Source organism: Heptranchias perlo, chromosome 21 (assembly GCF_035084215.1).
Source record: "Heptranchias perlo isolate sHepPer1 chromosome 21, sHepPer1.hap1, whole genome shotgun sequence".
Taxonomy (NCBI): domain Eukaryota; kingdom Metazoa; phylum Chordata; class Chondrichthyes; order Hexanchiformes; family Hexanchidae; genus Heptranchias; species Heptranchias perlo.
In genome coordinates this window covers 36,738,226-37,007,315 of record NC_090345.1, presented here as the reverse complement: position 1 = coordinate 37,007,315, position 269,090 = coordinate 36,738,226, and the positions used below count along the sequence as shown (strand labels likewise).

General features: G+C 43.0%; 1 protein-coding gene and 1 long non-coding RNA gene across 2 annotated transcripts; one reads left to right on the top strand and one right to left on the bottom strand.

Annotated features, from left to right (window-relative positions):
• Positions 1-71,926: 71,926 nt before the first annotated feature.
• Positions 71,927-125,841, bottom strand: LOC137340141 (uncharacterized). Its single transcript, XR_010966718.1, has 4 exons — positions 125,467-125,841; positions 87,203-87,674; positions 81,615-81,722; positions 71,927-73,342 (listed from the first exon to the last, which is right to left on the bottom strand). It is a non-coding gene; the product is annotated as an uncharacterized lncRNA (long non-coding RNA).
• hectd2 (HECT domain containing 2) lies at positions 125,263-234,264 on the top strand. The gene is made up of 22 exons (XM_068002479.1): positions 125,263-125,349; positions 125,459-125,845; positions 140,420-140,549; positions 149,090-149,228; positions 161,568-161,670; positions 163,362-163,451; positions 164,161-164,225; positions 174,256-174,301; positions 177,086-177,195; positions 178,775-178,923; positions 182,569-182,692; positions 187,210-187,306; positions 187,959-188,066; positions 193,908-194,040; positions 200,300-200,388; positions 203,604-203,762; positions 207,312-207,386; positions 208,772-208,859; positions 209,327-209,433; positions 221,090-221,205; positions 222,209-222,352; positions 228,311-234,264. Exons 2-22 carry the CDS (start codon positions 125,726-125,728, stop codon positions 228,429-228,431), a joined length of 2,313 nt encoding a protein of 770 aa, XP_067858580.1. The 5' UTR covers positions 125,263-125,349; positions 125,459-125,725; the 3' UTR covers positions 228,432-234,264.
• Positions 234,265-269,090: the final 34,826 nt, after the last annotated feature.

Below are 269,090 nucleotides of genomic sequence, written 5' to 3'. Positions count from 1 at the left end.
TGCTGTCCAGGATGCGCCACTCCACTGATAGCGTCCCGAAAACAGCATTGCGCTGTCTGACTCACCATTCAAATGTATTGAACGGCGTGAAGTTCCTGTGCTTGCATGGTACATATGAACTAAACTCGCCACAGAAAGTTAGGGTTTGTCCATTTCAGTCTAATTACTCTTTTTAACGGCGTGATAAGTGTTAATTACTGCCAAACAACCTCTCTGGCACTGAAAATTAACTGTTACAAGTGTGAAGTTTCACTCCTTCAGGTTTTAATTGTTGTTGGAGATTTTTTTAAAAAATAATTTAAATTAAAATATTTTTTTTTACTTTTTCTTTCTGTCTCTTTTTTCTCTCTCTTAATCCAATCTTTCTTTCCCCCTCTTTATTTCTCTTTCTGTACCTGATTTGACATTGAATTCATTATTCTAACTTACACTTCCTTGTTCGGACTCTGCGCTGTTCATTTAACAATCCTTCAATCTGATTGGTTAAGGAGATACACAGTTGCCTGCCCTGTTCACACAGATCGCAGATGCCCATCTCCCACTTCCAGCAACTTGCAGGGCAAAATCTCATGGAGCTTAAACGGGCAAGGGCAAGTCTAACTAATGGTGGGCACTGTTTGTTGACTGGCTACATTAAATTCTGGGCTAATAAAGGCAACCACTCAGAGGGCACAGTGACAGGGCAGCAGTATATTGATTGGAACAAGGAGGAAGAGGGAAGCACAATGAGGAGTAGTGGTGACTAAGGGAATGGGATAGTGTGGAGTTTGGTGTGAGTAAAATTATTTGCTAAGAATAATTCATTAATTAGTGTACCAATGAAATAAATTTATTAGAAGAAGTAATTTATTGATAGCCTCGAGTCAAATTATTTGTTTAATAATTTACTGGATCAAATTCTAGATGTGGAGAGGATGAATGTCTAAACATATAATGACTTTAAGCCTGGGAGCGACACTAATTATTTGTCCACCAACCTACTAGGCACATTGGAGTGTGAGGGACTGTCAGTTCTAAGTATAAATTTTAAGTTCAGGTAAAAGACTGCAGATATTTAATAAGTTAATATTTCAAGTTGGGCAAGAGTTGATTAATTGCTCAATGATTGTTGGTAGTGAATGTGAAGGGACGGCCAAATCTGAATTAATTGGATCAGGAGGATCAGATTGAAAGACATTAATAAGATGACCATTGGAAGTGATGAGCAGCTGCTAAACTGAAGTAGAGGGGAGGAGGATAATTCAGTAATGGAAAATTTGATTAATCTCAGAGGAGTTTAACGGATTTAGATTAGGTATTAATTTATTGAATGAGTTATTTACTAATTTAAGTGAACTATTTCTGTCTCATTAATGTCTGTAGGAAAATATCAGGGAAGCGTTTATCTATTTGAAATGCAATAGCAAGCAGGTAACATATAGGAATGAATGAATCGCCAGGTAATGAAGGATGCCAGATAGATGAAGATAAGGGGCTTACAAACAGCATGCTACATAACTAAACTACTCGTAAGGAGTGATGAGTCTGAAGGTATGGTAGGGGGATGGTTAACTTTAAATAAGACAAGTGCAAAATTACAACAGCAGGTCTGATAATTCAACCACAAAGAGGGTTTAATGAGTTGTGATATACAGTAGCAGGCTTTTAAAGTTAAGTAAAGACTAATAAATCCTAAGGTATAGTAGTGTACTGGATAGTTCAACTACAAAAGGTACCAAATGAATCCTGAGATACAATTGTGGGTTGTTCAGGTTAAATGGGGACCAATATATATTAGCAGGCTACAAGACAACAGAAACTGAGGATGATTCTGAGAGAATTTAGTTTATGCCATGTTGGGAAGATTGAGATTAGATCATCCTTAGCAAAAGGCATGGAGCTAAGAGAGGCCTAAAGCAGGGAAGATTGGAGTACCTGCCACAAGATAGGTAGGTTCCAGACAGTGGATCAATGAAGTTGCAAGGGACATAATACGTGTGCAAAATGAGTCTGCGTGCAGCAGGCAGGTGAAGTGGCAGCACTGTACAGGCTACTAACACGTAGTTTGGTGATAAGTGACTGCACAGCTAGACAATAAGAATCCACCCAACGCCCTGCTCCAAAGGATGACCTTGAGTTAAGAAAGTGAAACGTATGTATGAAAATGATATATAAATTTGCACAGCATGCTTATCTTGTTAATAATACATTGATAGAAAAATAAATAGACATGCATTTACTGCTTCATATTTGTGTCAGCTTGGCTCAGTGGTGGTATTGTAGCCTCTGAGTCAAGTGGGTGCTGAGTGTCTGGAGTCGCATTTAGGCTCTCCAGCCATATAATTGGGCGGATCAATAACTATCTCAAAAAGTGGGACCCTCTGCATAGTTTGCGCCGATGTCCAGTACACTATTCATTGCCCTGGCATGTACACAAAAGTAGTGAGCCAGCTGAGGTTTAAGAAGCAGACTGCTGTCAGGATCATCAGAGTACATATTATGGTACCCAGACCTTCAACTTTCTAAGAGAAATTAAAGCATCGAGAACAAGTGGGGTCATGATAAGTGAAGGCTACTCTACTATCAAATGTAGAAAAGCAGAGGAAAGGCGCAGAGTTCAGTAACACGGGTCTCCATTCCCTTTTGCATTGCCCACGTATTCCTGAGTGTTCCCCAAGGGGAATGGAGCGTTCGCACTAGAAGAGGCACAAGCACTTATTATATGGCAGTAAGGCAGGAGTGATGTCATCATACCTCCTGCCCATTTTCCTGACGTGGGCCACCCACCGAAAGTGAACCTTTCTGCTTGCATCCAGCCCACCAGGTTTCTTTTTTATTCGTTTATGGGATGTGGATGTCGCTGGCAAGGTCAGCATTTATTGCCCATCCCTAATTGCCCTTGAGAAGGTGGTGGTGAGCCGCCTTCTTGAACCGCTGTAGTCCGTGCGGTGAAGGATCCCCCACAGTGCTGTTAGGTAGGGAGTTCCAGGATTTTGACCCAGCAACGATGAAGGAATGGTGATATATTTCCAAGTCGAGATGGGGTGTGACTTCAGGGGAACGTGAAGGTGGTGTTCCCGTGTACCTGCTGCCCTTGTCCTTCTAGGTGGTAGAAGTCGCGGGTTTGGGAGGTGCTGTGGAAGAAGCCTTGGCGAGTTGCTGCAGTGCATCCTGTAGATGGTATAAACTGCAGCCACAGTGCGCCGGTGGTGAAGGGAGTGAATGTTTAGGGTGGTGGATGGGGTGCCAATCAAGTGGGTTACTTTGTCCTGGTTGGTGTTGAACTTCTTGAGTGTTGCTGGAGCTGCACTCATCCAGGCAAGTGGAGAGTATTTCATCACATTCCTGACTTGTGCCTTGTAGATGGTGGAAAGACTTTGGGGAGTCAGGAGGTGAGTCACTCACCGCAGAATACCCAGCCTCTGACCTGCTCTTGTAGCCACAGTATTTATGTGGCTGGCCCAGTTAAGTTTCTGGTCAATGGTGACCCCCAGGATGTTGATGGTGGGGGATTCGGCGATGGTAATGCCGTTGATGTCAAGGGGAGGTGGTTAGACTCTCTCTTGTTGAAGATGGTCATTGCCTGGCACTTGTCTGGCGCGAATGTTACTTACCACTCATCAGCCCAAGCCTGGATGTTGTCCAGGTCTTCCTGCATGTGGGCACGCACCGCTTCATTATCTGAGAGGTTGTGAATGGAACTGAACACTGCGCAATCATCAGCGAACATCCCCATTTCTGACCTTATGATGGAGGGAAGGTCATTGATAAAGCAGCTGAAGATGGTTGGGCCTAGGACACTGCTCTGAGGAACTCCTGCAGCAATGTCCTGGGGCTGAGATGATTGGCCTCCAACAACTACTACCATCTTCTTTTGTGCTAGGTCTGATTCCAGTCACTGGAGAGTTTTCCCCCTGATTCCCATTGACTTCAATTTTACTAGGGCTTCTTGGTGCCACACTCGGTCAAATGCTGCCTTGATGTCAAGGGCAGTCACTCTCACCTCACCTCTGGGATTCAGGATTGGATGACCTGAGAAGAGTTTGGCTGCAAAGTCCTGCAGTCAGCGAAAAGATAAACTTCTTCTTTTAATAGGGCCAGCAGGACAACTAGTGGGGCTGGAGAGCTTCTGCCTGCTCTTTTTTTTCTACAATAACCAGAAGGCCTAAAAGTTGGCAGCAATTACTACTGCTGCGTTCCTCCACTGCTGCAGGATGCAGGCCCCTGCCAAGGGACAGACCTGGGCTGGAGGGACATCAGGCCTATGCGGATGACCTGAACCCAGGAATACAAGTGCGGTCAAGTTAAACAGAGCACACTTGTGGTGTAACTGCCTGACTTGGGCCCAGAATGGGGGAAGGGAGAGGAAAATAGGCCTCATAATTTTTAACCTGTGTTTAATTTTAAAAATATATATTTATTTATCCATAATATTCCAATTTTTACTATTAAACTAAACCTAGCACTATACCTGTCTTTTTCCAGCCAAATTGTTCCCAATTATTTTCTATGAGATTAATGTTCTCATATGTAATAGTAAGATGATTTTCTTGTAAGTAAGTAGTTTTGAGTACACCTACCCATTCTGCACATTTTTAAATACCCATCTGTTAAGTATCTATAAGATCTAACTAATTTAAAGAAACCCCAAAGTTAACCCAGAAATGAAATGCTTTAGTACACCTATCCACAGACTGGGAGTCCTAGATTTTAGCCTCTGCCTCAGTTAACATTCACTGTGAGTGTTGCCCAAGATGGCATGCTGCCAATCTTAACAGGGCTGTCAGATACAGCATTAATTGAAAGCAAAGTGTCCAGCCAATGGCAAAGGAAACTGGCAGTGATTTCATCTCAGGTCTCACTTAACACCCTTGTCTCAGGTCACACTTCTGCCCCGTCTTCTCAGATTTCATTTCAGCACCCTTTTCTAGCTTGCTGCAAAGCCATGTTTTATAGTTACTAATCTATTCTTTCAGCAAGAGTCCTTGACCTGTAACCCTGCTGGAAAAAGATGGTTCCATCAACCATCTATCCCAACAGAGAACTGATACAACTAGGCACATGGGTAAACCAAGACCTTCACTGAGCAGATATTTGGGGTGCAATAGCAATGCTTCTGATGCTTGGACCAGTTAGAGGGGCCTTACAATATACCTCGAGGAAGATCTGCAAAATCCTAGCAGTATGTTATGGTCAGAAGCTGCGCCATGGACTTGGTTGGGGAGCAGTTGTAAGCAGGAAGTCTAGACAGACAATGGAAAAAGTAGCCAACTGAAACAGACTAGCCACTGCACCCAGGGTGCATAAGGGTCTCATTGCTGGTCCTTCCAGGCAGTTTTACAATTGGTTATTATTACTTTTTATTGGACATATTTATAATCAGGGAATTGCTAGTGGCTTTACCTGTTTAGTTTCTGCTGAGATCTGTAGATGTTCTATTGACTTTACAATTGACACTTCCTTTTATTCAGAACATTAAAAAAGACTGCCAGTTGTATTGCAAATAAATTAGTTTCATTCACTGATTGCATGTGAAGCATGTTAAAAATGTTTGTCTGATGTGTGTTGCCCATTATGTATACACCCTACTCCTAAGTACTTCCCCAGCTGATGGGGTGGCAGTGATGTGTGGATGCTTATCCAACTGGGATAGGGGAGGTCTGCTACCTGTATCTGTGACTAACGCTGATGTACCTGCATTAGATTCCGGTGTGTTTCTTGCTCGAGTCACTGTTGGCTCCTTGTTCTTGAAGGCATCATCTGCTGTCACTAGTGCAGGGATATGTAACAGCACAAAATTGCCACCGACATAAGTGTCAACCATCTGTTCCTATCCTTCTCCATGCACGCTATTGCCAGAGGGCATCTTTTCATATTGTCCACTGGCTCCCTGTGAGTTCTCTTAATACTGCCCTCGTGGTTTTCTGTAACTTGTCCTCCAAGTGAGTTGAAGCTGGTCATGACCACTTCTTGGAGTTGGGACCTTCAACTTTCCATAGTATCACTAGGAGCATTCATACAGGCTGCTCCTAGTACTGTGACTGAGGCCTTTGTTAATGAAGCAACTTCAAAGATACTTTCATTTTAAGACCATCTTCTGTGCCAGGCTTATTCGAAGGCTAAGGGAGATCAAGACTTTCCATTTCAGTCCAGGCTAATTGTGGGACACGGATAGAACAGAGTGCTGATTACAATCAGTACCATGTAACTACTAGGATCATTGTTCAATATACCAATGGTGTCTTAAAGCACTTGTTCAAAAGACTCTACTAAATGTATTAAACAAAGAAAAAAAGACTTGCATTTATATAGCGCCTTTCATGACCTCAGGACGTCCCAAAGCATTTTGCGGCCAATTAAGTACCTTTTGAAGTGTTACACTGTTGTAATGTAGAAACAATACTTGTCTTTAACCATGCTGGTTATCCAGGATTAGCCTATGCATTTCTAAATGATGATTACATTTTTCAAATTGTTTTCTAAGAGATTGCTGATAACTGATGTTAGACTAACAGGCCTGTAGTTACTTCTTCTATATGAGTCTCCTATGGAAGGATCAAACGTGCTGCCTGGCTGCAGGACTTCAGAAGGACCTGATTGAACAGCAGTACCGTCAAAAACTGAGTCGTGTGATGGCGCTGGAACTGATTCAGTCACATCTGTTGTTGCTGTGGCTGGCTGACCCTGCCCAATTTCTGGCACATCTACTGTCACTTGCACAGGGTTGCTGGGTGAGATGGATGTGGCATCGTCCTGAGACATAGCAGCCTCATCTGTGCCTCCTCCAACCATGCCACTGCTGCTGGGAGTCCCTCGGAATGGCCACTGATCTACGTGGGAGCAGATTTCTGGCAAGCAATGTGTTCTATGAATCCCTGGCTTAAGGTTTGCTCAAACCATTCACCCAGTGTGGCTGAAGCCAGAAAAGGGTATTTTATAGATTTGAGCCAAAAGCCTCTATACCAACAGTATGAGCATTCATGAGAAATACTTCTGCTGTACTAAAGACTTGTGCAACTATGAGCTCCACTGCAAATGCCACAGGAGTTTTCACTCATTCCATGGTAGACCACAGTATAGACAACTGTTCATCGAGATCTGGCTGAAGGGCTCCTCCATACTCTTGTGCTCAAATCACTAAAGGCAGGTACACAAAGTAATCAAAACTGCTAATGGAATATTGGGCTTTATCTCAATGGAGCTGGAATACAAAATGAGGAAATAATGCTTCAGTTGTACAAAGCCTTGGCCAGACCCCATCTAGAGTACTGCATTCAGTTTTTGGCACCGCACCTCAGGAAGGATATATTGGCCTTGGAGGGGGTACAGCGCAGATTCACCAGAATGTTATCAGGACTTAAAGGGTTAAATTGTGAGAACAGATTGCATAAACTTGGCTTGTATTCCTTTTGAGTTTTGAAGGTTGAGGGGTGAACTAATTGAGCTGTTTAAAATGATAAAGGGATTCAACAGGGTAGATACAGAGAAACATTTTCCTCTGGTGGGGAATCCAGAATAAGGAAGCACAATCTTAAAATTAGAGCTAGGCCATTTAGGAGCAAAATCAGGAAGCATTTTTTCACAAAAAGAGTAGTGGAAATCTGGAACTCTCCACGAACAGGCTGTGGATTCTGGGTCAATTGAAATTTTCAAGACTGAGATTGATAGATTTTTGTTGGGTGAGGGTATCAAGGGACATGGAACCAAGGCGGGTAAATGGAGTTAAGATACAGATCAGCCATGATCTAATTGAATGGCGGAAGAGGCTCGAGAGGCTGAATGGCCTACTCCTGTTCCTATGTTGATTAGGCCACTCCATGCTTGATACAAAAGGGCAGAGCATGCTTGGTGCACACTCTGCCCAAAATTGCAAACAGGGTCCTGCAACAGATTTGCATATTTAAGCAGCCTCCCTCCGGGAACAGGCGGACATGTTGCTAGTCCATTTACAGACCCTCTTGAAAATTCCGTCAGGCAGGCCTTGGGCATCAATGGGGTGGCCGAGGTACCCCCACACACCCGATTTTCAACTGCCAATCGCCCGTTTTTCCGGCAAGAACCAGCAGTTGATAATCACCCCATTGACACAAAACTTTATGGACCAATTCCATACCAAGGATTTTTTTTTCTGCTTTTAAACACTACACAATAAATTATTTAAAATAATGGACTGGTCATTTCTGTGGTTGCTTGTGACTTCTTTGCTTAAAGCAATATAATTACTAACATTTGTAGTGTGTTCACAGTACACAAGTTTAACATTGGTGCAAAGTGTAAATTGCATGTGAGGGTCCTAGCTGACTCCAGACTGAGTCGGAGTGTGACTACGTCCTCCAGAGCATCACAGAACTGCACAGCACTCATCTTTCAGCACTAATCCACCCACTAAGCCCCCAATATGGAGCGTGTGCACATTTCTAGCCAAAAATGTGCTGTCCACCATATTGGGAAAGGAAAAAATCATCATGCAATGCCCATACCTGTTAGGACCCCAATAAGTAAAATACAATCAGGTTAAATTGACAAGAACGTTTGCTGTTAATGCCCTGAATGTGCAAATATCAGCAAATTCCAGTTGCTTTTTTGAATGTCGTCCTAGGGCTGAAAGTACTGCAGCTACTGGCTCATAACTTATTTGTAGAACATAATCTAATGAATACATATCTATTCAACTTTACACGATGGTGCTTTAATCTTTACTCCCTGCACTTTGCAGCCATTTATTTCCTATAAAACTTTCTTCACAGCTTAGGAAAGGAACTTAAGTTTCATGAGGCATCACGGGTCATCTTGGGACATGTCTCCTGGCAGCATGATTGAGGAACAGGTGAGAGCAACACCCTAATCTCATCTATTTACATACATGTAAAAGTTGGCACGTCTGCCAACCCCACACCAGATGCCACCATTTGTTACAGATCCAAACAGTCTTAAAAAGAGAATGAAAGCTGGTCATTGACCTGAATCCTGAAATTTACAAGCAGTTACCACTCCCTATAATTAACCTCAGCAGTTTATAAATAGCTACAATCACCTGGATTTGCCTATTTAGAGCAGTGGCCTTAAAGGGACAGGCCGAGTTAGCAGCCAAACATCATGGGGTAGAGTTTCCACTTTGGGCCCAATCGGCATTTAGGCACAAATTGCACCCAGAAATTGCACCAGCGGGGTTACAGTCCGAGCTTCCGCCAAAATGCATTAACATAATCACAAAGAGAAAATCTTCCATGAATCAGCACAATCCGGCAGCTTAATTGTTTATTTCTTTGCAATAAAAAACATTCATTGATGTATTTAAGAGTAGTAACCTAACTGTTCAGTTTTATTAATACAACTGGAATTGGTTTATCACAAAAAGTAAGCCTTTTTTATAAGTGTCTAATCCTCCACCTGTGAGAAACCTGATTTGAAAACTACACTGAACCATTTGTTACTTTCACTGGTGTACACTAGTCAGTTTCTTAGTAAATTAAGTATTTTTTAATATTTAAAAATGTTTAAAACGTGCCAACTACTGCCTGCACGTCCAAGAAAACTAGCTTAATTTGAAGACCCTCCTCAGACGGCTGCAGGTGGCCGCAATCGGCGGAAACTCGCAATCCTTGTTATTTGGTTCGAGGACACGGCCAGTTCTGTGGGCGAGGCCGGCTTCAGAGCAATGATTTTTGAGCCAGTGCAAAAGGTGGCAGAAACTCGAATTACCGTGATGCTTTGCGCTGATTCGGCCGGATTGCAGAAAAAGCCAGCGCAACCTAGAGGGAACCCTACCCCCATTCCAGGCCCGAGACTGTCCCTGAGCAACACTGTGGGAGATCTGGTACTAAATTAATACATCAATGATTTTTAAAGAAACGCTTCTCCAATGTCCCTTCTCTTCTAAAGGCACTCACATGCTGGTGTACAATTTCATGGGCCTCACCTAAGTGGTCATTCTTCATCTATGAGCCTAGACAGCGAGACCCCCAAACTATTCAATTGTGTGGGGCATCACAGCCAAGCCCAACCATTTTTCTCACTCAACATCCCCTTATATTTGATTCTAGCAAAAGGATTACATTATAGCAATTAGGAACAGGAACCCTTGCTGTTGTCCTCCCCCTTGCCGAAGGGCACTGAGGCCAAATGTAGGCTGCCTACTGCTGCCCCAGCTCAGGTCAGCTAACTGTTGTACACTGCCTTTATATTTTTTTGTTAAATGCTATATTGTAAGAAACTGAAACTTCTCCAAATGTTGGAGGGCTATCAGAAGAACGTAACCTAGTTGGGGCCTCAATTATTCACAATATTTATTAATGACTTTGATGAAGGCATAGAAAGTCTCGTATCTAAGTTTGCCGATGACACAAAGATTGGTGGCATTGTAAGCAGTGTAGATGAAAATATAAAATTACAAAGCGATATTGATAGATTAGGTGAATGGGCAAAACTGTGGCAAATGGAATTCAATGTAGGCAAATGCGAGGTCATCCACTTTGGATCAAAAAAGGATAGAACAGGGTACTTTCTAAATGGTAAAAAGTTAAAAACTGTGGATGTCCAAAGGGACTTAGGGGTTCAGGTACATAGATCATTGAAGTGTCATGAACAGGTGCAGAAAATAATCAATAAGACTAATGGAATGCTGGCCTTTATATCTGGAGGACTAGAGTACAAGGGGGCAGAAGTTATGCTGCAGCTATACAAAACCCTGGTTAGACCGCATCTGGAGTACTGTGAGCAGTTCTGGGCACTGCACCTTCGGAAGGACATATTGGCCTTGGAGGGAGTGAAGCGTAGGTTTACTAGAATGATACCCGGACTTCAAGGTTAAGTTACGAGGAGAGATTACACAAATTGGGGTTGTATTCTCTAGAGTTTCGAAGGTTAAGGGGTGATCTGATCGAAGTTTATAAGTAATTAAGGGGAACAGAAAAGGTGGATAGAGAGAAACTATTTCCGCTGGTTGGGGATTTTAGGAGTAGGGGGCACAGTCTAAAAATTAGAGCCAGACCTTTCAAGAGTGAGATTAGAAAACACTTCTACACACAAAGGGTGGTAGAAGTTTGGAACTCTCTTCCGCAAACGGCAATTGATACTAGCTCAATTGCTAATTTTAAATGTGAGATAGATAGCTTTTTGGCAACCAAAGGTATTAAGGGATATGGGCCAAAGGCAGGTATATGGAGTTAGATCACAGATCAGCCATGATCTTATCAAATGGCGGAATGGGCTCGAGGGGCTGAATGGCCTACTCCTGTTCCTATGTAGTGACTCTGGTGTATTTAGTGGATTTTTCTTGATCAAAATACGGGGCAAACCACATTGCCCTCCTTTCTTCCAGGATTACTGCTATTATGAACAAGTGGGGCAGGAAATCTGGGAGGTGGAAGGCAGCAGCAGATGCAATGGCCTCGCTAGATGTTCTGTTTGGTAGGCTTTGGTGAGAGCATGTGTTTCCTGTGTTCATACAAAGGCTACTGAGGGAGGACAAGGACCAAATAAAGTGAATAAATTTCCCGCTCCCTCAATACCTGGTGCATTTAAATCTCTGATTCCGACTGGCTCTCCTGTTTTTGCATAATCAGAGGATGGGCCATTTGGTGCTTTTTCACCATTTGAGTTCCTTGTTTCATTGCGCTCTCCTGCTTGCTTCCCACACCTTTTACTGTTTCTCTTTTACAAACAACTGTCTCATTCCTTTTGACAGTACTTATGGACTCTACACAGATTCCATATTCTGACCACCCTCTGTGTGTAAAGAAATTTTTTACACCTTCCCTTTTAATTCTTTTTGTAATTATTCCAAATTGTGCCCTCCATTAACGTCTTGTGAAACAATCACTCAGTCTTTTCTCTTTTATAACCTCCATCAGGTTTCTCCTTAAATTTCTCAGTTCTAGTGGAAAAAGTTCAATTTCCAAATGACAAAAGCCCTAACTTTTCACAAAATGCCACCATTTACTTTGAAAGGACAGGTATGTCTAACCCTGGAGTCTGAATCGGGCTGAATGTGGTTATTTGGAAAACTAACTGGAGTTGACCCAGATCGGGTTATTTTAAGTCCAGATGTTAATTTATTTGCTTATACTAATGGGTATATTTTCCAGGCAGAATTAGTCCAGCAGTGATACTTCCTTCCTGAATTCCAATGTTTCCCTTCTATACTATTCCATCAAGTGAAATTGCTGCTAATAGTCACACAATGGAGACAGCCCATTGTGAACAACCCAATTCTGGCCATAATCAGTCGGTTTAAATTTTGTTCAAATCAAAAATCAGTTGTAAATTTCAGCAATTTTCTGCTGTTCAATAATATATTTTAACTAACACACATCACACCAAACTACCAAGGCGAAACTTCCACTGTGTCATTCAAATCTTCCTCCTTCTATATACTGTCATTAAGTAAATAATTGACAAACTATTTAATCCATGACTAAGATATGAAATCTAACGGTATCATATTTTATTCAGTACTAGATCAGTACAATGCAACACTTCCTAATATGGGCATTACGATTTCTGTAAGAGAAGTTGATGCATAAAATCAGCTTATTAAGACCTCAACACTCATTATTTTATTTCAGCGGCACAATTTGTCAGTTTTCCCTGTGGGATGTTTGTCGATGATATGTTAATTTACTATTAATAGCCTTAAATGACAAGTCGGTGGTATTTCCTTGGGCTGATCTCACTAGCAACTGTTCCCTGTGTCATTAGTATGGGCAGCTATTCCTGGCATGTCTTATTGTGTGATGGTGATTTGATACAGCTGGCACTAGTAAGGAGGTCCCTGTTGTTTTGGCACTTTTATTTTAGTGTAGAAATGGTCGTCTCAGATAGAAGGATGATGAAGTGAATGTGATAAAGCCACATGGACAGGTCATTGCTTGGAATAAATCTATCAGTCTGTGCAAAATATAAGAATAGGGACTTGCTGGAAGTCAAGACCAAAAATTGAAACAAGTGAAAGAGCTGTTCGGGCCCAAAATCCACGTCTGAACTAGAAAAACAGCATGAATCTCCTTGTTCATATCATCAAAATATTTATCTGTAGGAAAATAGAAATGAAAGATGGCGGGTGCATTTTAGTTCTTTTACTAAAAGCGTGAACTCACATCCCCTACTACAGTTGCAACTTTTAATCAAGGCTGCTGGTTTTCTCTTTTTAATGGAAAATGGATGAAATGTCATCTCCCTCCAGGATGTCAGTTCACTTGTGAACAAGACCCCTGCCATCCATGAGCTTATTGTGGATGATTGCATCGACATCATGTCCTTGACGGAAACCTGGCTGATGGGTGATGACACCTTCCACCTTAATGAAGCCTCCCCGCCCAGCTATACCTTCCACCACTTGGTCCGCCCAGACCACCGCGGTGGTGGTGTGGCCCTTATCACCAAATCACACGATGGTCTATCCCCCTACTCCTCTGGCACCTTCTCTTCCATTGAGCATCTCACCTTATTCCACCCCTCTCACCTCTCCTTTAAAATCCTCGTTCTCTACCACCCACCCAGGTACCACGCCAAGTTTCTCACCAAGATATCTTCACTGCTTTCCTCCCTCAGTCTCTGCACCGAGCCACTTATAACTGCACTTTCAAATTCCCAATTTTCTACCCTTTGGCCCTCCATTCACCATGACATTTCTTCAGCTACCGATCTGCTCAATCACACCCTCACCTCTACCTTTGATACCCTTGACCCCAGTAAAACCATTACTCTCTCTCGCCCTGACCGTTCCCCCTGGTATGGCCCTTATCTCCATTCCCTTAAGTCTAAGGGACGCAGACTTGAACATTTATGGCAGACAACTGGTTTAACCATTCATCGCCAGATCTGGCTGGACCACATAAAGCACTATTGGGTCCTGCTCTCCGCTGCCAAAACTGCTCACTATTCCAGGATCATCCAGGAATGCAAAGATAACCCCGGCTTCTCTTCTCCATTACAAACTCTCTTCTTAAACCCCTCTCCCCTGCCTCCTCCACCCTCACCTCCAACAACATGTGCGAGGAGCTCATGGACTTCTTTGTCACTAAGATTAAGACCATCCGTTCAGCTGCGTCTGCCGCTTCCCTCCCTTCCCTAGCCCACCAAGTCAAATTTCCCCTCAGGATCCCCCCTGCTCTGAACTCACATCTTTCTCTAGTTTCTCTCCTATCTCCTCTCATGCCCTCTCCGCGCTCATCTTGACCATGAGACCCAGCTCCTGCTCCCTCGACCCTAGTCCCACCAAACTACTGTCCACCCAATTTCCCTTCTTGGCCCCCATGTTAGCTGATATTGTTAACGGTTCCCCCTCCTCAGGTACTGACCTTCTCCCCTTCTAATCTGCTGTCATCACCCCCTTCTCAAAAAATCCACCCTTGACCCCTCTGTCCTTGCAAACTACCACCCCATCTCCAACCTCCCTTTCCTCTCCAAAGTCCTTGAACATGTTGTCGCCTCCCAAATTCGTGCCCATCTTCCCCGCAACTCCATGTTTGAATCCCTCCAATCAGGTTTCCGCCCTGCCACAGTACTGAAACGGCCCTTATCGAAGTCGCAAATGACATCCTATGTGACTGTGACGATGGTAAACTATCCCTCCTCATCCTTCTCGACCTGTCTGCAGCCTTTGACATGATTGACCACACCATCCTCCTCCGATGCCTCTCTGGGTGGGACTGTGCTCGCCTGGTTCCATTCTTATCTATCCAGTTGTAGCCAGAGAATCACCTGCAATGGCTTGTCTTCCCACTTCTGCACCATTACCTCTGGAGTCCCCCAAGGATCTATTCTTGGCCCCCTCCTATTCCTCATCTACATGCTGCCTCTTGGCAACATCATCCGAAAACATGACATCAGGTTCCACGACAACACTCAGCTCTACCTCACCACCACCTTTCTTGACCTCTCCAATGTCCCTCATTTGTCACACTGCTTGTTTGGTGATCAAAAATTTCCTCCAACCAAATATTGGCAAGACTAAAGCTATTCTCTTCGGTCCCTGCCACCAACTTGGTTCCCTCCATCCCTCTCCTTAGTTTCCTATTTGGCCCTGAGATGAGCTTCCGACCACATATCCACTCCATCATCAAGACTGCGTATTTCCACCTCCGTAACATCTCCCATCTCCACCCCTGCCTCAGCTCACCTGCTACTGAAACCCTCATCCATGCCTTTGTTACCTCTAGATTTGATTATTCCAACCATTGACTCCTGACTGGACTCCCATCTTCCACCCTCAATTAACTTGAACTCATTCAAAACTCTGCTGTCTGTATCCGAACTCGAACCAAGTCCTGTTCACCCATCACCCCTGTGCTCGCTGACTGAAATTGGCTCCCGGTCCAGGAACACCGCAATTTTAAAATTCTCATCTTTGTTTTCAATCCCTCCATGGCCTCGCCCCTCCTATCTCTAGAACCTCCTCCAGCCCCCCAACCCTCCGAGATCTCTGCGTTCCTCCAATTCTTTCCGCTTGCCCACCCCCAATTTTAATTGCTCCACCATTGGCAGCCGTGTCTTCTGCTGCCTAGGCCCTGAGATCTGGAATTCCCTCCATAAACCTCTCCGCCTCTCTACCTCTCTCTCCTCCTTTAAGACGCTCCTTAAAATCTACCTCTTTGACCAAGCTTTTGGTCACCTGTTCTAATATCTCCTTATGTGGCTCGGTGTCAAATTTTGTTTGATAATCACTCCTGTGAAGCACCTTGAGACGTTTTACTACGTTAAAGGCATTATATGAATTATGGAATGTGACTGGTTGCCTTAATGTTCAATTTTGTGCCAGAATTTCCTGGCAATCTCACCAGAAACGTATTTTAACTCAGGGCAGGAATTGGTGGGGGTTTGGGGGTCGAAGTGCGCAGTGAATCATCCAGCCTCTCCCCTCCCCCCGGAGCGTGAGGCCTGGGAGATTTTAGCTCCAGGGGCTCATTTACATATTACAACGCTGACTCCAGCCCAAAGCTGGCGGAATGACGGGAACTGCGGCGGACGGGAGTGGAAATTCATGTTGTGTCGTGGGTGGGGGGAGGGGGGAGTGGGGGGGGGGTGGGGGAGTGGGGGGGGGGGGTGGGAGAGTGGTGTCAAGCTGTCGTCGGGCATCCACGGAAACGGTCCTCGATAAGATAAGTCAGAAAGTGGGGGAGATCGGCAAAGTTCGCAATTGGCCAGGGGTGGGGAGCCTGGGATAGCGGAGGCCCAAGGTATCCTTGTGGGGCGAGGATGAGCACTCCTGCTCTTCTTGTCCGATAAGGAACCTGTAAAAAGCAAACATAAAACTTACTTGGGCCTTCTGTGGCCAGAATGCTGCCAATTGCAAGCTTTCGCTGGTGGGTCCGAGATTGTGTTGCCCTTAATCAACCCGCAGTTAAAATGGCGTGCGCGTCCCGAAGTCGTCATTGGAATGTGACTTCGCCATTTCAATTAGGCCCCCTCTTTTCTAGGGCGGCAAGAATCCCGTGCCTGATCTAAGGAAGGTTAAAATGGTGGAAGGGGGCGGGGAGGGGGTAGAATCGTGTTGGGAATGCGACGCAAAGTACCCCCCCCCCGCCATCTTAACCCAGCCCCCACTCTTCCCGCTGGGCGGGCGTAGGTTAAAATGTCCCCTGTCATGTAGAATGTCCATACCAGGAAGGAAACAGCCACAGCCAGATATCAATCGCCATAGTTTACAAGCTCTGCCTGCTTGCCATGTATTCTGCCGCCACCTTCAGACAAAGCTGCCAGCTGCTGCTGCATGTGTTGCTTGCTGTGTTTCTTTGGCAGTATTATAAGGTCAGAACAATGCTAAACAACGGTACATTTGCAATAGGTGATCTTTGTTTGTTTGCAATGCATGATATGTGTGTTTGGAGCATTGGTAAAACCTATAGTCTAATCCCCAAAACACTAGTTAAAAATCCCAGAATCCAGTGTATTAAGTATGAGGTTTACCCTATTCAGTCACCCTGAACCAGCAACCCCGCTTGTGATTCTAGGGTGTACTTGCCAATGTTTTAAAAATCTCAGGGCTGATTGCAGGATTGAGCGCTGCCAGTGAGGAGAGGCCCTTACAGGTTGGGAGACTGTGGGCCACTGGTCAAGATTTTAATGGACACAAAATCCTGGGCTGCAGGGCCATGACCAAATACAGCAATGAGATAAATGACCAGATGATCTATTTTTGGTGGTGTTGGTTGAGGGGACAATATTGGCCAGGACACCAGGGAGAACCTTCAAATAGTGTCCCTGATCTTTTATGTCCATGTGAGAAGGAAGACCTCGGTTTAACATCTCATCTGAAAGACAGCACCTCTTGCAGTGCAGCACTCCCTCAGTACTGCACTGGAGTGTCAGCCAAGGTTATGTGGTCAAGTCTCTGAACTCTTGACCTTTTATGAACATAAGAAGTAGGAGCAGGAGTAGGCCATCCGGCCCCTCGAGCCTGCTCTGCCATTCAACAAGATCATGGCTGATCTTCTACCTCAATGCCATTTTCCAGTACTATCCCCAAATCCCTTGATGCCTTTACTATTTAGAAATCTATCGATCCCTGTTTTGAATGTACTCAATGACTGAGCCTCCACAGCCCTCTAGGGTAGAGAATTCCAAAGATTCACCACCCTCTGAGTGAAGAAATTTCTCCTCATCTCAGTCCTAAATGGCCGACCCCTTATTCTGAGACTGCGACCCCTGGTTCTAGACTCCCCAGCCAGGGGAAACATCCTCCTTGCATCTACCCCATCGAGCCCTGTAAGAATTTTGTATGTTTCAACGAGATCACCTCTCATTCTTCTAAACTCTAGAAAATACAGGCCAACTCTACTCAATCTCTCTTCATACGACAATCCCGCCATCCCAGGAATCAGTCTGGTGAACCTTTGTTGCACTCCCTCTATAGCAAGCGTATCCTTTCTTAGGTAAGGAAACCAAAATTGTACACAATACTCCAGGTGCGGTCTCACCAAGGCCCTATATAATTGCAGTAAGACATCTTTACTCCTGTACTCAAATCCTCTTGTAATAAAGGCCAACATACCATTTGCCTTTCTTATTGCTTGCTGCACCTGCATGTTTGCTTTCAGTGACTCATGTTACAAGGACGCCCAGGTCCCTTTGAACATCAACATTTCCCAATCTCTCACCATTTAAAAAGTACTCTGCATATCTGTTTTTCCTACCAAAGTGGATATCTTCACATTTTTCCACATTATATTCCGTCTGCCATGTTCTTGCCCATTCACTTAGTCCGTCTATATCCCCTTGAAACCTCTTTGCATCCTCCTCACAACTCACATTCCCACTTAGTTTTGTGTCATCAGCAAACTTGGAAATATTACATTTGGTCCCCTCATCCAAATCATTGATATAGATTGTGAATAGTTGGGGCCCAAGCACTGATCACTGCAGTACCCCACTAGTCACAGTCTGCCAACCTGAAAAAGACCCGTTTATTCATACTCTCTGTTTTCTGTCTGTTAACCAATTCTCAATCCATGCCAGTATATTACCCCAATTCCATGTGTTTTGTTCACCAACCTCCTGTGTGGGACCTTATCGAAAGCCTTCTGAAAATCCAAATACATCACATCCACTGGTTCCCCCTTATCTATTCGACTGGTTACATCCTCAAAGAACTCCAATTGGTTTGTCAAACATGATTTCCCTTTCATAAATCCATGTGGACTCAGCAAATCCTATTATTATTTTCTAAGTGTCCTGTTATCACATCCTTTATAATAGATTCTAGCATTTTCCCTACTTCTGATGTCAGGCTAACAGGTCTGTAGTTCCCTGTTTTCTCTCTCCCTCCTTTCTTAAATAGTGGGGTTACATTTGTTACCCTCCAATCTGCAGGAGCCGTTCCAGAATCTATAGAATTTTGGAAGATGACAACCAGTGCATCCACTATCTCAATAGCTACCTCTTTCAAAACCCTGGGATGTGGATCATCAGGTCCTTGAGATTTATCCACTTTCAGTCCCATTAATTTCTCGAGTACTATTTTTTTTACTAATACTAATTTCTTTCAGTTCCTCATTCTTGCCAGACCCTTGGTTCTCTAGTATTTCTGGGAGGTTTTTTGTGTCTTCTTCTGTGAAGACAGACACAAAGGGCTCGATTTTAGCACCCGCGATCGGGTGCGTTCCTGTGGGGGGCGCGACGAAAATCGTGAGTTCCCGGGGCGGGTCGGGAGCCCGGCTTCTACCCACCCCATTTCTGGGTTTCTCACTGACGCGCTGACATGCGCGCGCAGCCCCCGCATGTGGGACTCCCGCCGGCAATTAAAGCCGACGGGGTGCCACTTAAGGTATTTATTTAGGTATTTCAGGTCATTTACAGACCTGATTGACCTGATATTTTAGGAGGGGTGGGATTTTCCAAACAACTGGGACTGTTTCCCATACTGGGGGAAACACTCCCAGTTCAAATGGACGTGTTGTAGCCATCAGCCTGTGGCAGCTGCAAAGGTCCATTTGACAGGTGGGGGGAGGAGACCCTCACTCATTGCAGGAGGCCACTCTGTCACTTTGGACAAAGTTTGGCCTCCACCACCCTCCTTCTAACGACAAAATTCACCAACTTGCACACTTACCCCGGTGTCCAGACACATGTACCTACCTTGTGAACCCTCTCAGATGTACATCTTCCGGATGGGGGCCGCCGTAGCTGCAGTCATGACCTCCTCGGAGGGCGAACAGCATCACCAGCCTCGCCGGCCACGCCGTCTACCTCTGACACGTGGAGCTCCACAACACAGTGCTGTGACACATCCACCTGCACAGCAGGAGGGAGGGCAACCGCAGAGAGAGATGCATCGCAGAGGGCACTACCCTCGCCACAGGGTCCACAGACCGAGGCTCAGCTTCCTGGACCTCTCTGAGCAGCAGTGCACACGGAGGCTCAGAGTCACTCGACATGTAGTCGTGGACATCTGCAGCCTCCTTCATGCCGAGCTGCTCCCGGCTGGCCCGAGCACCATCTTCTTACCTGTCACTGTCGAAGTCACCACTGCCCTCAACAACTTCTCCTCCGCATCCTTCCAGGGTGCCACCGGGGACATTGCCGACGTCTCTCAGTCGTCTGCCCAAAAGAGCCCTGAAAATACGCCTATACCCACTCTGCAGCGACACAATGGGTGGCATCAGTTGTGGGTCTTCATTGTGATCCTCAGGAAAGGGCATTATTGCACAAACCAGACAAGATTCACAAAGACGTGACAGTGGTGGTGCCAATATATTATGTAATGTGAGCTGCTCAGAAATTAAATATAAGTAAAAACCATGACAAACCCTTAAACATCCTTGTGCATCCCCTTCATGCTCACGACACGTTTGCCTTACGCTTCCTACTGCACATATGTGATGCATGCCCTGTGGCTGCAGCACAGGTAGTGGCAGGTTGAGTGAGGCTGGCCGTGAGGGAGATGCATAAGAGGGCGAGTATGAGATAGAGCCATGAGATTGTATGAGGATTGGGTTGAGTGGTAGTGGCTGGATGAGTACTGGCGAGGTGAGTAAGTGCAGGTAAGATGAGGATGAGCTTTGAGTGGGTGTGAGGAGTGATGTGACAGAGCAGTGTTGGCTGTGCAGAAGGAGGTGTGGGGTGGGGGCGGTGATGTGGCAGATGGAGTGTAGGGGAATGAGTAAGTGTACTCACTTTGGCTGACCTACTGAGGTCATTGGAGCGCCTCCTGCACTGTATGCAGGTGCGCGATATGTTGGTGGTGCAGGTGACCTCCTCCGCCACCTCGAGCCAGGCCTTCTTGGTGGCAGAGGCAGGCCGCTTCCTCACGCCCGCCTGGGGGGAAGATCTCTGTCCACCCCCTCCTCCTCATCCCATCCAATGATACCTGGAGTGAGGCATCATTAACATGGGAGCAGCCTTCCCCCTGGGCTGCTCCATGCTGTAATTTTTCCTATTTCTTGCAGCATCAGTCAGTGGAGGACTGCCCCTTTAAATAGAGCTCCTCCAGCAGACAGACCTTACTGCGCATGCGCAGCCCGCCCGACGCGCAGCTCAGCAGTGGGGAACCCGGAACAAGAGATAAGTTGGTCCAATCAACCTGCGATTGCGCGCGGGGCAGACTGATTTCACCAGGCACGTTACCCACGCGCCCAATCTACCCCCCGCCGCGAACCCGCCGCCCTGGTAATATCGAGCCCAAAGTATTTGTTTAATTTCCCTGCCATTTCCTTATTCCCCATTATAAATTCTCTCATCTCTGTCTGTAAGGGACCCACATTTGCCTTCGCCAGTCTTTTCCTTTTTACATACCTTTAGAAGCTTTTACAGTCCATTTTTATGTTTCTCACTCGTTTACTCTCATATTCTATTTTCCCTTTCTTTATCAATTTCTTGGTCCTCCTTTGCTGAATTCCAAAATGCTCCCAATCCTCAGGCTTACTGCTTTTTCTAGCAACTTTATATGCCTCTTTCTTTGATTTAATAGTATCTTTAATTTCTCTTGTTAGCCATGGTTGGACCACTTTTCCTGTTGGGTTTTTGTGCCTTAAAGGAATATATATTTGTTGCAAATTATGTATTAATTCTTTAAATGCTATCATTGCCTGTTTACCATCATACCTTTTAATGTAGTTCCCCAATCAACCACAGCCAACTTGCGCCTTATACTTTCGTAGTTTCCTTTGTTTAGATTTAAGAACCTAGTTTCGGATTGAACTACATCACTTTCAAACTTAATGAAGAATTCTATAATATTATGGTCACTCTTCCCTAAGGGAGTCCTTTACAACAAGATTATTAATTAACCCTTTCTCAGTGCACAATACTAGATCTAAAATAGCCTGTTCCCTAGTTGGTTCCTCAACATACTGATCTCGAAAACCATCTTGTATACATTCCAGGAATTCGTCCTCCACAGTATTAGTGTTATTTTTGTTTGCCCAATCTATATGTAGATTAAAGTCCCCCATGATTACTGTATTACCCTTGTTACATGCACTTCTAATTTCCTGCTTTATACTGTGCCCTACATTACCATTACTGTTTGGTGGCCTATAAACAACTCCCACCAATGTTTTCTGCCCCTTGCTATTTCTTAGCTCCATTCAAACTGATTCTACATCTTGATCTTCTAAGCCAAGATCCTTTCTCACTCATGTACTGATCTCATCCTTTATTAACAGCGCTAGCCCACCTCCTTTTCCTTTTTGCCTGTCTTTCCTAAATGTCGAATAATCTTGAATATTCAGTTCCCAGCCTTGGTCACCCTGCAGCCACGTCTCCGTAATGGCAATTAGATCAGACCCATTTACTTCTATTTGTGTCGACAATTCATCGACCTTGTTGTGAATGCTGCATCCATTCAGATAAAGTGCCTTTAATTTTGCCTTTTTAACATTTTGACTCAGATGTGAGAGTGCTGCCAGTGAGCCAAGGCTGACACTCTTGCATCCTCCTTTGTGGTCCTCAAATGAGTGGCATTCACGGGCAACAGGGGGGCAGGTTGACCACTTGCCCTTTGGGCTACACAAACTGCATAGGTGGCAAGGCCAAAGCGAACAGGGAGGAAAATAGATGGATCTTTTTCTCTGCCCAAACAAAACAAAGCAGAATATGGCAGAACAGGTACCACTATAGATGAACGTGCAAATAAAAAGACTTGCATTTATATAGCACCTTTCACGACCTCTGGACATCCCAAAGCGCTTTACAACCAATTACTTTTGAAATGTAGTCACTGTTGTAATGTAGGAAACACACACTTCCATGTCATAAAATATTATTTAAACAAGCAAATGTTTTTGGGAGAAATGGTCTGAAGTTCAGAGTGTTCATGGTTATTAGGATTTTGCCTCTGAAAAGCATAGAATTCAAGTCTTTCTAAAATCTGAAGCCAAAATCAAGGCCATATCTGCAGCAGACAATGGGGTTCACTGATAATCAAAAAATAGAAAAACATTCCCGGCCTTCCCCAGACTACAAATGTGCATTAACCACAATGCTAGCAGTGGAGAGAAATCACCTTTCCCCCATCTCCAGTGAAGAGGTCCACATTCATCACTGGATGACTATGCATCATCTACCCATTAAATTGTCAGCAGTTGCATTGTCACCATTTAACTGCCTGGAAACATATTCTCATTAGACTACCAGGTACAATTTTTTTAATAAAATTAAATACTGTAATGGTACAGTAGAGCATTGTGTTGTGCTATAGAATGATGAAACGCATGTTTGGGATCTTGCTCTGCTGAGTTCCTGATCACAACAGTTTGCTGTGTTGAGGTACCAAGCAGAAAACTTTCCATAGGTGAGAGGAAATTCAAGAGAGAATCATATCCAGACCACTCAGATCCTCCTTGTGGTCATCATAGAATGGCATTGGCAGGCAACGGGGGCAGGTTGGTCACTGACCTTTTGGCCACAGTCACTGCATAGCTGGCAAGGCCAAAGGGAACTGGGGGGAAAATAGGTGGATTTTCTTATGTCCAAGCAAAAGAAAGCAGAATGTAGCTCACATTGTAGCTGCAGCCACCTTGTGATGTCAAATTAATGGTGAGGCAACAACAGTGGTGACAGAGTGATAGGACATAGTCTCATACTCACAGTTACACACAGGCGGGATTCCTGCTCACTCGGCTCAGTCTGACTCTGCACCACACACAGCTGAACTTATGTCATAATGCGAGCTCAGCTGATTAGTATAATTTACTGATGTCCCCGGTGGGTAGTGCACGACAAGCTGGGAGAGCACTGAGGGATTTCGGGTGCCAGCAACTATTGAAAGGTTGCTGGCTGCCCTTAAGAGCACCTCTTTTGCTCTTTTGACCCCAGTTGTTTGGGATACCATGACCCCATTTCATGACCGGTCTTTGTGGAGGCCAAGAATAAAAAGGAAGAGCATGCTGGGTGGCCTCATTGGAAGGACCGAACCATCTCAGGAAAATAAAAGTTTTCATCCGACCCTCCTTGTAGCACCTGTTTGTAATGGGTGCTGAGTGATTGGACAGCTGCTCAGGTGCTCCAGTTTCATTATGGGGTTTGGGTCACGTTTAAAGAAATTCCAGGCCCTTAATGGGCCCTGCAGACAATTTGTGCACAGTCTCTGAGTACCTGCGGTGCTTCAAACCCACACTGAGCACTGAGTGGCCCTCGGGTCACCTCACTTGATACTGTGAGGCATCTATGCCTCATGCTGTGGACCACATTATGGGCCCCAGGGAGTCAGGTCCAGTTCTCCACATTTCTTTAAGGGGATGAATGCATCTAAACCTGAAGCGAAGGGAGCTGGATTATGGATATTCACAAATACATCCTAAATTGCCCAATTGAGGTTTCTTGAGGCTCTCAGTTTGATTCAATACTCATCTATTGTGGAGAATTGACCATTCTGGACTTTAAAAAAGGCAGAGAATTCCCGGTTGTCCTGATGGGGGAAATGTTTCACATGCTTCAACACACCATTTTGAAATCTAGGTCTGTGTCACCACTGGCCATCAGTTTTACTTCTGTTTTCTGAAGCTGTGCCCATGCCGCAGCAGGCAGGGATTGGAAAGTCAGGTGCTGAAGAACGTAAGAAAAAGGAGCAGGAGTAGGCCATACGGCACCTGGGGCCTGCTCCGCCTCTCGATAAGGCCATGGCTGATCTTCGACCTCAACTCCTCATTCCTACCCGATCCCCATATCCCTTGATTCCCTTAGAGTCCAAAAATCTACCAATCTGAGTCTTGAATATACTCAACGACTCAGCATCCACAGCTCTCTGGGGTAGAGAGTTCCAAAGATTCACAACCCTGAATGAAGAAATTCCTCCTCATCTCAGTCTTAAATGGCCGACCCCTTATCCTGAGACTATGCTCCCTAGTTCTAGACTCTCCAGCCAGGGGAAACAGCCTCTCAGCATCTACCCTGCCAAGCCCTCTCAGAATCTTATATGTTTCAATGAGATCACCTCTTATTCTTCTAAACTCCAGAGAGTATAGGCCCATTCTACTCAACCTCTCCTCATAGAACAACCCTCTCATCCCAGGAATCAATCTAGTGAACCTTCGTCGCACTGCCTCTAAGGCAAGAATATCCTTCCTTAGTTATGGAGACCAAAACTGTACACAGTACTTCAGGTCCCACCAAAGCCCTGTACAATTGCAGAAAGACTTCCTTATTCTTGTACTCCAACCCCCTTGCAATAAAGGCCAACATACCATTTACCTTACTAATTGCTTGCTGTACCTGCATGTTAACTTTCTGTGCTTTGTGTACAAGGACATCCAAATCTCTCTGAACACCAACATTTAATAGTTTCTCACCATTTAAAAAAAAATCTGTTTTTCTATTCTTCCTATCAAAGTGAATAACCTCACATTTTTCCACATTATACTCCATCTGTCACCTTCTTGCCCACTCACTTAACCTGTCAATATCCCTTTGCAGACTCTTTGGGCCCGATTTTACCAGGGGTGCGGGTTGGCAGCGGGTGGTCGGGCGCGCTCGAGGAAAACGCGCCGGCCAAATTGAGTGCGTTGCGCACGCGATCGCGGGATGATTGATGTGATTAGCCGGCAGTTACGGGTTCCGCGCTTCTCAGCTGCGTGCCGGCGGCCTGCGCATGCGCATTGACGTCTGAGCGATGGTTTGCGCTCTATTTAAAGGGGCAGTCCACCAAAGCCCCTCCAGCCACAAACTACACTCCATCAAGGATGGAGGAGCACAGGGGTAAGGCTGCTCCCCGTTTCACGGACCACGCCCTCCAGGTGCTGCTGGACGGGGTCCGCATGAGGAGGGAGACGCTGTTCCCCACGGATGGAAGGAGGTGCCCTGCCAGCGCCACCAAGAGGGCATGGGAGGAGGTGGCCGCGGAGGTCACAAGCAGGGGAAACACCACCCGCACTTGGATTCAGTGCCGCAAGAGATTCAATGACCTCACCAGGTCCGGAAAAGTGAGTACACTAACGCACTCTGCATCACTCCGTCTTCCACATCACCTCAAACACCTCACAACCCCATCTCCACTGACAGCACTGCGCTCCCGCACCAATCCTCACAGCCACCCAACTATCAGCCTCACAGTGCCTGCACGTACCCACCGTCCCTGTCCCCACTCGACCACTACCACACACCCCAATGCCCATACAATGGGATGGCCATGTGGCACACGCATCCTCCCATCCATCTGGCACACGCTCAACCCAATCACACCAATGCTTGAAGCGTCTCACATTGTAATCATCACTCAATAACGTTTTTGTGTTTTGCCCTCACAGGAGAAGAGGGCCAGGAACGCACGCGATAGGGCACGCACCGGAGGGGGCCCGCCACACGAGATGGCCCTGACAGACGCCGAGGTCGAGGCACTGGAGATCAGCCGCACGCTGCATTGCCTGTCGATGGCGGATGGCGAGTCTGGTTCTGGCGAAACGGCCGGTAAGGGAAAGCTGGCACTCATCACTCATGATCGTGAATGATCGTAGCATCACATGGCATATGCCGCACCGCCACATTTGGTCACATGCCTGATATTTCCCTCTGTTCTCTTGCAGGACCGTCTGCGATCGACGTCTCGGTTGAGGGCGATTCCTCAGAGGACATGCCCGTCTCTGAGGGTCCATCGTCACACATGAGCCTTGCATCCACCAGCGCAGATACACACACCTCGGTGGGTCCCCCCCCTCAGCTAGTTGGGATTGCACATGGTGAGTCACCGCGCACACGTGAGCATGAGCAGACCCTGGTGGCAGGGTCAGCCGTGGAGGGTCCGCGTCGGTGGGAGCACTCTTCTCCAGGCTTTGCTCAGCCGGACCCAGATGCTGAACCCAGGGGGCCACCTGTCAAAAGGAGAGTCGTCGAGGGGCACCAGAACATTGCTGAGGTACTGGGAGAGGTGCCACGCGCACTCTCCACAATCGCACGGAGGATGGAGGAGTCCAACTCCTGCATGAGGGGAATGGTGGCACAGGTGCAGGAGGGTATCGCCGAGATAGTGTCGCAGGGACGTGAAGGCATCTCTGAGATAGTGTCGCGGGTAGGTGTGGGAACGTCTGCGGTGGAGGACAGGCTAGCCTCCCTCGCGCGTCACGCACAGCTCACCAATGAGTCCATCCAGGCCCTCACAACGGCTGTTCGGATTCAGGGTGAACAACATTCTGCCGCCATCAACAGGTTGACAGATACATTGGAGGTGGCCTTGCAAGGTCTCACCCACGTCATCCAAACTGCCGTCCAGCAGGGTGGAAGGGGTGATGTGGGCCTTGGCCATGAGAGGGAAGATGGTGAACGGGGAAATGGAAGTGTGGACGCTACTCAAGGCGCCCCCAAGTCTCACCCGTTGCCCCCCTCTCAACCAGTGCCCGCAATAGTCCATCCTCTCCAGGTGGCCGAGTCTGCCCCTGCACAGGTGCAGGAGGAGCAGTCTGTGGAGGTGCCCTCACGGGCACTGAAACCCAGGGGGCGTCGGCCCAAAGCATCTACCCGGTCAGGGCACAAACAGGAGCAACCTGCCACCACCTCTGCTGGAGCCACAGGGGTAGCACCACGTAGGGGGTCCCGAAAACAAACGCCTAAAGTTCCGTGAGCACACAGGGATTGCACCAGGGTGTTTGTCGTTTTTTTCTTTTTAATTTTCTACTCTTTGAATGTCACCACAAAATAAACTCACTTTTTCTCACCAATGCTGCCACCTCTTGTCCATAATTCTGCGGCTTGTGCAATATGTCCCTTCCGTGCGCCTCATCATGACGACGACCACCCCGTCCCACCCATTGGGCATAATCCAGTGGGTGCAGGTGTACAGGCACCACTCTTCTGTGGAGGGAGCCTGTATGGACCCTCGTCTGTGCACGTTATGACATGTGAACGCCTCACACAGTGTGATGTTAGGAGAACCGTTGGCATATGAGTGCCTCCCTGGCCTGACGAGCACGCAGGTGAGCCGGTGTTCGGCGCATGGGTCGTTCCTCCTCCTCTCCCTCTTCCTCCTCCTCCTCTTCCTCCTCCACCTCCTCCTCATTGTCGTCCTCAATGTGGGTGGCGGGTGTGCATGGGGCCTCCTCCAGCGGCACCCCTCTCTGTAGTGCCATGTTATGCAGGGCACAGCAGACAACTATAATCCGTCCCACTCTGAGTGGCGTGTATTGGAGCGCTCCCCCAGAACGATCAAGGCACCTGAAGCGCATCTTGAGCAGCCCTATAGCCTGCTCAATTGTAGACCTGGTAGCAATGTGGCTGTCATTATACCGACGCTGTGGCTCGGTAATGGGGTTCCTCAGAGGTGTCATAAGCCACGTGTGCAGGGGATATCCCTTGTCGCCGAGGAGCCAGCCGTTGCCGGCGTTGGGTGCGTGGAAGAGGGGCGGGACGGTGGACTCCCTGAGGACGAAGGCATCGTGGCAGCTGCCAGGGTATCTGGCGCACACGTGTAGGAATCTCTGGCGGTGGTCACAAATGAGCTGGGCGTTCATGGAGTGATACCCTTTCCTGTTGATAAACAGCCCTGGCTCATGTGGAGGTGCCCGTATTGCTATGTGGGTGCAATCGATTACACCCTGCACCCGTGGGAAGCCAGCCACAGCATGGAATCCAACCGCCCTCTCCATCTGGCCGCGCTCATCCATGGCGAAGTTGATGTAGGTCGAGGCCCTGCGGAACAACCCATCGGTGACCTGCCTTATGCACTTGTGTGCAGACGACTGACAGACCCCGGTGATGTCCCCCGTGGCACCCTGGAAGGATCCGGAGGCGAAGAAGTTGAGGGCAGTGGTGACTTTGACGGCGACGGGTAAGAAGATGCTGCTTGGTCCATCCGGGAGCAGCTTGTCATTGAGGAGGCTGCAGATGTCGGCGACTACCTGGCGAGTGACTCTGAGCCTCCGTATGCACTTCTGCTCAGAGAGGTCCATGATGCTGAGCCTCGGTCTGTAGACCCTGAGCGGAGGGTAGTGCCTCCTGCGACGCATCTCTCTCTGCGGTTGCCCTCCATCCTGCTGTGCAGGTGGATGTGCCGCAGCACCGTGTTGTGGGGATGCACGTCTCTGAGGCGGACGGCGTGGACTGCGAGGCTGCTGAGGCTGGTCATGCTGTTCGTCCTCCGAGGATGTCAACGCAGCACCCATCTGGCAGGTTTAGGTTTGCGGGGTTGTGCACGCTAGAAAAGTGTGTCCTCGCACAGGGGTTGGACTTCCACGCCGGTGAATCTTCTTGCTTGGAGGAGGGTGGTGGAGGGCAGGCGTTGCCCAATGTTACGGAGTGTCCTCCTGCGTTGGTGAAGGCTCTCCCCCTCCCCACCTGTGGAATGCACCTTGGCAGCTGCCACAGGCTGCTGGCTGCAACACGTCCGTTGAGAGTGTGAGTGTTTCCCCCAGTATGGGAAACAGTCTCATTTCACTGTAAAATCCCACACCTGTTAAATAAACAGCTCAATCAGGTCATTTAATGACCTGAAATACCAAGATAAATACACTCAAGTGGAACCCCGCTGGCTTTAATTGCCTGCGGGATTCCCACCAGCGGGGCCAATGCACGCACCCCCGCACGTCAGCGCGCAACCCGGAAGTGGGCGGGATCGAGGCGCGATCCGGTCCCGCTCCTCGAAACCGGTATTTTAGAGGCCCCCCCGCCAAGAACGCACCCGGAACCGGGTGCTAAAATCGGGCCCTTTGTGTCCTCCTCACACCTTACTTTCCCACCTAGCTTTGTACCGTCAGCAAATTTTGGATACATTACACTTGGTCCCTTCACGTAAGTCATTAGTATAGATTGTAAATAGCTGAGGCCCCAGCACTGATCCTTGCGGCTCCCGACTAGTTACAGCCTGCCAATCTGAAAATGACTCGTTTATTCCTACTTTCTGTTTTCTGTCCGTTAACCAATCCTCTGTCCATGCTAATATATTGCCCCCAATCCAATGAGCCCCCAGATGATCATTTGGAGGACCAGCAATGCCCCAACACATGGAAATACAGAGCCATCCCCAGGAATTCCTTGAGGGCAGCCAGTCACCTCATATCCTTCTCCCTCTAAGAAGGAGCGCTAGGTTAATTAGTAGGAATACTCCCCATACAAAGTCATAAAGCGGAAGCACAAGGGTGAGAGACATTGATACCACCACAGACACTTTAGCATTAATAAGCCTGTTGAAATTTGATTATGACTTTCTGTATACAGTTCATTAGCCTTTACCCACTTTCTACATGTGTGGTGGATTAGGTGGATTTTCACAGCTTTGATTATACCAGCAAGTAACTTCTCCTGCTGGTGTGCCTGCTATTGGGTTCTGTATGTTTCTTTATTGAGTCATAGACTGATGTCATTGTACAATAGGTGCTTAACCTTGAAAAATACAAGGCAGGGAGGCCCCTCCTTAATTGCCATGCATTTCAATGCTGTAATGAAGCGCACACATTGGCACATTGTGAGCCTCCTACTTATCCATGAGGTAAAGTATTTGGCGCTTTTTCTTTTTATCAATTTCATTTCATTTCCTATATACAATGGTGCAAAATTTTCTACTCACCACGTGCCTCCTGTTGTGGTAAAGTTATCGTTCTGTTTCCATGCGTTGGTGCATATATATCTTCTACCTGATAACCTGTCTGAACAGGACAGCAAAGAGCATTCCTGCAAGTAATTATTTTACTGCAGGCTACAGGTATTTTATATCTAAAAAAGCAGAATATTTGGAGTTACAGGCCTGAGCTAATGCAGGGCCTTCTGGGTTCATTACAAGGTCACAAGATAAACATAGATGTGAGAGGCTTAGCTCATCCATCCAGGGAAAAGAATTAAAGTCCCCCCATCGTGTATCATATAATTGGATGTTTAATAAATTATTTGGCCACCACAACCCTACTCAGAAGACCTTTTCCAGATGTTGATCATTCCTTGCATGAAGGTGTTCATCCTAATGTCTGCCTTAAATTCACCTCCCACTAGTTGCAGCCTGTGACTCCTAATTCTTGGCTTACACTGTATTTCTCACATTTTTACCACAGAACAAAGAGTGCTAGAGGCCTGCAAACCATTCAACAACAACTTGCATTTATATAGCGACTTTAACTTAGTAAAACATCCCAAGGCGCTTCACAGGAGCGTTATCAGATAAAATTTAATGCCAAGCTACATAAAGAGATATTAGGACAGGTGATCAAAAGTTTGGTCAAAGAGGTAGGTTTTCAGGAGCGACTTAATGGAGTAAAAAGGTTTAGGGAGGGAATTCCAGAGCATAGGGCCTAGGCAGCTGAAGGCACGGCTGCCAATGGTGGGACGAAGGAAATCGGAGATGCGCAAGAGGCCAGAATTGGAGGAACGCAGAGATCTCGGAGGGTTGTAGGGCTGTAGGAAGTTGCAGGGATAGGGAGGGGCGCGGCCATGGAGGGATTTGAACACAAGGAAGAGAATTTTAATTCATGAACGATTACAGCTTTGAGCTCATTAAGTGTAGGGTTAGCAGCTTAACAAGTGGCTCAGCAGTATTATTGCAGAGTCTCCATTTAATGTAATCTGCAAATGCTAAAAGTAATTCCAACCCCTTAAGTTTTATGTGTTTTTGAAGCCAACCTTCCCTGTTCCAAGCAGTTTCTGTACACCCACAGTTCTGGCTGCGACAGGGGTGAAAATCCCTTGAGCACAGTGACAAACACAGATATTCCATTCCCACCAGCGCTGGGGGCCAAAGTATGATTTTTGATACAGACAGGTCATTGCACCAAGGTGAAAAAGCAACCTTGCATCTTGCGATCCTATATCCAGTAAATAGCCTTTCAATTATGGTTTACTTAGTTCAGCTGCCCCTTTTGATCTGAAAAGAAAACACATCACTGAACTGAAAACTCACCATTTAGTTTATGGCCTGGCAATGCTATCGCCCAGCCAGTGTAACTGTGAATCAGACCTGTGGGGGTTCAGCAAACATTTCCACATTTAACTCCTGCTATTTCAGCAACGGTACTAAACTTTGTCAGATTAACCCAGATGGTGTGGGATTCAGTCCACTCTCAAAAGCGAGTATCCTCCAATTGCGCTTATTTGGGGTCAGGGTCTTTCAACATTGCAATCAGATAATTTTTCTGGTCTTTTATTTGCAATTTTTTGAGTGCTTAAAAAAAAAGATCCTCACTGAGACCTGTTCATCAGTTCCTTTTAATGCATTTTTACGGCTTAAGTATAAGTCAAATTAAAAATTGAAAAGCTTCCCTGATTGCAGGTCCTTAAACCTGTGTAATTGATGTGCTTGAATGATGGTGAAATAAGCTGAATCTTAAATTTTAAGACTCAAAGAAGAAATATACCGATGTGGGTTCGACATTTCCTTGCGTTCCTATTGTTTGTGCTGATTTATGCCCATTTTAAGTTCGGGCGTATTCTAATGGGATTTGGAAGGTAGTTTGGCATAATTTGAGATCGGGAAAATAGGCACAGCTTCGCTCACAATTTCGGGTGCAACTTTTGAGTTGCACCCATGGAGGAAACTCCAGGCCAAGATTTCCTGCATTGATTCATTATACGCAATTGACTGGAAAATCATCTTTCATTGTTTCCTGTCAATTGAATATTGCAACAGACATCACAAAGTACTGTTTATGGCCGGTACAAGATCAGTGACACAGGGGGCTTATGAGCCAGTTGCCAGTAAAGTTTGTAATAATCTAATGATACCCAGAAATGGCAATGCTTTGTACACCAAATTGGGTCATTCGTTGTGGACAAATAGTAGCAGTTTCCAGCAGAAGCTTAATTTGTTAACAATGGGTTTCCAAACTTGCCACCAAGACACCAAATAAGTCATCAAGTGGGAGTTGCATCACATCTGTGTGAATGGGTCTACAGGGACAGAATGTCATACCTGGGACAAATGGAGGAGCAGTGTGCAAGGAGGTTGGGCATGGCCATCTCTGAACCCATATTAAACAGTCAATTAATTGAGGCTTCCTCCTCTGACTTGAGCTGCTCTGGCGGTGGCAGCTGTCCTGAAATATTTCATTCCATTCAGCTGTGGGTAGGAATATCTTGGGCATTAGGCAGGGAAGTGATGCCCATCTGTAGTCAAGACTTGACTGCTACACTATTCCAGAGAGGTTAAAGGTTCGTCTATTTTCACAAGGACGCAGAGCTCCAGTTTTACCAATACCTTGGTAGGACAACCTCCCCAGAATTCTATGAGCCAAGTGATTTATATATAATTTATCCTCCACTCAGACTCAGTTTTGATATTAAATGTGAACAACGGTCTTTGGTTTAAGCGAACAATCTTCATATTTTGTGGCCAGTAAACATATATCAAAGTGAATGGAGTTGCTAATTACAAATCTTTGAGTGTCTTTGTAGTAGTGGGGGAGAAAAGTAGACTAATTGTTCCCAATGGCACAGTGGAGACATGTAGGCAGCACAGCTCACTTATAACAATGGAGGTGTTGCTGTAGGTGGTGTACGAAAGGAAGGTGGCCAAATTTGGTGTTAAAGGTCACCCTGCAATAAAAGCACAGATACCTGCTGCACGAAGGGAGGTCACTGACTGAGTCAGTGCAGTCAACCAGGCCTCTCGTACCTTGCTGCAAATGATGAATAAGTGTGCTGGTACCAGGAGTAAGGTGAAGGCGAGTGTGCACCTCATTTTCGAAAACATTTCTTGCAGACCCATCAAGCATATCTCAAGCCTAAGTAGGGAACTGCCAAACTTACATTGAGTTACAGCGAGTCTACAGCACAAAAACAGGCCATTCTGCCCAACTGGTCAATGCCGGTGTTTATACATGAGTCTCCTCCCTCCCTATTTTATCTAATCCTATCAGCATACCTTTCTATTCCTGTCTCCCTCATGTGCTTGCTTATCTAGCTTCCCCTTAAATGCATCTATGCTATTTGCCTCAACTACTCCTTGTGATAGTGCATTCCACATTCTTACCACTCTTTGGGTAAAGAAGTTTCTACTGAATTCCCTATTGGATTTATTAGTGACTGACTTATATTTATGACACTCCCACAAGTGGAAACGTTTTCTCTGTCTCTGCCCGATCAAATCCTTTCATTATCTTAAAGACCTCGATCAGGTCATCCCTCAGCCTTCTCTTTTCTAATGAAAAGAGCCCCAACCTGTTTAGCCTTTCCTGAGTATATCTTCTCAGTTTTGGTATCAACCTTGTGAATCCTTTTTGCACCTTGTCCAATGCCTCTATATTCTTTTTATAATATGGAGACCAGAACTGTGCACAGGGCTCCAAGTGTGGTCTAACCAAGGTTCTATACAAGTTCAACATAACTTCTCTGTTTTTCAATTCCATCCCTCTAGAAATGAGCCCCAGTGCTTGGTTTGACTTTTTTTATGGCCTTATTAACCTGCATCGATACTTTTAGTGATTTGTGTATCTGTGCCCCTGGATCCCTTTGCTTATCTACTCCATTTAGACTCTTATTATCCAAGCAATATGTGGCCTGCCAAAATGCACCATCTCACACTTATCTCTGTTGAAATTCATTTGTCAATTACACACCCATTCTGCAAGTCTATAAATGTCTTCTTGGATTTTGACACATTTTTCCTTTGTATTAACTACACCCCCCCAATTTCATGTTATCTGCAAATTTTGAAATTGTACTTCCAATTCCAGAGTCCAAATTGTTAATGTAACTTCTGAGTGGTAATGCTGATGAATTTGCCCATGACCTTTTCACACACTCTTACTTCATGTCTAAGCTCAATGGTGCATGTTTCTTGAAGGAATAGCAGAGGTGACGAGGCTGTGATGCTCTCCTTTAGGGTTTTTTTTTAGTGGGGCAGCATTGATTTATGGAGGAGATAGCCCTGCTTGTCTAAGAACCATCCACCCAATCTTTCTTCATCTTCAAATAATGTGGACACCATGGAATGTTGCACAAGGAATTCAGCATGGCTGCATCCTGGATAATGGCCACTGACATGCATAATAATGTTTCCGTGGGTCAGCTCCATCTGAATAGTAATTAAGTGCAAAGTTTTGTTGTTCATGAAGGTCATGGAGTTAATATGAAGAGGTCTGTTGCCCACATGGATACCATGTGCAACACTTTGTACCCGAGAGAACTCTGCCATCTGGTGAAAACTGTGCATCTGTCCAGCTGATGTCTCCTTTCCAAGGGAAAAGTGATGAAGGTGTTCACCTTGGAAACCAGTATCTGTTGTTTGCTTATTACAGGTGAGCACTGCAGACTGCCTGATGTGGCAGATATCTTTCCCCTGCAAAAAGGGGCCTGAGAATGGAGCAGCTAGGGGAAGAAAGGCAGCAAGAAGCTGAAGAACAAGATGAGGCTGATCACCAGAGATGAAGAATTGCCTGCTGAACAAGCTGCTCAGGCTGCTGCAGTCGTCAGGTAGGATCTAATTGCCCAAGCCTTTCATTAATAGACATTTGCTGCCAGTTCATAGCAGTTCTCCCCACATGTACCCAATCCCCGTGCCAAATAAATCTTCCTCTCCATTGGGCCCAGCTGGATATCAGCATCCATGAATGCAACCACATTTTAACAGGCAGCAACTCCAATGGGGCCTGCTGACGTCCCTGGGGGTAAATTTGACATTGGGCGATAGTGTAAAACGTATAATATCGGCTTGGCCGGCAGTTAAACACCTCTCACGATGTGAAGTCAATGGAAGCAAAAATCAGGAGAGGTGTTTAGAGGGTGGCTGAATCACTATCACACGTTTTACACCATTGCCCAACGGCAAAATTAACCCCCCACCCCCACCCCGACCCCCATCCCATCCCGATTGCCAACATACGCTCCTGGTGGGCAAAGCTCCACTCTGGGAGTGCAAATTCATAAAATCTGCCCTTGCAGGTAGTGTTAGCCCTTGTTTATTTTTGCTAAGACTTCGTTTAAGTGACTTTCAACAGAGCTGCTTAGCTGAAAATTCTTCTTATTGAGATTTTAATGAATGAATGTTATTTCAAGGCAATAAAACAATAGTTCTCATTTCATAAAAATTATTTAGCACAAAAGAAATGAGAGTGTGCATATATTAGTGTACTAACATTTTTCACTAATTGCTTTGCATATAAATAAAATAGTTGTAATTACTCCAACTCTAGGAGTAATGCATTTACTTAATTGCAGCTTAAATCATAGAAATAAGATGTGACACAAATGTGGTAAGGGAGAGTCAGATACATAGGGTACGGGAGTTTTTGTGGTTTATTACAAGTCTGCCAATTCAGGACGGCTGAAGTAATGAGAAATACTAATTAAGGTTTGAATATATGAGAACAAAGTAGGCCAAAGTTTTGAAAAGAAAAGGAATTTGTTTTTATACACATAAATATACCAATTATAGCTCTTAGGCAGACAGTACACTTTGAAAAATGAGACAGTGGGTGTATTATATAATGTATGCTGTCTGAGGAGTATCACACACATCAGTGGAATCGCATCTCAATTGGGGTTGCTTAAGTTCTATCTCAGTCCTAGTGTTGCATCATTCAGGGCTCGAAAAGCTTTAATACAAGGTCGGAACTTCCTGCAGCTGATAAAACAATGATTGTTACTGAGGATACTGCAGGGAAGTGAATATTAATCTTCAAAACATTTCCATGAGGGGACTGACGAGATGGCTCATGAGAGATGAAATCCCAAGTGAGTTACAGGCGGCACTGCAAGTGCAAACTTTTTCATATTACACACTCGTATAACGCTCCTGTGATGCACCTTGGGATGCTTTACGACATTAAAGGTGCTATATAAATGCAAGTTATAGTTGTTGTTGTTGACACACACTCCAATTAAGTAAGCTCTTATTGAAGGGATATCTTACATTGTGCTAAAGGACTGGGTGGAAAGAGCCATTTTACTGTCATCATTGCTGGCTGGAGATCTGGTCCTACATAGATCATCAGACATGTTGAAACAGTGTCTAGCAACAGGGGCCTGGTTGCAGGTGAGATTGCGCAGGGTGACGTCACATCCAAAGCAAACTAATCGTCCAAGTCAAATGGCAGAAAGTGGACAGGACCAGGTAGATACCTTGCCATCAGATCCAGAGCCATCTCTTGACCAAACATAAGGATGTACAAGTCCACCTCAATCCCAAGAGACTTGTACTGATACCCAGAAACCAGCCACCTCATTACTCCCATCATTGGGGAAAGCACCTCGGAGTACAAGGATAGGTACTGCTATGTTGTGGACAACATTGCCATTAGAACAGGGAAACCCATGCAGCTAGAAAGCAAGATGCAACATGCCCGCAGAGGAGGAAGAAGGAGGATGAGATTGAAGAGGTGGAAAGACTAGTGGCCCGGGCTGATAAATAGCCAGGTAGACTAATGCATCAAGAATTAATTGACCAGATTTTTAGTTAAAAGCAGTCCTGCAGTCCCTACAAAAGCAACTCTATGGACTTCTCTGACTCCATTCACCCCAAACCAACATGCATGTCAAATCACTCCTGCCTTCACTAACATGGCTATCTATTTTCCTCCAACACCAACAGTTATATGTTCATTCTCGCCAATAGATCATCACCAAACATTCAAGGAAGGTGCTGCTCTACTCCACACACGTATCCCTGCATTGATGTTTGCTTCCTTGGTGAAAGTGTAGATGTGTGCTTTCCACTTATTAATTTTCTTCTAAGTGCCTTCTCAATGGGGATCTTGTGACTCATCTGTGGCAATGCACTACAGTGCCTTACAGAAAAGGGGCAGATCTGGCTGCCTGTTAGTCACTGATTGGTTATTAGGTGCTACAAGAAGATAAGGTTGAAGTAAGCCCATACTTTGTTGGTTTGGCATGAAGCCACCAAGTTCTCCCTTGTTCTCTCCCTTGATGGCCTCCACTCCAATTATTTGGAGGTCCTGCTTCTCATAACATTTGATGTATTACAGGTTGGCTGTTCCATCACCAGTGTGGATTCTCTGCTGATAGTTTTATGCAACCTTCTCCCTTGAAAAGAGAACGGAGACCCATTAGGACTAGGAGGTAAGAGGAGAGGCACTGCAATAAGCATCCTACATTTCAACTGTTGTGAAAGAATGAGCAGAAAGCGTGCAAGTAATTGTAGTGAATAGGCATGAAAACATGCCAGACTTGTGTGTGGAAAAGGAATCCTATCTGTTTGGCAGCCATCAAGTTGGATGTGCAGCTTCAGATATTTTGGAGCTTCAGAATTGAGAGGTGGGACCAGTTATTTGCAGACTGCACTGCAGATTTGGCAAACTGTCAGTTGAGTGCTTTGTGCTTGCATAGTCCAGCCATCCCCTTACTTTGAGTGATCAACCCTTAATCTTCTATACCTTGACACTCTTGCTAGTGTGGTCCTGCCAAAGGATGTCGTGGGGACTGATTGTATCAGCACATTTAGGAGAAATGGATAAATTCCTGGAGAAAAATTTGATAGAGGAGTATGATTGGCATCACAGGATACCAATAGGATACGTAGCAAGCAGTTAGGAAGGCAAATGGTATGTTGGCCTTCATTGCAAGAGGATTTGAGTACAGGAGCAAGGATGTCTTACTGCAGTTATACAGGGCCTTGGTGAGACCACATCTGGAGTATTGTGTGCAGTTTTGGTCTCCTTACCGAAGAAAAGATATACTTGCCATAGAGGGAGTGCAGCGAAGGTTCACCAGACTGATTCCTGGGATGGCGGGACTGTCATATGAGGAGAGATTGGGTCGACTTGGCCTGTATTCACTCAAGTTTAGAAGAATGAAAGGGGATCTCATTGAAACATATAAAATTCTGACAGGGCTAGACAGACTGGATGCAGGGAGAATGTTTCCCCTGGCTGGGGTGTCCAGAACAAGGGGTCACAGTCTCAGGATACGGGGTAGGACATTTAGGACTGAGATGAGGAGAAATTTCTTCACTCAGAGTGTGGTGAACCTGTGGAATTCTCTACCACAGAAGACTGTGAAGGCCAAGTCACTGAATATATTTAAGAAGGAGCTAGATAGATTTCTAGACACAAAAGGCATCAAGGGGTATGGGGAGAGAGCGGGAATATGGTATTGAGATAGAGGATCAGCCATGATCATATTGAATGGCAGAGCAGACTCAAAGGGCCGAATGGCCTACTCCTGCTCCTATTTTCTATGTTTCTATGTTTCTAGAGTGGGAATGGCCTGATGTATTGCTATGATTTTCTCCAGTCCTGTATGTCCTATGACTTTTCCACTTTTAGTCTTTTAAATCTTTTAATGGAGTGTCATTTTGAATATTTATTTCCAGTAGTGTCTCTTCCACACTCTCCTCAGGTAGTCCTACTTTCAACTTCCTCTGTAAAAGCTGCTGCAAAATACTTATTAAGCATCTCCACTATACCTTTACTTTCAAATACAAGATAGATCCATTCATCTCGAATTGTTCTGACCCCTTTGTCTATCCTTTTACTACTTAAGTGCTTATAAATGCCCTTTCGATTTCCCTTTATGTTGACCACAAGTCATACTTCCTCTTACCCATCCTAATCTTTCTTTATGCTTCCCTTCTTAACCTTTTATAATTCTCATTGTTTTATACCTCCTATAGTTATCACATTTCTCTTTATTAAACCTAATTTTTGCTCTCAGCTCTCTGCTAATCATGGAACCCCAGCCTCCCTATATTCCCAGTGTACTTGGCATGAATTTAATCTGTACTTTACTCATCTTGTATTTAAATATCTCCTACTCTTGTTGTGCTGTTTGCTCTGCCATTTTTTCCCAATCAATTAATTTGGCTTAGGTACCCTTTAAAACTACTGAAATTAGCTAATTTTCCAGTCCAACACCTTTATCTTAGACTCCCCTTTTTCTTTACATAATCTTAATGTGATGCTAATTAGGTAATGGTTTCCAGTTCCCAAGTGTTCTCCTGTCATTTGTCTATCTTGCTTCAGTCGGATGCATAGGATCCAATGAAGCAACTTGGGACTGACTCTGCTGTACAGCAACAGCATGAGGTAATGCAGAATCTTACATCTACTAATCCAGTAATGGATTAGTTGCACTGCCGGCTATAAATTAGACACCCCAGCTAAACAGTTGCTGTATAGCAGCGATTTTCCTTCCATTAGGATGTATGGGGAAAGTCTGTGCCAGAACAAATGTTGTATTTAACCAAATACCCTCAGTATTGCAGGTGTTCTTAATTGACTTCTTCTGAACAAATGTTCAGCCACTCACTGTTTGTTTGTTCCTTACTTAATGCTGAAATGGTCACTTTTGGTTGTCCATTCTGAGTTATTGCACATCACCACATGGTACTGTGCTGCAATATTTGATTTTACATGTCAGCTTTTGAAAACGGAGTGAGCTTTTAACTTTTCTGGAGTATTTATGTGAGGACTGAATGGTAATTTAATTCATATTTAGTATCTCCTTATAACTGAGAAATTTTAGCACATTGTGAATTTAATTTGAATGACAAAATTGATGGCTTTTTAGTAAACAATAAATTGGATTACTCTTGTAATATGTACAGTTAATTATTTTGTCATCCCACAGATGAGGTATTATAATGAATTCATGTCCGATGCAAACATTGATTTCTATAGGCATTGTACAAGGCAGCAACTATACTAATTTAATTGATGAGAATCTTAATTGTTTAGATGACTTACACAGAGTACCTGTTACTGCCCTCCAGTGGTCCCTATAACTCCTAATTATTAGCAATTATTAACCACTTAATCACTTGCATTGTGCATCACTAAGCAGATTATTTTAAAAAATAGTTTTGGGAGGTAGAAGTACTGCCTGGTGTAGCACTAAGCAATACAGACCAAAGGTCTCAGGTTCAAATCCACAGTCTGTGTTGAGTTAACTGACCTCAGTCAAGGCAACAGATGTGAAGACACAATTGCCTGTGTCCCACGCTAATGAGGGGAAAAATCAGCAAGGGTTCCCACTCTGGATCATGCTCCAGAGAATCATGCTGGAAAGTGCTGCATCTGGACATTATTGGGTGAGGACAGAGTTGTGTTCAATTGTGATGCCCTCCACAGTCAAATAACCAGCTGACACTCACTGTCTAGATTTTCTCATGAAGAATGGTCACTTGGGCAAGGTACTGATGGGCTGCTGGTGCTCGTGGTTTGGTATAATTTTAAAAGCACAGGAAAGAAAGTTTATGGAATATACTGTAGCAGAAGGCTCCGACTCTATTCTGCAATTAGATATAGCTCTCCTGCCTATTCTTGTGTTACCAGATGAATCAACTCAGTACACAATGGTTACTATGGGAACACACATCCGAGCTGAGAAAGGTCAGAGCTTTGCATACTTCGCCAGTAGTGATTGAATAACATTTTTAGCCGACAAGAGTGCAGCTTTTCGATATCGTATATTAAAGCTGTCACCAAATACCTGAATGATCAGGTAATTGGGAACAGCAAAAGCAGTCAGTGCTAATTTCTCCCAGTGCGGTGCTGCTTATTTGTTGGCATACATATTTACGTGACATATGTGTATGAAATCTTGCTACATGTCTAATGATGCAGTGCAGACGTGGGCAAATGTGAAAAGTGAGTCAACCAGAAGCTAGCATGAACTCTGCTCGTGTTATGTTTATTTTATTAAGAGCTCAAGAAATTTGCAGTTTAACCCAAGAGATGCTTGAAAATAGCTTCAGCAAATCCTGCTCGTTAGTCTAATTTTGTTCTTGTAGATGAGTCATAGAATGGTTACAGCACAGAAGGAGGCCACTCGGCCCTTCGAGCTTGTGCCGGCTCTATGTAAGAGCAATCCCATTCCCCCGCTCATTCCCCATGGCCCTGCAAATTTTTTCTCTTCAAATATTTACCCAATTCTTTTTTGAAAGCCACAGTTGAGTCTGCATCCACCACTCTTTCAGGCAGTGCATCCCAGATCATAACTACAGATGAAAGGAGAATGCAAAACTGAAAAGCCAACCATTTTACAAATAGTCTTTATAATATTTTTTCCCAGAGAAATATTATGATTGTTTATTTTAAACCTAGAAAGGAAAAAATTGCATTAGTTTAGCATTTTATCATATCCTTGGGCTGTCCTAAAGTGCTTCACAGTCAGTTAATTAGTTTCTGAAGTGTAATCAGTTTTGATATACAGGCAAACTCATTAAAAACAGTAAAAGATAGAAGTAGCATTGCAAAGACCTAGGACACGGGCCTATAACTGTCTTATATTGTAGAGTTGAGTGCCTACTGTGTTCCAACATGTTTATGGACTGATCCTTCTAATTGTAACCATATGGGTCTATAGCCATACAGTATATTTGTGTAATTTTTGTCTGCAACTGCATTAAATTATTAATTAAATTAGTAAATAATAATTAATAATTTTGTTTAAAATTAGCAACTAGTAAACATGAGGAGCAATTTGTGAGGCACACACACGAGGTAGGTTGCACCCTAATAGACTGCAGCTGGGGTAGCCAATGTGGACATCTGAACAATGACGGATGTTGTGAATACAGATTTGTGGATACGAGTTAGCAGTCCCGGTGGAGAGCTTTACATGAGGGGCTCGCATAGTGGGATATTTTGGAGTAGAGGCTAGACCTTTCAATTTGTGGCATGGAGGATGTTCCATCCATTAATTTACTGGATGGAAAATCATGAAGTCAGAGAACCGGGCATATCAAACTCTGTGCCCGAATTCCTGATGCACGCCAAGCTCCGTGCCCAAATTCCTGATACACGCCAAGCTCCGTGCCCGAATTCCTGATACACGCCAAGCTCCGTGCCCGAATTCCTGATACACGCCAAGCTCCGTGCCCGAATTCCTGATACACGCCAAGCTCCGTGCCCGAATTCCTGATACACGCCAAGCTCCGTGCCCGAATTCCTGATACACGCCAAGCTCCGTGCCCGAATTCCTGATACACGCCAAGCTCCGTGCCCGAATTCCTGATACACGCCAAGCTCCGTGCCCGAATTCCTGATACACGCCAAACTCCGTGCCATAAACGCCAGCTATTAAAATGTACCTGTTGGAGGGATGCTAATGGGAAACCCCAAATCTTCCTGCACTACTGTGTGTTCCAAGAGTCCTGGCTCAACCTAGTGATAGTTAGCTCGTGTGTTTAAACTTACAGATGCAAGAAACAGGAAGAAAAAAAAGGGTGGCATGTGTTCACCATGATTGATTGCTAATTTGGCAATGTAGTTCATCATTCCACACGAGGAATCTGCTTCATGGCTCTTCTCTGCTTTGCCCTCAGGGTCTGACTGTTGCCCTTACATCTGAGGCCCTCGATACAATTTTCAAAGTGTGGTCTGAACAGAACACTATACAATTTTAGCATCACCTCCTTCAACTTGTTCTCCATTGATTTAACAACATAGCTCTTCATTCCACTCGGTTTCTTGATTGTTGCTCCATAGTGACTGGACATGTTAAGTGACAAGTCTACTAATATCAGCAGATGTCTTTCAATTCGCTCTTAACAATTGCAAGTTAAGGATGAATTGAAAGACATCTATGGGTATTAGTCAACATATCACTTAGTCGCACACTGAATTAAATCACTGTTCTTTCATTGATGAGGCCACAGTTTTAATCCAGCTCAGACTGACAGGTTTGAAATCTTTTCTCTCTCATTCTTTAACAGTTCTTCTCTACAGTTTTGAGCTCACGACCACTGCTGTTGGGACAAACCTGGTGGAGAACAGGGAAATTTGAGTTAGCAGAGACAACTGCCATTGGGGGTAATTTTCACCTTCAACACCTGGGCGGTACCTTGGAGGAGTCGATCACTCACCCGTTGTGGGAGTCACTCAGTTTTCTGCCATTGATTTCAATTGGACAAGTTCTACATCGGGCTGGTGATTCACTCCACCAGGTTACCGCCAGGGCCCAGACTGGTTACCGTCCGGGCCCAGCCAGGTTACCTCCAGGGCCCAGCTAGTTTAGTGCCCGAGCCCAGCCAGTTTACCGCCAGGGCCCAGCTAGTTTACCGCCAGAGCCCAGCTAGTTTACCGCCAGGGCCCAGTCGGGTTACTGCAAAATCTTTTTTGCAATTTCTTTTTTAAAGTGGAGCAATATTGGTTCAGGCTATTCAGGTCCACCAGTACTCCCTTCCACTAATCTCTTCTAAGCTGCAACAGCTATTCTCTGCCCTCACTTTGAACTGGAGTTAAATAACAGCAGTGCATCAAATCATGGTATCATAGTAGGTACAGCACAGGAGGGGGCCATTTGACCCATTGTGCCTGTGCTGGCTCTTTGAAAGAGCTATTCAATTAGTCTCATTCCCCTCCCCCCCTCTTTCCCATAGCCCTGTAAATTTTTTCCCTTCATGTATTTATCCAATTCCCTTTTGAAAGTTACTATTGAATCTGCTTCCACCACCCTTTCAGACAGGGCATTCCAGATCATAACAACTCTCGATGTAAAAAATGTTTCCTCATATCGCCTCTGGCTCTTTTGCCGGTCACCTTAAATCTGTGTCCTCTGATTACCGACCCTTCTGCCACTGGAAACAGTTTCTTCTTATTTACTCTGTCAGAACCGTTCATGATTTTGAACAGCTCTATCAAATCTCCCCTTAACCTTCTCTGTTCTAAGGAGAACAATCCCAGCTTCTCCAATCTCTCCACATATCTGAAGTCCCTCATCCCTGGAACCATTCCAGTAAATCACTTCTGCACCCTCTCTAAGGCCTTGATATCCTTCCCAAAGTGTGGTGCCCAGAATTGAACACAGTACTCCAGCTGAGGTCTAACCAGTGATTTATATAGATTTAGCATAACTTCCTTGCTTTTGTACTCTATGCCTCTATTAATAAATTGTAAACAATTTTACAACACCAAGTTATAGTCCAACGATTTTTATTTGAAATCTACAAGCTTTCGGAGGCTTCCTTCTTCCTCAGGTAAATGTTCAGGAGCTCCTTGAAGCCTACGCATTTATACATCACAGAACAATACATGGTGTTTACAGACTGCCCCTGCAACTGCCCGTTGCCAAGGCAATCACCATGTTCAGACAGAGAGGTGTCACCTACAGAACCCTCGAATACACATTCAACAAAAAAACAAACAGGGAAAAAAACAGAGAGAGAGAGAGAGAGAGGCAGAAACATCCGGAAGGCAGAGAAAGCCAGCAAATGACCCATTATATTAAAAACAGATAGCTTTTGTTCGCTGGTGGGGTAACGTGTAGCATGACATGAACCCAAGATCCCGGTTGAGGCCGTCCTCATGGGTGCGGAACTTGGCTATCAATTTCTGCTCGACGATTTTGCGTTGTCGTGTGTCTCGAAGGCCGCCTTGGAGAACGCTTACCCGAAGATCGGTGGCTGAATGTCCCTGACTGCTGAAGTGTTCCCCGACTGGGAGGGAACCCTCCTGTCTGGCGATTGTTGCGCGGTGTCCGTTCATCCGTTGTCGCAGTGTCTGCATGGTCTCGCCAATGTACCATGCTCCGGGGCATCCTTCCCTGCAGCGTATGAGGTAGACAACGTTGGCCGAGTCACAGGAGTATGAACCATGCACCTGGTGGGTGGTGTCCTCTGTGTCGATGATCTGGCATGTCTTGCAGAGATTACCGTGGCAGGGTTGTGTGGTGTCGTGGACGCTGTTCTCCTGAAAGCTGGGTAATTTGCTGCGAACGATAGTCTGTTTGAGGTTGGGTGGCTGTTTAAAGGCGAGCAGTGGAGGTGTGGGGATGGCCATAGCGAGGTGTTCGTCGTCATTGATGACATGTTGAAGGCTGCAGAGAACATGGCGTAGTTTCTCCACTCCGGGGAAGTACTGGACGACGAAGGGTACTCTGTTGGTTGCGTCCTGTGTTAGTCTTCTGAGGAGGTCTATGCGATTTTTCGCTGTGGCCCGTCGGAACTGTCGATCGATGAGTCAAGCGTCATATCCCGTTCTTACGAGGGTGTCTTTCAGAGTCTGTAGGTGTCCATCGCGTTCCTCCTCGTCTGAGCAGAACCTGTGTGTTCGCAGGGCCTGTCCATAGGGGATGGCCTCTTTGACGTGGTTAGGGTGGAAGCTGGAAAAGTGGAGCATCGTGAGGTTGTCCGTGGGCTTGCGGTAGAGTGAGGTGCTGAGGTGCCCGTCTTTGATGGAGATTCGTGTGTCCAAGAAAGAAACTGATTCTGAGGAGTAGTCCATGGTGAGTTTGATGGTGGGATGGAACTTGTTGATGTTATCGTGTAGTCTCTTTAGTGATTCTTCGCCGTGGGTCCATAGAAAGAAAATGTCGTCGATGTATCTGGTGTATAGCGTTGGTTGGAGGTCCTGTGCAGTGAAGAAGTCCTGCTCGAACTTGTGCATGAAAATGTTGGCGTATTGGGGTGCAAATTTGGTCCCCATGGCTGTTCCGTGTGTTTGGGTAAAGAACTGGTTATCGAAGGTGAAGACATTGTGATCCAGGATGAAGCGGATGAGTTGTAGGATGGCGTTTGGAGATTGTCTGTTGTTGGTGTTGAGTATTGATGCTGTCGCAGCGATGCCGTCATCGTGGGGGATACTGGTGTAGAGTGCCGAGACGTCCATCGTGGTGAGAAGTGTTCCTGGTTCAACTGGTCCGTGGGCACTGAGTTTTTGTAGGAAGTCTGTAGTGTCGCGACAGAAGCTGGGGGTTCCCTGTACGATGGGTTTCAGGATGCCCTCGATGTATCCAGAGAGGTTCTCACACAGGGTTCCGTTGCCTGATACGATAGGACGTCCGGGTGTGTTGGCTTTGTGTATCTTTGGGAGGCAGTAGAAGTCTCCCACGCGGGGAGTACGTGGGATGAGAGTGCGTAGGATGCTTTGAAGGTCTGGATCGAAGGTCTTGATCAGTTTGTTGAGCTGGTGGGTGTGTTCTTTGGTCGGATCTGCGGGTAACCGTCTGTAGTGTTCCTGGTTGTCCAGTTGTCGGTATGCTTCTTTGCAATAGTCCGTTCTGTTCTGTATGACGATGGCTCCTCCTTTGTCCGCTGGTTTGATGACGATGTTGCGGTTGGTCTTGAGAGCGTTGATGGCGTTGCGTTGTGCTCGGGTGACATTCTGGACTGTCTTCTGAGTGCGCCTGATGAATCTGGCATTGACGCATTTCCTGACAGCTTGGGCATACATGTCAAGCTGAGGGCAGTGACCCTCCGGAGGAGTCCAGTTTGACTCTTTCCTCTTCAGTTGCTGTACCGCGGATCCCTCTGTCTGCTGTTCCGGATCATTGATTGTCTCATTGGGTTCGCTGTTGAAATCTTGGGGTTTGTGGTAGAATTCCCGGAGCCTCATTCTCCTGATGAAATCCTCTGTGTCCACCGCGAGACTAACGGGGTCCATTTTGGTAGTGGGGCAGAAATTGAGCCCTCGGCTGAGGGCTCAATCTCCATCAAAGACGGGCACCTCAGCACCTCACTCTACCGCAAGCCCACGGACAACCTCACGATGCTCCACTTTTCCAGCTTCCACCCTAACCACGTCAAAGAGGCCATCCCCTATGGACAGGCCCTGCAAATACACAGGGTCTGCTCAGACGAGGAGGAACGGGATGGACACCTACAGACTCTGAAAGACGCCCTGGTAAGAACGGGATATGACGCTCGACTCATCGATCGACAGTTCCGACGGGCCACAGCGAAAAATCGCATAGACCTCCTCAGAAGACTAACACAGGACGCAACCAACAGAGTACCCTTCGTCGTCCAGTACTTCCCCGGAGCGGAGAAACTACGCCATGTTCTCTGCAGCCTTCAACATGTCATCGATGACGACGAACACCTCGCTATGGCCATCCCCACACCTCCGCTACTCGCCTTCAAACAGCCACCTAACCTCAAACAGACTATCGTTCGCAGCAAATTACCCAGCTTTCAGGAGAACAGCGTCCACGACACCACACAACCCTGCCACGGTAACCTCTGCAAGACATGCCAGATCATCGACACAGATACCACCATCACACGAGAGGACACCACCCACCAGGTGCATGGTTCATACTCCTGTGACTCGGCCAACGTTGTCTACCTCATACGTTGCAGGAAAGGATGCCCCGGAGCATGGTACATTGGCGAGACCATGCAGACACTGCGACAACGGATGAACGGACACCGCGCAACAATCGCCAGACAGGAGGGTTCCCTCCCAGTCGGGGAACACTTCAGCAGTCAGGGACATTCAGCCACCGATCTTCGGGTAAGCGTTCTCCAAGGCGGCCTTCGAGACACACGACAACGCAAAATCGTCGAGCAGAAATTGATAGCCAAGTTCCGCACCCATGAGGACGGCCTCAACCAGGATCTTGGGTTCATGTCACGCTGCACGTTACCCCACCAGCGAACAAAAGTTATCTGTTTTTAATATAATGGGTCATTTGCTGGCTTTCTCTGCCTTCCGGATGTTTCTGCCTCTCTCTCTCTCTCTCTCTGTTTTTTTTCCTGTTTGTTTTTTTGTTGAATGTGTATTCGGGGGTTCTGTAGGTGACACCTCTCTGTCTGAACACGGTGATTGCCTTGGCAACGGGCAGTTGCAGGGGCAGTCTGTAAACACCATGTATTGTTCTGTGATGTATAAATGCGTAGGCTTCAAGGAGCTCCTGAACATTTTCCTGAGGAAGGAGGAAGCCTCCGAAAGCTTGTAGATTTCAAATAAAAATCGTTGGACTATAACTTGGTGTTGTAAAATTGTTTACAATTGTCAACCCCAGTCCATCACTGGCATCTCCACATCATGTCTATTAATAAAGCCCAGGATCCCATGTGCTTTTTAATAGCCTTCTCAACTTGTTCTGCCACCTTCAAAGATTTGTGTATGTGCACTCCCAGGTCTCTCTGTTCCTGCACCCCCTTTAAAATTGTACCATTTAGTTTATATTGCCTCTCCTCATTCTTCCTGCCAAAATGTATCACTTCACAATTTCCTGCATTAAATTCCATCTGCCATGTGTCTGCCCATTTCACCAGTCTGTCCATGTCCTACTGAAGTCTGTTACTATCCTCCACATTGTTCACTACATTTCCGAGTGTCATGTCATCTACAAACTTTGAAATGATACCCTCTGTACCCAGGTCATTAACATATATCAAAAAGAGCAGTGGTCCTAATACTGACCCCTGGGGAATTTCCCTCCAGTCTGTAAAAAAACCGTTCAGCATTATTCTCTGCTTTCTGTCCCCTAGCCAATTTTTTATCCACACTGCCACCGTCCCTTTAATCCCATGGGCTTTAATTTTGCTAATAAGTCTATTATGTGGTACTTTATCAAATGCCTTTAGAAAGTCCATATACACATCAGCCACACTACTCTCATCAACCCTCTCCGTTACTTCATCAAAGAACTCAATCAAATTTGTCAAACACAATTTTTCTTTAACAAATCTGTGCTGACTTTCATTTATTAGCCCATACTTTTACAAGTGCCAGTTAATTTTGTCCCGGTTATTGTCTCTGAAAGTTTCTCCACCGACCTTAGGCTGACTGGCCTGTAATTGTCGGGTTTATCCCTCTCCCCTTTTTTGAACAGGGGTGTGACATTTGCAATCCTCCAGTCCTCCGGCACCATCCCCATATCTAAGGAGGATTGGAAGATTGTGGCCAGAACCTCTGCAATTTCCACCCTTAATTCCCTCAGTAACCTAGGATGCATTGCATCTGGACAGTTCTGGACAGTTTACAGAATGAACAACCTTGCTAATGTTTGTTTGTGTTTAGTGTGTAGGCACAGACAATGGAGGGCTGATAGGAAGTGCAGACTGCATAGGCCCAAGAAGACCTGGCATTGAACACCCAAAGGAGTGCGTCTAACACTTTAGAATCATTTTCTTGGATGTGACTGCAGAGCAGTGCATACAACATATATAGTTACCCAGGGAGATGGGAGATGATCACTATGTTGTGCTATCCTATGGGAACTTGAGCTGGAGGGAAAATGCACAGCATACACAGCTCTGCCTGTTGATCAGAGCTCTGAAAGTTTATGCTACAGGGGATTTGCCAGGAGTGGGCGTTCCTCAGTGCAGCAATGAATACAGAATGTCCTTGAGGTTCTGCTATGGCACATTCCCTCAGTATGTGCACTTTGGCACTGAACTGCAATAGCAGATATCCCGGTGGCAACGCTTCTTTGATATTTCCAGTTTCCCAAGATGCAGGGCATCATCGAATGCATACACATGCCCATTTGAGCAGAATCAGGCCAAGCCATCCTCTAAAGAAGTAGGAAAGGATATTGCTCAGTCAATATGCATGTGGTGTGCGACATCAACCTCAGCACCTTCCAGATTAAGGTATCCCGGGAAGCACTGATGGTCCCACATTCAAGCTGTATTCCATTGAGATGGCAAACTGGATGGATGACAACTGGGGGATTCCAGCTGTAACCTTGGCTGATGGCAACACTTGCTGTAACAATCAATAGGGATGAGAAGCACTATCATGAAGCCTATGTGAAAACGAGGGTGCTCAGTGAGTAGTGTTTTAGAGTCTTGAATCAAAGATTCCATTACCTGGATCACTTAATATGTACCAGAGAAGGTGTACAAAGTAATAAATGGTGTGTTGTACGTGCAATAATTGAAGGAGGCATCACCATCCTGTTCACCAATAAGCCGCAGCCTCCAGCGAATGAGCAGGATAAAGAGGAACCCAAGTATGTGCTGCTGAGGACAAAGTGCTGGTGTCAGGCAGCCAGCGGTGATAACAGTTAATTGCTGCATTCAGCTGAGCTCCAACACTGCTCCTGTTGAAATATCCTGGGGCCAATGACGACTTTCCCTTTTGTTTGTCCTTAGCAGTGCTGACACTGCCCTGCAGATTGTCCTTTGCTGGACCTGATGGCTGGCAAGGTGTTTCTCAAAAATCAAAAGCAACACTCTCTGTGGAGCTGATTGCTTCGAATGGGCTAACCAGCCTTCGTCTGTAAGAGTGAACACAATGGCAGTTTATCTCTCTGAGAAAACCAATGTGCAGCATCTATATTGATGGTAGAGGAAGTGCAGACCCTAGTCTGTGCTAAGACGCCCACCAAGTGCTTCAGAAACAACGTTTTGACATGAAGTGTCTTATGCAGCATGTACCCTTTCATACAAGTGTCCTAGCTCTAGATATTCAGTTTGAGGTTGTAACTGAAAATGGTGCCTTGTTAGCTGCAGTCTGAGGCCTGCTGGATGAAGAATCTCTGCTGTCTCGGCGAAAACACTGGTGACAAGATTCCTATGCTGCATATTATGACGCACAGTTTACATTTTGCATATATTTAGGTGCATGTCAACTACTTAGGCAAACTGTCCTGCAACTTTGCATTTTACCATTTATAATTCTCATTAAGCCATACAGCTGAGCAAAGAATCGCCAATTTTTTCCAATACCAACATTTAAACGCATGAGCTATAATATACATGTGTATACACACAAGTATACTGATAGAACTGGCAGTGTATAATTCCCCAAAGAGAGAGTATAATAGTGCAGGAAATGTTAAGGTGAAAAGACCTAATGAGATAAAGAGAGCTTTATTGAACCTTCTATTGTCTTCACCTAAACCTACAGATTAGTTATATTTGGGATTCTGCCATTGAATGTATTTCCTTGTGAACCACGATAAGAGTAGTCAAGTGGGACATGCTGTGAACATGGACCCTGAGTGATAAGTAGATTGTCACGATTGAAAAACTTCCAACAGTTGGCAAACTTTGGCTGCCATTTCAAATACCAAGAGCTTTTGATAGACATTGTAATCTTAAAGAGAGATAATAACGTAATCTAGGTCCCACAAGGCTGTAATCAAAGTACCTCAGTCCTATAAGTTACACTAGGATTTAGAAACAGCAAAACTTATTAACTCTGGGAGTTAGAAAATCTGTTCAAAATTATTGTCACCTGTAAAGCTGCGTACACATCTTAATTACTTTCACTTATAATCAATGTAATTCCTGCTGAGAGTCCAAGCTGCAAATCATAAGTAAGCTGTTTGTGGCTGAACAACCACTTGAAGTCAATGGAATGTAAATCATTTGCCAGTAAAAGCCAGTTAGTATATTTGAAACGTAGTTTGTGATCTCTAGTTTCCATGCACTGATTTTCTTGACTCTGTTGCATTCCATACCCGACTTGTGCACTTCAGACAAAGAGGGCTGTTAGTGACCTTCTCTTGGATCTGACAATCTATGATTTGCTACTGGAAGTCCGAGGTACCTAAATTCATCTTGTTCTGCATGACGGAATGTATTTAAAACATCTATTTGCACCTTCATTCTCTTTATCTTTTACTAACTGATCTCCCATGGCATTGCTCACTGGTAGCCTGGGGTCTAGAACACGATTGTGATGTTCAGCTGATAAACTGGAGCTGTGTTTAACTTGGCCTGTTACTTTGAGTCACTACTCTGTTGCACCCTGTGGTGAAGTGGCCTGAATAAAACCCTGAGGTTAATAAGAAGCTAATTATTGATGGAAGTTTTTGTACATTGGCAGCTGCTTGTAAATCCCCAGCTCTCACCTCTGGGAAAGGCCAAGTTATCAAGGTCGTAAAAATCAGCACCTTTGACCCTTTGAAGTGCGATGTCTGAAGTGAAGCAGACATGCACTAGATTCCAGACATATAGATTTTGGTAGGAGTTGTTCTTTCCCTCTAAGGAGCCTTCTGTGCAATGTATATGTATATATTAGCGCTAACCTAAGGAAATGGATTTTAGCGCTGTAGTGTTTAAACATTGATGGGTAAATTCAGTGATCCAGCGCTCCCTATGCGGGGGGGGCTGTGGTCGAGTACTCCCTTCTAGTGAGGTTCCCTGATGGGAGGGTGGAATCACTGAATTTTCCCTATAGAACCATGTTTTCCCAATTTTAAAAAAAATCAGAAGAAATGTCTACTTTTCATTGTAGTTTATGATTTGAAATCACGGGAACACGACATTAAAATATGCAACAAATAAAAGCAGCCAGTCACAATGCTTTATTGCTTCTCAAGCAGTAAACAAATCATTGAACTATTATGGTGGCAGAAAGTTATGGAGATTTCTATAAAAATCATGAACCATCACAGACATATGTGGTAATCAAACGACCTTTCTTTTGCTATGTGTTTATACAATGACAAACAGAAACATTCGCATGGTCCCTTGGGTCCTTGGGGTTGGTCTGCATTTGCTGGATTTGTGTGCATGGGCAGACATTGCAGGAAATGTTTGTGTTATGTCATTTGATGATCACTGCATCCAAAGCTTGTTGTCTTGTGCTGCGAAGGGGCAGGAGAGCCTGAGGGTTTCCCGGGTTGTGGTCTCTCATGCGGAGCACAGGAGCACTGTTTTGGGTGGGGGGGTTAGGGGCACTGGCATACTCAAGCTGTGAATCTCGACTGAAGCTCGACTCAAGTATTGTGGATTCCTTACGGGAAGCAGGAGGTCCATGGTAACCACGTGCACTACCACTGAGAGATCCAGCAGCACTATCTATTTCTGCCGGCAGGATGTCTTGTTATTTGTCCTTCCCGACTCTCTCCATGGCTATGTGCTGGGAGTGGCAGGAAGGTTTTTGCTGGGCAGTAGCATAGAGCTGGGCAAGAGGGCCAGAAGGTGGTAAGGTTACATTGAACCAACTGTACTGCAGTCTACCATTGAGTATGTGGCAACACCAGTGGTATTTGCACTGGAAACCCTCAGTTACACAGACTTGCACAGTTGGAGTATTCCTTGTGAATTCTACCACTGTTCCTTTGGAGTCCATAATCAATGGCTGGCTTCTGACTCATTTGCAGAATGGTTACAGAAAACCATGAGGACCTGATTGCAAAACCCATAGAGGCCCAATATTTTATGCTGGCACAGATCAGTGGGCATTGTGACCAGTTGCCCTGCAGTAGTGACGTGTGATATGGCACAGGAGCAGCTAGTTGGCTTTTATGTCAGGGATTGTTCTGCGGCTTTGTTTAACATGAGAGTTACACACATGAGAGTGGGTGCCACCTCTTAAATAAAAGCCCGCATGGCTCCAGCAAAGAAAACATATGGACACAGAACCAGGTAGATCACAGCTAGCTGAAGCTTCAGGCAGCTTGTGTCCCCTGCCGCAGGCCAGTTGGGTAACCAAACATTGGTTTCCTTGAGTATAGGAGATTGAGGGGTGAGCTAATCAAAGTGTTTCAAACGTTAAAAAGATTCGATAAGGTAGAGACGGAGAAATTATTTCCTCTGGTGGAGGAATCAAGAACAAGGGGACATATTCTTAAAATTAGAGCTAGGCCATTCAGGAATGAAATCAGGAGGCAATTTCTAACACAAAGGGTAGTAGAATTTGGAACTCTCTCTCTAAGACTGTTGAGGCTGGGATAATTGGAGCTTTCAAGACTGAGATCGATAGATTTTTGTTAGGTAAGGGTATCGGGATATGGAGCAAAGGCGGGAAAGTGGAATTGAGGTGCAGATCAGCCATGATCTAATTGAATGGCAGAGCAGGCCCGAGGGGCTGAATGGCCTACTCCTGTTCCTATGTTACTGTCCACCAGTGCAACTACCTCACATGAAGGAGCACTAACTATTTGTTAGTAGGGCACATCCACAAGCAACATGGAGAGGGTCACACACACAACGGGCAAAAGCATAGAAATGCACATTAAACATGTTCACAGCAAGCACCTAAATACACAAGATAAGTTTGAATGAGTGAGGCCCTTCAGCCCATTTGATCTCATCCTTCCATTATAGCAGCCCCACCGCCTCCCCATTACAGCTTCTAGCTGTTCCTTAAATGAGTCCAGTCTTCATGCCCTCTTATGTCAAAGTGATCAGAGCTGCATTCAGTACTCGAGGCGTGGCCCGATGATTACTGGGACTTGAACTCAATCAGTTTATGCCTGCCTCACACCATTTAGGAATAGTGAGCAAAGGGCCGCATAACACTGGAGCTGCACAAGTTCACCATTTGCTCACAACTTCTTTTTCACTATAATTAATGAAGGCAGGAAAATATGGCCCATATAGTCCTTAAAGTTTATTTAATCCATTATATTTTTAACGTGATCTTTGAATGTTTTTTTTAAAGATGCAACACTTTTGTGAAACATCTTGTAAAAAAAGGTGGTCCCATCATAAGAATTCATTAAAACATCTTTCTTGGGGAGGATATGTTCATGTACTAAGTTTGAAGTATCCTCCACTTTATACTCGTGTACCTTTTTGCTAAAGTTGCCAAACTGCGAGAAGCCCACACAGAAGATATCTCATTCAAGTCAATGGGTTACCCAGTTTTGCTTCACCAGTACAAAAGATCTATAATTGTGGTACTAATGAATTCTAAAGGTCTTTTGCACAAAGTGAATAGCAATCATTGTCCCTGGTATATTTTACCTTATGGTGTTTGATGTATTTTATCAGGAATACTACATCTTGGATGAGTTTTAAATTAACTCGGAGCGCTGCACGGGGCCGATAAGGTTACCATGAAATCCTGTGTCAAATTTCCACTTTTGGTTTTAAGGTAAGACTTGGAAGATCCTGATCTGCTCTCCCCCCTGAACCTTGTTAATGTCCTGATGCAATGTCCTGCGATGGGAAAGGAGTGAGAACAGGAGTAGGACAATGGCTGCAGTAATGGAGGAAGTGCTCTTGGAACAGTACGCTGAAGATTGAGGAAACTAGGGAGAGATGGAAAATCTTACATAAAAGGCACAAAATATATTGAAGTAGCAGCTGAGAAACAATTGGAATACAGTCATCTGAAATCTATCTACATATTTAAAATTAAACTGGTTAATTTTTGTCAGTGAAAATATCGCAAATAATTTGCGCAAAAGGTTGATTCAAGGCCATGTGCATAAAACTGTGTGATGTGGATCAGTGTAAATCTATGTTGGAGCTTAGTCTGCAGAAGCTTATTCATTGTGGATGTTCCTAATGGTGAGATACTGGGGGGGAATTTTAACCCCTCAGGACGGACAGGAGAGGGGCAAGGGGGGTTAAATTCTTAAAAATGGGAAAACTGACTCCAACCCGCCGTGAACAAGCTCACTTCCGGTTTAACCCGGGCGCTTTGGGGGCCGGGCGAGTAACCCACTCTCGAGAAGTGGGTCGGTAATTAGAATATGTTAATAAGGCTGCGTGCCTCAGAATTTAGCAGCCATTTGGATCTAATGGCTGTGGACCGGGTTTTTCCAGCACTGCCTGTGGGCCAGGAGGAGCAGGGAGGAGCAGGAGTGCTTCCCCACGTCACCCCAAGTTAAGCTGCCGCAATCTGCCTCCCAGCGATTGGCCAATTCCCACCCCCCCACCCCCGCGATCCCCCACCTCCCATGATCCCTTCTCCCCCCCCCCCCACCCCCCCCAACCTCCCTGTGATCCCTCCCTCCTCTCCAGTCCCTGGCTGCGGCCTTCTTCCGCAGGCCTTCCCGCCCAGCAGCGACCAACCTCTCAATCTGGCCGGCTGCTGGGTGGGAAGCGAGAAAAAAAATTCGAATGAAATCCTGCTGTTAAATTCGGCAAGACCTCCGCCTTTCCCATATTTCCGGGTTTCCCGGCCACTGACAGTCGCCCCCTCACCCTCCCCGTAAATATCAAGGCCACTGTTTACTGAAAGGTTCAGCAAAATGCAAGGACCTGAATGAAGAACAGAGGAAAGTGGGGCTGAGAGAGAGAGATAGACTGGTAAGTAAAACTGTGAGGAGAAGTAAAACCAGTGAAAAATATTTGGGTGGACGTAAGAAAAAATATAAAATTAAAACCATGATATTAAACATTTAATTTTTTACGCATTCACCCAAGGAAAAAAAATTGACTTGCACACATGGGTCACAAGCACGTACACCTGGAGTGTCTGCTCCACAGTACCTAAATAAAATTGTGACCTAAAAATGGTGTAATGGCCAGGGGATTTCCAATTCTGAAGACTGCATTTCCTTTGGGATATGAAGTACAAACAAGGACAGGACATTTCAAAGATCTTGGAGGGTGAAATTGGAACTCACTTCGCCCGTTTCTCGGATGCGAAACGGGTCCACAGACGATCAATTTTTGTCCCCGATCGCACAGGACTGAAACGCACAGGAAGTGCACTGGTCATCACCTTGGTTAGGGCGTTTCTTAATTGTCTCAGGCTCCTGCCTGAAATGAGCGTTGGGCTCAGGATATAGTAGCAAAACTGCCAAGAGCTGGTGGTCACCTTCACTGCCACAGGCAGTGGCATCGTAGCCTGCGGGTCAGATTTCACCAGATGACACAACCCAGTTACTGCCTCACTGGTGAAGTGGGACCTGCGACAACAGTTATACTCAGATATTCCCGGGTAATTGTGTGTGAGTCTGTAGACATGGCTCCATGGTTAAGAGTGGGTGCATGCAATATCATCTGTTACAAGTGAATCGGCCTCACATCCCTCCTTTCATCCTCTTCCTCCTCCCAAATACTCAAAGAGGAGCACTTGATGCAATATCCATTTACTGAATTTAGGTTGCAGTAATCGAAAACATAGCAGTTCAGTTTTTCCGTAATTACTTCCCAAAGGACCAGAATGCACTGGCTTTTAAAAGCCATTTTACATAGTCTGCTTTAGCGCATTCCCAGTGTGAAGACCAGGAAGTATCACAAGGGGGAATTATCACATCATTTGCATCAAGTTCCCACAGGCCTAAAATGCCAGCTGGAAAATAACTGCACTGATTGAGTGGGTATCCAGCGAAATGGATCCCCGCCTGATTTCCTAACCTTTGCACGTCCGTTCTGCAGGGGTTCATGTCGCTAACCGTAAAATCCACTCCAACATGTCTTTCAGATAATGTAAACATTGTGGGTGGCTAAAACAACTTTGTAAAACCCTGATGTACAGATGCAGAGTGTTGATTTTCAGAAGTTTAGGCTGTGGGTAATATGCAGTATCCGTGGAATGCAACATACAGTCGGTGGATTGGGTTAGTGCCAACAGTTCATTGCCGTAGGGATCGAACTCTGCATATTGGGAGAGGACAGGCAGAGGCATCAACTCTCTCCTCACTTTAAGAGGATCGCAAGCAAAATTTTAGACAAAGTTCGTAAATCCAACAGAACCTTCAAGTGGTGGCTTCACACTAGGCTGGGGTTACTCTGGTCAAGATCTCACTCCACACCATTCTCTATTTTTTGTCCTCCCTTCCTGTTCTGAAGGCAATGACTTGGCTGGGGTTTGGATCCATAGGTACCCTCAGCTGTCTGCTCACCTGAGTGGCCATGAATGAATCGAGGCAATGAGCAGCAGCTATTGAGGTTATCGTGGTTGAACACAATTCCGTCTTCATCCGTCTTCATCCGATATTGATGGATAGATGACTTCTTGTAAGGAGTCGCTGGATGGCGATCAGGAGTGAGAACCCTGGCTTACTTTTATTTCCTTCCTAGCCCAGGCGTGCTGATGCCAATTCAAGAGCCCTACTTTCTTCATCAGCTAGCTCAGTGTAGTGAACCATGGAGTCTTCCTGGGCTGTACGCCTGGCTCAGCGCCACACTAGACAGTGCCTCTATCCACTGAAACATCAAATGACCCAGCTTTATATTCTCTAGCACATTGAGGGCATAAATCCAACAACTGGGGCACCAGATTATTTCTAAAATATTGAAAACTATCACTAAAACGTGGTTGAGTGCATTTAGTATGTAGCATTTTAAAATCTGCAATGAGTAGAAAAGCGACCATAGGGACAGGAGTAGACCATTCAGTCCCTCGAGTCTGTTCCCCCATTCAATTAGATCATGGCTGATCTGTATCTTAACTCCCTCAACACGCCTTGGTTCCGTAACCCTTAATACCCTTGCCTAATGAAAATCTATCAATCTCAATTTTGAAATTTTCAATTGATTTATTTCAATTAAACAGCTTTTTGAGGGAGAATTCCAGATTTCCACTACCCTTTGTGTGAAGAAATGTTTTCTGACATCACCCCTGAACGGCCTAGCTCTAATTTTGAGAATATGTGCCCTTGTTCTGGTCTCCCCCACAAACCAACTAGTCACGTGATCATATTTTTCCCCACTGTAAATGCTTTTGCTGACGGTTCAAGGTTTTAACATCATTTGTGAATCCACTGTCCTGATAATGTGCCAAGTCCTCCGTGCATTTTCCAACCACAGCTTAACACTGCAGTGGAGTGACAGCCATGAAACCCTAAACCAAAAGCCTCCATCGCTGAAACTCTAACCTCTTCTCTCATGTATCCCCTGACTGAGCTCATTTATCTTCTATGCTGACAACTCTGTCACCTTCTCAGACTGGCCTTGACGTGCCCTTCAGAGGCCGTTTGCCAAATTGCATCCAAGGCAGGCTGTAATAGTTAAAACTGCAGTCCGTTCAAAATGAACCTGAAAATCTTAGGTGACGTTTAGCTAACCAGCCGAGAGAAGAAGACAGCAGCAAGTAACAGGGAAATCACAAACACAAATGTCTGGCACCAGGCACAAGTCTCACATTTGAACATTTCTATTCTACCGTGTTACTGTTGCTTTACTAACAGTGGCATTTCCTTTTGCTATTTTGTTATGATTTATGGTCCATATTTTACTCTTTATTGTAACTGAAGCAGTTCTCAGTATGTTTGTGATGCTCACAAATAAGTATAAAATCTTGGGGATGCATTGATTTCCTTCGACCAGTTTCGTGCTACATGAATGTGTTACCCACGACTGGCCAGTTTGGTTACCCAGTTTGACCTGCCCCCCCCCCCCCCCCCGCCCCTGCTATTACACACCCAGTTTGACCTGCCCCCCCCACTACTATACACCCAGTTTGACCTGCCCCCCCTCCCCCCCCACTACTATACACCCAGTTTGACCTGCGCCCCACCCCCCCCGCTACTACACACCCAGTTTGACCTGCCCCCTCCCCCCCTCTACTACACCCCCAGTTTGACCTGCCCCCCCTCTACTACACATCCAATTTGACCTGCCCCCCCCCCCGCTACTACACCCCCAGTTTGACCTGCCCCCCCTCTACTACACATCCAATTTGACCTGCCCCCCCCCCCGCTACTACACACCCAGTTTGACCTGCCCCCCCTCTACTACGCATCCAATTTGACCTGCCCCCCCCCCCGCTACTACACACCCAGTTTGACCTGCGCCCTCGCTACTACACACCCAGTTCGACCTGCCCCCCCCCGCTACTACACACCCAGTTCGACCTGCCCCCCCCGCTACTACACACCCAGTTCGACCTGCCCCCCCTCTACTACACATCCAATTTGACCTGCCCCCCCCCCCCGCTACTACACACCCAGTTCGACCTGCCCCCCCCGCTACTACACACCCAGTTCGACCTGCCCCCCCCCTGCTACTACACACCCAGTTCGACCTGCCCCCCCCCCTCGCTACTACACACCCAGTTCGACCTGCCCCCCCCCCTCGCTACTACACACCCAGTTTGACCTGCCCCCCCCTGCTACTACACACCCAGTTCGACCTGCCCCCCCCCGCTACTACACACCCAGTTCGACCTGCCCCCCCCGCTACTACACACCCAGTTCGACCTGCCCCCCCCGCTACTACACACCCAGTTCGACCTGCCCCCCCCGCTACTACACACCCAGTTCGACCTGCCCCCCCCCCCTGCTACTACACACCCAGTTCGACCTGCCCCCCCCCCTGCTACTACACACCCAGTTCGACCTGCCCCCCCCCGCTACTACACACCCAGTTCGACCTGCCCCCCCCCCTGCTACTACACACCCAGTTCGACCTGCCCCCCCCCCTGCTACTACACACCCAGTTCGACCTGCCCCCCCCGCTACTACACACCCAGTTCGACCTGCCCCCCCCCCCGCTACTACACACCCAGTTCGACCTGCCCCCCCCCGCTACTACACACCCAGTTCGACCTGCCCCCCCCTGCTACTACACACCCAGTTTGACCTGCCCCCCCCCCCCCCCCCCCCACAACCCTCCACCCTCCACCCGCTACTACAGGCAAAGTTTGACCTCCCCCACTGGTACAAGCCCCATTTTGACCTTGGCCATATGTCCTGCCTGACACTGAACATGAAGTGCAGGAGGTAGAGTGAAGTGTGTATTTATTATGTTGCCCCCCAAAATGTAGCCTGAGCATCGATAAGCTTCAAACTATTGCAGCGAGTGGAAAGAATGCAAATAAAATGCTCAGTCAAATATTGTTTAAGAATAGGCTTTTGAAATTAGGGAGGTAATTCTGACTTTGGACAATAGTATAAAACAGACGATATCAAATCAGCCGCCCATTATACATCTCTCCCCATAATTTTCATTTCCATTGATGTTGATAGAAATGAAAATTGGAGAGATGTATAATGGGCGGCTGATCCGATATCGTCCGATTTACACTACCGTCCAAAGTCAAAATTACCCCCCAGAAATTAAATGCTCACATATTCATTCATTTGAGTATATGAGCACTTCATTCCTAACTGTACAAAAATTGATACTTATAACGTCAATCTCCAATCTTCAATTGGTCAGCATTCACAGATGTGGCAGAGGAAGTTTTGAATTTCTTACACTTGCGAATGAAATGGTTCCCACAAAATGAACAAATGATAAAGCCACAGCTGGGGTGTAATGTGTCAATTATAAGCTAGAAATTACTGCAGGTTGATATAAATGGATGAACACAACACATTCATCAGCCACTCCTTTTTCTGCTATCATAACAGAGGCATTCGCCCATTTAAAGTATATGGATTAACGTCTGCGTTAACTTGGCAGAGAGAGGAAGGTGAAATAAGCTTGAGATTTCTGTAAGTCTGTGACTCGCCTTTTGAAATCCCAGTGCAGTCTCTCTGTACTTTCAGCACCACCAGGGTACCATTTGTAAGATATCTTCACCTTGTTAGATCTGTCTCTAATTGCAGCCTCAATCAGAAAAAAAAATCACCCTTGTATTAAAAAAAAAGTCAAAGTTGACCTGTCATTTCTGGAAACAAAGGGTAGTCAATCAGGGTGGAAGCTGCCATTTCAACCTAATATTCTGAGACTTACATGAGGAGAAGCCAAACCCTTTGTTTGTCTCCTACAAATTTACTCAGAGAAACTTTAAGTAGATTCGTGACTCACTCGATTACTTTTCTGGTTCGGGCATCAGTGATTCGATATTCCTCAAAGGGAATCATTTGTACTTTGGTCAGGGTTTAAACACTATCTAAAGACTGGGAGACCAGCATCTTCCACAGATTTGCTTACAAATTCTCTTCTTAAAAAGATTATGATTTCTAGGATGAATTGTATAAACAGTCAATAAATACTTTACATTTGAAGATGTAAGAAGGGCAGGTTTCTCTGCTCTGAAGCTTCATCTACACAAAATAAACCTCGGCCACCATTTTGAGTCAAATTGGCAGCTGGCGGAGACATGATAATTGTGGCCAAAGGACGGGAGATCCTGGTCAATGGGAAGCAAGATTTTAGCTGAAGGACACGAGTTCAAATCAGGAGGAGACAAGAATACAACAAAAGAAACCAACAACAGTGCTGGAAAAAGTTGTATGATACCTGTGGGAAGCAAAACCACTGCCACGAGAATTAGATCAACATTGGAAATAACAGAAGTATGCTGGAACATGGCTTGGAAGCTGAATACTTCAGTGCAGTAGTGAGAGAGTGCTGCACTGTCGGAGGTGCCATCTTTCGGATGAGACTTTAAACCGAGGCCTGTCTGCCCTCTCAGGTGGGCATAAAAGATCTCATGAGACTATTCAAAGAAGAGCAGGGGAGTTCTCCCCAGTGTTCTGGCCATTATTTATCCCCCAACCAACTAAAAAAGCAGATTGTCTGGTCATTATTTCATTGCTGTTTTTGGGACCTTGCTGAGTGCAAATTGGCTGCCGCGTTTCCCTACATTACAACAGTACAATTTCACTTCAAAAGTACCTCATTGGCTATTATGCACTTTGAGACATCCTGGGGTCATGAAAGGAGTAAGAAAGTAGCCCTGAATCAAAGGTGACCACTTTCTAATGTCTAGAATCTGGGACCCTTACTGGCCAGCATAATGCATTGATATGTAGAACCTGGGACACTAATATTATTACTTGGATATGAGGTCAGGTCAAACTAGTCCTGATTACAGATAATACTCTAAATTAATAGGGCAGGTAGTTAAAAAAAACTCTACTTGAAGCTCAGTACAATGAACAAGCCTCCAGAGCTTTGAGACTTTATTTGCACCTCTAGTGACAGAAGTGTTAATTGTAATAAAACTATAGACTAAAAATAGTAGTCAGGGATAACAGACTGAAAGAAAGAAATAAAGAACAAAAGCCATTTCTCTGCACAACCTAGTATGACTGGATAATTTGAGTTCTCCTGTCTTAGATCACTCCAGTGGGCGAATCCCAGCTCCCCATACCGTTGAAAGTGTCAATCCTAGTTTTGAGATCAAGGTGATCTTTTGAAAATGAGCCTGGGATAATGAGAATGAAAACGCGCTCTACTAATTATTTTTAGTTACTGGACTTATCCTGTGCTTTCATAGAATTTCTCTTTTCTTTGATGGGTGAATAGAGCTTCAGTACCTTCAGACCTACTTTTAAGGTTCAAAACATTAGGAAATTTATTTAACAAAAGACAAACATGCAAATAACTAACAGTCATTTAAGGAATCTTACAACACCAGGTTATAGTCCAACAATTTTATTTTAAAATCACAAGCTTTCGGAGATTATCCCCTTCGTCAGGTGAATGAGTGAAAGGTTCTCAAATCGCATATCTTATATTAGGCTGGGACACCATCACACCAATCAAAACGTGTCGTTGTTGTTCAAACAGGCCAGTCACTGAGAACAGTACGTCCCCAGTACACTGAATATACATTGTGTCAATTACACAGACAGAGAGAAAGAGACCCAAATGGCAGAGAGAGAGAGAGTATTAAAAACAGATAACTTTTTTTTCCCTTTTGCTGGTGGGGTTACGTGTAGCGTGACATGAACCCAAGATCCCGGTTGAGGCCGTCCTCATGGGTGCGGAATTTGGCTATCAACTTCTGCTCGACGATTTTGCATTGTCGTGTGTCTCGAAGGCCGCCTTGGAGAACGCTTACCCGAAGATCGGTGGCTGAATGTCCTTGACTGCTAAAGTGTTCCCCGACTGGGAGGGAACCCTCCTGTCTGGCGATTGTTGCGCGGTGTCCGTTCATCCGTTGTCGCAGTGTCTGCATGGTCTCGCCAATGTACCATGCTCCGGGGCATCCTTTCCTGCAACGTATGAGGTAGACAACGTTGGCCGAGTCACAGGAGTATGAACCATGTACCTGGTGGGTGGTGTCCTCTCGTGTGATGGTGGTATCCGTGTCGATGATCTGGCATGTCTTGCAGAGGTTGCCGCGGCAGGGTTGTGTGGTGTCGTGGACGCTGTTCTCCTGAAAGCTGAGTAATTTGCTGCGAACGATGGTCTGTTTGAGGTTGGGTGGCTGTTTGAAGGCGAGTAGTGGAGGCGTGGGGATGGCCTTAGCGAGGTGTTCGTCGTCATCGATGACATGTTGAAGGCTGCGGAGAACATGGTGTAGTTTCTCCGCTCCGGGGAAGTACTGGACGACGAAGGGTACTCTGTTTGTTGCGTCCTGTGTTTGTCTTCTGAGGAGGTCTATGCGATTCTTCGCTGTGGCCCGTCGGAACTGTCGATCGACAAGTCGAGCGTCATATCCCGTTCTTATGAGGGCGTCTTTCAGCGTCTGTAGGTGTACATCGCGTTCCTCCTCGTTTGAGCAGATCCTTTGTATTCGCAGGGCCTGTCCATAGGGGATGGCCTCTTTGACGTGGTTGAGGTGGAAGCTGGAAAAGTGGAGCATCGTGAGGTTGTCCGTGGGCTTGCGGTAGAGTGAGGTGCAGAGGTGCCCGTCATTTAACACAGTTATATATTTACAGTAGAAATCCTTCCACATAAGTCTTCAAGTAGAAAAACAATGAAAGGATCACAACTCTAAATGCTAAGCTACCCTTTGCATATAACTCTTACATTAAGCAGTGTTTCCTCCTTAAATTTCTTCCCAATGCGGAATTCTACACTAATCTGAACTATGTCCTGGAGATTTGAAACCAACTTTTTTCTCTCTCTCAGGAGTTTTAAACTGACTGGTTCCTTCTCTTCAGACCTTTCAAAACAATTCACTAATCCAAACAGAGCAGCTCTTTTTGATATCCTGGAAAAGAATTGTCAGGACTTCCTGAATTTTGAATAATTGACCAGTCAAATTTTAAAAAGGACCTGTCAGTCTTATACAGACTGAACCAATTGGACAACATTGCTTCAATCTGAATTATTTCTATCTCAAGCCTGTGACAAATGAAACTTGCAACATTATATTGAGATTAGCTTGGTACAAGAATTTGAGCTGTAGTCGGATTTATTTAAAATTGCTTATGGCTGGATTTAAAGTAACACCCCCCCAAACCACCACCAGATAAAAATATTTAATAATTCTAAATAGCTGAACAATCATCTTCCTGTTGAAGAACGTGTCTTGCAAAATTGGTTTGTAAGGGGACTGTTCAAAGGGTGAAAGCTGATGTGGACAAGATGCTTACTGCTGTCGTTATTTATGGTCATATTGCTTTGGAAGCGGGAGATGAACCTTAACATATTCCTATAAGGCAGGTTCAGAGCCAACAATCATATTTCATGATTTCACACCACATATTCATGAGAACTAGGTCAAAGCTCTAAGTGCTCATAATACACCAGCCCTAAAATGCATATGTTTCACGACAGCCCTGAAATGACTCTGTGTGATCCTAACACACTACTCTGGTTAACATCTCCACTAAACAGAGGAAGGGGAAGTTCGCGTTAAGTGTCTGTAAATTCAGTTCTCACAGCGTAATGTCAGGGTCCATGTGTATGAGAGGTAAAAAGTTACAAGGCAAGACATAATGTAAAGGTCCAGATGGCATCATGAATTGACACAGCAAAGCAAGAGTGGTTTGGAAGTGCCCCCCCATCCCACCCCTCTCAAGTTTATCAAGGCTGCAGTTTTGCTGCTAATTTTGTGTTGGCTTCATTGTAAGATTGGCAGCATAATAGGGAATCAAGTCCTAATCTGACTCCCAGATACACTCAGGTGAAGCAGTGTGAGATACAGAAGGCCATCTCACAGTCCTGTGACTTTGCACCCAGTGGTGGAGCCAGTTTATTCACTGTGAAATTGGGCTTAAAAACTTTATAAACTTGGGACTGAGTCTTTCTGGAGTTTGGAGAAAGTGAATTCTCCTTCCACTCTACTAACATTTAAAAATAACTGCCAGGGAAGCAGAACTCTCTCGACAGACAGTCTGTGTGTCAGTCTTACAACGCTAGAAAACATATTTTTCCATGATAGTTGACGAATCAGTATTCAGCATTGCTTCATGTTTTTGAAAGTTGACATTATTATGTACATGTTGCAAGCATTGTGAATTATCGGCCGAGAGATTTTTTTTGCAAAAGTGTCATGAATTATTCACTTTTTTTACAAAACATTGTGCTATATATAAACTATATCATGACATTCATACCAAAGCTACTTAATGATTTGCCCAATTTTAATGTACTATAAGGGCCAGATGTTGTGCATTATGGTAGGTAATCAAATTTTCATCACCATTAGCGGCTCATTCTAGGGAGGACATTGACATGCCTAACATTGTTTTTTCTTCTTGTTTATTTTGAGAATAAATCATAGTTACTGCTTATTTCATGGTTATGTCTCTCCAGCTGTTTTGTGGACAACCAGATGTATCTATCCAATGAAAGGGTGCTTCATTTGCAAAACATACTTGGTAGATGTCCAAGCTAATGTGACCTTCTTTGTTGTTGGTAGAATCTACTTTTTAAAGTGTCTTAAACCAACGGAGTGATAAGACTCTGGAAGAGAATGGATCAGTGATGGTGTCCACTCAGAAACACAATGCAGAATTTATAAAGGGCAGTTAGCGGGAGACTTTGGTGGGGCGGGGGGAATATAGAAATAGAAATAATTAAACCACTCATATTACTGTCTCAAATTACCCACAGCCACTGTTGTTACAAATGTTGGGTCTGCACTAGATATTTTCTTAGGTTCAGCATCATTGAGCACTCCCGTAAATGGACTTAGGTTGGAAGAGCACCTTTACTGTTCAGTCACCAGTTAAATGATGGCATGACCCCGGTATCATAACAAGAATACCCCTCCTTGTGTATTGGATACTGCGCCATCATGCCATGGTCTGAATTGTGAATCAACAAACTGGTTTATTTTACATGAACTATATGAATGAACAGAATGCAGTATTTTAGTGAAATACATCTATTTCCTACTACTCCTTGTAACATCAAAATAATAAAACACCCGACCATGCTCATTACAGCCTAACTCATTTACAAGTTAGTAGTCCGTATACTAATTAGTACTAGTCTTTCATTATTCCAGATTATTACTCCCCTCAACTGACTTCTGTAGAGAGAGAGAGAAAGAAACAAAGGCTAACATCTCTCTCAGCCCTGTGTGTTGGAGATTGGCTTGCCGAGCTGCTGGGAGTTCGGGCTTCCCTGACCCAAAATTACATTGGAGGCTGGCACGCTTAATGAGATGAGCCATACCAGTCTCCAGAAGGGTGGAAGTGGGCCCCACAGGGGAATAGCCTGGACTCCTGAAGATGGGGAGATTTTATTTTATTAAAGATTGACCCCCTATACAGGGAACTAAGAGAGTGGGGACCAGATGCTGGAGTTTTCAGCAGCATGGGGCAGGTAGGCATCCAAGCTATGCCCACAGGTACCCACCAGCTCCATGCAAATTACGTGCCCTCCCACTGACCCCACGAATTCCAGTGTGGTCAGTACCGGAGGGCACTGGGAGGCACAATTTGTGGTGTCACTACTGGGGTCCTGGCCCACGGATTTTCAAGGCCAAGCTATTGTTACCAATGATAGTTAATAGACTGCCGACTTGGTGCTTGGTATGGTAAAATATGCTATTACTTTGTGAATAAATGGGACATTTTTCTATGATATTATTAACACTTAACAAGATTTACAATCTGTGTGATGGGGAAATGGTTTTTTGGTATTCTCGAGCCAGCCTTTATGATCATGCCTGTTGTGCGATTGAATCTAGGCTTTCCATAAATGGAAGTTTATAAAAACAGAAAATGCTGGAGAAGCTCTGACAAAAGGTCTTCGACCTGAAACATTAACTCTGTTTCTTTCTCCACAGATGCTGCCTCATTTGCTGAGCTTCTCCAGTGTTTTCTGTTTTTATTTCAGATGTCCAGCATCCGCAGTATTTTGCTTTTGATGGAAGTTCATTATCATTTTAACGATTTGTGTTGTGATTTCTTTGTGGAAGAAGTACATTTTAGATTATTTGCTCCATATCAGCTTGCTTTCCAACTTTGCCAAGGAAATTGTTGATGTCTGTTAATCATTTTGTTTCTGCACTTCTTGAAGTCACCGTTCTGGTTCTGTTTGGCGGTGAGCTTGGGCCCCTGACTTCCAGATGCGTTGCGCACTTTAGTAATTCTTTCCTAATAGTAATCGGCTCTTGCTGCACTTGTCAGGTTTTGTTTTTTGCAAACTGCTTGCCCTTTCTGTAGTCGACCCCTTATTTCAGGATCATTCTCCTCACAGACTCATGACTTGAATCTGCAGAAATACTTTTCTGATGGTCTCATTTCTTCAGGGCACGATGCCACTTAGCTTTGATTCTTATTTTTGGACGCATGCCTATTGGTGTTGCATGCAAGAGCTTATTCATTTAGTGATCAGCATTGGTTAAAAGAGTTGCTCTGCCCCTGCTTTGAAGTTGTGTCATGATTTATCACTTAATTGTTACAACAGGTGCAGCTTGCTAATATAAATCAACATGCAGCACTGTTAGTCATCAATTTGTACAGGCATAATTGATCTATCTCACTACTGAACGATATATAATGCATCACTGTCAGGTCTGAGCCTTATTTTACTATGTGTTGATATCCTGGCTACAATTGAACTCCGATTCACTGACTTTGAATCTAAAGTTGTTTTTCTTATGCTTACAGGATTTAAATAAGAGAGTAAAATGAGTAGTTATTGAAACATTTAGTCCATTGCTGTGCTTTTACATTCTTATTTTAAACACGTGGGGTATCATTTTCTTTATTCCTATTATAGTTTTTTTCCTGATGACGGATGCCCAGTTAAAATAGTATGTGCGGTAAGCGTTTTGCAATTTGAATGATAGATACCCGATCTTTCCTTTTTTTATTAGTCAACGTTTCAACAGTCAGAATATTTTCAAGGAACTCGCCTTCATGATCATGTGCTGCATTTCTGAGCATGCTATCCCAGCAAGGAATGAAGAGGTCCCTGGCTCATTTCCAAATGAACAGGAAAAGGGGCCTGGTGTGAATAAATTGAATTTTCACATAGAAAGAACCAAATCATATTTGTACATGTGGTGACTTCAAATTATTGACTGGGCTCATGTGGTTTAATATTGGCAACAGCTAAAGATGGTTGTCGCCAGTAATTAAACCAGTGTTATTTTAGACTTGTAGTTCAGTTCAGCAGTTCAGTATAATCTCACAAGTAAACCAGAAGGTGTAATGACTTAAAATATGGTGCAATGTAGAGATCACATAGAGTTTCAACAGTTGTTTGCAATATGTTAGTTTTTTCTAGCTCTACAGAGCATTATGAATTATGTTTTAATCTTTTAGGGCAGCATTATCCTGTATTAGTTCTACCCCATGTTTACTGATTATTGTGGAAACGTTAATGTGACAGGAAACCCACTTTGACATAATTAACATAAACTTGGGCTTTCTTCTGTGAGCAAAGCAAGGTTGCCCTCAGGAAGTCTGAAAGTGAAAAGTAGGCGAGTATTTCACTACACCAGGATGATGGGCAAATTGTGTATGCCACAAAGGGATTCCTCTCACCCTATTAAACCATGACTGAGGCTGTCTAATAAGCAACAGCAAACAGCTCTTTCCAAGCTTGGCAGAGCACACTTTATTAATGCCTCATAAAATTGGAACTATTGTCACCATTGCATTTGGAAGGGTGAGTCCATGCAGCAAGCTTACAACAAAGCCAAGCTGCAAGATGCATGTTCATTTACTCACACATAAGCTGGGATATAGGGTAGACACTTGGCTTTCACTGTACAGGCTGTTTAAATGTCCAGTATCTCATTACTACTTCTCTGCTTGCAAGACAAAGCAGCACATAACTGCTGGGAGCAAACCTGAACAAGAGGAGAAGCTAGTAATTTTAAAGTTCTTTCAAGCAAGCCCTGTTGGGCATCCTGAAGCAGGAGAACATTGAAGGAGTGGGCTAGAATGAAGGTGTAAGTTTCCTCAAAGCTGAGAGCTAGTGCCATCCTTTTCCAGTAATTCTTTTTCCACTCTGTCACTCGCACACTTCCCTCTCACACCCATGCATCCATCACACTATCATGAGCTATGTTCTAGCTATGTAAATACTAGGTGTCTGACAGCCAGCATTATAACATAAGTTCTCCTTCTGTTTCCATATATGATCCCCAAGAACCAGCCCCAGATGGCCAGCAACCTAGCAACGTGCACAGCACAGGGAGATCTACTCGGGGGACTTTCAGTTTGAGCTTGGTGCACTAGGTGAATCATGAAGCATGAGTATGTGGTGGTAGGGGAGATTAGGTACTTGCTGGTTAGAACACCAGTTCATATCCTTCCTGGATATATCTTTTCTGGGTTGATAACCAAAGGACACAGATTTAAGATAATTGCAAAAGAACCAGAGGGGAAATGAGCAGAATTTTTTTATGTAGCGAGATGTTATGAAAGGGTGTTGGAAGCAGATTCAATAGTAACTTTCAAAAGGGAATTGGATAAATACTTGAAAAGAAAAAAAATGCCAGGCTATGGGGAAAGAGCAGGGGATTTGGGCTAATTGGATGGGTGCTTCAAAGAGCTGGCACAGGCATGACGAGCCGAATGGCCTCCTTCTGTGCTGTAGAATTCTATGATTCCTCAACCGCAGGGCGAAGGAAATTGAATCTCATGAAGCGTGCCATTATAAGAAGGATGTTAGCTGAATACTGCGTTTTTCTTTGCCGCCATTAGAAAATGTGGCAAGCACCCTGCAAGGTGTAGTAGTGATTGTGGAGGAGTCCACTACGGGGGTCTATGCACTCGCAGGAACCAGCTGTATTTTTATTTGGAGCATGTATGAAAGTGCACTTGGGTTTGTGAGAGCTGAATTTTCCAGTGTATTTTTTCTTGTCAGTTTGTTTATTTTCGGAGGTTTTAGTCCCAGATGTTTGGCAGCAACTTCTTTCATTGCTGCGATGAAAATCTGAATGTGGGAATTCATCTCCTTTTGTGTTATTTGGAGGAAGATGAAAAGGAATAAGGGAAGGACGTGAGACAAGTTTGCTTGCAACAAACGGGAATTGCCAACCCACCTAACTGCTTCCCAGCGCACCTGCTCACTCAGCTCGAGGGGATACCTTTGCCAATTTGCTCGAAGTGCTTCCGGTCTTGTCTGTTCCAAAGTGCTGGAACAACACTCAGTTCAGGTGAACAAGTCAGCACACAGGCCAGGAGGCACTTAGTGTGGCTGGGCCTGAAAGCACTTGGGTTGGGTGAGTGAGCAGACTAACTAGTAGGCATTAGAGATGGACAGGCCAGGTAGTACTTGGGCTTGTTTGCCTGCCTTGGCCAACTGAAATGGAAAAGGGGAGAGTGAGAGAGATGGAATGGTAGAGGAGGAGAGCACAAGAGAGCAGGAAATAAAAGGTGAGTGAAAGAGAGTGTGAAGTGAAGGAGGAAAGGAAAATGGAGCGAGAGATGAAGGAGAAGGGTGGAAGTGGAAAGGAAAAACATGCAAAAAGTGAAGCAAGAGAGAGATAGAAGTGAAGGAAAAGAGAAAGAGAGACAAGTTAATGATTTTTGGAGAGAGACATTTTTGCGAACTTACCAATACTAATAACCTTAACTAGAGGAGCACGAGTGCTTAAGAGTCTTTTACTGGAGGTTGACCCCAAAAATTGGAAGTCCCGAGAATTACTGAATTAAATAGTCTTTAGTGACATTTATTAAGGATGGTCATGTTTTTTGACTAAGCTGTGAGCTAAGGGTGGTTTAAAAATATAAAAACAAAATACTTTTTTCCCCAGAGCTTTTGTTCCAACATAATTAGATGTGCCCACCCCTCGGCTTCTCTCAAGAGATGCAGTGGTCACACTTTTGTTTTTAGAAAATTAATATTCAGCTTTATTTACAGGTTAAATAATACATCGAAGTATCAAGATATTGAAAGTACAATCATTTAGAATTCGGTCACAAAGGTTTGAAATTTTCTTATTTCCTTTTTAGGCAGTTTTACCTACACAGTTTGATAAATGACAAATGTGTTATATTTGGATGGATGAAGAGTGTTTGACCTTGATTATAGTTGGAAGAAGAAGTATTATTACGACTACTACTACAGTTGTTGTTGTCGTCGTCTTCATCCTGGGCTCCGTCTAAGCTTCCTAAGACTGGAACCTTATCCAGAAGACTGGTAGTGGCACAAGAACTTATCATTCTTCTCTCAGCTCATGGTAGTAACTTTGATTGACTGCTCGGTGGGCCAAGCTCTCTTCCTACAGATTTAAGGAAAGCACTTCACAGAAGGAATTTCTCTCTCAGTCAAGAGTGGTCTATAAATTTGGCAGCCAGCAGCAAAATGCTTGCTGTGTTTTAAAGTCTGAACCAACTTAGCTTTGAAGGGTTAAGCTAGAGAAGGTGAATCCATGTTTGGGGAGAAAGCAAGTTGCACATTTATTGTTTCTCAGAACCCGAGGAGTGTAGAAATTACATGTTCTTACGGCGGATGCTGTATACTGTTCATTCGTGTACTTTACGTGGTGGCCGTGATATATTTCAGTGGTTGGTAAGGATTTCTGTTACAATCCTTCGGTCATGTTATCATCCAATTAAATATTGGGCAGAAAATGGTGCACTCCAAATCATAGAAAATACGAGGAACTCACGGACCTCTTTGTCACTAAGACTGAGGCCGTCCATTCAGCTGTCTCTTGTGAGAGCTCCTGGGGAAGCAAGCATCACCTGCCTTATTCTGTGCCGGTAGTTGCATGCCAGCTGGACATCGATGGAATGAATTTTATATAGGGCACAGCTTTGTGCATAGGATTCCAAATGGCGACATGGGTTCAATTATTGATCCCCCGTACTTTGGGAAATCAGCCAACCTTTAGAATTGCATAGCCTCATATGTTGCTGCTGCTGGTCAGTAAGGAAAGCGATGAAATTGTTAGCTGTGCCGAATGATGCACCTCTAACCATCTTAATACATTTGTGGACAGCAAACTGACTGGCATTGCAGATGTTCCAAGGGCTAGCCTGGAGCTGGACTTATAAAAATTGAGGGCTGTTCTGACTGATGGTCACTGGCAATGGTGTTTGGATTATGTCTGGAGGTCTTCTCGAAGGAAATGGCACAGCCTCTATCACAGCCTCCCTGCTAAGCTTCAGCTTCTCCAGGTACATCTCTTCCATCATTCCCAGGTAGTGATGGGACTCTGTGTTGCATATTAGCAGAACCTGACCGAAAGCCTTGAATGCTTCCTGACATCACAGACAGAGCTTTCCTGCTCTTGTTGATCTTCATCTACCTATTGCAGTTCTAATGGAGCAATGAATCCAATCTCTAAGATTAGCAACCCTAAAACACGCCGTCAGTGGCAATAGCGCACGTAAGCCACTTTCTCCGCACATTATTTTGGCGGTATGTGAATGAGCTGGAACTATGCAATACACTGCTCTCCTAACACTGCTCAGTCAACCTCGAATAGGCTGGAAAAGTCAATTAGTACCAGGTGTGAGACAGATTGGCAAAGCATGAATTTTAAAAAAATGCTTTAAAAAGGAGCTTTTCTTGGAAAAACTCAGGACATGTTATAAATTACCTCCAATTTTGGCATGTAATTTTCAGCAGTGCCAGGGTCTTCCTCACTTGTTCAAAATAGTTTAACTTGCGCATAGTTCCCACTCTCTCACTTTATTACTTCTCTGTGATTTGGAGCGCTTGTACATTATTTGATTTAGTATTTTGATGTCGACATGCCCTGCAGATTGCCTCCATCAAAAAGAACTGCTCTGTGACACTGGCTGAAGGTGGGAAGACCACATGGTGATTGTGCTGTGAAACTACAGTGAGCAAAAGGCCCGAGAGGTAATGCAACTGTGATTTCTTTGTCGAATGATGGACTTAGTTCTAACTTACATAAGGAAAAGAACAGATTGTATTTTTACTTGTGTATGATGTGACTGCCAATGCAATGCAAAGTTTAGATTGTATTCCTTGTCAAACTATATTCAAAGAAAAAGGTAGGACTTAGCAAAGTTGGGTAATCTCACATTACTCTACATGGTAACAATTTCAGGCAGGAGAAGACCTTCGGTCCATCTAGCCCACTTATCCGCAGTATTTCCTTGGTGTATTTCTTATAATCCTGAATTCCGTTTGTTGACAAGAATCTGTCTAGCTCCTTCTTGAAACCAATTAAGAGTTTCTTGTTCAACCAACTGTGCCAGTAATCTGTTCCAAATACTTGCCACCCTTTTAGTAAAAAAAAAGTTGCTCCTACATTTCCTATTTTCTTTTGGTGTCCTTAATTTGTAAATATGTTAATAAGTAATTATTCATGAAAGTTCTTTAAAGTCCAATGACTGTACAAAAAGTTATCAAAAAACTTATTTTATTAAAGAAGCACAAAAGGAGATGTTTGCAATGACGTATATTTAAAGCAGTGATATTTGTTTATTAGGAGCCTCTTTTGCAGTGTTAGCTGTGCTCCTGCACTTCTAATATGCATGTGTTTATTTTAAAAAGCCTGTTACAGAAAGACTCTGATAAATGTAGTTTTGTTAAAGGGCTCAACTCTTCCTGTGAGCATCTTTTAAAAATTCCTCATTAAAATCAGTGCCTTGTAAAATTTGACCCAAATACGCTTTTGACTTTATTTAAAGATGCTTTTCCAGTTATCTGAAATTACTGCCTCTCCTAGGCCTAATCCCACCAGACGATTGCTTCAGAGAGATTGTGAGAGATCCGATGAAAAGTATGTGCTTCATTAGCATTTTAACCACCTATCATCTCCGTGCCTATTTGCTTTATTAATCCAACATTTAAAAGTAACTCTTTTTCCAAATCATTTCTGTGGGGAAAAAATGGTCAGAAAATCCTGCAACGTTAACACAGGTCCGAAAGGGGTTGGAATTGAACAGAACTGAAGGTTATGGAATTGTACCCCGCCACTCCTCTCCTCTCCCCCAGGAGTCAGCACCTTCAGAAGAGAGGAGAAAATTGTTGGGGGGGGGGAGGAATAAAAATAATCACTCTGGGGTAAATATTGGTCCTCATCACATGGGTGGTAATCTGGCAGAGTGGATCGACCACACGTTTTAGAACCCACCCAATTTTAATTCCAAGGGGCAGGCAATCCACTCCGACAGATTAGCACCCAGGTGGTGAAGACTAAAATTTACCCCGTGTATATTTGTTTCCGCATTCTTTGAAAGTACGGAATTTGGATTATCATGATTTTTTCTCCAGGCTTGTTATTCTAATTCAAATATTTGACAAAATACCGATACAACACCAGACAAAAAAAAAATCGTAAATGAGCCATAAGTAGCTACTACTAAGCCTACTATGTAAACGCAGAGATGATAAAGGTTTGTACTGACAGTTGAAGGGAATGAAGCCAATTCAAATTCCAGTCAGATTTAGTTGAATGCGATGACCAAATCGGTGAGCTAGAGAGGGAAGCACATTCGTTGCCACAATGTCTTGCGTGTCAAGCTATCGAAAATCAGACCAAACAATCTGTGGTTCTCTGCAGCAGCCAAGGCTTAAGAATTCACCCTATCGTTGGTTCTCAGATATGTTTCACAGCTGTGGTATGTTGGCTTCAAGTCGCTTTTTTGAAAATAACTCACCTTTGGTACTGATCCCTAAAACAGGCAACAGAAAGTCTTACTGTGTATCTTTTACAATGACAAAACAGTGGGTGGGGGGAGGGGGGTTATGGTTTTGATATCAAAAACAATATATTTTTCAATAAAATCGAGTGTGTGGTTGAAAGTTAACTTCTATCTTCTGATAGTGTTGCCTTGAAACCACAATCTTTCCCCTGATCCTAAGCTTTAGTCCTCCAATTTTGGCAATTCCATTTTGAAATCCGAATAAAATCATTAATAACTGCATTTATACAAAACATATTGCATTTTACATCCCTTTATAGTGAGCAGGCTCAATAAGCAACAAAAGGGACTTCTAGTATATCGCACACATTTGGTTTGGCTGTATGTTTGACATATGGGCTGGGATTCTTTTGCAGATGTGAGGGGGCAGGAATGGAAAATTGTTTGGGGACTTGCTCCAACACCTCTCCATCTTGCTGTGCACCCTATCCCCTTCGCCATTTCCCACTGCACAGGCCTGGCAACATAAAGTACACCCACGCATATGTGAGTGGGCGCAGTTAGGATGCAAATAAGAGAAGTATGTCCTCCTGACGTATTTCTCACCATTTTCATCTTTGCAATGTTGCATTCCGTGGGGTGCTCGTTAGTCCCTGGTGATCAGTGTTGCTATGGTGGCAGAGGCCACCCAAGAATTTATTATTGCTGGCAGAGCCTTGTGATTGCTCACAGAGAAGCAGATTGCACAGGCAGAAGAGAAAATCTAATTTTCTTTTTTTAAGAAATGTTAATCCTTTTCCATGATGTGGAGATGCCGGTGATGGACTGGGGTGGACAAATGTAAGGAATCTTACAACACCAGGTTATAGTCCAACAGTTTTATTTGAAAATCACAAGCTTTCGGAGATTATCTCCTTCGTCAGGTGAGTGAGTGAATGAGAGTTTCTCAAATCGCATATCTTATATTAGGCTGGGAATCAAAGGTGTCGTTGGTGTTCAGACAGGTTAGCCATGGAAAACAGTACGTCCCAGTATACTGAATACACAATGGGTCAAATTACACAGACAAAGAGAGAAAGAGACCCGAAAGGCAGAGAGAGAGAGAGAGAGAATGTCCAGTTGTATTAAAAACAGATAACTTTTTTTTCCCCCTGCTGGTGGGGTTACGTGTAGCGTGACATGAACCCAAGATCCCGGTTGAGGCCGTCCTCATGGGTGCGGAACTTGGCTATCAATTCCTGCTCGACGATTTTGCGTTGTCGTGTGACTCGAAGGCCGCCATGGAGAACGCTTACCCGAAGATCGGTGGCTGAATGTCCTTGACTGCTAAAGTGTTCCCCGACTGGGAGGGAACCCTCCTGTCTGGCGATTGTTGCACGGTGTCCGTTCATCCGTTGTCGCAGTGTCTGCATGGTCTCGCCAATGTACCATGCTCCGGGGCATCCTTTCCTGCAACGTATGAGGTAGACAACATTGGCCAAGTCACAGGAGTATGAACCATGTACCTGGTGGGTGGTGTCCTCTCGTGTGATGGTGGTATCCGTGTCGATGATCTGGCATGTCTTGCAGAGGTTGCCGTGGCAGGGTTGTGTGGTGTCGTGGACGCTGTTCTCCTGAAAGCTAGGTAATTTGCTGCGAACGATGGTCTGTTTGAGGTTGGGTGGCTGTTTGAAGGCGAGTAGTGGAGGCGTGGGGATGGCCTTAGCGAGGTGTTCGTCGTCATCGATGACATGTTGAAGGCTGCGGAGAACATGACGTAGTTTCTCCGCTCCGGGGAAGTACTGGACGACGAAGGGTACTCTGTTGGTTGCATCCCGTGTTTGTCTTCTGAGGAGATCTATGCGTTTCTTCGCTGTGGCCCGTCGGAACTGTCGATCGACAAGTCGAGAGTCATATCCCGTTCTTACGAGGGCGTCTTTCAGCGTCTGTAGGTGTCCATCGCGCTCCTCCTCGTCTGAGCAGATCCTGTGTATTCGCAGGGCCTGTTCAGAGAGGATGGCCTCTTTGACGTGGTTAGGGTGGAAGCTGGAAAAGTGGAGCATCGTGAGGTTGTCCGTGGGCTTGCGGTAGAGTGAGGTGCTGAGGTGCCCGTCTTTGATGGAGATTCGTGTGTCCAAGAAAGAAACGGTTCTCAGAATCGGTTTATTTCTTGGACACACAAATCTCCATCAAAGACGGGCACCTCAGCACCTCACTCTACCGCAAGCCCACGGACAACCACACGATGCTCCACTTTTCCAGCTTCCACCCTAACCACGTCAAAGAGGCCATCCCCTCTGAACAGGCCCTGCGAATACACAGGATCTGCTCAGACGAGGAGGAATGCGATGGACACCTACAGAAGCTGAAAGACGCCCTTGTAAGAACGGGATATGACGCTCGACTTGTCGATTGACAGTTCCGACGGGCCACAGCGAAGAATCGCATAGACCTCCTCAGAAGACAAACACGGGACGCAACAAACAGAGTACCCTTCGTCGTCCAGTACTTCCCAGGAGCGGAGAAACTACGCCATGTTCTCCGCAGTCTCCAACATGTCATCGATGACGACGAACACCTCGCTATGGCCATCCCCACACCTCTACTACTCACCTTCAAACAGCCACCCAACCTCAAACAGACCATCGTTCGCAGCAAATTACCCAGCTTTCAGGAGAACCGCATCCACGACACCACACAACCCTGCCACGGCAATCTCTGCAAGACATGCCAGATCATCGACACAGATACCACCATCACACGAGAGGACGCCACCCACCAGGTGCATGGTTCATACTCCTGTGACTCAGCCAACGTTGTCTACCTCATACGTTGCAGGAAAGGATGCCCCAGAGCATGGTACATTGGCGAGACCATGCAGACACTGCGACAACGGATGAACGGACACCGTGCAACAATCGCCAGACAGGAGGGTTCCCTCCCAGTCGGGGAACACTTCAGCAGTCAAGGACATTCAGCCACCGATCTTCGGGTAAGCATTCTCCAAGGCGGCCTTCAAGACACACGACAACGCAAAATCGTCGAGCAGAAATTGATAGCCAAGTTCCGCACCCATGAGGACAGCCTCAACCGGGATCTTGGGTTCATGTCACGCTACACGTAACCCCACCAGCAGGGAAAAAAAAAGTTATCTGTTTTTAATACAACTGGACATTCTCTCTCTCTCTTTCTCTGCCTTTCGGGTCTCTTTCTCTCTTTATCTGTGTAATTTGACCCATTGTGTATTCAGTATACTGGGACGTACTGTTTTCCGTGGCTAACCTGTCTGAACACCAACGACACCTTTGATTCCCAGCCTAATATAAGATATGCGATTTGAGAACCTCTCATTCACTCACTCACTCACCTGATGAAGGATATAATCTCCGAAAGCTTGTGATTTTCAAATAAAACTGTTGGACTATAACCTGGTGTTGTAAGATTCCTTCCATTAATCCTTTTCCAGGCAGCACAGAGGCTGCTTGCACCCCTAGCAAATCTCTACCCCCAATCTGTTGGAACTCCCCAGCGGAGACCAAGAAGTCGGCCTCATTTCTATGTTCCCAATCCCCCCACTTCCCCCCCAAAAAAATCGGCCTCCATCCCTTTAAGAACTTCAGTGTTTAAGATTCCCTGATCCCTGCATAAGCAAAAAATATTTAATGTAATTATGTAAATGACCCGAACCCCTCCCCCAGATTCCAGTGGAGTTGGGCTTCCACAGTGTGGGTATTCCCAAGAGCACTGAGAGTGAGGGCCATTTTTTTGGTTTTACCATGATTGGAGAATTGTCCTTAAACACTGTTTATTACACTGGGTAATTGTACAAAATAAAATCTTTGGCCACAGTGTTTCTTACAGAACCTTTAAAATAGCATCTATTTCAAATGAATTTGGTTCTGAAAAATGACGAGGTGCTATGAGTTTGTTAGAATCATAGAATTGTTACAGCGCAGAAGGTAGCCATTTGGCCCATCGAGCCCATGCCGTCTCTTTGTAAGAGCAATCCAGTTAGTCCCATTACTCCGCTCTTTGTTAGCCTTGATAGTGGAATGATGAGTTTTCCCAATTGCTTGTCCACTACAGCGATGCTAACACTTTTGTAAAATGTACCCAATTGGGCAGGAATTTAGTTGAAGCAGCAGAGGATTTATAAACCATTTCAGAAAGTTGGCAGCAAACATACTGTTAGAATGAGAATGGTAAATGGATCATGGGTGAGTCAGAGCTATCCACCATCAGCACATCTACAGCTGCACTGTGCTTAGCATATGGCAGAAGATCATAAACACTCATTTTTTCTTAGAAACTATTGAAAACAAGGAAAAATGTCATTCCTTATATGTAAATATTAACAATGCAAAGCAATGACAGCTGTAAAAGGATAAAGTTTTGGAAAAAAGCCGATATATAAATTTTGTGAAATACAGAGGGAGTAGTGAACAGTTAATAATATTTCAGCAGAGAGCTCTGGCAGTGATTTAAAAAAAAGCAAACTACACACTTCCCATAATCCTCAAAGTCACCTCGCTGCTTATAACACACTGCAGCTTTGGTGCCTGTAGATCCATGTAGGAATAAAGGGCAAAACAGTTCCTATTAGCTGGAGATCCTCAACTGCAAAATAGCCATTAATAGAGCTTCTTTCTGGAATGAGCCAACTGTTAATGTTTGAAGAACACATCCCTTCAACACATGGCTATACCAGAAATTATTGCTGGCGGGACAGTCAACCAGATTACGAGATTCTAAAGGATTATCTCCTAATATAGAACTGACTGTGAAATTAAACTTTCGTCTGGTTTGTTTTCTTCATTTATGCGTTCTAACTTTGCTCCTATGTTTTAGGCAAACCCAGTAGATACAGTGAACAAGATGACGGTGTTGGGGATAGAAAGTCCACCCACTGCTCTTGATTTCAATATTTGTCACAGGCAGTGACTGCATTGAAAGTGGTCAGTTGTAGGTTTGTGAATGTGATTACCTGCAGGGGCAGGTCGTGCCTTTAGCTGTGCCGATAAGAGGGAAAATTGAGAAGCCTGGGCACCTGCCCATAGGGAGAGCAAACTTGAGTGTGGGCTTCTTCTCCTTCTCCACCCACCCCCCCACCCCATCCCCTGAGGTGCTCATAGTGATCAATTACAGAGCAGGATTAGCTAAGTCCAGGGAACAGGTCAGCTACCTATTCCCTCAGCGAGGGATTGAGGCTGGCTGCATCGCGGTAGAACTGTGCTGGAGAAAGGATAACTAAAAGAAAAGGCAAAATATAATAACCTGCAGAATATGCAAATTTTTGCCTAGGAAACATCACACATCTTTATCAACCAACATGATGTAGAGATGCTGGTGATGGACTGGGGTGGACAAATGTAAGGAGTCTTACAACACCAGGTTATAGTCCAACAGTTTTATTTGAAATCACAAGCTTTCGGAGCTTTCCTCCTTCGTCAGGTGAGTGAAGGGTTCCATAAAGGCACAGCATATATAGTCAGAGAACAATGCCTGGTGATTACAGATAATCTTTCCAACTGCCCGTTATCTCACCTCGGCAGAGAGATAGTCACAGCAATCAAAGGAGTGGATGGTGTTCAGACAGAGAAACATTACATCCAAGACTACTGAATACACAAGCGGTCAGAACACAAATAAAGCTGTTGGACTATAACCTGGTATTGTAAGACTCCTTACATCATTATCAACCAACAGTCAGAGGCTTACAGGTTGTTTCAATTGACTTGGAGAATGGTCACAGACAACCATGGGGAAGGGATCCAGAGAACTTGTAGATACTCAGTATTCTATGCTCGAGGAGATTAATGGATATCATGAGGAGATGGCCTCCAGCTGTGGCATCAGTGGAGAGCCAGGTAACATTCATATCAGCAAGCAGCTCAGTGCCGTTCTAAAACTCGGCACAAATAAAACCTCCAGTGAGATTCCTAGTACTGAAGCAGGAATATCAGAGTTGGTTGCAGGTACAAGTAGCTCACCTTTTATATCCCACACAGTTTTCCAGTTGGCTGAGCAGCCTCCCTCCACTGCTACTCCCTCAGCTACAGAGCAGGATTAGCTGAGTCCAGGTAGTACACTTAGGAGTACTGCACATGGAATACATAGCTCACAGGGGTAAAAATAGCATTAAAAGCACATACTATTTTACATGTAGTAAAATACTGAATACAATTAGTTGAGTTTTAGTATGACTTACAATTGGCCATTTGTTTATTGTGAAGAATCAGCTGTCAAAAAGTAAAGACAAGCTGAACAGATGAGGGAAGCTTTTCCTCTCTTTATACCCAGTGTGGAAGAGGGTTCACACATCTTTCCACCCATGGGCCATTTTCATTCAAATCGTTCAAATTTTGGGTTCGCAGTTTATGCTTTTCTTACAATTGTTCATGTAAACAGGTGGACAGTAAGGATTTGCTTCCCTATATTACATGCAGAGACGTGTTCACATAACTGTGGTATTCCTGGTGAGACCTTGGGAAATGGATCTGAAGCAGAGTGGAACTTCCACCCAACCGTGAAAGGATGTCAGCTTGGGATTGAAGAGTGCAGTTTAGATCACCTCTTGCGATCACTGTGCCTTCCATCTGAGGAGCGAGTGAGGAATGTGGGAGAGTCACCGTACATGTTAAACATTGTGGTAACTCTCCTGCAATTTAGACTTTTATTAGAATGGAATAGCCATCCTCATCTGGGATGGTCTTCTCCAAGGTAAAGGGGAGATGCATGTGGATCAATATGGCTGCTCCTCTACTTATGGTGGGGTTGGAGCCAATGTTTGGCTCGCTGAGTGCCAAGTAAGTTTGTTGTGTGCTGGAGGAAAGAGGTGAATTTCCTTACATGCATGCCTATTCTGCTTTAGGTTGTGGGGGGCACATCCCCGGGTAGGGTTCATGGTCATTTGCTTCTCATCGTGCTGTGCCCCATGCCCTGAGGAAGCGTTTTCCTTGGGGTCTGCCACAATGTTGGCGCGTATGTAAAACTGCATTTACCTTTTCTTTCGTACTGCGTTTGAGAAGGGCCCGACTTTCTCCTCTCACCACCACCCCCCCATCCACCGCCTGCCCCATCTTGCTCCCACCTCTCTTTCAGATTCCAGTTTCACTCCAGAGGGGTAACTTGCTGGTTGAAAGCAGGGTGGTAGAATGGGTTGGCCTTTGTCTGACCCCAACTCTGTGCCCACTCTTGTGCAGCTAGTTAGTTGCAATGTGCATAGTTTTTCTGGCTGAATATCCTACTTTTCTTATTGGTGAATGGACTCATAGAATAGAGTCATAGAAAGTTACGGCACAGAAGGAGGCCATTCTGCCTATCGTGTCCGTGCTGGCCGAAAAAGAGCTTATTCCCACTTTCCAGCACTTGGTCCGTAGCCCTGTAGGTTATGGCACTTCAAGTGCACATCCAAGTACTTTTTAAATAAGTTGAGGTGCCTCTACCACCCTTTCAGGCAGTGAGTTCCAGATCCCTACCACCCTTTGGGTGAAAAAAATTCTCCTCAGCTCCCCTCTAATCCTTCTAACAATTGCTTTAAATCTATGCCCCCTGGCTATTGACCTCTCTGCTAAGGGAAATAAGTCCTCCCTATCCACTCTATCTAGTCCAATCATAATTTTATATACCTCAATTAAATCTCCTCGCATCCTCCTTTGTTCCGAAGAAAACAACCCCAGCCTATCCAATCTAATCTCATATGTAAAATTCTCCAGCCCTGGCAACATCCTCGTACATCTCTTCTGTACCCTCTCAATCACATCTTTCCTGTAATGTAGTGACCAGAACTGTACGTAGTACTCAAGCTGTGGCCTAACCAATGTTTTATACAGTTCTAGCATAACCTCCCTGCTCTTATATTCTATGCCTCGGCTAATAAAGGAAAGTATCCCGTATGCTTATTTTAACCACCTTATCTACCTGTCCTGCTAGCTTCAGGGATCTGTTGACATGTACTCCAAGGTTCCTCTCTTCCTCTACACCTCTCAGTATCCTCCTATTATTATGTACTCCCTTACCTTGTTTTGCCCTCCCCAAATGCATTACCTCACACTTCTCTGGATTGAATTCCATTTGCCACTTTTCTGCCCACCTGACCAGTCCATTGACATCTTCCTGCAGTCTACAGCTTTCCTCTTCACCATCAACCACGCGATCAATTTTTGTATCATCTGCAAACTTCTTGATCAAGCCCCCCACATTCAAGTCCAAATCACTAATATATGCCACAAAAAGCAAGGGACCCAGTACTGAGCCTTGCGGAACCCCACTGGAAACAGCCTTCCAGTCGCAAAAATACCCGTCAACCGTTACCCTTTGCTTCCTGCCACTGATCCAATTTTGGATCCCATGGGCTTTTACTTTTTTGACCAGTCTGCCATGTGGGACCTGATCAAAAGCCTTGCCAAAATCCATGTACACCACATCAAATGTGTTACCCTCATCGACGCTCCTTGTTACCTCCTCAAAAAATTCAATCAAGTTAGTCAGACACGATGTTCCTTTAACAAATCCATGCTGACTGTCCTTGATTAACCCGTGCCTTTCTAAATGATGATTTATGTTGTCCCTCAGAATCGATTCCCATAATTTGCCCACCACTGAGGTTAGACTGACTGACCTATAATTACTCGGTCTATCTATTTCTCCCTTTTTAAACAACGGTACAATATTAGCAGTCCTCCAACCCTCCGGCACCACGCCTGTAGCCAGGGAGGATTGGAAAATGATGGTCAGAGCCTCCGCTATTTCCTCCCTTGCTTCTCTTAACAGCCTGGGATACATTTCATCTGCGTCTGGCGATTTATCTACTTTCAAAGATGCTAAACCCTTTAATACTTCCTCTCTCACTATGTTTCTCCAATCCAATATTTCACACTTCTCCTTAACTACAATGTCTGCATTGTCCCTCTCTTTTGTTAAGACAGACACTAAGTATTCATTTAGAACTGTACCAACATCTTCCGCCTCCACACATAGGTAACCTCTTTGGTTTCTAATAGACCCTACTGTTTCCTTAGTTACTCTCTTGCTCTTTATGTATTTATAAAACATCTTTGAGTTTTCCTTGTTTTTACTTGCCAGTATTTTTTCATGCCCTTTCTTTGCATTCCTAATTTCCTATTTAATTTCACCCCTGCACTTTCTATACACCTCTAGGCTTTCTGTAGAATTGAACTCTCGGTATCTGAAGCAAGCTCCCCTTTTTTTGCTGTATCCTACCTTGTATGCTCCTTGTCATCCAGGGGGCACTAGATTTGAGGGACAACATAAATCATCATTTAGAAAGGCACGGGTTAATCAAGGACAGTCAGCATGGATTTGTTAAAGGAACATCGTGTCTGACTAACTTGATTGAATTTTTTGAGGAGGTAACAAGGAGCGTCGATGAGGGTAACACGTTTGATGTGGTGTACATGGATTTTAGCAAGGCTTTTGATCAGGTCCCACATGGCAGACTAGTCAAAAAAGTAAAAGCCCATGGGATCCAAAATTGGATCAGTGGCAGGAAGCAAAGGGTAACGGTTGACGGGTATTTTTGCGACTGGAAGGCTGTTTCCAGTGGGGTTCCTCAAGGCTCAGTACTGGGTCCCTTGCTTTTCTTTGTGGGGACATGTTTGTTCTAATCCCTCATAATCTCTCCTTTGAATGCCTCCCACTGCTCTGACATTAGTTTACCTTCAAATAACTGTTTCCAGTCCACTTTTGCTTAATCACTTCTCAACTTAGTGAAATTGGCCTTTCCCCAGTTGAGAACTTTTATTCCTGTTCTATCTTTGTCCTTTTCCATAATTATGTTAAATCTAACTGAATTATGATCACTACCAGCAAAATGCTCTCCCACTGATACTCCTTCCATCTGCCCAACTTCATTCCCTAAAACTAAGTTCAGAACTGCCCCCTCTCCTTTTGGGCTTGCTATGTACTGGCTAAAAAAGTTCTCCTGAATGCAATTTAAGAATTCTGCGCCCTCTATACCTTTTACACTGCTTGTATCCCAGTTAATATTAGGGTAGTTGAAATCCCCTACTATTACTGCCCTATTGTTTTTGCACTTCTCAGAAATTTGCCTACATATTTGCCCTTCTATCTCCCTCTGACTGTTTGGGGGTCTATAGTACAGTCCCAGCAGTGTAATTGCCCCATTTTTGTTCTTTAGCTCAACCCATACGGCCTCATTTGATGATCCTTCTATCATATCATCCCTCCTCACAGCCGTAATTGTTTCTTTAACTAATATTGCCACACCTCTCCTTTTTTTCACCCTCTCTATCTCGTCTGAAAACCCTATAAGCAGGAATGTTGAGCTGCCATTCCTGCCCCTCTTTAAGCCATGTTTCAGTAATAGCTAAGATACCAAACTTTCACTTGTCTATCTGTGCCATTAGCTCATCTGCCTTATTCACTAGACTCCTTGCATTGAAGTATAAACCATTAAGCACTGCCAAACTCCTTTGTTGTCTATTTTCTAACCTTTGTTTCCTCAGCCTTCCAAACTCACTTACTAATTTTTCTCTTCCATTTTCAGCTCTGCTTCTCTCCTGAATCTACACTCAGGCTCCCGTCTTCCTGTCAAGCTAATTTAAACCCTCCCCAATAGCACTAGCAAACCTCCCCGTGAGGATATTGGTCCCGGCCCTGTTGAGGTGCAACCCCTGCGGCCTGTACAGGTCCCACTTTGCCCAGAACTGGTCCCAATGCCCCAGGAATCTAAAGCCCTCCCTCCATCATCATCTCTCCAGCCATGCATTCATTTGTTCTATCCTCCTATTTCTATACTCACTAGCGCATGGCACTGGGAGTAATCCAGAGATTACTACCTTTGAGGTCCTGCTCATTTATTTCTTTCCTAGCTCCTTGAACGCTGCTTACAGGATGTCACCCCTCTTTCTACCTATGTCGTTGGTACCAACATGGACCATGACCTCTGGCTGCTCACCCTCCCCCTTCAGAATGTTCTGCAGCCGCTCACTGACATCCTTGATCCTGGCACCAGGGAGGCAACATACCATCCTGGAATCACGTCTGTGGCCGCAGAAATGCCTGTCTGTTCCCCTAACTATTGAGTCCCCTATCACTATTGCTCTCCTCACCTTCCTCCTCCCCACCCCGTACAGCTCAGGTGCTATGGTCTTGGCTCTCACTGCACTCCCCGGAGGAATCATCGCCCTCCACAGTATATACTGGTTAGAGAGCGAGATGCAGTCAGGGGACTCCTGAACTACATGCCTGGTCCTCCTTGTCAGTCTGGCGGTCACCCGTTCATTCTCTGCCTGCACTCTCTTAAGCTGTGGGGTGACCACCTCCTGAAATGTGCCATCCACGTAGCTCTCAGCCTCGCGGATACACTGCAGTGACGCCAGCTGCTGCTCAAGCTCCAAAACCCGAAGCTCGAGCTCCTCCAGCTGATGACACTTACTGCACTTGTGGCCATCCAGGACATGGGAAGTGTCCCAAACTTCGAACATGGCTCAGGATGTGCGTTCGATGAGACCGAGGTGCCCTGCCATGCCTCGATTTATTAGACTACTAAGTCAACTTAACAGAAATAAACTAAAGGGTTAAAAAAAACACTCACCATTTGGCTACTCACCAATCAGTTCCGTCCCTTGTGCTGACGTCACTTTAGCTGGTTTTTTTGGTTTTGTTTTATATGCCTTTCGCCTCCGCTCTCCCGCTGGTCTGTGGCCTCTCACCGCTGCTCTCCCGCTGGTCTGGGGCCTCTCACCGCTGCTCTCGCGCTGGTCTGCGGCCTCTCACCGCTGCTCTCGTGCTGGTCTGGGGCCTCTCACCGCTGCTGCTCTTTATCCCCTCTCTGGCCTCTCACCGCTGCTCTCGTGCTGGTCTGGGGCCTCTCACCGCTGCTCTCGCGCTGGTCTGGGGCCTCTCACCGCTGCTCTCGCGCTGGTCTGGGGCCTCTCACCGCTGCTCTCGCGCTGGTCTGGGGCCTCTCACCGCTGCTCTCGCGCTGGTCTGGGGCCTCTCGCCGCTGCTGCTCTTTATCCCCTCTCTGGCCTCTCACCGCTGCTTTCGCGCTGGTCAGGGTGGTTCTATGAAGTATGCAGCACAATATAGGTGAAATGGTTATTAAACTAATTGTGACGTTCAACCTGAAGATATATGAGACCATATAACTGATGTTGTATTATTTCAGATAATGGGAAAAACAAACTATTCAGCATTCTTAATTCATTCTAGGAACTGAGTTCATATCATTGGCTGTATGTGGAGAAATAGCATTTATTGCATCAAATCCTGAAACCAATCCAGTAAAAATTCCATTGCTTTTACAGGTCATTGCTCTCTCCGTCCTTGAACAACATGTGCTGCAACCGAATACTCCAGTCACCGCTGTCTCGGTGATATTACGAGGATGCTTTCGTGAAACTCCAGCTGTCGGTAAAAAATACAGATGATGTCACACAGAAAAGCAACCAGCTACAAAAATTTTTGAGCTGTCAGAACAGCTATTTATCATGATTTACTTAACATACAGAAAAGAAATACTGGAATAGATTTAAGCTCATTTTGTCAACACACTAAGGCTGTATTTCAACATACTAAAATCTAATTTAGGTACAGAAGTAGTATTATTTTATGACATATTGAGTTGCATTACCAGGACTTGACAGGTTTCTACCTAGTTCACATCACAGCGACTTTTCAGGAATTGTTTTTCAGCCGTGCAATATGTGTTAATATGCTTTTCTCCACTACCAACTGTTCCTTTAATCTCCTCTCCCCTGCCCCTTTCACCCTCACCTCCAACAAGTGCGAGGAGCTTATGGGTTTCTTCATCACCAAGATATACACCATTCATTCAGCTGCCTCTGCTGCTTCCTCCCCTTTTCCCTTGCTCGCCAAGCCAAACCTCCCCCAGGCTCCCCCACCTCCCCCTACCCTGCCCTAGCCTTGAATCCACACCTCTCTCCAGTTTCTCTCCTATCTCCCCTCATGCCCTCTCGTGCTCTCCTGATCCTATTCCCACTAAACTGCTGACCACCCAACTTCCCATATTGGTCCTCATACTAACTGACATTGTAAATGGTTCCCTCTCCTCAGGTATTGTCCCCCATCCTTTCATAACCACCATCATCGCCCCCCCCCCACCCTTCAAAAAACCCATCCGCCAACCTTCTGTCCTGGCAAACCACACTATCTCCAACCTCCTTTTCTTCTCGAGTCTTTGAACATTTTGTCGCTTCCCCAATCCATGCCTGCAACTCCCTGTTTGAATCTCTCCAATCAGGTTTCCACCCCTGCCACAGCACTGAAAAGGCCATAACCAAAGTCACAAATGCGATCCCCTGTACCTGTGACCATGGGGCACGATCGCTCTTCATCCTCCTCGATATCTCGGCAGCCTATGAGATGGTTGACCACACCATCCTCCTCCAATACCTCTTCTCCATTGTCCAGCTCACAGGGACTGCCCTCACTTGGTTCCATTCTTACTTATCCAATTGTAGCCAGAGCATCTCCAACAATGGCTCCTCTTCCCGCTCCCGCACCGTTACCTCCAGAGTCTCCCAAGGATTTATTCTTGGCCTCCTCCTCTTCCTCATCTACATGCTGCCTTTGGTGACATCATCCACAGACATGTAAGTTGATGACACCCAGCTCTACCTCTCCACCACCTCTCTCAACCCTTCCACTGCCTCTGCTTTGTCAGACTACTTATCTGACATCCAGTAATGTATGAGCTGCAATTTCTTCCTGTTAAAAATTGGGAAGACCAAAGTCATTGTCTTCACTCCTACGCCACAAACTCTGTACCCCGCCACTGATTCAGACTGTTCACATCCTTGGCATTCTACATGACCCCAAGCTGAGCTTCCAGCCCCACATACTATACATCACAAAAGACTGCCTACTTCCACCTCGGTAACATCACCCGCCTCTGCCCTACCTCAGCCTATCCGCTGCTAATGCCATCATCCATGTCTTTATCACCTCCATACATGACTGCCAATAATCTCCTAGCCAACATCCCAACCTCCATCCTCTGTAACCTTCAGTTCATCCAAAACTCTGCTACCTGTATCCTATCCCATACCGAGTCCACTCATCCATTACCCCTACCTTTGCTGATCCACATTGGCACTTGGTCCCCCACTGCCTCAAATTTAAAATTCTCATCCTTGTGTTTAAATCCTGTCATGGACTAACCCATCCTAATCTCTGTGACGGCCTCCAGCCCACAGACCACAGACTCCCCTACCACCCCCCCACCCCAAAGTCTCCATTCCCCTGACTCTGACCACTTGTGCATTTCCCTCCTTCACCCTGCCTTTGGCGGCAGTACCTTGGAGGTATTTTTCTACATTAAAGGTGCTATATAAATGCAAGCTGTTGTATATATATTTTACAGTGAAAGGGGTGCAGAGTGAGTTAAATGTAAACTGTGCATAATTTTCTCTGCTCAAGCCTTTATTCTGTGACTCTTTTACCCAAATTATTTTGGTCAGAATTCTCATATTGTTCCATAAATACAGATGTTCCTCTACCTGCAACAGTATACATCATGGTAAAAAATTTTTGAGCCAAATGAAGTGGGGTATCTAGTCTGAGGCCTATTAAACATGTAACTGGAATAGACAGAATTGTGAATTTGAGAATAAGATTTTATATTTGAATCAATTTGCAAGATGTCATTTGGCAGTGACAAATTTGCAATTGACTGATTTTATTCATATCTTACAGACCGGATTAATGGAATTATTTGATGGTGAGGGTTGTTGCTTTGATCTTTAGCCGCATATACAAAGCTCCTTTTCTGGCAGTTTCATTTAAAGGACTGAAATTCCGATCAGTCCGCTCCGCCAGTGGAGGTGTGGGGTGGGTGGGGTCACCTGTAAGTTCGGGGCAGGCAGCCTGTGCCTGTAAGAGCACACCAGCAGCAGCCCGGAAAACTGAAGATACAGCATGCCGCTCTGATGGTGGGTCAGTGCCCAGGAAGGGTAGAAGGTAGGAATACTGCAGTTTTAAGGATTGTTACTGTAAGGGAGCACTGGGCCACCAAAGTTAAGGTAATCAATTCCCGTCATTCTAGGGCCTATTCTGGGTTCTTGTAGCACTCACACCAGCTCTCAGTTGGCGAGAGTTTTTTTTAATTCACTCATGAGATGTGGGCGTCGTTGGCGAGGCCAGCATTTATTACCCATCCCTAATTGCCCTTGAGAAGGTGGGAGTGAGCCGCCTTCTTGAACTGCTGCAGTCCGTGTGGTGAATGTTCTCCCACAGTGCTGTTAGGAAGGGAGTTCCAGGATTTTGGCCCAGACACGATGAAGGAACGGTGATATATTTCCAAGTCAGGATGATGCGTGACTTGGAGGTTCCACTAAGGCTTGCCGAGGACACACTGGGCAAAATTCCCGTAGCCCGGGAATTCCCTCTTGATGTGAGAGAAGCGACAGAAGATTCAAACTCTTTCCCCCTCCCCAATGGAAAATCACTCAGCTGATCCAATGGGTTGGAATCATGGTGGAAGCAGATTCTACTCTATTTTTCAGTCCCTTGTCAGGCAATCTGCCCAAGGCTCGAACAGAATTTTAGGCCCAAATGTTTAGCGTGTGTATGGCAGCATCTGCATTCCCTAAATATTTTAATTAATTGCTAATTGGCTTCAAGTGTGACCAGAAAATTAAAAGGACTTTTTAAAAATCAGATATGATCCATGAGGTAGCAAGTTGAAACAATGTGAGACCATTACTTCCAGACCCAGATCAGGCCCTGCTCCAGCTTTATACTACAACTTTAGTGTTCGTGCAAAGTGGAAACTAGTTTTAGCACTGATGCTGAAGTTGTAGTGTAAATACACCTTAGGTTTCTGAGCCTCAGGTCTACAACGGATGCATAGCAAGTCTGTAACCATTCATTAGTTCTAAACCCTCAAAACTGCAAAGTGATCAACAAAATAACAAATGCATGTAAAGATCTTGGAATAATGAATAGTCCATTTTAAAGACTGCATTCAAATCAGTTGACAAAGAATCTTTTGCACTTTGATTTCACGTAGGCCTGTTGAGAATCATGCATCAAAAAAGGATGATTTACGCAAACAACCAAAATACATAAAGAGGGATTCCCCACATCTTCACTGGCTGATTTGAAGTGATAACAATTAAAAAGTGGTTTAGCGAATCATTCAGAACTCAACTTTAAAAATTTTTTTAATTGTCCTTCAAAATTGCTACATAATGTAAAGATTTCCAAATAGTCAGATTTTTCGTGTTGCACTGTAAGAGAAATTTTACGATCCCATGTGCCGGTAAAAAATGGATGTGACCAGTATGTTGGAGAGGAGGGGTTTGGAAAATCCTGGGAATAATCTCTAATGGCACGCCCCAGCACATCACTCAGCCCTCGATTCGAGCATTCGCGAGCTAGGACACCAACCTTGGTTCAATGGGGAGTGTAGAAGGCCGTGCTAGGAGACCACCAGGCATAACTTAGAATGAAGCACCAATCCAATGAAGCTACAACATAGGGCTATCTTTATGCTTAACGCCAAAAGCAGCAGGTTATAAACAGAGTAAGTGGCTCCAAAACCAAATGATCAGAACGAAGCTCCGCAGTCCTCAACCACATTCAGTTGAGAATGATTGTGAACAAGCAACTAACTAATGGGAGGAGAAGACTCCATGAATATCTCTATTCTCAACCATGGTACAGCTCAGCATGTGAATCAAAGAGAAAAGCTAGAGTGTTTGCAAGTGTTTAGCCAACAGTGCTGAATGGTTGATCCTAGTCAGCCTCCTCCCGAGGTCCCCACCATCATAAGATGTCAATTTCCATCCAGTTCAGTTCACCACATGTGGCATCTGGACACGGCAAAGACAATGGGGCCTGAAAGCATCCTGGCTGTATTTCTGAAGACCTATGCACTAGAACTACTTCTTCACCAGCACCCCACCCCACCCCAAGCCAAGCAGCTATGACTGTTTCTCCCTGAAAAGTGGAAGATTGCCTTAGTAAATCCAATCCACAGAAAAACAGGATGAATCTAATCTGACCAATTAAGGCCCGATCAGCTTCCAACAATCATAGGTAAAGTCATGGAAAGAGTCATCAATACTGCCAAGAAGCATTAGCCTGGACTATGTGCTCAAGCGTCTAGAATGGGGCTTGAACGCATGACTTTCTAACTCAGAGGCAAAAGTGCTACCACTAATCTAAGGCTGACATCTATCAATAACTATCATAAGGTCGGGAGTAGAGCTGTCACTGATGATTTAACAGTGTTCGACTCCATTTACAACTCTTCCAATAATTTATCTGGAGATCAAAAATGGACCGTATCCGCAGGGACACGACGTACAAATCTCCAGAAAAAGAGGGGAAAGGCGTGCCCAACGTGGCCCTCATCCTGATGGCCACCTTTGTGTGCGGCTGCATCAAGCTATGCGTAGACCCACGGTACGCAAACACAAAGTGTCACTATGTGCTGAGGTTCTACCTGTCCCCGGTGTTGAGAAGGATGGGCCTGGCCACGCTGCCACGGAACGCTCCATCCAGTTGGACCGTTCCGCCCCACCTGTTCTTCATGGAAAAGTTTGTGCAGAAAAATACCATTGACCACAAGGCGATCAGCAAATGGTCCGCACGTAACGTCCTCGAGACCCTGCGGGAAAAGGAGATGGTGGATCCTGTCGGTTGGTTCCCTGAGCAGACTGTCAATGTCATTTCGCAGAACGCCTCATCGCCAGAGCTGTCAAGCAAGCACCAAGACCTAGCTTGGCTGGTGGTGAGAAGGGACCTTCCCGTCAGATCCTTCATGCACTCCCGGACTCTCAGCGCCACCGCGCACTGTTCCCGAGGAGGCTGCGGTGGAGACGAGACAGTCACCCATCTCCTTCTGGAATCTGCCTTTGCAAAGAAGGTCTGGAGAGAGACGCAGTGGTATCTGTCCAGGTTTGTCCCGAGCAGTTCCATAACACAGGACTCTGTGCTCTACGGGCTGTTCCCGGGGACGCACAACGAGACAGACATCAACTGCTGCTGGAAGACCATCAACTTGGTGAAAGACGCCCTTTGGTCTGCCCGAAACTTGCTGGTCTTCCAGTGCAAGGAGCTGTCCTCGACCGAGTGTTGCAGACTGGCACATTCCAAGTTCCAGGACTACGTGCTCAGGGACGCACTGAGGCTGGGTCCGGCCGCCGCAAAGGCTCTGTGGGGAAAGGCAACTGTTTTGAGCCTTCCCGCCACTGTATAACGAGGGGCTGCAATCAGGGAAAAACCCCTTCGTACAGAATGTAAAATTCAAATTGATGTAATGAACCTGTAATGAATCTGTAATGTACCTGTGATGAATCTGTAATCAATAATCTGTATTGAGTGTAATGCAATGAGGCACCCTAGAGTGTCATGAACTGTAATTATGTACAATGTGTTCATTGAACTGTGCTTGATGTAACCTGCAAATTGTACAATCTGTATTGTGTATGTTTGGAATGTGATATGACAACTGTATTGTATGTATTGTTGCAAATTTTATGAATAAAGTATATTTTTTGAAAAAAAAACTCTTCCAATAATAATGTAGCCCATGCCAGCCTACAGCAAGATTGGGACAACATTCAGGCTTGGGCTGACAAATGGCAGATAACATTTGCACCACATAAGTGCCAGCTAATGACTATCTCCAACAAGAAAAAGCCCAACCACCTCCCTGTGACCTTCAACGGCACTACCAGCTTGGGGTCACCACTGGACCAGCCGTATGAGCTTCTCCACCAGCTACAAGGCTCAAGTCAGGAATGCTCATCACTTGCTTGAATGGATGCAGCTGAAATAACACTCAAGAAGTTTGACCTCATCCAGTGGACTCAATATTCTCCCTTCCCCCTCACCTCCTGTGCAGCAATTCCCATGGATATAGAACACTGACATACTTACTACAGTGTATGTCAATGGATGTTAGAAATGCTTGTGGATGTTTGTTTTACTGAATTATTTATCATCCAGAAGGCTTAAAACACCTTTGCATAATTTTTAAAAACACAAACCAGTTGTATAAAAGAGCTTGTTCTGGAGGAGAATTCCCCTAAGCTATTTTCTTTAATTTGACATTGACTGTAGCCGAATTATTAGAATGCCAGAAATAATTTGCTAAATACGAAATCATGTTTGAAATTTGTAATTAAAACAAAAAGGGGCCTATTTTCCTCCTGGCCTCTGCTGACTGCAATTTGGGTGGAGTGAACCTGACGGGCGCTATGGGCCTGAACTCGCTTGTATTTGCGGGTTCAGGTCATTACCATGGCTCCAACACTCCCCCATTGCAGGAAGGTCTCTTGGACCACTGCTGCAGGTCTCAGCGGCAGTAATGGCCAGGTGCAGGGCCTTCTGGCTGCAAGATCAGCAGTGTGAAGATCTTGGGCCTTGTTCTCTCTAGGGTGGGGGGGAGTAAGCTTGTCTGTTTGGAGGTGGGAGGAGATTGCTGGCCGCCCTTTCGCAGTTCCTACAATCTGAAGGGGGTGGGAGCAATGTTGATGGCCCACTTGCAATAGGCAAGCTGGTTTCTCCGCACCTGCTAGCTAGAAACCCAGGAAAATGAGGCAGGGAAGATGTCGATGTCACTCCCGCCTTATTACCATGCTATTTGAATGCTTCTGCATTGCTCCAAGGTGGAAGCATTCTGATCTTCCTTGGGAAAACCGCCAGAAGGACACTTGAAGCGTAATGGAGCCAGAGACACAGTCACAAAGGACAGGAAAATCTGACCCGATAAATCCAAATGGTGAAGCAATCCTGCTTCCTCACTGATGACAGCATTTTCCATGTGGGCAGCTTGACAGAGATTCCTCAAGCAGAATGTGATACAATGACTATTACAATAAGCTCACCATAAATGAGACAAGATAATTTGAGGATGGAATGGCTGAATTAGGGTATTGATTCCCCCAATTATTAAATATAAAGTAAAAAAAATAAAGAAATGCTCAGGAGGAATGAGGGTAAATAAAAACTTCATTTTAAATAGCGTACGTTCATCTATAAATAGAAAATCGATGAAGTTGGTTGACAGATGTGTACGGTTGTTCACTTCATACTGAGTTCAGATTTACGAGTGGACCAGCATGTGATGAGTTTTGGTTATTATTAATGTCAGACTAAATTCCAAGCATTTGGCCACTTGGGCAGGTGGGAGAGGGTTGTGATGGGGATAAACATGTATGTTGACATCTCTAAGCAATGCTTCATTAAGGCTTAAAACTGTGTATTATGACGTGGTTATCTGTTTTGTTAATGGAGGTGAGTTGCAAGGTCAGTGAAGCAATTAAGCATTTATTAGCTGTACTAATATAGATAAGATGTTGGGAGACTGCATGTTGCTTATTCCCTAACAGCAAAGAATTTCTATTGATAATATCAAGGTTCCTATGACCTGAACTGTGAGCAACATCAGTAGGAGGGGGTGTGACTGTATATCAAATTTTGTTTGGATATATTGTGCTATGAGTTTATTATTCTTAATTATGCTACCTCTGTTATAGTTTTCAAAATGGTTCTGAGGTTGTTCTCCCTGTCTCATATATTTTTATGCCAGACTGTGAGAAGAAGGATTTGAATTTGTAGTTCAGGTTATGTGTAAGATTGGGTAAGGAGTGAGCATTTCTTGTGAGCTGTTTCTAGCATGTAATTTGTAACCTTGTAATGGGTCATATTCTGGGTGGAAAGTGTTGATATAAATTTTAGGCTTCACTGTGTTTACAAAGCAGAGATTCTCCCTGATGCTGGAATTCTCAAATGAGATACAGGTTGCTGTCACTGAAAAACAAGACCAGGAGTTAGCAAAACAAGCTAGGTGTAAAGAAAGAAAGCACTTGCATTTATATTGCGCCTTTCACCACTTCAAGATGTCCCAAACCACTTTACAGCCAATGAAGTACTTTTGAAGTGTAGTTACTGACGTAATGTAGGAAACGCGGCAGCCAATTTGTGCACAGCAAGATCCCACAAACAGCAATGTGATAATGACCAGATTATCTGTTTTAGTGTTTTGGATTAAGAAATAAATATTGGTCAGGACATCAGGGAGAACTCCTTTGCTCTTCTTCGAAATAATGCCGTGGGATTTTTTTACATCCACCTGAGAGGGCAGATGGGTCCTTGGTTTAATGTCTCAGCTGAAAGACGGTACCTCTGATAGTGCAGCACTCCCTCAGCATTGCACTGCGAGTGTTAGCCTAGATTTTGTGCTCAAGGTTCTAGGGTGGGACTTGAACCCACAACCTTCTGGCTCAGAGATAAGCATGCTACCAACTGAGCCATGCTGGCAAAAATAGGAGAGCCAAGGCCTGAGGATGTAGCCTATGGAAAGAGGAAAGCTGAATACATGGTTACCCAGTCTGAGATTTTTGAGCTCCTGTTTCTCTTATGAAAGTTTCTTAATCTCCTACTCAGCTTCAAAAATAAGCTGGTCAGGCTACTGTCCGACTGTAAATTACCCTGAAGTAAAGACATTTGAAGAGGCAAAGCAAGCTGCCTCTTCAAATTCTCCCACGCCAATGCTGACTAATTCAAGAAAATGTTAAACAGTGGTGATTGGAACACCAAAAATGGTCAACAGTGAAGAACCCAGGATCTTATAAGTGCCTCTAATTTGTCCCCTGACCAACCACCACTTTCCCACCCACTTCATATTATACCACAAGATGCTTTCTGCCTTGTTTCATTTTATGGCAGATCAGGGTGAGCTGACTGCACAGGTGAAGGGAGCTTCAGCATCGACGGATAATTGGTGCATGCCATAGCGGGTGCCAGAGAGCAGAGTCTGGCGTCAGGGGTGCAGAATTACTGAAAATAATCTGCACATTCTAATGTATGAACGTGTAGTTCATAGGGATATTATTTTCAGAAATGACAAGGGGATAAATTATTTTGGATATATTACGACATATTAATCTTCTTGTAACACTCGAACTAGATGCAAATTTCTTTTATAAAAATGGTGCAATATGCCTCAGCATTACAGCATGAGTCATACAAGGACAGATCTTACATAAGTAGTCAGAGTAGCTCTGCGATCAACGTCCCTTCATGGCTTGAGTGAACATTTTTGCCATTCTGGTATTATACACAAGATGCTTCAGCAAATGACTGTGCAAGTGGAGGTCCTGATATGGTAAAACAAATGTCATTGCTGAGACAGAAATCTGCCAAGTCGGATCTATCAGTAATAAATCTGCTGTCACCAACCACAGTGTGACATCATATACAAATATAATGTTATGATTCATATTTATACTGTCTGTACCATTTGCGCAGCTGAACTATGATAAATTCAGCACATTTTTGCACAGTCTAGCTTCAGTATCCATGCGATGAACCAACAGCCAGCTGCAACTGTGTTGCTCCCTCTTTTGGATGAATTTATTAATGTACGGGTCAAAATCCTGGGAACTTCCTCGGGATTTCTCCTGCTCTGTCCGCCGCTGTAATTTCGGCAGAAACCCCTTTTACACACGCGAAAAGGGTTTCCACCAAAGTATTGCTTTGGACTATCATCTTAACAGTGGCCACAGAGTACAATCCACTACAGTTTTGCGTTAACACTTTGGCAAAGGAAATGTTGTCCTTGGGTCAGAATTTCTATATTGTATCAAAGAATAGAATTGGTACGTGTGCTTCAATCAGAATTAACTTAACTCAGAAATATGTTTATTTCTACTCCACTGGACAAAATTAATGAGGGTCAGATTCAATATCACATTGTGCTTGTTCTGGAGTCATTAACAATGTACAGTGGATACAGTAAAAAGACCAACATTACCTTCCAAAGTTCCTTCCAGTCCCTTTAGTTAAATTCCCCCATGCTAAAGAGGTATAGCATTTATATATTGTTTGTTACCCTTAGTGACACATTCTCCTTAACCTATTCTTAGAGTGCACCTTCCACAACAACAACTTGCATTTATATAGCACCTTTAATGTAATAAAACATCTCCAGGTGCTTCACAGGAGCATCATCAGGCAAAAAATGACACCAAGCCTAAGAAGGAGACATTAGGTCATGTGTACACAGAGGTCAAAGAGGTAGGTTTTAAGCAGCATCTTAGAAGGAGAGAGAGGCGGAGCGGCAAAGAGGTTTGGGGAGGGAATTCCAGAACTTATGAAGTGGGGGATGCACAAGGTCAGAGCCAAAAGAATGCTGAGTTCTTGGAGGGTTGTAGGGCGAGAGGAGGTTACAGAGATAGGGACGGGCGAGGCTATGGAGGGATTTGAACACGAGGATGAGAATTTTAAAATCGAGGGCATTGGTGGACCGGGAGCCAGTGTAGGTCAGCAAGCACAGGGGTGATGGGTGAACGTGACTTGGTGTGAATTAGGATATGGGCAGCAGGTAACCATTCCCTCCCCCCATTCCCCCACCCCCACCACCATAGTCCATAGCATATAGAATCAAAGGAAAGATATGAAAGAAAATACAGAAAAAGGTTTAATAAAAACAAGTGGTGGGCCTGAGAAATCAAAAAAGAACAAATTACTTACAGTAAAAGGGCATATAACAAGGCCAAGGCTTGTCTTGGTTTTTAAACAGATTTATTTACAAGAAGGAATTAAACAGAAGTAACTGCTTGAGTAAAAAATATACATCCCAATCCTTGCCTCGGAAGCCCTTAACGGGTCCACTTGAAATGGAATTGTCAGCCAGCATTTATCACGCATGAGTAAAGAGATCGATGAAAGAAAGGACTGAAGTTCTATAAAAATGTGGTGTTACAAGAACTCTCTGTAACTTTTTTAACAGTTTATTCATTTTCAAAACTGTGGTACACTTAGTAAACAAAAATGATTATAATCGGACTGCATAGTCTAAAAGAGTTACCAATAAGGATGAAATGGGACCATAACAAGAAAGAAATTGGATAACTCCAATCCACAGAATTGACATGACACACAGAGATCAGAACCACAAAGGAGCTTTTACTACTCTAGTTGCAATAAACTCAGGTTTTATTTATATTTGGTCCTCAGTCCAATAATGACTAGAATAACCAAGTACATGTTTTTTTCACCAGTTCCAATATTATTGTCTTTACGTTTTCCTCCCAAGCCCCTCTTACAGGAAAGAGCTGGAACTCAATAAAGTAAAATAAAAAATTGGAGATTATTTTATTTGTATAAAAGAAAGATTTTCATTTATACAGATTGTTAATATATCTCAAAGAACTTCATACACAGCATTTCAAAGTAACTGATTGTATAAGAAAATGAGGCAGCCATTTTCATAGAATCATAGAAACTTAAGCACAGGAGGAGCCCACTAAGGCCCATGGTGTCCAGGGCAGACTAACGCATGGACCTACAGGGCCTATGCCCAAGGCACCAGCCGAATATGGGGCCTCCAGTAAAACTCATCACAATAAAGAAAAACCACATACAACCACAGGATCAGTTTCATTAAAGCATAGTATGTTGTGATATGATTTACTTTATTATTAATGCAGTGTGTAAACATTCTTTGGGCCTATTTCTCCATTTTACTTCATGTTTGTGTTTTCTAGGATCAGGGATTGATTGTGCACAGGGTGCAGAGAGACCCCGACTATTCTTGGTGCTCGACCCCAAGAATTCTTAAACCAGCTCTGATTGGTGCCTGTACCACAGATAGCTACACACTGGAGCAATCTATTCTAGTCCCATTTTTCTGCTTTTTGTCCATAGCCTTTAATGTGTTCCTTCTTCAGATATTTATCTCACTCCCTCTTAAACTTCATGATTGAATCAGTTTCAATAATAACTAGTGGTAATGTATTCTATATTCTAACATACAAACAGACGGAAATGATGGGCAGGAAAAGACCAGCTATATCTATCAGGAGAGATTGAACAGACTGGGGCTCTTTCTCTCTAGAAAAGAGAAGGCTGAGGGGTGACCTGATTCTTTAGGATTATGAAAGGGTTTGGTAGGGTAGACATAGAGGAGACTTTTCCACTTGTGGGGAAGACCAAAAATAGGGGCCATAAATATAAAATAATCACGAATAAATCCAATAGGGAATTCAGGAGAAACTTCTTTACCCAGAGAATGGATGGAATGTGGAACTCGTTACCACAAGGAGTAGTTGAAGCGAACAGCATAGATGTATTTAAGAGGAAGCTAGGTAAACATATGAGAAAGAAAGGAATAGAAGATTATGCTGATGGAGTTAGATGAAGAGGGGTGAGAGGAGGCTCATGTGGAGTATAAACATCGGCATGGACCAGTTGGGCCGAATGGCCTGTTTCTGTGCTGTACATTCTATGCAATGGCACCGCTGACAATGCAGCACTCCCTTGCTATTTCACTGAAGTGTTAGCCTAGATTATGGGCTCAAGTCCTGGAGTCAGAATTGAACATTGTGAGAAGTGAGGAGCAGAGCAGGGGCTCCCTAAGACTGTGTATATATTCCCAATAAATTGGCGAGTCAGAGAATTTATTGGGAATATATACATGGTCTTAGGGAGCCCCTGCTCTGCTCCTCTCTTCCCAGTTCCAAAAGATTCGAGTCGACCCCAACTGGTTACGGTGGCATGTACTTTATTACGATGAACAGTTTAGTACGTCAGTACAGGATGGAAACTGGAGATATATTACCCGCTTCCACTCTGGGTAGAGCTCGCGCCTTGGCCTCTCGCTTCACATGGTCTTCACGGCCCCACCCTCTTGGATCCCGCAGATCCTGCCTTCTGCAGACTTCTTTCCTTCTTCCGACACAGGCGTGGGATCCTACCAGCACGTTCGCCTTAACAATCCTAGCCTACTGTTCCGGGACGGATCCTCAATGCGGCATCTTGGTTTGAGCTGTGTCTTTATACATTATTTAGCAGGAAGTCCTGTGGTGAGCTGGCTAAACATCCTCAGCACAGTTGGTGATGCCAGACGTAGTCCGTTAGCTTCACTAAAGGGTTCGGCACCTGACCTGACATCATCGACTTGCTGAGACAATGGCAAGACATTTACCCTCATCAGTATGGATGGGTCAGTGATGCTGCCTTGCTGAGGACTTAATCTCTCTGGGAGCTGAGATAATGGCAAGGCACTTAACCTCTCTGGCCGATATGGTGGCCTGACCCTTCCCAGTTGTCTCAGACCAAGAGTGAGCTGTGTCTCTAGAATATATATTTCCCCGGCTAATCACTTTAATATACTGAGTGTCTGTGGCTATCCCCAGTAAAAGTCCCTGATTCGGGCTTAGTACAATACTTGTGGTTACATACTAAATGTATTTCATGATATATACATTGCATAAAAACAATTCTTTGGTATTTGTTACTCTTTTAGCACACACCCGGCATAATCTAACAGGTGTTCCCATGACATTGCTGCCCTTGTCCATCTCGGTAATATAGATCGCAGGGGAGGGAGATAAAAAGAAAGACTTGCATTTATATAGCACCTTTCACGACCTCAGGACATCCCAAAGTGATTTACAGCAAATTACGTACTTTTGAAGTATAGTCACTGTTGTAATATAGGAAACGCGGCAGCCAATTTGTGCACAGCAAACTCCCATAAACAGCAATGAAATAATGACCAGATCATGTTTTAGTGGTGTTGGTTCCATTGAAGTAACCTTGGTAATTTGCTGGAGTGTATCCTGTAGGTCACACATACTGCAGCTACACTGCACAGTAATGCAGAGGGTGAAGATTGAATCTAGTACCTGGGGTGCCAATTAGTTGAATTGCTCTGTCCTGGATGTAACACTATTTTCTGTGTTTTCTCTTTCCAGCAATCTTTATATTGAGCAACAAATCTTTGTTTCGTTAATCATATTTTTCAGCATGGACCAAGAAAACTTATTGTTGTATATTTGTTGGATTTTAACCACACAAGTACTTTTTAGCATTGCATGCTGTGAGGTCATAATTAATGTGAGAGAACAATTGACCGAAGTGGGATTTGGTGCTATGATTGTGTGTGTGTGTGTGTGTGTGTGTGTGTGTGTGTGTGAGAGAGAGAGAGTCTGTGTGTATGTGTGTCTGTGTGTCTGTGTGTGAGAGTTTGAGTGTGTGTGTGTGTGTGTGTGCGCGTGCGCCTGTGTGTGCGTGCATGCGCCTGTGTGTGTGTGCGCGCGTGCGCCTGTGTGTGTGTGTGAGAGTCTGTGTTTGTGTGTGTGTCTGTATCTGTCTGTGTGTGAGAGTTTGTGAGTGTGTGTCTGTGTGTATGTGTGTGCGCGTGAGTCTGTGGGGGTGTGTGTGTGTGTGTGTCTGTTAATTTTCTCAGTGCTTGTGTTGCATGTGTTTATTATGTTTGCTGGTCCATTTGCCCTTAGTGTGTCAAGAAGTTCTACCAGTTGGTTGTTGATGTGCCCTACTACTAAGCATTTCCCTAGGTGACCAAGTAACACTGGTGGGTGCCTGCATAACCAACCAGCAAGCTGTAGAGGATACAGAAGGTCTGTTATTAAGCAGAGCTACATAATGGCACAGAACTGTTGCTCACATGAGTGCCAACTGACTGCTCCTGTGCTTCTTCACACATGCCACTGCTGGAAGGCATCACTTTATGATGCCCACTTATTTCTGTAAGCATAGGAAACTGAATATCTCTGAGTTCTCTGAATCTCTCCCTCATGGTAATCTGCCACCATTCTCCAAGCCAGTTGAAGCCATGATTGTATTTTGGAGTTTGGATCCCCAAGTCTCCATAGCAGCAATGGGAGCATTCAATGAGATACACTCCTACTATGGTTATGACCCACCTTACTGAGGTCTCCACTACAAATGTCACCAATGTTGCTCCCAGCTAAATAACCATACCACCTTCTACTACCGTGTGTGAAGATGAGAGTGACAGTTTAACATGCACTGTGTGTTCTAACATCCTGCACTGTATCCCATACAACTCATGATATCCATGCTATAACTGGAAGCCCTTCAACAACTCTTACCATTGCTACCTCACTGACACAGTACTGTGTGCCTCACCTTGTGCTTCCTCCTCAAACTCCCTATGAACCTCTACTATGTGTGGACTTCTTAAGCGTATAGCAAAAATGTACTTAGCTATCTATATTATGTGCATTATACATTGTGCATTGCAGGGTATAACACTCCTGTCATTATAAAACAGCATATCCTCTGACTCACCTTGGTCACCATGGGAGATTTGCTAGTTATTCATTCCTGTATCTGCATCACTAAATTTCTGCTTATTGTTCTGGTCTTAATAAATATTATCCTGAGTATTTAAAGTAACTTGCAGGATATTTAGACCTGGTGGAGATTAGAAAGAAGCTTATATCAAACATTCCTGTTATGGTTAGGGGGGAAAAAAATTCAGAAATATTGGTATTAAACAATAATATTATAAGCTTCACTACTTTTTGAAGCTATATCCATATCTTTCCAGCACTGGGGCTATGTATGTGTGTATGTGTATAAGTACATGTACATGTGTATGTATATATGTATATGTATGTGTATATGTTTATGTATTCCACTGGACAGAAGGGTATTGAAGCCCACAATATAAATTTGTAAAGGAGATCTTGGTAAATGGAGAAATTTGCAATCATATATCATGTTGTTTATTTGTAACATCTGCCAATTTTAATCTGGTTGCTTCTGGCTAGATGGTGTTTTGAGTCAGTTGATCGGTGTATAGAAGAAAAATCTAATGCAACATCAACAGTGATAATATAAACTTAAAAGATTGTGTTAAAACTGACCCAAGAATGTTTTTAATACTTGCATTACTAGTTTAAATTAAGGTTAAGCACCTAGGCAACTAGCCTTTGGATTAAGTTTAGGTAGCACATTCCTTTTCAGATTTAGAGCATGATCCCTTTAAGAGTTTGCCCTCCTTTCTGGACATCACAGAGCTACTGTTAGCTCAGACTAGACAGTGCACAGCCCACTGATCCTCTCAAGATAATCTGTTATGTTTTTGTCAAAAATGCTTAGATTCCTTTCTAATCGCCTTTAATAAATATTCAGAATATCCACTGCGGCAGATTAATTAACATTCAGTTCAATTAAATTTAATGTGAAAATCACAGTACACAGTTTACTTCACAGGCAAAAAGGCAACAAAGTACATAATTGATGAGATTAGGATTAATAATTATGCAATCAAATTTCAACATGAAGAATAATGGGGAATGATGTGGGGGTGAAATTGTGCTGTGCAATATTAGTGTGTACACACTTGACATATTCTTATGAAATGCTTTGGCCAGCTACTTTAACAGGGACAGGCATTCATCTGTTCTTTTAAAATGAGTTAAGGGGCTAGTACTTTGCCTTGGTCCATTTTTCGGAAGAGGGTTGGAGGGGGCTACGGAAGGGGGGAGGACTATTATGACGACTGTGGAATGGGGAGAACACTCTTGTTCCTCCTGGCTCCACAGGAAGGTTTTTTTTAAATGTGATTTTAATAAAACGCACCTTTTGTTGGCGACTGCTGAAGAATCCTGAGCAGGGCAGACCCAGCACCCACTTCGCTCATCGGAAACAGAGGGGTCCTTCAACTGGCACTAAGCCCCTAATTAACAATGCTAGGGGCCCACGCTTGTTTTAGGCGGGAGCCCATGACCCCAAATTTAGTAGTGGCCCGAATGCATGCTCAGTTTGGGTGCAGGCTGTCCCACTGCTAAATTTGTCAGCACTTGTTTTACGCCCGATAAATGGGAGCAACGCATATCAATTTCTATCCCAATATCTCTGCTAAAATAGCAAACATATTATTTTCACACAAATACAGCGTTAGGCTTCATTTCATCCTACAAGGCATAAGCATTACTTAGGAGCTAAGTCGGCAAGCAGGCGAGGTGTGTAATGATATTGTTTGGGTTTGGAAAAGTTGGGTGTTGCTGTCAGGAATACCATTCTTTTAATGGTTATCATGTATGAAGAATATGCCTTCAAGCAGCATTGCAGAACATTGTGATTTACACAGAGATCGTGGAAACCAGGACGGATATTGGAAGGAATGATAAGTGAGGAAAGTTCAAGTGTAATGGGGAAGGAGCATAATATGTAACTGTTAATGGCTGCTGTGTCTTGCTTCTTCTCTGTTGTGTTCTATTATACAGGACATATAATTCAATGAGCAAAGAAATTGTTGACTAGCGCATCGCAAATACATCTTCCCTACATCATGCCATATCCTCCAGCTGCTGCCTCTTGATCATCCTCAGCTTCATTCTTATCTCCTTTCTGTTTCAGCTGTGGTGTCCAACCAAAAAGAATTCCTCTATCCTTCACAGTGTTGTGTAGCCCCTAGCAGGCTGCTACAATCTTTCCAACATGTTCAGGGACATATTGTAAAGCGCCCCTATTAAATTGTGCTAGATGACACCCCTCACTCTGATGTGTGTCGTACTGGATGATTCTTTGCTTCAGTACAAGAGTTCTCCTGTGCAGATATAAGCCACAGTATTACCATGTAACCTATATCCCCAGAAGCCATCCTGCTATTCCCACTGAAAAGAAGAGGCACATGCAGCCGTCACAAAATGAAGATGAACTACCATGGAACTATATCTGATGCTTGTGGTCATAAACCATCAGTGTGTTGATGGAATTACTTAGAATTTACAGCACAGAAACAGGTCATTCCGCCCAATAGATCTATACTGTGTTTATGCTCCACACGAGCCTCCTCCCACCTTACTTCATCTCACCCAATCAACACATCCTACTATTCCTTTCTCCCTTATGCACTTATCTTGCTTCCCCTTTAATGCATCTATGCTATTTGCCTCAACAACTCCATGTGATAGCGAGTTCCACATTCTCACCACTCTCTGAGTAAAGAAGCTTCTCCTGAATTCCTTATTGGATTTATTAGTGACCATCTTATATTTATGGCCCCTAGTTTTGGACTCCCCCAAAATGGAAACATCTACTCTATCGAACCCTTCATAATTTTAAAGACCCCAATCTGGTCAGCTCTGAGTCTTCTCTTTTCTAGAGAAAGGAACCCCAGCCTGTTTAATCTTTCTTGATAGTTGTACCTTCTCAGTTCTGGTATCATCCTTGTGAATCTTTTTTGCACTTTCTCCAGTACTTCTATATCCCTGAAATGAAATCTCTTGCAGTTGACGAAAACCTCCCAGATTGCTGCTGGCAGCTACATGGGTGAAATCAGTAACTCCCCGAACCTTTGGAGAAACACAGAAATATGGTAAAAGTGGTCTTCTGCTGCTGCTGCTGCTGCCACAGCTCTGGGCTGATGTAGGTGCCAGGATGGAATGTGCCAAAGAAGTGTCAGTAACTTCCTTGTTACAGTGATGGATGACAAACTGACTTATTGCAGATATCACTGAGGGACCAGAAGGCGCCAGCAGCATAAAGCTAAGGACGACGTTGACCTTAACTGGTACTGGAGGTGCTATATGGAGCATGGCAGCAAGCCTGCACAGGTTGTAGTTGTGGGCTGCTGCAGCTTCTTCTTGAGCACTGCTCCTAAGACATATCAAGGTAGCTCTGATGTTTTTGATACAACTGTTGGGTGACTTAATGTCGAATGTGGATTATTTATGCCTCCCATGGAATCTGATTTCCTCAGCTGCCCCTCTTCCAACTCCACATTCCAGTTGGATTTGTGCCCTATGCGTGCTCAGCCAGAAAAACGAATGGAGAAGGTAGAGGAGAATTTAAATCCGAGGGGAATATTAACAAAAATACGTCCATCAAAGAAAAAATAAGGGACAAGTAGCCCGCTAATATAGCCCGCTATATTAAATGAAGAAAGCAAACTATCCATCAGGAACAAGCAGAAGCCAATATACCTCGTAAACTCACTCAGCCAGCTGTAGGCTGCTGTACTGCCAACTTTTAGTGTGAGAAATGTTCGCATGGGTCCTGTGATTCATAAAGCAGTGGGAGATCTCATAAAGTTTCTGCAATGGCTATTAACAAGCAATTAACAACCTCAATTAGTTTCACACACATGACTTGTATTGTCACTGGGCTCAGTAATTCTCTTAAAGTGTGATTTTCTCCAATTAACAGTCAAAATGAAGGCAATCAGTATAACCTTGGACACTACAAATTCTATTGTAGGAATATACCATTTATACATTTATTTACCCTATGAACACAGGATTTCATTGGCTTGTGAAATTTCTCCCTGGTTCTGGAATGCAATTGACCAAAAAAAGCAAGATATCTGTTCAACATTACAAGATGCGATATTCAATCCTGACCAGCTTTCCACAGATGACATCTCAATGGTTCCAGAAGCACAGGAACCATTCTGTTCCTTAGAGTGTTGAACATTCATGTCTGTTCTCGCCCTTTAAAATTTACATGATCCCGTCCATTTTAAAGACTTAGGACACATCAAATTTCAATCTTTATCTCTTCTCTGAATTCTGATGATGCACTAGTGTCCATTGTTCGGGCAAATTTCAACACACAAACTGCTTGTTACAGTATTTAGTAAAAATACTTATGAAAATGATGTACTATCACTTTCACATTTCAAGTGTTACTTCTGCTGAGAACAAAAGGGTAGGATGTCTGATTCTTCAGCTTGGGCTGCAAATTTTATGCTTATACAAATCAGGAAATATTTAATGTTCACCTGAGAGGGCAGACGGGGTCTTGGTTTAACATCTGAAAGACAGCATCTCTGGCAGTGCAGCACTCCCTCAGTACTGCACCAAAGTGCCAGCTTAGATTAGGTGCTGAAGTCTCTGGAGTGGGTTTTGACTCCACGACCTTCTGACTCTTGAGATGAGTGTGCTACTTCTGAGACAAGGCTGACACTTTTTTAAAAACTCTGTCCAGGGATTTTTCTTCATATGGTGCAAAATAAAGGTATCAGTAGATCAAAGGATGGGCATCAATGGTAGTTGAGTTAGTGCTGGAGTCAATGTTGGTGAAGGTGTACTGGGTCACTGCATTGTGCATATGTGGACAGGAGTGTTAGTGCATTGGGCAGATCAGGCACTTAGACGAGGCCCTCTTTATGACAGCCTGACTCTTCCTGGCTGCAAAGATTTTTCAGCAGGGATATCTTTCGGGTGATTTTCAGGATCCCATTCTGCCCTTGGTTACAGGTAGGCCTCCATCTCCATCTACTCCATGGTTAGGTCTTTCTGGATGGAAAATGTGTGCAGCTTCAGCAGACAATGATCTTGGAGCTGAAGCTTAGCTTCAAGATACCCATTGAGTGTTCAATAATGAATGTGGTGATTACATTGGCCTAGTATATCATCACTCAGCTGTTGTTCAGGACTGAAGAGGGTAGTCTTAGTTCTCAAGAACACATCCTTGCAGTTTGTCTTCTTCAAATAGCCCAAGGTCAGGGGACTAACTCAAAAATGAAAATGTCATCAAAAACAAGCATTCACCTGCATAAATTTGTATTGCCGATCATTGACCAGTGATGGAGTGGAGCCCCTTGTAGTTCCTGAAGGCTACGGCATTGTGTGTAGGGGCCAGGTTAGTCACATGGATATCATTAATAAAACCCTGGACTTTAGGGAATCTTACAATTTGAAAACATTTTAGTAGTCTCTCGTTCTGCCACTGGTTTTCCTGGGGAAAGTGATCAAGGTTATCCTGGTGAACAATACATCAGTGAACTGCTTGATACAGCAGTGAAATCTGGATTGACTGACGTTGCTAACGTCCCCTGAGGTAGTTTTACAAGAGCTGCAAGGTTCATAGCTGTGTCCATTTTTAGTGTTTTAGAGATTGTCTGCAGGTTAGATTCCAGAAGATGGCACAACTCCACTTCTCCCTCCCTGGTGAAGTGAACTTACAAAGGCAGTAATTCTCAGACATTCCCAGATAAATGTGCATTAGTCTGTGCACACAGCTGCCTGGGTAAGGACAGTCCACCTCTGGTGGAGCAAACCTACATCTCTTTTGACCATCTTTTACCTCCAAAAATAACTGAGACCATCAGATCATAGGAATTCCTGTGATCTGTTTTTTGATTATAACAATGAAAAATGTGCAAACAAAAATCGAGCAAAAAAAATCCACCTATGAAAAATCTAACAATTCAAACCTTAACTACTAACTTCCTTAAACCCCAGAGTATGCCTGACATTCATTGCTTTATATGGATGAGCTGACAGAAAATAAATGAGAGAAAAGCAGGGAATTGCACGATCACTCATCTTAAATACAATTTCCAGGGATTTGCATAAAATAAAGTTCCTATACAGAAGGCGGGCTGGCAGATTAAGCTCTACACAATTGAGAAGATCCACTGAAAGGGATCTCTGCCAGGTTTCCCATGCTTCACTTGCTCATTCCCTGCCAGTGTTAATAATCCCTCTGGCTAGAAAATGCACCCTAATGTTAACACTTGCTGAGAAGGAAATCAAGTGTGTAACAAGTCATAATAGTTTGTAATGTATTTGATCACCACAAGAGGGTGTGGTAATATAGTTAACATTTGTTTAAGAGGAGTCCCTTCATATTGTTTTACAGATTATATATATATATTCTGTAGCCACAAGAGGTAATGGATTGGTGATGCACATTTTATATGGTTAACTGGCAGCAATGTTTATTATTGGTATGTCAATTGTTTCTAAAATCACTGTAAAATATTATAAGCAGTGCAATGCAATGAGAATAGTCAAACTGCTCAGTTTAAACACCTAGTTGATAAACTCATATTTGATCTGCATGCAGGTTATATCTGATTAATTTATATGGAACTAAAGCTTCATTAAGAGCAAGCTATTTTGTTATTGGCTCTTGTGCATTTTAGTGATATCAGATAACCCTGTTTCCTTAGTCATCTGTACTCTGCGTTATTATTATCAATTAATGCTCACTGTGAATCACAAAAGGTTTAAGTAGCCTATTTAGTTGCATTGTAGAATTGATGGCTGTGGAATGTTTAGTGTAATTTCCTAAACAATGAGATTCTAATTTCAGTAGATCCATCCTGGGGAGATGCTGGGAAGGCAAAAGGAAAAATCAGAGAATGAGTTAACCTGCACCAATCTCAAAGTTTTCTCATAACTGGTTTGGAGTTGTACTGACAATTCCATGGAAGTTTCATTGAAAAGGAGTATCTAGGAGGTGGCAGAGAAATAACTTACAAAGTAGGGGGAGGGGAATAAATTTAAAATGCAAATAAAAGTAAGAATCTGGTATGTCATCTTATTTTAACCATGCTGCTTTGTGTATTCCGTATGAAGTGTGTACAGCTAGTACATTTTGCTTTGTCTATTAAATGATCATGGTATTTTACAATTTCCTCAACTTTAAACCTTTGTTGTCCTGCTGACAATTTGAGATGAAGACACAATATTTGGAGCTGCCAATAATAACCATTGATGTTGTTATGACAATGGTGAGATTAGATACAACCACTGCAAAAGTTCCGTTTTTTCTGATTGCTATTTCTATTCTCATCTATAATTACATAGAATTATGTTTAATTATGTTTATCCTCCACACGAGCCTCTTCCCACCTTACTTCATCTCACCCTATCAACATATCCTTCTATTCCGTTCTTCCTAATGCACTTATCTAGCTTCCCCTTATATGTATCTGTGCTATTCACCTCAACTCCTCCTTGTGGTAGTGCGTTCTACATTCTCACCATTCTCTGAGTACAGAAGTTTCTCCTGAGTTCCTTATTGGATTTATTAGTGACTATCTTATATTTATGGCCCTTAGTTTTGGACTCCTCACAAATGGAAATATCTTCTCTACCTTATCACACCCCTTCATAATTTTTAAAACCTCTATCAGGTCACCCTTCTCTTTTCTACAGAAAAAAGAGCCTTCTCTTTTCTAGAGAAAAGAGCCCCTGCCTGTTCAGTCTTTCCTGGTAGTTATACCCGCAGTTCTGGTATCATCCTTGTAAATCTTATTTCATTTTCTCCAGTGCTTCTATATTCTTTTTGTAATATGGAGACCACAACTGTGTCAACTCTCGAGATTTTCAGCTTAAGAGTCTCTGTTTTTCAAATAGTCAGTCATTCTCTGTTTTACTTCAAAAATTAAAAGCAGACAAGTTCCTTTGGAAACCACTTCTGCCCAGTATATTTGTCTCCCCATCTACTTGTTTAGTGGACATAAAAGATCCAATGGTACTATTCAAGGAAGAGCAGGGGAATTTTCCCAGTGTCCAGTCCAACAATTATCCCTCAACCAACATTAGAACAGATTGTTTGTTCATCTGTCTTATTATTGCTTGTGGGACCTTGCTGTGCACAAATCGGCTGTTATATTTATCTACCTTACAACAGTGACTACACAACAAAAATACTTCATTGGCTGTGAAGTGCTTTGGGGCATCCTGAATATGTAAAAGGCACTATATAAATGCTCACTCGCTCTTTCTTTTGTCTATCTTTGTGACTTGGCTATTAATATAGAAATTTATCTGTTATGGTTTGAAAGGGGTGAGCTGAGGACTGTAGGAGAATTACCCTGAATTGCCTTGAATGTGTTGTGTTAAACGTGTTGTGTGGCACTATCACTGTGCTAAATAGGATAGATTCAGAACAGATCTAACAGCTCAAAACCGGGCACCCATGAGGCGCTGTGGGCTATCAGCTGCAGCAGAATTGTATTCCAGCACAATCTGTAACCTCATGGCCCAGCATATTCCTCATTCTACCATTACCAACAAGCCAGGGGATCAACTCTGGTACAATGAGGAGTGTAGAAGAGCATGCCAGGAGCAGCACCAGGCGTACCTAAAAATGAGGTGCCAACCTGGTGAAGCTACAACTCAGGACTACATGCATGCTAAACAGCAGAAGCAACATGCTATAGACAGAGCTAAGCGATTCCACAACCAGCGGATCAGATCAAAGCTCTGCAGTCCTGCCACATCCAGTCGTGAATGGTGGTGGACAATTAAACAACTAACAGGAGGAGGAGGCTCTGCAAACATCCCCATCCTCAATGATGGCGGAGTCCAGCACGTGAGTGCAAAAGACAAAGCTGAAGCGTTTGCAACCATCTTCAACCAGAAGTGTTAAGTGGACGGTCCATCTCGGCCTCCTCCCGATATCCCCACCATCACAGAAGCCAGTCTTCAGCCAATTCGATTCACTCTACATGATATGAGTGCACTGGATACAGCAAAGGCTATGGGCCCCGACAACATCCCGGCTATAGTGCTGAAGTCTTGTGCTCCAGAACTAGCCGCGCCTCTAGCCAAACTGTTCCAGTACAGCTACAACACTGGCATCTACCCGACAATGTGGAAAATTGCCCAGGTATGTCCTGTCCACAAAAAGCAGGACAAATCCAATCCGGCCAATTACCGCCCCATCAGTCCACTCTCAATCATCAGCAAAACGATGGAAGGTGTCGTCGACAGTGCTATCAAGCGGCACTTACTCACCAATAACCTACTCACCAATGCTTAGTTTGGGATCCGCCAGGACCACTCGGCTCCAGATCTCATTACAGCCTTGGTCCAAACATGGACAAAAGAGCTGAATTCCAGAGGTGAGGTGAGAGTGACTGCCCTTGACATCAAGGCAGCATTTGACCGAGTGTGGCACAAAGGAGCCCTAGTCAAATTGAAGTCAATGGGAATCAGGGGGAAAACTCTCCAGTGGCTGTAGTCAAACCTAGCACAAAGGAAGATGGTAGCGGTTGTTGGAGGCCAATCATCTCAGTCCCAGGACATTGCTGCAGGAGTTCCACAGGGCAGTGTCCTAGGCCCAACCATCTTCAGCTGTTTCATCAATGACCTTCCCTCCATCATAAGGTCAGAAATGGGGATGTTCGCTGATGATTGCAGTGTTCAGTTCCATTCGCAACCCCTCAGATAATGAAGCAGTTCGAGCCCGCATGCAGCAAGACCTGGACAACATCCAGGTTTGGGCTGATAAGTGGCAAGTAACATTCGTGCCAGACAAGTGCCAGGCAATGACCATCTCCAACAAGGGAGAGTCTAACCCATCACCGAATCCCCTGCCATCAACATCCTGGGGTCACCACTGACCAGAAACTTAACTGGACCAGTCATATAAATACTGTGGCTACAAGAGCAGGTCAGAGGCTGGGTATTCTGCGGTGAGTGACTCACCTCCTGACTCCCAAAAGCCTTTCCACCATCTACAAGGCACAAGTCAGGAGTGTGATGGAATACTCTCCACTTGCCTGGATGAGTACAGTTCCAACAACACTCAAGAAGCTCGACACCATCCAGGACAAAGCAGCCTGCTTGATTGGCACCCCATCCATCACCCTAATTATTCACTCCCTTCACCACCGGCGCACTGTGGCTGCAGTGTGTACCATCCACAGGATGCACTGCAGCAACTCGCCAAGGTTTCTTTGACAGCACCTCCCAAACCCGCGAACTCTACCACCTAGAAGGACAAGGGCAGCAGGCACATGGGAACAACACCACCTGCACGTTCCCCTCCAAGTCACACACCATCCTGACTTGGAAATATATCGCCGTTCCTTCATTGTCGCTGGGTCAAAATCCTGGAACTCCGTTCCTAACAGCACTGTGGGAGAACCTTCACCGCACGGACTGCAGTGGTTCAAGAAGGCGGCTCACCACCACCTTCTCAAGGGCAATTAGGGATGGGCATTAAATGCTGGCCTTGCCAGCGACGCCCACATCCCATGAACAAATTTTTTTTAAAAACGTGTCCTCAAAATGGGGTCAGTAATTAGACTTAATGCTGGGAAAGAAAGGGCTAATGCTAATCAAACCATGATGGCTTATAGAAACAAAATATTGCTTACTAGGATAGAAGACAAGCCATCAAGTCCACAGGCCTGGATGATGACTCAATAAGGAGGACATAACAATGCCCTGCTTTATCTGGACTTGTGCATGACCCCTATGTTGGAAAAGATCTGAGAAGTTAGGGAGTAAACAAGCAACCTGGCATGTCATGGTTCTGGTGCTTCTTTCATTTGAAGGATATCAAGGTTGCTAACAGGGCTATGTGAGGTGATTAACACCCGAAGGGCTGAACTCTTTTAACACATGTGTCAGTCAGATTCGTCAATAGAACTGAAGAGGTTTCTTTGGAAATTAAGGATAGATAACAGTGTTTTTGACACTAATGCTCATTTGTGAGTTATCAGTCTTTAGTTCTTAATTTAGTATTAGTTCTTTTGGTCGAAGAAGGTATCGGAGTTTTGTGTCTATTATATGTAAAAGGGTGTCTGTATAATTGGAAACTGCATTTATGACAGAGAGACGAAAGGTTACAGAAGTTAAGATTGTATGGCTATATTAGCCAGAAACAGGCAGTTATAAGTGATATATGATACAGCTCAGGAGCAGAGGATTGAGAAAGAACAGATAGAACCTCTACAGATGGAGGTTTGTCACCTGATGTCTCAGAAGGCTAACACCATCCTCCCAGAAGGTGGTGAGGCGACCAGTTTATCCATACCAGTTCAAAAGGGTGAGGTCGTATAAGTTCTCGAAACATTGCTAACTACAGACATATAGACTCGAATCTATTGAATTGACCCGGCATCTAATGCTGTTAACTTGTCAGGCATCTAAGGAGCCTAATCCTAAATTAAACTCAACAATTTAGATAAATTTCAGACACTGATCTCAACTGTAAATTTATAATCAGTGAGCACTTACTGCTGAATTACTGTTTCATAAGTGAACTGCCTTCATAACCTCTTTTATTTATTTCATCCATTAACCCTATCTACTAATTATTTGCATACTCAATGTTTAATGTTTAAGTGCTGTTAACCATGATTCTAAGATTAATGAACAATTGTTAGCTCATGACTTTTTTGTCTGACTACTTTGATAACTGACAAGACAGGGTTAATTCATTCATTCAGTAGCTTGTGCAGATCGTTATGGGAGGTTGGTAGCATAAATGCTAATATGATCTAAACTGATTGATGTAAGACAGCCTTGCGAGCCACATTGAAACATCATACCTCCTTGGCATAGACTGGGTGGAAAACCGCAGATGGTTACTTAACGATGAGTTACGGTGAAGGGTTAAGAATTTGTCTGGTTCTCTTGATGAATATTCTTGTCAGGGTATTAATACTACTGTTCTTACAGAACCTTAAAAAGTGCAGCATTGCAATAACTTTAGAACCATAGAGGTTTGCATCGTAGAAGAAAACATTCGGCCCATTACATCCATGCCAGTTCTTTGATAGAGCAATTCAAAACTAAACTCACTGTCCAGCTGTCTTCCCTATTGTCCTGTATTTTCCATTGCTTAAAACTTTATCTACTTTTTCCATAAAAATTGCAATGGCCTGTGCCTCAACTATTCTCTGTGGCAAAGCATTCCATGCTCTAATAAATCTGCATAAATACATTTCTCCCAACCTTTCTCCTTGCTCTCTTACTGACTATTTTAAATTGGTACCACCTCACCAATTATTCTCCAAACAGAGAAAACAGTCTATCCCTAGTCATCACATCAAAAGCTTTCATAATTTAAAAAACTCTATTAAATCTCCTCTTTGCATTTTCAGTTCCAATAGAATATTTATATATAGCTTTAATATCCTTTCTATATATATTATTAAATCTATCCTCTTGAACTCTATGCCCAACTTAAAAAATCCAAAATGTTATTGGCCTTTTTCTGGCTTTATTTAGTTGGACTTGCACTTTCAAGGAATTGTGTATTTGAACCCTAGATCTCCCTCTTCATCCACATCCTTCAGCATCTTTCCATTCAGCAATTATTCACATCTTTGTTTTTCCTCCTAAAATGCATTACCATACTCTACTTGGCATTAAACTGTATCTCCCACCTGTCTGCCCATTCCAATTACCTGGCAATGTCCTTCTGGTCTTTTACGGTCCTCCTCGCTATTTGCCAAATCTCATACTTTTATGTTGTCAGCAAATTTCAATATCATGCTCCCTAAGCCAAGTCCAAATCATCCATATATACCAAGAACAAAAGTTAACCTTTCTCCAATTTGACAAATGGCCTTTGCCCTGAATCCTTGTTTCCTGTCCATCAACCAGCTTTCTATCCATTTCTCTTTTACTGTAAGCCTGAATCTTTATTTTTAAAAAGCACAAATAAACAAAGAAATTTGCACTGAAAAGATCATAAGGATATTAATAATTGGTAATGAATGTAAGAAAATAGACAAGGTGCAAACTTCTAAAAAAAAAGTTGTTTGGGAGTGCTTTACCCATATGTATTTGGGGATCAGTTACCATAGTTCAATGGAAAAGTGAATTCCTGGAAATTAAAGTTTTGAAAAAGAACAGATTTTCAGCTAAAAAATCTACTTGTATCTGAAAGACATCATCGTATGTAATAAATTGTGAAATATGATTTAGGGTTGTATGTACAATAAACATTATTCTGGCACAAAAATATTGGCTGAGGTGAAATTTGTCTTGGTTACAAAGGTAACACATGTGACAAATTTATACTTACCAACTATTTATTTGGATGATGGTCCAAGTACAAATTATAAGTGATAGTGTAGTTAATATCATGAGTGAGTGGGGGCGTGGTTCATTTTAAGATTTACATAAAAATAGGAAAGATGGTAGTGTTCAGTGCAAAATAGTTTGATTTACCTTAATTTCTAATAGTTAATGTCTCATTCCTTTGTAACACTGAAAGCATTTATTTTGTTGCCTCTATTGAGATATTTTGATATAGGGCAGATCTTCTGGGGCATTGCTCATGATATATAGAGATTGCATAGAGATCGGCATAGAGATTCTTGCGTACAGCCGGCGCGGACTCGATGGGCCGAATGGCCTCCTTCCGTGCTGTAACCTTTGTATGATTCTATGATTCTAAGAGGGCTGCTAGGCTATGGGGATGGAGGAGGGGAATGGCTGGAAATAGATTTGCAAGGAAGAAAGGGAGGCAGTGAAGTGAGCATTTCTTGATCGGTTCCTGGAAAATTTGAACCAATTAGAAATTTTTATGTGACACATATTTCTCGTGTGACAAACATAACAATATATCTACATATGTTTGTGTATAGATGTAACAAAATCATTTTTTACGAATTGTCACCAACAAATTCCTAGATTTTTTGGGCGGTCAATTGGTTGAGAGAAAACCCTGAAACTTCCCATTGCTTTCTTACAAGAAACTGGGGCCGCAGATGCACGCACATCGCATCCTTGATATCAGCACACATGTTGATTGCGTGTCATCTGGACCTAATTTTCATCAGGGAAAGAAATGAAGGCAGTGCCATCTGGATTTTTGTTTTTTAAGGGCAGCAGGATCATCCTTAGGTACTGCTGCGAGGATTATACTGCTGCAAACATCAGTCTTTTATTCCTAGTTAGGTATGGAACAAGGACACAAGTGTACTGACACAGTTACTGCACTGATAGTCCCCTGAAGATCGAGATCATCCATCAAAGGCTAGCTCAGGTCGCATACCAAGACATTATTTGCTGAAACTTTTCCTCTGCTCATAACCACCCATAATAAACACAGGGCCCAGAAAATTCACAGCTGATGTGGCATACTCCTGCTGTAACTTTGAAGAGAGTACACTGGAACAGCCAGAAATTATTCTGGACCCCAGTGTAACTGGATCCTGGCCTTGCACCAAAGTTTCCTGTATGGCCTGTTGAGGGCCAACCTCCACCTGCCCTAAACATGACCATTAATGTAGGAGGGGGCAGGGCTGGTGGCAGGGACTCCAAACATTGGAGTTCTCATATCTAGGTCCTTCATTGGGACCTGGCTTATGGACAGCACCACAGACAGGAATGGAAGAGGGGCCCACCTGGAGTTGAGGCTGGGATCAAATTCTCAACCCCCAAAAAAGAGCCAGATCTTTTTAATGGGCCAGAAATTGCACAGAGCGGTGAGGCAACTCCCATCATAGTTCCTGAAAATGTAATTAATGAAAATGCGGGCTCTGTGGCGTCGGATTGCTTGAATTTGAACTTTAAACAAAATGTGCGCTTTCAACCGAGCCTCTGAGCAGCGTGAGTTGCCGCACGGCTGGAAACGTCTGTGAGGAGAAGACACGCCCACAAAATCTGTCAGGAAGAGAAGTTACACCCATAGATTCAGGCTGCATTGCTCTAACAGGGAAACAGATAGATGTCATTCATTTAAAGTTAGTATTCTGGATGTCGTTGTAAATAAAAAATTTATGTCTGTTTTATAAAAAGACAAAGAAATAATTGAATTAAATTAATGAGACAGCAGGGAAAAGTAAAATAAAAGTTTTAATTTTTCAATTTAATTTTTTTTAATGACTAAAATCTATTAAAATAAGGAGTAATATGAGACTCCACATTTTTAAAAGTTAATATTTAGTTGTTTGGCAGTCATTAAGACTAACCGCGCTTTTAAAACTTAATTTAGACCTGGTATTTTTAAGCATACTTGTTTGGTGGCGTAATTAGTTACTTTCCAGCTAGGCAGGTAAGCAAATTGACGTTTTTTCAATGATTTCTCTGATTGCGTGCGATGGCCCTTTAATTCGAAGCTGTCATATCGTGGGCGAACCACTAGGAGCAAGTTCATGATTTTCGCGTTTTACTGCGCGTGTGCAAACGAGAGAACCTGCTCCTTCAATTCACCACAAAAACTGAGCGCTGTGGAGCTCCTCCGTTATTTCAGGAGCGATTTCTGGCCCATTATAATTATTTTTGCCTGAAGCCCCCTTACCAAGGGCAACATCATGTGTCTGTGGGGGAAAATCCAGCAATCTCCCCAATGGTGTGGGTAGCTACAAATGGCAGTCTAATTATAAAATCTCCCCCCAATCCTGGAAAATCTGCTGGAATCAGTAGCTAAAATCCTCAACGAGCACGACCTTGATCTAAGTGCCAGGATCACTGACCTGTGGGTTTTTAGGGCCAGGTGATTGCAAGTCTACCACAGAGGGTTAACTTTGTTCTTATCTTCCATCATCAGCCATGTCACCTTGGAGCCAACTGGACTGAGACCCTGTTTATCTCTCTCAGTGTAGTCATTAGACAACTGACAAGTGCAGGTTTGGGCCCTTGCTAGGTGGGCAAGAGATACCAGAAGATCTTCAAAAGTGACGTAGTGAGCAGCACACTTCATCATAAAATGTCACCATCCTCCTAGCCACAATATGGGGCACATCATAACCCACTGAATGGCAGTTCCACCAATTGGAGATGTGAAAGTTTAGCAGCAACTGCTTTCCTTTCCGTAAAGAGTATGGGGTCTCCGAAATCTTTATTAGTCTTGAAGGGATGTTAGAAATTTCAATGTCTAGGAAATTAACAGACGCAGGAAAATGTCAGCAAGACACTTAGGGCTACATTGTAAAACACTGTGGTAACTGTGAACTTTAGCTTTTAGTTCCCATGGTTATTAACTTAGATGATTTAGGGTGTAGGAGAGTCGGAAATAATTTAGCAACTCGAGGGAAAAGATTTTTAAGCCAAGTTAGAATTCTTATGTGAAGTGACTTATGATGCATGTAGTGCTGACTGGGTAATTTAATCTATAATTACATTGCTTGTTAATTTGATCATATTAACAAAGCAATATCTTCACATCAATATTTTTTCCCCAGAGCCATCAACATCAGGGAAATTGTTAGGAGTGATGATTATGATCTGTTCGTCTGCTCCCCTATCATTTTCCCTCTGCTGCCAAAATCCTTTATTAGCTCAAGGCTCTCCTTGCTTTCCTTCCTGGCCTCTCCACTTCCACCCTCCATTAACCATAAATCACCTAGGACGCTGTGTCTGCATTCTCACCCACACTAATGCTCACATCCCCATCATCCCAATCCTTGCCAAGCTCCTCTGAATCCCCAGGAAATTAATTTCTAAGTTTCTCGTCCATGCCTTCATCTCCATCCACAACCTCGCTCTGTTATCTCCTCCAGGTATTATGTCACTGCGTGCATCCTCTGACACTGGCCTACTTCTCGTTCACCACTCACTCAACTCTACCATTGGCATCTGCTTCCTTAGTTATTATTACCCTGGTTCCGGAGTTCCCCCCACCTCAGCATCCTTGTTATCTCCATCCCTGCCTTCAAAAGCCTATTCGCATTGTCCATGCTTGTGGACAGAAATGCTCAAAATTGGAACTCCTCACCACATCCATCCTGCACATCCTTAGTCCGGTAGCAAATGCACTGGACAGGCCCCACTCCTCTCCTTGTGCGCTTCCATTGCTAATGACCCAGACTGGATTATCTGCATACTAGAGGAAAGAACTCTGGTAAGAACAGGAGTTCCTAACTCCAGTATAGACAGATGACAGTTTATGCCATTATTAGTGGAAGTGTGCAAAGAGGAGTGGGTCCTGTCCAATGCATCAGCCACTGGACTCAGGTCGGATCAGGCAGAGAGGGGGAATAGATGCTCAAGGGGAGGGGTGGAGAGGGGATAGAATGCGTGGCAAGGGGAGGGGACAAAATGCATTGAAAAGAGGGAAATGAATAGGAAGGAGAGTGTGAATGGCAGTGAAGGGTGAAATAGATTTCAATGAAGGGAAGGGTTTTATATAGTCCTGATACGGCTAGTAGCATGGTGGAGGTTCATATTAGAGCACCAATGTATAGCTCTACAGGACAAAGGGATGCAGATTCAAGTCTCTGTTCTGCTCCATTCATGTTGTCATGCCCATTGCTTGGGCAGTTGCTTGGAAAGGAACAGGTGTATGCCTCGGGAAGGAGAGAAAGCAAAAATCAGAAGAGGGATTGTACTAGGCCATTGTTGTACACCTCCTAGTAGGTGGTCAACAATATAGTATGGTAAAGAACCTGAGAGAGGAATATAGGGAAAAACAGAGAGTGGGTATCCTTTACTGGAGGGTAACTATGCCGTCAAAAATATTCATAAAGAGCATCATTTGAGCAAATTACTATTATGAAGTAATGCCAACGATAGTGTTTAAATAAAATGAAGTATTGACTCTTCCTCAAAAGTTGTAAATTATTAATGTAGGTTTTCTAATCTGAGATCTTGGAACTTAGATTGAAGTCAAGAAAAGATCATTTTAATAATAAATGACCTACCAATTTAAGAAACAAGAAATCAAATTGCTTCAGAGAGTTTCAGGGATTTCTCACCCTCCATCTTCACACAAAGTGTAAGTCTTAAACTTGGTGATGTAACAGGCATTGTGCTGAAATGCCTTGGATTTGATGTGGTTATTTGAGATATGAATGGATGTGTAAGCCTATAGTTCTTTTTTGTGTCTATGTGTATATGTGTGTGTACATATATATATACAGACACATATAAGGTGGCAAACAACAGAGTGGAGACCGACGCGGCTGTAATGAGAACAGATGTCTCACACATTGACTCTGATAGCTTCAGCACAAGATTTGGGACTTCAGCAAAGTGTTGGTTCACTCTGCACTTGAACTTTTGTATCCAAGGGACACAATTGCAGCCAACAACACAGCCTGGATGAGAGTTCCAAAGGCAGTAAATATGATTTGTGAACTACTGGGATTCTATGCTGACTTCTTGGATTAGTACAGAATGTTGAGATGCAGCTGCAGCAGTTCTTCTGCTGTAAACATTTAGCTGGCGTAGTGCCAGTTACTCCCATGATGCTGCTCTTGACCAAGAACTGGAACACATCTCTCTGATATAGAAAACTGACTCAAATATCATCAAATCTACTGGCCTACACGGTTTTGGACTGCACTCTGTTCAGGAACTAGAGATTTTTTTTCTCTGTAGCTTACCAAACAGGGCCACAGAGCTGCATGGGTAGAGATTGTCTTCTTAGAAAACTGGAGTTGTTGATTATGAGAACCTGGATAATTTTTAATCTTCTATTAGCTTTTCAAGCCATCTTTATCATTGTTTGCATCAGCATAGTTCAATTATGCTTGTAATGCTAAGGAGCTGAATATTTGCAACTAAAGAGAGATTCATACCTTTATAGAGATTGCTGGGCAAAATCAATAGGGTTATTGACTTGATCTTGTTAATGATGAAGGTATCATGATTTGACCGCCCGTTGTCTGATTTGGTACATAACCACTTTCAGTCATTTTGGTCACCGCTTGCCTTTCCGTTGCGGAATTAACAATTTCATTCAGCTTTCCTTTATGATTTCTATCAGTAACATGGAGTCTGGTCCAGGTATTTTTACTGGTCATGCCACCATTTTAATATCTAATCTGAGCACTGGAATGAAGGATGGACAAGAGGGGTTGGGAGGCGCCAAAATGGGGAAATTTTGATCAGTCGATTTTGTCTAACATAATTTGATTTTGTAACCACAAAATTATTTTTGAGCTCTCAATATTAACAATCTGCCTTCCTCAGACTCTAGTTATATCACATAACTTCTCAATTATTAGATCATCATAATAGTCTCACTACTCAACAGGAAAAAGTTTTGTCCCAGGTTGACTGCACTCTACTCAGGAAAATGATTCGTAGTTGTCATTTACATCTTTTACTGACTAACTCCATGGTTAATCCGTACAGTCTCAATATATTTGAGGATTCAATCAAACAATAGCCCAGGCATATATATTTCATTAATAACTTGTAATAACTAGCCTTTTGTTTGGAGGCACGTCAGTCTTCAGCTTCAAAAAGGCAGAGAATTTGTGGCTTAATTAAGAAGCAACCTTTTTTCCTTCTCCAGTTTTCAAATGATCTACCATCACCCACTACTCAGCCTCGCATAATAAATTGGTACTTGGATAAAGCACTGGACATCTGCTGACATCTGTGGAACTATACCCGTTCATGAAAAGGGGAGAAAAATTGAAGGAGAAACTTATCCTCTCTCCAACAGCACCCATCTAAAAATTATCCTGTGGAAGAAATTGCTTTTTCAGCTGATCAATAACTTCATGCAATAGTCCAAAAGCTGTAAAAATCCCATGATTTTTTTGATCAGAATTGAGCCACCTTATTTTAGTGTTAAACCCAGTTAAGCAATTCTTTTTCCCCAAAAGATGAACTCAAGAACTCATTTAACCCAATTAAACCATAAAATGTCAATGTTGACATACTGCAGCTATGATGTGGTGCACGTAACCATTTCCTCTGTATCAGTTGGGAGCATTTGATCTTCTTTGTAACAATGGGCACTATCAATATAAAACCTACCTTCTGTCACCTGCATCACGTACCAGTGGCTGAATGAAGTTCCTTGGAGGAGGAAGCACCAAAGGTACAGCTAACAAAATGCATATCAACTTCTTTTAGCATATTATTTACTTAAAATGTTGTACTTGTTCCTTCCAAAATTGTTTTGCTGAAAAGGATTGTACATTTATTATTTCCAAGGGTTTTTTCTTTGCTGATTAAAACTAAAATTTTCTGATCACTCTTTGTTTTACTTTTTGACCCAGCAAAAGAATATATTTAAATACAGCTGATTCCACGTGATTTTTCTGATCTGAATTGATAAAAAATAAGACCTGGCAATCAGAAAAGCCGAGTAATAATGTATTGGAGTTGATCCTAAGCTAAATGCAACTTGTTCAGAGTCACGATTGATAATCCCCATTATAAACAATTACACTTACCTACTACAGACCCAAAGCAGTAATCATCAGGTTGAAATTGAATTAGGTTTCTTTAAGATGGTAATATTTTGAAAAATTGTGAAGATTACAGCTTTAACTAAAATTCTATTTATAATGCTGTAGGCAAAGCATGATTTTCCATTATGCATGTGCTCTTAATAAGTATAAGCACAATTGCCAATGCTATAAAACCAAAAGCCAAAATGCCTTATTATTTGCAAATCACTTCAAAGTATTTTGAATAATTTTCTTCCTCTGTTTGAATGAAATGTTTTTCTGAATACTCATCAATTTTGATTGATTCGCATTCATCTTAATCATTTCCTTTTCTCTTGGCATAACTTGATCTTTGTTTTTATTATACTCTTATAAAAGAGCTACAATTTGTAAGAAAATACTTTCAGTGTTGGCCGTTTGTGGAGCAAAATATTCAGCAGGTGACTGCAGCTGGCAATATGAAATTGCTGTTCACTGAAGTCATAAAACCGTGATTACCGACTGCATAATATAGGTGAAAATGTTTTATATTTTAAATAAACATAATTAAATTATATAAAAAATTGACTGAGATTTCTAGACCATAAACTTTTGTTAAAACCTTGTCAATATTTATGACAAAAGTAAACAATTTCAGTTTTCTTGTACAAACAACAAACTAATTTTGATCTATTTTGATACTTATGTGTGGGTGACCAATTCAATGCTTTCATCTTTTATCACTGTTGGTAAAAAAATGAATAAAAAGGAAACCTCCAATTGTACATTTATTCAGTTGCTGCACATGTGCAATTAAGGAAAATTAGCTTTAAGTGGAGGAACTAAAATTTGCATTATAGTCGTTAACAACATAAAATACATTGAACAAAGGAGTGATGCCACTCCCAATGAGTTTGATGGGTTGTTCAGAATTCGTCTCCACTAAGAGTGGGATTGGGTTTCAGTCAGTTCCCCAAATCACCAGATTGTACAATATAGTCCCGTTCGGAATTAAACAGACCTGACAAGTGCCATCCATTGGGAGTGATATTTATTCTTTTATTTTAATAGGTGGCACTCAAAAAAATAATGCAACTGCACCTTCGATGAATTTGCAAATGGTGTGAACTTTTACATCTCACGAACCGTGCCGCCAACATTGTTTCTGTGTCTTTCATTACTTGCTCCCCCTCCCTCTATATCGTCCAATGCAGCTCCTTCGTACTCCTGCACCTGACCAAAGCGGCCGGGTGCTCGCGCGCAGGCGCACGTCCCCGGAGCGCGAGCACGGTCAAGGGCCCCGCCTGCCGCGCGAGCACAGCTGAGCAGTGACAAATAGCCCTGGGAAAAATACATGCAACCCAGAGGCAAATACCAAGGTGTGAATGTGCACTGGTCCCCAGACTGACTGATTATATATATACACACACACAGAGTTTGTGCACAGCTTTTAATTTTTTTCTTTAAATATGCATTCCTGTGTTGCAGGGACTCACCCTCGGCTGGCTGGCTCCTTCCATTCCTCAGTGTTTTTCGGCTTGCTTCTGACAGATTGCAGCCGCTCACCTGGGACTGACCGACTTCTGCGCGAATAATCTCCTCCCTCGTTCCCTGCCTCCTCCCAGGGGGGGTTGCTGAAGACCTGTGGCGTTTGCAGCGCTGCTGGCCTCTAAGGCGCAGATGGTTGATCTGGCAGCGGCTGCCTCTTCGCACTTGGGGCTGTGACTCCTCGCCCGTCGCCGCTGATCCGAAAACATGAATGAAGAGCATTCGAGTTCATCGGGTTCTGCCGAAGGGAAAGGGAGAGAGAGGGAGAAACTTCCACCCATAGTGACAGCCTCGCCAAATGCACACCCGTCCGCCACGGCACTTGGGGTATGTTTCAGGAAAGCAGGAATGGCTCCGTAGTAATAGTAAATTCATTCAATCAGTCAATAGTTTGTACAAGATGAATCCAGTACTGTAGTGAATTGTCACGATTAAAGAGTATCCTGTAAGGAAACTGGTAAAATGGCTGCTCAGAAACTCATAGCAATGATCCCAAAGGGCAGTAATTAAAAGAAACCTTAAATCTGTGTTTTATTTATAATTATTAAATGTGATTGATTTATTAAATGAAGACCAGAAACAACAATGTGGTTGAAGTTGTGGATTGGGACATTAGAACCCTCCCCTCGCAAGCTGCCACTGGCCCATTGTGACATGTTTGGCACTTTCAACTAAAAAAACTTTCAGACTGTGGCAGATGAAATTATTAGCTGCGAGAGTCGATTTAGAAATTGCGACGTGTAGAATTATAAAGTATTTGTTGTAATTTTGATTTAATCTGTTTTCTAGAGAGTGCCACACAAAAGTAGCCTATTTGATTATAGAGGAGCTATTATGCTACTGGGTGTATACTGTAGACCCAACAAATAGTGGGAAGGAGATAGAGGAGCAAATTTGCAGGCAAATTACAGAAAGATGCAAGAACTATAGAGTAGTGATAATGGGGGACTTCAATTATCCCAATACAGGCTGGGACAGTAACAGTGTAAAGGGCAAAGAGGGGGATGAATTCCTGAAATGTGTACAGGAGAACTTTCTGGAACAACAAGGAAGGAAACAGTGCTGGGTCCAGTTCTGGGGAATGAAGTGGGGCAGGTGGAGCATTTGAGGAACAGTGATCATAATATTAGGTTTAGAATAGTTATGGAAAAGGACAAGGAACAATCAAATGTGAAAATACTTAACTGGAGGAGGGCAAGTTTCAGTGAGTTAAAAAGGGATCTTGTCCGGGTGGATTGGAATCAAAAATTGGCAGGCAAAACAGCATTTGAACAATGGGAGGCCTTCAAGGAGGAGTTGGTTCGGGTGCAGAGTAATCACATTTCTACGAAAGGGAAAAGTAGGAAAAGTAGGGCATCCAAAGCTAGAGCTCCCTAGATGACTAAAGATATAGAGATTAAAATCAATCAGAAAAAGGAGGCTTATGGCGAGTGTAGGTTCATAATACAGAAAGTACAGAGGAGATCTAAAAAAGGGAATAAGAGGGGCAAAGAAAGCGTAAGAGAATAGATTAACGGCTAATATAAAAGGGAACCCAAAAGTCTTTTATAAACATATAAATAGTAAAAGGGTAGTCAAAGGAAGGGTAGGACGGATTCTGGACAAAAAAGGAGGTCTACTTGTTGAGGCAGAGGGCATGGCTGAGGTACTAAATGAATACTTCACATTCGTCTTCACTAGAGAAGAGGATGCTGCCATTGCAGCAGTAAAGGAGGAGGTAGTAGCAATACTGGATAGGATAATAATAAATAAAGAGGAGGTACTTAAAAAATTGGCAATACTCAAAGTAGAAAAGTCACCCGGTTCAGATGGGATGCATTCTAGGTTAGTGAGGGAAGTAAGGGTGGAAATTGCAGAGGCTCCGGCTACAATCTTCCAATCCTCCTTAGATATGGACACGGTGCCAGTGGACTGGAGGGGCAAATGTCACACTCCTGTTCATAAAAGGGGAGAGGGATAAACCTAGCAATTACAGGCCAGTCAGCCTAACGTTGGTGGTGGAGAAACTTTCAGAGACAGTAATCCAGGACAAAATTATTCGGCACTTGGAAAAGTATGTGCTGAAAGTCAGCATAGATTTGTTAAAGGAAAATCGTGTTTGACTAACTTAATCGAGTTCTTTGATGAAGTAACGGAGAGGGTTGATGAGGGAAGTGTGATTGATGTGTGTATGGATTTTCAAAAGGCATTTGATAAAGTACCACATAATAGATTTGTTAGTAAAATTAAAGCCCATGGGATTAAAGGGACAGTGGCAGCGTGGATACAAAATTGGCTAAGGGACAGAAAGCAGAGAGTAGTGGTGAACGGTTGTTTTTCAGACTGGAGGGAAGTATACAGTGGCGTTCCCCAGGGGTCAGTGTTAGGACCACTGCCTTTTTTGATATATATATTAATGATCTGGACTTGTGTATAGTGGGTATAATTTCAAAGTTTGCAGATGACAGAAAAGTTGGAAATGTAGTGAACGATGTGGAGGATAGTAACAGAGTTCAGGAGGCCATAGACAGGTGAAACGGGCAGACGCATGGCTGATGAAATTTAACGCAGAGAAGTGTGAAGTGATACATTTTGGTAGGAAGAATGAGGAGAGGCAATATAAACTAAATGGTACAATTTTAAAGAGGGTGCAGGAGCAGAGACACATGGGGGTGCACATAGACAAATCTTTGAAGGTGGCAGGACAAGTTGAGAAGGTTGTTTTTTTAAAAAAAAGCATATGGGATCCTGGGCTTTATTAATAGAGGCATGAAGTACAAAAGCAAGGAAGTTATGCTAAACCTTTATAAAACAATGGTTAGGGCTCAGCTGGAGTATTGTGTTCAATAATGGGTACCACACTTTAGGAAGGATATCCAGGCCCTCGAGAGGGTGCAGAAGAGATTTAGTAGAATGGTACCAGAGATGAGGGTCTTCAGTTATGTGGAGAGACTGGAAAAGCTGGGGTTGTTCTCCTTTTAGAGCAGAGAAGGTTAAGGGGAGATTTGATAGAGGTGTTCAAAATCATGAAGGGTTTTGATAGAGTAAATAAAGAGAAACTGTTTCCAGTGGCAGAAGGGTCAGTAACCAGAGGACACAGATTTAAGATGATCAGCAAAAGAACAAGAGGCGACATGAGGAAACATTTTTTTACGCAGCGAGTTGTAATGATCTGGAATGCACTGCCTAAAAGGGTGGTGGAAGCAGATTCAATAGTAACTTCCAAAAGGGAATTGGATGAATACATGGAGGGAAAACATTTACAGGGCTATGGGGAAAGAGCAGGGGAATGGGACTAATTGAATAGCTCTTTCAAAAAGCTGGCAGAGGCACAATGGGCCGAATGGCCTCCTCCTGTGCTGTACCTACTATGATCCCCCAATTATGATTTGGCTTCTTCAACTAGCTGTCAAATATACCTGAGGAATTCATTTGGAACTTGTTAGCCAGTGTTTGATCAATTATGCTTAAAATCTGCAACTCTGTAAATGTTAACTGTTGATTGATGGTATAACATGTGAGTGTAGTGATAAAGTTCTACATGTCTATTTGGATATTTTCATTACAAAACAGTATTTTAAAAATGGATTATTTAATCTGCAAATATCAGCTTGTGTAATATTTTACTGATGTTGAAAACTTCTAATTGTGAGTTTTTAATGAATAGGTATGCTGAAATATTTGTCCATTTGTCTCTGGAAGATGAACTTAATTTTAGAACTGGAAAAAGGAATGTTTCTAAAAAGCTAAGAGGAAGGTGCATGTTTAAATTTTCCAATTGTGATCATGTTTGCAACAGACAACTAAAATATTGTATTGTAGTAATATAACGTGAACTTCAGCTGATTTTATAGTTCTGTCAATCGTAAATTTTTCTGGAGGTTAATTTTTAACGCAAGTTAATCACGGAAGTTACACAGAAAGTTCACTTTTGGGCTACAATTTAACACAACAATTTGCATTTATATAGCGCCTTTAATGGCCCAAGGCACTCCATAGGAGCTGAATCGGGCAAAATTTGACAACAAGCCAAAGAGCAATATGACAGGTGACCAAAAGCTTGGTCAAAGTGATAGTTTTTAAGGATCATCTTAAAGGAGGAGCGAGAGGTAGAGAGGCGGAGAAGTTTAGGGAGGGAATTCCAGAACTTATGGCCTAGACGACTCAGTCGTAGGGCAAAGGAAGTGGGGGATGTCTCGAACGCCACTTAGAGGCAGCCAGCACCTCTTAAAGGGGAGGTCCACTGTGGCTGCAGAGAGCAGGAAACGGGTAAAAAGGCAATGCAGCATTTGAGGCTATGGTCAAGGCTGTTGGCAAGAGAAGGAGATGATGTTCCCCTCCGGGGGCAGAAAGCCCTCGAGGCAAGACCTCAGACAGTGGAAAGAGCTATCTAAAGAGATGAATGCAAGGAGTTTAACTCTCTGGACATGGCTTCAATGCTGTAAAAAGTTCAATGATCTCACCAGGGTTGTAAAGATAAGACTCCTTCCTCTCACCTCAATTACTATCTCCTCGCACCTATACCATCTGCAACCTCTCTACTCACAACACCCCTCTCCCCCGTTGCCTTCACTCTCCTACAATCACTGCACTACATTTCACTCCACCTCCTTCTTCTTCTACTCTCACACTGTGCACCTCCTACTCTCAGCACTATTGCAACCTTCACTTCCCCACATCTCATATCTTGCATACGACATCCACATTATTCAGCCATGGCAGGCATATTCTCATAACGGCTCATATGGCTGCCACTAACACAATCCCTTCTTTCTTGCTGGAGAATGTCACGTACAACATGAGGAAACAGACAGCGACTGGAGAAGCCAGAGGCCACCTGCACACCCTGTCGCCAATCGAAGAGGAAGTCCTGGACACCATGGGCAGGCGGCGAGTCACGGCCTTGGCGAGTGGCAATGCTGGAGGAGACATCGTGCAAGGTCTCCACATCTTACTCTCTTTTTGCTTTCTCACTTCTATCTCACCCTGCACGCTCGACATGACAATTGCAGCTGTTTTCAACAGCCACTCCTCTCTCTCTCTCTCTCTCTCTCTGCTTTCCCTTCACACTAAAAGCCAATCCTTGTCTCTTTTACATTTCAAGTGCGGAAAGTAACAAGCCCCTGTACCACTGCAGGAAGAGGAGGCTTATTTTTCCTGAAGATACCGCGTCACTCAATCTGACCATAGCAAGCAGCAGCTCGGAGCCTGACACCACACCTACCTTAGAGGGTAGGTTAGAGGAGGGGTCTTCTCGTGGTGAATCGTTGAGCACAAGTTTGCAGGAGCTAGGGCAGGGGGACTAGGACAGCAGAAGTGCCATCTCGCCAGAGGGCGCGGTCGTACACTAGCTCTATTGCAGAGGTTTTTATTTATTCGTTCATGGGATGTGGGTGTCGCTGGCGAGGCCAGCATTTATTGCCCATCCCTAATTGCCCTTGAGAAGGTGGTGGTGAGCCGCTGCCTTGAACCGCTGCAGTCCGTGTGGTGAAGGTTCTCCCACAGTGCTGTTAGGAAGGGAGTTCCAGGATTTTGACCCAGCGATGATGAAGGAACGGCGATATATTTCCAAGTCGGGATGGTGTGTGACTTGGAGGGGAACGTGCAGGTGGTGTTGTTCCCATGTGCCTGCTGCCCTTGTCCTTCCAGGTGGTAGAGGTCGCGAGTTTGAGAGGTGCTGTCGAAGAAGCCTTGGCGAGCTGCTGCAGTGCATCCTGTGGATGGTACACACTGCAGCCACAGTGCGCCGGTGGTGATGGGAGTGAATGTTTAGGGTGGTGGATGGGGTGCCAATCAAGCGGGCTGCTTTGTCCTGGATGGTGTCGAGCTTCTTGTGTTGTTGGAGCTGCACTCATCCAGGCAAGTGGAGAGTATTCCATCACACTCCAGACTTGTGCCTTGTAGATGATGGAAAGGCTTTGGGGAGTCAGGAAGTGAGCCACTCGCCGCAGAATACCCAGCCTCTGACCTGCTCTTGTAGCCACAGTATTTATATGGCTGGTCCAGTTAAGTTTTGGGTCAATGGTGACCCCCAGGATGTTGATGTTGGGGAATTCGGTGACGGTAATGCCATTGAATGTCAAGGGGTGGTGGTTAGACATTCTCTTGTTGGAGATGGTCATTGCCTGGCACTTGTCTGGCGCGAATGTTACTTGCCACATATCAGCCCAAGCCTGGATGCTGTCCAGGTTGTGCTGCATGCGGGCATGGACTGCTTCATTATCTGAGGGGTTGCGAATGGAACTGAACACTGTGCAATCATCAGCGACCATCCCCATTTCTGACCTTATGATGGAGGGAACATCATTGATGAAGCAGCTGAAGATGGTTGGGCCTTGGACACTGCCCTGTGGAACTCCTGCAGCAATGTCCTGGGGCTGAGATGATTGGCCTCCAACAACCGCTACCATCTTCCTTTGTGCTAAGTATGACCCCAGCCACTGGAGAGTTTTCCCCCTGATTCCCATTGACTTCAATTTTACTAGGGCTCCTTGGTGCCACACTCTGTCAAATGCTGCCTTGATGTCAAGGGCAGTCACTCTCACCTCACCTCTGGAATTCAGCTCTTTTGTCCATGTTTGGACCAAGGCTGTAATGAGGTCTGGAGCCGAATGGTCCTGGCGGAATCCAAACTGAGCATCAGTGAGCCGGTTATTGGTGAGTAAGTGCTGTTTGATAGCACTGTCGATGACACCTTCCATCACTTTGCTGACGATTGAGAGTAGACTGATGGGGCGGTAATTGGCCGGATTGGATTTGTCCTGCTTTTTGTGGACAGGACATACCTGGGCAATTTTCCACATTGTCGGGTAGATGCCAGTGTTGTAGTTGTACTGGAACAGCTTGGCTAGAGGCGCAAGCTAGTTCTGGAGCACAAGTCTTCAGCACTACAGCCAGGATGTTGTCGGGCCCATAGCCTTTGCTGTATCCAGTGCACTCAGCCATTTCTTGATATCACGTGGAGTGAATCGAATTGACTGAAGACTGGCTTCTGTGATGGTGTGGATATTGGGAGGAGGCCGAGATGGATCATCCACTCGGCACCTCTGGCTGAAGATGGTTGCAAACGCTTCAGCCTTATCTTTTGCACTCACGTGCTGGGCTCTGCCATCATTGAGGATGGGGATGTTTGCAGAGCCTCCTCCTCCCGTTAGTTGTTTAATTGTCCACCACCATTCACGACTGGATGTGGCAGGACTGCAGAGCTTTGATCTGATCCATTGGTTGTGGAATCACTTAGCTCTGTCTATAGCACTGCTGTCTATAGTTGCTTCCGCTGTTTAGCATGCACGTAGTCCTGAGTTGTAGCTTCACCAAGTTGGCACCTCATTTTTAGGTATGCCTGGTGCTGCTTCTGGCATGCTCTTCTACACTCCACTTTGAACCAGGGTTGATCCCCTGGCTTGTTGGTAATGGTAGAGTGAGGAATATGCCGGGCCATGAGATTACAGATTGTGCTGGAATACAATTCTGCTGCTGCTGCTGATGGCCCACAGCACCTCATGAATGCCCAGTTTTGAGCTGTTAGATCTGTTCTGAATCTATCCCATTTAGCACGATGGTAGTGCCACACAACACGTTGGATGGTATCCTCGGTGCGAAGACGGGACTTCGTCTCCACGAGGACTGTGCGGTGGTCACTCCTGCCAATACTGTCATGGACAGATGCATTTGCGACAGGTAGATTGGCGAGAACGAGGTCAAGTAAGTTTTTCCCTCGTGTTGGTTCGCTCACCACCTGCCACAGGTCCAGTCTGGCACCTATGTCCTTCAGGACTCGGCCAGCTCTGTCAGTAGTGGTGCTACCGAGCCACTCTTGGTGATGGACATTGAAGTCCCCCACCCAGAGTACATTCTGTGGCCTTGCTACCCTCAGTGCTTCCTCCAAGTGGTGCTCAACATGGAGGAGGACTGATTCATCAGCTGAGGGAGGGCGGTAGGTGGTAATCAGCAGGAGATTTCCTTTCCCATGTTTGACCTGCTGCCATGAGATTTCATGGGGTCCGGAACAGATCTACTCATATACTCTATTCGAGGACCCAGAATACTGACGATGGCTGATGGGCATATATTAGGAATTGCTAAGCGGGGCCGCCTGCACGCATATTTGCACACAATGGCTGAGAGCATGGAGTAGTCTTGTTCCAACTTGTGTCAGGGACTCGCGCAGAGCATGGAGAGCATTCTGTCAATCATGGAGCGAGTGGTCAGTTCCATGAACACGTCAGTGGGTCCCACCAAAATGGAGCCTCAGTTGACGGCTGTGACTGCCTCCGTGGCAGCTCATACTGCTGCCATTTTGGCTCTGGGGTCAGCGTTGACTGGAGCTTCCAGACTGTTCACATCACTCCTTCACTCTGTTCTCATGCAGAACCATAGGAGTGTTGGGCCATTCCACAGGAGAGGGGCATTGGCTCTATGGGAGAGGCACCTGCTGCCTTCTGTCAGGATGACAGCATGCTTGCTCCCCACCGCCCCCCCCAACCTGTGCCCTTGTTAGTCCAACACAGCCAGCTGGGCCAGCCAGCCCCTGCCCCTGCTGAGATGCAGTCTGCAAGGCCCAGAGCTGCTTGGGATGGCCCAACACAGCCATCTGAAGTATGCTCAATGAAAGATCAACAGCCTTCCCCCTCCCAAGCTGTAACCACTGGGGATACACTTTGTAGGAGCACTAGCATTGATAAATAAGCACAGAAGACAAGTACTAAGGGGTTTTCACAGGGTGATTCTTAATTCTGCAAGTTAACTGTTATACAAATATGAATTGATGTGTTGGAGTAAAGTTTTTTGTTCTGGATTTGGTGTTGGTGTTAATATTTGTAGTGAGGTGAGGGCAGGACCCATGAGGCTGAACTGCAGGAAGTCAATCAGATGGTTGTGGAGAGGACAGCAGTTTTAAGGATGGTGGGACTGTTGGTGTATTGGGTAGGGGAGGGATTTTTCAGGTGAAGCGCTCTTGTATTAGTTGTTCTCTAAGAGCTCTGGCAGTTAGGGGGACTGGTGGTCGATGTTGCTCCTGTTCTTTCTCCTCTTCTCACTGCTCTTCCTCCTACTGCTTCTCCGTTACAGCCTCCTTCGTGAAGCCAGGCCCCTCACGCAATGTTTCTTGGTCAGGTTGAAGTATGAAAAGTATTCCCTGAAGAGTCGCTGTAGGTAGGGCCTCCACAGTGGTCTCCTCCACCCTCTTCTCCCAGCTGCTTTTATTCGTTGCTGTTTTCTTTAGTGCTGCCCCTCCTCCTCAAAGGTAGACCTATCAGAACGCCCATGAATGAAACAAAATGTGTTCAAGGCAGACAAGCAGTCCAGCAGCAGCACAAAGTTGTTCCGAGAACTCTCAAAGTCAATAGTGGAATGGAGAAAATAACCAAAAAAAGGCCCAGAGATGGATTAGCAGCCTATCAGGACAAACCAGCAACTAATCTGTATGGAGGGGATGAGCTCTTTAAGTAGCGTTCCTGCAGGGTCCATGCTGACTTTTGGCGCCATAAGTTGCTGAATGAGTTTATCAAGAATCACGTGTTGGGGCAGACCAATTTCACAAAAAGATCCTGCAACCAGCTTCGGACTCTTATTTTAATATTATAACGAGCTTCTTGAGTAGTTCTGGCACGCTCCCTGCCATATTGAACCCAATATGGTGGGCAACACACTTCTGGCACTGGCCACCTGCCATATTGAACCCTTAGTTGCTTGTTTCATGCCTAAAAGACAGGAACAGTGTGATTCAATTTCTAGGCCATCCTCTGTTTTGTGTTCTTTCAGATTTATTTGAAAAATAAATACGAATGTGTCAAAACCTGCTGAATAAAAGGTGGCACCTTGTAAACATCCTATCTCACAGCATGCACTGACACATGGAGCACAGATATTTTTGTTAGACTGTCTGAGAGTGAGGTATGGCTTTGTTAATAAGATACTTCATCCACTGTTGTCTTAGGGATATGAGAAGCTGGCAACATGAAGTACTTTAACTTGCGTCATTGCTGCTGTCTCTTTTGTGAACTGTTTGATAAGTATCCTTTGTAGCTATGACACAATATGTTGATTTAGCTTTCCAGAATCCTATTTAAAACATCCTTTCTTGCAATTTTTCCCCTTCACCTATTTCACTTCTTCCATTTGAGAACGTAGTCAACATTGTGGGAAAGCTACTTTTGCCAGTGTATGAAAGCTAATACGCTCTTCAAGCTACCCCATGCTTGTTAGAATAAAATTTTTCACCATTAGCACTGCCAGAGAAACAAAAAAATTACCTCTTAAATCAATCAACCCACCTTTACCTTAGATTACATTAAATGAGAAGGAGTATGACATTGGGAAGTAATGGCCCGGAATTCCCTGGAGATTTGTGCCATTGTAATGGCGCGTCAACATCGCAGAGCCTGATGTGCGGCGCAAAATTCCCAGGAAATTATGGCGTAAGTAACTTCAACCATTACTTACGCCACTCCATTATTTCCTGAGACCTTTATGCTGCTCCATCGTTTCCCTCGCCTGAACAGATAATTCTCATAGTTCCGCCCCCATTAAAATTGATGGCGAGATCGGGTTTGCTGAATTAAAGCCCACTGAGATCGCCACAGTAACAAAGATTGTTCCTGGTATACAGGAATCATAGCAGGAACGCGTTTAAAAGAGGCAACATTGCTCCCGGGCATTATAATGCAGTTACTATATCAATTCTAAATGTTGTTCTTCAGGCTGATCAAATCCGAACCCACATTTTTGAAGGTTTAATGCAATACGAATGTTATTTATACTTATTTCTCGCACTGATAGATACTGTAATTGAGAAAAGTAGGGTAGTTCTTGAAGCAATGTGAATTTGCCTCTTTGGGTGACTTTTTCGGCATTGCTTCTGAAATCGCTTTCTGATGTCAGTCACAGGTGAAGTACAGCAATCTTCTTAAAATCCACCGCTCCCAGCCACAGCCGCAATAAAAGTGTGAGAGTTACAGAAAAACTTTTTGTTCTTGCGGCAATATGTATTCAATATTTAACCCTGTTGATTATCTTTTATATAACTTAATAATATATAACTAGGGATGCCAACTCTAGTTAGACATATCCTGGAAATTCGGTCACATGATATTTGCCGCAGTCTGCAAATATTGCTTGATAACTGATCTCTCAGATTTACAAGTCGCAGGGAGACCGATAGCAAATTGTGTTCCAAGGGTTGTGAATGCATAGGTTGGTCTTGACAAATTGGCCACTGCCCAGGCACAATGTGATTGTGGCATGATGTCAGCCCATTACGTCATGGTATCCTCATGAGATGGGCAGGCATCTGCTAATGTGTTTATTGCATTTGCGGGGTGTAGGTTGGGAGTTGTGCTTCAAATCTATGAAGATCACACTGCCGGTGGTGCAGGGCTTTTACTGGCCACAGGCACTAAGGTTAAGGGAAAAAAATTGCATCTTCCTGGCCACAAGTCTACCAAAATCTGCCAGTTTTACTGTCTATCCGACCATTGTCTGCAGGAGATCACAGCAGGGCTACACAAGCCAGCAGTCAAAGATCAATATAAAAGAAGCTTTTGTTTTCCTCTGTGTATAAAACCTGCTGGATTTTAAAATGGATGGAATTTCAGAAGGTAAATAAGGCACAACAAACATAATAAATATGCATTAGCAGCATTGAGATTGTATTACTGCATCCAAATGAAGTTAGAGGGATTGCTGCACCTTACCTTTTGAAAGTGCAGTCACGTGAACATTCAATAGAGTTTACACATGGCTAAAATTCAGGCGATTTTACACATCGCTAAAGTTTGGGCGATTTCACACATGGCTAAAGTTCAGGCTGTCTGAGGCAGGCTGGTGCAAACCGGAATGTGGGATTGCTTTTCTCCCAGGTCGCCAGCAGCAACCGGGAAATCGATTGTCCATTCCGGGAGACTCCCGGGTAATCCAGGATGGTTGGAAACCCTATAACATGTTGCATTATAACATGTATGCACTATTATTATATTATATATTATACAAACTCTTGCATATATTGTCATTGTTTTTTTTCCTTTTCAAAATTACCCCAGCTATAGTTCAAAACCCATTGTTTTGCTCTTGATTTTATTAAAAAAGAGTTTGTTATCTTCAAAGTATTTACCCATCCTAATAATATTTGCCCTGGTAGTACTATCTGCCTTCTAGTACTATATTACGTTTTTTCCATCGCTGGACAGAAGCAGGTTGGAGCAGGGCTTATGAAGGGCAAGTCCTGACGAGCTCCATGAATGGTTACTGTTCTATGACTCACACATGCAAACTGAAATGGAGCATAGACTTTTAATTTTTTTTAAAAATGCGTTCTCAGGATGTGAGCATTGCTGGTAAGGCCAACGTTTATTGCCCATCCCGAGTTGCCCTTGAGAAGATGGTGGTGAGCCGCCACCTGCTTGAACTGGTGTGGGTCCTCCCACAATGCTGTTAGGGAGGGAGTTCCAGCATTTTGACCCAGCGCCGATGAATGAATGGCCAATAATATGCCCAAGTCAGGATGGTGTGTAACTTGGAGGTGGTGATATTCCCATGCACCTGCTGCCCTTGTCCATCTAAGTGGTGGAGGTCGCGGGTTTGGGAGGTGCTGTCGAAGAAGCTTTGGCGAGTTGCTGCAATGCATCCTACAGGTAGTACACACTGCAGCCACGGCTCGCCAGTGGTGGTTGGGCTGCCGATCAAGTGGACTGCTTTGTCCTGGTTGGTATTGAGCTTCTTGAGTATTGTTGCCGCTGTGGGTGGAGAATATTCCATCACACCCCTGACTTGTACCTTGTGATAGATGTGGCCTAGATGTGAGACATGCAGTTATATAGATATTTGCATTGAAATGACTGGTCATTTTTTCTTGTTCTTTCAAGTCTCTGAATACACCGTCCTACATACTCTTGTCGCATCTTTGCATCCTGATTGTGTTGAAATCCAGACTAGTTGTACAGTCACCTATTCTGACTCTTCCTCCCATTGTCTGCAGGCTTTCAAAGCCCTAGTTAGGTGTAAACAAGCCATGACCACCTTACTTATCTGGTATTCTTTCTCACTGTTTTCAACCTTGATGGTACTTTGTTGATAGGCATTGCCTTTCTTGTTGGTTTCTGAATTTAAAAACTGTTGCAAATACTGGAACATTCTTGCAGATTCTTCAGCGGACCATCTCGGTACCCAAGAGGTTACATGGTGGGGAAAAAAAGACTCCTGCAGTTTGTGAAGTTTCTGTGAACCCTTAGTTTGGATTATAGTTCTATATATTATAGTTTAATGGGCAAAAATATATATATTTTAATTGCTTAGAATTGCCATTGCTGAATATTCAGAAGAGCTGGAGATTTTTTACAGTCTGCTAGTAGGGACCTGTGAGTCAGGCAATGATGGATATCACAAGAAATCAGGAGTTAAAGAAAATAAAAACGTAAGAAATAAAGTGCATCAGAGACTTGTTTATCGTGAGCTGTTTGATATAACAGTAGTTAAAATAGTGCTAATGAATGTCCACAGACAGTATAATCAGTGTGATAATATGGTTGTGATTAACTGACGTAATGTAATCATATTGTATTTTGTACTAGATTTCTTTATATTTCAATATGTATTCTAAATTTTTAAAAATTGTTTGTATCCTCAGATGATCCACAATGGCCCAGAATTTGCTGAAAAAATAACGGTGTGTGAAAGACGCACGCCGTTATTAATGTGCAAATCGGTCAGTAACTTGTGGAGATGAAGAGATACCCCATGAATTGTGAATCGCCACAAATTAGTGGCCAATTTGTGCAGCTCCGCTGTTAGCTTCGCGTAAAACGGCATCTCATCCTTACCCTTCCCGTGATTTTCATGAAGTTGCTGCATTTGCACATTAGTTGCCCATTAAACTCACCACAGTTTAAGTCTAATAATTAATAGCTTAAATACCCTTTTAACAATGTGATAATTGTTATTGATTGCCAATCAATCTCTCTTGCCCAGAAAATGAACAATTAAAACAATTTAAAAATTGTGTGGAGTCTCATTCCTTCAGGTAGTGAATTGTTGTTGGAGATTTAAAAAATTAAAATTTTTTAATTTAAAAAAAAGTTTTCCTTTCTGTCTCCTTTTTCTCTCTCTTAATCCAATCTGTCTTTTCCCTCCCTTTATTTCTCTTCCTGTACCTGATTTGACTTTGAATTCACCCACTCTAATTCACCCTCCTTCTCCGTCCTTCCTCTGTTTATTTCTCAATCCTTAAATCTCATTTGTTTTTTTTTTGTTTTTTTTATTCGTTCACGGGATGTGGGCGTCGCTGGCAAGGCCAGCATTTATTGCCCATCCCTAATTGCCCTTGAGAAGGTGATGGTGAGCCGCTTTCTTGAACCGCTGCAGTCCGTGTGGTGACGGTTCTCCCACAGTGCTGTTAGGAAGGGAGTTCCAGGATTTTGACCCAGCGACAATGAAGGAACGGCGATATATTTCCAAGTCGGGATGGTGTGTGACTTGGAGGGGAACGTGCAGGTGGTGTTGTTCCCATGTACCTGCTGCTCTTGTCCTTCTAGGTGGTAGAGGTCGCGGGTTTGGGAGGTGCTGTCGAAGGAGCTTTGTTAAGGAGATTCACTGTTTATCCCGTTGTTCACCAAGGTCCCAGATGCCCTGTTTCCCTCACTGCGCCGTTATCGACTTGCACTTCCAGCAACTTTGTGGACAAAACATTTTTGAACTGAAGGGTGCAGGAACAAGTGTAACAGAGCAGGCCATGAGATACCCCGCTCCAGCAAATTCTGAGCCTGTGAAAGACTTTTATACTTAAAGTGGGGCTTAGCTGTTTGTGTAACTTGAAAGAATTTTGACCAGCCATAAATGTTATCAATTATTAATGAATTGCTGTAATAATTGTTACAGACTAATTTTTTTTTAACGGTTTTTAATAGTCTACTTCTGGTTGTCTCATTGCAGGGAGGTGAAAGAGGACCCAAAGTCCAGTTTCCAACGTTTAGCAGTTTTATCTCCACCATCAACCAGAAGCAGGAAGCCATTGGTGGCATCAGTTCTCCTGCAAAACTTGTCTTACCTAATGCCAAACATGGTAATCGAATGTCTGCTCTCGAGTAATGTTGACTACCGCTTGTTGTGAGGTTGTGTTTAAATGTGCTTTTGTCTGTTTGACAGCATTTTGTAAATAATTCTAGTTTAGTTTTGAAATGTGTTTCTTTCCTTTCTAATTTTTCAAATTATGTATTTTCTCTTTTGGGACCTTCTTGGCACTTCACACTGTGGAGTGGGCAGATGACATGTTCTCAGACCTCTGCCTATAGCACTTTTGAGCTTGCCGCCAAAAGTTGTACAAGACCAGTGTGGGACAATCGCCCCTTTCCGGAGTTTTGACTAATATTGAGTAGTCATATGGAATTGTAATGGAGCAGACTTACCTTGATGTAGTGCAGTGTGTTAGTGTCCCAGCCTCTAAGAACGGCAATTATTTAACTTGCTTTATTTATAAAGTGAAATTCTACCGATTGCTCCGAGAAAGAATTGCCAAAGATAGTGGGAGGGTGCAATGGCAGTATGACAAGTTTACGTAGGCAGTTTCCATTCTAAATGTGGACCTGGGGATTTATAATGTGAATTTTTTTGTACAGGAAGTGTGCGCAGATGTAAGATTTCTAATATAGTCTAATACAGTTTCCTTTTTAAAATAACACCACAATGAAAAAAAATGCAATAGTCATGCGAGGGATGCAAATAATTAGTGGGGGAAAAAGCAGAGATTTATAGGAAATGTAATCCTAACAAAATTTGGCTCATTTAGTGAACCCATTACTTTGATTTCATTTTAAACCTGGAAGGCATACCATTTTTAAGATAGCTGAATTTGGTTAATTATTTTTCTGATGTGCAGAAAATGTGAAAATCTTGAACTTTAGCACTACAGCATTCCAGCTTCAGAGTTGCAGAACTCCATAATCCCCTTACTGAATGTATCTGGTTCATGGTGTAATTATTTGGGTGCAACATACTTCTTCAAGAACAATTATAGTGAACCGTTTGCAAATGAGGCAAAAAGCCGAGACTAGTGGTGTTCTTTATACTGTAATTTGAGTACACTATTGAAACAGTTTAATCAGGTTGCTGCAGCCTTTCGGAAAACCACTTAACACCAATAGCTTGCAGTTGTGTAGAGCCTTATCATAAGAAAACATCCCGAAGCATTTTACAAAGGGTAGTAAAAAAATATATAAAAGGAAGTAAAAAAAAAGCATACAGTGAGCATGGTGCGCGAGGTGGACAAAAGCTTGATTGAAAAGATGGGTTTTGAGAAGGTTTTGAAAGGTGGAGAGAGAAGTGGAAAGGCAGAGGGATTTCCACAGAGGCTGTTAGCGGGGTTGGGGGAAGGAGGCAGAGAATGCTTAAAAGGCCAGATTTTGAAGATGGAAAGGTGCAGGTGGGGATGTAAGGCTGGGCGATGTTTCAGCGACAGTTTGGAGGCAAGGCCATGGAGGGATTTGAAAATTAGGATTTTAATATGGGGTATTTAAATAGCACTACAGCATTCAGTGCTATGGGGGACAGGGAGCTAATGTCAGTCAGCAAGGATGGGAGCATTGAGCAAGTAGAACTTAATACAGGACAGGGTATGGGCAGCTGAGTTTTGAACAAGTTGGAGTTTATGGAGGGTGGAGGATGTGAGACCAGGAGGGGGAGGATATTGGAGGAATTGAATCTAGAGGTTGCAAAAGTGTGGATAGGGTTATTACTAGAGCATGAGGATTATGCTCGTGGCAGAAATATTTTCACTTTTGCTATAATTTCAATGTCAATGTTAACTTCCAATTTTCTCTGAATTACATGATGTTGCTAGTAAAGTTAAAATAGGCCTCGATTCATATGAATCTCTGTACACTGCTGCATAATGTTCTGTAGCAGTTGTGCTTGAGAACTACACTAAAATTAGAATAGCAGTTGAATTGCACTATATCAAAGCTACTTTTCATTCTGCTTAACGCTCTGAAATCTTTTCCAAGTTCAAGCTATTTTGTATGACATTTGTCAAGCAAGCTTATTGGGATGCTGAGGGAGGTATTTTATTCAACTGTCACAACTAAGCATGCAGTGATATAGTTGCCTTAACAATAAGGGGAGCTAAAGTTCAGTCACAACACACATGCAAGTACTTGAGTATGTATATCCTCTCAGCAGTTGATTATGTTATTGGGGATTTAATGTACAATGACAGTTCAACATTGTTTAAAGAGAAGACCATTCAACTGGTATCTCCCCTCTGCACCTATCATGATGAGGTGCTGACCTTCCAACCGTTCTTCTCTGCTCGACGCTAATCTCTCATTTGGGGCCCATAGGTGGAGAAATATGGTAAAGAATATTTGCAGTCGTAACAACCTTCAAATATAAACTCTTAAATCTGACATGATACAAATCTATTCCCACTACAAATAAAAAAAATTCTGTCTAACTATATATTATAAAAGTACTGCCAACATTGCTGATTGGTCCATGCTAACCATGTGATCCCATAGTCACCACTCCAACCTCATTCCAACAACCAATTCCACAAGAACAAGCATCAGCCATTTTTTATTTTTACTTTCTGCCTATATTACCATTTTTAAAAATCTATTCTCTTATTTAAATTCCTTTTTATTTTCAGTTTTCTATCTTTAAATTATTTTTAGTGCTCTTCGCTATTTTTAATGCTTTTTCCCTGACCCACTCAGCCACTCTGTGTGACTAGGATGTCCCCTCTTCTGCAAGGATGGCCACATGTCAAGACCCCAGCCCGCTCGGCCTCTCTACATTGCAAGACTTTAACCTTTCCTTTCCTCTGAATGTAGTCACATGCAAAGGCTTAGCATTCTTTTTCTGCTCAATCTGAACGTCTTGAGCCCAGCTTCTGCTTCACTCTGTAGGCCTAGGCTTAGCCTCTTATTCACTTTCCATTATCAGGAACCAACTCTGCTCTACTTTCCAATTCTGGGTCCAGTTTTTGTTCCATTCTCTCCTGGACTGCATTTATAATAATTGAAATTATTCATCTATTGTTCATGTAACTTTTTTTTATTCGTTCACGAGATGTGGGCGTCGCATTTATTGCCCATCCCTAATTGCCCTTGAGAAGGTGGTGATGAGCCGCCTTCTTGAATCGCTGCAGTCCGTGTGGTGAAGGTTCTCCCACAGTGCTGTTAGGTAGAGAGTTCCAGGATTTTGATCCAGCGACGATGAAGCAACGACTTGGAGGGGATCGTGCAGGTGGTGTTGTTCCCAAGTGCCTGCTGCTCTTGTCCTTCTAGGTGGTAGAGTTCGCGGGTTTGGGAGGTGCTGTCGAAGAAGCCTTGGTGAGTTGCTGCAGTGCATCCTGTGGATGGTACACACTGTAGCCACAGTGCGCCAGTGGTGAAGGGAGTGAAAGTTTAGGGTGGTGGATGGGGTGCCAATCAAACGGGCTGCTTTGTCCTGGATGGTGTCGAGCTTCTTGAGTGTTGTTGGAGCTGCACTCATCCAGGCAAGTGGAGAGTATTCCATCACACTGCTGACTTGTGCCTTGTGGATGGTGGAAAGGCTTTGGGGAGTCAGGAGGTGAGTCACTCGTCGCAGAATACCCAGCCTCTGACCTGCTCTTGTAGCCACAGTATTTATATGGCTGGTCCAGTTAAGTTTCTGGTCAATGGTGACTCCCAGGATGTTGATGGTGGGGGATTCGGCGATGGTAATGCCGTTGAATGTCAAGGGGAGGTGGTTAGTCTCTCTCTTGTTGGAGATGGTCATTGCCTGGCACTTGACCGGCGCAAATATTATTTTCCACTTATCAGCCCAAGCCTGGATGTTGTCCAGGTCTTGCTGCATGCTGGCACGGACTGCTTCGTTATCTGAGGGGTTGTGAATGGAACTGAACACTGTGAAATCATCAGCGAACATACCCATTTCTGACTTTATGATGGAGGGAATGTCATTGATGAAGCAGCTGAAGATGGTTGGGCCTAGGACACTGCCCTGAGGAACTCTTGCAACAATGTCCTGGGGCTGAGATGATTGGCCTCCAACAACCACTGCCATCTTTCTTTGTACTAGGTATGACTTCAGCCACTGGAAAGTTTTCCCCCTGATTCGAATTGATTTCAGTTTTACTCTGTCAAATGTTGGCTTGATATCAAGAGCAGTCACTCTCACCTCACCTCTGGAATTCAGCTCTTTTGATTTTGCAATGTCATCTGTTCAGCATCTATATAAATAAAAAGATCTTGTCTATAGCTGTCCATGTTCCATTGATATATGATTAGCATGGACCAATCACATGATATAGCACTATCACTCTTATCCCCAGGAATCAATCCCCGTTCTTCTGACCAGACCACCACCCTGCAGCCAAGCCCCTTGCCTCCATGCTCTCTGCAAGCTCAGGCTCTCAATTCCTGGTCCCTCCCAACTTAGGGCTCCTCATGCGTGCAAAGGCAGCAAAATGAAGCACAAGGTCATCTATGTGCGGAACCACAAGAGATGGGTGAGATCCTAAATGAATATTTCACATCGGTATTTACGGTTGAGAAAGGCATGGATGTTAGGGAACTTGGGGAAATAAATAGTGATGTCTTGAGGAGTGTACATATTACAGAGAGGGAGGTGCTTGAAGTCTTAACGCGGATCAAGGTAGATAAATCTCCGGGACCTGATGAAATGGATCCCAGGACGTTATGGGAGGTTAGGGAGGAAATTGCGGGTACCCTAGCAGAGATATTTGAATCATCGGCAGCTACAGGTGAGGTGCCTGAAGATTGGAGGGTAGCAAATGTTGTGCCTTTGTTTAAGAAGGGCGGCAGGGAAAAGCCTGGGAACTACAGACCGGTGAGCCTGACATCTGTAGTGGGTAAGTTGTTAGAGGGTATTCTGAGGGACAGGATCTACGGGCATTTGGAGAGGCAGGGACTGATTAGGAACAGTCAGCATGGTTTTGTGAGAGGAAAATCATGTCTCACGAATTTGATTGAGTTTTTTGAAGGGGTAACCAAGAAGATAGATGAGGGCTGTGCAGTAGACGTGGTCTACATGGACTTCAGCAAAGCCTTTGACAAGGTACCGCATGGTAGGTTGTTACATAAGGTTAAATCTCACGGGATCCAAGATGAGGTAGCCAATTGGATACAAAATTGGATTGACGACAGAAGACAGAGGGTGGTTGTGGAGGGTTGTGTTTCAAACTGGAGGCCTGTGACCAGCGGTGTGCCTCAGGGATCGGTGCTGGGTCCGCTGTTATTTGTTATTTATATTAATGATTTGGATGAGAATTTAGGAGGCATTGTCAGTAAGTTTGCAGATGACACCAAGATTGGTGGCATTGTGGACAGTGAAGAAGGTTATCTAGGATTGCAATGGGATCTTGATAAATTGGGCCAGTGGGCCGATGAATCGCAGATGGAGTTTAATTTAGATAAATGTGAGGTGTTGCATTTTGGTAGAATCGGGCCAGGACCTACTCCGTTAATGGTAGGGCGTTGGGGAGAGTTATAGAACAAAGAGATCTAGGAGTACAGGTTCATAGCTCCTTGAAAGTGGAGTCACAGGTGGATAGGGTGGTGAAGAAGGCATTCAGCATGCTTGGTTTCATTGGTCAGAACATTGAATACAGGAGTTGGGATGTCTTGTTGAAGTTGTACAAGACATTAGTAAGGCCACACTTGGAATACTGTGTACAGTTCTGGTCACCCTATTATAGAAAGGATAATATTAAACTAGAAAGAGTGCAGAAAAGATTTACTAGGATGCTACCGGGACTTGATGGTTTGACTTATAGGGAGAGGTTGGATAGACTGAGACTTTTTTCCCTGGAGAGTAGGAGGTTTAGGGGTGATCTTATAGAAGTCTATAAAATAATGAGGGGCATAGATAAGGTAGATAGTCAAAATCTTTTCCCAAAGGTAGGGGAGTCTATAACGAGGGGGCATAGATTTAAGGTGAGAGGGGAGAGATACAAAAGGGTCCAGAGGGGCAATTTTTTCACTCAAAGGGTGGTGAGTGTCTGGAACGAGCTGCCAGAGGCAGTAGTAGAGGCGGGTACAATTTTGTCTTTTAAAAAGCATTTGGACAGTTACATGGGTAAGATGGGTATAGAGGGATATGGGCCAAGTGCAGGCAATTGGGACTAGCTTAGTGGTATAAACTGGGCGACATGGACATGTTGGGCCGAAGGGCCTGTTTCCATGTTGTAAACTTCTATGATTCTAATCCATCCTTCAGCTCTCAAAGAAAAATTTCTGCATCTTCAGAGGTGTGGAGCCCCATCCCTCCCTCCAGGTCCCCTTGTATAGTGAGAGGAAAAGGTGTGAGTACGAGATGTACAGGGAAAAAAAGTGCTAGACATGTGGAGAAAAAGTGAAAGAAACCGTGTGAGAAGCATATAGAGTATGCAACATCCATAAAGAGTAAGAAAAGTATAGAGAGAAAAAGATAAAGGGTGTGAGGCTTGCAGAGAACGTAAGAGATATACAACAGAAAGGAAAAAGGGAAAACTTGGAAAAAGGGAAGAAGTGAGAAGGAGAACCATGGACAAACACAGGTGAAGAGACCTCAACAAGAGAAAGTGAGAGATAGAGGAAAGAAAAGGAGACAGAGTGAAAGACAGGAAGAGCAAGACAAAGCATTAGAGCAGACAAGCAGAGAGACAGTTACAGGAAGAGAGGCACAATTTTCTTTGTACATTAGCAAGGTACTGGGTGATCAATTTTTTAAAAAATTATATTTACGTATTTTATTTATTTACAGAGTTGGGATTAAATTAAACTGTAGTTTGCTTCTGCCCCCAACTAGTTTGCCACAAAAATATTACCATCAATTTTATAGGGTTTAAATAATTAATATTATTTCTAGCAGCTTTAGTTACATTTCAAAGATCAGTACAGAATAAATGCAGATTACTTGTTTTCCAGCTGTCAACTGGCTTTTAATAATTCTTCAGATCTTGTGTATTCTATTGTATCAAGTACTTTGAAGTTCCTGCTGCATCTTCTCCACTTTTTCTGATTGTAAATGATTGAAGCTCGGGCTGTTTTATATGCTAAAGGACTCTATTCTTTTTCTGAGCAATGTTTGTGTCACGTACAGCTGTGTGCACACGGCACTTTTATGCATTGTGTAAACATTCCACATGAGCAGGATCCTCTGTCAGCTGATTTTAGCATTGCTCTCAGTTCAAAAGCATGATTATGCAGAAACTGCTCAGGTCCACTCTAATCTGACACTTTGTTAGCTTTTCTGAAATGGTATTCACATCAAGACTGTGCTAAAACAACTCTTTCAGTACTTGCAGATAATGCTGCAGAAATAAATTCAGTAGATTTTTAAAGCCTCTAATTAAATTGTACTTTTACTAAGAATCACAAAATGTGCAATGCTGCTTAAATGGCAGCCTCAGAGATTAAATTAACGACTATTTTTATCATTCACAAGCTTGAACTATTTTCTTAGACACATTTGTTTCAAGCAGATATATTTTTGAACACATTTGTATTGGTTGCCAAGTAACAGTGGTTTTTCCCAAGAGATTAATGCCATTGTTGATTTCATACCACATTTATTCTCTTTCCTCAGATTCTGCGTGTCTCATTATAAATACATTTAGAAAGGATTTCAGTTTCCAAACCTGTCCTTAGCAACTGAACTGCAGCAAATCCATGACTTCGTTACCACAGCAACGAGAATTTCAGAACATGTTAAAGCCAGCTCCAGTGAAGGAACATATTCACCCTTATTTTATTTACCTTTGCCTAGCAACATATGATGATGTGACATTATAATATTTCAAGACTGTGCTACTCAATTCAGCCTACTTTGAGTTTAATATTTTTCAAACCCAAATTGTATTTTTAAATAATAGTTAGCTTGATCCATGTATTTTGGTTTGTGCTCAAATTGAGAACAAAACTATTTTGCCTCGGGAATGGGGTGATGGGAAATAATTTAAACTGTTCCAAATTTTGCTGAACCTACCACACATGGTATATTTAAGCAATGTTTTTGTATTAATTACAGACCTCCTGTATAATCATGTTCTCGTAGGATATTTCTAATTAGAACTTTGGTTACACTTTTTTTCTCAGCTAAATATTTTGAGTTTTATTTGTTAGCGGTGCAAAATACATACTTGTTACCAAAATATCCAGCTTTTCCTTTGCCAGATGAATTATCTGCCATGAAGTATTGGAAGATTTTTATGCATTACTTATTTCATTTAAATTTTGCAATAAAAATACTATGCTATCAGTGCCAAGATCAGAGATGCAGTATATTTTTATGGACTCTTATGTCATTGGTACTTTTTCCTATCATATTTTTTAAAAATCTAAATCTAGCTTTTTTCATTAGCCTCTTTGCTGTCTCAAAACAATTTTATATGTTGTATCGTTGTGGATTTGAAAGGGTGCAGTGGATTGCTTCAAGAAAAATGTTCAGTGTACATTGAATTTTTAGACATAGTGATTTAAACCCAAATTACATTGTTATCTTACTGTAGTTACAAAAACTGTAGGAGAAATTGGGCATATTTTAAAATATTGTTTAAGACAAATTATTACACTACAAATTAATTGTGACATTACATTCTTCTCTCTCCTCTCCTCACAGTGCGAGAGCTACCTCCTATTAATCCAGATGTACGTCAAAAGCAACGCATCTCGATCGAGATTTTGCCCCCTGAAATGAAAGCCCCACTCCCTCCTGAACCTGTAGTTCCCATTCGTACCAAAACTGTGAAGGAATTTCAGTAAGTATTAAGGACTGACCGAATTAAATCTGTTTGCCTATTCGCATTTTCTGCACTCTGTTCTTTACAGCTTCCAATATGCTATTAATTTACCTTCTATTATGAATTCACAATGAGCCGGAAATTGCTTTTAAAATAACAGTGAGCATAACAGCACTCACTGTTATTAATGGCAAAATCCAAGAGCAAATTCCAGTGCAGTTAAACGCAGAATTCCGGAACTTGCTCTTCCTGGTTCACCGTGATCTGAAAGCTTCGTGTTAAAGGGACCTCGCCGGCTGCAGTTAATGGACCAGCGCCAAGTTGCTCTCCTGCCCAGCTGGAAATGAACTAAGCTCGCCACAAAACAGGTACATTGAGTTTTTTGGGTGTACACTAAGTTTTAACGGCGTGGTAAGTATTAATGACTGCCAAACAACCTCTCTGGCACTAAATATTAACTTTGTTAAAAATGTTAAGTCTCAGTACTCCTGATTTTAATAGTTTTGAACATTTAAAAAAAACATTTTTAAATTACATTTTTTTTAACCTTATCTTTCTGTCTCTTTTATCTCAGTCTTTTAATCTGATCTCTGTATTTCACTTTCTCTATCTAATGTTATAGTACATTTACTAATCTTGTCTGGCACTTCCTGGTTGTTAGTTTGCGTGGTTAGTGAACGAACTGCACTTCCTGGTTCTCACAGCTTCATGCTGATTGGTGGAGAGGACATAGAGATCATTTCCTCCTCTCACTGCTCAGAGAAGCCTGGGAACCACCGCTGCACCTCTTGCAGCTCTCAATTAGAGCAAGCTTACTCCCAGAAGAGCACGAAAAGTTTGTGGGCGAGTTAATTACTTACAGCGGTGGACAACGTGTTAACCGCTCAGAGCAATTTCTGGCCCACTGATTACCAAACACAGTAAATATAAGCAAAGGACATACAGAGAAAATGTGATTCGAGATGCAGCTTGATAGTTCAAGTTCTATCATAGGTAAGGCTATTGATTTGTCACACAAAAATCATGGGACAGTTGCGCAAGAACTGAGGCAACTTGTTTAGAATGTAAGCAGCTGATTGCTATCGAATCACATTGACAGAAGTCTGGCATGGCGATTCAAATGGGATTTTTTTTGCTGCTATCAACAAACATGTTAAATTGTGCCTTTTAAGTTAGTAGAAACTTAACCTGGAGCACTAGTGATAGCTATTGTCCACCAGTACTACTGCCAAACTCCAGCTGTAGCCCGCCAGCATTACTGCCGCTCTAGCTGTAGCCCGCCAGCATTACTGCCGCAAAAACAGAAAATGCTGGAAATACTCAGCAGCTCAGGCAGCATCTGTGGAGAGAGAAACAGTGTTATTGTTTCAGGTCGACGACCTTTCATCAGAACTGGAAGAAGTAAAGATTTAACAGTTTTTAAGCAAGTACAGAGCCAGGGAAAGGAGGGGGGGGGTGGTGGTTGGGGGAAGAACAGAAGGAAAGGTTTGTGATAGGTTGGAAGGCAGGAGTGATTACATGACAAAAGGGATGATGGTGCCAGGCAAGGTGGGTGGTAATGGGACAAATAAAAAACAAAAGATCAGACTAGAGGAGCCGTAAATGGCAACAGCAGAACCATTACCAGCACCTGCTGTCCGATAAAATGGGAGCAGTGGTTATGATCTGAAGTTATTGAAATCATTGTTGAGTTCAGAAGGTTGTGAAGTGCCAAATCGAAAGATGAGGTGCTGTTCCTCGAGCTTCCACTGAGCTTTGTGGAATAGTGCAGGAGGCCGAGTACAGAGGGGAGTGGGACGGAGAATTAAAATGGCAAACGACCGGAAGCTCAGTGTCACGCTTGCAGACTGAGCGGAGGTGTCACTGCTTTCCTGGGTTAATTAGTAATCTCGCAGTAAAAGAACATCGGGGGAAGAGTGATCATGATATGATACTTTCAAACTCAAGGTGAAATTCTAACGTACTTAAGTCAGAAACTGGAGTTTTAAACTTAAAGCCAATTACATAGGTATGAGGGGTGAGTTGTCAAAGGTGGATTGGGAAATTAAATGAAAAGCAATGGCAAACATTTGAAGAAATATTTCAATATTGTCAACAAGTATACGTTCCATTGAGAAATAAAAACTCCACGGGAAAAGTGATCCACCCGTGGCTAACAAAAGAAGTTAAGGAGAGTATTAGATTGAAAGAAGAGGCCAAAAAATTGATAAAAAGGGAGAAAATAGAATATGAAAGTAAACTAGCAAGAAATATAAAAGTGGATTGTAAGAGCTTCTACAAGTATGTAAAAAGGAAGAGAGTAGCAAAAGTAAACATTAATCCCTTAGAGGCTGAGACAGGAGAAATTATAATGGGTAACCAGGAAATGGCATATACAAATATTTTGTATCTGTCTTCACAGTAGATGACACAAAAGCATACCAAAAATAGTGGGGAACCAAGGCGTAAATGAGAGTGAGGAACTTAAAACAATATCAGTAGAGAAAAAGTACTGGACAAACTAATGGGACTAAAATCTGACAAATCCCCTGGACCTGATGGCCTATATCCAAGGGTTCTAAAAGAGGTGGATGCAGAGATAGTGGATGCATTGGTTATGATCTTCCAAAATTCTCTAAATTTTGGAATGGTCCCAGTGGATTGGAAGGTAGCAAATGTGACCCCGCTATTCAAGAAGGGAGGGAGTGAGAAAACAGGGAACTACAGGCCAGTTAGCTTGACATCAGTCATTGGGAAAATGCTGGAATCCATTATTAAGGAAGTGGTAACAGGACACTTAGAAATCATAATATGATTAAGCAGAGTCAACATGGTTTTATGAAAGGGAAATAATGTTTGACAAACCTATTAGAGGTTTTTTGAGGATGTAACTAGCAGGGTAGATAAAGGGGAACCAGTGGATACCATATTTTTGGATTTTCAAAAGGCATTCAAGAAAGTTCCACGTAAAAGGTTATTGCACAAGTTAGGCCTCTTGGGCTTGGGGATAATATATTAGCATGGATAGAGGATTGGTTAATGAAGACAGAGATTAAGGATAAACGGGTCATTCTACGGTTGGCAGGCTGTAACTAGTGGGGTGCCGCGAGGATCAGTGCTTGGGCCTCAGCTATTTACAATTGATATTAATGACTTAGATGAAGAGACTAAGTGTAATTTTTCCAAGTTTGCTGACGATACAAAGCTAGATGGGAAAGTAAGCTGCAAGGGGGACACGAAGAGTCTGCAAAGGCATATAGACAGGTTAAGTGAGTGGGCAAGAAGGTGGCAGATGGAGTATAATGTGGGGAAATGTGAGGTTATTCACTTTGGTAGGAGGAATAGAAAAACAGAATATTTTTTAAATGGTGGGAAACTATTAAATGTTGGTGTTCAGAGAGACTTAATAAGAACATAAGAAATAGGAGCAGGAGTAGGCCAATCGGCCCCTTGAGTCTGCTCCGCCATTCAATAAGATCATGGCTGATCTGATCCTAACCTCAAATCTAAATTCATGTCCAATTTCCTGCCCGCTCCCCGTAACCCCTAATTCCCTTTACTTCTAGGAAACTGTCTATTTCTGTTTTAAATTTATTTAATGATGTAGCTTCCACAGCTTCCTGGGGCAGCAAATTCCACAGACCTACTACCCTCTGAGTGAAGAGGTTTCTCCTCATCTCAGTTTTGAAAGAGCAGCCCCTTATTCTAAGATTATGCCCCCTAGTTCTAGTTTCACCCATCCTTGGGAACATCCTTACCGCATCCACCTGATCAAGCCCCTTCACAATCTTATATGTTTCAATAAGATCGCCTCTCATTCTTCTGAACTCCAATGAGTAGAGTCCCAATCCACTCAACCTCTCCTCATATGTCCACCCCCTCATCCCCGGGATTAACCGAGTGAACCTTCTTTGTACTGCCTCGAGAGCAAGTATGTCTTTTCTTAAGTATGGAGACCAGACTTGTGTGTCCTCTACAAGAAACACAAAAGGTTAGTATGCAGGTACAGCAGGCAATTCGGAAAGCAAATGGCATGTTGGCCTTTATTGCAAGGGAGTTGGAGTACAAGAGTAAGGAAGTCTTACTACAGTTGTACAGGGCTTTAGTGAGACTGAGACCTCACCTGGAGTACTGCATACAATTTTGGCCTCCTTACCTAAGGAAGGATATACTTGCCTTGGAGGCGGTACAACGAAGGTTCACTAGATTAATTCCTGGGATGAGAGGGTTGTCCTATGAGGAGAGGTTGAGTAGAATGGGCCTATACTCTCTGGAGTTTAGAAGAATGAGAGGTGATCTAATTGAAACATATAGGACCCGATATTACCATAACGGCGGGTTCGCGGCGGGGGTGGGGGGGCGATCAGTCTGCCCCGCGCGCAATCGCAGGCTGATTGGATCGACTTACCTGTTCTTCCGGGTTCCCCGCTGCTAAGCTGCGCGGCGGGCGGAATGCGCATGTGCAGTGAGGTCTGTCTGCTGGAGGAGCTCTATTTAAAGGGGCAGTCCTCCACTGACTGATGCTGCAAGAAATAGGAAAAATTACAGCATGGAGCAGCCCAGGGGGAAGGCTGCTCCCAGGTTTAATGATGCCTCACTCCAGGTATCATTGGATGGGGTGAGGAGGCGGGGGAGGACAGAGATCTTCCTCCCAGTGGGCGGGAGGAAGCGGCCTGCCTCTGCCACCAAGAAGGCCTGGCTCGAGGTGGCAGAGGAGGTCACCAGCACCACCAACATATCGTGCACCTGCATACAATGCAGGAAGCACTGCAATGACCTCAGTAGGTCAGCCGAAGTGAGTACACTTACTCATTCCCCTACATTCCGTCTGCCACATCACCGCCCCCACCCCACATCTCCTTCAGCACAGCCAACACTACTCTGTCACATCACCCTTCACACCCACTCAAAACTCATCCTCATCTTACCTGCACTTACTCACCTCGCCAGTGCTCATCCCGCCACTACCACTCAACCCAATCCTCATACAATCTCATGGCTCTATCTCATACTCACCCTCTCATGCATCTCTTTCACGGTCAGCCTCACTCAACCTGCCACTACCTGTGCTGCAGCCACAGGGCATGCATCACATATGTGCAGTAGGAAGCGTAAGGCAAACGTGTTGTGAGCATGAAGGGGATGCACAAGGATGTTTGAGGGTTTGTCATGGTTTTTACTTCCATTGATTTCTGACCAACTCACAGCACATATTATATTGGCACCACTACTGCCACGTCTTTCGAATCTTGTCTGGTTTGTGCAATAATGCCCTTTCCTGAGGATCACTATGAAGACCCATACCTGATGCCACCCATTGTGTCACTGCAGAGTGGGTGTAGGTGTATTTGCAGGGCTCTTTTGTGCAGACGACTGAGAGACGTTGGCGATGTCCCCGGTGGCACCCTGGAAGGATGCGGAGGAGAAGTTGTTGAGGGCAGTGGTGACTTTGACAGCGACAGGTAAGAAGATGGTGCTCGTGCCAACCGGGAGCAGCTCGGCATGAAGGAGGCTGCAGATGTCCACGACTACATGTCGAGTGACTCTGAGCCTCCGTGTGCACTGCTGCTCAGAGAGGTCCAGGAAGCTGAGCCTTGGTCTGTGGACCCTGTGGCGAGGGTAGTGCCCTCTGTGAAGCATCTCTCTCTGCGGTTGCCCTCCCTCCTGCTGTGCAGGTGGATGTGTCACAGCACTGTGTTGTGGAACTCCACATGTCAGAGGCGGACGGCGTGGCCGGCGAGGCTGGTGATGCTGTTCGCCCTCCGAGGAGGTCATGACTGCAGCTACGGCGGCCCCCATCCGGAAGATGTACATCTGAGGGGGTGCACAAGGTAGGTACATGTGTCTGGACACCGGGGTAAGTGTGCAAGTTGGTGCATTTTATTGTCAGGAGGAGGGTGGTGGAGGCCAAACATTGTCCAAAGTGACAGAGTGGCCTCCTGCAATGAGTGAGGGTCTTCCCCCCCCCCCCCCCCCCCTGTCCAATGGACCTTTGCAGCTGCCACAGGCTGATGGCTGCAACACGTCCATTTGAACTGGGAGTGTTTCCCCCAGTACGGGAAACAGCCCCAGTTGTTTGTAAAATCCCACCCCTCCTAAAATATCTCGTTAATCAGGTCTGTAAACGACCTGAAATACCAAAATAAATACCTTAAGTGGCACCCCGCCGGCTTTAATTGCCGGCGGGAGTCCCACATGCGGGGGTTGTGCGCGCATGTCAGCGTGTCAGTTGGGAACCCGGAAATGGGGCAGGTTGGAGCCAAGCTTCCGACCCACCCTGGGAATCCCCGATTTTCGTAGGCCCCCCGCCAGGAACGCACCCGATCGCGGGTGCTAAAATAGAGCCCATAATATTATGAAGGGACTTGACAGGGTAGATGCTGAGAGATTGTTTCCCCTGGCTAGAGAGTCTAGAACTAGAGGGCATAGTCGCAGGATAAGGGGTCGGCCATTCAAGACTGAGATGAGGAGGAATTTCTTCACTCAGAGGGTTGTGAATCTTTGGAATTCTCTACCCCAGAGGGCTGTGGATGCTGAGTCATTGAATATATTCAAGGCTGAGATAGATAGAATTTTGGACTCTTGGGGAATCAAAGGATATGAGGATCAGGCGGGAAAGTGGAGGTGAGGTCGAAGATCAGCCATGATCTAATTGAATGGTGGAGCAGGCTCGAGGGGCCGTATGGCCTACTCCTGCTTCTATTTCTTATGTTCTTATACTGTAGCTCCAGCTATAGCCCACCAGTGTTGCTGCCATACTGTAGCTCCAGCTGATACAGTGCACTATTTGACTGATCCCAGCCTCAAAAAACAATATTTAACAAATAAATTTGTTGATAGCATATTTTTCAGGGAAAAACATTGGAATTCAAAAATTAAAGTCACGCCACTTGGGGCAAAATCGTGCTCAACTTGACAGATTATGGGAATCATGGCTATCACACTATGTTAGATCACTAGTCTTAATCATGGACCTCAGTGTGTTATTGGGCCAAATCTTGTTGGAGTGGGGCATCTCGAGGCACATGCCATAAGTTAGACTTTTTCTTGTACTCTTCAGCTTGAATATAATTTGTGCCGTAACTTGCTGGAAGTGTGAGCTGATAACAGAGTGATGAGGGCAATGGGGTCTCTGGGACCTTAGTGAACGCCGGGACCAACAGTGAATCTCCTTACCCAATGAGATTTAAGGATTGAGAAAGAAACAGAGGAACAACGGCGAAAGAAATAGGGTGAATTAGTCAATTCAGGTACAGAAAGAGAAATAAAAAAAGGAAAGAAAGATTGAATTAAGAGATTGGCATTGCATTAACAGTTATCACATCGTTAAAAGGGTACTTATTCTGTTAATTATGAGCCCTAACTTTCTGCGACCAGTTTAATGGGTAATCAATGTGCAATCTAGCAAGTTCTTAAAAATAACGGGGAGGCTAAGGGCGAGATGCCGTTTGTGCAAAGCAAATGGTGGAGTGGCGTAAATTGAACAGGAAGTTCTGGAGATTCATAACTCACGGTGTATCTCTTCTTTCCCTGAATCTGCGGGCCAATTTACGCGTTAATAACGGCATGTGTCGTTAATGCGCCATTATTTTTCCAGGACGATTTGGCCCAATATATTGAAACTGAATTGTCATTTATCCTCTGAAGATGTGAGATAACTGGTTGAAATCTAGTCCTAGATGGAAAGAAAGGTTGCATTTCATACGTAATCTCTTAAAAGGCTTGGTCAATAAAACAAATCTTTTAAAAGTCAAGGTTTAACTAACAAACTTGTTGACAGCAGTGGATTTTTTCGCAAATTCCATTGGAGTCATCATTTCAGTTATCGGTTTGTTTCAGCAGCAATCAGCTGTTCTTACATTCTGGTCATTTTTTCCCTCATTTTTACTACAATTATCCTGGAATTTTTGGGCAAATTTCCTGTGACAAATCAGTAGGTTTTCACTTGGAGCTGTTTTTAGTTTAGTTAATTAGGAGTAATTAACTGCATTATATCATCATCTTAATAAACTCAAGTCCTGTTATTTCAGAATTCTAACTGTTCACGTATGCTTTACAACTGTGTAAAAATCTTTAATTGAATGTTGAGATCTAATATTAGAAAGTGTTAAATAACTCATAGGTTTCATATTTTAGGTGATATTTTGGATCCTCCTCCCAAACTTTATTTTTATGTTTATCGTTCCTCTCTGTGCTAGTCTGATATCTGCAGCCAAGAGGGTAGGTATATCAAGTATTCCCAGAGCTGTAATTACTCTTTGTTGTCCGCCACAAAGAGTTAGGAGAGGTGACCGACAGTAACCTCAAACCTGTCTGTCTCCACTCAGTGCTGCTGAGCTGTATCGCGAGTCTTACATTGTAAGTGTTTGTTAGCCATGTGATTTAAATTCTCTGAACCAAGTATATGCTCCTCTCTTGTTCGTTGCCTAATTAAATCACCTTCAGTGAACCACCTAAAAAAGAGCAGCAAGTTAAGTAAATTATAATATGCAGTGATGATTCAATGCTGCTGAATTGTATAGTACCTAAGCATGTTCTGTGGTGTGGTTCAGTTTCTGGATCTTTGATAGTAGTGATCGAAATGATTCTTGCTAAAACTTTTTCAATCCCAAGTACAGACACATGACTCTGAAAAGTATCAATCAACTAATGCCCTAATGCTCCATGTGAATCACTGTAGCCTATCTAGTCCGATAGGACACTTTCCATAGTGACAATATGATTCTGTCACTGCTGTGCATAGAACAAAGGATAACAACATCATTAGAAATTCTTCAAGCATTAAGCCCACACATCACAAATATGATACCCTATTTAAAAATACCACAAGTAATTTAACCAAATCTTTAAAATTTGAGGATCCATGGTCCAATAGAACACAAGATGGGTTTCTGTTGGGCATGTTGTTTATCCATTGACCCAGTGCCTTGATGCATGAATCACTTATTCAAACATTATTTATGTTGAAATGTTTATTCTGAGATTTAAACATGCGACTTAACCAATCCCGATGTGGATTATATATCAGTATGCTAAATTGACTCTCCAGTAGACATAAAAAAGCTGAATTATAACCAGGATAACTATAATTGGTTTACATGCATCCGTTCATTTATGATCATGGTGCTGGAGCAGTATGATAAGGGCAACAAAAAAACATGGGGAAATGTAGTAAAATCGACATTACTTCATTCCTTACACAAGGTAGGAATTTGTCCAATCTTGGGTGGTTCTGGGGAGTCACATATTTTTGTTGTCCTGGTGCCATCTAGACCACTCCTAGTGACCACCTGTTCACGCTGTTTACGAAGGCTGAAAATCTGTGCAGTAGCTAGTACTTTTGATTACCCAATTTTGAGAAAGTTCTCCAAGCTCCAGCATCGATTTTATTCAATTTCCAAATCCAGTCTCTTCAGTTTTTAGCAAGCTTTGGGAGAGATAAGAATGGTTTTGAGCTCTTTTAACTGCCTACTTGTTATCCTTTTATCTATTACCTGCTTCTCTTCTGATTGATTCCCTTCATGATCTCAGCAGGGGCCGATTCCTTCTTGCTATAACTCTAGGCCTAGACTTTTTTAACTAACCATCCTGAGGCACCTGAACAAGAGTAAGAATGTGTGGGCATCCAGGGCACATATGGCATGTCATCAAGTACATTGGGCAAAGCAACTAAGTTGCAGTCAGTGATTTAATTTAATCAGGGACATTTTAGGGAACATTTCTTGCCCCTCTTGGACAATCAGATTCAAGTTGCAGTTCTGAAGCACCAAGCAGTGTATCAGTATCCATGTCCATGTTTCAACTCATTTTGACATGGCATAGGACCAAAATAAATCTTTCTACCTTACATTGAGGGTTGCAACTGATTTATTTAACGCTGATAGAAAATATATTTTCATTGGGCAGTTGGAAGCATTGCTGGAAGACCCTAAATTAAATATAAATCTAATGCAAAATCTAAAAGGTTAAAGATATGGCAGGCTTGGGACAGAGGGGCCATTCTACATTGAGGGCTTCTAGCTTGTTTTTATTTTGCCCTAGATTGCATGTGGGTCCATAAAACTTTCAAGGAGCACAATGATTTTGAGCACCCTATCTGAAATACTCTCAATGCATTAAGCCAAGTATGTCTTCCAGGGCTTGAGCCATGGGTCCACTCAAAGATCCATCTCCTCTATAGTGGATCTTTATTGACCACCTCAGCCCATTCCTTGCCCAAGTGGACAGTGGCCCTCTGTGGTTTTTGTTGGTATCAGGTTTGTGGATCATAGCAATAGTTTTTGTTTCACCTTTTTTGGGACAGCTGGCATATTCAGATCATTTAAGGGATCCCCTCATGTTCAAAACATTGACACCCAAAAAGAGAAATCTGCTGAATTTTTAAATTAATTTTTGGGATGTGGGTTTTGCTGGAAAGGCTGGCATTTATTGCTCAGCCCTGAGAAGTTAGTGGTGGGCCACCTTCTTAAACTGCTGCACGTAGCAGTTTGATGCAACTGAGTGGCTTGCAAGGCTACAAGAGAGCAGTTAAGAGTCTACCACGTTGGTGTGGGACTGGAGCTGCATATAGACTGGGTAAGGACGGCAGGTATTAGTCCCTAAAGAACATTAGTGAACCAATTGGGCTTTTACCACAACTTCATGATCACTTTTACTGATGCTAGATTTTTATTTTGAGTGTTTTTTAAACTGAATTCAAATTCTTAAACTGCCACAGTGGGATTTGAACCCACATTCTTCTGATTATTAGGAATCAGGAGATTACTCTGGATTACTAGTCCAGCAACATAATGACTACACTACCGTACCCCCCTAAATTTAGGAGCCATGTGGGGTGTGCCTTACCCCCACCTACTGAGCAGCCGAGGCAGGGTTTTACTCAATGTTTATTGTGACAGGAAGAAAAACTTTGTCCCATTTTGGATCTCAGATAATTGAGTGAATTCCTGAAGCTAGAGAATTCCAATTTAGTTATCTTCACGCACATTATGCAAGAGGTGTGATCCAGACTTTACTAGGAGCCATCGATTTAAAGGATGCATATTTTCACATAGCAATTCAACATTCTCTGAATGTGTGATTTGAAGTTTCTTATCTGGAAGGCAGCATTATTAGTAATGTCAGTTTCAACCCACAGTATTAGTCAGCAGCAGGAGCAGTGAGTGCACCTTTTAGTTGTAAGTTGGCCCTCTTTGGTATGGGCATGAGGATAGAGTAGTCTTGGCCTTGTCCAGGGTTTTTCCCCCAAGATGGCCTCGAAGTTTCATTTTGGCCATGAGATTGTCGTACTCTGTCATCCCATCAATTGGATGAGGATGATAGGTTTCACTGTGCAGTGGCACAGAGAGCATTTCATCTTTATGTTCACGAAAATCACGACAGGAAGTCCAGGCAGTTATTTGTCTTGTTTTGAAAGAAGGACTTGGTTAACTCCATGACAACGCAGCACATAGTGAAATGGCTAATGCAATGTATTCTCCATGGTACCATTTAGCCAGTAAACATCCCTGAGGTCTGGTTGAGGGCCACTCTACCAGTCCCCTGGGCTCCTTTTGGTCAGGTTTCCATTGACATTGTCTCAAGGCAGCTATCTAGAATATCCCTCTTGGTTTACTGTTCAAATTTGGCTAAGATCCAGGAGAATGCCTTTGACGGACTTGTGTTGGCAGCAGGGATTGGGACATCCCAGTTAAGTCCCCCCATCTTTTTAAAATGGCACTACTTTGATATTTTGATCTCCTATAGTATGTGAGAGATGCCTGAATGACTTGAGAAGGTAAAATTACCTATTTTGTTAGATATTCGTCATTTTTGAATAATATCATCCCTCACACACCATAATCCCTACTAGCCATCCCTACAGGCCCTGCTGAGGTCATTCAGATTTTATGGATAAGGAGTTTTGAAGGAAGCAATTTTTGTAATAATGTAGGTCAGAATCATCTGAGCTATTGTGCGGGTCCTGGGCCTTTATACATCGTGGGAACTGAGAGTCACAGAGTCATAAGGGAGACGGTCTCAATGATATCAAGACAAGAAAAAATGTATATCCCCAGAACTCATCCAAGTTCCTACAGTGTGTGAGGTTTGCAATCATCTGAAGAACAATGAAGACCTTACAAGGTAGGTAATTTTACCATACAGAAATCATGAACTGCGTAGATTATTACTATATGTTGCTTGTATTCAGTCTATCTATGTGCAACAAGATTCGGCAGTTCTTGTAGGTAAAGATAGACCTGTTTTACATTATCTAATTCTGAACCAAGGTAGTTCATAATTAAGGAGTCATTCAGTAATGCAGAAGTTTAATTAACCATAACCATATTAGTTTGATTAACATAAATGTAATACACAGGTGTTTTTTTTTGATTATAGAGAAGATGTAGAAAAGGCCAAGACTTCAGGAGACTGGAAAATTGTACATGATTTTTATTCAACAACATTTGATTCCTTTCTGGAAATTAATGCAGCTTTCAAGGTATACAGAAGACAGACACACTGTGCCTAGTTCATTTTGCTCCAGCAAGAATTCTGGGCTCGATATTACACCCATTGATTATAAACGCAAAGAATGCCTAGTCTGCTTTTAAGATGATTTTGATGTTCTTTGTTTCAGTGCCAATTTTTTTCCCAGAAAATGCAGTGATCCATTGAAGGTGAAGATCATAATAAACTGTCTTCTAAAAGTATTATTTATTTGTTTTAACTTTCATTCTAGTCGTGTTTAATTATGACTCCATTTCTTGGTCTAACTTGGATCCAATAGATTCTTGTAAAACAGATACACCATATAATTTGTCTTTTTACAGCATGCTTCTAAATGTAACTTGATTCATTTATGGCTTCCAAAGGCAGCATTTTTTTAAAAAATTGCATTAATCTTGAACTTGCTAAAGATGTGAAAATCCAGTTAAACAGAGAAAAGAGATTTATCTTTAACAGACATAAGTTTAAGCGTGTGTAAGATAATCCCTTTAGTCATAAAATGTGCATAATATTTGGTCCCATTGCCAACATAAGAAAAATAACATGAAGGGCTAAACTAAAGCAACAAAATAAGTAGAAGAATTTAAAATGCGTGAAATTATAGACAGTGCAGTGGATTTAATCGTGATGCTGTCCATGCTAGTTAACTGGGACTGTTCTTATTGGGGCATTTATATAAATGGAACATTTGCTTAGGTTCAGACATTCTTGAACATTTGAGAAGTTTGCATATTAGGAATGACAAATGATCTGATTCCCAACAGCTTCTGTTAAAGGTTTCATTGTCTGCCCAGGAATTGTGTTGGAAGATTTTTTTAAAAATAAATCTTAGGCAGTGAATAATGTGCTGAAAATTATAGTTATTGAAACTGAGTTGTAGCAAAGCTGAAGAAGGATTTACTGATTTAACAGGCGGATATCTGACCTCGTGTTAAAATAAAACGCAGCAGAAAATGAGTAGATTATTAAAATATTTCTATATTAATGCACTGACTGAAACTGTGCTCCTCAGTTAGTCAGACCAGTTTGAGATTCCTTCAGTGGGACAATATATATTGAAATGGAGGCACTGCTCAGTGTAGAGCGCAGAGCCAGAGGGCCTTGAGTTAGCTGTTCTCAGTCAAGGCGGCAGCTGGGGCTTTATCGTGGACCTCAGCAGCCTTGGGCTAGGGAGGGGAAAATTGGTTACGGTTGTTACTCTTGATTGCTGTCCAGTGACTGCTGCTGGTATGTGTGCTCAGCCCAAGCCTATTCTCGTGGGGTTAGAGAGTAGTTCAGGGGGTTAGGTGACACTGAAGTGGCTGGGTGTATGAAGAACAGTCACAGCTGCACCAACACACAAAGCAGCAGTAGCCGTAGCAGGAGAGGGTAAAGCACTGCATCAGGAATACAGTGACTATACCACGGAACCAGAGAATGGCTGTGGTCACAATAGAGTCCTTGATGGGGGGTGTGGGGAAGAGAAAGCAACCGTGGTCACATCAGTACCATCTATAGCAGCTTGCTGCCACAGCAGAGGGACAGAAAGCATCCCCAGGCACCAGAAGCACCGATGGTAACTGTGAAAGCAAATTAACATTCACTGTAATATAGATTTTGTTTTGTCTTTTAGTGTTACGGCTTTCTTTATTTGTATCTAAACCGTGTTTTTATATTTTATTTTTATCTTCCATTAATTCATAGCGGGATGCCAATGCACCTTTTAATACAATAGACGATCCAGGCATTTATGTTAAATTTACAAACAGTGTCTATGATGCCTTGCTGAACACAGTGAGTATACTTTTAGCACCTATAGCCAAATATAAAAAGTTAAAAACTTCAGTTTATAAATTGAATACCTTCCAGGGAAAGACTCTTCCAAGACCTTTAGAGAATGCCACCTTATAAAATATAGTGACGGTACTGTTATTCTACAGCAACCAGTTCGAGACTGGTACCTGCTTAGAGTGATGAGTTATACTGCTGGCTCTGCATTACTATCCGGCCAGGAAGAAAGCAATTATATGCTGTATCATCTACTTGCTGTGAAACAAATCTATTAAAATAAATTGTAAGATTGAATCAGTTCATAAATATTTGGAACCCTACATAATAATTTGCAATAAACATTAATTATGAAACATTTACAAATGTGTTCCTGTCAAATTACATACCATCAAATGATTGCAAAAGGACTTCACTTCAAGTATACAATTAGTATACACAGCTGTACTTCAGCAGCAGAATAATATTATGTGGATTATATAGTATAGTGCACCTGTCCTTATAAAACAGTATATCTACCATACGTAAAACCATGGGGAATCTGCTAATACTTAATAAAGTTTGAGCATTACAGCCCTTTGCTAAACATATAGTATTTGTTTATAGTGAATGCTAGTACAGAGTGGATACGAATTAATAAAATATACCAAGAAATTTGTTCTGTTTTGTACAATTAAAATTGACTGAATATATGTAACAACCACACTATTTTCAGCCCCAGGACATCCAGAAAACTGTATTGAAAGGAATTATTAACAGTCTGCTGAGAGAATGGAAAGGGTAAGACTTAGATGTATCTTTCTAAATGAACGTAACAATTGTTTTGACGTTCAGTCTGTAGATTGGTTCAGTAATCTGGAAAGTATTTGTTTGTAACAGATGCACATGGATGGTAGATTCTGTTCTGATTTGCTGTGTATAGGGAAAAGCAAGATTATTGCTGAACCTGTTGCCAGTGATTTGATGACAGCATGCAATGGTAGGAAAAATTCCATTTTACACATGTTCCTTCATGTTCCCATTATTTTCAATGGAAGAAGAGGGTACCACCTCAGCAATCACCAAGAACAGGAGTTTCCAGCCAAAGGAATAAGAAAAAGCAAATCCCGAAATACCCATGAAAGATATTTATGTCCCTACTAAAGTTCATCAAAATTTTTTGTGAACTTGTTATCAAGTGAGCTGCAGTTTTTGGGAGTCTTGGGCATAATTCAGAAGGACAAAAAGCATTAAGGTTATGGGCTCTGAATTTCCTGGGTCTATGAGGATGGCACTGGGGGCAGTATGTGGGTGGGAAGAATTTGGGGCAGGACTTGGTAATGCCGGGCCTCTGCCCCTTTCTCCCCACGGTGAAAAATTTTGGTAGGCCCTTCTTGCTTCCTTTCCATCCTGATGTCAATGATGGATTGGCGGGGTGATGTCCCCTGCCAGAAATCCCACCTAGTATGCCTGCACGATGCTATCCAAAGGCGGGTTTGGGGGCCTGATGCAGGTTTCCAAATGGCAATCGATCATAGAGTAATCAGTTTCCATTAGAGAAGTGGCTCCCCCAAATTAGTAATATTTGTGGACACAGGAGAGACTAATTTTCCATTGATTGATTGCAAGAGACATTACAATAGACGGCAATGTGTAACCTGATTGATTGAACAATCTACAGTAGTTTATAAGAAGGAGTTGGCCTTGTGGAGATAGTAAGACACCTTTGCTTGAAGTATTTATGAACAGCACATACTAATCACTATCACATAAGAATGGTATTGTTTGCATTCATGCATGATAATTTACCACAGACAATGCTTCAATAAACATTACAAGCAGCTAAATAGGCCTGAAGGTAAGCTTTGATCACTGAAAATTGTTACATGGTAATACTGATGGACCAAAACTGAGCGATATGACTAATTTAAGAACATAACATAATAAATAGGAGCAGGAGTAGGCCACGTGGCCCCCCGAGCCCTCTCCGCCGTTCAATCAGATCATGGCTGATCTTTGACCTTAACTTCACTTTCCTGCCCAATCCCTGTATCCCTCAATTCCTCCAGAGACCAGAATTCTGTCTATCTCAGCCTTGAATACATCCAACGACTCAGCATCCACAGCCCTGCGGGATAGAGAAATCCAAAGATTCACAACCCTCTGAGTGCAGAAATTCCTCTTCATCTCATAAGAACATAGGAATATAGGAACAGGAGTAGGCCATTCAGCCCCTCGAGCCTGCTCCGCCATTTGATAAGATCATGGCTGATCTGTGATCTAACTCCATATACCTGCCTTTGGCCCATATCCCTTAATACCTTTGGTTGCCAAAAGGCTATCTATCTCAGATCTAAATTTAACAATTGAGCTAGCATCAATTGCTGTTTGCGGAAGAGAGTTCCAAACTTCTACCACCCTTTGTGTGTAGAAATGTTTTCTAATCTCACTCCTGAAAGGTCTGGCTCTAATTTTTAGACTGTGCCCCCTATTCCTAGAATCCCCAACCAGCGGAAATAGTTTCTCCCTATCCACCCTATCTGTTTCCCTTAATATCTTATAAAACTTTGATCAGATCACCCCTTAACCTTCTAAACTCCAGAGAATACTACCCCAATTTTTTTTTTTTTATTCGTTCACGGGATGTGGGCGTCGCTGGCGAGGCCAGCATTTATTGCCCATCCCTAATTGCCCTTGAGAAGGTGGTGGTGAGCCGCCTTCTTGAACCGCTGCAGTCCGTGTGGTGACGGTTCTCCCACAGTGCTGTTAGGAAGGGAGTTCCAGGATTTTGAACCAGCGACGATGAAGGAACAGCAATATATTTCCAAGTCGGGATGGTGTGTGACTTGGAGGGGAATGTGCAGGTGGTGTTGTTCCCATGTGCCTGCTGCTCTTGTCCTTCTAGGTGGTAGAGGTCGCGGGTTTGGGAGGTGCTGTCGAAGAAGCCTTGGCGAGTTGCTGCAGTGCATCCTGTGGATAGTGCACACTGCAGCCACTGTGCGCTGGTGGTGAAGGGAAGTGAATGTTCAGGGTGGTGGATGTGGTGCCAATCAAGCGGGCTGCTTTATCTTGGATGGTGTCGAGCTTCTTGAGTGTTGTTGGAGCTGCACTCATCCAGGCAAGTGGAGAGTATTCCATCACACTCCTGATTTGTGCCTTGTAGATGGTGGAAAGGCTTTGGGGAGTCAGGAGGTGAGTCACTCGCCGCAGAATACCCAGCCTCTGACCTGCTCGAGTAGCCACAGTATTTATATGGCTGGTCCAGTTAAGTTTCTGGTCAATGGTGACCCCCAGGATGTTGATGGTGGGGGATTCGGCGATGGTAATGCCATTGAATGTCAGGGGGAGGTGGTTGGACTCTCTCTTGTTGGAGGTGGTCATTGCCTGGCACTTATCTGGCGCGAATGTTACTTGCCACTTGTGAGCCCAAGCCTGGATGTTGTCCAGGTCTTGCTGCATGCGGGCTCGGACTGCTTCATTATTTGAGGGGTTGCGAATGGAACTGAACACTGTGCAGTCATCAGCGAACATCCCCATTTCTGACCTTATGATGGAGGGAAGGTCATTGATGAAGCAGCTGAAGGTGGTTGGGCCTAGGACACAGCCCTGAGGAACTCCTGCAGCAATGTCCTGGGGCTGAGATGATTGGCCTCCAACAACCACTACCATCTTCCTTTGTGCTAGGTATGACTCCAGCCACTGGAGAGTTTTTCCCCTGATTCCCATTGACTTCAATTTTACAAGGGCTCCTTGGTGCCACACTCGGTCAAATGCTGCCTTGATGTCAAGGGCAGTCACTCTCACCTCACCTCTGGAATTCAGCTCTTTTGTCCATGTTTGGACCAAGGCTGTAATGAGGTCTGGAGCCGAGTGGTCCTGGCGGAACCCAAACTGAGCATCGGTGAGCAGGTTATTGGTGACTAAGTGCCGCTTGATAGCACTGTCGACGACACCTTCCATCACTTTGCTGATGATTGAGAGTAGACTGATGGGGCGGTAGTTGGCCGGATTGGATTTGTCCTGCTTTTTGTGGACAGGACATACCTGGGCAATTTTCCACATTGTCGGGTAGATGCCAGTGTTGTAGCTGTACTGGAACAGCTTGGCGAGAGGCGCAGCTAGTTCTGGAGTAATCTCTCCTCGTAACTTAACCTTTGAAGTCCGGGTAACATTCCAGTAAACCTACGCTGCACTCCCTCCAAGGCCAATATGTCCTTCCGAAGGTGCGGTGCCCAGAACTGCTCACAGTACTCCCGGTGCAGTCTAACCAGGGTTTTCTATAGCTGCAGCATAACTTCTGCCCCCTTGTACTCTAGTCCTCCAGATATAAAGTCCAGCATTCCATTAGCCTTATTGATGATTTTCTGCACCTGTTCATGACACTTCAATGATCGATGTACCTGAACCCCTAAGTCCCTTTGGACATCCACTGTTTTTAACTTTTTACCATTTAGAAAGTACCCTGTTCTATCCTTTTTTGATCCAAAGTGGATGACCTCGCATTTGCCTACATTGAATTCCATTTGCCACAGTTTTGCCCATTTACCTAATCTATCAATATCCCTTTGTAATTTTATGTTTTCATCTACACTGCTTACAATGCCACCAATCTTTGTGTCATCGGCAAACTTAGATATGAGACTTTCTATGTCTTCATCTAAGTCGTTAATAAATATTGTGAATAATTGAGGCCCCAAGACAGATCACTGCGGGACTCCACTCGTCACATCCTGCCAATGTGAGTACCTACCCATTATCTCTACTCTCTGTCGCCTTTCGCTCAGCCAACTTCCTAACCATGTCCGTACTTTTCCCTCGATTCCATGGGCTTCTATCTTAGCTAACAGTCTCTTATGTGGGACTTTATGAAATGCCTTCTGGAAGTCCATATAAATAACATCCATTGACATTCCCCTGTCCACTACTTTAGTCAACTGTTCAAAAAATTAAATCAGGTTTGTCAGGCTTACATGGCTGACCCTTTATCCTGCGACTGTGCTCCCTAGTTCTAGACTCTTCAGCCATGGGAAACAACCTCTCAGCATCTACCCTGTTAAGCCCACTCATAATCATACATGTTTCAATTAGATCACCTCTCATTCTTGTAAACTCCAGAGAGTATAGGCCCATTCTACTCAACCTCGCCTCATAGGACAATCCTCTCATCCCAGGAATTAATCTAGTGAACCTTTGCTGCACCGCCTCCAAGGCAAGTATATCCTTCCTTAGATAAGGAGACCAAAACTGTACACAGTACTCCAGGTGAGGTCTCATCAAAGCCCTGTACAATTGCAGAAAGACTTCCTTATTCTTGTACTCCAACCCCCTTGCAATAAAGGCCAACATGTCATTTGCTTTCCTTATAGCTTGCTGTACCTGCATGCTAACTTTTGTGTTTCTTGTACGAGGACACCCTAGTCTCTCTCAACACCAACATTTAACAGTTTCTCACTATTTAAAACGTATTCTGTTTTTCTATTCTTCCTATCAAAGTGAATAACCTCACATTTCCCCACATTATACTCCATCTGCCATCATCTCGCCCACTAACTTAACCGGTCTATATCCTTTTGCAGACTTTTTGTGACCTCCTCTCAGCTTACTTTCCCACCTAGCTTTGTATCGGAAGCAAACTTGAATACATTACACTCGGTCCCTTCATCTAAGTCATTAATGTAGATTGTAAATAGCTGAGGCCCAAGCACTGATCCTTGCAGCTCCCACTAGTTACAGCCTGCCAACCTGAAAATGACCCATTTATCCCTACTCCGTGTTTCCTGTCCATTAACCAATCCTCTGTCCATGCTAATATGTTACCCCCAACCCTATGAGCCCTTACCTTGCGTAACAACTTTTTATGAGGCACCTTATCGAATGCCTTTTCAAAATCCAAATATACGACATCCACTGGTTCCCCGTTATCTACCCTGCTAGTTACATCCTCAAAAAACTCTAGAAGGTTTGTCAAACAAGATTTCCCTTTCGTAAAACCACGTTGACTCTGCCTAATCATATTATGATTTTCTAAGTGCCCTGTTACCACTTCTTTAATAATGGGCAGCATTTTCGTGATGACTAATGTCAGGCTAACTGGCCTGTAGTTCCCTGTTTTCTCTCTCCCTCCTTTCTTGAACAGCGGGGTCACATTTGCTACCTTCCAATCCGCTGGGACTGTTCTAGAATCTAGGGAATTTTGTAAGATCTTAACCAATGTATCCACTATCTCTGCAGCCACCTCTTTTAGTACCCTCAGATGTAGGCCATCAGGTCCAGGGGATTTATCAGGTTTTAGTCCCGTTAGTTTCTCAAGTACTATTTCTCTACTGATATAATTACTTTAAGTTCCTCACTCTCATTAGACCTTTGTTTTTCACTATTTCTGGTATGTTTTTGTGTCTTCTACTGTGAAGACAGATGCAAAATATTTGTTTGAAGCATCTGCCATTTCCTGTCTCAGCCTTTAAGGGAAAAACGTTTACTTTTGCTACTCTTTTTACATTCTGTAGAATCTCTTCTAATCCATTTTTATATTTCTTGCTAGTTTACTTTCATATTCTGTTTTCTCTCATCAACTTTTTGGTCATCCCTTGCTGGTTTCTAAAATTCTCCCAATCTTCAGGCTTACTACACTTCTTGGCAACATTATAAGCCTCTTCTTTTAATCTAATACTATCCTTAACTTCTTTCGTTAGCTATGGGTGGATCACTTTTCCCCTGGAGTTTTTATTTCTCGATGGAATGTGTATTTGTTGAGAATATTGAAATATTTCTTTAAATGTTCGCCATTGCTTTTCAACTGTCATACCCTTTAATTTAATTTCCCAATCTACCTTAGCCAACTCGCCCCTCATACTTACGTAATCAGCTTTATTTAAGTTTAAGACTCCAGTTTCTGACTTAAGTCACTCTCAAACTCAATGTGAAATTCTATCATATTATGATCACTCTTTCCCCAGAGGATCTCTTACTGCGAGATTACTAATTAACCCTGTCTCATTGCATAGTACAAGATCTAAAATAGCCTGTTTCCTGGTTGGTTCCATGACATATTGCTCTAGGAAACCGTCTCGAATGCATTCCATGAACTCGTCCTCCAAACTACCTTTGCCAATTTGATTTGCCCAGTCTATATGAAGATTAAAGTCCCCCACAATTACTGCATTACCTTTGTTACAAGCGCCTATTATTTCATGATTAATACTCTGTCCAACGGTATTGCTATTATTAGGGGGCACCAGTGTTTTCTGCCCCTTGTTATTTCTTATTTCCACCCATACTGATTCTACTTCCAGATCTTCTGAGCCAAGATCCTTTCTCACCACTGTCCTTATGTCATCCTTTATTATTAGGGCTGTACCTCCTCACTTTTCATTCTGCCTGTCTTTTCTAAACGTCATGTACCCTGGAATATTTAGTTCCCAACTGCAGTCACTTTGCAACCATGTCTTTGAAATGGCTATTAGATCAAACCCATTTGTCTCTACTAGTGCAACTAATTCATCTATCTTGTTACGAATGCTCCGTGCATTCAGATACAGAGCCTTTAATTTTGACTTTTTACCATTTTTTCCTGCTTTGACATTATTTGCTGATGCACTATTATTGGTAAACTCCCTGTCCCTTCTTGCCACACTCTGCTTATCTTTACCCAAATCACTACACTGCTTTGTTGCCTTGACTTTCCTCATTAGATTTCTAAATTTCCTCTCACCTGACCCTTCCTTCCCCCCCCCCCCCCCCCATTTTTAGTTTAAAGCCTTATCTACAGCTCTGGTTATTCAATTCGCCATGACACTAGTCCCAGCCTGGTTTACGTGGAGCCCATCCCAATGGAGCAGCCCTTTCTTTCCCCAGTACTGGTGCCAGTGCCCCGTGAATAATTTGCAAAGAAGGCTGAGGAACCCATGCTTTATTGACCAGGTGGTGGATCTCATGGTGGCAAGATACTAAAGGGGAGGCAAGCAAATTTTGAGATCAGTGGCCATTCCCCAAGGCATGTTGAAGAGTGTTACAGAAGGTCACAAACTGCAGAACATGAACTTCCATATAAGCAGATCACAAACAGATATCTTGAAAACGTTTTAATGGAATAATAGACTGAAAAGGCTTTGTTCGATTGCTAGGCTCACACAGCGCCTGGTTTGCAATTGCCCATGCTAAAAGAATTAATGAAAGTTATAGAAAGTATTTGCTGAGAAGAAGTTGCATCAAAAAATTTTCAGTCATATGACTAGAACCGATATAAACACATTGCACCAACTAACCACCACTCAGCAGTCCCAGAAGATCCGACAGTGCTAAGGGGCAAAATGCCTTTGGAGCAATTCCAGATCCTGGTGACAACTTCTATGGCTTCTTAACAATGAAAGGGTGCTCACCTGTAACTCAAAGCTCAAGACCCAACTAAATGCAAAACATTTTGAAATCTCCGGCAGCAGTGAGAGTTTTGACATGTTTTGTTTTCAACTATTTTATTGAAATCTGGACTGTTGTTTCATGCCCCTCTCTTCTCCCTCTCGCTTTTATTTTTCAATTACCCCCCTCTGTCTTTCTCAATCTCCCCTGTGTCACTCGCTCACATTTATCTGAATCTTATTTCTGCTTTTCTGTCTCTCTCATTCCCATCTCTCTCATTCCCTTGTTTCTCATACTCTTTCTCCCCTCTATTTCTTCATCTCTCATTTACCCCCCTGCCTCTCATTTTCATTCACTCTTTCACTATCTTTATCTCATCCAAAGTGGTACCTCCATTCTAGGTGAATACATGGCTTCTTTATCGTTGCTGAGGTCGGTAGCACATTTAGAATTTAAGCACCTGCCAGCTGGAATCCTGCTCCTCATTCGGTGTGCAGCCTGTTTATTTAAAAACTCAGTGTGCACTTGAGGCCCACAAATGCATGGGCAAAGTGCTGCACTTTAATCACAGAAGAGCCCCTATTGCTCACAAGATGCCATTTGGCCACTGCTGGATTAAAAAATGACACATGGAAAGAAAAATATCAATAGAGCTGTTCTTGAGGATATCTCATTAAAGGAACTTTGAGCAGTGTGTTGCTAGTGTTACCAATGACCAACTTCCTATCAAATCTTGAAGTCCAGTTTCCAGACATACATTTGAAGGAAGTGTGTGATTCACTCACAGTGGAACTCCTCGCCCTAATAAGGTCAGAAACTTAGGCAGTTGGCAGCTGTTTAAAATGGCATTTACTGGGTGGAATTTAGTTAGTGATAAATCTTGAAGATTAACTGAGTGGGATTTACAGACTGCCCCAATGTAGTCTAGTTAAATTTACAGAACACATTCCATAGACTTTACTCAGCAGCTGGCCTTCTTTCTGTGTTTGTCACGCATAATTTTACAGTGTGTGATCATTGTACTTTTTGTGTTAAACTGTGTCTTAAAATGCACCCAAGTGTTTGACTACACAGAACATGGTTTTAAAGATTTTGTTCATAAAAATTTGTATAATGCATCTGATGTTTTCTTGTATGTTTGTGTTTGCTGCCAATGGAGTTTACCTGGCAAAATTGAAGGAGATACTAATTTATCTGAGATTGTAAAGGGAGAATGTTGCAGCAGAAAGAGAACTTTTGGGTAGTTTTACCAACCACATCCATAAAAAGTGGCATTGTCTCTGGAGGCGGTGTTTATGTTTGTTGGCAGGAATTCTGGCAGACCCAGAGGCGACAGTGTGCTGCCTTAAAAGCCAAACTCTTGAGCTGCCACCATCACTGTAAAAGGGGCAGAATCTGTTGGGGTGAGAGGTTTTGTCTGCCTGTTTTGCATTTTTGACATTGATATCATTTAAAAGCTGTTAATTGATATTATATCTGTAACCAGAATTAACTCCAGTGAATGAAGTACAATGAGTACCATTCCAACATTAATACCATTACAATGTTAATCAGCTGAATGATATGAAAGATGTTTTGTATGAGGAGCTAAGGCCTCCCCTTTTGTACAGCAAGAGTATCAATTTATACTGGATGGATTCCACAGCACCAGAACAGAACAGAAAAAAAGATTGTTTTAAAGTCACACTTCATGGTTTTGTATCTGGCCACTATACCACTCCCAGTGACTGAGGAAGGTATGTACATGGCTACAAATGAAAACTTAATCGCTATAATGGTTATAGGCCATTCAGTCCCTGGCAGCTGGGAAAAAGATGTCTACGTCTATATCGTTGTTAGGGGGTGCTGCTGTTTCCAGAAGGATTGTTTACTTCTGGAGGAACTGGTAGAACCTACCTCTTTAGAAGGTCCCAGGTTTAATTACTAACCTGTGCTGAGTTAACTGATCTCAGCTGGAGTGGCAGTGGTGCTGTAACAGTGGCTTCAGAACTCCCAGTCTAGGGAGGGGAAGATCAACCAGGGTCCATGCTTTCATTTACTATCCATCCATACCTGCTCGAAAGTGCGTGTGTAAGGATGTTGCGTATGAGGACAGGTTTAGCTACAGTTCCCCCCATGACTGAACAGCCTGCCAACACACGCTGTCTAACCTCGCACTGAAGAATGGCCACTTGGGTGATGCATCAGAGGAAGAAAAGTGCCATAGAACGGTATCCCAGCAGAAATTAATGCATTCAGGAGGGGAAAACGGGCAAAAGATGATCTTTTTTTTAAAAAGTGCTGTTTGTTTCTATGGGATAATATTGATTGTTTTCATTAAAAGATACAGTTTTGCGCCAGTTATTTATAATAATTCTCCAGCTGTATTAATTCACCATTCTAAAGAATCTGCATGTAATTGGAACTTTGTACAGAGACTTCACCCCCCTACCCCTCCTTTATGCTGATTCATTTTGAATTTCTGTTGTTTTTCTAGACCACGGACAAAAGACGATCTTCGAGCTTACTTTATACTTGTGCAGGTATGAAACTCTTTTCTGTGGTAACGGTATTTTCTTACAAGACATCTCTGATATCAGATACTTGGGGTATAGTCAGGAACATAGGAACAAGAGTAGGCCATTCAGCCCCTCAAGCCTTTTACATAAGAAATAGGAACAAGAGAAGGCCATACGGTCCCTCGAGCCTGCTCTGCTATTCAATAAGATCATGGCCAATCTTCTACTTCAGTTCCACTTTCCCGCCCTATCCCCATATCCCTCGATTCCCTTAATGTCCAAAAATCTATCGATCTCAATCTTTAATATACTCAATGACTGAGCAGCCACAGCCCTCTGGGGTAGTGAACGCCAAAGATTCACAACCCTCTGAGTGAAGAAGTTTTTCCTCATCTCGGTCCTAAATGGCTGACTCCTTATCTTGAGTCTAGAACTAGGGGTCAGAGTCTCTTCAGCCAGGGGAAACGGCCCCTCAGCCCTCTCATTCTTCTAAGCACCAGAGAATATAGGCCTATTCTACACAATCTCTCCTCATAGGACAACCCTCTCATGCAAGGAATCAATCTAGTGAACTTTCGTTGCACCCCCTCTAAGATAAGTATATCCTTCCTTAGATAAGGAGAACAAAACTGTACATAATACTCCAGGTGTGGTCTCACTAGAGCTCTATATAACTGCAGCAAGACCTCCTTACTCTTATACTCCAATCCCCTTGCAATAAAGGCTAACACACTATTTGCCTTCCTAATTGCTTGTTGTATCTGCATGTTAACTTTTTGTGATTTTGTGTACAAGGACACCCAATTCCCTCTGACTACCATCATTTCTTAGTCTCTCAGCTTTTAAAAAATATTCTACTTTTCTATTCCTTCTAGCAAAGTGGATAATTTCACATTTCCCCACATTGTACTCTATCTGCCACCTTCTCGCCCACTCACGTAACCTGTCTATATCCCTTTGCAGCCCCCTTGCGTCCCCCTCACAGCTTACTTTCCCACCTAGCTTTGTATCGTCAGCAAACTTGGATACATTACACTTGGTCCCTTCGTCTAAGTCGTCAATATATATTGTAAGCAGCTGAGGCCCAAGCACAGTTCCGCCATTCAGTTAGATTATTGCTGATCTGTACCTTAAATCCATTTACCCTCCTTGGTTCCATATTCCTTAATACCCTTGCCGAACAAAAATCTATCAGTCTCAATTTTGAATTGACCTAACCTCAACAGCTTTTTTTGGGGAGACAGTTCCAGGTTTCCACTACCCTTTGTGTGAAGAAGTGCTTCCTGACTTCATGTCTGAACAGCATAGCTGTAATTTTAATGTTTTTCCCCCTCGTTCTGGACTTCCCCTCACCCCCCCACTCCCCTCCACTCCTTCACCAGTTGACAGGGAGATAATACATCAAGGCAGCATTTGACTGAGTGTGGCACCAAGGAGCCCTAGTAAGATTGAAGTCAGTGGGAATCGGGGAAAACTCTCCAGTGGCTGGAGTCATACCTAGCACAAAGGAAGATTGTAGTGGTTGTTGGAGGCCAATCATCTCAGCCCCAGGACACTGCTGCAGGAGATCCTCAGGGCAGTGTCCTAGGCCCAACCATCTTCAGCTGCTTCATCAATGACCATCCCTCCATCATAAGGTCAGAAATGGGGATGTTCACTGATGATTGCACATTGGTCAGTTCCATTCGCAACCCCTCAGATAATGAAGCAGTCCGAACCCGCATGCAGCACGACCTGGACAACATCCAGGCTTGGGCTGATAAGTGGCAAGTAACATTCGCGCCAGACAAGTGCCAGGCAATGACCATCTCCAACAAGAGAGAGTCTAACCACCTCCCCATGACATTCAACGGCATTACCATCGCTGAACCCCCCCACCATCAACATCCTGGGGGTCACCATTGACCAGAAACTTAACTGGACCAGCCATATAAATACTGTGGCTGCAAGAGCAGGTCAGATGCTGGGTATTCTGCGGCGAGTGACTCACCTCCTGACTCCCCAAAGCCTTTCCACCATCTACAAGGCACAAGTCAGGAGTGTGATGGAATACTCTCCACTTGCCTGGATGAGTGCAGCTCCAACAACACTCAAGAAACTCGGCACCATCCAGGACAAAGCAGCCCGCTTGATTGGCACCCTATCCACCACCCTAAACATTCACTTCCTTCACCATCGGAGCACTGTGGCTGCAGTGTGTATCATCCACAGGATGCACTACAGCAACTCGCCAAGGTTTCTTCGACAGCACCTCCCAAACCCGCCACCTCTACCATCTAGAAGGACAAGAGCAGCAGGCACATGGGAACAACACCACCTGCACATTCTCCTCCAAGTCACACACCATCCCGACTTGGAAATATATCGCTGTTCCTTCATCGTCACTGGGTCAAAGTCCTGGAACTCCCTTCCTAATAGCACTGTGGGAGAACCTTCACCACACGGACTGCAGTGGTTCAAGAAGGCGACTCATCACCACCTTCTCAAGGGCAATTAGGAATGGGCAATAAATGCTGGCCTCGCCAGCGATACCCACATCCCATGAACGAATATTAAGAAAAATACAACAACCACTTACAATCCCCTAGAATATCCCTGCTGTATCTATTATTAATTCTGCTACCTCTTTATGATCTGCTTATCATGCAATATGTCATTCCACATTCTGCTGCTGAAGTGTTCTATACTGAAGCTGTTAAATACAGTTATTGTCGTATGTTTGGGACATAGGTTTCCAATCAAATAATCAGTATTAAGTCATTTCATTTTGTTTTCTACGCTGAACTATTTAGTTTTTGTTTCCTGTAGAATCCTCAGTTTACGAGCACATCAACATATGTCATCTACGCCCACTTGTTACGACAGATTGCCACCTTGTCAGAAGCGGATCATCACTTTCTGGTTCACTGGTTTAAAAAGTAAAATATTTTCTTTCTTTACTGGACCTAAAAATATTTGGAGTAAGATATGGTTTATAATTAGCCCAGTTACAAAAATTTCAGATGGTAAACATTAACAGGGGCACGAATTGTAGTGAGTAATTGTGATTTTGTTCTGGAATCTGTGATTCTCATCAACATTACGGTATTTAACAGAGTCACATCTATAAATATCTTCTTGGTTGTAATCCATTCAGTAACACATAGGTGTTACCTAATCAACTTTAGCTGCATGAGAAAAATTGTAAAATTGGTGTTGAACTCCACTCTGATGCAGATGCTATCAGCAACCAACTCTAGGACAAATCCACTGGGGAGACTTTTGAAGAGCTGAAATATATTTGAAAATGTATTGGATTGCTGAATCAATTTTACCAAGAGGTATTTTGAATAGTTTATAAAAGTAATTTGTGAACAGTTGGCATGTCCAAAGCATTTCTTTCCTCTTCTGTTTACTTCCATTTCTCCAATCCTTGGGTGTAATTTTGACTTCATTGGAAATAAAAAATCAGGAGTCATGTAGAACAGGTTGCCGATTCACTATCACCCATTTTACACTATCGCACAAAGTTAAAATTACTCCCTTAGTATCCATAAATCGTGAATGCTGCATGAAGAATGCTAATTCCCTTCCTGCCAATCAGTCATATAGCTGGGAATGGTGTAATTAACTCTCCTGTAAGCCCTAATCTACAAGTCAGTTGAGACTATGATTTGCATTTTGGTCTCCAAGTTGCAATCGATCTAGTTTTGTTTTTTCCCCTCCCCCACCAACCTCTGATTATGATTGCTATCGATATTGCTGCACTCTCAGGTAACGAGACAAGCTCTTTTGGTAAGACCCGACAAAAATATGAGATTTTCTTCCTGTGAGAGAGAATATTCCATTTTTATGAAGTGCCTAAACTAGTATTTGAGTTGAAAGCTCTGCAGACAACACTAGGATATGAATCTATAACTGATTAGGGTGTCTGCATTAACTTGGTACTGGACTACCAGAACAGAATTATTTTGTGAATTATATGCTGCAGCTCTATTCACCTATAATAATAAACCCTTACACAGAGGTTATTTTTTTCCTGAAACTCCCTAATTTTCTATTGTCCCCTCCTCTCCTGAAAATCTTGGCTACTTCTTAGGGTATAGTGGGCTAGACACCATTCATTATTTCGCCTAAGTAGCTAGTATTTCTGTGTGGTCCTTTACAGTGTGTATTGACTGGTTATTTCGCCATGGGGGACTGAGCTGTGCCCAATCTTGTCTTTGCTGATGTCCTGACATACACACTTCCACTAGGACTTGCCAGTTAGTGAGCAGAAGAAAGAAACCTAGCTAATTTTCCCCTCCCTAACCCAGGCTTGCAAGGCAAGGTATAGCACCCCATCCTGCTGCTCTGGCTGAGATAGGCACAGACCAGGGATCATTCCTTGCCTGTGTGGTTCACTTTTTCACTAGATAAACTCACAACCATTTCTGAAAACATTTAATTAAATCCTTTCAAAATAGAAACCTCCGTAGGATATTGACTAACTGCATGATTGACTTGTGTTTTCATCAGATTGCCTCTGAGGAGATTTAAGCAGTTGGTAGAGAGATTGCTGCAGTTTGTATCTCTTCGTCTGTTTCCAGCAAAGCCAGATGAACTGCCGCCCATGGCAAAGTGTACATGGTGGATTCCTTCAGCAACCAGAGTCTTGGCTTTGCTCAGTGAGTATCTGTGGCCGACTATTTCTTTGTGTATCTCAAATGAGATAATGACATGAAACTAAAATGCTTCTTTTAATGTAGCACAAGCAATTTGAATAAAACCGTTGCAGCACTTGCATTTAAAATACACCGGCTTTTGATCCCTGTTCTCACTACTGACCTAGAAACAAAATATTTCTTTGTTATGTTGCCTTGAAAACTAACCTGTTATCCCAATAATCAAAAATATTGAATTGGATCTTATTTAGGATTTGAACGTTTTTTTCTCTCATCTTTTGGAAAATAGGCATGCTAGCACCAGTTTGTCACAAACAGGTGTGAAACATAACTTGCCGGATCTTGCTGGAAAAATAACACATGTTATTAATGCGGAAATCGGCCAGCAAGTTCAGGGGATTAAAGGATACTTGCTGGTTGGTTTACGTCGCTCCGCTATTTGCCTCGCGCAAACGGCATCTCGCCCTTAGCCTCCCAGTTATTTTTAAGAACTTGCTGGATTTGCACATTAATTGCCCATTAAACTCGCCACAGAAAGTTAAAATCTGGTAATTCAGAGCGTAAGTACCCTTATAATGACATCATAATTGTTAATGCAATGCTAATCAACCTCTCTAGCCCAGAAAGGGGACAATTTAAACTGTTCAATCTCATTCCTGCATGTAGTCAATTGTTTAAAAAATGTCAAATTTTAAATTTAAATTTCTTTTCTTACTTTTCCTTTCTATCTCTTTTCTCTCTCTCAATCCAATTCTTCTTTCCCTCTCTTTATTTCTATTTCTGTACCTGATTTGACTCTAATTCACCTACACTAATTCATGGTCCTTCTCCATTGTTCCTCTGTTTCTTTCTCAATCCTCAAGTCTCATTGATTAAGGAGATACACTGTTGGTCCTGCCGTTCGCTAAGGTCCCAGATGCCCCATTGCCCTCGTCGCTCCATTATAAGGTCGCACTTCCAGCATGTTACGGTGCAAAAAAATGTTGAGCTGATGGGTGCAGAAAAAAGGCTAACTGCGTGCTGCGAGATGCCCCTCTCCAGCAAGATCCAGCCCAACCCCTTAGTAACATTTACTAATGTTTTGAGCATAGTTTGCCCAGCCCAACACTTTCTAGATTACACTCCATGATGGTTGTGCTAGGAACCATCAGCACTTAAGTCATTATTTTGTTCCTCAAGTTTAATTTATTACTGCCATAATTAAAATCCTTTAAATTTGATAATTGATCTGCTCTAGTAAGTTTCTAGGGCCTATACTAATGCATGAATGCTCAATATGTTCATATGAAATTCTTTCCACCAATATTTTAAGAGGTATTAACCTGCCATGTTAAGCATTTGTGCACCAGTATTCTATAGCATAATCTCAAGGCCATGGTTCCTTTCCAAAATGAGTCCAGGAAGCCATTAACTGCTTTAGTAATTTATAAATACTCTGTTAGATGCTAAAGTTCCTAAATAATTTTCTCTAAATAGATTAGCTTGTTTTTGGAAATCTGGCTTACTAAAGTGGTCTTTCTGTAAAGGCAGGCCAGGATTTTCTTGACAGCAGTTGTAAAATGTGTTGTGATCAAATAGGTAGCTCAGAGTTCCTGTTGGGTCAAATGTACATGGCCTGAGGAAGGAATGAGTTGATGGTTCAAATGTCCTTTTGTTGTTCCATACGTTCTTAAATTGCAAGCATCCTTTTTATAATAAAGAAATATGTTATTCTGAAATAGCACACAGCATCTTCCCCCCCCCCCCCCCCAAAATGGTGCAAAAGCATAATTAAACTAAAGTAGATCTTTGAAAATTAACAACAGTTATAGTTTGGATGCAGGTCAGACACAGAGGGATAGCATTGCAGAGAACCCTTGTGATGTTTGTGGAGTGAAATATGTGAGCCATCATGAATTTTCGCTAAGATTGGAAAATTAAATCGCTGAAGCAGAGGACTTTTGTACTCGAGCACCAACCGCCTACACTCCACAGCATCAGAAAGTATGAGGAGTGTCTGGATTGTACTCTCCAGAATGGGGTCACCCAAGAGGCAGTGCCAGACAGTTCAGGACATAGGGATAGTATAGGAAGAGTAAAGTGAGTGACAGTCTGCAGGGGCGGTAGAGGCAAACAGGACTCGCAGGTGCAGGGGTCCCCTGAGTTGCTGGAACTGACCAATAGATATACAGTGTTGGACAAAATATGGAGTGGGCAGTGATAGTAACTCAGAGGAGGATGGTCCTGAGCAACGTTGTGGCACTGTGGAGCAACAGACTATCCAGGGAGGTGAGTGACCGGTAGACTACAAGAATAGGAGAGTCGTAGTAATGGAGATTCTATAGTCAGGTATAGACAGCATCTTTTGCAGTCATGACCAGGAGTTCCAAATGGTATGTTGCCAGGGTGAAGGACATAATCAAACAAGTGGAAAAAGGATAGGAAGATTATGTAGGTTAATTTGTGGCTGCAGGACTGGTGCAGGTTGGAAGGGTTCACTCTCAGGGCAATGAAGTGAGTGCTAGAATAAGGATAAGCTATCCTAAAGGGATGGCCTTCACCTGAACTGAACTGACACCAATGTCCTTGCAGAGAGGATAAATAGAGTAGAGGGGAATTTCTATATTTGAGACTTGACAAGAGGAGCAGGATTAATAAAGCTGTTGGAATAGAAGCAGAAGGTTCCCAAGAAATAGTGAAAAAATATTATCAGAGGAGAAAGGGAAAGAAAGAGGCTGTGAAGTAGTGCTTGGTGAAAACACTCGTAGAAGAGTCAAGATATATCAAAAAATCAAATGAGAAAGCTAGGATTGGAATCGGGATTGAGTGTTATGTATGTGAATACACAGAGCATTCAAATCAAAATTGGAGAATGAAAAGCATTAATAACTATGGAGGGATATAGTAGTTGGAATAAAGATAACGCATGTGGTCAAAGTAGGGAAGAATTTTTAGAATGCATTCTCTGAAAGTGTTATCGCAAGTAGATCAAGGTATGAAAAAGGCCAACAGCATTTTGGGTTTTATAAATAGGGGCATAGAGTAAAAGAGTAAAGAAGTAATGATTAATTTACACTAAACATTAGAGTCCTGTGTAATTTTGGGTGCCCCAATATAGCAAGGACATTAAAGCAATAAAGTGTCAGTGTAGATTCACCATGATGATGCCAGGGATGATAAACTAAAGTTATGAGGAGAGACTTGTGATATTTCTACTCGAGCACAAAAGGAGGTTTAATTGAGGTTTTTAAAATTCTAATGGTTTTGGTGGTGAATAGGGAAAAGCTATTTCCTCTAGTTGGGGAGTCAGTGTGGAGGGGTCAACAATTTAAAATTGTTACTAAGAGAGTGAGAAAGGTTAGGAGAAATTTCTTTATGCAGCAGGTTGTTGGAGCGTTGGATACTTTGCCACAGGGAGTGTTTTAAGGGAAAATTTGATAAATATTTGAAGCAGAGGAAGATACAAGGCTCATGGTAGACACCAAGGCAGTGGATTAGTTTTGGATTACTCTAGCAAAGACTCCAGCACAGACACAGTGGGCTGAATGGCCTCCTTCTTGCTGTGAACTAAGTTTGCTGCATAATCAATATTTTTGGTAATAGATTTAATTGGTGAGATAGATTATTTGTTAGATTTTAGAAGTGTTTTAATTGTTACCATTACTACAGATGCAGCTAACAGTCTAGCGAATCCCCCAATTATTCCTTTCATGGATTTCTACAACTCTACCTTGGACCATATTGACCTCATGGAGGAGTATCACACCTGGCAGTGTTATGGAAATTCTCACAGGTGAGAAAGAAGGAAGGAAAATGCACAGTTTAAACTAGATGGACTTTGTCCTAAATAATTTTTTTTAAAGAGACTATAGTATACTTCTGAGGAAATTGTCAAGATTTTTGATGTTTTCTATATCAACATATTTATACATTTAAAACATCTGTTAAGTTTGTTCAATTAAATTTAGCAATTTGTAAATAAATAAACTGAGAAAGTATCAGAAGGTGAGGTTATAGAACAAATTACCAACATTACCTCCCCCACCCTCTCCCCGAGTCTGTGGTTAATAGCTGTAACAGTTCTCCTATTCAAGCTAAAATTGATTCCAAGTTTAGTTAATTCACACTTTGGGAATTAAAAGAAAAAGTGTGAACATGGTGAAAAAAAATAAGATTGTGATTTACCATCTCGCACTAATTTCTTTTCTAGAACAGTGGCTCCTGGCTACTAATAGCTCCCTTATTGTTTCCTGTGTTTAGCTGATTTGTGCTTTAGGTATTCTAAAAGGCATGCTATGTTAAGCATACATTTTGAAATGCACACAAGAGTTGAAATTCCATAACGGGTGTTCCTGGAGTAGGAATGATGCACAGCAAAACATCCACCTGCAGTACTGAATTCAGCCGTTCTCTGGATCAGGCCTAGCTAATTATGTGGGCATCCTCTCGAAGTTTGTACACACAGAGATGAGATTAAGAGCGCCACCGCAGCCATTTAAAGAGAAGCACTGCAGTCTACGATGGAGCCTGTGCGAAATCCAGGGATATCCTTAGTGGAGTCCCTAGTGGTAGAGGTCCTAGGCCTACTTGGAGTACATCTCATGAATGCTCTGACTGCTGCTGTAGAAGTCTTGGGTTCAAATCTACAACATGCTGGTGGATCACATGGGGAGGTGGGACTTCATTTACCACATTGCTACTGGAGGTCTACTACACCCAGATCATTGGACATGTTGAATAGTGCCCAGCAGCAACATAGCCATGACTGGTTATCTCTCAAAGTGGTGTTACATCCAATCACCCAGGACCTCCCACTGTTTGAAACACGGTAGATGTGCCAAAACACTACAGTAAGCCATTGCAGCAGCAGATGTGACCAAAGCAGCTTAAGAGTTATCTGGGGAGCCAGCATGAGGTACAGGCCTACCTCAATCTTGGGCAGCTTCCACTGAGATTTAGCAGCCAATCACCTCATTTACTCTTCCCACTGGGGTGCAGCTTAGAAGTCACAAGTTAAAATTAAAAAGGCTCACACAAGGCACTTTCACTCACTAAAGGGGGAAGAACTGTGGCAAGACACCTACTGAAATTACCTTCACCTAACACAAAGTAGGTAAATAAATCGGTGGCACTTTATTTGACCTTGTTGATGGTGCAGATTAGGTAAGCAGAAGAGTAAAAGATGAGCCCAGATGATAGTTGAGGTGATGCAGAGGACAATAATAGTGAGTGTGTCTTGGGCTACTCGATTGCGTACATATCAATAGCAGAGTAAGTTAAAGGGACAGGTCATGTACCTAGCTGAACATCTCCTGTACGAGTGCCTGGTGCAAAGGTCTTTTAGATGCACAAGTGTATCAGCAAAATATGATATTGGAGACCCTGCCAGAACAGTACTGTAAGGTGCCCTTAAACTGTCAAGACAAATAAAATGCTGCTTCAAGATACTAATGTTATGCTTTATAAGGATCCTACTAGTTGTGTTGGCTTTATTGCATCTTTGCTGTGTCCATGGCTGGTTCAAGGGTATCATTGGCCATAGCTGAATGGGTAGCCTTGGTTTCCAAGGAGCCATCCATTAAGGCTGCTTTTGCCCTCAAACAATGGTGGAACAAATGATTGGTTTTGAATGAAAGTACCCTGACCTACTGCCTAGGAAGTGAGCATTGACCTGCATGATCTGGTGCTGATCATTGACCAGCTGAACATGATGGAGTGGAACCCTTTCCCATTCATGTAGGTCATGGTCTTCTGTCTGGGAGCTCAGATGGTGACATCAATAACCCTAGAATATCAGGGAATCCAGCAGTGCAGTAACATTGGGCAGCCCTGTCATGTTGCTGTTCAATGAACAAGTTTGCCCTGCTGAGTAATGCACCAGTCCATTGGAATAAGTGACATCTTAACTCAGATCATAGCCTGGAGCATTATGATCATATGTCTCCTCTGCTGAGCTCTTGTATGGATCTACAGCTATTGCTTTACTGCTAGTCCATTGCCACAGCACTTGGCCCAACCCAGAGCCTGCAAGTGATTTTTAGAGTGAACCTACTGCACTATCTTGATTGCACACACCAGTTTCCCATGGCAAAACAGAGTCAGGATGGTGAGGCATAGTTGGCAGCAGAAAAATCGACATCTTGCGTGCCTGACTTGAAACCCTAGGTGACCCACAAAAGCTTCTACAGAGCCTTCACTGCTTTTGAACGTACAAGATAAAGATTTCACCACTGGATCTGCTACTATGAGCTTATGAGGACAGGTGTTCCTACACATTCATGGAGGACAGGACCACTAGCTACCCTTATCTAGTTTGCTTGTCAGCTGAGATAGTTTGTAGGTGAAAACTCAATAGTTTTGGTCAACAACTATTTTCCTCTTTGTAGTCCCCTAAACATGGACAGATTATTAATAATTCTATTTGTTTTCACCTTTTTTCCTCATTATAGGCCTTTTAAAAACCATACGTAGAATCAATTTGCTATGTCTTGTGTTTCATTTCAGCTGGAGTAGAGTTGTAATTCTGAAAGTCTTTTTGGTATATTTATTTCCTTTTTGGAAATATGTTTTGGTCTATTTATAGCTACCATTTCATGATCAACATTTCTTGCAGTTACTTGAAATTATGACTGTTGGCTAGTATTTCCCATATTTTGCTGCATTAAATGTATAGCTGAAGAATAATGTTTTGCAAATATGGCACAATACCGCCCCCATGAGCACATTGGATACATAACAAGACATTTTTGCAATATATTTATGGTTGTCTTTGTCATCAGATTTTTCCATGCAATATATTAAACATAATCTTTACCAGTGTGGCAAATGAATTGCAGTCAGCCTCACGATATGAAACAAAAATCACATTGCCTACCTTCTGAATTATCCAGATATTAACACTTGTGATATCTGTATTTAAATGGAAAAAAAATGTTTTTTAATTGGGGATATTTTAGGTTGTGTCAATGCTTTGTTGTGATATGTGTAGAAATAAATTCTTCCTCCTCCCTCCCCCCCCCCCCCCCCCCCAACCCTGCTTCTGTGTAGGAAATAAGATTTAATGGAATGGAATTAGCCTATAATGAATATATGTGTTGTTTAAATCACCTTGTCTACATAATTACTGAAATTGAATATGTACTGCAATTGAAAATGATCTATATCTGTATAAATGTTTTGCATCTATTGTGCATCCATCATGTCACACTCCAAGTGGCCTGCCCACTCTGTGCTGAGTCCTTCCCACCCAAGTATTTCTTCACCCATGGTTCTTTCATCAGTTTTTGCAGAGCTGTGATTATAATTGGTAATTACAATAAGAGAGTTAAACTTCTCAACAACTGGTAAGAAAATTGTGGGTGAAGAAAGCTTCAGGTGGGAATTACCCTGGTAAACGGGAGAGTGGTAAAAGATGCTGAGTGGTTGAGGGAGTCCAAGACCGTCTCTGTGCAGGTTGTGAAAGTCTCCGGCCACCTAACCCACTTGCTACTCAGCACACCACTGCACCCACACAATCAGCACTAGTGGGTTGCTGCTCGCCCACCTACCTGTCCTGACTGCATCTTGGCCCTGACTGCTCATACGCCATCACCCAGTACAAATGTCTTCTAGCTCATCAACCATGAGTGTCTCCCGGCTTACCCCAACTGCTTTCAACCCTGCCTGCTCTGAGTGCTTCAAGCCTACCTGCTCACTTGCTTGAATAGTTCTCGGCCACCTATTTGACTGCCTTTCCTGAGTGCCTCTTGGCCTGGGTGCTTACCAGTGTGCCTGCCCATGCACCTTAAGCAGTTCCCTGCCCTTCCACCGTAGTAGTCTCTGGCTTGCCTGGAGATTGGTTGGTAAAGGAGGAAAACAAAAGAGTGAAAAGTGAAGGGGACCAAAGGAGCAAGAGGTGAAGGAAGAGAGTGGACCAGGAGGCACTTGGTTTGAGTGAGCAAGTAGGCTGACTGTGAGGCACTTCAGGTGGGGTGGACCTAGAACAACTCCAGGCCTGCTATACGGGGAATGATTCTGAGTGGATTGGGCAAAATTGCTTTTAATTCATTCATGTTTAGTCCATTGGATGTTTCATTGGTGATGCAACAGATTAAGTCTTCATTTCATCTGATTGCTAACGTTTGATGCATGGACATGTGTTGCCCCGTGGCACAAATCTTTCAGCTACGATGCCTTTGAAAGGTCTGACATAATACATGCTAGATGCAGGAATTTTAATTATAAAGATAGGTTGCAACAGTATTGTACTACTGATTCAGATGCCTAAGTACTTTGAGGACTTTTTTTGTCTTTTTTTAAATTAATTTATAGGTTTTCCTTCTGCCAGTTTCCTTTCATTCTCTCCTTAGCAGCTAAGAAAGTTCTTATTCAGAGGGACTCCGAACAGCAGATGATCACAGTAGCCAGGGTAAGTGAACATTTGGCAACTTTTATGGAAACGATCTTCAGTGAAAGCTTGTCATTTGACCATTTATATGAGTAGGCACAAATATTTTTTTAGTAATGAATCTGTTATCCCTTTTATTTATTTTTCTATCTTATTCTCTTAGCAAGATGTATTTTGATATTCCCGGACTCCTGTGTTACGGGCCAAAGTTCAAATTACAGTCTAAACTGCCATTTGAACTTGACATCCTCACTGAGTAAGTTTTTAATCAGTCCCTGGCAGGACTTGCTAGATAGAGCATTCCATGTTATTATTACAGCTTTCATACAACGAGTTTGGGATTGGGTACTCTCAACCTACTTTCCAGTGGGCATGAGTTTTAGGTGTAACAGTGCTGTGAAATAGATACTAGCGTGCAATCTCACTAGACAACAATTGGTAAAAATGAAACCATCTGTGGTACAGGAAGGTTGAAGCAATTTAGAAAACATCCATATGATATTGGAGTACTTGAGGCTATTGCAAAATAAGGACAGCCCCATTTCCTAGCACTGTTCTTTCCCACTTTATATAAAAAAGAGAAAAATCTAAGATGTATATTTATTCTACATTTGCAAATGTTTAAAATTCAGCACTTGTGCAGTCAGAATTCCTGTCTTTTCTTTCTGTACAGCAAAGCTTGGTTGATAAAGTGTCTCGCAGACAGAGACCAGACATGAACATGCTTTTCCTAAACATTAAAGTGAGACGATTGCATTTGGTTAACGATTCACTGGATGAGGTAATGTGGATTCTTGAATTTTTTTTTTATTAAACTTACCATAATTATTTGAATAAATGAATTATTTCCTCTTTATCAGGACTAATAAACTAATCATGAATGGCTACATTTTTTTTTATTCGTTCATGGGATGTGGGCGTCACTGGCGAGGCCGGCATTTATTGCCCATCCCTAATTGCCCTTGAGAAGGTGGTGGTGAGCCGCCTTCTTGAACCGCTGCAGTGCGTGTGGTGACGGTTCTCCCACAGTGCTGTTAGGAAGGGAGTTCTTATTGTGACTTTTTTAGCGAGATTTTACAACTGAGTGGCTTGCTAGGCCATTTCAGAGGGCAATTAAGAATCAACCACATTGCTGTGGGTCTGGAGTCATACATAGGCCAGACCGGGTAAGGACATTAGTGAACCAGATGGGTTTTTACGACAATCCGGTAGTTTCAGGGCCACCATTACTGATACTAGTATTTTAATTTCAGATTTTATTTAATTAATTGAATTTAATTAATTGAATTTAAATTCCCCATCTGCCGTGGCGGGATTTGAACTCATGACTCCGGATTATTAGTCCAGGCCTCTGGATTACGAGTCCAATAACATAGCCACTATGCTACCGTACCCGTAAATATTGCTAGCCAGCATATTTTTTTGTGAATGTTTTTTATAAACTTTATCAAAAAATATTTGTATTTATATAGCACTTTATCAGATCAAAATGTCTTGAGGTGCTACATATAGTGAATTACATTTGAAGAGCAGAAACTACTTATTACATCAGTAAATGCAGCAGCAATTCTGTGCTAGCAACCCCCCACAAACAATAACGGCCAATGAATGGCCAATTTATTTGTTATTATGGTGGTATTATGTTGAGGGAGCAATATTGGTCAGGAACCCAGGATAACTCAGTGCTCCTCTTCAGGTAGTGCCATGATACCTTTGCTCACCCACCTGAACCTCTGGAACAGTCCCCATGGTTTAATCTAAAAGATGGTACCTCTAACAACCAGCATAGGAGTGTTAGCCTAGATATGCATTCAAACTAATATGGGACTTTTACCTGCAATCTTCTGATCCAGAGGGGAGAGTGATACAAACTTACCCAAGCTGACGTAAATGTTATATTTGAATAGTTTAAAGGTAGTTACTTTTTTTGTAATGACTAAAGTATTTTTTTAAAAGATCCCTGTGTGCCAGGCCATTTTTGTCACTTAATATCTGCTCAGAATCCATTTGCCTTCCTCCACAGTGTTACTTAGTTGTTGCTCAACTTTGGCTTTCATGCTTTAATTAGCAGCAACCCATACCTCAGTATGTACCTTTCTTCTGGTCAGCGTTGTCTGATGCATATCATTCAGGAATATATGACTCAATACAAGCAAGTGATTCTGTATCTAGTTGTTAGGCTCGGTATGGGGAAATTAAACACTGCTGAAATGTAGACTGCTCAGGTTTTTTTTCCAAGGTAAATGTTTATTATTTGGGAGCGGGATTTTTGAAAAAACTCAAGAGCTAGAAAATAAAGCTTATGACAACAGCTAAAGAAAGAAGGAAAAGAAATGTGTGTAATGGATTATAATTCAATTACTATATCTAACAATGAACAGAAATATTTTGAAGGACAAACCAAGTAAAATACATTTCAAAAGTAGTCATTCGTAATTATACTTGAAGTTTTTTAAAACTAAAACTTGCTTGTGACAATGGAAATATTTGATATTACAAACTATGCAATTTATTGCATTTTTAAACAATACAGAATAACAATTTACTGCTCTTCTGGGTGTTTAGTCTAGGACATGGGTGATTCACTGGATCCATCACATTCTCTAATGTTATAAAATGTAATTTCGGCGAACCTAGGGTGTAAGAAAAATGGCCCAAAAGCACTGTCAATTCATCCAAACTATTTCTTTGCATCAAAGTTTTCTTAACCAGGCGACTGTTGACTTTAAGGTTATTTCTTTCACTACCTTCTCAAGTAAGGGACAGGATTATATTGGGACAGGAAAGTTGAGGGCCATATTATTATACCTTGGAGCCCTCAATGAAATAATATTATTGACCAGTTTGGTCGCCTTTCTTTTGAACATCCTAAAGGACAAGCTCAGGCTGATGACAAATTAAATATCAAATACTTCCATGGAAAAATGAATAATGAACAAGGAATCAGTCACTGGTAAAATATCCCTCTATTGGCCTGTTTTCAGCACCAAACATGTTATAGATACTAATGTTTTTTTTCAGGAGTCCTGACATATATGATTTTCCTGCTATAGATTCTGAAATCCACTCAGTTTTCTGAGAGAGGTAACCAAAGGTAAACTTTCAAAAAATCTACATTCTACAATAAGTCTCCCAATTGCCAATGATAACCAAAACAAATTTTCAGGATTTCCATTCAACCTCACTATCCATGCTACTCAACTCTGAACAGTTGCATTCCACAGATGACGTGTCCATAAGCCCAGTAGCACAAGAACCATTAAATGCCGTATAAATGTTGTTATCCAGGAACCTTAAACTCTTGATCATCTTTTTAGAAACTTACACTTTTCAAATGAGTTGATTGTTGTCATGTTATCTGCTTTTGGTTAGTAATTTATAACCATATACCCATTATTCTGGGAGGACATTTTTTTTTCCATTAGCTTTATGATCAGTCTAAGTAAAATAACCTGTTTACTTCCTCATTGCCCACAACACTCTACATTTTAAGTTTCAGATTGTGTCCCCTTGAATCTTTTCTCCAATTAAAACAGGTTGACTTCTATATAATTTAGGAGCTCAAGTCCCAAAGTTGGTCTTTCTAAACCATCAGCGTCATTTTGGAGTAGTCAGTTGTGACAAAGCAACTTAATATAACAAACTAAATTATACACTAAGTAAATGTATAAATTCCTTAATAGAAACACGATAAATATTTCATATAGCCAAATAAGTAAGAACATTTAAATAGCAAAACAGTCACTCAAAGAAAAGAAAAAGAAATAAAATCACATTTAAATATTTTATACATTTGTGTGTTAGAACTAATCAATTTATGAGTAGATGGTGTAATATTTCTAGATCAATTTAAGTCTTTACTCTTCCAGTTAGTTGTAGCATATACTTTGTCAGCGGAGTTAAGAAAATTAGGTTTATTTTATCTCAAACAAATTAGATAGAAAATGGCCGATAGTATTAAATAGAAGAACACAGCCAATGAATATCTGGAGTGATTAATTGAGCAGTTCAGGAGGCATCAGAAATCATGACGCCACCCTCAAGAATAGATTACTACTTTGAAATCACAATGGGAGATTAGTATTGCGCACACAATTTTATGTGATGATTTTTATCCAGTGATCCCTGATCAAAGTGCATGTATGTGTGTGGATGTCTGATTGGAACAGGATTGGGCTCAGCTATGATACCCCTGTTGTCAAATAGCCTACGAATGTTCCTTTTCAGTTCTCAAACATAAAAAGTGGCTACTTGGATAAGGTACTGAAGAATGCCCAGGGTAACCTTGGAACCAAACCAGCAAAGGGGCAATGCCTTTGGGAGAAATGAGAAGAAAATTGGCACCGGTAAAACAGAACCACAAAACAAATACTAAATTTCTTTGGGTGGAATTGTCCTTTCTGTGCTGCCAGTGCTCATTTAGCACTTATGGGGGTGTAGTTATTCTGTTGGTAATTTGTGTTAGTACTACAAACTTTTATTTTCCTCAATTAATCAATCACAGCATTAAGCTAATGTTTTAGGCTTAAAATGGTGGGTATTCAGGGTCAAACTTGGGAATGGTTAAGAAAGTGGCTGAAGGGTAGGAAGCACCATGTATTTGTTAGAGGAGTTGTTTCAGGATGGGGTAATTGCTGAGTGGGTGCCTCAGGAATTGATAGTGGGAACCCTAAGGTTTCAAATTTACATTAGCAACACCTGGCAAAAGAACCAGAGGGGAGATGAGGAGAATTTCTTTTACACAGTGAGTTGTTATGATCTGGAATTCACTGCCTGAAAGGGTGGTGGAAGCAGATGCAATAGTAACTTTCGAAAGGGAATTGGAAGTACACTTATTGAAAAGGAAAAATTTGCAGGGCCATGGGGAAAGAGCGGAGGAGTGGGACAAATTGTATAGCTCTTTCAAAGAGCTGGCACAGGCACGATGGGCCAAATGGTCTCCTTCTTGCTGTATTTTTCTATGAAAACCTGGATTCAGAAGCTCCGTGTAAACTGGTTAAATTTGCAGACGATACCAAAGTAAGAGAAGCAGTTGAATCTGACCAGGCAACTTGGGAGTTTCAAAATGAGTTAGACAAAATACTTTATCTGCCATTTTACATTTAATATGGTAAGTGGAAAATACTGCAGATACTAGGAAAAAATTGGATGACACATGTACGTCATGGATGGTGATGAAATAGTTGGGGCTGAAGTTGAGAGATCTAGGAGTTTTATTAGACTTGAAGCTCAACATGTCCGATCACTGTGAAGCAACAGTAAACAAAACTAATAAAATTCTGAACAATGTAGCCAATAAGGTAGAGTATAAGTTGGAAGAAGTTATGTTCCAACTGCATAGTGCTGTGGTCAGACAACACCTTGGGTGCAGTGTCCAGCTCTGGTCACCAAGAAAAGACCAAGAAAACTTGCACTTTTCAGATTTGAAAGAGCGACTGAGGGTGACTAACTCAATAAACAGTATAGGAAAGTAGATTTGGAAGACTACTTCAGACTTAACTCATGACCAGGAGAAACAGGTTCAAACCAGTAGAAGGGAAATTTAGGACTGATGTCAGAAAGTTCTTCACAGAAGAGTGATCAATACATGGAATGGGTTTTCAGGTACAGTAGTCAAGGCAAAAATCCTGAAATCATTTAGGAAACAGTGGATGCTGTGATTGGAGGGCAGGAAATCTATAGGGTCTTTCTGAATGAATAAGATAAGATGAGTTAAGTAAACTGCTATTATCTGTATCTATCTTTTAATCTTACAGCACATCACCATGCAATGACAAATGTCGATTGCATCAATCATTAAAGAGTCAATTTGACCAATGGCAATATCCAATTTTTAACAACATTTGTGCAATAAATGTGTGGTATAAGGTACATTTGAAAAAGGGTTTAATACCTTTCCTCTGTTAGACAAAGATAGTTATAAATCTGACATACATATATATCATTATATATGTGAATACTGTGACACGGCCACAATCATAGGTAAGTAACATACATTTTTATATCTTCTCTCTACAAGGATTACATTATTATTATATACTAATTGATCTCCCGTGGCATTGCACACAGGAGTCAAGCTCAAGTGTAGTCTTAAAGTGAAGCTGGGTTGGCATCAAGGGGTGGAGGGAAGCACAAGTAGTTGGGAGAGGGGATAGGAAGGGAATTGTTGAAGGCCACACTTTCCTTGTAAGCCCCACCCCAAGTGTAGCCTGCAGCAGTTGGTGGTTGTTTCCCCCCCCACCCCCATGCCAGCCACACTTGAAAGGAACGAAGAAAAGAGAAAGGTGTAATTGTTGATGACAAGTAAGATGTACGATTGAAGTACAAATGCCATTCTGCCCAACTGTTTTGATTGATCCGGCATGTAGAAAATGCCACTCTAGCTGTTGGCTTGTAATTGCGTGTAATTACTCGACCTTCAAAATAGCTTTAGCAGTTACATACAGCAAACTTCAGCACAATTTAATATAGAAATTACAGCACTAGTTTTACAGATTATTTCTTGTTATATCATTAAGGTTATATTTTCTATTTCACAAAATTCTAATTTTTGATTGAATTTGCCATTTACTTTTAATGTTCTGTACGTTATCTGCTCTCTAAGCATCTCTTTATATTACAGTTGACCAGAAAAAGGGCAGATTTAAAAAAGAAGTTGAAAGTCACCTTTGTTGGAGAAGCTGGATTAGACATGGGTGGTCTCACAAAAGAGTGGTTTCTTCTACTTATTCGACAGATCTTCCAACCTGATTATGGTAAGATTTTAAAATAATAAAATTGATAAATGAGTTTACCAAGAGAATTTCTGATTAGGAACAAGAGAATCTGTGGAACAGGTGAAGTAATTTGATCCTTCAAATTGACTGATGGCCAGCCTTCAATTCTTTATCCTACATCATCTCAAGTAAACATAACACTCTGTTATCCTACATTTAAATTTGTAGCCCTTTATAGTCTTCTGCAACAGATGCGTCAAGCTTCCTTTTGGTACGTGTCAAACTGCATTTTGACAACATCTACAAACTCAGCATTTATTACAGTAGGTGGCAGCCTCTTCCACACATTGGCAATGGTGGGCAGATAGGCCAAATGACTTATTGTCAGTTAAATTTCAATTATTAGAAACAATTTATTAGGACATTTATGATTAATCAAATGAGCTTATATAATTCAAGGTGTAGAAAACTTAGGAAATTGCAATGTTACAGTTTAGAATTCTAAAGTCTTTAACTTTTCATCTTAATATATGTAAATGGGCTACATGACCTTGGATAGAAAACTTGGGATCCAGGTTATAAGATTTTTTTTTGTGGAACTATATTTATACAAAATAAAATTTCTACTAAGGGCTTAAAATAATGGGGAACAAACAGACCAAATACAGAGGAATATTGATAAACTGCAAGATTAAGCAGGTGAATGGTAGATGTCAATTTTTGTGGACAAATTCAATGTCATCTCTGTGGGATTAGGAAATTCCAAACATGTCTATTCCATGCACGAAAATAAACAGATCAAGAAAGAGATGGGGTGGGGTTGTGGGGGGAGGGAAGATAATAGTGGCTGCCCTGTTAGAGGTACACAAGCAGTGTGAGGTTGTTGTAGGGAAAACAAATGAAGCTTTAGGTTGTATTTCTATAACCATTTAGTACAAAACAAAGTGTACTATGCTTAGGACTATATAAGGGTCTGATATGTCCTTACTTGGAGCATTGTGTTCAGTTTTGGTCCCCATATATGGTGAGGGATGGAGAGGCTATGGAGAGGAGTGTGACCAGGATGAAAGCAAATAATAGTAATGAGCATAAGCTCCAAGAATTAGGGTTATTTTCTTTGGAGAATGCAGGAATAGAGGGGATATGGTTGAAGTTTTTTAAATGATGAAGGAATTGGATACAGTCCAGTTGGATAGGTTATTTGAAATGGATATGGAAGGTAGGATTAGAGATCATGCCTATGAAATCTTTAGACCAGAGTTAGGTTAGATGCCTGGAAGTATTTCTTTTCACAGTTCTCTGGAAAAAAAAAACAATGTGATGCACATAGTGAGTATGGGGCTGCTACAGTCTTTCAAAAAGAGAACTGACAAGTTCTGGAGTAAAGAGAACATTTCCAGTTATAACAGATAAGTTGCTAATTAATTGAAATGGTAACGAGTCGTGGACAGTGGCGGTCTCTGGAGCTTACACAATTGCCTTGATTGTAGAGGAATTTTCAAAACCTTTCCCTAAATTGACCATTTTTTTTCTCTGATTTTTTTGGCCTCTCAAGACAGCATTGGGTGGGTGAACAGTGTTTGAGCTTGATGGCACAGACTTATCGGACCTGATTGTTGTTTAATGCCCTTCTATTTATATGTTTCTAAATCATGAGATTGGGTTCGGAGAATGGTAAATCAAAGGGATCAAGGGAACTGGTAGATAGATCTTTGAAACCATCATACAGTGTACAACAACAGTAAAAAGACAACAAGATGTCTGCAGCAGAGCTAATATGTGATTTCGCAATCTGGCACATGTGGTGTCCTATCCCCCTGCACACTTGTGGCAGGTGATTTACCACATGAAGACGCTGCCTCTAGCCAACCCTCTAAAGATTGTGAAGGGAGAGATAGAAGTAAGAAGGTAAAAGAAGATATGGTGTGAAGAAACCCTGTGGATGTCTCCCCCAGTGTTGCCACTCACCACGGCCATCACTCTCTCCCTGCCCGTGATGGCCAGCATGATTTCTTCCACGGGGAGAGAGTGTGCAGGCGGGCTTGGCCTCATCCTGTTGCAAGTTGTGTGCAACCTTCCCCTGCAAGGAAGAAGAGTTACATCCTTGTGAGATGTTTAGAGAATGTGTCTGTCATGGTGAAATAGTTTGTATGTTATGTAGAAGATGTGAGGTATGGGGAAGCGAGAGTTGCAACATTGGTGAGAGTAGGAAGTGCAGAGTGTGTGAGTAGGAGAAGAAGGAGGTGGAATGAAGTGTTGAGCAGTGATTGTAGGAGAGTGAAAGGATTGGTGGGGCGGGGGGAGGTGTGCGTATTGAATAGTGAGACTGCAGGTCTGAGGAGAGAGTAATTGAATTGAGAGGTAAGTTTCTTACCTTGACAACACTGGTGAGGTCATTGAACTTCTTTTGGCATTGCAGCCATGTCCTTGGAGCTAAGCTCCTAGCATTGACCTGCTCAGCGCCCTCTTCCCACTGGCGGCAGAGGTGTTGCCTGGAGGATTTTTTGCCCCCCAAGGGGAGCAGGATCTCTTTCCTCCTGTCCACCACCTAGTCCCAGGCCTACAATGCTGCATCAGAGAACCTGGGTGCTCTCTCTGGACCTATTGCAACCATTTCTCCACTCACTGAGGTTCCCTGCTGTCTGCAGCAAGAGTGCACCTCCTTTAAGTGCTATCAGTCAGTTTTTGCTAAGGTAGCTTTGAAAGCAGAAATGGCATATGCTAGCAGATCTGCCACAAATACAGTTGGCAAGTATAGTAAGAGAGCTGAACATCTATGTAGCTGAAGAGAAAGCCTGTGAGTGGGTAAGGTCCCAGGCAGGAACAAGTCTATATTTTGTGAAGTATTTTATATGGTTGTAGCAGCTGCATTTCTTTTTATTTATATTTACCTTAGAACTCAAGAACAGACATATAAACAGTCGCAAGTCCTTGAAGAACTATACCATTATTTAAATTATGAGGTTGGTTCCATGAATTTAAACAGTTTTAATTAAAGGTACATTTTGGTAGCACTAACTACTGTTGCACAGATACTTGGTAAAGAAGGAAAGATGCAAATCAATTTAATATTCTATATGATTCTTGGCCTTTGTCATTGAAACCCATAATCTAAATAGATGGACAGTAAAAGTAAAGAGCTACTTCCCCCTATTGACACAGGTTTATTTACGTGATTGTGGTATGTGAGGGCACATTTATTTTTTGAATCTACTAGTAGCAAGTAAGGTAAATACTATTCATTTTCCAAGAACCAATCAAAAAACACTGTGCATTCCAGGGTATGATGCTCTTATCTGCATAATCCCCTGATGCACTGTGAACAATGCCATGGGAGATCTGCTAGTGTTTTAAAGTAAATTATGCCTTTATGTTAGCCTTGCCCATATCACTGTATCTGCCTATGCCTAATAATTAGGAACATAAAAGCAAGAGTAGGCCACTCAGCTCCTCGAACCTTTCAATTAGATCTTGGCCAATCTGTATCTTAAGCATTTACCCGCCTTGGTTCCCTAACTTTTAATACCCTTACCTAACAAAAGTCTATCAATCTCAGTTTTGAAATTTTTAATTGACCTAGCTTCAACAACTTTTTGGGGGAAGAGAGTTCCAGATTTCCACTACCCTTTGTGTGAAGAAGTGCTTCCTGACTTCACCCCCGAACAGCTTCACTCTGATTATAAGGTTAAGCCCCCTTGTTCTGGACTCCCCCACCAGTGGTTTCTCTCAATCTACCGTATCAAATCCTTTAATCATCTTAAACACCTCAATTAAATTAATTGTCCCTATTTGATTTTCAAAATGGTGCAAGAGCTTACTGAAAGAGATACAAGGGGGTCGATTTTAGGATGGCCGAGCGGGTGCGTTGGGGGTGGTGGGGGGGGGGGGCTCGTAAAATCGGGGAATCCCGGAGTGGGTCCGGAGCCCGGCTCCAACTTGGCCACTTCCGGGTTCCCCAATGACACCTTCGGGTGCGCATGCATCTCCCGCATCCGGGACTCCCGCTGGCAATTAAAGCCAGCGGGATGACAATTTAAATACTTACTTACCTTGTTGAGGTACTTGACAGACCTCATTGACAAGAGATTTTGGCAGGGGTGCAATTTTTATGGATCCTCAGCATGTTTCCCGTGCTGTGGGAAACACTCCCTGTTGGAGCAGACGTGTTTCAGCCAGCAGCCAGTGGGAGAGGCAAAGGATTTTTTAGCAGTTGGGGGAATACCTCATTTATTGCAGCAGGGCACTCTGTCACTTCAGACAAAGTTTTGGCTGCAACACCTTTATCTTTCCACTCAAAGTTACTAATTTATACCCTAAACTCTGCTGTGCGAACACATTTACCTACCTTGCGGACCCCCTCAAACTCTCACCGTCGGTATGGGGGGCGCCATGGCTGCATTCATCACTTCATCCGAGGACGAGCAACATCACCAGCCTCGCCAGGCATGCCGTCCACCTCCGCCACGTGGAGCTCCACAACACAGTGCTGCACCACAGGCACCTGCATAAAATAGTTGTGCAACTACACATACACCCACTGTAGGGTGACCCAATGGGTGGCATCAAATGTGGGTGTTCATGGAGAACCTCATGAAAGAGACTCATGCACAAGCCAGTCAAGAATGGCCAAGACGTGGCAGTAGTGGTGACAATATAATATTTAATGTGAGTTGAACCAAAATCAAATATAAATAAAAAACATGACAAACCATCAAACACCCTTGTGCATCCTCTTTGTGCTCACGAAACCTTTGCCTTACGTTTCCTACTACTCATACGTGATGCATCCCCTGTGGCTGCAGCAGAGGTAGTGGCAGGTTGGGTGAGGGTGACCGTGAAAGAGATGCATCAGAGGGTGAGTATGAGACAGAGCCATGAGATTGTATAAGGATTGGGTTGAGTGGTCGTGGTGGGATGAGTACTGGGGAGGTGAGTAAGTGCAGGTAAGTTGAGGATGAGGTTTGAGTGGGTATGAGGAGTGATGTGATAAAGTAGTGTTGGCTGTGCAGAAGGAGTTGTGGGGTGGGGGCGGTGATGTGGAAGATGGAGTGTTGGGGAATGAGTAAGTGTGCTCACTTTGGCTGACCTAGTTAAGTCATTGAAGCCCTTCCTGCACTGTATCCTGGTGCAGGATATGTTGCTGGTGCTGCTGACCTCCTCTGCCACCTCGAACCAGGCCTTCTTGGTGGCAGAGGCAGGCCACTTCCTCCCGTCCGCCAGGTAGAAGATCTCTCTCCTCCTCCTCACCCCATCCAGTAAGACCTGGAGTGAGGCATCATTAAACCTGGGAGCAGCCTTTCTCCTGGGCTGCTCCATGCTGTAATTTTGGCTGTTTGTTGCAGAAGCATCATTGGAGGACTGCCCCTTTAAATAGGGCTCCTCCAGCTGACAGCCAGTGATGCGGGTGCACAGTCTGCTCACTGCGCAGGTTTCCAACGGGAAACCCGGAGGCCAAGGTAAGTGGCTTCAATTTACTCGCGATCGCGTGGGGAACCCACCGATTTTACTGGGCGGGTTACGCACGCACCCGGTTGACCTCCCGCTGCCAACCTGCCTCCCTGGTAATATCGAGGCTAAGGAACCTTTGGAAGAAAACATCAATCAATACAAAATTACAGAGCCAGTTGATGAGAATTAAGGACTTCAGATAACTCTTCAGAGTAGCAGGCTCCTGGTTGTCTGCTGCCTTCTGATTGAATATAATGATAACATACAGTAGGTGTGTGGCAGTATTTCAGAATCTGAGCTGGATTGAAGTTCAATTGGTAGAAACAATCTGAAACATGAAATGTTGCAGTACAGAGGATAAAACTACTGTAAAGATATGAGGCCAAGTAATATTCAGCATCCAGAGTGATCATTTTGAAAAGGACAAGAAAATGGTTCTATGCAGTCTTTTAATAGGATTCCACTATACATAGAGGTACACATGTTTTGTTGTATTAGCAGAAAAAAAACTTGTAAATTGAGCTTTCTTGTATTTGGATGTGAACATTATTTTTCCCCTTGCGTTGCATTCCCATTGTAACCCCACACCTCTAATGCATCTGTCCATCATTCATCACTTGCAATCCCTGATGCAGGGCTAATCATTTCATACAAGAAAGTAAATGGAGAAAGAGTCTCTTTCATATACCAAATAACATATTATGCAAAGTAATAGCCAGAGAGCAATTACAGACATTTTTCTTGTATGAGTACTCAAACATCAGGACCACAAAAACATCTGTAATTTACTCTTCGTTGTACATTTATATTTTTAAAAGTGCCACAAATTTCAGTGCCTTTTGTTTAACAGGAATGTTTGCATATCAATGGGATTCACGGTTTTATTGGTTCAGCAGCTTTAAATGTGAAAATTACTCTGAATTTCGATTAGTCGGAGCTGTATCCTTTGCAATTTTATGTCAATGCACGATACAATCACAAATAAATGTTGCAAGGGAAGTAAATTGAATAGGGGACGTCAAAATCAGATTGTTGTTTTGTGAGGTCTTTCAAATAGCATGTATAATGAAAAGGGAGTAATCTCGTATGAACATTAGTTAAAAGCATAAATGAAATAAGTTAAATAACTTGAATCCAGTTCCCACTCCACAGCACAAAATTACACAAAGTGGCACAAGTTTACCAAAACTGCCTCTGAGAATCGACAAGGGCAGAATGAGAAAAGTGTCCTGTAGAGGTCAGAATGCAGTATTTGAAAACCTCTGTGGGCCAGGATCTGATGTTAAACTTGCTCTGACTGAATATAGTTACTGGCTACTTGCCCTGACATTCTCCTAAAATTCCTTTCATCACTACCAAGGTCATTTGTGTGTTCAGTAATGGAAACCTATTCTTGCTAAATATCCACATTCTGAACTCTGCAATCAGAATCAAACGCACACAGGGACTCAATGTGTTTCAAGTTGTACTATTGTCTGAATTGAATTGAAAATATGGGAGCCATTCCTCACCAAATCTGTATGGCGTGGACATTAGTGAATATTGATATAGTGGAGACTGAGGTCACACAGGGAGTCCTGCATTACACTAGACAGTTGCAATATCAAGTAAAGTAGGCTTATTTAAAGGATTAACTGCTCTGTGTTTTTTGTCCCCTGAATTAAGGCAACTAGCTGGAGTTGGAGCTGAATCTGGTTGGTATTTTATGCTTGCCTCTGCTTCATTGTTCCAAACAATCAATATTGCCAAGTTTATTGTTCTTTTGGAGGGAGACTTCCTGTCCTTGATTTTAAAAATGAACATATTTCTGCTTATATAACTTTTAAAATAATAATCATGTCAATACATTTACAGTCAGCCTCCTTTCTGATCAAAAGTCGTCCTACTTATAGTATTGTGAGGTTAGCTGCCATAATAACGTTCTAGTTTTTCAATGTAATTTTTTTTTGTAAAAAGTCATAGATGTTAAGCATCCGCATTTTGCGTGGACTGTCAGATTTATTGTGGCGTCGTGCACTTGTCAGCGTATGAGCATGCATGATTTGCACACGTTCCAAGCACTTGTGCACAAAGTTTGTGGGTTCCGCGCTGGCTCAACCCTGTAGTTAATTGTGAGTGTTTCAAAGGTTTATTTTTAGGATTATTGCAATTTAATTTTCAGCCACCCATACAATGGCATCGAAGTGTATGTTCAGAAATTTGTACTGAGATATTAGGTACACGGTAGAGAATATAATAGTACATGTGAGTGAATTATGCTTTACTTAGTGTGTATCATACTGATGTGTTGTGTCCATTCCTGGGACACTGCAGTGTCGTTGCAACAATGGTGTAAGACCTAAGGAACAGTACTATTCTCAAATGTAATATTGACTTGTCTGTTTGAGAGTTTGCCATTGTTGGGTTGTTCAGAAGTTTGAATAAGAAGAGAAAAACCCAATAGCAGGTAGCTTGCACACCTGCAGATATCTGCCAGTTTAATGCTGACACTAGTATGGTGCCCTTAAAACCATCCTTCACTCCAACTTTCTAGAATTAATTTTGGCTGGAGATACCCCTAAGCATCAGAGCATCATGCTGTGTGTTGAAGTCTAGACCTTCAGTAGAATAAAAATGCTTTTCTGGGCAATCACATCTATGGCATAGACTTTTATGTCAACAAAACTCAACATTTGCCAAATTTGATGGATTTAGAGGTGGTTAAACCCTTATAATTACGTGTATTATAGAGCTTTATATAGGTATGCTAGATCAATGTGTAGTAATGTCTGAAGGAAGGTCAAGCAAATCTCTCTCAGCTTATTCAGTGGACAAGCAGTTCCCTTCCAGAACTTTTCTTTTTAAAACATTTTGCTTCCACATTTGAAATTATGAAGAGCTTCGAGATTGGGAGGAAGTGTCCTTTGGTCCATGAGTGTGCACTGGTCTGCTACAAACTGGCATTTCTAGTGACCTTTGATATCCACATCCACACATTGAAACCCAGATGAAAAAAATATAAATCGTGTGTCTCTGGTCAAACTGGATTGTGGAATGTGATCCCAAAATACAAATAAAAATCTTGAAATCCAGTGTAATGAAAAGGAATTTAACTTATTCAATCTCGAAGCTATGACCTTGGTGATAGGCCTTTATTCATGGCTGTTTTTCAGTTGTGTGTTGTTTTTGGAGTAATCAGCTTTTTGGAGGAATTTTGAAGCTGTTCAGCTTTTTTGAGTCTTGTAGGTTGGCATGTATGTAAAGTCCCATTTCAACTGATAATCCTGTAGCATTTTAGGTAATGCTTACAGTATGATGTCCTTTTGTCAAATGTGTGGTTTCCAAAAAAAAACTATGTTAATGTGTTATTAAAAACAGAAAATGCTGCAAATACTCAGCAAGTCAGGCAGCATCTGTGGAGAAAGAAACACCGTTAACATTTCAGGTCGATGACCTTCCGTCAGAACTGGAAGATGTTAATGTGTTGTTCCTTTTGCCTTATCCCATGCATTACAACAGATCCTATTAATTTGCAGGTAAGTTAATTGTAGTGCGGCTTTCTTTTTAGTGTGGAATTCCTAATATATTTTATCAAGAATAGCTTTAGAATTTACTGGACATCTACCGAGTTTTTAAAACTTATGCTGATTAGAAGTTCATATGTTGTTTAAAAAGAATATTCTGATTCTTGTGAAACAATAACTTCCTCCCCCCCAAACATAGTGTAGTATACTGCCCTTCAGAATTCTCAGCGGCTCCCCCAACGGTCTACTGGAATCTGCCCAGTATAACACCAAGACATACTGACCGGAAGGTCCCAGGCTCAATTCCTGGTCTGTGCTGCGTTAACTGATCACAGCCATGGAAGAAAAAGATCAGCCAGTGTTCCTGCTGCTGATTGCTACCAATCACCACTGCAGATATGTGTGAATCGGGCTTCGCTGTGACGCTCTCCAAGGGTTAAATAATCTGTTCACACTCGCTGCCAAGGCTCACATTGAAGCATGGACAGTCAGGTGAGGTCCTGGTGACCCATACCGTAGCACGGATCAATAGTGAGAGGAGAATAATTGGAATGATTTTTTTTTAAGTCCTTTTCAGAGAAATCCTGTTTTGTTTTATGGGTTGCACTTGCTTGCGTGTTGTGCTTCTACCTTAACATTTCTGTTGTGTAGCTGATGGGTCTGGCTGTGTATAATAGCATCACGCTGGATGTTCGGTTTCCACCCTGCTGCTACAAAAAGCTGCTGAGTCCTCCTGTTGTTCCATGCGATCAGAATGCTCCTGTTGGAGTGGCAACTCTTACACTCGATGACCTGCGCCAGCTTATGCCAGTAAGTGTCTTTTGTAGGATCTACAGTTCAAGATCATTTTATTAGACCAGAGGTTTTAAGATTATTTCTGTTACTCACTTACACTTGTACAATCTTATTTTTTTACAAAATGTCACACACAGCTTATGCTAAATCTGTTGTTACTTAACTCTATCATTCGTTACAATGAGCTGCTTGGAATAATAAGAGTTCTCTGAAAATATATGGAGGATATATCGTCCATGACAGAGAGATAAATTAGTTTTTTTTTGCATAAGTGTCAGTGTCAAAGCCATGTAACTCAGAAGTAATGATGGCAGTGATAGTTATGGTCATTTACACAGCTGAAAGAAGGCGTGGCTTCTGCCATTACAGGTAGGAAATTCTGTAAATTCTATTGGTTTGTACCTTGGAGTAGAATTTGAAAGATAACTTTGGATAAATTCTTTGCACCATTGTCAGCTGTTACCAGCATGAAGATGCAGTGATAAAATAACAATACTTATTATGAATTTTTTTTAAAAATGATAATCTGTTTGGTAATATTGGCTGAGGGATAAAAGTTAGCCAGGACACCGGGAGAACTCCCTACTCTTCTTTGAATAGTGACTTGGGATTTCTTACACTGACCTGAGAGGTCAGGCTCTGTTTAACATCTCATCCAAAAGACAGCACTCCCTCAGTACTGCACCGAAGTGTCAGCCTAGATTTTGTGCTTAAGACTGTAGTGACACTTGAACCCATGACCTTCTGACTCAGAGATGAGAGCACTATCACTGAACCAAGGCTAATACCTTATAAGGACAGAATTGCAGTATGACTGCACACTGCGATACAGTTCCAACAATAGAGATAAATGGACAATCACCAAAGCACACCTAAACAAGGTACTGTGCCTTTTTCATAAAATGTTGTTTATTTAACCCATAAATGAACAGAATCTCACACAGGAACCAGTCTAATGAAACTCGCAGTTTCATCAACCAGTCCTCATCGCTGAGGTAAATTGAAGAAAAGCTACTTTTAAAAATTCAGTCATGGGATGTGCGGGTCGCTGGCATTTATTGCCCATCTCTAATTGCCCTTGAGAAGGTGGTGGTGAGCCGCCGCCTTGAACCGCTGCAGTCCTTGCGGTGAAGGTACTCCCACAGTGCTGTTAAGTAGAGAGTTCCAGAATTTTGACCCAGCGACGATGAAGGAACGACGACATATTTCCAAGTCAGGATGGTGTGTGATTTGGAGGGGAACGTGCAGGTGGTGTTGTTCCCATGCACCTGCTGCCCTTGTCTTTCTAGGTGGTAGAGGTCACGGGTTTGGGAGGTGATGTCGAAGAAGCCTTGGCAAGTTGCTGCAGTGCATCTTGTAGATGGTACACACTGCAGCCACGGTGCGCCAGTGATGGAGGGAGTGAATGTTTAGGGTGGTGGATGGGGTGCCAATCAAGCAGGCTGCTTTGTCCTGGATGGTGTCGAGGTTCTTGAGTGTTGGAGCTGCACTCATCCAGGCAAGTGGAGAGTACTGCATGGTGATGCATACTGGTGATGGAGAGTAAAGGCTGGAGAGACCGTGTGTTATTTGGTGCACAAGATTCAGCAGTTAAGCTTGTGCATACATTTCACTGCTTGTACACTTTCAAACTCAAGAGTTGCATTGGGCTTGAAGCCATCTTGGGCAGCTTAAAATTCAGTTTATTTAGTTTTCAGAAAGATGTTGGATTCATCAAATTAACATGCAAGTTTGCATCCATCTGCGATACTAAACGAAGCATTAAATCTAAAAGTATTTCAAGCTGCCACAAGTCAGCAGCAAGAAGTGTGCCCACATGATCTGGTAACAACGGATTGATGATGATGCCTTTCCAATTATCATACAGCTTTCGGAGAGCATGTGAAAGGATGTTAGTGAGTGGCGTGCCGAAGACTCCTGAACGTCTGTGCGTGAGGGTACAATAGTTTGTCTGGTGTTATGAAGAAGCATCAGGTGTGCGTGAGAGAAGTGGCAGGGGGAGGTCCACTGAAGGGTGTTGCAATGATTGGATGAGAGGGAATTGAAGTGGGGGAGGGCTGTTCTGACAATGGCAGGACTCTGAATGGGAATCTAGCGTTAGCAGTCCGGGTCAGGTCATTGAACTTCTTTCTGCACTGCTTCCAGGTCCCAGGGGCTCATGTGCAGCCACCTTGGACCATGCTTCCCTGGCAGTTTCATGGGACGCCCTTCTCCCATCTGATGGAAATAATATAAACTTCCTCCTCCTCACTTCCTTAACTAAAGTCTCCAGGGCATTATAGGAGAATCTGGATGTTCTCCCAGTCAACATTTTTGGCCTTCCTGTCAGCCTTCAGCTGAGCTCTCCAATGACTATTGCACCTCCCCTTTAAGAGGTGCAGGCTACCAGGAACTGACTTCGGGCCCACCCAAAATTCCAACCCCTTTCCCCCCAAAGGGCGAGCTGTCCAATTACCAGTGTGATTCACGCTAACAGCTTGCCCATCAAATTCAAATGAGGTATGAACCTGAAAAGAGTTTGTGCCTCGTGTGTTGTCATCTGGTGAGCGATGTGATCACTCCACCCCTTTGAGCCGATTTTGGGCGCTAGTCAAAAGTTTCCCCCATTGTTTTTACTCTGTAGTTAGAATTACAAAATTTAAATGGAGCTAGGGACTACACAATGGAGGAAATTTTTTACGTTATATATTATTTGGGACCCACAAAAACTGGTGGTCATGTTTCTGTTGCCAAACTTTGAATAAATTATTATTCTGCTATGATCATTTTGCCTCCACCTATAATTTTTTCCCTTCAATTTCCCCCCAGCATCCTTCTCTCCTGAAGTTGTTGACTCCTTACATTGGTGCTATTTCTCAGCTGCTAGCACCTACCAGTATTTTTCTCAAGTAGCCACACTTCTTTGTATGTGCATGGACAGTGAGTGTTGGCTGGCTATTCACAGCTGTGCGTAATCCTGTCCTCACCTAGTGTTCACCGGGTCACTGCATATCTGTCAGTAATGAGCATGCTGACTGATCTTTTCCTTCTCTTGGCATGTTGCCTCGGTTGAGAACCAACTAAGCGCAAACTGGGAATCAAACCCAGCATCCTCCTGGCCTGTTCTTTGTCCAGTTAAGATTTCGATCACTGTATCAAGAGTATTGATGTTCAAAATGTCATAAGAACGTAAATGAAGTTTCAGCTGCAAAGTACATAGAAAGCTGATGGGTGGATTTGTTACAAATGCAAACTGATGTCTTCAAGTGGCTCTGGGAATAGAGCAATACGTGTACAGTAATAGAAGTTTCACATTCGACTGCCAGTTAGAACTGAGGTTAGCTCGTTCACTGCAAGTAGATGGACTACTCACAGGAAGTGCCCTTCTGGGAAAGAGCAGAGAGCATCTTTTCTCCCTGCAAAGTGTCCCTCCTATTGGCTGCTCATGAAGGTGTCCTAAATGAAGCCTTCACACTCCTGAGGCTAAAGGGGCAATGTGACATTAAGCTATACTAGAATGACAGAGAATAACAATGAGTGAGCTTTATGAAATTAATTATTAATATTTTAATGCATCATTTGAAGGACTTGGCTCATGGACTTATGGCACTTATGAATTATGAAGGCAATATTGAGGAAGACTTTTGTTCCACATTTCAAGTAAGTTTTTAATTTTAATTTGATTTCAACCATCCTTTTTTATTATTGTGAATAAAATCTCTAATTAATAAATTGTCAAAATCCTGATGATGCAATATTGTGGAGATATTAATTATGCATGAAAATTAATGTTCTATAGCAAGAATGATGCAGCAGAATTTTGGACCAGTCTGATATTGTTCCCAGCCTGTTCCAATGAATTTCTTATTAATCATGTTCATTTGCACATGAATTTGCTGTGTTCAATTTGCTCCTTATTTATATACTTCAAAATATGAATGAGGGAAATTGTGGAAGTTTAACTTGGGCTCTTTTCATTGGAATGGAGTAAGTGGAGAGATCTGATAGAATGTATTCAGAATTGAGGATTCTTTTGGTTAGGTAACTAGGTGATATAAATTTAAGATCATCACCAAAAGAGCGAAGGAAGAGGTTAAAATATTTTTTTTAAACAGAGGATTGTTAAGACACAGAATGTCCTACCAAGAACAGTGACGGAAGCAGAACCATAATAGCTTTGAAAAGGGAAGTGGATAAATATTTTGGGAAAGAAAAAAGGGCACGGGGAAAGGGCAGGAGAATGGAACTTAAGTGGATAGCACTCTTAGAGCTTGTACAGGCATGTTGGGCCAAATGGCCTTCTGTGCTGTAAAATTCTAATGAAAGATGTGAAGTTAAGCACAATTGTCATGATATCACAATTAATTTTTAAATGTTTTTATCGCCCTACTGGAACAATCTAATTCTAAAATAATGCAACATTTTGCAACTGAGATTGTTCTGACATGAACAGAAATTAGGCCCATTATGCACAAACATTTCATGTGTTTGTATTAAATTTCTTTGCTATTGTAACAAAGGCACTGCAATATTTAAAACCAACAAATTAACTCCTCCATTAAAACAGAAGCAGACAACAGAATTCCATATGAATATGTTAAATGCTCATATGATATTCAAAGATCCTTATTTCAAGGCAATTGAGAGCCTCATGACTGGTGCATAAACCATTGGTGCCAATAGAGTATTTGTCTGTGTCCATGCTTATCCTGATAACTTTTAAACCCTTTCCTAACCAGATATTTATCCAGCTCTTTTTTTCTTGTTGAAGGAATTGTTTTTGCTGGCAGTCTATTCCACAAATTTCACTACTTAGAAAGTGGGGGATTCTTCTAATCTCCATCCTTCCTTGAGGCTTGTACGTTTTGTATTCCTCTAGTTCTCAGATGACAGCCTGATAAATCATCTGCTTTCATATGCATTACCTGAGTCTCTTGACATTTTACAGACTGTACCATACCACCTTTCAGTCCTGTTCTCCGATGGAAACTGATCACCTATTCATAGCTTTATCAGTTCATGATTTTATCCTACATTTATTTCAGGTATTTCAGGAAGAGTTTGGAACTATTAAATCATACAACCTCAAACCAGGCGGTGACAAAATCCCTGTAACCAATCAGAACAGACAAGGCAAGCAAGTGACAATGCTCTTCTACAGTCACATTTTACATTGCTATATGAATAAATGTCTAGTTTATTCACATACACGCTGAACAGCTTAAAACATTTACAAAGTTTTAATCAAAAAGTATTTTTAAAGTGTTTTTCTTTGATTTATTTTGCTTCATGCAATCTTTATAGGATTATCACTTGTCACACAATTGCCTGTGATCCATTTCTTACTGTATGAAAATTCTGCTGTCAGTGGTGTTGAAGCAGATAGCATGGTTTTATGATTGAGCTTGGCTGTGTAGTTCAATACCAAATTGATTTATTAAAAAATGTTAAAAGCATATAGACCCAACAATGTGAGTTAAAATAGCCAAACTCTTGAACACATTGTACCATTACAAAAACTAAATTAGATGCAGATTTGTTGAAAGCTAAGGGAGGAATAAACATCTTTTTACGTAATTAATATATTTTTCTTTTCCCAGAGTATGTACAACTTTATATAGATTTTCTTCTCAACAAGTCTGTATACAAGCAGTTTGCAGCATTCTATTATGGGTTCCACAGTGTCTGTGCCTCCAATGCTTTGATGGTAAGTGCTTATTTTCCAAGTTTTCAATTTGTTAAAGGTAGAAAACTTTTTAGTGCTGTCAGACTTTAATTTGATTGACTCAATTCTTGCAAGCAAGAAGAATGGTCTCAAGAGGAAAGTAATTTTAAGTGGGATGTATTTTAATACTTTCTACTATACTAAGCTTAATATTTCTGTTGAAATTTAAAATGTTTCTCGTTTCTAACTTGGATCTCATTATTTGACGTCGTCTATGTTTAAACATTTATTATTTCACGGCTGGCAAATTTGAGCATGGATCACATTTAACATTTTGCCCTAAAATTAACCATTGTGAAATTCATATTTTTACAGCAGTTCATTTTAAATTTCACTATATATTCTTTTAAAGGTACTGTATGTGCACAAACATGCTTCAGGGCGTTCTACTTTTACTCCACTATATATACAATTGCACATGATAAGGAGCTGTCTTCAAAACCATTCAAATGGAAGTTGTAATTCATGAATTGGGAACTATAAACTTTCTTTTGGGAAGTTCCCATTTGTTTTCTTTCTCTTGTTTCTGCTTTCTTTTTTTTAAAAAAAATGTCTGCATCCCTTTTTACTTTTTATATTATAGAAACAAAGTAACAACAAAACTATTAAAGCACCTTAACTGGCCATTTACCACACTGAATCCAAAAACAATGAAATGTCTGTGAACAATATAATATTCCTGCCCTTTACTTTTACAAATATCCAAAGTATTTAAAAACAGAATAAAGCTCACCACTGCCACAACTTAGAAGTATTTTTTAACTGGTGCAGCATTGCTTTCAACTATTAGTTTTTTTAATGGACTCATCTGAAGTATTTATTTAATCCACATTGATTCCTGCCTTTCTTGATATATATATAGTTGTAATGTTTTGATGTTGGCACTAAGGTATGTTGTTAGGGCAGAGTAGGGGGAACTTTATTCTGCAGCTGGCAGTGTTTAATGCTGATGATGCATGCCCAAAATAGGAAAATAATCCATTTACCTACTGCTGACATCCCTCGACTTGACAGGCACAAAGAGCGCCCAAGTATTACCAAGCTGTATTTTGAAATAGAAAACAAATATGCCTAAATTTAAATGGTTTTTGGTGGGACACTCAGAAATTTTGTACCTCAATAACCACCTGAACTTCTACCACACCTTTCACATAACAAAACCATCATAAGGCTCTTTGTACCCAAACAAACTTGAGGTGGGAACTAGCAGAGATTCCTGAAAGCACAGTCAAAATTATAAGAGGCCTTTGAAGATCAAAAGAGCGGTCGAAAGGTGGAGCTGGTTTGGAAGAGAATTCCTGAGCACGGGATAGCAGTCCGTTCAGCTACCAGTGATGGGGCAGGGCACACAGTCGACCAGGGTCAGAAGAGCGGAGGTTGCATAAGTAGGGTCGGGGAAGATTTCTCAGTTAGGGAGGAATACGTCCATGGAGGAATTTGAAAGTGAGGACAAAGATTTTAATGCCAGTCAACCAATGGAAATTGGCACAGTGGAGTATAATAGCAGTGCGGGATTGAGTGTGAGATAGGATAGGAGCAGGGATTGAATGCAGAAATTAGTGCAAGGTAGGATACGATTAAGGATGGGGAATGATAGCAGTATAGGATTAAGAAGGAAATGGGTTATGAGCAGCAAAGTTCTGGATGAGTTGGAATTTATGTATGGTAGAGCTCGGTAGCTGGCAAGGAGCGCGTTGGAGAAGTCAAGCCGGGATGTATCGAAGGTACAGATGAAAGTTTTGGTAGCAGTGGTGGTGAAGTTGGTGCATGGGAACTGATGGTAGAAGAATTTGGTCTTGTTGATGGGCTGAGTGAGAAGTTTAAAGCTCAGCTCAGGGTTGAGCAGGTCCGTGACGTTGCTTATCATTGGGCTCAGAGAGCAGCTAAGAAGGAATTAAGATCAGTTCCCTGGGCATGTAGGTCCTGGTGGGAACTGAACAGAATAGCCTCAGTCTTACTAATATTGAACTGGATAAAGATGTGGTTCCTCAAACATGTGATGCTGGACAGTTCGGTGACATAGGGTCGAAAGTGATAGCGGGGAGGTAAAGGTGGGTGTCAGCTGCATACATGATAAGCTGACCCTGTGCTTACGGATAATACCAAGAAACAGCACGTAAATGAGGAACAGGAAGGATCAAGGACGCAGTTTTCAGGCACTCTGGGTGATTGTGGAGAAGTGGAAGGTGAAGCCATTGAAGGAGATATTTTGGAAATTAGGGCAGGTGGAAGTGGAACCATGACAATGGTGGACACAGAGGCGAGGTGGTGAAAAAGAATGGGGAGTTGCACTATATCAGAAGCCATGGAGGAATGTTTGTAGTCATGTAGGATATTATTGGTGACAATGACCTGGGCAGTCCAGAAACCTGAACAAGAGGATTTAAATAGGGACTAATTGGAGAGGTGAGAGGAGGGCTGGAAGGTTTTTCCTCTTGACATTTAGAGAGAATGGCGAGGTTTGAGATGGTAATTAGAACAGGGGAGTGGAGAGTGTGCTGCTTAAGGATGGCATCTTTGAAAGGGTGAAACAATGCCTGAGGAAAGATAGAGGTTAATGTGGTTAGGAGCTGGGTCGGAAGGGCGTTGAGGAAGGAGCCATTGGGTCTTGTGGAAGAGATGTCTGATGAGGCTGAGGGGAAATAGAGCAAAAATTATTTGGTTCACAAGAAGAGGGCTGTGATGGGGAGAGGATCGTAGATTTCGGGAGCTAGGGAAATAATGGGGATTGAAGAGGCAGAGGAAGCCAAGCAGATTTCTCCAAAATGGAGAAATCCGTGAGCTCCTCAGTGTCAAAGATCAGGATGGAATGGGGAAGAGGGCCCTAAGGATGTTTTGTGGTTGTCCTTACCCTGCAGAATGTGCTGGAGTAATGGGATTTACCTGCAGAGAGCAAAAGCATGGTTGGCCAGCCAGATTTAGTGGTGGTTGAGCAGACCAGCCAAATGTTGGTGTGATGAAGCCTGTGGCCCTCAGATTTACAGTCGCAGAGATGATGTAAGGGACAGGAGGGGGGCAGGGAACTAGAGGGGTGTCAACGGTGTTGAAGGTAGCAAGGCAGCTATCAAGCAGGACGACAGAGACCTTGACATCATGGAGAGGAAATAGAGAATTAAAGAGGGTGCTGGTGGGAGAGTTCGGGGTAGTTTTTTTTTACAATAACGACATTGAGAGTAGAGTGGTTTAAGGCAGACAAAAGGATGTGGATGTGAAAGAAACTAGAAAGTGATCAAAAATCCTTTATTGGTGATTGAGTCCTTGGACATGTCAATGCCTCGCAAGGTGGCAAGGTTGAAGGGGTGGTTGTGCGTAGAGAGGTTTAGGTGTTGAGTGGGGACAGGAGAGCAGAGAAATCAGAGCAAAAGAGGCAGATAGAGTGGAGTTAAAGGTTGAAATCGCCGAGGATGAAGACCCAATTGGTACAGAGGCTGAAGATAATAGGGACGAGGCAGGCGAGGAAGTGAATTGCAGGGCTATTTGCAGGAATATGGGGAAAGAGCAGGGGAGTGGTTCTAATTGGATAGCCCTTTCGAAGAGCCAGCACAGGCACGATGAGCCAAATGGCCTCCTTCTGTGCTGTATGATTCTATGAAGTGAGTGGATGCCTTGAGGGGACAGTAGACCCAAAAAAATAAATGCTTGGAGGATGAGTAGAAAATGGCAAAGAAGTAAAGGGACAGGTCGAAGTGGGATTGGGAGATGAATGCTACACCACTGCCACAGCTGGAGATATAGTGGAATGTGTACCCAAGTGGGGTGGACACAATTGAGAAGGAAAGAGTCCCCATCAGTGAGCCAGGTTTCTGTTAGGTCCAGGTTGTCTATGCACTCGTTCAGGATTCATGGATGGAGGGGACCTTGTTCACCAGGGAATGCAGGACAAAATAGAATGGATGGGTATCAGTAGGCTCACTGGGAGGGCTCAGAGTTGTGGAGGAGTAGAAAGGGGACAGGGCATGATGTCGACCAATGAGACAGTCTACATTACTACTCTGGGAGTGACCAGTAGGTAGAGCGTACTTATGTCATGGGCTGATCAGGAAGTGACTCTGGCCTGAATGACAGTAGGATAGGAGATTGTGGGAGGGGTAACAAAAGGTTTGGTAGGGGAGGGAGCTGAGAGGGACGTGGTATATCAAGACCGGGATGGAGGTGGGGAGAGAGACCAGAAAGAGATGGTGAGGGTGAGACAGGAGTTGGGAAGGAGAAAAAGACTGTCAGCAGCAGACAGAGCTTGAACAGTAACCAGTACATGCCCACATGGACATGGAGCAATAGCCTAAGGAGTTACCTTTAAAGAACTCTTAAGATGTCCTTAGGATGAAGGCATAGGAAAGTTAGCCAAGCTCCCTTTCTCCTACAGCTTGATATTGCTTGTCAGAGTAGTGGCAGGCAGTTAGAGGGACTTTGGTTGGCAGCATCAAGCTGATGTGCATGATGGGCAGCAGAGAGGACGCAAGTTCTCATCGGCAAGATCGGCACAGAAACCGGCATAAATGCGTTAAGTGCAAGGAAATTCCAAGCAGTTGCATTATATCATTCTTATGCCACATATTTCATTGCCTAAATACATTAGTTACATTTTCTAATACAGTATTGAAATTAAACTAGAATAGAAACTGAATAATAGCTTTGCAAGATTAGCTGGCTCTCTATTTCACAGAAACATCCCAGTAGCCATTACTTGCATAATCCCTGGGTATCAATGAGGAATAATTATTCCCATTTGAGGTTATTATTGCTGCATGTGGTTATATTTGTTCTGATACCCCTGCTGCTTAAGTTAGCTCAATTGAGTCATCTGACTTTGAACTCCTTTGGTTAAAAATATCTCTCCCTCACCTCGCCAAATTCATCTGTGTACTCTGTCACTCTTTTAACCTTCATAACTCTCTAGGGGGTAAATTTTCTTCTATGTATAAAGTTTAAAAAAATATATTGTACAAAAGTATCATTATACTCCTCCCCAATTTAAACAATTTTGCTAAAGTACCATTATAAACCTTCTACTCCCCGTTTAGTGTAAGAATTTTAATTCAACTTTACACACAGAGCAAAACGTACCCCAGAGCTCTTGAACTTTTTGTCAAGCAAAATGGCGCCTATCAGCTGTAATGTCCCCTCTGCTGAAATCAGCATTCTGGGCAACTTCAGTGTTCACCATCACCAGTGCCTTGACATCTCCTTTTCTATTGATTGAACCAGCACAAATGCCAATTCCTTTGCTATTCTGAAAGACCTTAAATAGTGCGTCAATCAGCCTACCCATATCCTTGATCATTCCAATAATTTAACTCCAATCTCAACTCTTCCACTTTGCCTGTCTCCTCACTACTAGGCTTTACTGGCCACTGAATCATACTTATCTCTTACAGAATGCCCAGCACCAAATCACACTTTGTAAATTATTCTCATCTTGTTTGAATTTTCGGCAGCACCTCCCAACCCTGCGACCTCCATCGCCTAGAAGGACAAGGGCAGTGGGTTCATGGGAACACCATCATCTCCAAGTTCCCCACCAAGTCACACACCATCCTGACTTGGATACATAATAGACTTGTTAGCAAAATTAAAGCCCACGGGATTAAAGGGGCAGTGGCTGCATGGATACGAAATTGACTAAGGGACAGAAAGCAGAGTAGTGGTGAACGGTTGTTTTTCAGACTAGAGGGAAGTGTGCAGTCGTGTCCCCCAGGGATCAGTGTTGGGACCACTGCTCTTTTTGATATATGTTAATGACCTGGACTTGAGTATACAGGACATAATTTCAAAGTTTGCAGATGACACGAAACTCTGAAATGTAGTAAACAATGAGGAGGATAATGACAGATTTCAGGAGGTCATAGACAGATTGGTGAAATGGACAGACACATGGCAGATAAAATTTAACGCAGAAAAGTGTGAAGTGATTCATTTTGGTAGGAAGAATGAGGAGAGGCAATATAAACTAAATAGTAGAATTTTAAAGGGGGTGCAGGAACAGAGAGACCTGGGGGTGTACGTACACAAGTCTTCGAAGGTGGCAGGACAAGTTGAGAAGGCTATTGAAAAGGCATACAGGAACCTTGGCTTTATAAATAGAGGTATAGAGTACAAAAGCAAGGAAGTTATGCCCAACCTTTATAAATCATTGGTTAGGCCTCAGCTGGAGTAATGTGTCCAATTCTGGGCACCATGCTTTAGGAAGGATGTCAAGGCCTTAGAGAGGATGCAGAGGAGATTTATTAGAATGGTACCAGGGATGAAGGACTTCAGTTGAGTGGAGAGACTAGAGAATCTGTGGTTGTTCTCCTTAGAGCTGGGAAGGGTAAGGGGAGATTTGATAGAGGTATTCAAAATCATGAAAGGTTTCGATAGAGTAAATAAGGAGAAACCATTTCCAGTGGCAGAAGAGTCGGTAACCAGTGGACACAGATTTAAGGTAATTGGCAAAAGAACTAGCATGCAGGCACAGCAAGCAATTAGGAAAGCAAATAACATGTTGGCCTTTATTGCAAGGGGGTTGGAGTACAAGAGTTAGGAAGTCTCACTACAATTGTTCAGGGCTTTGGTGAGACCTCACCTGGAGTACTGTGTACAGTTTTGGTCTCCTTATCTAAGGAAGGATATACTTGCCTTAGAGGTGGTGCAACGAAGGTTCACTAGATTGATTCCTGGGATGAGAGGGTTGTCCTATGAGGAGAGATTGAGTAGAATGGGCCTGTAGTCTCTGGAGTTTCGAAGAATGAGAGGTGATCTCATTGAAACATATAAGATTCTAAGGGGGCTTGACAGGGTAGATGCTGAGAGGTTGTTTCCCCTGGCTGGAGAGTCTCGAACTAAGGGGCATAGTCACAGAATAAGGGGTCGGCCATTTAAGACTGAGATGAGGAGAAATTTCTTCACTCAGAGGGTTGTGAATCTTTGGAATTCTCTACCCCAGAGGGCTGTGGATGCTGAGTCGTCGAGTATACTCGAGGCTGAGATAGATAAATGTTTGGTTTCTAGGGGAATCAAGGGATATGGGGATCAGCCAGGAAAGTGGAGTTGAGGTTGAAGGTCAGCCATGATCTGATTGAATGGCGAAGCAGGCTCGAGGGGCCGTATGGCCTCCTCCTGGTCCTATTTCTTATGTTCTTTTGTTAACCAGAGGTGACATGAGGAAAACTTTTTTTAGGCAGCGAGTTGTTATGATCTGGAAAGCACTGCCTGAAAGGGTGGTGGAAGTAGATTCAATAACTATCAAAGGGAATTCGATAAGTACTTGAAGGGGAAAAGTTTACAGGGCTATGGGGAAAGAGCAGGGCAGTGGGACTAATTGGGTAGCCCTTTCAAAGAGCCGGCACAGGTACAATGGGACGAATGGCTTCATTCTATGCTGTATGATTCTATGATATCGCTGTTCATTCATTGTTTCCTGGTCAAAATCCTGGAGCTCCCTACCTAATTGCATTGTGGGAGCACCTTCACACTGACTGAGGAGATTCAAGAAGAAAGCCCACTACCTCCTCAAGGGCAACTAGGGATGGACAATAAATGCCAGCCCTGCCAGTGACACCCACATCCCAAGAATGTATATTAAAATATATGAAAGAAACACTGTCAGCCAACTGAGATGATGTTTGGAAATTCTTTGCTGCCTTTACTTGGTCCAACTGCTGCTGCTTTCACTCTATTGACCTTTCTGTCTTTGCCAGCGAAGTAACTGATACTATTCCAGCTGGCATAAAAGGTTTCACTTGTGCTGTTCTGTCAGATCAAGCACTACATTTTAGTTAAATCATGCTGTTGATTTGTTGTCTCTTGTAAAAATTCTGTCTAACATGTTGGATCAGCTGAAAGCATCCCTACCCAACTTTATCTCTGCTCATAACTTATGTAAATCTACTATTAGAGCTGTTAAATGTACCTTTATTCAAAAAGGAGCATTAGTTGGTGCCTCACTGCCCCTCAGCAGCCATTCCTTGGCTCCCATACTAAAGATGTCTCTCTTAACTTATATGATTCCTTCCACTTCCATCCATCCTTGTATTGGTGCTCCAGTTGCTACCTCTTCTAAAAAGACTTGTTTGCTCAATTTTTGCTCCCCAACTCTAATCTTGATCTTGGTAATGAACCTTTCACCGTTGCTCCATTCCGTTTGATAGACATCAAGCTTTATCCCTGCCAGGTCTTTTCAGAACCTCTGCTGTCGGAATTCCAATAAAACCTCTGATCCTGATGGTATTTTTCTCATTATCCCCAAGTTGTGTGCCCTGAACTTACCTCTACCCTATGTCATCTTTTTAGTCTTTCTTAGTCCCAGTTTACTTGTGTTTCTCCTCTATAAAGAAGGCGATCCCTCTTGCATTTCTAACTGCTGACTATTGCCTTTACATTAGTACTTTTTTATTTAACTCTCAAATTATCCATCATCGTGAAAGTTATAGGCTGGGATTGCCTATTTGGCAAGGTGAAGCGCCCCATTCCTGACCTTAAAATGGAGGGAAGTGTATGGATGAAGCAGCTGAAGATGGTTGGGCCAAAGACACTGCTCTGAGGAACTCTTGCAGCAATGACCTGTGACTGTGATGATTGAGCTCCATCAGCAACTGTAGGGTTTTCCATATTGCGTTCAATTGTTCTAGGGTTCCTTGGTGCTTTACTCATTCAAATGCTGCCTTGATGTCAAGGATAGTCACTCTCACCTCTCCTCTGACATTCAGCCCTTGTATCCATTCCTGGATCATGGCTGTGATGAGGTCTGAAGCCAAGTGTTCCTAGTGGAACGAGAATTGAGTTTTGGCAAACAGTGCAAATTCTCATATTTGCATAGTGGACAGTGTTCTAGCTCCATTGGAATAATTTAGCTAGGGGGGATGGCTAGTTTTGGTGTTTAGGTCTTCAGCACTACGGCTGGGATTTTGTCAGAATGCATTGCCTTCACCATGCCCAGTGCACTCAGCTGCTTCTTCATGTCACATGGAGTGAACCGAATTGACTGGATATTGACGTCTGTGAAGGTGGGGACTCCGGGTAGAAGCCAAGTAGGATTGCCAACTTGGCACTTTTGGCTGAAGATGCTTGTAAATGCTCATCACTTGCCCTCACATGCTGGGCTCCGCTATGGTTGAAGATGGGAATACTCCTGGAGGCTGCTCCTCCTATTAATTTCCTGATTGTCCACTACCATTCTCGACTGGATGTGATAGGGCTGCTGAGATTTGCTCTGATTCATTGTTTGTGGGAGTGCTTAGCTGTGTCTATCTCCTACTGCTTTTAGTGTTTGGCATGCAGGTAGCCCTGTTGTAGCTTCACTAGGTTGACGCCTCATACAAACGTAAGAGCAAAGGAAATAGGAGCAGGAGTAGCCATGCGGCCCCTCCAGCCTGCTCTGCCATTCAATAAGATCATGGCTGATCTTCGACCTCAACTCCACTTTCCCGCCCGATCCCCATATCCCTTGGTTTCCTTAGAGTCCAAAAATCTATTGATCTCAGTCTTGAATATACTCAACGACTTGGCATCCACAACTCTCTGGGGTAGAGAATTCCAAATATTCATGACCCTCTGAGTGAAGAAATTCATCCTCATCTCAGTCCTAAATGTCCAACCCCTTATCCTGAGACTATGTCCCTTAGTTCTAGACTCTCCAGCCAGGGGAAACAGCCTCTCAGCATCTACCCTGTCAAGCCCTCTCAGAATCTTGTATGTTTCAATGAGATCACCTCTCATTTTTCTAAACTCTGGAGAGAATAGGGCCATTCTACTCAATTTCTCCTCATAGGACAACCCTCTCATCCAAGGAATCAATCTAATGAACCTTTATTGCACCGCATCTAAGGCAAGTATATCCTTCCTTAGGTAAGGAGACCAAAACTGCACACAGTACTCCAGGTGATGTCTCAACAAAACCCTGTACAATTGCAGCAAGACTTCCTTACTCTTGTACTCCAACCTCTTTGCAATAAAGACCAACATTTGCCTTCCTAAGGTATGCCTGGTGCTGTTCCTGGCACACTCTTCTACACTTGTCTTTGAACCAGGGTTAGTCTTCCAGCTTGATGTAGTGGAGGAGTGAGGAATGCGTCAGGACTTCAGATTATATATTTTGATAGTATATAATTCTGTTGCTGTTGACTGCTCAAGAGTGCCTAGTTTTGGCTGCTCAATCTGTCCTTTCTCTGTCCCACTTAGCACAATGGATATACTACATTACACAATGGAGGGTATCATCACTCTCTGACCTTACCTTCACAAGGACTATGCAGTGGTCTCTCCTATCAATGATTTTATGAACAAATATATCTGTGACAGGTAGGCTGCTGAGGACGAGGTCAAGTGGCTTTATCATGTTGGTTGGCTTACCACCTGACACAGACCTAGCCTTCAGAACTTGGCCAGCTCAATCATAAGAACATAAGAACGTAAGAAATAGGAGCAGGAGTAGACCATATGGCCCTTCGAGCCTGCTCCACCATTCAATCAGATCATGGCTGATCTTTGACCTCAACTCCACTTTCCTGCCCGATCTCCATATCCCTTCATTTCCCTTAAAGTCCAAAAATCTATCTATCTCAGCCTTGAATATACTCAACGACTCAGTATCCACACCACCACCTGTACGTTCCCCTCCAAGTCACACAGAATCCTGACTTGGAAATATATCGCCGTTCCTTCATAGTCGCTGGGTCAAAATCATGGAACTCCCTTCCTAACAGCACTGTGGGAGCACCTTCACCACACGGACTGCAGCGGTTCAAGAAGGCGGCTTACCACCACCTTCTCAAGGGCAATTAGGGATGGGCAATAAATGCTGGCCTTGCCAACGACGTCCACATCCTACGAACGAATTTTTTTAAAAATCAAGAAGTAGGTTTCTGTCAACTTATCTTTATTTTCTTTATATTATAAAATCTGTGCAGATCAAAACACTTAAGACGTTAAGCTGGAATTGTTTTTATCAACCAATTCAATATTTCAAGATGTTAAAACAATTTAACCATTTTTAAAAGCAACGTGGGGCATTTTAAATAGCCCAGTCACATGCCGTCTGCGGAGTGCTGGTATACAATGTTTACCCACAGCTCCTTACATATCAAGTTCTTGACGTTAGCCAAGCCACAGTGACTGGAGACAAGGTGAGGTGCTTCCCCAAAGAGAGATATGGAGAGGGTGTCAACCAAGGTCACTCTTGTGTATCTCCACATGGATAATTACAGAGCTGTTAGAGCAGTATTAGAGCCTGGGAAGAGGAGTCTTACCCATTCTCTTGTCCAGAAAATGGTACTTGATATCTGGGGAACATCCATACGGTCATTAGTATTTTTATTGGCTAATCATTTTGCAAAATACTTATCTATTGTTTTTTACAATATAAAATCGCCTAACGTTTCCAGGCCAAAAAATGCTTTAATATTGCTAATGCAATAGTATCAAATAATATCTTTATGAGATAGTTTTCTTAACCTCATGACTTTCCAGTCAGATTTATTAGTTTATTTAACCAGGAAAGCCCGTTTCCGCGGAAGCTCTCAGGAAATACAGTGAGAATCTTATACTTTGATGTTTCATAGTATAAATATGATTCATTTCTTTGACAGTAACATGAGAGCAAAAGTTTCATTGTGGTTTCCAAGTGTGCAGAACAAATAGAAATAAAAGATTGGTTCTTCCACAGCTGCTTCTCCCAGAAGAAGTGGAAATTCTTGTCTGTGGGAGCCCTGAACTGGACATTTGCGCGCTGCAGAAGATCGCACAGTATGAGGGTTACTCCAAGGTAGACCCGACGATACGGTAAACAATCCCATTCTTCTGTTTGTAATTACCTGAGCTTTTTTTTTGTAATGGTGTCAGTTTTATACAGGACCTGGGCCTGATTTTCTCGAAATCAGAATGATATTGCTCCTTTACATAAAAGTGTACTGTAGCACTGTTGGGGCATGTTTAAACTTTTACATTGAAAGTACAAAAAAAAGTGTTTAAATACCTGTGTATAATATTCACACACGACATTCAGGACATCTATTCCCAGAGGTGTCAGTCATGGCTCAGTCATAGCACTCTCGCCTCTGAGTCAGATGGTTGTGGGTTCAAGTCCCTCTTGAGAAACTGGAGCACAAAATCTCCAGTGCAGTACTGAGGGAGTGCTGCAACCTCATCCATATCTACTCTAGCCATGCCATTGTTGCTGGGCTCTCCCTCGGCATGTCCACAAATCATTTTGGGAGCAGATCTTTGGGCAGCTATGAGAGGAGAGAAGGTCTGTGTAATGGTTCTGTTCATCCAATCCCTGAACATGAGAGTTTGCTGTACATTTGGCCCCACGGCCTCCATATTAGCCACGTGAGCATTCACAAGAGACTATTATACAAAGGATCTCTGTCACAGGATGCTCCACAGCAGAAGCCCCTGGAATTGCCCGGAGCTCCACGGTGAACTGCAGATCCGTGAAGCCATCATTCAGGACTGCGCAGACGTGAGTAGTGGACTCCTGCAGAGATGCCACTCGACCTTGCAGAATGCTATGGACAGGCGCAAATGACTGCAGATAACTCGTGCTCAGATAGCAACCTTTTATATGGGAGCCTCGCTCTGCTCCCTACTGGCATCAGGTTGGTCCTGGCTCCGTATTCAGTCTACACTTACACTATTACTGCAGTGTCAATGCAAAGCAGAACTGCTTCACGCTGATGTTACTGTTGTAATGTGAATGCATCCTTAGCCTAATAGATTACGAATGTATACTCCCTGTATAAACCATATTGTCATATTTATTGCTCCCATCTTTCTTCGGTAGGTACTTTTGGGATGTGGTTTTAGGATTCAGTCTTGAGCTCCAGAAACAGCTTTTACATTTTACTACAGGAAGCGATAGAGTTCCAGTCGGAGGACTTGCTGATCTTAGTTTTAAAATCACGAAGATTGACGTGCCCACTGATTGGTAAGATGTCTTCATTATTGCGATTGCCATTTGTTGCATTGTTACCTACTCTTTGGATCTCAAAGTCCACAATTACTTACGACATAGTTTAGACTACTGGGAAACACAGCTAATAAGAAATGTGGGTCCAACAATTGAGTTGCTGCCTCCCACACTAGTCCACCAAAAGATGACATTATAAAAGCTAATTAAGAAAAAAGTACTGGGGGTAATTTTAACCCAACTCACCAGGCAAGAAACCATTGACTTCAATGGAGAGTAAAATCGGATGGGGTGCAAAACTAGTATTGCACCTGATCCCCTCAGTTTCCCGATGGGCGGGTTAGGTTAAAATTGTCCCAACCAGCTTTGGTGCATTGATTGCAGCCTCAGACAATAGCCACACAGTATAATGCAGAAAACATGCAACTGGACACACAAAGCAGTGTAGCATATAGACAAAGATGTGATTCCTCTCATTTTTGTGTTGCCATCTGAAATGGGCCAACTTCAATGCTGGATGGAGCCAAAATGATCAAATTCATTCAAATATAATAAAATACAGCCCTCCCCTCTGATCCTCCCAAAGGGGGAAACCAAGGGCATGATTTTAACCCAGAAGAATGGGTGGGTTGGGGGTAGGGAGGCAGTAGAAATTTTAAAAGTTGGGAGCAGGAACGAGTCCTGGCTCCAACGCGCCGAAAAATGAGTTTCACCCAGACGCATCTGTGTGCGCACGCTTCGGAAACCCAGAAGTCCCGTCGGCAATTAAAACCGACAAAGGGGGAATTAAGATAGTTGAAGTACTTAAATCAATTAAACTTGTGGGGATTGAGGCAGACAAATGATTTTAACTCTGCCTGAACATGTCACCCGTGGCCTCTGAAACACGCCATGGAAACGGACGTGAATTACAGCCGTTTGGACATTTACACCAGTGATTGACAAATGGGGATAAAAGGTGAATTTTTGCAGCAGGACAAGCAGTTCTCTCATCAAACCTATGGCTAGAAGTTCTTAGTGTTTAGACTCAGCTTTCTTTGTTCATACTCAGAATTCTTCTGTTCAGACATATTTGCCTGCATTTTAGACCCCCTCAAACTGACACTATCAGGATGGGGGGGTTAAGGGAAATAGGTCCTTCCTATCCACTCTATCCAGGCCCCTCATAATTTTGTACACCTCAATCAAATCACCCCTCAGCCTCCTCTGTTCCAAGGAAAACAAACCCAGCCTATCCAATCTGTCATAATAGCTAAAATTCTCCAGTCCTGGCAACATCCTCATAAATCTCCTCTGCACCCTGTCTAGGTCAATTACATCCTTCCTGTAATATGGTGACCAGAACTGTGCGCAGTACTTATGCTGTGTTTTATACACTTCCAGCATAACAACCCTGCTTTTATATTCTATGCCTTGGCTAATAAAGGAAAGCATTCCATATTAATACCTTATTTACCTGTCCTGCTACCTTCAGGGATCTATAGACATGCACTCCAAGGTCCCTCACTTCCTCTACACCTCTCAGTATCCTCCCATTTATTGTGTATTCCCATGCCTTGTTTGCTCTCCCCAAATGCATTACCTCACACTTCTCCGGATTGAACTCCATTTACCACTTATCTGCCCATCTGACCAGTCCATTGATAGCTTCCTGCAGTCTACAGCATTCCACCTCACTATCAACCACACGGCCTATCTTTGTGTCATCCGCAAATTTCTTAATCGTGCCCCCTACGTTTAAGTCCAAATCGTTAATGTGTACCATAAAAAGCAAAGGACCTAGTGCCGAGCCCTGCGGCACCCCACTGGTGCCTTCCAGTCGCAAAAATACCCATCGACCATTACCCTTTGCTTCCTGCCACTGAGCCAATTTTGGATCTAATTTGCCACATTCCCTTGGATCCCATGGGCCTTTACTTTTTTGACCAATCTACCATGTGGGACCTTGTCAAAAGCCTTGCTGAAATCCATGTAGACTACATCAATTGCGCTACCCTCATCAGTCCTCCTTATCACCTTCTCGAAAAATTCAATCACGTTAGTTAGACACGACCTCCCCTTAACAAATCCGTGCTGACTGTCCTTGATTAGTCCGTGCCTTTCTAAGTGACGGTTTATCCTGTCCCTCAGAATTGATTCCAATAATTTGCCCACCACCGAGGTTAGGTTGACTGGCCTGTAATTACTCAGTCTATCCTTTGCTCCCTTTTTAAACAACGGTACAGCGTTAGCAGTCCTCCAATCCTCCGGCACTACGCCTGTATCCAGTGAAGTTTGGAAAATGATTGTTAAAGCCTCCGCTATTTCCTCCCTGGTTTCTTTTAACAGCCTGGGATACATTTCATCCGGCCCTGGTGATTTATCCACTTTGAAAGATGCTAATCCCCTTAATACTTCTTCTCTCACTATGTTTATCCCATCCAATATTTCACACTCCTCCTCCTTAACTTCAATCCCTGTATCATCCCTCTCCTTTGTTAAGACAGAAGCAAAGTATTCATTAAGAACCATACCCACAACCTGCCCCTTGAAGAGAACATACAGTAATAATAATCATCGCAGAAGTAATGTTGCGATGAGCTACTGAGGTGTGCAACAGATCAATCGGTGATAACATCAGCCCATGTTGTGTGTGAGAGATGTTAAAGTTCTGTCACCAGACGTTTGCGGGGTGCCAGTCTCTGCATCCCCAGTAGGCAGGCACTCCACTGTCCGGCTTATGTCCAATGCCTCCTCCTCCGCCTCTGAGGGCCATGATTTGTGAAGGCCTCCCTCCAGTCCTTGCCCTCTCTCTTGCATTTTGTGCTTTTTTTTAATTCATTCATGGGATGTGGGTGTCGCTGGCAAGGCCAGCATTTATTACCCATCCCTAATTGCCCTTGAGAAGGTGGTGGTGAGCCGCCTTCTTGAACCACTACAGTCCATGTGATGAAGGTTCTCCCACAGTGCTGTTAGTTAGAGAGTTTCAGGATTTTGAACCAGCAACGCTGAAGAAACGGCGATATATTTCCAAGTCGGGATGATGTATGACTTGAAGGGGAACGTGTAGGTGGTGTTCCCATGTGCCTGCTGCCCTTGTCCTTCTACGTGGTAGAGGTCGCGGATTTGGGAAGTGCTGTCGAAGAAGCCTTGGTAAGTTGCTGCAGTGCATCCTGTGGATGGTACACACTGCAGCCACTGTGCGCCGGTGGTGCAGGGCGTGATGTTTAGGGTGGTGGATGGGGTGCCAATCAAGTGGGCTGCTTTGTCCTGGATGGTGTCGAGTGTCGTTGGAGCTGCAGTCATCCAGGCAAGTGGAGAGTATTCCACTCCTGACTTGTGCTTTGTAGATGGTGGAAAGGCTTTGGGGAGTCATGAGGTGAGTCACTTGCCGCAGAATACCCAGCCTCTGACCTGCTCTTACAGCCACATCATTTATGTCGCTGGTCCAGTTTAGTTTCTGGTCAATGGTGACCCCCAGGATGTTGATGATGGGGGATTTGGCAATGGTAACGCCATTGAATGTCAAGGGGAGGTGATTAGACTCTCGCTTGTTGGAGATGGCCATTGTCTGGCGTGAATGTTACTTGCCACTTACCAGCCCAAGCCTGGATGTTGTCCAGGTCATGCTGCATGCGGGCATGGACTGCTTCATTATCTGAGGGGATGCGAATGGAACTGAACACTGTGCAATCATCAGCGAACATCCCCATTTCTGACCTTATGATGGAGGGATGGTCATTGATGAAGCAGCTGAAGATGGTTGGGCCTAGGACACTGCCCTGAGGAACTCCTGCAGCGATGTCCTGGGGCTGAGATGATTGGCCTCCAACAGCCACTACCATCTTCCTTTGTGCTAGGTATGACTCCAGCCACTGGAGAGTTTTCCCCCTGATTCCCATTGACTTCAATTTTACGAGGGCTCTTTGATGCCACATTCGGTTAAATGCTGTTTTGATATCAAGGGCAGTCACTCTCAACTCACTCTGGAATTCAGCTCTTATGTCCGTTTGGACCAAGGCTGTAATGAGGTCTGGAGTCTCCTACAAGGGGAGAAAGTACAGACATGTGAGTGAGGGTGGCGTGGTCACTTGATGGATGCATTGCTTTGGGTCAGGATGACAATGAAGCAGATGCATCAGAGGGTGACTATCAGACAGATTGCTCACACTGCATCAGGATTGGGGTGAGTGGGAGAGGTGGGTGCACAAATCGGGGGGTGAAGAAGTGCACAGAAATTGAAGGTAACTCGAGACTGAGCCTGAAGTGGGTGTGAGGAGTGATGTGATGGAGTAGGCTTCACAGGGCAGTGTGAGGGGGGGTACTGTTCACCACGGAATGCAGGTCAGTCTGTAATTGTACTCACTTTTCCTAACCTGGTTAGGTCATTAAATCTCTTTCTGCATTGAAGCCACGACCGGGGCACCGTGCTTCTGCTGATGACCTGGTCTGCCACCTCCAGCCACACCTTCTTCGTAACAGATCCAGGTTTCTTGCTCCTGTTGGCTGGATAAAGCACCTCCCTCCTGCTTCTCACTGTGCCCAGCAATGTTTCCAGGGCAGCATTGGAAAACCTGGGAGCTGGCTTGGTTCTGGAACATTGCATGGTAATTTTAGCCTCCTTTCTCCTTCAAACTGCATTGTTGGAGTGGCCCTTTAAATAGTGGGCTTTAAACGCATCATGCAGGTGTGCAGTCCGCCAGCTGGGCAGCTTGAGGACTCGAAACCCAGAAGTTCAGTTAAGTGGCTTCAATTGAGTCGCGATCGCTCGGGAAACCGCACGATTTTTTTCTCCATGTTTCCCACCCGATTATTGACCCCTCCCTCCCCCCCCACCCCCGCCGCTAAGATCCTGCAGCCATGTTAAAATAATGCCCCAAGTCTTTTAAAGTTGTCACTCACATTACAATTATAATAGAAATCCTGTCCTCTTACAAAACAATCTGTTGAATAAAACAACAAAACACAATGCCTGTAACATTGTATTGGGATTCAGCTAACTTCAGTCTTTACACTTGACTTCTGATGTCATCTGCGCTTGTTGATCAAGTTAAATTTTTGTATCTCACTCCCATGTAGCCATTGCTCTATGATTATCTTCTACTTAAGGTCAAAAGTAGTTATGTTCTATCTTGATGCGTCATCCAGAACTAACAGCATACATGCTTAGTGTATTTTCATGTCAAGACCATATTTCCAGCTTTTGAATCATTCTATGTTTTCTATCGAGTATTGTGCAGAGCTGTGGCTTCTATATAGATAGGGGAAAATCAACAGAAAAATTGGTGAAGCTTTTTCAATTACTATCAATCCTTACTGTACTGTAGATAAACTGATTTTAAAAGTCAAGTTTATACTGGTTTTGGTAATTTGGCACAATTCTTAGTAATGATATCTTGCAATTACAAACTTAAGGATGCGTTTACATTGCAGCTAATGGTCTGATACTTGTAGCTGCAGTTTGGGTCCCAGCCAAGTAGAACCCTGTTCACATTGCTTGGCTCCTACCAGGCTGGAACTTAGGAAAGACCTCTGTGTCTGTACATGTCTGGATACATCCATCCCAAAAGCAGCAGAGAGCATCTCTGTTCTCTAAACATTAAATCAAGGGTAGACCCCCTATGCTTTTTGCAAATCAGGTTTGGCACTGCACTAGATTTATACGGTGTCAAAGTGAAGTGATGTGGAACTACCTCCTCCAGGGAGCCTCACTCTGGAGTCTGGCAGGGCCCTAACTCCGGATTTACAATACCAGTTTAGGGCCAGTACAAAGCTGAAATCACACTGCTCCAATGCTAAACTTGCAATGTAAATACACCCACGAAAGGGTATTAGTTGTGAATAAAATGACAGTACACCTACAAACACGTCTTGTTTTGTATCTACTTTTCTAAACCACGCTAAGCACAGATTCTTGAGTAGGAGGTATAAGGAAAGGTTCTTTTCTAAACAGTGAGTAAACAAGCCTTTCTAAAGTTCACCTTTCTGATCCTACAGGTTACCGATCGCCCACACCTGTTTCAATCAACTCTGCCTGCCTCCATACAAGAATAAGAAAGAACTCAAACAGAAGTTAACAATTGCTATTTCAAATGCAGCGGGCTTTGGTCTGGAATAACAAGGGAACAACTTTACTACAACAACAATTTGCGTTTATATAGAGCTTTTAACGTCGAACAATATTCCAAGATTGGTGCAATTTACTTGCTGGAAGTGGTGTTTCACTTATTTTAGGGTTAGTGGATCCCAATAATTTAAGTTTTGTTCAATTTAGTTGTTTTTACCATACAAAACCTAACTTTACAGTGAGCTCTGGGAAACCAAAAAAGAAAACAGATTTTTAAATACTGCAGAGCACTATAACTTTTTGTGATGTACAGTAATATTTGTTAAAGTAGATTAATATTCACTGTGAACAATAGCCATTGTGTCTTACCTGCTTCAGATTTGGAGCAAGCCTTGTCTTTGAGTTGTACGGCTAGTTTTTGAGCACGCCCTGAATTGGGATCATATTGATCCATCTACCATAGCAGCGAAACCATTAGATAGACAAGTTATTGGATATTACGGCAACTGAACTCTAAATCAGCCGTGAGCTAATGACCCAGAAATCAAGTCCTCGAGCTGCATCATTAAGATGTTAACTTTGTCATGATCCCATGATTTTATTGGGCCATAATTTGCTGTAGCAGGGCATCTAACAGCGTCTGCCGTTAGTTAGACTTGTCCTTGCATGTTTAGGTTTTTAAATTTTTTTGTGTGGCAAGTTGCTGAAAGTGTGAGCTGATAACGGGGCAGTGAGGGAAACAGGGCATCTGGGACTTGAGTGAACAGGGCAAGCAACTGTGCATCTCCTTAACCAATCAGATTAAAGAATTGTGAAATTAACAGCGCAAGGTCTAAGAAGGAAGTGTGAATCAGAGTGGGTGAATTCAATGTCAAATCAGGTACAGAAAGAGAAATAAAGAGAAAGAGAAAAAAGAGACAGAAAGGAAAAGTAAAAAAAAATTAAATTTTACATTTTTAAAATCTCCAACAACAATTAAAACCCAAAGGAATGAGACTCCACATTTGTAATTGTTAATTTTCAGTGCCAGAGAGGTTGACTGGCAATAATTAACACTTATCGCATTGTTAAAAGGGTGCTTAGATTGAAATGGACAAGACTTAACTTTCTGTGGCGAGTTTAGTTCATATCTACCGCGCAAATACAGCAACTTCACGACATTCGATGCATGTCAATGGTGAGGTAGACAGCGAAGCAAACAGCAGAACAGCGCAACTCGGACAGCAACTTTTCGATTTCCACGTTTAACCATGCATCTGACCCTCGTCTGACGCTGCTGATGTATTTGAGCATAAATAATAGCAAGCGCCATTAGCCTCACCGTTATTTTGACGGCAAATTCTCACCCAATTTTTCCTGTCGCAATATGGGAGGAACTCAGCACCTAAATCTTCAGCCTTGCAGGACTGAGAGATGAAAGTATACACTCCAACGATCACACCCTACCAATGCAGCCAAGATGTCTGGGGTACACACCCTCTGCCGGCCTGCTGCCGCTCAGTTGCACACATGCAATTTCTCCATGATAAACCAATGGAAATGATCCCACCTATTCGCAATACAAAACAAGCCACACACAGGCAGCATTCACCCTGCAAAGTCCCAGCAGCTGATTCAAAGCTGAAATTCACAGTTAAACTAATGACTGGTAAAGAAACAACCAGCAGGAGCACATCTGTATTTATTTTCTCTGAGAGTGCTGAATGTTATGTGACCTTTCCTGCCCCCTGCACCCACTTCTTCTTCCCCTTTCTAGGAACAACTTGGGACATAAATAAAACTGCTGAGCTTGGTCTCAAAAGCAACTTAGCCCCATTCCCACAAAGCAACTCCTCAAGGAGGTACTTGTGAATAGCAGATCTTTTTATGGAATCGGCTCACACACTGCTGATGACAGTGTAGTAATATTCTTGTTGATGGTAGTTTTATTACTCAGTAATGTGATACTGTAATTTTCACCTGATGGTCCTTACCATGTATTGTACTTTATAATCATTTTGAAATTGAGAGTTGCCTTTGAATGAATAGAATATTGAACAAATGATGGTGCATCATCAATGTTTTATTTATGTGGAATAATATTGGTAACATACCGATTGGTGCACCATCCTATACACATGGAGATTTGTGGCAGTTGAACATTATTACCAGATTTAATAACCTAGTAATGAGACACTGTTGTTTGATTTCTTACTGCTACAATTTAGGATCAAGTTTGACAGCACAATGATAAGACCGATGATTCAGTTTTAGGATGTTATCTTAACGTTATTTGAATATTTCTAAAACTGAGATTGATAGATTTTTCTTAGGCAAGGGTATTAAGGGTTATGGAACCAAGGCAGGTAAATGGATTTAAGATACAGATCAGCCATGATCTAATTTAATGGCAGAACAGGCTCGAGGGGCTCAATGGCCTCTTCCTGTTCCTATGGTAGTATTGAGATATCGACTTCTTCTAAAAGAAGAGGTGTTATTTGTGCAGGAATGGGACTGCTAACAATAGGTAATGACTTATTCTTAGTGCGGGGTAACACTGTAGAGTACTCAGCAAGAATTTACGGATTAGGATTTATTCTCATACAGTATTTTGCTTTTCTTGAAAAAAAATTTTAGAACTTAATTTTGTAAAATAGTAATTTTGCAACAAAAGATTTATACTAAAATCTTATGAAATTGGAAATGTTTGGTGTTTAACAAAAAGTTATTTTTACATCAAAGCTCATGGTTGAGCAACAACTGTAAAAATTGTCAGATCTGAAAAGTTGTGCACTACCTGTGCTGCTGAAGGTGGTATTATTTTAATTTCATATATATATATATATATATAATATATTAGTTACATGCACTCTTATAGTGAGATGGAAAGTACATTTTTAAGTAAATACCATAATATATACAGGTTGCACCCATGTATTGCTGCCGCTTGGTTCTTAGATGTGAACAATTTGTTTCATATAGATTTTAATAGAAGGAGGCCCATTTGACCAAACGTTCCTGTGCCATTGCCAGCTCCGCACTCTAATCCCATTTCCCTGCATCCTTTAATATTATTCCTCTTCACTGTCTCTTAAACATGTCTGGCTCAGCTTCAATTGCCACTATTGGTAATAAATTCCATAGTCCCTTTTTTGTTTTTAGTGCTAATCCTGAGTTTAGGCCTCCTTATTCACCAACCAATGAAAATAATTTTTCACTATTAGATCCCCTCCCCATAACCTTCAGTGCTCCAGTGATATCGCCCTAGTTTTTCAAATACCTCATAGCTATATCCATACATCACTAGTATAATCCTAGTGAATATATGTTGCCCGTTTCCCATGGCTCCAATAGCATTTCCATATCACACCAAAACTGTACATGATACCCCAACTATGACCTGACCAGTGCCTTGTATTACTCCTTTGTATTTAGTACCTCCAGATATAAAGTACGAGCCATAAGAAAAAAACTTGGGTTTTATAAATGGGGGCATAGAGTACGAGGGCAAAAACATAACAATAAGTATATACAAGACAATAGCTAAAGTACTTTGTGCAGTTTTGGATGCCCCATTATTGAAAAGGCATCAACACCAGTCTACTGTGTAGATTCACCATGGATGATAAACTATAGTTTTGAGAAGAGACTTGAGATACTGGGAATATTTTCACTGGAGCAGAGAAAGCTAATGGAGGACATTACTCAAAATTGGCATTCAGGTGTTTTTGCATTATACATTGGCTGTCAAGTGCTTGGCGACGTCCTGAGTGCGTGAAAAGCACAATGGATGCAAATTTTTTTTTTTTCTTGCTTCTTTACAAACACATTTGCTGAACGCAGTAAGACTTCAAACTTTCAAAGTACAGCTGACCTTCCCCTACTTCCAGATATTGATTGGCGTTGGTTAGAATAGATACAGCAATCAGTATTACTTTACTGAAGGGGGCTGTCTCATCTGGAACAAATGTCCTCCTAATGAACCAAGCTTCATATCTGGAATTCAGGCACCTCCCACTATTTTACATCCGTTTGCTCCCAAGTTCCCTATATGCATTCACCTGTGGGCGAAACTCTGCTCAGGAGTTCACAGAATTAGCCCTGCAATGTAACTGTTAAAAATGGTATGGCAGACCACTTTATTTTCACTGATGCTAGCCCATTTGTCCAGTTTGCTTCAGAGTGTGTACATTACCAACTCATTGAAGGATTTACAGCAGTCATATGCAGATGGATTGTTCCATTCTTTCTTTTTATTCTAATACATATTTGGAAATTGTGATCAAATCTGTCAAAAAATCAATGATGCCAAATCTGGGTAATATAGGCCATTCATATCTCGTGCTGCACACCGTATAGTTGAACAAGATCTTTCTGCAATGTTTGATTCTGGTGAAATTCTCTTAGTCTGGTTCTCAGTGCCTTGTTTCTGTCTACTTTTACATCGAGTCTACAGCACAGACACAGGCCGTTCGGTCCAACTAGTCTATGCCGGCGATTATGCTCCACACGAGCCTCCTCCCTCCCTACTTCATCTAACTCTATCGGCATACCCTTCTATTCCTGTCTCCTTCGTGTGTTTATCTAGCTTCCCCTAAAATGCATCTATGCTATTTGCCTCAACTACTTCTTGTAGTAGTGAGTTCCACATTCTTACCACTCTGGGTAAAGAAATTTCTCCTGAATTCCCTATTGGATTTATTAGTGATTGTCTTATATTGATGACCTCTAGTTTTGGACTCCCCCACAAGTGGAAACATTTTCTCTACATCTACCCTATCAATCCCTTTCATCATCTTAAAGACCTCTATCAGGTCACCCCTCAGCCTTCTCTTTTCTAGAGAATAGAGCCCCAGCACTGTTTAGTCTTTCCTGATCAGCCTCTATAACCTTTTTATAATATGGAGACCAGTGCACAGTACTCCAAGTGTGGTCTAACCAAGGTTCTATGCCTGTTTAACAGAACTTCTCTGCTTTTCAATTCTATTCCTCTAGAAATGAACCCCAGTGCTTGGTTTTCTTTTTTATGGCCTTATTAACATGTGTCTCTGCTTTTAGTGATTTGTGTATCTGTACCCCTAGATCCCTTTGCTCCTCTACCCCATTTAGACTCTTATTATCCAAGCAGCATGTGGCCTCCTTATTCTTCCTACCAAAATGCATCACCTCACACTTATAAATATTGAAATTCATTTGCCAATTACAGGCCCATTCTGCAAGTTTATTAACGTCTTCTTGCATTTTGACGCATTCTTCCTTTGTATTAACTTCACCCCCCAATTTCGTGTCGTCTGCAAATTTTGAAATTGTACTTCCGATTCCCACGTCCAAGTCATTGATGTAAATTGTGAACAACAGTGGTCCCAGCATCGATCCTACCTTTTTGCCAGTCTAAGTAGCTACCCTTAACCCCTACACTCTGTTTTCTGTTTTGTAGCCAGCTTGCTATCCATTCCGCTGCCTGTCCCCTGACTCCACATGCTGTGACCTTAGTCATGAGTCTACAACTTTATCAAATGCCTTTTGAAAATGCAAATATATTACATCTACTGCATTCTGCTTGTCTACTCTTTCTGTTACTTCTCCAAAGAATTCAATAAGGCTGGTCAAATATGACTTTCCCTTCTCTAGGTAGCACTGTGGCTTTGTGATTCTAGTCTGCGTTATTAGTAGGAAATCTATTAACTGGAAAGTAGCAACAATTGAATATTGCACTGTGTGTGATAGTGAAAGTATTGTTCATAACAATATAGGATATTATGATGTGCTATTTATTTATTGCTATATGTTTTATGTGAATAGAAACCAGTTGTGATTATTTCTGTACTTGAATGCTAATTTTGTAATCCATTTTAATAAATCTGTTTAGAAAATTGATCTTTTTTCCTTTAGGCAGTTTGCATGAATTATAATCATTTATATGGGTTTGATTTAAAAGCTCTTCAAAAATCATCAAGTTCATTAAAAGACAGCAATTAGCACTTCATTAGTTGGACTAGTACATTTTTTTTGCATGACACTGGCTGACCACAGAATGGCCACAAAATCTCAGTTTAAATGTTACAAATAGCAATTCCAGTGATAGAGAAATCATGTAAGTATAAACTTAAAAATAATTGCAGCTACTGTTTCCTAAAAAAAATAATTTTGATGGTATATCACACCAAGCTTTACTAGCATTGTTTAATGTTAGAAACCGCACTTAACTTAGTAGTTAGCTAATAGTCTACTTGTCCAATCCATCACTCCATGTTAAATAGTCCAAGACCATCTTTTACTGGACCAAAATGGTCAAGCTCTGAGGTTCAATGTTGTATGCTGATTCATTTGACTCATGATCAGATATGTTATCCAGCCAAAGCTGCTAGAGGGCACCAGAGACTACCTGTTTCACCAACTTAAAGCTGTACCATAAATGGAATTTTGTAAGACTTTTGCTATATGAAAGATAGATATAGATAATCATCAAAATTTGAACTGAAGGCTAGATTTTTCACCCATCGACTATGAATGGATGCAAACCAGCCCAAAGGAATTAGCAACTACTGTGATCAAATCTCAGTATTAAACAAATTAAAGCAATATTTCTGGTAGCGATATATTACTGTAAGAACAACTGATACATATAAAAACTTTAAATTATTCATCAGCTGTGTGAATAGAGCTAAATGAGGCAAAAATAGCTGGAATAAATTGATGCAGAGCCAGCACTGAAGCCAAATGTCAAGCTACTGTTGTGTGAAAATAAATGGGTGGGGTTTAACAAAATACTAAGGAAACAACAGAAATAGATTCCGTGAATCTTTTTAAAGGTCATAAGCCAAAGAAAAATATGTTTCTCCCAAATGTTCTTATTCAAGCTTTAATTGTAGTGGAAAAATTAAATGAGTTGTCTGCATATTTGCTAGGTTGCCTGGATTGAAGATATGTTAATTTTCTGGATGCATGTTAATTTTCTGGATGCAATGTAAAGTAAATGTAAGTTTACGAAGCCAGTGGCAAGTAAACGCAAAACAAAAGCTAATTCTTCTAATTAGACCTTATTAATATTTTCCAACTGCACAATTGGGTTGAATTAATTTGGTTTCCATGACGTATAGACTAAGACAGAGGACATTCACCTGGAACATTACCAGTCAAAACCAGTATAATTATACTGTGCTTTCTGACCCTTTCCAATTCACAAAACAATGGTATGTTACCATGATTCTGCATTTTTTTGTGCAGAGAGCCACGACTGACAAAGTGATTAAAAATTATGTTTCATTTGGAAAATGCCCAACAAAAGTGAAATGAACATTCAGGGATTCAGTTATCAGAGGTTGAAGCGAGAAATCCTAGAACTCACGAAGGTTAAACCGGTCATGTTAAAAACTGTAAACAACTGTGTTCATCCATCTTGCCCAACCTGAAATTCTAAAAACGTGGGGGAAGATTTATTTTGTTCAGCAGCTGTCATGAAACTGTAGGCTTATTTATAAAGAACGCGTTTATAACTTTTGCTACATCTAGTGCACAGAAGAAATCAATCTCCTCTCATTTCTCCATTGGATAGATGGTACTGTGGTGCAGAAGTAACATTAAATTAATAATGCTCAAATTTGCTGCTATGTCTTTTGCAAAAATATAACTAATATTAAATACGAATTTAATTAGTAGAAATAAAAAGATATGTTTATAAATGGCATTCACTGTATTCCAAATAATATCAGAAATTATATTTAAAATTCAACTTGATGACTAAGTCACTTAACGATAATGTCAGAAAAGTTCAATTCCTCTTCTGAAGAATTGTTTTTGGTAACCAAAGATTGCCCACATCATTTACAAAACTTAATGAAGTATCATGCACTAAAACATTCTCAGCTGGTTAGTCTAGAAAATATTTGATGCCTGTGTGTTCCCCTGAGGGAATGTAGACTCATTCTAGGAGTTGGTGGGCAAATGCAGCAAAGGACGGTAACTATGATGACACTTGCACCAATGCAGGATGACATGGTTGCTACAGGCTTGCATCAGGCTGTAGCTCCACTTTAGTCAAACTTATGGGCCTCCAGTAAAGGCCAGTTAGGCTCCACCTATGCAGGAAGTTACTTCATCAGCTTCATGGAACGTTTAGAGAATAATTTATCCTATTGTGTAGAGGAGATTGCTTTCTTATGTTTTACTAGGTGGCATACAGTCCATGATGGGATGGATTGTATGTAATCTATAGTAGGAGCAGGCCTGATGAACCAAATGGCCTTTTTCTCATTTTGTGCTTTTTTTAATGGGTTAGTAAAGGAGCTCACTACTTCAGGATTTCCAGGCTACAAAGGGGAAAATTCAAACAATGGCCCCCACTCCTCCGGTCAAACGTGTATGAGCATGGACGTCAGTTGAGGTTAGGATCAGGCTCATCTATGATGTCACCATAGGCGAATAGCCAGCAAATACTCACGGTCTAGGCTCACACACAAAAAATGGACACTTGGGCAAAGTATCAGGACTGCTGGCATCCAGGAAGCTGTACCCAGAATGACTTGCCACCTTCCAGGAAGCTGTACCCAGAATGACTCGCCACCTTCCAGGAAGCTGTACCCAGAATGACTCGCCACCTTCCAGGAAGCTGTACCCAGAATGACTCGCCACCTTCCAGGAAGCTGTACCCAGAATGACTCGCCACCTTCCAGGAAGCTGTACCCAGAATGACTCGCCACCTTCCAGGAAGTTGTACCCAGAATGACTCGCCACCTTCCAGGAAGTTGTACCCAGAATGACTTGCCACCTTTGAGAGAGATGGAGAAATGTGGATAAAACTAGTTTGAAATGGTTTCTTGCCATCTACGATCTTTTTGGAGACTACAGGGTAGATTTTCAAGTTGACACCCAGGCATAAATGTGACATTGTGGGCTCAACCCTCAGAGCTCTTGAGGTAAGTGCACTGCCGGTGATGAGTAAAATGATTCGCATTGAAATACTTTACAACTAACTTGTTATTTTTTGTGCTTTGGAACAGAACAAATTAAAATTGACATGATCATTATTCAAAATGCAGCGTGTTCCTGACTGGTGAGATTGTAATTGACATTGACAACTTAAAAGCTACTTTGAAATTAGACTTTTCTGTGCAGTCACTCCTCTTAATTCAAAGTTGCTTAATATGAGTTATGTGTTAATTCAATTGCTTTGTCAAGCGCAAAATGCTTCTGCTATTTTATAAATTGCTTAATTTGAACTATAAGGGCATTTTTTTTAATTTCTAGCAAAAAACAACTTTGAACCAACAGGAGCAGACGGCATTGTATCCTTTACAGTCATTGACCATTATATTGATTTATTTATATAAGTTCCTGAGAACCAACACTAAAATAAAAATCAACTGTCCAACATATTGAAACAACACACAATATTTTGGAAACAAAACCAAGATGACCTTGGAATGCTAGATTTACCCAACTGATTACATTGTTTATTGACTGATGGGACATGGACCATTTAGTGTTGACTTGTTCCATATGTATATCATCAGGAAACAATGTTACTATAATTGGCAAAGGACATAAATGTCACAAAGCTTTCATTATCTCCTCTGGCTTTTTACTTCAACCAGTGTTCAATCATCAGATTATCAATGATCAAAAGCACCACGGCAGACTAACAATTAGATCTGAAAAATATATAAACCAACACCTGTTTTTTTTTGCATTAGCTACAGCATAATCATTCAACAGCAGCAATAATTATCATGGCAAATCTCATGATCAAAGGTCACATAAGAAAGTTAAATGAAATGGAAACTTGGATTAGGATCAGTATTCTCCATTCATTAGAGGAATACCTAGGAAAATATTTAGTCTAAATATTATTTTATAATTAAAATGTATTGATAATTTTTCATTTTGTATTAAAATGTCAAAAAAGGATTTTTCCCAAGTTGTTTGACTAAAAATAGCTTATTTAGACTTGAAAGGCCATTGGGACATGATATCCCTGGGTTTCTCCCCTGTATCTATCATCATCCTGTCCTGATTTGATGTGTATCCTTAATGATGACATTTGTAAAAATCAATGTTGGCTAGTTTCAAAATGTTATGGGTTTGGATAACAAAGGGATATAACAACAACTTGCATTTATGTAGTGCCTTTAACGTAATAAAACGTCCCAAGGTGCTTCACAGGAGCATTAAAATCCAATTGTCTCACGAATGGTTTAATATATTAAACCATTGGACTGAGGAAGGGAAATCTCCTTTGCTGATGTATTCCCCTTAATACAATTATGAAACGATGATTTAATATAGAAGTTTTCCTTATTGTAGGGCTGATCCAATCCAGTAATAGGCAGGTAAACATCCCAGTACAGAATCAGTCTATCCAGTACTGAACTTTCACATGTACAGAACAGTCAGCAAAGGGATCTCTGATACTAGTCTACTTATAGGCAGTTACCACTAATGGTGCTGTTTCAAAGCATGTTTTAAATAAAGTACACTTTTTCAAAGTTTCTTTTTACCAGATTTCAGAGTTGAGAAGTAAACTGTAGAATTATTTCAGTAATCTCTGTTCGAAGGCCTTTCATGAACCAAAACCAGATGATGATATTTCCAGGAAAGAACAATGGAACTTCATTTGGTCAGTCAGTTTCTTAGGAAAAAGGCATAACTGATGTGAAGATGACGATCAATTTGCTGTACATTCCCTATACACAGCAAGCCATCCTTAATAGGTGACCTCAAACATGAAATGCTTTCATTTTTGCAGGAATGGAAATATCACCACCGTGACAGCATTAAACAAACACAGCTGCTGACATGCAGATACATCAATTATAATGAGTTAATCTCTTTAACCAGACAAGAACAAAGCATAACCTCACAGGTTTCTAAATAGGGAGGTGCAAATAGCCATCTTAGTTCCATAAATACAGGACAGAATGTATTTTGACTTTTATCACATCGGTGAGCAGACATCATACTCCTGATCTCTCATTTCAAAAGTGTCAGAAGTATAGGATAAGAGAGAAGGAAAGGCAGTCATTTCTGATTTTGAGCCAAACAATTAACAATGGAACTTTACTCGCTCAGTCACTTTACAAGAAAAAGGCATAACTGACCTGAATATGACCATCATTCCCCCTTTACATTTCCTACGTAAAGCTAGCCATGTGACCTTAAACATGAATTACTTTTATTTCTGCAGGAATGGAAATATCACCACTGTGACATTATTGACCAAACACAGCTGTTAAATTTTGACTTTATCAAATATTTAGACTAGGCCACCCCCCCCCCCCACCCCCAACCCCGGTCAAACGTACTATCTGAGCAGTTGCCTTAAAGAGACAGTCAGGTTAGCAGCTAAGCACTCGGACTTTTGTGCGAGTCCTACCAGGGACACTGAGGGACTGGTAGCAGCCTCAGAGGAGGCATAGTACGGCAGAGCGCATCCAGGGAGAGCCTAAACCCAACATTTTCCAAAAGCAGCAGGAATTCCTTCAGCATCCCTTTTCAAAAGCAGACAAGTGAAAAATCTGGCCGTGCAAGTGTGGAGCATGGGAGGGGGAGCGGTGCGAAGGAAGGCTGAGAGGCAGGGTAAAAGATCCAGACAAGGAATATGCGTGGGAAAGATAAACACAGGAAAGGACAGCTGTAAAAAGCAACAGCAGGAGTGAGTGCACATGGCAGAGAGACACTGGAAGGTTGGGAAACACCAGTGCAGAGAAGTAACTAAGGACGTGAGTGCAGACGCTCCTTAAAACCTATCTCTTTGACCAAGCTTTTGGTCACCTGTCCGTATATCTCCTTTTGTGGCTCGGTGTCAATTTTTGTCTGATAACGTTCCTGTGAAGCACCTTAGGACATTTTGTTATGTTAAAGGTGCTATATAAATGCAAGTTGCTGTTATTGCAGGGAAATGCAGTAACCAAGAGAGTGCAGAAGTGAGTTAAAAGAGGACACTGGGAACCAGGCTGAATGAGATACAAAGAGTTTTTTTTAAAATTCGTTCACGGGATGTGGGCGTCGCTGGCAAGGCCGGCATTTATTGCCCATCCCTAATTGCCCTTGAGAAGGTGGTGGTGAGCCGCCTTCTTGAACCGCTGCAGTCCGTGTGGTGACGGTTCTCCCACAGTGCTGTTAGGAAGGGAGTTCCAGGATTTTGACCCAGCGACAATGAAGGAACGGCGATATATTTCCAAGTCGGGATGGTGTGTGACTTGGAGGGGAACGTGCAGGTGGTGTTGTTCCCATGTGCCTGCTGCCCTTGTCCTTCTAGGTGGTAGAGGTCGCGGGTTTGGGAGGTGCTGTCGAAGAAGCCTTGGCGAGTTGCTGCAGTGCATCCTGTGGATGGTGCACACTGCAGCCACAGTGCGCCGGTGGTGAAGGGAGTGAATGTTTAGGGTGGTGGATGGGGTGCCAATCAAGCGGGCTGCTTTATCTTGGATGGTGTCGAGCTTCTTGAGTGTTGTTGGAGCTGCACTCATCCAGGCAAGTGGAGAGTATTCCATCACACTCCTGACTTGTGCCTTGTAGATGGTGGAAAGGCTTTGGGGAGTCAGGAGGTGAGTCACTCGCCGCAGAATACCCAGCCTCTGACCTGCTCTCGTAGCCACAGTATTTATATGGCTGGTCCAGTTCAGTTTCTGGTCAATGGTGACCCCCAGGATGTTGATGGTGGGGGATTCGGCGATGGTAAAGCCATTGAATGTCATGGGGAGGTGGTTAGACTCTCTCTTGTTGGAGATGGTCATTGCCTGGCACTTATCTGGCGCGAATGTTACTTGCCACTTATCAGCCCAAGCCTGGATGTTGTCCAGGTCTTGCTGCATGCGGGCTCGGACTGCTTCATTATCTGAGGGGTTGCGAATGGAACTGAACACTGTGCAGTCATCAGCGAACATCCCCATGTGGTGGTACAAACTGGCATGAGGGACCTGGTGCAAGACATAGGGTGATGAGAGTTTCTGAGAACAGGCCACACCCTGGATTTCCACTGTGACGGGTGGGGCTGGAAGTGTGAGCGAGTGCGAGGGGACGCATGAAAGTGGCCATGGTTAAGAGGCAGAACAGGACAGGGAAGAATCGCTAAAGCAAGTCTTAGGTGCAGGAAAAGAGCATATGCAGAGAGCCTTAGGTGCAGGGCTGAGAGCATGGCAAAGATTCACTCAGTGCAGCAGAGGTAGAGAGGTCAGATGCTGCGATAATCATAAAGGGAAAAAGTCCCAAGAGGAAGAGTAACCAAGAGGAAAGAGAAAGACTCTGCCAACAGAACTAGTCGCCATATTATCAGTCAGTAGGTGCAGTCAATGTGCATGAGACCTACAGGAACACAAATTGAGTTAGTCCAGACCTGGAACTAAGGGATAGAGGATACAGAACTGTGTTAACTTGTAATGTGTAAGAACGTAGAATATCATGTAAGTAAATTGTAGTCGAGTAGGAAGAGAACTCAATCTGTGAGTATAACTTGGAATAAGGTCATTTTTTTTTATTCGTTCATGGGATGTGGGCATCGCTGGCAAGGTCAGCATTTATTGCCCATCCCTAGTTGCCCTTGAGAAGGTGGTGGTGAGCTGCCTTCTTGAACCGCTGCAGTCCGTGCGGTGAAGGTTCTCCCACAGTGCTGTTAAGTAGGGAGTTCCAGGATTTTGACCCCAAACTCCATTAATGGACCACCTGTAAATAAAATGATTGTTTTTAATACAACAACCCTGTGTTTTTTGCCAACAGGTGTTTAAGAATATTAATAGCAGGTGAGACAGATAAGTGCATCAGTATACCAACCAGCTGAAGCGGTTAGTGTTACAGATCCCGGGCTACCTGAGAAAAATGACATGGGAGGTCAGCTAATTAGACTCTTAAAAATACATAATATCATAACGGCATATTCTCATCACAATATGCAAGTGTTTTCGCTAATTAATATAGAATTTTTCCCTCCTAAATTCATTTTGTTTTTGGCCTGTCCTAAATCAGTGAGCTATTACTTTATTTCTAGATTGAAGGTTTACTATTTCACTAAGGTTTAGTCAAGGCTTCAGTGAGTTTTTGCTTTCAGTGTTAATGCACAATCCAGTTGTGCGTAGCTAACAGTACAATTAATTTGTGAAAATTTTTGCACATCAAGCTGAGGAATGTTGGTGCTGGGGATTGGAGCTCCCAGTATCGGCATCCAGCATTCCCAGGTCAGGTACTTTTTTTCATTTCAAAAATATATTTTATTCATAAATTTTGTAAAGGTACGTACAGTACAATTCAAATCACAGTTCAAAAAAAAACAATACAGGTCATACAATTTGCAAGATACATACAGTACAGTTAAAATATCATGATTCAAACAATACAATTATAGTTCATGACACTCTAGGGTGCCTCATTGCATTACAATCAGTGGAGATTACCGATTACAGATACATTATATTACATTCATTTGTCCTTTCACATTCAGCCCGAGGGGGTTTATCTCGGATTCTAGCCCCTCGGTATACAATGGCGGGAGGGCCCTAAACTGTCGTCTTTCCCCATTGAGCCTTTGCAGCGGCTGCACCCAGCTTCAGTGCGTCCCTCAGCACGTAGTCCTGACCTTGGAATGTGAGAGTCTGCAACACTCGGTCGAGGACAGTTCCTTGCACTGGAAGATCAGCAAGTTTCGAGCAGACCAAAGGGCGTCTTTCACCGAGTTGGTGGTCTTCCAGCAGCAGTTGATGTCTATCTCGGTGTGCATCTCTGGGAATAGTCCGTAAAGCACAGAGTCTTGTGTTATGGAGCTGCTCTGGATGAACCTGAACAAAAACCACTGCATCTCTCTCCAGACCCTCTCTGCAAAGGCACATTCCAGAAGGAGATGGGTGATGGCTTCGTCCCCACTGCAGCAACCTCGAGGACAATGTGCGGTGGCACTGAGATACCGGGTGTGCATGAAGGATTTGACGGGAAGGGCCCTCCTCACCACCAGCCAAGCTACATCTTGATGCTTGTTTGAAAGTACTGGCAATGAGGCGTTCTGCCAAATGACTTTGACAGTTTGCTCGGGAACCATCCGACACGATCTACCATCTTTTCCCACAGGGTCTCGAGGACGTTACGTGCAGACCACTTCCTGATTGACTTGTGGTCAGGTATGGTATAGTTAGATGTAGAGTAAAGCCCCCTTCCCTGCCTCTGACATAACAATGTACCTCAGCCCCATCCTCAGAAAGATTACTAATGCATCAATGTGACATTTTTTTTTATTTCCCACACTGGCTATCCAATGGCCTCTCAGAGTTAGATTGCCAATTTAGTTGCAATTATCATAGGGGCAGTTTTTGTGCTGTGACCAGAAACTAAATTGAGACAACGCAAAACTCTTTTCATAAAATGCCCTTTCATAAAATACTGCCAGCAAGCTGAGGAGACCATCACCCCATTAGTCTGCACTGGATTTGAGCCCAGATTCCCAGATGTGAACGGTCAGTGTTTACCCAAGCGCCTCCTTATTCCCCAACAGTACAATTTTGAAAGAACATCAATCTATTTGTTTGGATTACATGTTCACTGATAATTCTGATAACTGGGCCTAGGTGATGTTTCACAGTGAGTGTTGATGAGCGATAGATCTATAATACAGTCAAGTTCAATTATTTACAACCCTGATATAAAGAAAAGGCCCAAGTTATGCAACATCAGTGTCTACAGTTCAAAAATACTTCATCGACTGTGAAGCGTTTTGGCACAACCTGAGGATATAAGTTTGTTTCTTCTCCCACAAAGATAAAAAGAAATATTGTGGAAGTTGAATTATGGAAATAGCAACAGAGAATTCACAGCAAATCAGAGAAAAGAGAGAGAAAGGTTATCATTTTTGGTGAAATGTCAGTCTGTCTTTCTCCTCTAGATGCTGATGCCCACCATGTGTATTTCCAGCATTCTTTGCTTTATTTCTAATTTTGCTGCTGCCAGTCATTGCTTATAGCAGGATTCCACTGAACTATTAGAATTTCAAGGTTTATGTTTTATTGCGCGGTTAGATATTCTCTAAGATGGAGGGTGGAATGGATAAGAATTTTATGTAAAAAAAAAATGAAAAGAATTTTACCTGGAAGCCCATTAAGAAGTGACATTTTCCTGGTTATTTATTGGGGGAAAACATGTTATCTGATAAATTGAGAACTGTACTAAAATCACCGTTGTACATAAAAAAGTTAAAAGCAGGCTTAAATTTAGATGTTAATCATAAAGTTTGTGTGGTTTATTATTTCTTTGGGATATGTAATTACTTTCTATAGTATTGTTTTGATAACTGATATAGTACTGTCAAACTGGCATATTGCTCTAATATTCAAACCCCTTCTGGGCCTCACCTCCTTGTTAAATCAAGACTGTTCCAATCTTTTTTTCCCCACAATCAGACAAAGTTAGAAGTCCTTTGCCCCATGCTGCATGGTAGAACAGGATGAAGTGATTGTTATCTCAAAGATCTTTAATCCTTTTCAGATTTATAATGGCTTTAGACTTTTTAAAAATTTGTTTAAAAGTTGATGTAACATATTATTCAATTATAAAGGCTTTGAACTGCAGCTCTCCAGGATCTCAACTATGGATTTACCAGTGCCAGCGACTGTCCAGGATCTCACCTATGGTTGTACCAGTGCCAGTGACTCTCCAGGATCAGTGTTTAAGAAGTGATTAAAGGATTTGATAGGGTAGATAGAGAGAAACTATTTCTTCTGGTGGGAGAGTCCAAAACAAAGGGACGTAACCTTAAGATTAGAGCTAGGCCGTTCAAGGGTGATGTCAGAAAGTACTTCTTCATACAAAGGGTAGTGGAAATCTGGAACACTCTCCCCCAAAAAGCTGTTGAGTCTAGATCAAGTGAAAATTTCAAAACTGTGATTGAATAAAATTTTTGTTAGGCAAGGGTATTAAGGGTTATGGAACCAAGGTGGGTAGGTGGAGTTAAGATATAGATCTTATTTAATGACAGAACAGGCTCAAGGGGCTGAATGGCCTACTCCTGTTCCCATGTCCCTATATAAGTACTGAGGAAGAGCCATCTCTTGGATAGGACAACAATTGGGGCCCTGCCTGCTTGTTCAGGTGGGTGCAAAAAATTCCATGGCACTATGTCAAATTTTGTTTGATAACGCTGCTGTGAAGCGTCTTGAGACGTTTTACTACATTAATGGCGCTATATAAATCCAAGTTGTTGTTGTTATCCAAAGAAGCGTGGGGAGCTGTCCCAATGTCCTGGCCAACATTCTTCCCTCAACCAACAAAACCAAAACAGATTATCTGCTCATTCATTCATTCACTTTTTGCAAATTGGCTGCCTACAAGGCAACTAAACTACACTTCAAAAGTAATCCATTGGTTGTAAGATATTCTGAGATGTCCTGAGGACATAAAGCATTATACAAAGGCAATTTCTTCTTCTAGTCTTCCATTACGCAAAGGAAAATGTTCCTCATTAAATAAAGTACTGAATTATAGGGTCCAATAATAACGCAGAGTTGGGTTCTGAGGGGGGGGGGGGGGAGGGCGATAGCAGGCACGAAAACCGGAAGATTCGGCACATCGGAATGTCCGATTTCAATATGGCTACCTAATAATTTTACTTCCGGATTTTGCCTCTCCAATGCGCGACAGTGGGTGTGATGCAAACCCACATGACTGGATCTCAACTCGACTATTTAAAGGGCCAATTCAAAGATGGAATTTGGGGGAGTTGGGAGGTTCTGAAAAGATGAACTCAGGATGCTCAAAGGATGCGCCCCGCTTTAACGATGCATCAGTTGATTTACTGCTGGGTGCAGTAGGGAGCAGGAAGAAGATAATCTTCCCCAGCAACGCTAAGAAGAAACCTGCTGCTGTAACCAAGAAGGCGTGGGTGGAGGTAGCTGAGGAGGTCAGCAGCAGGAGTATTGTGCCCCGTACCTGGATCCAGTGCAGGAAGCGCTTTAATGACCTAATCATATGAGGAAAGATGAGTAGAGTTGGAGATTCACCTACAACCTGTGGAGCAGTCCCCGCCCTCACTGTCTAGACAAACGTACTCCATCACATCCCTCTTCACACCCACTGAGTTTCAAGAGCACTCTTTATTCACTTTCTATGTACTTTCCTCACCTTCCCATTTATTCATCCACCACTGCCACTCACCCCAATCCTTATGCAATGTGATGCATCTTTCTGATAGTTACCCTCACCGAATGCACTGCGTCCATCGGGTGAACACATGCCTTACAGACACTCATAGGTCTGTTGCTCCACCGTTGCAGGAAAAACGAGCACAAAACACGAGGGAGAGGACCATAGGTGGTCTGCCACAGATTGTGCAGCTGACATCATCAGAGGAAGAGACCATGGATATCAGTGGCATCTCTGCATCCCTGACCATCAGAGATGAAGAGTCTGGGACTTTGCAGCTGCCTGGTGACAGAATTAAATATCTCCAACCCACATCTCATACGAGACTTAGTCATGTTGACTTGATTTCAGCAACGAGTGAAATATGATAAGCGTAATTACGCTGAGTGGCAACATTATTAATTCCTATCCATTTCTTCTCTCCTCCAGGGCCTTCAGGCGTGGAACAGCAGTCTGTGAACTTTCTTGACGATGATTTCTCAGAGGACATAATTCCTTCTGAGGGTGCACCGTTACAGGATTAATACCATTCACCAGTGCAAATACTCGCACTTCGGTGGGTCCAGTTACACAGCTAGTTGGATTTTCACCTGGTGATTCACAGTTCACAAGTGAGCACGAGCAGAGAGTGGTGACAGGGACAGGTGTGGAGAGTCCACGTTGGAGGCAGCACTCCTTTCCAAGCTCTGCTGGACAACAGATGCTGAACCCTTGGGGCCATCGATGAAAAGGAGAATTATAAAGGGACAGCAGCAAATTTATGAGGTACTGGCAGAAAGCCACACACACTGTCCACAATAGCAGAGAGGATGGAGGAGTGCAGCTCGAACCTTGGTCACAGACCATTGTGAGAATGTCTGCCATGGAGAGAGGCCATCTCTGTGGAACTTCAATCATGACAATCAAACCAGCTCATGCAGGCAATGACCATGGCCATACAGGCTTTGGATGCCAGCATGTCTGCCACCTTAAACAGGATGACAGATACCTTATCAGTGGCTTTACAATGCGTCGCTGATCTGCACCAAGCTGCTCCCCAGCAGAGAGATAGGAGTGATGTGCCACTGGCCCAGGAGAGGGATGATGGTGAAAGGGGACATGGAAGTGGGAACTCCACTCAAAGCACTCCCACGTATCACCCGTTGTCCCCCCTCAACCAATACCAGCAATGCTGCCTCATCTCCTAATGGCCGAGTCTGCCCCTGCACAGGCTGCAAAACCCAGAGGCCAAGAGCGTCATAGCAGTCAGGGCAGGGATCTAAGCAGCCTGCCACTACCTCAGCCGAAGCCACAGGGGACACACATCATAGTGGGGGGCGGTAGGTAAAGGAAGAGAAAAACATTGTAGCTCACCAAGGGTTGTCTCTGAAAATGTTATGTTATTAAGTTTCCTTTTGTTATGACCTCACATAAAATTTATGAATTTGCTCCATTTCCTCGTGTTGCCCATTCTTGCCTGCTGAGTGGCAACTTGCCTTTTCAGTTGGTTGGTGATGAATGTGAAGATATGAATTGATGGGACCAATCGGGGGATGTGCAATGGGTGGATGGTTACTATCAGTGGCGGGGGGGGAGGGGCCAAGTGATGTGATAGTTACTTTGGTCCAGTGTGAGTGACTTCCAGCTAATAGGGCCTCCCTGACATCCCGAGCAGCAATGTGAGCGGCTGGTCTGTCGTTGGGGGGGGCCCCATCTTCATCTTCCTCCTCCTCGTCCTCCCCTTCATTGGAATCATCATCAGATGAGGAGTGCTGAGCGCCTTGTTCCTCCTCCACCTCTAGTCCTTGCTGCTGCGCTGTGTTGTACAGAGCACAGCACAGTATGATCATTCTAGAAACTCTCATTGGTGAGTACTGAAGGGCGCCACCAGACCTGTCCAGTCACCTGAAGCGCATCTTGAGCATGCCGATGGCTTGCTTGATGACGCATCTGGTTGTCGTGTGGCTGCTCTTGTAGCGCTCCTGGTGTTCATCGGTGAAGTTCCTCAGAGGTTTCATCAGCTAGATTTGAAAGGGTATCCTTTGTCACGTAACAGCCACCCCTTAAGACTGCTTCCAGGAACAAAGAGCTTGGGGATGTCAGACTGCCCTTGTATGAAAGCATCATGGCAGCTCCCAAGGAATCTGGCGCAGACCTGCTTGAACCTTTTTTTGTGATTGCACACCAGCTGAACATTGATGGAATGAAATCTCTTGCGGTTGATGAACACTCCTGGATGATCTGGTGCTCCTCAGATTGTCACGTGTGTGTAGTCAATGGCACCCTGCACCTGTGGGAAGCCAGTCAGAGATGTGAATCTGCATGCCCCCTCATTCTGGCTCTTGTATTAACAGGGGAAGTTTACATAACTCACAGCCCTGGCAAACAATCCATCCGTCACCTGCCTTATGCATTTATGTGCAGCTGACTGCAAGACCCTCACGCCCTATAAGGAGCCAGAGGCAAAAATATTGAGGGCAGCGGTAACTTTCACAGTGACTTGCAATGTGTAGCCACTAGGTCCAGCAGGGAGCAGCTCTTCACCTAGGAGGCTACAGATGTCTGCAACCACCTGAGGTGTCAATCTGAGTGTTCAGAAGCACTGCTCTCCAGAGAGGTCAAGGAAGCTGAGCCTCTGTTGATCTCCTCTCTATTGCCCATCTCTCTATTGCCCATCTCTCTATTGCCCATCTCTCTGTTGATCTCCTCTTCGTTGCCCACCTCTCTGTTGTCCATGGTGTAGATGGTGATTGTCTTCCTCGACCGCGGTCCAATCTAAAGCAGCCATGGTGCCACCCATCCTGCATCTCTAAACTTTACCAATATGTTTGTCACAAGAACTCTCAGCAAACCGTTTCCCAGAGGGAACTGAGGAAGCAGCCGTGAGCAGTGAGCCTTTAGACATATCACGACATCTGGCCTTTAACTATCTCCATGAAATGCCGTTCAATCTCGCCTCCGTTTCACTGATGAGTTGGGAAACCCGTGCTGGAGGCGTTAATTTCAAATCGCTGCCAAAATCTCATGAAAGTACCCTCATTAAAATATTATAATGAGGGACCTGCCTCTTGAGAGCAGATTACTCGGCCGCACCCAAACCCACCTCCGTTAAACTGGTTGGAAGCGGATTGGGATTGCGTTTCCATTTTTTGAACTGTTAACCTACCCACCCACCACTAACCTGACCTCGTGGGGAGTTAAAATTCCCCCATAATGTCTGAGCGGTTTGTACTTTCAGTGGGTGTAAACTATAATCAATTTATACTTACGAAAAAAATGTTAAAATTAGAATGGTAATATAATCTATTTAATATTCCTTGAAATGAAGGTTCCCCCTTGTACTACTGGATTGGAACATCAGCTAATGGTTGTCTGAAATTGTCAGAATTAAATGCTAGATACAAAAGTGTTACTTTAAATCAAATTACGTTATACATTACAAGTCATAGAAACATAAAAACATAGAAAATAGGAGCAGGAGTAGGCCATTTAGCCCTTCGAGCCTGCTCCGCCATTCAGTATGATCATGGCTGATCCTCTATCTCAATACCATATTCCACCTCTCTCCCCATACCCCTTGATGCCTTCTGTGTCTAGAAATCTATCCATCTCCTTCTTAAATATATTCAGTAACTTGGCCTCCACAGCCTTTTGTGGTAGAGAATTCCACAGGTTCACCATCCTCTGAGTGAAGAAATTTCTCCTCATCTCAGTCCTAAATGTCCAATCCCGTATCCTGAGACTGTGACCCCTCGTTCTGGACACCCCAGCCATGGGAAACATCCTCCCTGCATCCAGTCTGTCTAGCCCTGTCAGAATTTTATACATTTCAATGAGATCCCCTCTCGTTCTTCTAAACTCTAGTGAATACAGGCCTAGTCGACCCAATCTCTCCTCATACAACAGTCCTGCCATTCCAGGAATCAGTCTGGTGAACCTTCGCTGCACTCCCTCTATGGCATGCATATCCTTTCTTCGGTAAGGAGACCAAAACTGCACACAATACTCCAGGTGTGGTCTCACCAAGGTCCTGTATAACTGCAGTAAGACATCCTTGCTCCTGTATTCAAATTGTCTTGCAATGAAGGCCAACATATCATTTGCCTTCCTAACTGCTTGCTGCACCTGCATGTTTGCTTTCAGTGACTAGTGTACAAGGAACCCAGGTCCCTTTGTACATCAACATTTCCCAATCTATCACCATTTAAATAATACTCTGCCTTTCTGTTTTTCCTTCTGAAGTGGATAACTTCACACTTATCCACGTTATACTGCATCTGCCATGTATTTGCTCACTCACTCAACTTGTCTAAATCGCCTTGAAGCCTCTTTGCATCCTCCTCACAACTCACGATCCCACCTAGTTTTGTGTCATCAGCAATCCTGGAAATATTACATTTGGTTCCCTCATTCAAATCATTGATATATATTGTGAATAGCTGGGGCCCAAGCACTGATCCCTTCGGTACCCCACTAGTCTGTGCCTGCCACCCCGAAAAAAAAATTATTTATTTCTACTCTCTGTTTCCTGTCTGTTAACCAATTTTCAATCCATGCCAGTATATTGCTGCCAATCCCATGTGCTTTAATTTTGCACACTAACCTCTTACGTGGGACTTTATCAAAGGCCTTCTGACAATCCAAATAAACCACATCTACTGGTTCTCCCCTATATATTCTACCAGTTACATCCTCAAAGAACTCCAGTAGGTTTGTCAAACATGATTTCCCTTTCATAAATCCATATTAACTTTTTCTAATCCCGTTGATATTTTCTAATGTCACAGCATTGTCTTAACTTCCTGTGCATTCCAATATTAACAATACTGTCTGAATAATTGTCTATTATTTGTTATATTTTCAATTATCTTATTCATTCATCGGAGTTATTCACACTTTATTTACAAGTGCACTCTCATGTGTCATACTTAGTATGTTGATGACTGAACTTCTTAATTGTTTTGTGAGGAGTTGAGGAACAAATTAAGAGGATTAGAGATTTCAATTATTTAGCAATTCATTGATCCTAGTAACCCTCTGGGCTTTACTTCATTTATCAGTACAACTTTCAGTTATTTAAAGTTTGATTCCACTGGATTTAGTTTACCTGAAGCCAGCATTTCATTTTGCTGGTCGACAAGGCTTTGCAATTAAAAATGATTTCTTATCCAACATCTTGTACATAATATGTTCAATTGTCTTACTTCTCAACTGTTAAAGGATAAATTATTAACGTCTAGCTTCAATTGATGAAGTTTGGCCATAATTTTGCATGACATAAATCCAATCAGTGTCGTTCTAGTTGTCCACAAGATGATGCCCTGGACATGAGTCAGAAGAAGAGTAAAACTCATTCAGCTGTGACCCAACAACATACCATAGCTTCAATCCTGAAAGAGCACGGTTATTACACCAGGTGGATTTTTCTACTTTTTATTCCAGTGAATTGGGTGACCTTTTTGAGTAATAATTCTGTACTAAAGTTCAAATAAATAACATTGCTAAATTTTAGACAGTTTTGTACCTGGATTGAAATTACCCTAACTAATTTGAACCCAGGTCTCTTAATAAAATTCCATCCCACTACTCCATCCAGTCCCTCAGCTATTTAATTGTAATTCTGAATGATAACAATCTACCTAATAAAGGTTTACTGAGCGTAATTATTTATCATATATTTAAATATTGTAAAGTCTTTACTGCAGTGTGACTGTGTTCTGCAAAGTCATTCGGTCAAGTCTAGCATAGTCAGCTTAAGAGTCTGCAGGCTAGAAAAGCAGCAATGAACTGCAGACTGAAATCACTGTGGGTCAAATTGGGCCATTAAACAATGAAATCATTCATTTGCAAAGCCTTGTAGAGTCAACATGATTTGTTGGCTCCCTCAGTAGAACTCACACTATTCGTATAGCAACATAGGAAAGTATAGGACTGGAAAATAGGCCAATCCAACTGATTCCAGTTCATCTATCTGTTAATCTATCTATATATCCATCTCTCACTGTTGCTTTACAAACTTTGACACTTACTTCTGTGGCATATTTGTGGTTTGGCATGACTATGTGTAACTCAAGAGTCAAAATGGCATTACAAGCAATTGAATATTTTATTTTAAAAGTCAACCATCAAAAAAAAGGGTGCAAAGCTGAAGTAATTAACCAGCATCAAAAGCAAAATACTGTGGATGCTGGAAATCTGAAACAAAAACAGAAAATGCTGTAAATACTCAGCAAGTCAGGCAGCAGCTGTGGCGAAAGACACAGAGTTAACGTTTCAGGTCAATGACCTTTCATCAGAACTGGAAGAAGTTGAAGATTAAACAGCTTTTAAGCAAGTACAGAGCCAGGGAAAGGGCAGGGGTGTGGGGAGGGAAGAACAAAAGGGTGGAGGGCAGGAGTGATTAAATGACAAAAGGGATGATGGTGCAAGGCAAGGTGGGTGTTAATGGGACAAGTAAATATACAAAAGATTGATCAGGAGTAGCTGTAAATGGCAACAGCAGAACCATTATCAGCAGCTGCTGTCCGAAAAAAATGGGAGCAGTGGTTATGATCTGAAGTTATTGAAATCACTGTTGAGTCCAGAGGTTGTAAAGTGCCTAAATGAAAGATAAGGTGCTGTTCCTCGCGCTTCTGTTGAGCTTCATTGGAACAGTGTAAGAGGCCAAGGACAGAGAGGTCAGAGTGGGAGTGGGACAGAGAATTAAAATGGCAAGCGACCGCAGGTCAGTGTCACGCTTGCGGATTGAGCGGAAGTGTTCAGCAAAGCGATCACCCAATCTGCATTTGGTCTCCCCAATGTAGAGCAGACCACATCGTGAACAGCGAATACAGGATACTAAATTGAAAGAAGTACAAGTAAATCGCTGTTTCACCTGGAAAGAGTGGGGCCCTGAACGGTGGGAAGGGAGGAGGGGAAAGGGCAGGTGTTGCATCTCCTGCACTCGCAAGGGAAGGTGTCGTGGGAAGGAGAGTGGGTGTTGGGAAAGAGTGGACCAGGGTGTTGTGGAAGGAGCGGTCCCTTTGGAATGCTGAAAGGGAGGGGAGGGAAAATGTGTTTGGTGGTGACATCCAACTGGAGGTGCCGCTTGCTATTTTAATTCCCCGTCCCACTCTGACCCCTCTGTCCTCGGCCTCTTACACTGTTCCAATGAAGCTCAATGGAAGCTCGAGGAACAGCACCTCATCTTTCGTTTAGGCACTTTACAACCTTCCGGACTCAACATTGATTTCAGTAACTTCAGATCATGACCACTGCTCTCATTTTTTCAGACAGCAGGTGCTGATAATGGTTCTGCTGTTGTCATTTACGGCTCCTCTAGACCCAACTTTTGTTTCTTTACTTGTCCTATTACCACCCTCCTTGCCTTGCATCATCATCCCTTTCGTCATTTAATCACTCCTGCCCTCCACCCTATCAGAGACCTTCCCTTTTGTTCTTTCCTCCCCTCCCCTTCCTCCCCCCCACCCCCACCCTTTCCCTGGCTCTGTACTTGCTTAAAACTGTTAAGTCTTCAACTTCTTCCAGTTCTGACGAAAGGCCATCGACATGAAATGTTAACTCTATTCCTCTCCACAGATGCTGCCTGACTTGCTGAGTATTTCCAGTATTTTCTGTAATTAACCAGCATGTTTAACCACACGGGGTGGAAAGTTGCTATGTTGCTAACCAAATAAGGAGACTAGATCAGGTTTGAAATTCAGCTACAAGCAATTGGCATTCTTTGAGATTGGCTGCAGCATTACTTGTTAAGAGTTTTTTTTTTACTTTTACTTTCTCCAGTCTACTTTTGCAAGCTGCACATTATCCAGATAAATAGACAGACTGGCAAAGATAAATACTGAGCGAATAATTACAAAATAGTTTGTAGCCTGCAAACATCATTTTCAAATATATATTTTTATATATTGCTTTAAATTTATAGTATTGTAAATCATGTCAGTTCTAATTCCAGGAAGCTAACACCATAACCACTGACGAACATTGCAAAACAGGGGAGGAATGGTTAATATCAGGTTTCAGCTAAAACTCAATTGAAAGATTACTGAGTTAGGTTAGTCCTATAAATCAAGGCATGCTTGTTCACTGTTGCCTGGCCCATAGAGTTTCCTTCCAAACCTGCCAGAGATAGGTAATTCAGGCACACAGGTAAAGCACCATTCTGGGTGGTCTTTCAACACTGGAATGAAGGTTCTTTCCAACCAATCCAAGGGGCAATAATACCAGACAATCTCTGACTTGATCAGCATGCTAGCGCTATCAAAGAAGCATTTTAACTCACATTTTTTTCCTTAAAACACACGTAGTAAGAATGACAGTCTGCGTGTGATCTGCAATTGGTCATCTTTTGTAACCGCAAACCTGAAGAAAATCACTGGATTATTGGCCTATTTGTTTTTTTTTAACTTCCTCACACTGAATGAATACTGTAGTGAAACAACAGGCTGATTATTCTTCTAATAATAATTCTGACACCTGGCAAGGCCCAAATAACCTGATCAATTTGCATCATCGTCATCTTCCTCTGGGTGGCTTACATTATTTCAACAAGTGGCTTAAATCAATAATTGAGCTATTTGCAGAAAAACAAATGAGCTTGTCAGGCAGCCATTGCTGACACTGGAGCAAGACCCACGGCAGATGGTGTGCGCCCGCTAGTCATCACAGTTTGGGAGATTGACCTGTCGTGCATCATGATGTATGATTAGAAAACTGCCCAGCATTAATGATGTTCTCAAATCTTCCCTGTTTGAAGAGCTAAAAGTAGACATTGACAACATGCTCTCCACACACTCTGCATGCACTCCACACACTCCATTATCAGGCTGCCGAAAAGTTTCACTCAGTTCCAGCAATGGAAAATTAAGGTATATTTCTTTTTTGATATATGTCTTTCTCATTCTTTGTTTTTATCATTTGTAACTGTTCTTTGCATCTTGGTTTCTGATCTTGGGTAACGAGAGATTGAAATTTTGTCATAAACTTTCATTAAGTCAGTTGATATATTGACTATATGGGCCCCGACAACATCCCAGCTGTAGTGCTGAAGACTTGTGCTCCAGAACTAGCTGCGCCTCTAGCCAAGCTGTTCCAGTACAGCTATAACACTGGCATCTACCCGACAATGTGGAAAATTGCCCAGGTATGTCCTGTCCACAAAAAGCAGGACAAATCCAATCTGGCCAATTACCGCCCCATCAGTCTACTCTCAATCATCAGCAAAGTGATGGAAGGTGTCGTCGACAGTGCTATCAAGCGGCACTTACTCACCAATAACCTGCTCACCGATGCTCAGTTTGGGTTCCGCCAGGACCACTCGGCTCCAGACCTCATTACAGCCTTGGTCCAAACATGGACAAAAGAGCTGAATTCCAGAGGTGAGGTGAGAGTGACTGCCCTTGACATCAAGGCAGCATTTGACCGAGTGTGGCACCAAGGAGCCCTAGTAAAATTGAAGTCCATGGGAATCAGGGGGAAAACTCTCCAGTGGCTGGAGTCATACCTAGCACAAAGGAAGATGGTAGTGGTTGTTGGAGGCCAATCATCTCAGCCCCAGGGCATTGCTGCAGGAGTTCCTCAGGGCAGTGTCCTAGGCCCAACCATCTTCAGCTGCTTCATCAATGACCTTCCCTCCATCATAAGGTCAGAAATGGGGATGTTCGCTGATGACTGCACAGTGTTCAGTTCCATTCGCAACCCCTCAGATAATGAAGCAGTCCGAGCCCGCATGCAGCAAGACCTGGACAACGTCCAGGCTTGGGCTCATAAGTGGCAAGTAACATTCGCACCAGATAAGTGCCAGGCAATGACCATCTCCAACAAGAGAGAGTCTAACCACCTCCCCTTGACATTCAACAGCATTACCATCGCCGAATTCCCCCACCATCAACATCCTGGGGGTCACCATTGACCAGAAACTGAACTGGACCAGCCATATAAATACTGTGGCTACGAGAGCAGGTCAGAGGCTGGGTATTCTGCGGCGAGTGACTCACCTCCTGACTCCCCAAAGCCTTTCCACCATCTACAAGGCACAAGTCAGGAGTGTGATGGAATACTCTCCACTTGCCTGGATGAGTGCAGCTCCAACAACACTCAAGAAGCTCGACACCATCCAAGATAAAGCAGCCCGCTTGATTGGCACCCCATCCACCACCCTAAACATTCACTCCCTTCACCACCGGCGCACTGTGCCTGCAGTGTGCACCATCCACAGGATGCACTGCAGCAACTCGCCAAGGCTTCTTCGACAGCACCTCCCAAACCCGCGACCTCTACCACCTAGAAGGACAAGAGCAGCAGGCGCATGGGAACAACACCACCTGCACGTTCCCCTCCAAGTCACACACCATCCCGACTTGGAAATATATCGCCGTTCCTTCATTGTCGCTGGGTCAAAATCCTGGAACTCCCTTCCTAAGAGCACTGTGGGAGAACCGTCACCACACGGACTGCAGCGGTTCAAGAAGGCGGCTCACCACCACCTTCTCGAGGGCAATTAGGGATGGGCAATAAATGCTGGCCTCGCCAGCGACGCCCACATCCCGTGAACGAATAAAAAAAAAACATCCCTCTTGCATGAACTATTGACCATTCACACATAGTTGCGAGGGAGGAAAAGTAAGGGAAGAAAGCAGACTGCAAGGGGAGGGGGAAAATGCATAGCGAGGGAAGAAATGGGTGAGAAGAGGATGGGGGGGGAAGGATCAAAATGAAAGGGGAAGAATATGGCAGTGAAGGGGAGAGAAAAGGTCGAAATTCAAGTGGAGGCGGAAAATGATGGAAATTAAAAGGAAAGTAAACGGACAGTAATATGAGGATGGGGAAATGAATAGTAATGAAGGGGAAAGGGAAAGAGACAGAAGCTGGGGTCAGTGTTTTGGTTGGGAAAAGGGGCAGATACTTGAAGCAACACTTTGGGATGGGGAAGGAAGAAAAATGCTAGCAGTGGCTAAGATGGAGTGGGGTGGGAGAGTAACATGATGAACTGTGGGGGGGGGGTGGGGAGAGGAAGTGTCAGCATGAACTCTGGGGCAAAGAAACAACATCAACTTGCACAGGGGAGAGGGGAACAAGAGTATCAATTTAACTATGTTGGACAAGGGGAAAACTGCCAGGTTAAATTGGTGAGGGTGGGGAAGAGTTGCTGTATGAACTGGGAGTGTTGGAGACATAAGTGTCTTTGTGAAAGAGTAGGCAGTTGGATGGGTACATATCTTTGTGAACTGGGTCTAGAAGGGGAAGAGCGTCTTTGTGAATTGGGGTGGTGGGAGCTTGGATATGGGATAGTGACTTAAAAACATTATTAAAAATTACTTGGTGCTCCATGCCATAATTTAATGATGAACTGTTTTTCCTCCTTAATTTAAAGTGGAATGTGACTTCTTCCTGCAGTTGAGGGGCATTATAGATATACAAGTTGTTGTAATGTTGTATACATCAATGCTTTTTGCATTAAAACATTCTATTAATTACTGTATGTCTGTTATGATATTGTAAGCAAGCCTACAGACCGTTATTATTTACATTATGTTTACATCTTGTTTAGCTTTGGTACCTGTACACAAAGGTCATTCCAGAATCTATTTTGCTGAATCGCAGTACACTTCATAATGCTGGAAAATGCATCAGAAAAGTATCAAAAATAAACATTTCCTCATCTTTGTTTTCAAATCCCTCCATGGCCTCGCCCCTCCCTATCTCTGTAACCTTCTCCAGCCCTGTGACCCTCCAAGATCTCTGCGCTCCCCCAATCCCTGCTTCTTGTGCATCCCCGATTTTAATCATTCCATCATTGACGGCCGTGCCTTCAGCTGTCTAGGCCCTAAGCTCTGGAATTCCCTCCCTAAGCCTCTCTGCCTCTCTACCTCTCTCTCCTCCTTGAAGACACTCCTTAAAACCTACCTCTCACCTGTCCTAATATCTACTTAAGTGGCTCGATGTCAAATTTTGTTTGATAACGCTTCTGTGAAGCGCCTTGGGACATTTTACTACATTAAAGGCACTACATAAATGCAAGTTGCTGTTGTTGTTATCTGAACATCATAAATCCTAGCTTCAGTCACAGTGGATCACAAACCTCCCTCCCCCGGCAAAGCCTACTGCTTGAGCCTGAAATATCACATGGTTTACAGGGTCATTAATTATTCAAGTGTTGTTGGGTGTACTTCATTTAATAAGCAGTCATCTGCTTAAATCTAATTGAAGCTCGCACGTCAGAATTTGACATGGTTTCTTCTGAATTTTTTAAATTTCAAAATATACTTTATTTCATAGAATTTAAAGATACACACAGTTCAATGTAAATATCACAATTCCAAAACTAGTACATTACAGATTGTACACAAAGCGATCTCAATATTACAACTCAAACACAGTATTTCTTAAGACTCATGCTGTACAATACAAGGTGGGCTGGCCTTACACGGTGCCTTTCCCCACAGGGCATTTTGCGTAGGTCGCACCTCACTTCAGTGCATCCTGCAGTATGTACTCCTTGACCTTGGAGTGTGCCAGTCGGCAACACTCGGTCGTGGACAGCTCCTTCAGCTGGAAGACCAGCAGGTTTCAGGCGGACCAAAGGGCCTCCTTCACCGAGTTAATGTCTGTCTCAGTGTGCGTCCTGGGGAACAGCCCATCGAGCACTTTAGGTGTGAATCACAACTAATGATGATACCGAAGAGTAAATTAAATTGTGCAGCCTTTCCTTCATGCACCCACAAGTAATTTGTTCTGGCTACAATCAGCATTGAGCATTGAATAAAGTACATGGTATTAAACTGAGCGTGTCTCGCCCCTTCTGTTTTATACTTTGGCAAAACTTTGCCTGAACTTTGTTCAGGGTTGTTTAAAATATAAAACAAACAAACTGGCCAGCTCCTCAATCAGTATTTCAAAGAGGGTCAGTGATCGGAGACAGAATTTGCTAATCTTATTTTGTTTCACTGACTCATGCAATTGGAAACCGATCTTCCATAGCTCAGACCGAAATGCTCACGTCCATTGGATTGGCAGCTGGAAGGATTACCACATTCTAAAAAAAGATCTTCGGCAATATGGGAAATGCAAGCTCAGTTATGTATCATGGTAATCTGTTTAAGGGAGTTAAGAGTTCAGTGTAGAAGAGGCTGTTTTCCATTTTTCTCTTGGAGCTGAAATTTAAAATACTTATTAAATTATAAATGACCCGATTAATACTATAAATTTGACTTATTGGAAGATGGGGGAGAGGATAAGTGCTGGGTTGTTGGATTATTTCTAATAAATTCTGCAAAGCATCAAAATACTATAGGTTACTGCTGGAGGAGAAATAATAAATAAAATATATTTTCTAAGAGATAGTCCCCAAATATAATTGAATTAATTAAAACAAAGGAAAGAAAGACTTGCACTTATATGGTGCTTTTCATAGTTGTGGAATGTTCCAAAATGCTCCTCAGGCAATGAAATACTTTTGATGTGTAGTCACTATGGGCAAACACAGAAGCTAATTTGCACATAGCAAGATCCCACAAACGTCAATGAGATGAATGGCCAATTAATCTGTTTTTAGTAGTGTTGATTGAGAGATGAATGCAGGCCAAGACACCTGGAGAACTCCCTGTCCTTTTTTTAAAAAAGTACCAAAGGGATGATTTATGTTCTACGTATTAGTATATTCTTTGGATTAAATAAAACATTAAAGTAATCATGAGTTTACTGAAATATTCTGGATGGTTTTGTAAGTAAATCATTATCTGTCCATCTGAACCATTTGATGTTGAACTGCTGACTATACAGATTTTTGAAAATAGATGTACAAAATATTGCAAACATTTCAAGCTCTAATACAAACCGAAACCAATGGATAGCAAAGAGAATATCTACATAACGCTCATTTCTGGAATCAGTATAAAATGTTGTCAAGAAAATGCACTTTGGGGTTTCTTTCTTTCTAGTTTGTTTGCGAGATTAATTTGTTCACTTTGCTTTTTTCCATAAATTTTCTTCCTTGCAAAATATTCAGTATTGGAAACTGAGAATGTAATTCAAGGTAAGACACCCTCCCCCAACCTTCCTAATGGACGGTTACAGAGCGGCACATTAACATGGGTAGAGGTTGTTTACCCAGCCTGGTGTAGAATGGTACAAGGCACAGAAAGAACTAAAGGAGGACATTCCTTTTTAAAAACAAATTGGAGATAGATTAAAAAGAATTTTAGAAACTTCAAACTGCACATGTTGACAAATGTTGTAAACCATTTGGCAGGCAGTATGTACCCACTTATAACATGGTAGCAAAAAACTTTCAGAAGGCCACTGAATGATGTAGAATTTGTCTCAAATGATTCAGATTTTCCACATGTGCAACAGTGCTGCTGTCACTCTGCATTTCATTGGGCCAAACATTTGAGCAGCAATTTTAGCTCATTGTTGAAACAATCAGTTTGTACGAGTTCAGCACCAATATCAATTCACATTGTTTTATATCTAATTTAAAAACACTGTGCATATTTGATCAGACAAATTGTTCCCATGGATATTACACCAGAGTACTATCGGTAACTATGAAACACATCAGGTTGAGTTTGCTCAGCAACATCGACACTTGCATTAACAACCATCTGGCACTTTGCAAAGCAAAATGCCTCCTTTAATTGGGGGCCAGGGCCTGGGAATAGGGGCTGGCAGATAAAAATATTAACCAGCATTTAAAAAAACATTGGCACTGAAGTGTGCCAGAAGTAATCTTTATTTTGATGATTTTCTTGTTCTAGTGAGGAGTATTGCATCCAGTGCAGCATTGAACACTCCTATGATAGGTTTGCATAGGTTAGATACAGAGTGAAGTTCCCTCTGTGTGATCACAGCAACTTACATTTATGTAGCACCAGTAACATCGCAAGGAACTTCATGAAGGGCGAGGGAGAGGAAATGGACAGGAACAGAAGTTAGGGGAGGTGAGCAAAGGTGTGGTCAAAAAAGGTATAGCTGTGGTTTAGAGGAGGTTTTTGAAGGTAGCAAAGAGATGTAGTAAGGGGAGGGGATGGGTGGGGGTTAACAGGAAAGTTGCGGAGTGTGGGGGCAAGATGGCTGAAGGTTCCGTCACTGATGATGACCAAGAAGGGGGTGGGGGAGGGGAGATACATAGTAAACCAGAGGTGGAAGAAAAGCAAATTCAAGCTGGAATGTAGGGCTGGAAAAAATTGCAAGGTATGCTGGGGTGAGGTCATGGGGTTATTTTTAAACAGGAAAAAAGAGTCTGAAATCAATGTGCTGGGGGATTTGGAGTCAATCGACACCAGCCAGAACAGAACTGATAACTGAGTGGGACTTATTGTTGGATGGAATGTGGGTCTTCTAGAATCATGGAATGTTACGGCACAGAAACTGGCTATCCAGCCCATTGAGTCTATGCTGGTGCTTTTCTCTATATGAGCCACTTAGTTTGAATCCCATTCTCATGTTACCCCCTGTCATGTTCCAGGATTTCTGACCTTGAGCAATGGAGAAACCTTGGTGTAACATATGTTAAAAATGCTACCAATGAGTTAAATTTGGCTCTCAAGGAGTTAAATTCACAGGATGGCAGGGCTCGGAGATGAGATTAGTGTGCAAAAGAGGTGTCTAAACCAGCAGGTTTCTGACAAGGCAAGTCAGTTTGTACATTTCAGTGAATCGGTCACACCTATTCTAGTTACAATGTCTTGATTTATTTGAGCTCACCGGGAATAGTTTCCAGGGTAGTCTGGTCAGATTCCAAGAGTCAGAATTAACAAAAAGGAGAGAAGAACCCATGTTCAGGGTCAGTCAGGTTCAACAACGTTGCAAGGACGCAGATCTTTGCCTGATCAGTTTTCTTAGCTAGAAGCTAACCCAAAAGGAAATCAAATAAAAAGTAAAAAGTGGCCATTACTCAGGATAGCATTGCACGTTTTAATTGCTACAGGAAATGTTTGAGAAGTTTTTTAAAAAGTCTGGAATTGTTGCTGTCGTTCAAGCAAAATAAACCAGCTCCTTGATTTGTCATCGACTTCATCTTATCAGAGTGCTCATCAGTTCTGCTTATCGAAAGATTGGAGAAGGGCCCCGGGGGGTATGTGCGAGTTTGGGCTATCAGTTGGTATGACAGCAAGGGACCACTGTTACACCCCCCAGGTTACGTTATCACTTAGGGAGATATGGGACAGTGCGAGTTAACTCTGGAATGTAAGAGGTGCGAGGTCTGCTTACAGGAGTAACCTGGGAGAATATCTACAGCAGATCCGAAATCTGTAACACCTCCCCATACTCTAATATCCCTCTTGATTAAGCAATGATCAGATTCTCTTTTAAAAGAATTTATGGACCCTGCTTCAACAATGATAGAGAATTAAACATTCTATCCACGCTCTGTGTGAGGAATGTTTTTCTAACCTCCCCTTTAATTCTTTTTGTGAACATCTTAAGCTTGTGCACTCCCATTACATCTTGCCGACCAGTGGAAACAATGCCTCATAATCTTGAAGACTTTTTATCAGTTCCAGTGTAAAATAACTCTTAACATCTCAAGTGTCTCTTTGTAACTGTAACCCCTCATCCCTGGTAACATCCCAGTGAATCTAACTGCATCCTTTTAATTGGTTTTATATCCTTTCTATAATAAGGTGCCTAAACTGCACACAATATTCCAACTAAAGGCTTGTACAAGTTGAACATTACCTTTTCCAAGGATTTGTGTTTGCATCTTTTTTATAGCTTATCTATTTGCACTGCCACCTTGAATGACCTGTGTATCTGTACATCAAGGTTCCTTTGCTCCTCTATTTCACCTGAAATCTTAACATTTAGGGTGTATTTCCTCTCTCTATTTTCACTTTTGAAATGCATCATTCACATTTTCTTATATTAAACTGCATCTGCCCCCTGCCAGCCCATCCTGCTGGTCTATCCACATCCTCCTTTAATCTTGCACAATCTTTTGTCACAATTTCCCAATTACTCTCAATTTGGCATCATCAGCAAATTTTAATATTATTTCCTTGATTCCAAAGTCCAGATCAAGTATTTATAATAAATAGGAGTGTCTTCAACACAGATCCCTGTGGAATACCACAGCTCAAACCTCTCTGTTTGGAGAAGCTTCCTTTTACCCCTGTTCTTTTCTTTCTGTCCTGTAACATCCCTCTATCCATAAGGTCACATTCTGATTTTTCCATGTGCCACCTTATAAAATACTTTATGAAAATGCATTTCCTTTATCTATTCTCTCGTATTTCTTCAAACATTTCGGTACAGTTGGACTGCCTTTTAACAATCCATGTCGGCTGTCTCTGATTAGCTCGTTTTTCTAAATGCTCAGGAATTTCATCACATTCTCATTCCTTTAGGAATGAGTTGGAGTTTATGTAGGGTGGGGTCCAGAGTTAATTTCAGGAGGATGATGAGCTGAGCACTGGAAAAGTCGAGCGTGGAGGTGGCAAAGGCATGGATGAGAATTTGAATGGCTTTGGGGGCGAGGTAGAGACAGAGGGGGCAACGTTACAGCGGCAAAAATAGGCAGTCTCAGTGATGGATAGAATGAGAAGTTTGAAGCTCAGCTCAGGATTAAACAGGACACCGAGCTTGTGTACCACTAGGTTCAGGCTCAGACAACAATCGGGAAGGAGGATGGAATCAGGACCTAAAGTGCAATGTTTCTGGTGGGAGCTATATATAGTGGCTTTGGTTTTGCCAGCGTTAAACTGGAGAAAGTTCTGGCTCATCAATGACCTGATAACGGACGAGCAATCAGACAGCACGGCAACAGTCATGGAGCTGAGATTGGTGGAGAGGTAGAACTGTGTATCATTAGCATACATTTGGGGGTTGGTTCCCAGCCTTAACCCCAACCTCAGAAGGGCACATCTATGCACCAGTGCTGTATTTCAATCTCCCAAACCAGTCAACATTGGGGAAGGCACCTTTGGTGCAGTAGGTGTGGCAAAATCATAAACTCAGTTATAAAGAACAGGTTTACTGTTCTGCTCCACCCATCACATACAGAGAAAATCCTCAACCCTTGTGGCCTCCCTGAGTGATTGAGGTTGCCAAGTCGGTGCTGGATTAGTAGCAGTTTTATGTAGTGGGCCCATACCCACTGGGAACTGAGCTGAGTGCGTCTAAACTCATTTAATATTGGGCCTTTATGGCAGAGAAAATAAACAATCATCCCATCAGGCTGGGCTGGATTGAATGCAGGTCCCAAAGGTGAAAGGACAATGAACTATCTCACTGCTTCAACCTTACTACTATTACCGTCATTTGATGCTAGAACATACACTGCACTGCTACTTATATACATGGAAAAGTAAAAAAATTGATATCTAGTTCCAAATGGCACGCTGTCACTCACTGCCACGCTCTTTATTAGAAAGTGGGAAATAGTAACATAAATAAGTCCTGCATAACATCAAATAAGAAACAAAAATGCATCCCCATGCCTGATATAACAAACAAATGTGGATTTTCTTGTCTCTTCCCTAATACAGTAGAAAACGTTGGTAAAACTGTAAAAAAGCATATGGGATCCTATGTTTTATAACTAGAGGTATAGAGTACAGAAGCAAAGAGGTGATAGAAAACCCATTGGTTAGGCCACAGTTAGCATATTGTGTCCAGTTTTGGACACCTTACTTTGCAAAAAATGTCAAAGCCAAGAGTGCAAGAGATTCACTAAGATGAAACCAGGGGTGAGGCACTTTAGTTATGAGAGACTAGACAAACTGGGGCCCTTTTTATTAGAACAGAGAGGTTAAGAGTCAATCTGATAGAGGTGTTCAAAGATATGAGGGGTTTTGAGGACAAGCATTTACAATGGTTGGTGAGTCAGTAACTCGAGGTCATACCTTCAAACCCTGCCACACTCACACCAGCACCAACAGCACACACATGGCATTAATTTACTGCTGACATTTAAGCATACAGGATCCAGAGAAATCATTCTGAAAATTAAATCAGATTAAAAAACAAAATTAGTCTTTGTTAATGAATCAGATGTAATACCCATTGGCAGTAACAGAAGTAAAATTGTTTACGAAAACCATCCTGAGGAATAATCATATTTCAAGCGGCATGAGCTTCATGTTTCAGTTGAAAGATTCCTTTAAATGAAAGAGGTAATCCTTTGTTCATAAAACTAATAACTTGCAGCAAGCGACCTTCAAAATGCCTAGGCAACGATCGCCATTGATAAAAATACAAAACCATAAGAGGGACGACAGAGAACTGCAGCTTCATGGTCTCAAAAAAGGCCGTGGTGAAGGTGGATTGTGTGCAAAACATTGATGGAGCTGCATCACTGAAGAATTACCACTGTAAAGAAAAGTACTGTACTTTTCTATTTGATGTGTCACAAGGACATCGCATCTGCTGAGTCCTTCAATCCCAGTATGTGTCTTTTATAATATGTATGTATATATATAAAACATCATATCATTCAGAACTGACAGTGCGAATGTGAGTGTACCACTAATAATGACAAAAGTAGTTTAAAGCCCAAAAAACACTTTACAATTAGTGCTGACGACAGTAACACCATCACAGACAGGGTGATTCCGCCTACGGGGTATGATTTTAACCCCGAAAAACGGGTGGGTCGGGGACGGGAGGCATTAAAAATTACAACAATTTCAAACCCGCTCCAAACCCGCCTATTTCCGGTTTTCACGGGGGCGGGCGACCAACCCGCTCTCAGGAGGCGGGTTGGTCACTAAAACCTCTCGAAGAGGCTGCAAGCCTCCATTTTTTCATGTTTCGTGATTTTAGCCTTCTCCTTCACGCCATGTGAGAGGAGGCGAGAAGGCCCGAAATTGCAGGTGAGTGCCTTTATAGCACAGCTTGTGAGTCCAGAGGAGCAGGAGTCTTCCCCCAGGCCCAACAAGCCTACCTGCAGTGAACCCCTCCTCCCAACGATCGCCAATGCCCCTCCAATGATCGCGACCCCCCCCCCAACGATCCCAACCCCAACAATCGCAACCCCCCCCCCAACAATTGCAACCCCAGCGATGACCCCCAATCCTGACCCTCGCCCTCAGTGACTGACCCCCCCCCCACCACCCCGGTGATTGACCCCTGATCCCCCCCGTGACCCCCAATGACTGACCCTGCCCCCCCCCCCCGATGACTGACGCCTGATCCCGACGCTCCCCTCCTCGGTGACTGACCCCTGATCACTGACCCCCCCCCACCGATGACTAACTCCCCCCCGATGCCCCCATGCCTGCTGATGCCCCCTGATGCCCCCATGCCCCTCCCATTTCCCCCTCCCCCCCCATCCATCCAACCTAAGACTGACTTGAACACTTACCTCTTCCTTGCTCTTCTCTCGTCCAACTGAGACCAGCCTGTCAATCAGGCCGGCCTGTCAGGCAGGAAACCGTCAAAAATAAATAAAAAACGTCCTTACGTCAAAATCGTAAGGACGTCCAGGAAACCCGTACTTCTGGGTTTCCCGTCTGCAATTCCACCCCCTCCCGGCCCCCTTCCCGGCTCCGGGCTAAAATTATGCCAATGATCTGTAAAGCAGGATGGTTACCTTATTTTAACAAAGATAAATTTCAATACTCCATTGATATAAAACTAAACATGGTTATCGTACTGGACTAGCAACTGAGAGGTCGCGAGTTCAAATCCCACCATGGCAAGTTGCGATATTGAATTCAATAAATCTGGTTATTTGTGGGCTGGCACCAAAGAATAATGGTCATGAAAGCTGGTGGATTGTCAGACAAATCCAACTGGCTCACTGATGCTCTTCAGGGAATGGTACCTGTGGGATAAGTATAAGACGCAGGGTGGAAACTTGATTCAAAATCAGCTCACAAACGTTCTCATTACGCTAATAATCAGAAAACAGAAAAAGTTTCTTTGGAGCACAAAAACAAACTAATGAAATTGTGTGATTACAATCTCTATGTTAGAAGAAGACTTCCTCCCTGCATTAAGTGTACTAGAATTGTAGGCCTGTTCTTTCTAAACAGTTTTACGATTTGGGTACATGTACTGGAGAGAGGAAACCTTCTATCTTTGTTAACTTTGCTGGAGCTAAATCTAATCCCTGTATCAGTACATGATCTAATGAGGGAGTGTGCTGAACAAAGTGATGCTGGCAATTTGTGATGTATGTTTCTGTCCACTAACCTTCTGTGCTGGCTGGGAGGGCTCGTACACAGCAACAATACAAAACACAACTCACTGAGCAGGCCGCAAAGCCAAGAAAAGATAACAACCTGTATGGGGGTCACTTTCCGAATAAACACTGAGGGAGGGAACCCCATCAGCTGGCAGCACATATCGTAAATCTCATACTCAAAAAATTAGCCACGTAGTGTCCAGTGCTGCCTCATTTCTATTACAGTGCTGCCACTGGATTCAGGGTGGCTGTTGGGGAGAGTGGTGTAATTTAAATGCAGGATTAGCAGAATCCAGTGCTATGGTGGATTGTTGCCTGGCCCTGTGTGAACTGGATTTGCATCAGTTGAAGGGATACTTTCCCAACATAAAATCACAATCACAATAAAGGGGAATCCTCCCATTTCAGAAATCAAATAATAAACCACAACATCAAGTTGTTGCCTTGCAGAACTGCATCAACCATTAATTAAATTAAAAATGATAAATTGCTTTCCAAGAAAAAAAGGTCCTTAGGCTCCAATGCATCGGTGACAAGCTAATGAATTAATTGATTATATTTTATATGATTTTAGACAGGATAAATGTGTTTTAAAAACTGCCTTCATCCAGTAATATCCCTCGAAGCGAAGCTTATTGTATCCGCAGCATGTTAACCGTAGTCTAGGGCAGAGACCTAGTCCCCTTTAAAAGACAATTGGTATTTTATATGTTCGTTTCAGCTTGTGCCAATCAGTCCAAAATGGTTTCAATTTCTGTGAGGGATAAAAATTTCAGATGGCCTAGAGCCTATATTCGCACGTTATCCACTTAAGTGTTAGAAGGGGTTAACATCTTAATGCTAAACCATTGAGAAGAAATTGGCCATCAAATGGACCTGCTTTAACATCAAAGTGTAGACAGACATATCATTGAGAAGCAGCCTCATGATCCCCAGTTCCTTGTTCTGCCCTGCCTCAACTACGTGACAGTACAAACAGGGGTTCCGTGCGAGGTCACTACCCACATAACATCCATCACATAAGCGATGGAAAAGAACGACAAGGGTTTCAGACTGTTTCTTTTCTCATCTTGAAACAGTTTATATATTGTGTGAGTCTAGTATTATACCTTTACCACCTTGCTGTTTATTTCTGCTTCAGTGTATTATCTTTCTTGCAAATGAATCTATTAGTTTTAGAGTGAATGCATTAATCTGATAGTGTGGTATTTACCACCTTTCAGAGGACGCAGGAGCATCCTGCACGGTCCCCATTGCTATGTACCGTAGAGATGGGGTGTTTCTAGTGCAGTGGCATGCTATCCCAGTCATAGCATGCATAAGAGTGCATGTTTGTGTTCATGGGTGACTCTGGCTGCTTATGGAAACTGCTTTTTTTGAATACAAGTTTAATGTGTTTGGAGAAAGTCCAATCTGAAACAGCACCAACACAATGCACTTGTGTTATACTTGTGACAAAAGCAGTGTTTACAGCAGGGACTGAAGTCATTGTTGAGATTTTACGAGGAGCATCA

Coding starts and splice junctions, on each gene's coding strand:
- hectd2 (XM_068002479.1), top strand. CDS start 125,726: ATGAATGAAGAGCATTCGAGTTCATCGGGTTCTGCCGAAGGGAAAGGG. Junction 140,550..149,089: donor CTTACCTAATGCCAAACATG/GTAATCGAATGT, acceptor CTCTCCTCACAG/TGCGAGAGCTACCTCCTATT. Junction 194,041..200,299: donor GATCTTCCAACCTGATTATG/GTAAGATTTTAA, acceptor TTTGTTTAACAG/GAATGTTTGCATATCAATGG.